We start from the raw sequence: 266204 nt of genomic DNA, 5'->3' as shown, positions 1-266204 counted from the left end.
GGAAATAAAACGAAGCCCCCCAAAAACCGGCTGTTTGTTTGGTAGCGACCTGCGCGGTTGTAGGCTAGCTGTTCGAAGTTATCGCCCCGTACACACAATCCTCCTTGTGTAGTAACCACACGCTGCTTTACTCTTTTGAACTGTCAAAGGAGAACCGTTCTTGTGTAATTCTAGGATGACGTTGTGACTTGAAAACAAACACGACAACAAGAAAAACAAACAAAAAAAAAAGGGTGTTTATTTTTTTGAATCCAGAACACGTATTTTTGTGCCATGCTGTTGATGACCCCACCGCTCTGACCGGTGGAAGTCATGGTGGTCTGATGGTGTGCTTCTCCATCGTACGTTCAAACTGTTGACGCTTTTGACCCGAGTTCACATTTCGTACGTTTTACTGTGAGGAAAGTTCCGGTTTTAAGTGTGTGTTTGTGGCGCTTTTTGTTGTCATTCTAAAATGCATGCTAAAAAAAAACAAATAAAGTCACTATGTCAATCTGTACAAAAAAAGTTGAAGAAATGACCTCCTGTATATCATTCTGTGTATAGAATTAAGGTAAATGCTATGTGAAAGACTCACATAAACTATTTATCTTTTACACTGTTGATCTCTTTATTTTATTTGTGTCACTGTTTTTGTCTTCTTTACAATTATTATTGTAAATTTCTGAAATACAGTCAGCTGCTAACTAACCTTAGGTAGCGAAGATGCTAACTAGAGTTAGCATCATCCATTGCTAACTGTAAAGATGAATTCATGATATGACAACGCAAAGTTGTCTTATGTCATGACCATTTTGTCATGACTTAATTGTCATATTGACGTAATAAGACATATTATGTCAATATGTCTTATGGGTTATCAATTACCCTTGTTTTTACAAATTTTGTAATTTTCTATATAGCTTATTTTGAAACTAAATAAAAGGTAGAGCTAGTAATTCTAGAGGAACAATTACCAATACTTAAATGCTGACATGGTCAAAATAAGTGTCTTATATCAAGTCTGTCAGAAAGCTAGCAAGCAAGGTAAGTCTCTGTTGAAGGAAAAAGGTAAGTTCAACATCGTCATGTAGAAACACGTCGCCTGAGAAACTTTTATTATAGTGGATTCTAATCGGTAACATTAAAAACAATCTTTTTTGCAATTAATTGTAATTTTATCCCCGTGTTCTCTAGCATGGCTCCAGCTGACAATATTTTTAAGTATCTTCGGATTATTTCTTCGTAAACGGACATCAACTTCTGGGAATGAAAAGACGCAAGAAGAAGGAAAAAAAAGGCCCACAAAGATTGAAAGTTGAACAATTAAATAAAAAATCTGCCTGTATTGCACCGTTCATGCAACAGATAATTCAGAATGCTTTGCATAACGAAGAGACGTACACTTATGAAATATGGCAGTGAAAGCAAACAGGTATTGAATTATAACTGAATTATTTTTGTACGCTGTTCAAGAACATCAGTGCTGAATTTCACTTTATTTTGTCATCATTGGATGCATTTCCTAAGTAATATGTGAAAACTGAAAACAATTTGGCTGTTATGTTCTGATAATCAGGTGATGATTGGTAATATTGATCTAAGTGACAAATCTGTTGTTGCACAACAGTTTTAAAGGGTGAAGGTTGCAAGTTCAGTTTCCTAGGAGGGGGGAAAAGATGAACAAAACTCTAAAAGCAGACGCTGGGTTTGTCCTCCGTTGATTTCTCCTGCCTCATACCCGCGTGTCAGTGCAGGTTTGGATGCTGCCCATCCTCTGGTTCACGTCCAGCGATCAGCCACACTACGAGACATCCCGACTATCTTTACTCCAGTTGTCATGGATACAGCCACAAACGTGCCAAAGCGATGTAAACAGCCAAAGCTGGGGAGTGTGTTTTATTTTCTTTATTTATTTTGAGGCTCCCCTTCGCCTCTCTCGACCTTCTTCCATTGTAACTCTCTGCCTGGAAACAGACGGGGGAGGCGGGATTTGGCAGCTGCTGAGAATCCAAAATAGCAAATTTGTGACATGAATATTGCATCAGAGTTCAAAAGCAGAGGCAAATTCATTGCTATTAAATGTACGATAAGGTGTCTTTAAATGTTATGAAGTATGTGAGTTTTTTTTTTTTTTTATATTAAAATGTATTTTGTCAAGTGGACTTTAGAACAAGCTTAAAGGTGCAGCAGCTCAGATTCCAATTTTTGGGGGGCCCCAAAGATTTTTTTCTTTTTCTTTTTAATGGTGTTTTGCAAACATTGCACTTTATATGGAACTTACAGACCCAAATCATATGAGTTATGTTATAATCTACAATGCGTCAGTTTATACTTGCTGATGTATAAGAGCACCTATACTGTAATTTGCCTTAGTAAAAAAATTTTTTCCTTGGTGAATAATAGGGCACCAAAACTGGCTCCAGCCCCGGAGCTCAGTACTGCCCCCTATCAGTGCACAGAGGTACTACCTGTACATTAAACCCTCCCACTGTCTTAACGCCAGCACTACAGAAGTCGCAGTCAGACCGTCAATTCCCAAAACAACACAGAAGAAAACTGTCGAGCGTTACCTCGACTGTGCACAGAGTAAAAATCTTGCGCCATCTCTTACGGCCGCAGGAGGGTTAAAAGCGCCAAACACACATTGCTAACAGCTAGCCTGACCACAGCATTGGTTAAAACTAGTGTGAAATAACTTTTTGGGTTAATAAAATGCAGTAATATTGCAGTCTATTAAATCCCAGTATGTTTGGTGATGTCATCTCCCATTAGTCACATTGTACAGATGAACCAAAGATGGTGGTTGTTACGTTTTTTTGCACTGTGGTGTGGCGCTTCATTCCTGCCTCATACCCGCGTGTCAGTGCAGATCAATGCCTCATAATCCGACTGCAATTACTGATGATGACGGACTGAGTCTGGCACTGGAGTGGCTCAGTTTAGGGATTTGTTCAGGGTGTGTGCTCGGAAAATAAATAAATATATAAATAAATAAATAAAAAAACAACAACAAACACTACATTACTCACAAGCGGACATTGAGCCCCTTATTGACAGGCTAAAGGGCAGCTTGTCGTGGCCTGTGTTAAGTGCCGGTACAGGTATGGGGTGTAAACAAACCCCAGAAAAAGAATGACTTTTTTTTTTTTTTTTTTAATGCAAAAATGCTAAAAATAAAAAAATAAAATGAGGATTTGATTCCAGCTGCAGGAGGTAATGATCCGGAAACCGGCACTCCAGAGGTCCTATCCAGCTCTTCTCTTCTCTTCTCTTCTGTAAGTATGTGAGATCATCATGCACACACTCCTCTGTGGGTTTTGGATTCCGCTCTTTATTTAGCCGCAGGAAGAAGAACAGAAACAAGTAAGAGTCGCACAACTCTTCTTTTGAGCTGGAAAGACATCCAACCAAGACTTACTTAGGATTTATGTAGCAGCAGAATAAAATTCAGATGAATGGCGTTGGTTGTGCTATTGTGTATTTATTTAATCGTTGCCAGAAAAAAAATATGTGGAAGTTTAGATGTGCAGCTCTGATGATCTACACTGAACCACATCAGTGCTGCGAACAGGTTTCTTCTGTATTTGCTTTTATCGTACGTTAATGTTTCACCAAACATATTTGAATAACAGAAAAAGGGGGGGAGCCTGAGTAGATACAAAATCCAGTTCTATGATTAACTATGAATTATTTTACAAAAGTATTCAAGCCTACTGGCATCAGAATTGTTTTAATTCACGCATTTCAGATGGTTTGCATGCATAAAGAGCCTGTTTGGCACAACATTTATCTCAGATTTACGTCTGGACTTTGACTAGGCCACTCCAAAACCTTCGTTTTTATTTTTTATTATTATTTTTATTTTATTTTAGCAATTTGGTTAGCCAAATCATCACTAACTGTGGAAACTACACTCTGGAGCCTAAACAGCTTGAATTATATGCCTCTCTCCACTCTTCCTTCAGATTCTGGAACCAGATAAAACACAAACTTTAATTTAAACCCCCACCCCAACCCCACCCAAAAAAAAAGAACTCTGAAACACAAACAGTGAAGTTTTCCTCTCATGCTTTGTGATTCTCCCTTAAGCTCTTGAATGGGCTTTGATTAACAATCCTCTCAAGGTTGCCTGTTGGTTGCTGTTGCTTCTGCACCTTTTTTTCTCTCCCCCTGCCACACTTTGTCCTTCCACTCAGCTTTCCATTACAGCCAGGTTATTTATCATTGCCGTTTTGTGACTTGCACTGACAGTCGGCGGTCTTCCCCATCATCGTCTTGTTGGCCACGACGGTTCCATAACATAATACTATTTTTATTATCAGTTCGATATTGGGTCACATTTTTTTTAATTTCATGACCAGCTGAACGGAAGCTGATAGCTGGAATCTCCAGGATTAATAGAGATGAATTGAATTACTGATACAAATGATAATTTTTATTTCATTCCGACTTATTATAATGAGCCACAGCTCGGTTTGATTGTGACTGATTTGATTATGTTGTTATAATAATGCTGAACTCTCTTCTGTGGACAGGAACCCAACCAGGAAACTCCCAACATCACCGGATGTTGATGTTTATCTGCAGTGACGCATCTTCCCGCCAAAAATGATTGAGGAGACGCTTAAAGTGCGCGAGGCTCGTCAGTTCTCTCTTTCCATTCACGTTGCGTTCACGGAACGTAAGAATTCAGCCCCACAGAGCGAGAACAACAAAGCAAAGTGCTCCGCACTGCAGTATGATTCGTCGTATGAACAGAACCTGAACCTGGTGAACTGAACACAGCTGAAGCAATCTCCCTGCTGAATAAATGGAATCATTTTTCGCACAATACAAGCCGCCCGTTTTCTATTTGTTCTCCACGGCCCCTCGCAATTCAGGCGGGACATTAACGACACTTTATGGAGCCATGAAGTGCAGCAGGCCGGTTTCTAGAAATGGTCCGCGCATGAATACTAATCCAGCTTCGGCATCTTTCCACACGTTTACAGTCAAGTGATGAAATTAAGTGAAATCTGTGTTCCTGCGAGGGCCCGTGTTTACTGCAAAACGCAAACCAAGATTCTCTTTATGCTGCCATTAAGGGAAGTTAATTATATTTAATAATTTTCAGAAGGCTCCGCAGGTTTCGGTGCTTTTTCACGGATTCATTTGACCCGTGTGTCCCATATTTTTGTATGTTTTATTAGATCTTCCTTTTTCTGTTTTACTTAGTTCAGTCTGCCCTTGGTTTAGTTAGATTATGTTCGTTATTTATTCTTTGGGTTTAATTCGTCTTTGCTACACTTAGATTATTTTTCTTCATTTGTTTACTCCGCCTTGTGTCATTAGCTGTTTCCATTAAACATAAAATTGTGCAAATTGAAATTAGGAACATAAATTTGATTAATAAAAATACACCAATTTCGGGGGGGAGGGGGGGGGGTCGTCTTTCAATAAAAAGTTTTGAAACTAGGATGATTTTATTTATTTATTTTATTTTTATTTATTTTTTTTGCCGTACCTATTTTCAAATTACACGAGTAATGATCAACAACCGGATGTAGCAGCAGCGCAAACCACGAAGAAGAAGGGTACGACCGGAAGTAATTGGAGAATGACGGTGGAGGTGGACGGTGTTTTGTAATGACTTATCTTGTCAGCGAACTTATTTAGGTGCGATTTTAGTAGCGTTTCCTGTTTAATAGAAAAACCCCCGTGGCGACATTGTGTTTTTTTTCTCTTTTTTCCGACATTAGCCGAACATTGACGACGTTGTGTGTATATTTGTAACGGAAACTCAGCCACAGTAAGAGTCGTTTTCCTACTTCCTGTTTGTTTACTCTCACTCATTTTCTCTCCCCTTCTCCTCCTGCTCTTACACCTGAAACCTGTTAACCAATCAGACCCGGTCTGTGGCTCTTTCTTTATTAGCCTCTTATCTTTCACTCTCTTCTTGCTGGATCCTCGCGTTATTGTCCCGTCATCCTCTGTTGCTCCAGGCTCCTGTTACTCTACAAATTTTACTTCCTTGATGTCCGTACTCCCAAAGTCCTCGCTTGTGAGTTTAAACCTGTTGAAATATGTTCAAGCTTGTCTCTGGCTTTAATGTAATGCTGCGTTTTGGGTCCAACGGCCACACTCTCCATGACGGATTGTTTGTAATGCTCAGCAAAACAGGACCACTGGCAATTTCTTATGAAGCAGAGCTGCATGAGTGTACGGATTTAAAGTTGCCACGTTTTTGTTCAACATTTCTGACTTTTATTATTACTATTATTATTTTATTTTTTTTCATCCAGTCTGGCTCACCTCTCGCCTGCTGGGATAGACTCCAACGTCGCCTCTCCTTTCCACCGCCGAGCGAGACGCATCGATTGTAAACCACGTGAGTGAAGTTTTAAGTGAGAGCGTTTTCATCCCACCACAAAAGCCACAGATAAATACGTTCCAAGATGCAACAGCAAACATAAAAAAAAAAAAAATCCTTCTTTTCCAAACTTCCCTGTGCTGTGTGGAAATTTGAAATCCTTCTCACAGGTAACACCTCGTAATACGGTGTTATCCCAACAGAGCACTTTGCTCTGAGATTCAAGGCTTAGCTATGACTTACAGAGTTTCTAAAAGTAGAATGGGAAGCAGAGAAAGCTTAAAGTCTCCTGTGGAAGTAACTCCCACTCTGGGTTGAGGAGGCCGGCAACCTTTAAAAAAAAAAAAACAACCCAAACTTTCCTTTTGTTTCCTTTTTTTCAGTGACGCCTCTCTCCGCATTTGAATTCCCTTCCCTCGTACAGCTAAATTGTACATTTTGTCACGTTTACAACCACAAAATTCAGTTTAAAAAAAAAAAAAAAATTTTATTGGAATGTTTTGTGATCGACCAAAACAAAAGAGTTTGCGTAGCAATTCAGGTGGGAAGAAATGTGAGCAAAACTGTCGAAATTCCGCTAATGTCGGAAAAAAAACACAATTTTGCAATTGCGGTGTTTCCATTAAATAAGAAGTTGAATTAAAATCACACGTTAAAGCTTTGTTCACACTGTAAGTCATTAAAATAACGTGCCACGGCATCGTCCTCCGACCACTTCCTGTCGTCTTCTTCTCCGTGGTTTGCGTCCAGTTGCTGATCCTGGAAAAAAGTGTTTCCATTGCAATTTAGCAAAATGCACCAATTTCAATAAGGCCAGAAAACACAGCTCGTCTTAATGCAAAAACTTTTTATATATATAAAAAAAACGAGTTTCTTCAAAGTTGCAATTTTTTCCATTAAGCAAATTTATTTCTCAAATGTCAAATTCGATTATATGGTCAGCGGAATCTCAACTACTGACGCCTGGTCGTTTAAACTCTTTTCAATTAAAGATCAGGAACGTGTGGTGTGCCAGAGTTGTATGTTTTCGACATACAAACCCACCTTGTTTGTTCGCTTCGCCCACAACAAATAGTCTTTGCAGAATTGCTCTAAAAGCATCCGCTAATATCAGTTTGAATGTTTTGCCACAGATTGTTTCTCCTGTATAGTGTTTGTTGCATCCTGTGACAAAAATAAACCAACTAAACTAAATAAAAGCCCACACATTTATCATGAAAACTAATTCTAACAATAATGAGGCATATTTTTGTAATTTGAAAAAAAACAAAAAAAAAAAAAAACGCCAAGATCAATTATTCATCTCCTGTCTGGTGAGATAAAAAGCAACAAGATGGAGAAAGCGAGCTGGAATTCACACAATCCGTTTCTCGCTGGTCTTTGTTGTCTGCTGGAGTTTAGCCAGAGGCAGTCTGAGAGATAAATCCTAATAAACCCGATAGCAGCCGGAGTCTTCCATGCATCCAGATTTTTAGAACTAGTTGTCTTAACGGTTCGTTCAACTACAGAGATGTTTTTTGTGTCCTGTTGACAGCAGCAGCAGGACGGATCAGGTTTATGGAAGTAAGATGTTCCTCCTGAGGCAGAATTAACTTTATTGACTGAATAGTTAGATGAGATGCAACCCAATTCAAAACAAAATACACCTCTAATAAACAGAAGGAAACAGCAAAACTGTGGGGGGAAAAATAAGTCTAAATAAATGGTTACTGCACTGATCGAGTTTCAAGTAACACATGTTTGCCAGGATCTTGGGTTGTTTTGTGGGTTTTTTCTTTGCTTTACATTTTTGTCAGTTTGGTCTTAGCTATTCCATCTTCAGTTTCCTTGTTTGATTTGGATCAATACTTTGCTACTTTCTTTATGAATTTTATTTAGAAAATATATAAAATTCACCTTTATTGCCACCTTTACTTAATAAAGGTGGCAGTGCAGATTAATCAACATGCATACATTATGTAAATATGCCAGGTTTTGCTGAAGAGGTTGATTTTCTTAGCAGGTTGATAGAGCAGATTTTAAAAAATGACAAAGTTTTGCCCTTTAACCAGCAGCACCACTCTGCTGCCTCCATCACAGGCTGACAACCCGGCTGATGGAGCTCAAAAGACACGATTAAACAACAGACACACCGGCAAATTAGAAACGATAAGAATCATTCTTCAGCTCCGAGGAGAGTCGGCATCAGTAGACTAAAAAGGGACAACAGGAGAGCGGCTGCGTGCGTGTGTGTGTGTGTGTGTGTGTGTTTTGGGATGCGTCTGCAGAGCAGGATGTGGGGTTATTGATCCTGAGGCGCCAGGAAACCCTGTTCTCCCCTTTCCACTGTAATGAAACATAATCGCTTTGAGAGTGGCAACTTTACTGAACAAAGAGGCCTGCAGATGAGTTGGGCTGTTTCCAGTTGGCACCAGCTGAGGCTGGATGTGTGTGTGTGTGTGTGTGTGTGTGTGTGTGTGTGTGTGTGTGTGTGTGTGTGTGTGTGTGTGTGTGTGTGTGTGTGTGTGTGTGTGTGTGTGTGTGTGTGTGTGTGTGTGTGTGTGTGTGTGTGTGTGTGTGTGTCGGCGCAAGAAGTCGGGGGAACGAAGAAAACAGAACAATGCACTGGAGAGTAATGAATATGTAAACAGTGAGATGGAGGGAAATGTTCAGATGAATGTGAGATGGATGCTTTCAGTGAGGGGCGGGTGGAAATAAAGCACAATGTCAAAACAGTAATATTAAAAATCAGCCATGACACGGATTGAAATCCATCTTTAAAATGCTTCAGACACCAAGTACACAGTAATATGCTTTAATATGAACTTAGCACTAGCGCTCAGACTAACATCTACACTTATTTTTATCTCCATTGTTGGGGGTACAGCCAATCAGAGACAGGAAAAAAAGTACGCTCCTGGATTGACTGATTGGCAAATCCCAGTCAAGAGCACATCAATTATTTATATAAAAACACTTATTTATTTATTTTTGCACTGCCCTTGAGAATAGCTATTTTTACATTTCAATGTGCTTGTACAATGACAAAATAATTTTAAATCTAATGTCAAGTAGCAAGGAGGAGAGCATGTCCACTGAAAACACTCTGAAATTTTTAGATTGATTTCAGAAATAAAAAAAAAGAACATGGAATTTTTGATCTTGAAAACATGAAAATTTGCCAGAAAAAACTCTGAAATGTTGAGCTTAACCTCAGAAATTGTTTTAAAAATAAACCTTAACAATCTTTGAGTTCCAGGTGTCAAAGTTTTTTGACATTTGGAAATTTTCCGAGTTTCAGAAGTAAAAAAAAATAAAAAAAAATCAACTTTTAAAACTCAGAAATTTCCAAGTTTACTTCTAGAAAATGTTCAAGATTAATCTCAAAATTTCAGTTTTTGGGGGCAGAAATGTACTTCCCTCTCTCTTTTTTTTTTTAAATGTACAGTGACGCTAATTTGCCGTCGTACTTTAGCACTAAAATATTTTCCAACCCCCAGTCATAAATCTCCTGACATCGATCGCCTGTGCAGAAGCAGATTCACCGGCAGGTCATACTTAGTTCCCATTTAAATGTGTCAAACAAAGCACAATTACAGTAATGGCTCCTGACTGCTCTATAATACCGAACCTTTTCATGTCTTACATTTACCGCTAAGTGGCTATGGCTTAACATCTCACTGTGCGGCACATCAGTCTGCATTTAATTCCCCGCTCTCCACTCTGCTGTGTCGACATGAGCCGCTCACCCGGGCGCTGTGTCACCAAACACTAATCAATCTCTTCATTTACCAGCCTCCATGCCTGCCAACAAAAACATTTGGCCTGTCATCCATAACATTCATCTGCTGCTACAAGAACACTCCATCAGGATTTGTTTCATAAGTGCAAGTGAGGCAGCGTGCGTCGTCAACGATCGTCTGAAGCTCATTTTGTCCTCTGTTGAGCCGAGCTGTTGAATAGCGTTAAAGACTGTGATTTGAGGAGACTATTTAACCCACCGCGCATTGTAATCTTTTCTACATTATTCCTGAGACTGAACCAGAGGCTCGGACTAAATAAGAATTATATCTTCTGTAGCGAGCACTGGGAAGAAGAAATCTAGCCCAGAAGCGGACTTGTTGAGAAATATACCGAGGGGAAATGCAAAGTAAGTTCTGGTAAAGTTTGAGTTTATGTTTCCTCCATCAACTGAACCCAATGTTCAAGCATTTCACCGCAGTCAGTACTGGCAGTTTTAAAAGTCAGGTTGTCCCTCAATGCATTGTAAATCTGTAGCTAATGTGATCAGCCCAACAGTTTATGAAGGGTTTGATTCTCTGTTTCATCGTCTTTAATTAGGACCGACTTTGTGTCAAACCGGCTGATCAGGAAAAGTAATTACTTGCATTTCCACCTTTTCACCTGCCTTGACAGCCAGGATTCATCAGGCCTAACTGTCATTAAGTGTTGCTGACCTTCGTGGTCATGTTTAATAAGAAAGCACCACCGGTCCCTTCAGTGTTTTCTGCTCTTTTTTTGCGGTTTTAAATCTGTACATTTTTACGTCCATTGACTGTTTCTGTGGTAACAGCCGCGTCCACTCAGAGAAGGAGTACCTCTGTGTGTGTTGTTCTAAAGCTGAAGACGGATCTTCCACCTGTAGTGTCACACGACACGCTTCCAGTTGGCAGCTGGCGATAATCCAGTTAATGCTTCGGCTTTTACACCGTGCAAAGTTCTAACAGGATTTGTCGCATGGGTTTCTCTGGAGAACTTGAGCTGTCTCAGACGCCTCCCCCAAAAGCTCTGCGCCTAATTAAAATGCATGATGACTTTCTCATTTAACACGTGCAATGCAATCCTCAACAGTGCTGAGGACGGTGAAACAAGAGCAAGTCAAAAGAGGGTTCGGTTCTTGGCTGCATACTGAGAGGCAGGCTTTGACGCAGCTGGAAAGGGAATACGTTCAGTGAATTTAGAAGGACATGACTGGATCACCTGATCCAATATACAACAGCAAGAATTCTGGTAAGAGACATTCTAGTTTTGAAAGTGAAGCTTGTCTTCTTTTAACCTGGTAGAAACCTTCCCCTTGTTCTACGCTTTGCTTCATAAAGAGGGTCGGTAACATTTGAATACAATGTATAAAACATGCCAGCTCGATGAAGCTTTCCCAAAATCGGGCTTGTTGTAAGCCGTCCTGTGGGGACTAGAACCAAGACATCTACACCAGCAATAAAACGTCTTGGGCATTCGTCTTGCTCCGATTTTAAATCCTCAATGTTCGGAAGCGTTCCAACGTGAACCGAATAGGTTCATTCACTTCCTTTGCTGCCATTGCCAAACTATAATTATAGGCAGACTGTAATTCTAAAATAAGTGCAGGTAATCTATGGCTGCGTTCACACGGCAGACTTAAATGACCCAGTTCCGAAATTTTGTCAAATCGGATTTTTTTTGCCGGGACCGTTCACACTGCCACACATATGCGACCTGCATGTGTTCTGCAGTCTGAACGGGCAAAGGACCTGAGAGTGTCCCGCATGCGCAGTAGAGGGCGCAATAGCGTCAGTGTTCTGCCAGCCGCCATAAAAAGAAGTGCTCAGTGTTTGTGGAAGTAAACATGGAGGCCAACGGTGGAGCGTAGCTTACACATTTGAAGTTGTTGTCCGACAGGAGCAGCATATCAACAACTTAATCCTCATTATAGTCCATCGTGGTTGTTGTTATACGTCGTGGTTGTGCGTATCAGGGCGCAGAATAGTGAGATTTTTCCAGCATCAGTGACGTTCAGTTCGGACTAACAGGAGAAATGGCTTGTGATCTTTACCAGAGACAAAAGTGAAATCTTGTAACTGCTAAAATCTGACGCCACGCCATTTTTTTATTTTATTTTGTGAAGAAGAAAACTGCTCCGTTCGTCTGAGGTTTTTGAGTAATTTCCTTCAGTGGTTCTTGGCGCAGCGCCACCACAGGTGAGGAGGTGAACAGGTTTGGATCGTTTGACACGGGGTAACGTGAAGGCGAACCGCAGCAGCTGAAAATGTTGCAATTTTTGTCCCCAATTGAACCAAATTTATTGGACTATCAGGTGTGTAAACACCCTCAGCGTTCAGGTGTGACACAACACTCTGTTGTCAACTGGCTGAACCCAGATGATGATACTTCCCCATGCCAACAAGAAAGACAAGTAACCTACTAACACCTTACCTTTTATTCTGTGATATTTTTTCTGCTTCTTTTTGAACAGTAAAGGGCACCCCGTTTCACCTCGTTCATGTCACAGTGATTGAAACATAAGTGAGTAAAGGCCAAGTGGGAAACAAATGAATTCAGGAATAAAGAGCTGGCTTAAAGTCAGCCCTTCCTGGCTGCCAGCACCGCCTCGGGTAAACAGACCAAGGGAGCATGTCTATCGTTTCCAGCAGAATACTCAAACAGACACAGCTGAAGTATTTAAAACAGCAGCGAGCCCACGGCACATCCATCAGGCCGTCGGAGAGAGTAAATAAAGCAGCTCCACATGCAGCACGTAGGCAGCATTGCTTCAACCAGTGAGACTGTGCAGGGCCAACGAGTGATTCCTGAGCAGGGAGATAACCTTCTATAGTACATGTCCGCTCAAACCATGTGAGGAGGCATGGATACCAAACTTGACATAAAAACAGAATAAATAATTAAAGATGTTTATGATTTAAACTAAATGTCCGTCTAAAAATAGTCACTTCTTTTTCATGCATGCATCTACGTCATTCGTAGGTTTACGCATGAGTTTGCGCACACGGACGGAAGGGCATGGAAATCTTTTAGTCGGGGCTTTTCGTTCTACTAAGCTAGAATTATTTGGCAAGATACTAAAAAACTATCAGCATACTCACAACCAAAGACATGGCCAAGAAAAACAGTTTTTTTATTGTATAACTTACTGGGAACATTATACAAATAACATATTTCTCTGATTTGATCTAGATGACCGTATAGATTAAATCTGACAAATTACAGAAATCTTTATTACAGCAAATTTTACAATTAAAGTAAACTCCCTGCTTGGCCAACCAGTATGTTGCATAAAAACATGCTCTTTTTGTGCTCAAAAATGGAATAAATATTTTATCATTTCCAAACTGTGTTCCAACAAATCTATCTGGAGGTATTCCCCTGAGGCCTGATCAGTATTTTCTAAACTTTTTAAACCAGAGATGATTATATGCAGTCGTAAAAAAAACCCAGAATAGTCTTTAGATCTGGTGCCAAATTCAGCGTCATCAGTCACTATACAGCAATATTTTTCTTAAAGTGTTTACAATGTGCACATCCTTCCCATTCCAGTTGACTAGACATGCAAGTAAGCAATAGAAAACGTATTCAGCATGCAACTGACATATAATTGTTTTCTCTCTGAGCCATGCCGCCCTGGGCATGAGCCAAATGGCGCAAAGCAAAACAAATATGCTTGGATTATTTTTCCATTAACTTTGCTCCCAAAAAGAAAATCAACTTTGCTCTCTGTTCCCTATAAATGCCATGTAACCACTGGAGTAGAAAATAAATAAATAAATACGACGACGTCAGACTTTCAGGAAGCCGCACCTGTTTCTAGTGTGGCATTAAAATGTAAATTCTCAGTCGCACAACAACATGAAAGCACACCGTCTGCAAAAGTGTCAGGAGTTGCTTGGCAACAGATGCAGAGGTGAATCGCAGTGTGAAAATGGAGGTAATTCAAAAAATAAAAAAGCAACCTTCTTATACGTCATGATGACTCCCTGGAGAATTAGAAGACAGACAAGCACAGACAAAGCAGCGGCTGATTCGGTTTCAATGTGGCTCTGATTGCTCCGGCTCCGAGAGCCATAAAAAATGAACAAAGCTTTTCCTCCCCGATTCTGGAAACGTGCATTTTGGCTCGCATGGACGGCTTCTCTGTGACTGCTTCACATGTGGCTTTTTTCGTATTTATGAGGAGAGCTGCAGTCCTTTTTAAATATGCATTCACCTCAGTCAAAGTTTTTGAAACATTACACATTTATTTAAAAAAAAAAAGAAGGAAAATGTGCCTTTCACTATTTATTCCTGTAGTGACTACCATGTAATACACATTTTGTAATATTGTTGGTTAAATGAAACTATTTATTGACAACAGTGCAAATAAAGGTACTGAATGACTTCCCAGAGGCTTATTTTAATGGCAAACTAAATAAACCGCAATTGTCAGCCTAATTTGGTGTGGCTAAAAATATCCACATTGGTTAAAGATTGCCTGAAAAATAAATTTAAAGTACTTTAAGTTATAACTACAGCTTTTTCTAATGTGTGCTAATTTAGTTGCTAATAAAAACTGAAATATCTACCGAATTTTCTGCATAGACCCGACAATGTATGACACTCGAAGACAAACGGACTTTTTAAGCTATAGTTATGATGTGCTAAAAATAAAAATACAGTTTAAACCCACCAGACAGTCACAGGGAGTTACAATTATACAGCAGAGGTTGGTGACTCTTCTAAAAAAAAATAATTTTTTTTTGTGGTTGTGTGTGTTTGCTAAGCTGCAGGGTACATTGGAGCAATGGATCAGGGAAAGGGGTCATGAAAGGCTAATTAGCACAAATGTGGATGACTCACTAATTACTTTCTCCCCCTTCATCTCAGCGACTGAGGACAGATAACTCGTTAGCCAAACGTTTTGGACTGTAACTGGGCGATGGAGGAGCATCTGTCCAAATGGTCCTTATGAAGAAAACCTTCATGGAAAGGTTAAAGCCGGAAATGTAAATAAATCCTAACCAGCCATTGGTTTTCAAACGTCATTTTAAAACGTACATGTCCAAAACAAAGAGTCTCTTGATTAAAAACAGGAATCCACGACCATATAAAGATGATACCGTGTCTGTAACGGTACCATCTGGACTTCTGGCACGATGATGACATAACAGTTTTGACTCTTCTAATTGGAATATCTCGACTGGTTGAGTGGAGCCATTCTAACTAGGGGCGCACCGATTGCAGTTTTCTGGCCGATCGCCAATTACCGATTTTTAAAAAAGCTTAACCTGCCAAGTCCGATTTTAGCCAATACCAATTTTTTTGGTCTGAAATGTTGCGCAGTATAGCAAGAAAGTTGTTGAGTTGACAACAGTGGGGCAACTATTGTTTAATTGTAAATGTGCAGACATAACTTGGTGGGCTGGTCTGTAAGTCAAACCTTTCACTGGATGGTGAAACAATTGGAATCTTGGAAATAAGTAAAAGAACAACCCAAAGGTGATTCATAGCTTGACAAGAGTCAAAAGCCAGACCAACACCACCTCTGGAATCAGCTGTGGTGATGACCGTACCACACCCTTCATCACTGTAGTGTAATTAGACTTTCACAAGTAAAACATTGTCTGATTATGGGGAGAAAAGTGAGACCTACATGGCTTCCTAATGGAAAGCATTCCACTGACATGGCTTCCTATAGCCATCTCAGTAACAATGACCGCCGTCTAAACCAGGTCAGAAAAAGCCTGAAAATAGCTGTGTTTCCGTTACAAACGTGGGCAAAACCTTGACGATATTCTGTCGAAAAATGTTTACATTAAATTAAAAAAGCTGCTAAAATCCCACATGAATAAGTTAGTTCACACGATAAGTCACTAAAAGACATTCTGCGCCATCATCCATTGACCTGTCTTCTTTGTGGTTTCCGCCAGTAGTAACATACGGCTGTTGCTCACATCGACTCGTGAGATGTGAAAAAGGTGTTTTCATTGCAGTTTTGCAAATTACTACTCCTAGCACAAAACCTTTTTATTGAAAAACGTGAGTTCTTTTGAAGTTGCCGTGTTTCCATTAAGCAAATTTATTTTAATTCTAAGGTCAATGGAAGCTTAGCTAGTGTCCACATTTTTAGTGTTTCTGTCATAGACAATCTTTTCCTGGCAGAAACTGAGTTCTTTTAAATTTCTCCATGGGGGTGCTGGTTCGCTAATGCTCCATTCAGATTACTTTTTCCTTCTTACTGGATAAATCACTATGTAAACCTTCACTTTCTAAACTTTAACACAGGCTGGAGACTTTGCTATAATTATTGCCTCAGGTGACCGTAGTGCTTTAAGTTTAACGATCTAGACATATTCTATTTTCCACTTTCCTTTCATGCAACTAAAATCTTTCTGAATTGTTCTTCAAACTGACTGACAATCTCGCTATTAAAACCACCTGGAAATCCATGCTGTAGTCAAAGTGAATTCCTTTTAATAAAAAAAAAAACTTTTATCTTGTCCCCATGGAGACCATGAAATATTGAATTTGAATTGTTAATCTTCAGTTAAAAGCCTCACGACTTTCTTTCGCAACACAAAGACGTGTCCTTGGAGCTTTCAGATGAACCTCAGGCTTAGAAATCGCTGTCGTTTTTTTTTTTATCTCACCTCTGCGCCGCTGCTGAGCGGAAACCTTTTGAGTCGTCCTCTCACGCGGACACGCCGCCGCCGTGTAAAGCCGACATTGTGAAGTCCACTGCCGGCAGATCGGGGAGATGGATGATGGAGATCCAGATAAGACGGACGACAAACGAGCGCCTTCCACCGCCGTGAGAAATGATAGATGAAACGCTCGTTTCACCCGACTTGATCAGTCAGATAAAGGACAACCATTCCTTATAATTTGCAATCAAGAGACAGAAAAAAAAACCCATTAATTCATCATTTTACCTGAGATACATACCTGTTTTATACATGTACTTAGACTTATAAGTAAAACTAACATATCGTGGGCCAAATGTAACTAAATTCGCCACAACAGTCAGACTTAATGACTTTTGGATCTCAGTTTTGTTGTGGGGAGATCTTTGGGAGAGAGTGGCAGAGCACATAACCTTTTCTCTCCGCTGCCAATCTGATGGGAGTCATTACGGAGGATTGACATATGGGGAAGCTACGCTTCAGGAGGAAACCATCTGGCCCAATGTTGGTTGGCAAGCCGTCAAGTCTGCCGTACACAGGACAGCATTTTTATACCGCAGGAAATTCTGGGTGGTCGAACATCTTCTCTGGCTGCTCCCGGCTTCACACAACCTGTTATGTTGTTTTCTATGCCTGTAAGAGTTTGACGTTGTGTTTTGGATATGTTTCAGCTCTCCGGTGTACTTTTTTTTTTTTTTTTTTATTGAAGTCTTTCACAATACAACAAAATTGAACAAAACCAAAACGTCATGTCCTCTTAATATTAAATCAAAATCCCCAACTACCATTCCTATGTTACGAATTCAGTTTATAACTTTCAATTCATGAATTCATTGTCCTCTAATAACATCATCAATAGCTCCCGTCTGTCAGCGGATGTATTCAACTGCTTGTTTTGTTATTACATTAAACATCATACTTCAAGGTCAGGATGCAGTCCAGAAGATGAAATCCATCCTCCAAATTATGATTCATGAATTTAGAGGTTTTCTTTTTGTTATAAATCTGCGAAATCTAAAATATTCCTTTTTTTTTTCCTTTTGGAAAAAACATTGTAAAAAAGTAACGGAGCAGAATTTTAGCATTCAAATCACAGCCTGTTGCAAGAAAACAAGTCCGGCGTGTAATTAGAGCCAGGTAAGCAACGAGAAGAAGAGTGAGCCTGCTTAGTGTCAGCCGTTCAGACGGAAAGTCATATTTGCAATGTTTTTTAAATGACATAAATATATTGTGGATGATAAGTTAAAAGGTTAAAAAACAATTCTACTGAAAGACTGAGCACAGACCCTGTAATTAGGTTTGTTACACTGTGTTTCCAAAATTTTCTGCCAGTAAATTAGCTGTTTGGCAAAAGAAAAAGTCACAAGCAGTTGCCAATTTGCATAATTGTGTAAAATAATCCAAAAGAGAGAGTTTCACAACTAGTGGGGTTATGAAACTTTTTCTCGTTTAATTATTGCTTTACATTTCTTCGATTTATTTTTGCTTATTTAAAATCTGCTTTGGTTTTTACCCTTATTGTTCAATGATAATAACAATAATGCAAACTCTCCGATGACAAACAGGCCAGCAGTTGGTTTGTGGATACTCAACTGGAGTTTAGATGTGGGTATTTTGAGTAGCTCTTACTTTGACTACACCTGAGATTGACTTGCTGTGCGAGGATTGACTTGAGTCAATAAGAAGAAAATCACAATATTAGTTGATATTGACCAGCAGATATTGTTAGCATGTAATTTTTTCTGAGCCAGTCATCTTGCTTGTTGATGCATCAATCAGCCTCATCAGCTCCTGGATTTTAAAACAGGCATTCACTTGGGCGACGTGCAACACCGATACAGATGTCTGAGGTTTAGCATCGGCTGATTCCGATTCGATTGATTAAAGAAATGTTTTAACTAAATTCAGCAATGGTTCTGGCCAAACTTGTACAAAAAAACCCCTGCAACAAACCTTTTTTCAAATGGTTCAGAAAGTGCATTTAGGAATTTGAAATGTAAAATAAAAAAATTATTATGATGTCATCCCAGAGCATAGAATTAGACTGAATAGATTGGCCCTTATGGGTCAGGCACATTGTCACTGATACCCAATCTAGAACTTCAGGACCGATACAGATATTAACGTATCTCTTATCAGCAACATGTTAAATGTTAACAAATATTCCTGGCTTTTGTTCTGCTTCTTCATCTTCCCACCTTTAAAATGATGTTGCATTGATTTACTCTGCGTAGTTTGGTTCCCCCACAGTTCTGAAAACCCCCTGCAGAACATGGTTGGTCCAAAATCGTGAACGATTACTCCCCTAGCAGTAACGGCGAAACCAAACCAACTTGTTCTCTTGGAAGTAACTGAATATTTCTGGTCTCAGTTAAAATGGGTTTGGCAGCTTAAAGTAACCTTGTCAGCAATTTAAAACCATAGCAAGGTCATTTGTCTTTGGTATAACTTTTTTTTTTACTCTCTATATCAGCCAAGAAGGTAGATGCCCACATTTAAAAACCATAAACAGATATTTGTATCATTCAGAACAATGAAAAATGAGAGGACAGGAGAGCAGCTGGGTCAGACTCTTCAGGGACGCCGTCAGCCATGTTCCTAATTCGGGCCGTTTGCCGGGCCTTTTCCCCCTATTTGCCCTTCAAACAGCATCCCTTCTCTAATAGATCACCATGGCAACTGGGCTCACTCTAAGGACAAAGCAGGAGCGGATACCAAACAGGATTATGTAAGAGAAATTTAGATGAAAGTGATTGGGGTGTTAAAATTCAGCCCTGACAAGCCTAATTGCAGGTCTCCAATCGAGCGCAACAGGGAATAATAATTGATTAAGCGGCAGAGCTGATGGCGATGAGAATTAAATGGAATAAACAAACAAGTAGGACCTGAGAGACAGAGCAGCTTGTTTTGTGTGTTAGGACGAGTTACTTTCACCCCACTGAAATCTTTTATAATTAATCAACTAGTGGGGAGGGGTGGTACTTTGGTAACCAAAGTCCAGTTTTACAGCAGAAAAATGCTATTTCACTGGTCATTTCTTCACCTGTAGATGGCAAGGATGGTGTAGAGTGGATAATAATAATTTAATTGTACAGCTATAATTTGTAAAGAGTAGAAAGTAGCTGCATTTACATGATCAATGTGCACAAATCTTTGTCTATATTTTGCCAATGTTGAAAAAACACAATTTCCCAATTGCGGTGTTTCCATTACATAAGAAATGAAATTAAAATCACACATCAATAAGCTTGTTCATGTGAAAAGTCGTTGAACATTATAGCAGCAAAATAGGCGACGCTTTGGGAAATTATAGCCAGCCATTTTACAGAAGAGCTACGGATTCAACATGTTGGAGTGACACAACTTTCCAACGTGTCGTAAAATTGTGCAACGCTGTAAGAGCTCTGGTGGAACCAGCTGCATATCGTCCAAAAAACCAAAACATCATCCTCCAACTACTTCCTGTCGTCTTCTTCGTCGTTTTTGCCTGTAGTAACATCCACGTGACCACGTGACTTGTGTGATGTGTAAAAAAAAAAGTGCTTCCGTTGCAGTTTTGCGAAATACAAACATTTTGATACAGCTGAGAAATTTATCGAAAAACCTGAGCTTGTTTTTCAAAATTTCCGTGTTTCCATGAAGTGAATTTACCTTTGTAATTTTAAGTTGTGCAACTATGTAGCTAATAGAAACACAGCTACTCTGACATTGAGTAAAAATTTGATGTATAAATATTCATAATGAGGAACATATTTGGACAAGGCGATTGGTCTCGTCCAAGACTAATGTTGATCTTCTTCCCAAACTGGATATCAAAGGTTTTATTTTTGGTTGATTATTGTCGTTATGATATATATATATATTGTTCTCTTGTTAATTATTTTTGTTTTCTCTGACATTTTACATATTTGAAATAAATAAAGATTCCATTTAATTTCAACCTCAACTCGGCATAAGTGGAGGTTTCATGTGTGGAGTTAGAAAATTGTGTCAAGAAGTTGGATAAAGTAAAATCCATAAAATATGACATATTTGACAGAGACTATCATATTTGTGATATCCAGTCAAACAGTGGTTCAATCAAAGTAATGTGCTTAATTGTAACTCTTCATTTTGTTCAGAACTCAAAGTATTAACAGTGATAATGTGTTTTTATTGGACCCAGATCAAACCACTTATATTAATCTAGTTATTGTACCGTCGTTCTGTTTATACCATGTTTTCCCAAGCAGCACAAATTCAAATACTCTAACTTTAGAAGTTAGTCATTTATTTCCTAAAATGTGAAATGTTTGGGGTCTAGAAAGGAGAATAAAGCAGAGGAGGTTTGGCAAAATCACTAAGTGGAAATGGGAATGCCAAATTGTTCAGTTTGTGGATTCATTCCAGAAGAAACTCTGAGACATTCTCAGGAAACTGACGGCAAAGAATGCCTTCAGAGAACAAAACTGAGCAAAAATATTTTCTACTTTCATGGAACCGTCATCACAAAAGAATGGCACCATTTCATTGTTACAACTCTGACTGAAAGCTGAAAAAACAATGACCTAAATAAGATCGTTCTGCCGCATTTAGTTAAAAACAAACAGTATTTTACATCAACGTTGATGCAGGGTCTGGAAAATATGTATAAACCCCATTTTGTCACATTATGCCTACTAATTGCTAAGTATATTTTGTTAGGATGTTATGTGATGCATCAACACAAATAAATGTAAAGCAAAATTATGAGAATGAAGTTGTACAAGAATCAAGTCATAATATTACGACTGTGCTCTTGTAATATTATGATGTTATTCTCGTATTACACTCTGTGTTCTTGTATTATTCTGACTTAATTCTCATATGATTTTATTCTCGTAAATTATCATTTTTTTTCTTGATATTCCCCTAATACTCAGTTGTAGAAGTGAGTAATTGGGAAGTGGAAAGTTGTTGTTTTTTTTTAAAAGAAAAACAGATCTAAAATTGATGCTTACAATTGGATTCAAACTTACCTTGGCCAATACTTTGCGCAGTATTAAAAATAATCATGATAAAAAAAAACAACGGGTTCAAGACCAGATGGTTTCAACGTCAAGACTCGTCGCAAAACTTTTCTGCCACTCCAAATAAAACGCCTGTTGTTGACAAAGAATCATGTTTCTGCCATCGTTTTGGCGCCCCATGTAGTGTGGCACCCATATGTGTTGCATACATACCCGCTTTTTTGCACTGCTGCCTACCAACCTGCCTGGACAAGCAAGCATCAACGATGGTTGGATTGATTAATCATAGTTTGCTTTAGTTAAATTATCATTTGCAACAAAAAGACACCAAACGCCCAATATTTCTCTATCAAAAACCAAAGGGTTTTGTGTGATATGTCTCGATTTTTGCCTGTTTTTGCTCTTTCATGTGTTCCTCATTACAAAGCCCTCCTCGCTGTCCTTCTCCCCTCCTCCGTGAGGCGTCGACGCTTTGCCCTTGACAGAAATGCGTATCCATCACTGCCAGGGATGTTATGGAAATGGAAATGATGACAAGTGGAGTCGAGCGGGAAAAGCGCGTCCGTCGGGTGCCAAATGATCCATGCCTCCAATCGACATGCCTGGAGGATCTTCCCAGCAGATGGGTCTGATGATGATGATGATGATGTCATCGCTGCCTCCTCTTGGTGGCTTGTGGGGTCACCAGACGCAGCAGGTTGCGCCGCGGTGATTTAATGGAGATAATGATGGTTTTGTTACCATGATACTGTCACTATCCCTCTTTTTTTTTTTTTTTTTTTTTAGCTCTCCCATCTATTGCGAAAAGAATCAGACCCGTTTTATTCCAGACGATCAGATTTGTTATATTTCAGGCACCGGCTTCTCGATGGAAAAACAAGTCTGTTGCACTCCGAAATTGGCTGATGTCGAGAAGTTTGTGAAGTAAAGAAATAAGTTGTTTATTTGAACCGACTACAAAAAAGGAGTTCACGCCAGGTCGGCTGGAGAAAGTCATTTTTCATATTCAATTTCACAGATTTCGTCTGCTTCCCCTTGTCGACACACAGGGGAGGAGAGGAAGGGGAAAGGCTCCTGGTAACCGTAGAAACCTGGCCAGTCGTTTACAGATGCCACAGAAAGGTTCACAACATGCAAAGAAAAGCGTTCATCTTTAAACCAAATAGATGCCGATTTTAACATGGATATCTAGACTTTGCTTTCATGTTTTTTTACTTTTTCTCTCTACATATTATAAAGTTAAAAATTGACCATCACTCTTCATGTATTTCTTCATGTAAACTCCTACTCTGGTGGAAAACATCCATTTTTGGGTCACACCATCAAATCAGCATCTTTGCTGAATTTCCTTCTAGTTTGTATTCTGACATAGATTTCAAAACTGCAATAGTAAATCCTTTTTAAGTAAGAATAAGTGTCTCCCTGAAATATTTGAAGCATAACTATGAATTACCCTAAAACTAACACAATTAACTATTAATGAAAATCATCTGAAATACTATCCTGCTGGGATGAATTTATTCACCACTGTGGTCTGTGAGTGCGTGGAGTTTATACAGTTTCGGAAAATGTCCCATCAACAGATGATTGCGAGCATTTAAGACGAGCATTAAAATCCGAGAAATGGCACAATCTTCAGACGGTATAATCAAAGCGCACACAAACCTCCCAGCCGCTACTTTAGAATTCATAAAGGATTCCCAAATCCCCCAGTCTCTCTCTGCAGCCCCAAGTTAAGGAAGATAGAAATACCGACTTAGAAGTTCCTGATGTGGTAACTGATAAATACAGAAAGTTTCCCCTAAGAAAGACACATTAATATGGCTCCTGTTTATAGCTCTCGATGCATTTTTTAAATCAAATTTTACAGCTCAAATATTTGATTTTACTGATTTAAAAAAATATGCATAAATAGTAGGAAAAGGTAAACGATTTATCAATAAGTGAATTTTTTTTCTTACCAAATTAGTTCTTTTTTTTTTTTTAAACAATAATTATATTACTGAAAATACAATGTGATGTACAGCAATGCCATAATTTACTATATAAAATTAGGTTTTTAATATTAATCTAAAGACTTTTCACTTTGAACTCTTCCACTAGTGGGAGTGTTGTGTGTTTAGGTTGTAATTTACAGATTAAGTCATACATCTCACAGGAACAATAGCTCTGCTACTTACGAGAGTCAGTGTCACAATGTTAGGATTCAGAGGCCAGTGTTTATAATACAATAATGTAATAATTATGGAGCTGACTGTGAGCGCAGCTTTTATGTCATGTCATAATTCTGCACCAGAAAAACCACACGCGGTAAATCAGGATGTGCACAATGGCTGAATATTCTATCTGTAGCTGCATTTCAATTATAAATGTGTGCAAGTTTTTTATATTTATATATATATTCCCCTACAGTTGAGAAAATGCAATTTCGCAATCACAGTGTCTCCATTAAAAAAGAAATCAAATTAAAATTACGTGCGAGTAAGCTTGTTCACGCAATAAGTCATCGTCAGCCTCTTATCACTTCCTGTTATCTTCTTCTGTTCCCACCAGTAGTAACGTCCGGTTGTTGATCATGTGACTTGTGCGATGCGAAAAAAATGTTTCCGTTGCAGTTTTGCGAAATACACCAATTTCCACACAGCTGCAAAACCACCTTATCCTAGCATGAAAACTTTGTATCAAGCTTGTTTTTTTTCTAAACTGGTGTTTTTTCATGAAGCAAATTCATTTTTGTAATTTAAATTTAGTTTTATGCTCAGTAAAGCACATGACATCACAATCCCACTGCTCTTAGCACTGACTACACATTCAAACAGACTCCTCCACTAAAACAGCTGCTGCTATTAGTTGTGCTTTCTTTTAATTAGCTTCCTTCGTCTTATGATTTTGCGACAATGCTGTCGGCTCCCATTGCTGAACAAACTTTAAAATCCGTCCGTAGACTGCTCTACACACGTTACTTCCTTAAACAGTGAGCTACTGCGTGACGTCAGCGTTCTTATTCTGCGCATTCGAGTCGCTTTGGGGACGTAAACCGCTCCCACAGATGTCTCTTTTCCATGGGGTTAAATTATCCACACTGTAGAGCACACTGGATTATAAGACGGACTGTGAATGAATGGTCTATTTTCGATCTTTCTTCATACATAAAGCGCACCGGACTATAAGGCGCATTAAGCGAAACAAAACAATCGTATAAGTCGGTCAAAGCACAATATGTATTACTCCGCGACGCTCCTGACTACGGTAGCTGTAATGTAATGTAACTACATTTGGACAGAGCGCCATGTACCACACAAAATCGCTTCGAGATCAGTAAGCCACAACCACAATTAATCCATATTAACTCACTAGAGGGGACGGTTTTACTCCAGAAAAATAGTTAAGGCGCTCCGGATTATTGATCAAATTGAAGGCTTTTAAATGCGCCTTATAGTTGGGGAAATACGGTAGTGCGAATTACAACGCAAAAAATAAATGTAAAGACATTGGATTTCAGAAAAAGAAAAATCGGAATTTACATCCAGACCCGTTCCTTCTCTAGTTGATCCAGATGTTTTCCACGTCACATTGTGTACAGATGTGCTCCCACACATGTGCTGCTGGTTTCTGGAAACGGATCGGCATCCTGACGTTTGATCTTGGAAGATGCTTCTCAGCATTAGTCCCAGTCGTGGAAAACCCCCTGAGGAGGAGCGTTTTAGTCGATGGCGACGATCCAGAGCCACAGGAGACACTCAAATCTGTTCAAATGCTTATTTACTCTCAACCTCTAGCTCGTGTTATGCGGCCCTGTAATAATAGAGTTTTCCCGCCCACCATTATGAGCTTTTAGTAATTTTCCGTGGGAGGAAAACAAAAGCGCTTGGCAGCAGTTGTGTGACTGTGTTGGTGACTAATATAGCGGCTAATCTGGCTTTCTTGCAGGCTGATGTTGCTGCTCTGGAGGCTATTTTTAGCCGCAGTGATTCATTTGAGGAAAAGAACAATATTTCTCTGACCTCAGAGAGTTGCTGAGATTAATTGAGGATGAGTGTGTTCAAAAGCCTGTTTAATTAAGAGGCGGGCGCACTTGCATCCCTCATCTACTCCACAGCGCTGTGCTTTGTACTCCGGGTATATAGCATGGGTGGAGAAAGACTTTTACTTTTGCACAGAGATGGATATGAGTTAGATTAATCTCACGGCGTCGGCTTGCTGGCGGTGATTTAACGAGCCGCTTAAACGGATTTAGAGCAATTCATATGAAAAATGATCCCCGACTAATATTCGACCAGTCTCATGAAATTATTCACACCCTTTGAAATTTTCCACTTTATTTCACCTTGCAGCCACATACTTTGATTATTTGATGTCCATAAATTAAAAAGTCACCCAATTAATAAATATGCACTAAAAGTCTTTGTTATCAAAACTTTGAAAAAAAGCTGGGATATTTTTTAGAAACACAAAAATCCCTAAAAAAAAAAAAATAAAACTACCGCCTTTTCTGCTGAATTAATAATCTAAGTTCTTATTTTTTAAATTTTGATCATTATCATTTGTTGGTAAATCTTAATTAACTTAGATGTTTTGTCTGATTATCAATTTTGGACACACTTATACACATTTTGCACATTTCTTAAATGATTTTTGACTTTTTGTAGAATGTGTGCTGCTACTGCAATGTGTTTTAATTTTTGCATAATTCTTCCATTTATCCTTTATGTTTCCTTTCAAACATTCAGTCCTCTGGTTGATTTTTGGGCAGCACAGTGTTTCATTAGAATTTTCCATAAATTGTATTTGGAGGAACAGAAGACATGCCTTGAGACGTATGCCCTAGTAAAATTTATATTATGATATTAGCTGCATGTCCATTGACCGTATAATTGACATAACAAAAATAAATTTTGAAAAAACTCCTGTTTTTCTACAAAAAAGTTGAGGCGGTACAATGAGGTGTTTTTTGTTTTAAGTTAATTTTATTTGGTCGTATCAAAATTGGTTTGCAATGGAAACATTTTTTCCACACATAATCAACAACAGGATGTTGCCACTGGCGCAAACCACGAAGAAGAAGACGACAGGAAGTGGTAGGAGCGTTGCGGCGCAGCATTTTTACGTGAACAAACTTATTCAGGTGAGATTTTAATTATGTTCCTTATGAAAGGGAAACAACTCAGTTGTGAAATTGTGTTGTTTTTTTGTTTTTTTTTTACAGTATGTCTACTGTCGAAAAACACGATTTCCCAATGTTGGCAAAGTTATGCGCACATTTGTAAACGCAGCTACTTTCGCGTCAGGTGCTTTTTCAGAGCTGACCACGGTTTTAAAGCAGACATACAGTGTTTTGTTATAAATAACTTCCAGAGTTCCCTTTGGTGATCACCTGAAAGTTAATTAGAGTTAATAAGTTGGGCTTTTTCCCGCCTTTTTCTCATTTCTCATCTCATTTTTCTACAATTTTAACAAAAACATTGGTTCTATTTAGATCACGTCAGTACTTGGGAACAGGGACGGTCCTAACCTGTTTGGTGTCTGGGGCCAACATGCCCCAATGTGACATCATTTAGATTACCAGGCACCATCATAGAAACGCACTCAAAATTTCTTAGAATATTTTATTTGAAAAATGTGGGAGAAACAAAAATAATTCAGTAAGCACACACAGCAAGGCACATGACATATACTATACAGTTAAAAGTATACAATACAAACATAAAAACTAAACACTGTAGAAAATAAATACAATCGCACCATTAGTCAAATATCTATATAATTATGAGTTGCATTTTGATCAAGACACAACTATCACTGTACATCTTTTTTTTTTCTTTGGTAAATAAGACAATTTTGACTATTGTACTTCAAGAAACACAAATTAATTTACACAACTGTTATTAAAAGTCCTACCTTTTGTGAAATAATTACTTTTCAAGCAAGAAATTGGCCAGAGATTTAACTGCAAAACTGTTTACCGATGTGGCAGCTGACGCCGCCCTGAAGCAGAAGCCACCCTGGGCGTCTGGCCACATATTAGTAACCGCTACCGTTTGGCAACAGCAAAAACCTAAAAAGGTACAAATAACGTTAACTAAAGACGCCAGTTTATAGGTCACTGACAGCTTCTGCCTCACCGGGAACCAAGGACTGAACTTTTTGATGTCATCTCACAGCACGCGTCCCCGGTGACCTACATCCTCCCCGATGCGGGCCACAAATGTGAGCTGTGCGGATTGCCAAGAGCGCTTTAGGGAACACACCAGATTCATCTTAATGGTGCGCCAGTCTGGGCGATTACACACTGGTCGACATAATAGAAGCCTGGCATGACAGGGGCGGAGAAGTCATCCGTCAGATTAATGAGACTGTCCTCCGGGCCACCGGGCGGCCCTAGCCAAAATGTTTAGCGGAGAGCGAGCTGTGAAGAGAGTTATTGAACTGGACAAGGCTCTCTAGAAAAAAGGAATGACACTGCAGTTTCAAGATACTTGACAGTAGGCTATTTTTGTTTCACAGATTCCCACATATCTGGAGGTAATTATCTTCTAACAAAGCTATCCAAATCAGGCTGAACAAAAACTTTTTCATTTGTAGCAAGTCTTCAGAGATCTTTGTGATGATGGCATCACACAGCTCTAGGAGTTTTTGTCTGAGAATGTGCTTTTCCAAATGAAAACCAAAGTAGTGATGGAGAGTAGCGATTGCTCATCCATCTTGGAGGCAGGCAGGCCTATTGTTTCCATGCAAACGACTTCAAACTGGGCCATTAATAGCGATCCCAGAGCAATCTGTCAGTCTGAGTCCATGCTTGACAAGAGAATCTTATTAACTGACTTGTCCTGCACTTTTAAGTTCAAGTGCCTCGTCTGTCACAAGAATATATAAGAATGTATGTTACTAGCAAGACTGTGAAAAGTTTGCATCTCTGCTTTCCACTCTGTTGGTTGACACTTCTATGCATGCAATTGAAATTAAAAGTTTAGTGTTGAATATTTTAATTTCTTTCTCTTTTTAATTAGGACTTGGCATTAAAACTGAAGTGTACGGAAGCCCTGAAAGGCAAAAAAAGAGGAAGAAAATGTCCATTTCTCTAGATGTGGCTGGATGGTATTTCTCTTCACTTTAAAAGTCAAGTAAGAACGTGACTTACTTGCATGTTAAAATATTTACAGAAATGTTTTATTCTCCATTTGGAAGTTTTTTTTTTTCCGATAGAAGAGAATTAAAAAAATTATGATGCAAAAAGTTTGATCTATTTTTTGCTGTTAATCATTTCTGACTACAAAAGAATTTTTCTCTACCAAGAGAGTAGGAAAAATGTTTTCTCAAGTCTTGTTTTTCATGCTTAGGTTTCTTCTTTTTCTTGTCTTGCAACACACACGGGAAAAGAAAAAAAAAAAATCAAATTATTCTAAACGTCTTCTTTTCCACGTCAGCCCAAAATGGCAAGTGGGGGAAAGATTCTGTCATGCCATATTTCCAAGTTTTTTTTTCTGTTATCATCCAACAAGGAAAAAAATAAATAAATTTTTCTTTTCCAGTTTTATTTTTTTCTTCTCGTGCAAAAAAATTTTTTTTTCTCCTTTCCTGTGTGTGATGGTTGAAAAGAAGAAAAAGACTTTCAAAAATTTTTAAATCAATTTGTTTTCCATCTTGTAATTTAGGGCTTAAGCAAGGAAAAATAGAACACTTAAGATACATTTTTCTTTTCCTTACTGCTGTAGAAATGAGCAAAATTTATCTTATAGTCAGAAAGACTTTATAGAAAAAATCTTTCTGTCTTTTTCTATAAATTTTACACCTTTTATCCAGGTGTAAAATTGATCAAATTTCACACATCACAATATTTTGTACTCCTCTCCAGGCAAAAAATTTCTGGAGAAAAAACCAAAACTAAACAAAACTTGACAATATTTGAATCTAAGCTTTTTGTTATTATTGTTATTTTCAGATGGAAAAAATTAAATTCAGTCAGACTGATAAAAGTATATATAAAAAAAAGCTCTTCCCTTGCCTGTCTGGGCTTCCGTAGAAGCTGTTATTAAAATGCCAGAGTTTTTACATTATTGGTCTTCCAACATATGAACTTAAGCACATGAAAATCCCGGAAATGTTGGCGTAAGTTCAAGCTAATTAAATTATTGTGTATATCAAAACAGTTAAAATGGGCATAAATGGTCCCTTTGAACAGTTTCACATATGCACATGAAAACTGGTGCATATGTACTAGGCCACAATGCAAGCCAAAAAGGGGCCAAACCTGAATCATTTTCATAACAATGGTGACAATGCTTTTTTTTTTTTTGCTTTTTTTTTTTTATTAGATCTAAAGAAAATTCCAACTGGAGATTCTCGTCTTGCTTTGCGTCAGTAATCTGCTCTACTAAGTCCACCTGTGCCTCTGAAACAGTACATTTCCCTTTGATTCCAAGCGGGGAGAAAATCGAAGAAGTGAGAAATGTGTTCATCTGCCACTCGCAGAATGCTTCCACATTTAAACCCAGTCATTATCAGTTGACATTTCATAATTACACGACAGTACATGAGGTTTCCTTCCAGTGAAATTCTAATTAAGGCTTCCTGAACGTCACAGCAGGAATGACCTGCTTTGCTGTATAATCAGCAGTAATTGTGTCGCAGAAGGATGGTGCATTGCAAGAGTAGAGGCATAAATACTGCTGGCACAGTTGGCTGGTAAGCCAGAACTAAAAAGGTCACCCACGTCGAGGCATGAGGAACTGAAGGGAATGCTTGGGAAAACGCCACTTCTAGTTCGTCAAAAGGGAGGAAATTAAAAAGGAAACCGGTGGCTTTGGAGCTGCATTTAGACACAGAGGCTTCATACCCACTCAAATATATTCTTAGGTAACAAAAAGACAACACAACTAAGATTTCAAATCACTCCGTTGCTCTACGTTTTGCTAGTAGTTGCTTGAGAGACAAAGAGACATATCCACTCATTAAATTAGGTCCCTTCTGTCCCCATGTTTTAAGTAGCAATCAGCGAGTTTCTTTTTGTTTCAGCAGAGCAATGGTTTCCGGCGCACCATGAAAACTGGTTTTGGAAAGGTTGGAGGAATAATGTAGAAGAGGTCTACCTCCAAATCCATCAACTTCGAGTCAAATCAGTGACTAGATATTTAAACTTAGACACAGTTTGGCGTTCCAGCAACACATTTGAGCTTAACTCAACCAATTTTGTGTAGTTGCGGTGGTTAAATATGGTCAGTCATCCATTTTGGCAAAGAACGAGTCAATTAAAAATAAAAAACACACCTATGATTAGTGTATGTAGACTTTGCACTGTGGATTGTCCAGAATAACTATGCAACACGGAAGGAAAATAATGATGTAATTGAATCTTCCGCACCCAATTCTTGGTTTCAAAATGAATTTGACATTGGACTACCTCAAAATTGGTCAATTTAACTTAAAAGCAACGTCTAACTAGTCAAGTCAAATTTATTTGTATATCACATTTCAGCAACAAGGCAGGTGAAAGTGCTTTCCACCAAGCTACCAACGAAAACACTAAAGCTGACTCCACAGGCAAGGCAGCAATCAGGTCTGGTTGTGGCAATTAAAATTAAACCAAACGTTTGCCTTACTCCCAGTTCATTCATGGTTTGGGGAGCTTTTAGTCCCTAAGTAGACAAAATAATAATTGCACATAAAACATCTGATATCAAGGTCCTTGCAAACAAAATATCCAGGTTTGTTTTCTAGCAACCATAGCAGGAATTAATCTTACAGTCTCCCCCAGAGCTGACATACTTAATGAATGTGATCCGTTGTCTCTTCACCACTCCCAACTGGGTCACCTTTGTTTCACAGAAAGAGATGAGTCACTGCCTCTTCTCGATAGTCATCTGATGATGTTATCTAACTCACCTTTGGTGCTGTACTCTGGGCCAAATACTGTAGCTGAGAGGACATGCTACAGGGGAGAGAGAGACTGGTCAGAAAGAGATCCTAGTCTTTCTTCGGTCGGAGTGCAAATCTGTGGTGGACAGTGACGGAAACCCCTCCTGATGTCTCCGAGATTTGCTCTGACAGGTACAAAACGTCACTTCTGCTTTTCTGGTCATCGCAAGACACTAAAGAGCTCACGGTGGGACATGCTAAGTAGTGAGTAATCCGTCTGTGTCACAGATGAACTGGGTCACCCAAAGATACCAGCAATTCAGCTCTGGTCTTGTTTGATCCAAGGGAAATAAGAAATGGCGTGCTGTATCCAGGCAACAAGTTCGTTGCCAGGTGACAGATGCAGAGGCCCTGAGACCAGAGACAGTGGGTAACAAATCCACATGAATAAGATGAGGCAGAATATCACTCACCTCCTGCAGCGCACCAAGTTCTTTGATAATCCAGGCTTTGATCACTTTTGCGATTAAAGTAAATATCTAATTTCTACTCAGGGTGACAAATGAGATAAACCACAGCAAAACATCAGAGGACGTGACAGTAATACACCCCGGTCTCCTTACCTTTTTGTAGACTTAATTAGCTTGCCTTTTTTTTTTTTTTTACCACTTACTGTACCTCGGAAAAGTATTCCCACCCTACAATCTCACAACGTTGATGTGCTTCTTGTTCTACAGTATACTCCCTACATAAAATCCATTGCAACCCAATGCCCTACATGCAAACTGACAGAGATCATTAAACAGAGAAACAGCCTAGAGGCTCATGCTAACTCTAGGAGCGACATAGATACACTGCTCAGGTGGGAGAATATACCAACCAGCTAGTTGTCAGACATGTCCTCTCCAAGTTGAGAGAAGCTGTATTTGCAGTGAAAAGTGATTTGGCTCAGAGGAGTTGGTTGTGTGGGGTAGGGATACTTTTTCAAGGCGATGTCGTAGCAACAGATTATCAGAGAAAGCACATCCACAAGCAACTCAGACAGTCGCTAAGTGACGGGATTATGAGGCATGCCTCTGGGCTTTCATGTGGCAGCCATGAGCGGACGTAATGATCCTCTTCAACGCGTTTCAGGCGACAAATCCACCGCCGCCTTTAAACGCTCCCCCAGTTTCTGGGTTTCTGTCAGACCACGGGAAACTTTACTTTGATTTAGGCTCAGCTGTCAGTTGAAGCCATTTGTGAGGCGAGATTTAAACGTTTAACTTAAACGAAGCAGAAATTGCTTCCTGAAATGTTACAGCTTCTCTTAAACAGGGCATTACAGGCGCACTAATGCGTGCATTTTGCCTTTATAGAAAAATATCCACCAGTGATTCTTTATTTGAAGCTAATTCTGCTTTCGATTTATTATGGAAGTTGGAATTCAGATCTACGAATTCCATCTGTAGCAGCCGCTGATGTAATCACAACCAACGATGTTATGAATTTATCAATTTTAAATGTAAAGGCAATGATGTAACTGCCAAATAATACAAGGTTTTTGAGCCAACAACATAATTTGCTATTAATTATAGCAAATTAATACTTTAATATATTAATTTTAAAGTATTAATATATACTTTAATATATATTAAAGTAATATATTTAAAAATTTATAGTAAATACAAGACTTTTTTTTTTTTTTTTACAGTTTCCCTGACAAAATAAGTATAGCGTATGTCATGGGCAGGTTGGAGGAACTAAGCAACTCCACAAATTTTTCTCTATCTATTAGAGGAAAGTAGTGCACACAACTCCAGTGCAAAAAAAAAAAGGGTGTGGGGGGAAGTAGGGTTATTCTCCCTATATAAAAGTAAATATAAAAGTAAATATACTTTTATATAAAAGTATATTTATATAAAAATATACTTTTTATATAAAGTATATATATAAAGTATATATACTTTATATATATTTCCGTTCTCTCTTTTCTCTCTGTTCTCTAACAAAATTGCTGGATTTATGAGTATAAATCACAAACGGATGGACTTCATTTGCTAATGATGTGAAATCTGAGGTTATTCACGGAAATCAGAATAAACTGGACTATAAAATTCTCATTGCTCTTAAAAAAAATTGTATTTGTAAATAAAAAAACAAGTATATATTTTTTTCTGCTCTTGTCTGTTAGTCGCAAAAATTTATCAAAATGCAAGGTTCTGGTTGTAGCGTGACAAAATGTTAAACGTTCAAGAAGACGCTCTGTTCTGGTAAGTAGCATGTCTGCCACCTAGTGGGCTTTTGTCGGGACTGCAATAACTATAGTTCATCCTTGTTGTGGAGTTTGCGCCATGCCTGAACAGAACTCCAGAGATGCTGCGTTGTTGATGCAAACTTCCGGCTGTTCTTTTTCTAACTGTGGCAGCGTTGAGAAAGGCCATCATTGGCTGGGTTAAATATTACTGAATCATTAATGCTTTGTAATGAGTTTAATAGATCAGAATCCAACCTCAGCTACAATGATAAAGGTCACTGTAGTTGGAGAGAACATCAAAAGGTTCAGACAAAACTTATTTAAAGGCAATGATCATATCAAGCCAGAACCCAAAAAAAAAAAACTATTTCAGCACAGATTCTTTTATTACAAACAAAAAACAGACACCAGAGTCGGAGAGTTCGATGTTCTCCAAAATGCAGTGCTTTCAGTGTGCCATTTTCACTGTAGTCAAGAGTTACTTTTGTTCTCGCTGGAATCCCCCCTCAGAAGACCTCCAGGTCTGCAGAGTTGTAGACCACAGGCGTCTCCTCAGTCCCAGCAGCAGCTTCCTCCTTCGCCTCTTCCTCTTCCTCCCCCTCTCCCTCTGCAGGCTCCTCCAGCGACTCCAAGGCCTCGTTGGTGTCGCTGGCGAACGTCTCCCTGGAGACATCGTCATGCTCCTGCAGGTTCAGCGTGCCGATGGCCTGCTTCATCTTCTTGGCCAGCACGTGCCGCCTTCGCTTCTGCGCCGCCTTCTTGCTCTTGCAGTCCCTCTGGTGCTCCTCCAGGAAGATCTTCTTGATCTGGGTCTTGCTGACGCTGGGCATGTTCTTCAGCAGGTTGAGGAACACTCCGCCAGGTGTTCGCCGCCTGCTCCCATCCATAGTGTACATGCCACCGTTTTCCTCCAGCGTGGCAGTCTCTCCCAGCAGTTCTATGGCTTTTTTCTTCCCAACGACCCGGACCACTCGCTCGATCAGTTCTTTCTTCGGCTCCTGCAGTCTGTACGCGATCTCCTCCACCACCTTATCGTCTGGGTCGTCCTCTGTGATCTCATACCGGCCCTTGATGTGCATCTCGGCTTTAGGTCCTATTCTGTCTTTGGCAGGCCGCTTTCTCTTAGCGTCACCCCCCGCTCTGTCCTCTGACCCTCGGCCTTTCATGTAATCCTCCAGATCAGCATCCAGCATGCTCACCTCTCCTTCCTGCCTAGACTGCCTCTCCATCTCCCTCTCCTTCTCCATCATCTTCCGAGCCAAGACGAAGTTATAAGTCTCAACACTTCTGCTGGCCATGCTGACGCCCTCCATGCCAAACACACCCAGCTCCGCGGTTATGGCATCCTGGCACTGCTCTTGCACCACTGAGCCCCAGATGTTGTTCACCTTGCGGCTTCCAGGCGCCCCGCAGGCGGACACGGGGGGCGGACCGAACCGCGCGGGACAGGCTGCGGCCGGCGGCGGGGCGTTTGACACCTTTAGCCGCTTTCGACGCCACACAGCGGCCTCCTCGTCTGACGAGTCCGCGTCACTGTCGCTAGACTCCGCCGCCTTGGCGGAGCTCCGGTAGGCGGCGGCGGGAAGCTGGTTAACAGTAGCGGGTCTGTGCTGGAAGGAGTCCCCGCCGAACGCCGAAAGCCCCCGAACTCGCGCTAGTTCGGCCGCAGCGCCACCCATCTCAGAGTCCGAGCCGGAAATTTCTCCGTCTTCCAGGCCACCGTCCATCAGCTCCGCCATGTTTTCCTGAAAGCCAGTGCAAAGACAGACAGTCTTCAGTATCGCACCAAAGTTCAGAGCACCTGACAGCGGTTCAGCTAATCCCAACACAGTTAGCTGCTAATAACGCAGCTGAGATGAAAGTTAAACTCACCAAAAACTAAACTAAAGCGTCACCCGGATACCTTGAAATGTCTGGCTGTAGCTACATAAGAGAGGACTTTGGTTTCTCCAACAACTATAAGGACTTGGCGCACAGCACCGCCTTACAATGCAAGAAATTCGCGCTAGGCTAACCTCGTACTTCCGCTTCCCAGCTCTAGCCCTTTCAAAATAAATGTTAACTATTATTACTAGATGTGTTTGTTTGCTGAGAGTTGTAAATCAGATCAACGCGTCCGTCTGAAAGAACATAAAAAAATGGTTCCACGTGTTCCTAAAATGTTTGCGCAGACCCATAGATGGACTGCATATTATGTGGGTATTGTTTACATCTTCGTGACTGTCAAAACTGCATATCAAACAATTCACTTTTTAAACACAATTTTAACATTGTTTAGAAGGAAGGCAACATCACAGTTTATGTAATTTGTTTTTAAAAAATGTTCATACTGTAGATATTTGTACGGTCTTATTATGTAACACTGGGCGGATGTTGCGTTGGCCCCACGCTTGCGCAGTGTTACAAATAAACAATATGGCGGCGTCCTTACAGCGCCTCACGTCAGCTGGGAGATATCTTCTTCAAAGATGTTTAGTGAAGACGCGTTGTCCTGACGGGGTAAGCAGAGCGCGCTATGCGTCTCTTTCCTGCGTTTCTGCGTTGTTGTTTCTCCTGTAGTTGCTATGCGCAGAATAACGGAGTAAAACCTTACGGTAAGGTTTTACAGGATCTTTTTGTTATTCATTTGGAATGCTTCCTCGGTTTAATAAACCAAAGCTGTGGCCATTGGCTGTTAATTATAGTGCTGAGTGATTAAAAACTTACATAAGTTGTTTAAATCAAGCATCATCATCATGACTTGCCGTTTACAGAGGCGGGGCTTAGTAATTTTGGGGCCCAAGTCAACCTCCATAGCCCCCCCCCCCCCGTCATCCCATGTCTATACTTTTTGTTCTTACTTTAAGAGTTGAGTTAAGTTAATCTTTATCTGTGACTGCTTGCAATTTCTAGAGACTAAGGATTTTAGACTGTGGGATTTTGGGGGGATTGTAACGGTTTTCAGGTTATTATAGAAGTTATCAAAATTTTCCCCTAACAAGGAAAACCTTTCCATGTTTACCTTTGCTTAATTTATTAGTGAGAACAAATGATTATAAATATACTTGGGTTTTATCTTACTGTTACCCTAAAGAAACGAAAACAAGTTTAAATTGCTGAGTGGTCTTAAACATTTTAGCTAGACATCAAAGCTAGCTGATATGATAGCTGATGGCCTGTTTAAATTTCTTACTTTTTTTTTTTTTTGCAGTCATAAATTAATTTATTTAACCTGCTGTGATCAGATGAGACCAAAATCAAACTTTTTGACTTGCATGCAAAGTCATGTGTGTGTGACAGAAAACTAACACTGTACACCATCTCCATGGTGAAACATGGTAGTGGCAACATTATGCTGTGGGGATGCTTTTTTTAAAAAAAAATTTAAACATGAATAGGGTCAGTTAAAGTAGGAAATACAGTAAATGCCCCAAAATAGGAAGTTAAAAGATTTTAAAAGAATGAGTTTTACAATTTAAGAAAGTTGTAAGGGCAAGATGAATAATTACTACAACATGAAATACCCAGAACTAACAATTTGGTTGGATTTGTTTCTCATAATTAAGAAAAATCTAAACCAAAATGATTAAATACTCATGCTTGCAGTTTTTGGAAATATTCATGAATATCTGCAGGGATTTGCCTAAATAATTTCTAAGTCCACCTTTCACTTTTGTCCTGTTCAGCTTCCTGTTGGACCCCGGCGACTGCTGGCTACTCCGGCCGCTCAGCAGGTGGCGCTAAATGTCCCTGAAACCAAAGTGACCAGTTTAGAGAACGGTCTCCGGGTGGCTTCAGAGGACTCTGGACTTACAACCTGCACTGTGAGTCAAAGGTTCTCCGCCTGAAGTCCCGAACATTTCTAAGTAGACGGGAACATTCATAAACGCCTCCTTCCAGGTGGGCTTGTGGATAGACGCCGGCAGTCGCTATGAGAACGAGAGGAATAACGGCACAGCACACTTTCTGGAGCATATGGCATTTAAGGTGAGAGAGCGCAACGTTTTTCTGCCTCGTTCCTCCCTGGATAAACGGGCGAGCTGATCGGCGAGTCCAACTGTCCCGCAGGGCACCAGGAAGCGCTCTCAGCTGGACCTGGAGTTGGAGATCGAGAACATGGGCGCTCACCTGAACGCCTACACGTCCCGGGAGCAGACGGTCTACTACGCCAAAGCTTTCTCCAAGGATCTGCCGCGAGGTGCGGAACAGGAAAAAGCCAGTTGATCAAAAAGGTTCGCCGAGCCGAGCGTTCTTGAGCCGGCGTCTGTTTTCTTTTTGCCCCAGCTGTCGAGATCCTGGCCGACATCATCCAGAACAGCACGCTGGGCGAGGCGGAGATCGAGAGGGAGCGAGGCGTGATCCTGAGGGAGATGCAGGAAGTGGAGACCAACCTGCAGGAAGTGGTTTTTGACTACCTGCACGCCACAGCGTACCAGTCCACGGCACTGGGCAGGACCATCCTGGGCCCCACTGAGAACATCAAGTAAGATTTCCCTCAGTCCAGGTAGCTGACGCTAACTCTGATTTAGTCCTTCTAGTGATCGATTTGTGAGTGTGTGTGTGTGTTTGTTATCCAGGACGATCAACAGAGGAGACCTGGTGGAGTACATCACTACACACTACAAAGGACCCAGGATCGTGTTGGCAGCTGCTGGAGGTCTGACTACTTCTAAATCACCGACACTTTCTCATGTCCATGAATGCAGCAACACCACTGGGCCTTTAGGGATACATTTATTTTCTAACTTCAATGAGTTTAATCATCAAGAATTAATTCAACGTGTCTTAATTTCTTGTCATACACACTCAAACACATGCAGTAAGGTTTCATGCTCTACCATACACTATTTTAAAATTTTATTTAATCTATCAACAAACTTCGGGTTTGAACCATCAGTGTTCGTTTAAATCATGTCTTTTACTCCTGACATGTGGCGGCACAGGAACAGGTTCCAGAAGATGAGAATGTTTGTTGGTTCTTTACAGAGTTCTGGGTTCTGACCCAGATTTCTGCCTTTCTTCCTGATCAGGCGTTTGCCACCAGGAACTCCACAGTTTGGCCAAGTTCCACTTTGGAAGACTTCCCAGCCGGGATCAAGGCGGAGCCCCAGCTCTTCCTCTGTGCCGCTTCACAGGAAGTGAGGTAAGAAGCCGTCTTCATTTTTTTCTTGAACTACTGGAGTTGTGGAAAAAAGACAGCATAATCTGGAGTTTCAAAGCTTTCTAATACTAACTACAGTTAAAATATGAATTAAACCAGTAATTTGGGCTCTGATGGTCTTTTTGTTGCTTTTATAATGGTTTATAATATTATTATAATATAATATAATATAATATGACCGGTGTCAGAGTCTGGTCCGCATTGCCGGCAGTAAGTCGGGCTCGTTTCCGGTGAGGGTTGGACTCCGCCAGGGCTGCCCTTTGTCACCGATTCTGTTCATCACTTTCATGGACAGAATTTCTAGGCGCAGCCAAGGTGTTGAGGGGATCCGATTTGGTGGCCTTAGGATCTCATCTCTGCTTTTCGCAGACGATGTGGTCCTTTTGGCTTCATCAGATCGTGATCTGCAGCTCTCGCTGGAGCGGTTCGCAGCCGAGTGTGAAGCGGCCGGGATGGGGATCAGTGCCTCCAAATCCGAGGCCATGGTCTTGAGCCGGAAAAGGGTAGAGTGCCTTCTCCGGGTCAGGGGGGGTGTCCTGCCCCAAGTGGAGGAGTTTAAGTATCTCGGGATCTTGTTCACGAATGGGGGAAGAAGGGAGCGGGAGATCGACAGGTGGATTGGCGCAGCGTCTGCTGTCAAGCGGGCGCTGTACCGGTCCGTCGTGGTGAAGAGAGAGCTGAGCCAAAAAGCGAAGCTCTCGATTTACCGGTCGATCTACGTTCCCACCCTCATCTATGGTCATGAGCTTTGGGTCATGACCGAAAGAACGAGATCGCGGATACAAGCGGCCGAAATGGGTTTTCTCCGTAGGGTGGCTGGGCTCTCCCTTAGAGATAGGGTGAGAAGCTCAGTCATCCGGGAGGGACTCAGAGTAGAGCCGCTGCTCCTTCACATCGAGAGGAGCCAGTTGAGGTGGCTTGGGCATCTGGTCAGGATGCCTCCTGGACGCCTCCCTGGTGAGGTGTTCCGGGCACGTCCCACCGGGAGGAGGCCCCGGGGAAGACCCAGGACACGCTGGAGGGACTATGTCTCTCGGCTGGCCTGGGAACGCCTCGGGATTCCCCCGGAGGAGCTAGAAGAAGTGGCTGGGGAGAGGGAAGTCTGGGCCTCCCTTCTGAAGCTGCTACCCCCGCGACCCGACCTCGGATAAGCGGAAGAAGATGGATGGATGGATGGATGGATAATATTCTAAGTCAGATGCTTTCAATTAAATTCAACAAAGAAATGAATGATTGTGAAAACAACTGTCAGTACGCCCAAGTCTGAGCTTTTACCTCAGATGGAAGAGGCAGTTTTTGCTAGTGTTTGCACATTTCCAGTCATACTTTTAAAGTTAAGCTGCCTTAATGAACATAATGGCCGGCTCTCCTTTAGTCTCCAAGGTGAAGCAGACTCTGAAGTTCACAACTACAGAGATTTCAAAACAGTTGATTTTGTATTTCTTCTAAGCAAAGGATAAGAATTTTTTTCAGTTTTCTGAACAAGAGTGTGAAGCAACAAGTGGGGGAGGGTCAGTGCTGTGTTACACTCTAACTGAAACACCAGGAGACTGTCTGACCGTCTTCCCATTAAAAAATTCCAAAGTTTCCAGTTTTTCCTTTTTTTTTAACATTGTAGAATAATAGGAGTAGAAAACATCTGTTTATCTTCCATGATCATGAAATAACTCAGACCAGACACTTTAGATTTGGCAGTGTGGGCTATTTCACTTGTTTTTGGCTAATGGGTAAACTGAGGTCAGATAAATCAGTTCGCATAAACGGGTCAGAGGTCAGATAAATCACAGTGCGCATAGATGGGAATCTTCAGGTAACAAAATTCCAAAAGTAAAAAAAAAATAAATCTGAATTCCAATTTCATGGCATTTGGACTGAATTTAGTTCAAGAATCTTCAGTAAAGTTTAAAACTCAAAATCACAAAGTTGGACAAAAACCCAGGTTTTGATGTGGCAAAAATTAAGGTAATCTGGATATTATCAGTGTAAAAAGCCTTTTTTTTCTCTCCAAAACCTTACAGTTTAAGTTTTAAGATTTTGGAAGAAGACATAAAGTCTGAGAGCTTAATCTCCAATTTTTCTGTTTGCTTTTCGATGTCGTGTTGGAACCCGGTAGAGAAACCGCCAGTCGGTCTGCTTCTGTTCCAGATCCGCGTGCGCGACGATAAAATGCCCCTGGCTCACATCGCCATCGCTGTGGAAGCGGTTGGGTGGTCTCACCCGGACACCATCCCTCTCATGGTGGCCAACACCCTGATTGGAAACTGGGACCGCTCATTTGGTGGCGGTGTGGTGAGTATCAAGGAAGGTTTCAAATGTTCTGTTTCCAAACAGTAAAAATGTGTGACGGACCAGGTGAGGTTGATGGTTGAAGTCGGGTTGTGTCCTCAGAATCTGTCCAGTAAGCTGGCCCAGATGGCCTGTCAGGGAAACCTGTGCCACAGCTTCCAGTCCTTCAACACCTGCTACACGGACACGGGCCTGTGGGGACTCTACATGGTGTGTGAGCCGGGCACCATCAGAGACATGATGCACTTCACTCAGATGGAATGGTGAGCACACTGGCACGCAAACACAGACTAGAATGAAAACAATGGGTTGAAGTCAGAAACGTAACGCCGACGTTTGCTCCTCAACAGGATGTCTCTTTGTACGAGCGTGACAGAAAGCGAGGTGGCTCGGGCCAAGAATCTGCTCAAGACCAACATGCTCCTGCATCTCGATGGTAGGTCAGCCTGATGGAGGACCGCACTGAGATGTTGCTTGAGTTAACTCTGATCGGTTCCCTACAGGATCCACCCCAATCTGCGAGGACATTGGCAGACAGATGCTGTGCTACAGCCGCCGGATACCTCTGCATGAGCTGGAGGCCCGGATTGACGTGAGTTCCACTCCGGGCGTTAAGACGATGAACCTTCAGACAGCTAGTTGATGTAGCTCTCTGTAGAGTCCTTTATGAAATGTATGTATTTCATAAACATTCACTCAGATTCATTGTCCGCTTTATTATGGACAACTCTATTGTTGGATTGTACCAGTAGAGCCGCCTTAGTCGCTTGTTGCGTAGACTTGACGATATCTGAAAGATTCAGTGTTTGGTCCAGTGACCTGATGGCTTTAGTCACTACAGATTTGTCAGTTGAGTATCTGTGCTGTGAAGTTCTTGCTCTACATCTCAAAGATGGATTGACACAGCAGTGCACGGTTCATTCCATGTTTAGATACCTGGTGTACATTTTTGTTAGAAGTATCCACCAGAAAATAGCTACACTGTGCTGATAAAGTGATGGACATATTCGGATAATATGCAAGGGTGGTATTTACATGCTGCTCTTTTGGGCCCAATTTGAGATAAAGTATTTCCCTCACATGACCAGCCAGGTAAGAAGTAGCATAGATCCATGAGCAAAAGCTTTCCAGTCTGTCCAGTTTCAGTGATTGTGACTTACTTTGCTAGTCGTAGCCTTCTAGAAGTGGTACCAGATATGGCTTTATACTCCATTAACCTTTGTAACAAGTGGTTATTTAAATCTCTATAATTTTGAACCAATTGGTCCATATTTTGTGACAATACCAAGACTTCCTGCCAGTGGATAATGTCCAGTTTTTCTGACCATTCTGTTAGCCAGCGATGGTTCCGTATGGAAAATATCAACCTGTATAGCGTTGCTGCCGTTCTACTTGTTTACAAAAATAAAGCAACTGAGAAGATGCAAAAGACCCAGTTTCCTTAGCTGCAATAAATGTTTTAACTCCTTATTGTCATTTAGAACAACAGTATGCTCATCGATTTACACTGAAGTATTTTGGGGGATGGCAGTAGCCAGTTTGGCAAAATTGTTGAAATGATTAAATATTTGATAATATTGTGTTTAATCTTTTTGTCACAGGCCATTGATGCCAATACCATTAAGGAGGTCTGCACCAAATATATCTACAACAGGGCTCCTGCCATCGCAGCTGTTGGTACGTTGCACTTTTTAAATTTTCATTCCAAGTGGAAAAACTAAAAATGGCAACTTTCCTTGACAAAAATGCCCTGTCTATACATATTTTGATAAGATAATATGGTGAGGTTTCAAGCATAAGGTGTAAATATTTAAAGCGATAAACTTTAAGTTTGATTAATGATTATACAAAATGTATCAAGTCTTTCTGCCTAAATTACAAACATCTAGTAATGTGGGGTTTTTTCTTGCTGTAGGTCCAATAGAACAGCTACCAGACTACAACCAGATCCGCAGCGGGATGTTCTGGATGAGAAGCTGAGCAGCACTGCTGAGGAACTGTCAACTGCATACAAACATATTTAAGTCTTGGGTCAAGTTTTTTTTTTATTATAAAATAAAGGATAACACAATAACATTAAAATAACAAAGATTCTATCCTCCTTTGTGGTTGATGTCATTTTTTATTCTTGGCTGCCACTTGTTCCTGAGCAGCTTTCTTGGCTTTGACCATCTCCACCAGTTCCTGTCAGACAAGCAGAAATATTCCATTAGTAATACATTTTAAGACTAAAATTCAATGATAAGGACAGTGAGTACCGCCGGTTTAGATGATCATACCTTGTACCTCTTCATACAGTCCTTCTTGCTTCGTCCAGGAACAGCAACAGCAATCTTCTCCCAGCGCTCAGGTGTGCTCACAGGGTAGGTCTTCAGAGCTTGTTCTAGAAGTTTCTGCTCCTCTGTGGTCCAGGGGGCGGTGTTCCCTTCATTTCCTGCGGCTGAAACATCACAAATCAACTAGTTAGTGACGACTGTTGTGGTATTTGACCTAAATTACAGAGTGTTGAAGGTTGCGCGTTTGAGTGCCATAGCATACTATGAGTCATTTTCAACGCCAAAGTATAAAAGGAGTCAATTAGAATGCCATAGATTTATACACAATATCTATATCCCCTTATAGTCCATACATACATAGATTTGTACATCTGTAAATAAATATTTATATATAGTAGAGCACTTCTGGATAGATGCAAACTACATCTCATAGCTTGTACTTGTGACAGTGCAATGACAATAAAGTTGAATTCTATTCTATTCATAGTATAATATGAGTCATTTAGAATGCCATAGTAACCTATGAGTCATTTTGATAGTATACTATGACGTTCAAAATGACTCGGCATACTATCTCATTCAAAATGACTCATAGTATACTATGATGTTGAAAATGACTATGAGTTGAAAATGACTCAGTCATTTAGAACATCATAGTATACTATGAGTCATTTAGAACATCATAGTATACTATGAGTCATTTAGAACGTCATAGTATAATATGAGTCATTTAGAACATCATAGTATACTATGAGTCATTTAGAACGTCATAGTATAATATGAGTCATTTAGAACATCATAGTATACTATGAGTCATTTAGAACGTCATAGTATACTATGAGTCATTTAGAACGTCATAGTATAATATGAGTCATTTAGAACATCATAGTATAATATGAGTCATTTAGAACATCATAGTATAATATGAGTCATTTAGAACATCATAGTATACTATGAGTCATTTAGAACGTCATAGTATAATATGAGTCATTTAGAACATCATAGTATACTATGAGTCATTTAGAACATCATAGTATACTATGAGTCATTTAGAACGTCATAGTATACTATGAGTCATTTAGAACGTCATAGTATACTATGACGTTCTAAATGACTCATAGTATACTATGGCGTTCAAAATGAGCAAAAATGACTCGGATATTCTTTCATTCTAACATAAAGTTTCTACATTTTCTAGTGCTTCCTTAACTTTCTAATTTGGGATGAGAAAAACTGCCAACTAGTTCAAGTCTGACTGCTTTTACAAAATCCAGTAGGAAACATTTTGTTAGGCTAATGAAAGTTTAGTAAACTGCTCAGCCTTTCCCCCCCTTTACTCTTTAGAACCATTCTTAGAAAAATCTGCAAAATTGAGAAAAACTTCATCTGTAAGTGTTTTCAGCTATAGTAAAGCCTACTTACACAATTTCTTATGATAAAGCTAAATCGTTAACAAAAACTAACATCCCACCAGGTCTGCACCCTGCAGTCCTATTCAAAGCACTTTCCTTACTGTGGAAAAAAGCTAATTATTTTATTTGCTTTAAATAATCAGTGACCAAATTTTGTTTCACAACAGCAAATGGGCAACGTGAAACATCTTAAGGCGAACAGCTTCCATACAGTCAGGTACAAAATGAAGCCATTTAAAGCACAGAACACAGGATAGAGTCACTTCTCTCTTCATTTGGCTCAGACACTGAAGAAAAGCATTTTTACAAGCAAGTTGCTGAGCATTAGCAAAGCTTGAGTAGTGAATATTTAACAGATAATTTTCTTAAAAAAAAAAAATGTGGCCAATAAATAACCTTGTGATGATGATGTGATGATGGCTCTTTGTTCTACAGTGAAGTCCACTTACCATCGAACCTCTCTGAGGGCAAGGCGTTGTCTATGGAGGGCGGCACCGATGTGTGCTCCTTCTTGAACTTCTCATAAGCCTTTCTGTTGATCTCATCTTTCTGTACTGGATCTGAGGAGGATCACAACGTCACCTTTTTATACTCTGATCAATTGTTTTATTAGTTTTTAGTGACATTAACCAATATTAATATTACGTTGGGGAAAGGTTTTATCCCTTCCCCAACAAATCTTAAACAATGAAGCTGGTTTCTGATTGGGCAATGCGTTAAAGGGCTATTTCGCTATGTTGTGGCACCCAGGTTTAAAGAAGCTGAAATCTGTAATAATAAACAGACTTGATTATTCCACAACAAATATTTTTAGATTTCAATCACAGTTTGCCATCAATGACTGTTCATCATCTAAATCTACCTCCAGCTTTAGAACCTGAAATAAAAAAAGATGTAAAATTGTCAATTTGTCAAAGTTTTTAATTCATTAGAAAATCAAAACTCTAAATGAGTTGCACAAATGTGATGTTATCTAAATATAAAATGTATTTAAAAAGCTTTTCAGGGGCGTGCCGTGGTGGCGTAGGGCGTAGCGCGACCCGTATTTGGAGGCCGTCGCGGGTTCTACTCCTGGACCCGACGACATTTGCCGCATGTCTTCCCCTCTCCTTCCCTGTTTCCTGTCAGCTTACTGTCATATAAGGGACACTAGAGCCCACAAAAGACCCCCTGGAGGGGTAAAAAAAAACAAATTAAAAATTTTAAAAAAAGCTTTTCAGAAATGTCATATGTAAGAAGAATACGTTTTTGTCAGAGTGATCATTTTTCCACACCTAGAATTGGGAAACTCTAAAATGCAAATGTTTTCCTACAACATTCATGTCTGCTTAGTACTAAAAGTACTTGTACTAAAATCCATAATGTTTTATAAGTTCCCAAATAAACAAATGACACCATCTGCATTAACAAAATAGCTCAGAAACAGAAAACTTCAAAAAATATATTGTTTTATTATGAATTATTTGTATTTGTTTCCATTGAGATGACAGAGTAACATCGTTTTGCTTCTCTTCATGTGTAATCTTACCGAGCTTCTGAAGATTCTTGGCTTTGTTAATGACGTCTTTGGCTGTCCTCTTCATCCCACTGGTGGAGTGCAGGTTCATGTAGTTAGCAATAACTTCCCACCTGCAAGACCAAACATTAAATATTAAAACACAAGAAAGGAGATGGTGATAAGCTCACAGCATTTCTTCAAAACAGAAACACCAGTTTCAAATTTCTTCATATTAAAACCACGACTCTCTATGGATGTTTCCCGACGGAGCGGCATCGTTTTACACAAACCCAGTAACGCACATCGCCTGTGGTTGGGCATCATTTTGCAGGACATCGTTTGAGCTTTTTCTACCCAGCCTACCTGGCGTTGGTTCCAGCAGGGAACAGGTTAACCGCTTTGATGAGCAGCTGGAGGTCGTCCTCGTTCCAGCCCTTCCCTCCGCCGGCGCCCCCGCTGGCCTGCTCGGCGCTCCGGGCCGCCTGCCGGGCCTGAACCTCGGCGTCCTTCTCCTTCTGCAGCTGGGCGTTCACTTCCTCTACCTTATGGAACACACACGCACACAAAAAGAAATGTGTCAAATAGTTGAATTCGGTGGAACCTATTGAGCTCTTCAGACGCAGCTAACACGCTTTTACCTGCTTCTCCACTGCTGCCTTGCTGTCCTCCTTTGAAGCCGAGGCCAGGATCTCATTCAGACTCTGCAGACTGAAACAAAAACACCATGAAGCTCCAGTTTGGGACACATTTACCTATTTGTACATTCAGGAAGAGAAAAAAAAACAAAAAAAGGTTCGTTAACTGAACCTCGTCAGCTCCAGGCGGTCACAGAGTTTCTCCACCTCCTCCATCATTTTCACGCCGTCAGCTTCACTGTCAGCAAAGTAATTCCAGTTCTGCAGGTGGAGAAAACGCGGACTATTAAAAACTAATTCCATGGTTTCAATCAGTCAAAAACAAACTCCCATGATGCTCCTTGGTTCACCTTGCATGTGGTCCTGAGTTTCTGCCTCTCCTTCTTGAATGCTTTCTTCTGGATCTCCTTCTCCTTCTTGGCCTGCAGGGCGGCTTGTCGGGCCTCCTCTTCCTCCTTCTCCTTCGCCAGACGAGCCGCCTCTAGCTCTGCCTGCCGAACCTGGAACAAATTAAATGTATAACATTTTATTTATTTATTTTTTTTACTGAATATGTAACAAGCTTGTGACCTAAAAATAAGGATGGGAATTGATAGAAATTTAGCAATACCGATTTTGTAATCGCCATCACTTACTGATTCGATTCTCAGTTATTAAATTACCTCGTTCAAACAAATTGCACCGTGTTGCGTTCGACTCAAACTGGCTCGAAAAATACAAATCTCTGCCAAATGAATGTTTTGATGTGAAACGCAATGATTTGCACATAAATGACAAATGTGGATTTTGACTTTTTGGGACTCAAGGTGTGTCCAGCTGTGGAAAACACCAGCTCAGGTGATTTTTTATTTATTTAATTTATTTTTACTCCTGTCAGCCTCGATGGAAGAGTTGGCTAAATGTGTGTGAGAGCACAATTAAGCTCACAAGTTGAACATTCTAGATGTTAATTCTCCACAAACTGATGTTTTAAAGCTTTTATTTATGTTAATGATTTGCTGCTAACAGCTAATGAAAACATGACATTTAAGATTAGAATAATACAACAGACCAATTAAAAAAAAAATACATTCAGAAATGTGGGACTGATGAAAATGTTTACATTTTATTTTCAAAAGATGCTTTTATTGTGAGAAATGAGCCTCATCTGAACACATATTGTAATTTATTGAATATGACAGTATATGTTAATAAGTAATGGAGATTATTCTTTCAGAGTGGCACTAATATTTATACAATAACCAGCGCACGAAGGAGTTTAATGTTACCTGATACATTTATGGCAGTAGACGCCGTAGAAGCTCCCCTTGAAAGTGACCGCAGTTGCTAAGCAACGTGTCAAACACTTTCCTACAAATCAGTTGCATGCGTGTGGCCAACTGTTTGAGGATGATTACGGTATTTCATCTTTTCATTGTGATTAAAGCTCTGCACATGCTGCAAGTGGCCCTGATATAATCTCTGTCCTTTTTGTGAAACGTAACTGTTAGAATTGGAAATAATATCCCAGATTTACAGTACAGACCAAAGGTTTGGACACACCTTTTAATTCGATGAGTTTCCTTTAATTTCATGACTATTGACATTGTAGATTCACACTGAAGGCATCAAAACTATGAATAACACATGTGGAAATATGCACTAAACAAAAAAGTGTAAAACAACTGAAAATAGCCCTTATATTCTAGTTTCTTCAAAGTATCAACCTTTTGCTGTGATTACTGCTTTGCACACACTCTGCATTTTCTTGATGAGCTTCAAGAGTTAGTCACCTGAAATGGTTTTCACTTCATAGGTCAACCTGCCCTGTCAGGTTAATAGGTGGGATTTCTTGCCTTATAAATAGTCATGAAAATAAAGAAAACCCATTGAATTAGAAGGTGTGTCCAAACTTTTGGTCTGTGCTCGTCATTATCTAAAACGACTGTGGCATTCTTTCTGTGTTTCTCTCCCTGATCTGAATAAAAAGAGGAGTAGCGAGAGGAAATTCAGAGTGAATTTGGAGACTGTAAAAACTACACTCACCTCGAGTACAAAATGTAATCTCTTGTCTCTCTCTTCTTTTTTGTCTGTTTGAAAGCGTTTAGGTTGAATGAACCCCAACAGTAACGCAGCGCTTCTGCCGCGACGCCATCTTGGATATTTTCTAAATCAAAATACGGGAACGTCATTACCAAAACACGCCACACGTTATTTGGAACCGACCAAGCACGGGCCGGTCACCGGTTTAAATGTATACCGCAATGTGGGGGGTGGAATTATGTTTTTAAAACTAGACGTAGAGCCTTTCTTTATGTCAGGTCAGAGATAAAGTGGAGGTCGTGGGCAGATTCCGACTCCTTGCGTAGCCATTAGCTTTTCAAGGTAAGGCGAGTCTCCGAATCTGCGACTCAAGGAATAAAGCCCGCCATATTCCTTCACTGTCAGCAAAGTAATAATAAATACATCTGTAGGCCGTCTGTCTACCGTAAGAAGACAGACGGCAACTTGGAGGAAGAAGTTTGTCCTACATGACCCATTACGTCAATAAAATGGTGACGCAGAGTAACCTGATTTGTCTTACTTATTAAAGAAATACATTGCTAAATTGCTAAAGGAAGTTTAGATGTACATTTGATCAATTTAGCTTCACTGTGTGCCAAGAATCAAGTAATCACTTGTGAACTCGCATGCTAGAGGGGAATGAAATTTCAGCATCACGCCTGTAATCTGAAAACAGCTTTTAAAGACATTTAAAGTTGACAACGACAATAGAGATATGTTCATTTAAAATTCCAGTTAAATATACAAATGTCCTAATTGTTCTTTTCATATCAAAGCATGTTACAGAAAATGCAAAACTGATGTATCACCTGAACCACTGTTCTAAAACAGTGTTTTGATTTTGATCAGAAGTTCACATTTCTTTGCTTTTAATTGTTGTAAGGTCTGTAAAACCAACTGCTTCAAAAACTATTTAGATAAAAGCAGGAATCTCTGATTTGATACATTCTGTCCTAAATACAAACACTGACCACAGCTTTCACTTACTCTCTCCTTCTCCTCCTGCTCTCTCTTCTTGGCTTCAGCCTTTGCTTTCTTCTCCGCCTCTTTCCTGGCTTTTTCTTCTTCTTTGAATTTCTTTATTCTAGGGTCGCAGCCGTAGGCCGTATCTGCAGCGAAACGACGCCATTTATTCGGACCCTACTCGCGCTTGTAAATCAAGGTTTGCGGTGTATGTGTGGCGGTGGAGAGGCTGTACCAACTAGCGTGCGTATTCTGTTCATCTCCTCCTTTTTCCTCTGAGCTCTGGAAGCTCGGTTCTGCTTCTCGATCCATCTCCTTTCGTCTCGACTGAGGACCGGAACAATTCTCATGTTAAAACACGGGACTTCACAGGTTCTGAAGTCCAGCTTATGAATTTCAACTAGAAGCTAACCAGACGTTGGGATTTTGTAATCAGCTTACCATTCAGCTTTCTCCTTTTCCTCTTCGTCTAAGTAAGAGAATTCCCTCCATGAGTCAAAGTTATACCTGGAAAAAGTAGAAATAATTTATAAGACTTCATGGGGGAAAAAAAGACAACAACAACAAAAAAAAAAAACTTCTCCGCCTACCAAAAGGAGTAAAAATTGTCTACTTCTTCAAAAGACGAGTCCATGGTTCCTAGAGAGGGCCCGTGCTTTTTGGAAGACCATCTGGCATTTCGCTCAAAAACGGGAGCAAACACCTCAAAAAAGTTCTCTTTGCCCTCGCTTTTGGATGGCACGCTATTGTCGAAGGTCGGATCCACGCTGTCGAAGGCTCTTCTCTTCACCGGGTCCGACAGGATTTCGATAGCTAAGGCGCAAAATGGAAAAGGGCTGGGATCAAGATAGGCCATCGGGATTCTGATGGCTTTAATTTGCAGAAGAGTCGGGCACCTTTAGTTATACAGGTGAAGTAGTCATTGTCTCCTTCAACGATCTGCTCTCCTGCCGCTTTCCTTTTGTCAGGGTGGTGCTTCAACACAATTGATTTGTCTGCAGAGAAACGGCGGCGGTTATCAGACATCATCTTCACACGTATCCAGATAAATCAGCCGTGACATTAGAGGAGGAGTACTTACGGGCCGCTTTAATCTGTTTCTGCGTGGCTTTATACCGCAAGTGTGGCAGACCGAGGACAGCGTAGTGATCTTGATTCTGCCAAATCAGATTAACAGCATTCATATCGGCCGTACAGACCCACACTCTTGTAATTAAAAGACACACACACAGGCTCCTCTGGTGTAAAACACACACAATTAGGTCATAGGATTTCCTTGTATGCTGATGTTGAAACTCTCTTTCTGTAAATCTTCCTAATTTGATCAGATGGAATCATTTGGACAGCTCTCAGGCTAAAATTAGAAACGGGCCAATCAAATGGACCAGAGATTAGAATGGGACAATTTACCATGGATTAGCACCAATCAGAGATTGGCAGGTCAAATGCGGAAAAAAAAGAAAAAAGTTTTTTCTTCTATGTAATAAATGTATTACAACAAAGTTTTCGAAACTCTTACACCTTTTTCATAAAAAAGAAGGTTAAGGAAATATGCTTTGATGCATAAACAGGGATAATTCCTTATTTTTTGTTGGATTAAAATCTTCTACCTCTATTTGACAATGTTAAACACATTCCTTCATTTTGAATTGAAAATATTATGCCAGACTTTAGAGACCAGAATTCTGTCTTTGCTAATGAAAAACCAATCAGTGCATCATTATCTTTAATATTGGCAATAAAAAGTCATCAATACTATTTCTGAAATAAAGATTATATTCTGGACCCATTTTATTAGTGTAAATGAAAGAATTATTCATCTTGGTATCAATATACAGGTTAACGTTAACAATAAAAAAATATGACACATTAGTCAATTAAGTTCAAGAAATCTGGAACCAATACATAACATGCATAAAAAATAGCTAGCTTAAATTTCTATGCCTTTTTCAGCTGCTTCCTGACAAATTGACTCTTTTAAAAAACTCCTTCATTATAACAATATTATTGTGATAACATTATTATTGCTTATCACAGTAATTTCAGGGACAACTTATCAGGCATTAAACCTCTCAATAGAAGAAATATGGACCAGCTGTTTGGTTTTAAACTTTTTGTCAAATTTGGTTGTTCTTTTTTGTTCAAAATAAAATCAATTAAATCCATTACAGCTTGCTCTATATATATATACAGTACAGACCAAAGGTTTGGACACACCTTTTAATTCGCTGAGTTTCCTTTAATTTCATGACTATTGACATTGTAGATTCACACTGAAAGCATCAAAACTATGAATAACACATGTGGAAATATGCACTAAACAAAAAAGTGTAAAACAACTGAAAATAGCCCTTATATTCTAGTTTCTTCAAAGTAGCAACCTTTTGCTGTGATTACTGCTTTGCACACACTCTGCATTTTCTTGATGAGCTTCAAGAGGTCGTCACCTGAAATGGTTTTCACTTCATAGGTCAACCTGCCCTGTCAGGTTAATAAGTGGGATTTCTTGCCTTATAAATAGTCATGAAAATAAAGAAAACCCATTGAATTAGAAGGTGTGTCCAAACTTTTGGTTGTATATGTATATGTATATATATATTTATATATAAATGGGGAAAATAAGCTTTATATTTAAAAGCTGGACAGGAAATAAATGTCTAACTGGTTTCCTCAACTCTAACACTGCCGCCGCCGCGGCCCTCCACTTCCTGTCTGGTACCTTCCAGTCTTTAGGATCCAGTGTTCGGAGCATCGGATGCTCCTCCAGCTGTAACTCCTCATCCTCAGACTCTTCTGAGGACTCCTCTTCTTCCTCCAGCTCTTGGAAGGAGGCCGACACATTTCTGCTTCTCCTCCTGATGTAGGCCTCAAACCACCGACCCACCGGCTCCACCAGAACCTGCACAGAAGCTGTGGGTTTTCACAGAAGTAGTGAGGAAAACTGGTTGGCTTTAAATGCACAGAAAAAAAAAAGAGTAAAGTTCTCACTGGCTGAAAATGGACTGGTTTGTATGGATATTATTACTTACAATATAAAGATTACAGCTGTTTTTTTTTTTTTCTGCTGCAGTTTCGCATCAGTGGAAATACCAAGAACGCCTGCCACAAGTACTATGCCTGATAAATTCAAATGAGTGAGATAATTTATATTTGGACAACAGTTGTTGAGGAATATTGTTAAAAACCCACCATATTGAGAAATGCTGCAAACGTTTGACACCTCGTACGAAGTAGTCAGTTTGTACTACCTGCCACTTTTGCCTGTTTTCCCCATCTTAGTTGAATAATTGTTTATTTTAAAATGCAATTTTGGTTACAGACTCTTCATTATCAGTCTTAATTTTTGTTGTTTTGGTTGTTTATTTTGAATATTTGAAATATTTTCCAATTTCAGTGCTAAATGTTCTTTAAAAATTAGAGTTGGTTTTATTCTTAATTGGGCATACTTGCATCAATGAGACTTATTATTACATCAGTTGAAAATGGTCTCAAATTCCCCAATATTATCGTTTATCGCAATAATTTTAGGGACAATTTATCATCCAGCAAAATGTGTTACTGTGACAGGTCTAATACTAAGTGAAAAGACTTTTAGAGTCACCCTAAATCAATTAATAGTAAAGTTTACAGTCCCAAGCTGCATTTATACTGTAATGTTTATCTTAATTCTGAATTGAAAATATAGTTCAGAATATGGAGGCAATATTATGATTTCTAATCGTTAGTTGGGCAAGTATTAAATGAGTGTAAAAGGAACATTTACATGACCAACTGAAGGCATCAGGACATCATATTAGAAATAAAATAGCATTTACATTAAGAATTTTTAAACTTGGCGAGATTTAAATTTATTTTCCAATCCAAAATAATAAAAAAAAAACCTTTATCGGAAAATATTTGGATGTTCCCTTGCTTCAATTTTTTGTATCTACGCGTTTCAGCAGTACTAAAGGAATTAACCGGAAAGTAGTGGGTGTAACATGATGTCTGCTGGTTTGAACATTCCCTGATTTTTTATTGCCTTTAGTAAGTTTCTGTTTCAGACAACAGCTCAGACCAGTGCAGACGCCGACAAGGAAAATATGCAAGACTTTATGTTTTCTTCCTTTTTCTAGCTTGCAGACCAATCTGCTAGCCTGAGTGAATTAAGAAAACTGCTCCAATTAATTAGTAGAGCAAACGTGACAATCAGAGGACAGCCAGTGGGAAATATTATGCAACACGGGAAAAATGGTTTAACCACAAGCTAACCAGAAAGTCTCAAAATCACAGCCTTAAAACGCGCCCATTTATTCCGTTTAATTCCCGCGGTATATTTAGAAACAAGTCAGTCTGTAATGAGTAACAGGAGTAGCTTGAACTTGGCTAGCTGTTTTAATGTGGCCTGTGTCGCTGCTTACCGGCAGCCGCTTTAAACACTGTCGTCTCCTCGTCGTCCCTCGCCTCTAGCAGCATCCTGGAACAATGGCGACGGCAGCGCACATTCACGAGACGAAACACTGAAAGGAGAGACCGCTAAGGCGCTGAGGTCTGTGGCCCTCTCACTGCAGCTCCACATGGGCCTCCTGGTGCAGGTGCTGCCAGTCCGAGAACAAGCCGTGACGCCTCGCCACGAAATCACTCCGTGTTAGCAAAATGGTCTTACACTGTCCGTTCCGCTGTTGGTTATTTTAGTAAATTATTTTCCATATTAATACTATTATGCGAAATTAATCACATTTATTAGATATACACATAAAAATATATATTTTTTTGTGATAATCTTTCATGGTGATAATGTTACTAAATCGGTTATGAAATATTCGGAGTGTCTCCAATAATACGTCCGACTTGCATTTCCGGTGGGTAGCGGAACTTAAAAGCTGCTGTGTAATTGTAGAGTTTTGCTGCAGAAGCCGTTCCATTTTTCTCTGACCAAAACACTTTATTTCTATATTAAATATGCCGGACTATTTGGGAGACGATCAAAGGAAGATTAAGGAAGAGGAAAAGGAAGACGCTCCCATCAGAGGTTTTTAATTTATACATATGTACATGTTTTTAAAATAAACAAGGAAGCGTCGGCCATAGCCTGGTTAGCCAACATTAGCTTAGCTTGTTAACAAACAACATATTTCAGGCCTCGGCTAAGATGATCGTTTTCCTCATATTGTCCTTTTTACACATTTTTCCGACTAAAGAAAATTGTAGCATTTGAAACGTATTCTGTTCCCTGTTGTCACCAAAGCAACTCGGCTAGCTGCCGAGGTCAGAATGCAAACTCATTCATGTTTTTCCTTTACCACCACAGCTCTGGATGAAGGCGACATTGCTTTGCTCAAAACATATGTAAGTATCAACAACCCGACATTTTGGTTAAGTCCGTTTTAATAAGATTTGGAGGCAATTTGGGATTGATTCCATCTGGTTTTGACTGTGTTTGTGTGTGTCTAGGGCCAAAGCACATACTCCAGACAGATCAAACAGGTGGAAGATGACATTCAGCAGCTTCTGAAAAAAATAAACGAGCTGACAGGTACGTGATGGCACCGACCTGGCATATGGAAAATAATAAATTCAAACTGTCTTTTATTGACGACAACCGACATTTACAGATATTGTATATATTTATCTGACACTGCTGAGGAAAAAAATAAACAAACACAAATTTTTACTAGAAACAAATGGCAACAAAACGAAAACCAATATCGGTTCTTAATATTTTTCCAGGTTTCATTTACCGGGCCTATACCGATGTGTAAAAAAAATGGCTAGCATCGTCTAATGCTGATGTAGGCGACAATATCGTGTATTGCCACTTGAAATGTTGCAAACATGCACAATTATTACACTTTTTGAAATTCCTCTTAGAACTCTAATACAGTGCAGGAAGAGAACTTCTGCTGGTTTTGTATAAATCCACTGGTGTTGGGTCTGAGTGGCATCATAATGTTTTTGTAATTCTTATTTGACAGGCATTAAAGAGTCAGACACAGGCCTGGCTCCTCCAGCACTCTGGGATCTGGCTGCTGACAAACAGACTCTTCAGAGTGAACAGCCACTGCAGGTTGCAAGGTAAGCTAGCAGTGCTTTAGTTTTTTTTTAATATTGTAATTTAAAGTCTTTTTTTTGTTGTTGTTTGGCATGATGAGATAAATATCATATTCACCATATGTAGTTCAGCTCTGTGTTACCATGTTAAAGCGTCAGATCTGCCTATTCCCCTCAAATACCATTTATAAATTTCCATCCATGTTGCCAAAGGCTGTTTGTTATTATAAAAGGCATCAATTTCAATTTGAATGTTTTTCATTTGTTATGAAACATACATAGACTACAAAAATGACACAAACGGTTATTTCTACTGCATCACTCAGAACTTTATGGCTCAATTTACTGTTTCTATAAAGCTTTATCCTGTCTATTCAGAGTTTGGTTGATTTTGATTTCCTTTGAGGAACCTTAATTAAAAATATTTCTAGCTTTCATGCTGTGACTGGTCTTTAATAATTTATAGTGTGTGTGTGTGTGTGTGTGAAAGAGAGCAGTCACTGTAAAACAAGGTTTTTCTGCTATTTTAAAGCAAATATGTTTTAAATTTACTTTTGCATCTTACATTAGTAACTGTGTCTGATTTCACTTCGTAACAAACTAGGCATAATAATCACAGAAAACTCAGTCTTTGTCAATTTGTTGTAACTTCCACACTAAAGAATGTTGCTGCAAGTATGCAAGAAATAAATCAAAGTGTCCCGATGGTTTCACTGTTTTCACTTTTCTTCAAATAGATGCACGAAGATCATCAACGCAGACTCCGAGGATCCCAAATACATCATCAACGTGAAACAGTTTGCCAAGTTCGTGGTGGACCTGAGTGACCAGGTGGCTCCAACCGACATCGAGGAGGGCATGAGAGTCGGGTGAGGATCTGCCTGGACGCCTCCAAGTGTCACAGGTCACCAAAAAAAAAGGGGATTTCTGTTGGAACACGCCCACTAAAATTCCCCGTCCCTCCTCTTCCTTTAGGGTCGACAGGAACAAATATCAGATTCACATTCCTCTGCCTCCAAAAATCGACCCCACTGTCACCATGATGCAGGTGGAGAACTCTCACAAATTATTTCATGAGGAAAAACACCCATTAAAAATATTTCAATTTGTTGTGATGCGATTCTGATGACTCTGTGTGCTGCTGCAGGTGGAGGAGAAGCCTGATGTGACTTACAGCGATGTGGGAGGATGTAAAGAGCAGATCGAGAAGCTGAGAGAAGTGGTTGAAACGCCGCTGCTCCATGTAAGCATTGATGACTACATTTATTAACCACTTCCTTTTCAGTAATTATGTTGCCAGAGACCTGATTAGACTTAAAAACCAAGCACATCCAATATTCTGGAGTGAGTGAGTTATTGTCTGTTAACGAATGTTCAAGTTAGACATTTTGTTAAACTGGGAACAATTAAGATTTCTTCACATCAAGAGAAAAGTTATAATAATTATTTAAAAAACCCCAAAAAGCTGGAATACATTCGTAATTATTTGGCTAAACCTGCAAATAATTTCACAATAAATGTGTGGCTCAATTACTTGGCAACAGTTTGAACTACAAATCTTTCAAATTGCAGCTGCTGGTATATATTGTTGTTATAAAGCTGTTTTTACGATTCTTCGATCACATAAATCCACATTTTTTCACGCTAATGCATAATTATGAGTTAAACACGTTGCTTTTAAGTTACTGCTAACCCCCACCTGCAGGAGGCAGCATTTCTTTCTTCGAATACGCAGCTGCCTCAGCTTTACTGATGTCAAGTTAGTCTGATATGGCGAGTAGCAAGATATTGAAGTTCTTTAAAGAATAAAAATGTTTGCATGTCCAATATGTCTGCTTGTTGTTTTGTCATTTGTTTTCTCTTCTATATGTAGATTTTGGAAGGGGCATAATAAGGAAAAAAGAATATAGCAAATATTTGTAAAGTAACACCACAGGGGGGGAAAAAAATCACAAAACAATTGTGATTAACAATATAGTAAATTTCAAATTAACTACAATGTTGTTGTTTTAGACCACAATGTGGGTCTAGTGTGTGTCTGTAGTTGAACCACAGGGACATTTTTTATTTTATTTTTAGGCTTAACATTGAGAAATTAGGTCACATTTGCGACCAAATTGGCCGCAGCCCTGTGCTTAGGTTTTTAAATTGTCTTCCTGAACCAAGAGAGCCGTAAATTTAAAGATGTTAGGTTTCGGTTTCCTTCAGCAGGTGGTGGATAACTTTTCTTGTCCTCTTTCTCATCAGCCTGAGAGGTTTGTCAACCTGGGAATCGAGCCTCCTAAAGGCGTGCTGCTGTTCGGGCCCCCCGGCACCGGGAAGACCCTGTGCGCTCGTGCCGTCGCCAACCGCACTGATGCCTGTTTCATCAGAGTCATCGGCTCCGAGCTGGTCCAGAAGTACGTCGGAGAGGTGAGCTCACTGGTCCGAAAATGAAACCGCCCGTGGCCACATGCGTCGTTCTTCGTGAAGTTTTATCGTGTTTGTTTGCCGACAGGGAGCCAGGATGGTGCGAGAGCTGTTTGAGATGGCCAGGACCAAGAAGGCCTGTCTCATCTTCTTTGATGAAATTGATGCCATTGGAGGTGAGGTGGAGTCGCATTGTTGTTCCAGTTGTTCCTTAGCAAAAGTTATCGTTAATCTTGGACCGTCCAGGTCACAGTGAGTTGTAGTCCAGGAGGTTCTGGTGAATTACCCTGTTTTTTGTGTAAACAACCAGGTGCTCGTTTTGACGATGGCGCTGGCGGCGACAACGAGGTCCAGAGGACCATGCTGGAGCTCATCAACCAGTTGGACGGCTTCGACCCCCGAGGAAACATCAAAGTTCTGATGGCCACAAACAGACCGGACACGCTGGATCCGGCCCTGATGAGGCCTGGACGTCTGGACAGGAAGATAGAGTTCAGCCTGCCTGACCTGGAGGTGACGGCCTATGACTTTATTTTCTGAAGCTGTCAGGCTGATTTTAGTTGCTCTTCCTCTCATAGAAACTAATCTTCTTTCTGTTTTTCAGGGTCGCACCCACATATTTAAGATCCACGCCCGCTCTATGAGCGTGGAGAGAGACATTCGCTTTGAGCTCTTGGCTCGCCTCTGTCCTAATAGCACCGGTAAGGCTAACGGCACAGTTAGAACTTTTCACCATATTTTTCCTTTTACACCTTCTCTTTTATTAACTTATTTAAAGGGGAATATTATCAATTTATTGAGCTGTCTGTCATGTTATAATTTTACATACTTTCTTTGCGTGTTGGAAAGAGTAGTGGCTTTTTAAAGCTATAGAGGTCCAATTTCAAGGTGTTAAATTGCAAAGTCAAAATTCTCTTAAGTCATATTTTGTATATACAGCATTTTTTATAACAACTGACGGTAACATAGTTACTTGATTGTGCTATAAAATGGCACTATGTGCCTGGGAAATAAATAATACTGTCCTTTTTAATACCAACACAGAATCACTGTGTCATGATGACTGTGCTCAGTTAAATGTAGTGTCAGTCAGTGGCCAGTAGGAGGCAATCTAATGACATGTTTCTGTTAACCGAGAACCACCTCATAAAAACTTCACTGAATTTAACTGTTTTTAGAAAACTTTCTATTTGTTCTTTATGTTGTAGTATTAAATTGGACTTTGCTACTTCATCCTTATCAAATGCTAAACTAATCAAATACAGGAATGTGGTAGCTCATGCAGCTGCGACATTGCAAACCGGTCATACTGTCATTTTGTTGGAGGGGTAGGTTTTCTTTTTCAAATATTTTGTCGTAAAGATTAATTTTTTTGTTGTGCTATTAAATTTATAGATGGTATTGTGTGTCAGGGCTCTTTGAATCACTATAATTAATTTCAGAGAGCTGGTTGATTAGTTTGTCTGGTACTCACATTAAAGGAAATCTATTGAAGAAGGATGTTCCACATTATTAAGCAGGCCACAGGTTTCAAGCAATATGGGAAAGAGAAAGGATCTCTGCTGACGAAAATCATCAGAATGTGTAGTGCCGTATGAAAACATTAGATATTTAACGAAAACTAAAGCGTTATCGTTCTGTGAAGAGACTAGTGGCTGATTCAGAACAAAGATGGGTTTGTGCAGATAAAGGCATAATGAGGAAGGTTTCTGTTAGACAAATTCATCGGATTAAGAGAGCAGCTGTTAAAATGCCCTTAAAAGCAGCAAACAGTTATTTGAAGCTGCTGGAGCCTCTGGAACCTCAAGGTGGAGGATCCTCCAGAGGCTTGCGGTGCATGAACCTACTATTGGGCCCCTAACCAGAGCTCACAAGCAGAAACGGTCACAGTGGGCCCAGCTGGACATGAAGATTAATTTTCGAACAGACTTGTTCACTGATGACTGCTGCGCAACCCTGGATGGTCCAGATGGACGCAGTAGTGGATTGGTGGTGGACGGCGACCACGTCCCAACATGGCTGTGATGTCAGCAAGAAAGTGGTGGAGTCATTTTTTGGGCTGAAATCATGGGGGGAGAGAGCTGGTCGGTCCCTTCAGAGTCCCAGAAGGTGTGAAAATGACCTCAGCAAAGTATATGGACTTTCTGATTGATCGCTGTCTTTCATGGTTCAAATCGAAGAGCCGTACCTTCAGTAGCAAAATCATCGTCATGCATGACAATGAATGCTGCAAGGAATACCACTGTGTCATTGGCTGCTGTGGGCATAAAAGGGGAGAAACTCATGGTGTGGTCACCATTTTTGTGGTTTTGATTTTAGTACATGTGACCACTTAATGCTGCACATTCAAAGAATGACCGTTTGCACTTCTTTATAATCCATAAAATGTTTAGAAAATCTGCTGTGCATAATAATTTGGAACAGTGCATTTTGAGTTTATTTTTGAAAAAAATACTGTTCTCATGGGGAGCTTTGTTCAGTAAAATTTGATTTATACTGTAATAGTTCATGACTTGAAAATTATACTGACCATCATTTGCATTGACCATTTAAGAAAATCTGAGAAAATATCACTTGCATAATCATTTGGAACACGGTTCCAATGTTGGATTTCAAATCAACCTTCTCAGATGAATGAGCAACAACAGTGCTTTTTCTTAGGCTTTTTCCATGACTCTAGTCCAATCCAGTCTGGTGTTTGACTATGCAAAGTACTGTTAGTTGGAACACAGGCAACATGTTTTCAAGGTCTGAAAACATGAGGAGCTTGAACATTGAACAGGAACATTGAACACAAAGAGGAACTGAGGAACTTGATACATTAATCAATAACTGGCTGCAGCTGCATAGCCCTGAGCGTATTGATTATTTGCTTATTACAAATCCAGGATGTGTGCAGCTACGTTCACATTATGTAGAATGGCCTCGCGTCCTTAAATATCAAATTCATTTAATGCATTTTTTCCTTAAATACATTAATAATAGATTTTTTTAAAATCGTGACAGGACTATTTAACTCTTTTTTTTTTTTTTTTTTCCTCTCAGTCAGGCAAAAGTTGAGTCGCGCGCAGATTTTTATTGACTCGAGGCAGTTGCTGCTAGCCGGCTACCGCTAATTAGCTGCGAATATTCCCTCGCATTCTGTACAAAAAGCTCGGCACTACAGTGGTAAGAACGTAGTGAAAAGTAGAAAGCTGCTAAAAAAAGAGCCACAAACAGACCCCGGAAATGTCACTGTTTTGACCCCGTGGCGAAAGCGCCCCCAGAAAACGGTCAAAGTTGTTACTTTGAAGGGAAATGCAGATGAGAAAGGAGTTGAACATGAGAATAGAGCCATAGGTGCAACCATAACAAATTTGGGGTGGAAAAGATAAGAACTGTAATTGTCAACTAAATATATATAAAATAATTAATAATGGTTTTCAATTTGGGGTACAGAACAGAAGCCAGTCTCTAATTGCATTTCGCCACCTACCTACTCTCTAGTAGCTGGTTTGTTGTAAGACCAAGAACAACACTCTAACTTCTTTGTCAGGTGCTGAGATCCGCAGCGTGTGCACAGAGGCTGGGATGTTCGCCATCAGGGCTCGCAGGAAGATTGCCACGGAGAAAGACTTCCTGGAGGCTGTGAACAAAGTCATCAAATCCTACGCCAAGTTCAGCGCCACCCCCAGATACATGACCTACAACTGAGAAAACTGTGTGTGTGTGTGTGTTTCTGATCTGGAGTTTCACCATTAAAAATGTCGAACATGTAGTCTTTTTGTTTTCAAGTAAAAATAAAGTTTATTCCAGATTTAAGTCTCTTTTTTTTATTTTGAAAAGTCATTACATTAAAATATTCCAGCACAAAAAGGTTGCAATGCAGTAACAGACATTACACAAAGTGTCAAGTTTTGATCGTCTTCAACTTAAACACGCATTGATCACAGCAACATCAGTAACCTGAGACGTTATCAGCGAGACAATGAGATGCTAACTTTCACTAACTCCACACATCAAAGTCCTCCAGAAATGATTTTTGGATTCTCGTTTGAACAAAACTCAGCAGCAAGTCTGAAGTAGCCCTGAACTACAAACGGTGTTAAAAGTGCAACTTTTGAGTACTCTGCATCTGCGGACCACTAAGAGAATGCAGAGGGATAAAGCTCAGTGTCGTACACATTTGAGATGGTCAGAACTACTGAGAATATAAAGCACATCTATCTATGCTACCAAGATTAAAAACTCATGTTCAATGTGAACCATTGCTAAGGTTGATGAGTGCACTGCTCCGACGGTGGCAGCCTGTTGGACCGGTTTGGGTTCAGGACGTGAACCTGTGATCAGGCTTCGCTTGAGGCAGCCGGTAGCCTGGAGCTGGAGCACTGACAGTGCAGGGCTGCATCGTGAACCGAGGGGAACACCACGTTTGTGGACAGTTCCTCTGAGAAAAACTGCAGCGTGTAGAGCTGGTCCAGTACGGTTCCTTCAAGAAGAATTAAGATGGATCCATCAGGGCATAGCCAAACTAAAATATTGAGGTAACTAATATTCAGCGACATTCTACATTTTCCCCACACTTTTAACACCGTGTAAAAGCGACCACACCAGCTACATTGTTTATCTGCTTATAATCCTCTCCCCCCAACTGAAACACAAACAGCAACAAGATGGAGATTACAATCTGTTTTACTTATGGGACCGATGTTGATCCTGATATATTGAGCATACCTAATCCCTGCTCCCAATAACGATCCCTGCAGAACCCCGTATCTAATAGCATCACAATCAGATGCGTCCATTTGTCTTGAGAAATTGTTGGACTGTATTCTGCAGCCATATAACTTGTATAATCCTACGTTCAAACATATTCTGATCAACAGTGCAGACTGATCTTGTTAATAATTTGAATGAATACTTTTACAAGGTGCTGTAAAAAGAGAATCCCTTGTTATTACTTACTGTTGCAGCCAGCAATGACCACCCGAACATCAACTGAAGCATATTCCTTAATGACCTGAATAAAACAGACACAGTTTGGGAGTTATCGCAACACACACAACCCCAACCAACCCCGTCCATGAAGTGATGCTTTGTCACAACAAGGCGGCGAGAAGAAAAATTGCAAATGATCCAACGCAAATAAAAGTTAAAACCTGCTTGATGGCTTTGGCTCCTACTGAATCAATAAAGTTGACGGCCGTCCAGTCCAGGATGATGGAATGAACCGAGCTGAGAGGCTCAAGGAAGACGGCCTCCTCAGAGGTCGGCTCGCCGGGTTTGTCCTCCGAGTCGCCGTTCCTTACCTCCTGCATGTCCTGGCTCTGAGGCACGACCTCCTGGGTCGCATCCTCCGTCTCATCCTTGTGCAGCCAGTCACACACAGTAAGGAAAATTTTAGTCACAAAATTGAAGCAAACTTGTAATCAGTTTAAGAATAAAACAAAACACTTTAGGTTCAAGTGAGTAGGGCTTAAACGATTAAATGCGATGAATTGATCATTCAAATAATCGGCAAGTAACTTAGTAAACGATTAATCGTTAACTGGTGGGTACAGACTCAAAAAAAAAAAAAAAAGGCCAATTGCTGAAAGAACATTATTAGATGAGCAAATAAGCCAAAACTGTACAAAAAATATAAATATTTTGACTTTAAGACAAAAAAAAAAAACAGCTCTTTGTAAATATGTTCTACCCAAAAATTCCTAAAGTGGCATAGTTTTAGCCATTTTGGCTGAAATCTGTAAAAAAAAAAAAATTTAGGCAATAAAATTTTTATTTTTATATTTTAAAAAGATATTGAATTGTTTGTTGTGTATTTGCATCTCTTAATGCATTTCTAATATTGTATATAAAAAACAGGCTGAAATAAAAAATCTGCAGATTGTGCCAATTTTATTTTTTATCTAATTAATCGGCAGACTAATGAATAACTGAAATAATCATCAGTTGCAGCCCTGCATGTGAGTCACATTCTGCAGCTTTTCATTTCAAAGTCACACAAACGCCGTTGAAGGTCAAATTCTCGACAAGCTTAAACCAGTATTTCCTTCAACAGGAATTCCACATAAACCCAGAATCTTGATTATTAGTGTCAGAATGACACATGCAGAATATGCTGTACTGGTCGTTTACACTGCCAACAAAGCCACACAAAGAGGAGCGAAACCAGATGAAGGGCCGACACACCTTTGCACAAATCTTGATTGAGGAGTTTTGTTCCTCGTTTTCCTTTTTCTTCCGTTTCCTTTTGGCTTTCCGCGCTGCCTGCAGCTCCTCGGGGTTTACGCCCGTCTGCAGAAACAATACAAAGAAGAGGTCTGTAAACTCGCCCCGAAGCTCATATTTGCACGTCATGGGACTGAATTACCTTTTCCTTGAGTTTGCTCGCATAACGGTCGCTGTTAGCAAAGTAGATTGAGGAGTTGGAGTGGAAAATCTTAATTCCCTCATATTCAGATGCCTGGCAAGAATAAACAAATTCCAAACTAAAACCAAAATATGTGGGGGGTTGGAAGCTTGTGTCAGCATAACCTCTCCTCCACGAAAACTAACCTCTTCATATGTATTCACATCATAATACAGTCCTGTGTTTGTTACGTGACCCAGGATGGTACTTTTGGGGCTAGAAGACAAGAAAAACACTTGTGAAGAGCAAAAGCACTGGCTTTTACACACGTCTTCATGTCAAACGAGTAGAACTACAAACTCACCAACTCAGATTTAAGACTTTGTAAGACCTTCTTAAGAGGACTATGACTAAAATTTAAGACCTAACTCATGACAGAGACGTACGAAAGAATTTCAAAAGACCCAACTCTCTCACTGGCTAGCCATATTCTACCTGCTAATGGCTTATTTGTTTTCTTGCTAGCTAGCAAGCAAGTATTAGCATCTTGTTACCAGTAGATACCTAATACAGTGAGTGACTCACGACTCAAACTTTTGCCTGACATAAAAAACCTACATAGAATATGAGATTAGGTAGTGCTGCTGCAACTAAATGCAAGACCTGTGACTAACATACTACGGACTAACTTAAACTAGCCTTAAATTGAATACCTTAGGGGCAACTTAAGGCATTTTAGTTAGCTTTAAATGCAAGTTGAGACTAACTTACATTTTATTTCATAAATTTAAGACATTCTCCTTCAATTTGAGACAGTTTACGATTTTTAAATCAAGCACAGACACACTGAAACCTAAACATAATTAAAAAGTTGTAATTAGTTGTAATGGGTTTCAGGCCCAAACCAAACTTCTCCAACAAAATTAGTACAAACCCTCTGTACAAAATTATGATTATGCCATGATGACATAACCTGCACTCGTAATTTAATCCGCACAATGACATTAAAATATATATAAATTAAAAAGCCAGTGAGCTGTACCTCTGTGTCCTGTAGATGACGGTTATTATGGCGAAGGCGATGGCTGCCAGGAGGCCGTAATCCAGACCCAACAGCACAGACGCCGCGAAGGACACCAGCCAAATGGCCTGAGGGGGGGAAAAAGTATATTGCATAACTAAAGCTGGGAAAAGATCTAAAGAAACTCTCTGTCTGCTTCTTGTCAAAAAGAAACTAGAAACTGTAATCGAGCACCTTGTGTTTCCCATTACAGGTTCATCTTGATAATTGAGAACACCATTAGAAAAGTAATTTATGTCTGTAATTCAGTTCAAAAAGTGGCTCTTGTAGAGAAAAATATAAACCTAATGGAAATTTTTATTAATGCCTATAAATCAAAAATTAAAGGGAAAATTATTTCACTTATCTATAAAAACCTAATAGATCTCAAAAACAATTCAACCCAAAGCAAGATGGGAGAGAGAGGGCAATTGAACAATAACAGAAGAGGAATGGGCAATAATGTGGAGATGCCAATGGACATATAATAAATCTCTACAATGGCAAGAATTTGGATGGAAAAAGCTGGTAAGATTCTTTATCACACCTGCTCAGAAACGCCACTATGATGGAAATCCTCCTGCATGTTGGAGAAAATGTAGAACGTAAAACGTAAACCATTATTGTGTCTTCTGGGACTGCCCAGTTATAAAAGATTACTGGAAAGAGATAAATAGTGCCTTGCAATATATTTTCAAGCAGAACATTCCTTTGGAAATCAAGCTTATGTATTTTGGCATAATTCCTCAAGAAGCTTCAAAAAGAAATACATATCTGATGACTATTTTATTAACAGCAAGTAAGAGAAACATTACAAGAAAATGGTTATCACAAGACAAACTGACTTCAGACGACTGGGTCGACGTAACATTTAACATGAATAAAATGGAAAAAATAACAGCCTCTCTCAATCACAAGACTGAACAATTCTGTCAGTGGTGGCAGATTTGGGTAGATTATGTAAAACTTAAAAGATCTGATTTAATTTTTAGAGACCAAACTTGATTAAATCTCCTTGACAATCCAGTCTCCTATGATAGCCATACTTCATAATTTATATTATGTTTTTTGTTGGTGTATTTTTTTTGTGGTTTGCTTTTTACATTTCTAACTTTTTTTTTCCTTTTCTGTGGTTTCTTCTTTTACACTCTCTTTACTCCTTGCTTTACAATCTTTCTCAGGGAAGTGAAGTTGCATTTTTGTTTTGACTGTTATAATGCAACGGTCTACTTGTCCATCTCATTTCAAATGTTGAAGTTAGTCTTGTGATGTAGAGGCCTAAGGTCGTGTAAATGGTACTTTCTTGAAAATCAATAAAGATGAAATAAAAAAAGAACACCAAAAAAACCCAAAAAGTGGCTCTTGTTAAAGATGCATCAAGTGTTTGCTTTAACTTTCATGATTATTGTTTACAGCTAAACAAAATCCAAATTGCAAATTGCAGGACAACTGTCAAGTCAAAGTAATTTCCACTACTTCACTACTCCTCTCCAGTAGAATATGACTTATTCTCGTCATAACGTCGTAAAACAGTTTTCTTAATAAATACACTAGTCAGGCTTATTCCAGACTTCCTGACAGCACAGATTGGGTCGCAGCACTCTTATTTATAACGGTGTGACCAATAATTGGTTTTGAACAAGATGATTATATTAAGTTTATTGGTGTCTCTGAAAGACCTCCAAGCAGTCTGCCAAAGCTGGTGTTGGAAAATTGAGCCGTGATGAGCTCCATAATTGACATGATCACGATCAGTGTCCTTCCATCTGTGCTGAAAAAGGGGAAAGAAACGTCCATCCGAACAGGAATTATTAGGAACGGTTAGAGTGGAGATATGTTGTCATGGAAACAAATACAAAGACGAAGTGCTCCCAGCACTTTGTGGGCCATTTTCAAACACAAAGTAACAGCGGCTGTGTGTCTAGCACGAAAGGAGAACAACAGAAGGGACGTTATCTTTTCCACTCTCAAAGTGAACCGATCCTTTATCGCACATAAAAGTCAAATTGTGCGTCTGTACTGCAGCTAGGCCTCGCCCTACATGGATACGAAAACTAAAACCAGAGGATATAAACGAGGAAGAACTGCCTCAGACTCATGTCAACCTGCTAAAAAATGCCTCAATCAATCAATCAATCAATCAATCAATCAATCAAATTTTATTTGTATAGCACATTTCAGCAGCAAGGCATTTCAAAGTGCTTTACATCATATCAAACACAGAAACACAATGCAACAATCAAAACATGACATTAAGTCAAGGTTCCATCAATAAATTTGTAATTGATTACGTTTCAAATACAATCCTAAACAGGTGGGTTTTTGGTCGAGTTTGCATCCATAGAAGGTTTACCTGTTACACTCCTACTGTGTTATATGGAACAAAATACCTGTTGCTATTTTTATTCCCACTCACGCTCACAATCATGCAGTTTAAAACGATGTAGACAGCATTTTAATGGGCTTCTGGCACAAAGCTCTGTACATCTCTTTCAAGGAATTTCGAGCAGGGACTTGTGCAATTCATGGTACCTGTTAGTGTCTAGAATTTACAGGGTTTGTGTTGCGTGCAGTGACCTTCAGTCACTCGCCGTTTTTCTTCCTGCCCGGGGCTCCGTACACCTCTCACGGAATTTCGTTCAGGGACTCCACTGTCCCTCTAGTCAGCTGCGCTGATTTAAAAACTACAATTATTTTATTTGAAAGCAACTTAAAAGCTCACCAGTTCAATCTTGCTGGTCCTCCACAGAGGGGGAATATCTCGGAACTGCTTGAACATCCCCACCAGGTTGACTGTGATGATAGCTGCCAGTGCGGTCTGAAAAAAAAAATCAGTCATTCGGCTCAGACACCCGTCAAGGTAACCGCCTGTAACGACTTCACCTACCTGAGGGAGCGGCTCGAAGACAAAACCAATGGCCAATACGACCAGCAGCACCACGAGAGAAGACAGCAGTCCTGCGATCTGAGCGAAAACACAGAAAAAGCTTTGTGAGCGTTATCTGTTGCACTTCTAATGGATTTATGGCACCAATATAGCTCAGATAACCTTAAGGCTCCTGTGGGAGCGTTTCATCTCACCTGTGTCTTTCCTCCTGTGCTCTCCTGCACCAAACTCCTGGACATTGAACAGGTGATGGCAAAGGTGTGGAAGAAGGAGCTCAAGAAGTTGCAGAGGCCGAGAGCGATCAGTTCCTGATAGAAGACGGGGAAAACAGAAGGCGAATCGGCAGTCAGATTTTAAACGGTTATTTGTTCGATGTCAGGACTGGAGATTGTTAAGCACCGACTATAATAACACTTCAGAGTGGTAATCTAAAAGGAGAGTGGTTTGTACCTGGGTACTTTTTAAAAATGAATTTTGGATATTTTAAGGCCTTAACTAGATATACAAATTTAAGACTTTTTAAGGATGTGCGGACACTCTGTCATGTAATTTATTTTCAGGTAAGCTTGACTTAGGTTTTCATGACCTAGACATAATAATCAAGATTAACTGAATTAAACACTTGAAATATATCACTGTGTGCAATGCACACACACAAAGTTGAAAATCCAAAGTATTATGATCCAAAATGGGTTCGTCACCCTCTCCTCACTTGGTTGCCGTCCACGCTGTAACCATGCTTCAAGGCAAAGGTCTTAGAAAGAGAGATGGTCATGGAGAATCCTACAATTGCTACAGCAATCGCATCCGGGATCAAATTTAGCGCCAGGGAGAAATCTGGGACAGCAGGAGCGCGGAGCCTGACAAAACAAGCAAACTCTCACAGTACATCCTACCCGGTGTGTAAATATTTGTGAGCTGAGATGTTATGACAGTTCCATTTGAAATCTAGCTTACCCTGATGGTATTTGCCCGACAATAGACACATTGTGGCTTTTAAGGGGTATTCCGTAAGAGACCCCGGTGGACAAAATAACCACGATGATCTCTCCAGGAATGGGAACGGGCAGCTTCTTCTTGAAGTGCTCGTTGAGGACTTTGATCCCGTACAGAAACACGGTGCAAGTAAGGCCCAGGAGGAGACTGGGAATGTTTGTCTCTGTGATTTTACTCAATACCGCATGAACGCTCTGCAGGAACAGAAAAGAGCGACAATGCAGCAAGACATGCACACCTAGTTAATCGAACGGAAGACACGTTTTTCCTGTCAGACTCACATAAACAGCAGAGAGGGGCCCGGAGAAACGCGCCGTTTTCACTCCAAGTAAGTACTTCAGCTGGGAGATGACGACGTGCACGGCAGCTGCTGTGGTAAAGCCTCGCACCAGAGGCTCTGTGAGGTAGATGGCCACAAAGCCAAACCTGAGAAGACCCAATACAAACTGGAGGAAAAAGGGAAACAAATCAAGAGGCAGAAAGGAAAGGCTGTGTTTGAAATAAAAACATTCACGTCAAGGTGATGCGTCCAGAACGATTGAGCCTGCTGCTTTGGGTAAGCACGCGATTTTCGAGCGTGGGAAAAACATTTCTCTCCCTAAACAACAGAACCCCCCCCTTCCCCTCCTTCTGACGAGTTCTCGCCTGACTGACCTGGATGATTCCCACCATGGTGGTGAGCACAACAGCCACCTGGACTCTCCTGGCATCGATGGGACTGAGATTGAGATCCTTGTCGACCGAAGACGAATTGGAGACATTAGCGGGGCCAATAAACATGTTGTCAGGAACTTCCCTCACTACAGCGCCACCAATCATCAGGCTTACGACTGCAAAGGTGCCTGCAGGTCAGAAATGCAACACTTTAATAAAAGGTATCTTCTGTAATTCATCCTCAAGACATCTTAATGTCTTGTTACTTGAACCAGACTGTGGTAGTTTGAGCTGAGCGTCCTGCAGAGAGGAACCAAGCTGTGTGGAAAGGCCACAAGCCGTGTTGAGGACCAGTTTTAATTTAAACAAGGAGAAACATTTACCAAAGGGAACAACAAGGTGAGGTCTTCAGACGCTGAAAGGATAAATTAGCCTCAAATGGAACAAAGACGTGCAGAATACGTTACCCAAATGCTACAAAAGCCTTAGCACACTCAGTCAAGTTTATTTGTATCACACATTTTACTGCACAGAGAGGTAAAGTTCTCAATATGGTGATGAATCAACAAAGTGGGAGTGGCTTATGAACAAAAGTACAAATATGACCTTTGAACTTTCAATAAAAACAACATGTTCGTCCTTATAAGCTAACATTTGGGGACACGTGCTTTGAATTAACTGCAACATTTGATAACCTGCAACTTACTGCATGGGTTATGTTTATGTTAGTCTTCTCACAGGAGAAAAGGTCATTTAAAACAGCTGGAGTTGCATCTGGCGCAATAAAACTGGAGGTGTAAGCAAATAACTTAAATTTGGAGTTTTTGTGCTATAAATTGTCAGATCTACAAGTACCATACTTTACCAGTAACCAATAATAATGTGTAAATAAACTCTTATTTACACTTTCAAAGAGCTGACATTCTGTTTTCGACTTTATTTGCCTGTGTTATAAATAGTACAATTTTGAAATGGTTTTTAATTACTGCTCTGTTTAACCAAGTCAACTTTTTAAGCTAATAAGCAGCAGTTTATACAGTCTAGCCATATCCGTACTGTTGGGATTCTTTAAGAGATGCGTGTGTGAAAATGGCAAACCTGCCTCACGGCACCGGTTTTTCCAGGTTTGAACACGTGGCCACCGTTATTCCAAGCCTCGTCCTTAAAAGGTTATAGTGAAGCATTTTAGAGACGGAGTCCTCCACGCTTTCTTCGCAGGATAAAATCGTTTCGAAAATGCTCTTTCACATGTTTGACAAGTCGGGTGTTTGGGAGGGCTGAGCTGTATCCTGTTGTCTGCTGGGGAAGAACAGGAAGCATCTGGGCAAATTCATCTGCAGGGCTGGTTTGGTCGTAGTGAGGAGCCTGGACTGTCGTTTGATAGGCTCTGCTGGAGGAAGGCACAGAGCGACCCAACCCGAAACACTCACCTACGTCACCCTAGGTCATTTCTGTACAACGAATCTGCATGTATAACCTAAGAAAAAAAAATTGTTTTTTCTACCAGGTTACATGATAGCCTGATTCTAAAAGCAATTATTGATGTTTTTCTGTGTGATAAAGGCAGCTATGATGTCTAAAAACAATTATTATGATATTATTGAGAAAATAATATGGAGCGTTACTCCATCCTGGCTGGGCGACAGAGCAGCCGTAGCCAAAAGCCATTACTAGGCTGCAGGACTGAGTGCTTCATGATTCAATTTGCTTTGGCTGACTGTATATTGAGATACATTCTATTTTACATACTTTATTTGATCTAAGTACACTTTTAATTGTATTTTATGTTACTTGGTCAAAATAATTTCCTTGTGGGATTGCCAAAAATGGCAACTCTGCATCTGTAGGATGTAAATTAATACCAATTTTTATTTTTAAACAAATAATAATTTGCTTAAAACTCAAAAATAAGTTGATGTTGGTACGTCTCTTTCGTATTTACATAAAATTCTAATAGACTGAAATTTGAGAATATAGAATAGAAGAGCGAGATATTGTTTAATCCCTATGGGGAAATTGCTTATTTATTGACACACTACGGCATCCAAAGTGCTGCATATTAGTAAGTACAAATATATACCATAAGCAATATATTTATATGAAAAATATATATACAGTACAGACCAAAAGATTGGACACAAAGTTGTGTCCAAACTTTTGGTCTGTACTATACATAAGTGTGATAATGTAAGTAATTTAAATATGATCCAAAGAAGGAAAAAAACAAGCATGTGCATGGAAATATATTAATCTATAAATGAGTCGAGAGTAAATTATGGCAAAATGAGGAAAAATATGAATATGAATAATAGTGTGCAGCACTGATTAAGACCTTCACAACTGTGAAAGTGTCCAAAAGGTTTTGCACAGAAAGATTATGCAAAAATGTCCTTTCCTTATCACCAGCCCAGTCTGTTATCAGCGCCGACGTTCACACAGACCCAAACAGTCGCGAACGTGCTTCACCTCAGCTGCACTTCTTTTCATGCCTGGAGCTGCACGGCCTTTCCAACGCCAGCTAATGGGGTTAAACTAACACAACTTTAGCCGGGGCCCAGCTCTCGGAGAGCTGCCCAGTCATTCCCCTCTCGACGTCTTCCAGATTTAGAGGTATCGTTACGACCGCGTCCTGCTGCTCATCGGCGGGAAACTTTGGGCAGGCGCCATTTCACAGCGAGGTCGCTCGCCTCCTGTTGTGAATTCACAGCAGCGTTACAGTCAACTTGTTTCACTCAAAACAAGGTTACTGCCCTCATTCGTCAACAGACATGGTGAGACGACTCTGTGCCACTTTGCACCGACAGGAAGAAGAGACAAGTGGCACGTTGTGGTCAATGAGATACAATAGCGCCGGTTACATCATCTGTGGGTACAACAGTTGCGGTGGAACAGAAACATTTCTTCCTCACACAAGACTCTCTTTTCTAAGAACTATGTCACCAAAGATGAAGTCCAGTTAACTGCTACACCTGAGAAAGCTTTATTGTTGTTGAAATGGTAAACGTAAAGAGGGGAAATGGATGGTGAGATATTGTCTTGTCCTTATTTAGATTTAATACAAGCTGATAAATGCACATGACGACATAGTCAAGATTCTACTTTCCTAATGGGAGCATGCTAACAATTGTACTTGGGAGTGTTTTAAGCAAAGTATGAAAATTCATTTTTAAGTTTTGCATAAACCAAAAAACTACACATAAATTGCCTCATGGTAACCTGTCCGGTTTTACTTCAATGGAAAAAACGACGTCGTCTCCAAAACAGACTGCACAGAAGTGAATTTAAGTTGCAGATTCTGTTAATGCATCTATAAGTAAAAGTTAAAACAACAATTTTTTTAAATGCAGCAGAAATTAGATCATGTCCTCAAAAATTTAAAATTGTTGGAGGTAAGCTGAAAAAACTAAAAATGAATGTCAAATTGGAAAACATGGGGTAAAGTTCCGCTTTTAGAAATTAATTGGTGCATTTTAAGCATTTGCATGGAGGTCAGGTTTTGCAAACTGTCGCAATCCAAACTAAAAACGGTGCTAATGTCATTTTATTCAATTTGTCACAGGTCCAAGAAGGTTCTAAGCACCAGTGAAAAAAATGCATGACTGTGTTGAGCTTTGTATTTTGCAACGCAGCTCGGATTCATGACTCAGCAGGAAAGGCTCCACGTAAGACATCTTACCGATGGACACATGCCTGGACGTGCCAAAGAAGATGTACAGCAGAACGGGGTAGAACGAGGAGTAAAGGCCATAAACTGGAGGCACCGCGGCGAGGAGAGCGTAGGCCAGACCTGCGGAACAGAGAGAAAAATCAGAGACCAGGAAGCCAAGCGATTGCTTCACAGCGTCAAACCCACAGAGAGTGAAAAAACAAAGACAGCGTGGAGTCAAAAACAAAAACCCTCGAGTGTTCTGCAGCTGGGGTTTTCACACCCAAACAGCTCCAGATGTCTAACGTATAAAATGTGGCGCTCGGCGAACCGCAGGGTACTGACCTTGCGGGAGCTGCACCACTCCGGTACTGAGGCCAGAGATCACGTCGGACAAAAGGTACTGCTTCACTGGGTAGGACGGCAGCCATGTCAGGATGGGCAGGAAACTCAGAGCTACTGCTTTGGCCTTCTGAGACGAACACCTGCAACACAAGACATGCATTCATGCTTCAAAAAAAGATCCGATTGAGACCAGACTGAAGCTTTTTGTCATCCACTCTTTGGGGGAAACAGAGAAAGACACAAAAGAAACAAACTGTCGTGCAAATGGAACTAGTTTTAATTTATAATTTATCATTGATTTAGTACTCATACTGACAGGCTTAAAGCAAAAAGACCTCAAAAAGCATCACATCGAGTCACAATCTGAAGAATCAAGAACCAACGCCATGAACATCTCCTCAAAATTGACTAAAATATTTAACAAAATCAGTTCAAGAGGACATCAGCAACTTTTCTAAGAAAGTACAAAAGAACCCGGAATTAGAGGTCAGAGTTCATTGGACAACAATAAGGACGAGAGACTCGGCAAAAATGGCTCCATAAGAAAGTTCCAAGTGCAAAATCAGTGCAAAGACCCGTTTCACTTCTGCCAAAAAAAACATCCCAGCGATCCCCGAGACATCGGGTCAGATATTCTGTAGACTGACCAGGCAAAAGAGAAACTTTTTGTCTGTGCCCAGATCTTGCTTGAACCCCGTTACTCTGTGGCTGAATTTAAATAAACCTGCCAAAAAGAGTAGTCCAAAACTCCTCCACTGGGACCCACTGGAAGTTATCTCAAACACTAGACAGCAGTTGTTGTTGTCAGAAGTGGAACAAGCAGTTATTAAGTTTAGTAATTACGTTCTCCCCACAGCTCCATATCTGTTTGCATAGCTAGTTTCCAGTAAATAATTTGAATAATAACAATCATTTACAAACTGTCACAGAGAAAATACGTTTACATAGCACTGTACGTACATCCTCTACAACTATCACACTCTGCACATCGTCGTTTACGTTCACCTACTTAAAGCTAACTTAAATCTAAAAAACAAAAAGCCATTCATTCTGACTTTGAAATAATGAGCATTATACGCATAAGTAAAAAAAGAAAAACAACAGAATGACCTTTGAAGAACCAACAGATTAGTTTGTGGCTACACACCAACCACAAACCGAACCACTTGGTAAACAAACGACTGCTCTCTCTTCCTCTCATTTTTTTAGCACATATATAAAGCTGGCAATATTAGAACTACACGCTTGCAGCCCTGCACAGTTGGAAATAGCAGCTCATCGACATTTCACAAAAACACACATGGCATTCCATTCACCTGAAAGCACTATTGGTTTATTTGCAGACTGTTCCTTCTGTCAATAGTGTGGCCTGACTTTTTATGTGGCTAAACATCTTTTTCCAACGTTACACCAACACGTGTAACGTTAGTAATGAAGCAAACTGGTTACGTAACCAATTTCCACTCTTTGTGTCCAGAGACACGGAGAAAAGGAGGAGCAAGATCAGTCTAATTGACGTTTCACCTGCTTGGAACATTTTGCAGCAGAATTCTCAAGTTGTCCAGCTTGGTTTTACTGGGGCATTTTAAGAGCTTGTATAAGCGTCTGCAAAAATCTCTGTCATTGTTGAACACAATAAAATCTCATCCTGCTTTTGACGATTGAATCTGCCCCAGCATGATGCGCTGATACGCATCTTGGAACCTTCTGATGTTTTCGTTTTTTGTTTGTTTCTTTTGCAACAACTTGTCCTCATCTCTAGAAGATAAGACTTCGTCTCAATGGGACTCACCTGGATGAAATTAACGTTATGAATTTTTAAAAATATATATCTAGATACACTTGGGATGATTCAGCTGGTTTACATGCAGATCAGAATCAAAATCAATAAAAACAGAGTTTAATTTAAAAAATATTTCTTAGAACATGTTTATTGTGCGTGTGAAAGAGTTTAGTTCTTCCACTTTGTGTCTCAGATCAAATACATTTTAATATTGGAAGGTTTATAAGAATGAACAGCCTGCTTGCAGACTTGAAACAGAATCAGACTTGGAATGGGACACTCCAAACTCTTTATTTAATCTTTCTGAGCCACTCAGCAGTGGGCTTGCTTGCCGGTGTGGAAATTTCATCGTTGTCCCGCTGGAAAACCCAAAATGTGTTTGAATTTAAGGTGACAAAGTGACAGCAATGTCCTCTGAGAGGGAATTAAATCGTCACACGGGGCCAAGTTGGTTCAGAAATATATTTTCATTTAACAAATAATCATTTTTTAAAAATCTGCATTTTAGACACTGCTATTTGTATTTTCTCTGGATATTTAATGCTTAAGTTGGAAATGTTTAAGAGTTAAAAGCAAAAAGAGAAAAAAATCTGTAAGTAAACAACTGCTTTTACACTGTACTTATTGTTTTTGATTAAATATATGAACCTTTCCATAAAGACATGTCTTAAAAATGCTCAATTATCAAAAGAAATTAAATACAAAAGATTTACAACACCGCTGCAATCGTTGGTATTAAGTCCTGGGATAAGACTGCTGGTTGAAAATCACATTTTGAGAGGCTGGACTCACTTGAACTTGTCAGCGAGTTTTTGACGGAAGGAGGTGGAGTTCTGTTTGCGATGGAGGAGCTGAGTCCTGAGGAACTCCTCATCATAGACGGGACGCTCTACCCGGAGCATCAGCCTGGAGCCTGCATCCTCAGGAGCCGACGCCTCTTCAGGCTCCATGCGAAGGGAAGGGCCGGCTTATACAGCACAGAGGAAGTCACTGTTCTGTTTTATTATCATTTGTTTTTAACTATCCAGTTTGTCCCTCTCTGTCATCGCTCTGAACTGGAAGCTCACCATTCCTTTAACTGGGATATTCAGTTCTGAAAGTCAACATGACAAGATAAAAATTAGAAGGAGTGGCCAATAAAAGTTAGGCTCCCTGAGCCGCGCAGATATGACAGATGTATGTCCAGTGTGTTAGCAAAGCAACAGTAGTGGGAAATCTGACAGGTTTAATATTAGTAGATGGGCGAGGCTATGATGTAAGAAAAAAAGGAGGGGAAAGAGAGTAATATGTTGTGATTCTACCAGGTTTCCAGACATGTTAAACGTCCGTTAGAAGAGTTTTTTATTTACTTTACAGTTTATACTTTTTACTGCATATGACGACAGAGCCGACTTGTTGTTTTGTGTTTGTTCGCGCCAACAACTAATAGCCTGGAACTTATTCACATTTTCCCTCAGTTATTATTGTTTTTAAAGCTCACCGTCACGTCACTGACGGGACTCATATGCGAGTAATTCTAAACAATTTCGCCACGTTGATAGTCGCGCTTACAGGTGTGGACATGACCTCGGCTGTACTAGCTCCTACCCGTCAGGGAGAGGAAAAGAAAAGAGTTTACTTCCACATTTCAGCTAACATGAAGATGCTACGGAAGGCTGGGTTCTTACCTCCGTCTTCCTCCTGTGGGGATGCTACCGGCGGAAGGAGAACAGTCTCTGAAGTGACCTCTGCGGTTATACATTAACTAGACGAACGTTCTTCCTTGACTGTAGGCGACTGACTGCTACTACTCACGATTAGCCAGAGATAGGGAACTCTTGACAGAGGAGTTACTCTGTCAACAAATTTCTTAACCCCTTCCGGTCTGAAGTTGAATGGGCGCGGGTTGAGGACACATGCGCTGTTTTCAGTCCCGACGTTAAAAACAAAAGCTTATTATCAACTTTATTATTATTATTATTATTACTACTACTACTGTTATTATTGTTGTTGTTTTCTTTCTGTTAATAGCAATCTGATACATAATATAATAATCACTTGCTATGTACAGACCCATTCAATAAATTAGAACATCATTGATTGAGCAAATATCAGAAATTACTTAACTTTGTATTTTACTTATTGTAATTATTAATAATTAGTATATTTGTATTGTCGTTATAATAATTATTATTATTATGTACAGTAGTAGTAGTAATATATAACAACACTTTATTAACAACTGCACTACATAAATAAATCCAGTACATGTGCTACATTCTGTTCCACAGTACATGGCGAATAACATGTCTAGTTTTCTCCATCAAAAGTTTTACGAACAATGACTTGCATTTTGATATTTACCACCACTTACAGGCTGACAAAAATAAATAAATAAATATATGCATTTATGTGAAGAAACGAGAACTGTAATTTAATGACAGAGTGAGCACTCACTTTCTTTTTCAGCTCTCTGTCAGACAGCGAGCTGGGTGACGAAAGCAGCGCAGTTGACGCCATAGAGTCACGGGGCTCCCTCCTCATTTTGTCTGGAGGGTAGACTGTATCCTAAGTACAAAACCTCAGTGGGGGACATACTGTATGTAACATGGTTGCACATCCCCTGGAGATCAAAACAAAAGAGAACATTAATTACACTTGGAATGTATTTTTCCTTCGCTTTGTTTTTTGCTAAAAAAAAAAAAGAAAGAAAATAAACATACAAACACACACACACACACACATTTTGGCTTTGTAAAACATAATAATACAAAACGATATTCTAATGAATAGCATTCTTGAGGTTACAAAAAAAATGAAAAAAAATAAGTGGCTGTTATTGGGTGAATTTCTGTACAAGAGCGCCTCCTTCAGCCCAAAATAATAATTTTTGACAGAGTAATAAATGAATCAAAAACTTCGTGTTTGATAAACTTATAAATTCATAACCGTGTGTTCAAGGTTCTTTCTGTATTTAATTTAAATATATATATATAATTCAGTTGTAGATGAATTATATAAAAAAAATATTATTTTTTTTTGTTGAAAATGTTATATTTCAAAAAATATTTAATAAAATTTAATTCCTGGATTTTTAGTACGCACCGAACAAGCTGGCGCCAACTTCCCATTCACCGGACACAAATACAAGCTGTGGAAAACTTGCTGCCATGGGGAAAAAAAGTTTTTAGGATTTGTGTTAGCCACGAATACGATGATGTCTAGAGTGCATGCTCAATGCTGTGTAGAGGTTTACTAGGGAGAATTTCTTCATTCATTAATTTGTACTTTTTTTTCGATTTTGAAGTAAATTTGAGAATCACTCCTCACCAGCTGGTGGCGGTAGTGCGCCAGAGTAAAGATCTTTATTACTTCTATGGGATATACCAAATAGTTATCAGCTGTGGGTTTGAGGAATTATTTTTGTGAATTATACTGGTTGGCTACTGGGTGGAAGTGTGATGAAACGGCTCATGCAAGAGTTAGGGTCTACCATGTTAATGGGCTTTTGTTGTTAAAAACAAAAACAAAAAAATAAATAAAAAATTCTATTAGAAAATTTTTCAGAAATACCTTATTCATAGGCTTACCAGAATCTTCCAAGCGCCTTCATTTTCTCTAGATGTAGAGAGAAAATGAATAAAGGGTCGTGCTCATTTAAATAAGTGGGCGTGGTTTCTGAACAGCTGGTGCCGATGATTATACACGTGAAACGAGAAACACACGCACCGGGTAGCATCTCTATGGTCTGGTTCATGTTGTCAAGTTTCGTTGGAGTTTCACCGTTTTTTCTACAAGACAATACAGGTGAGACCATGTTCGACTTGAAGAAAAGAAACAGTTTGACTCTAACAGGGACCCGTGAGGCGGAGGAATTTAGACGAGTGGCAGTCCGACGGAAAGACAAAGGTGCGACAGGGAACGACCTTGATTCGGGTGAGGTGGCAACCTCCCACTTTTTTCTTTTTAAACAGGCTTTCTTAAATGAATAAGTTCAGTCAATGCACTATGTAGCTTTCTGATAAAGAACAGAAAGGGTTTCCTGCCAACCACCTCAAGCAAGCAAGTACATGATGCGGTTGTGTTATGAACCAATTAGGAGCTACCTTCATTTTATGCTGACCTGTTTCTTGAATACAGAAAATGCTATTTTAAGGTGTGCTGTAGAAATAAAAATGCATCTTCCTGAAATTCCACTTTAGCTGTTAAAAGGCTCAGTTGATTTTTTTCCCCCCTCTCACTTTGTTATGCAAGAGCATTGAGCTCGAGTTAAAAACTTGCTGAAACATTAATCCTACTATTTATTTTTAAGCAAGGCAATTTGGTCTAGAGAAAATGTTGACTGAAGAGATGCTAAAAGATATATGAAAGATCATAAAACGTATCACAGTTAACCACAAAAATGCACCCAGGCTATATGGTATGCTGTTTGCATCAACACAATCAAAGCTACCAAAAAAAAAAAGTCCACAGACCCAGAAGGCTGAAATGTTAACTTAGTTTCATACAGCCTTTTTTTAAAAAAAAAAAAAATCTATGGAGTGTGCATTCAGATGCACTTTCAAAGGTTAAACGTAATGTGCTGTTTGTGGAGGGAGCAGAAAACTACTAAGAGGTGACCAGGACAGTGAGTTAGAGCATCAATTTGTGTATGTGTGACTTAAGGCACACTTGGTGACTATGTTGGGCGAGGGTATTATTTCATATCGACTGAATAAGCCCAGACATTGCTTGTGTGTCTCTGCATAAACTTCATTTCTTTAGTCCACACAGGCCCACATTCTCGTACAAAGCAATTCCTGTTCTCTCAGTGAGGAAGAGCTGTTTTTTAAAGGCTGCCTGCTTCATTGGTACTGTTAGACGGAGGACCCAACAGTACAATCCATACTCTGATGAATGTTAGGGGGGAAATAGACAAACGTGCAAGTGTAAAAGTTGCTCTTTTTTTTAAAAGAGAAACCACACACGTACTCAGTAAATCAAGGTGTAAATGTTTTACCAGGGGTCTCAAACTCCAGTCCTCGAGGGCCGCAGTCCTGCAACTTTTAGATGTGGCTCTGCTGCACCACACCTGAATAGAATAATTAGGTCATTAGCAAGGCTGGGAGAACTGATCTACACAAGGAGGAGGTAATTAAACCATTTTATTCCAGTGTTTTGTACCTGTGGCACATCTAAAAACTGCAGGACTGTGGCCCTCCAGGACTGGAGTTTGAGACCCCTGTTAGACAGAAGCAACAGAATCCATACAATTCAAGCCAAATATGACTACACGGGGTTTCAAAAAATAGTCTAAATGAATCGTTTTTCAGAGTTTCAGTTTTCTGTTTGTAGGTATTAAGCAGTTGTTTATGGAAATTAGTCATGGTAAAAGTATAGTTTATGTGAGCAGATGTGACAGGAAAGAATAAAAATAATGATAGATGGCAGCATTAGCAACATGCTAAATTGTGAATCACTTCATGACCTTTTTTTTTTTTTTACTTTATTTCAGGCAAAACATGACTAAAGAATGAGAGCTAGTTCAAATTGGACCTCTGAAATTGTTTCAAAAATATATAGGTGGTAAACTATGAGCATTGGTGCATTCTAACCTGCCTGAACTGATTTTGGGCCTCTGTCAAGAGGTTGACATAAAGAGAATTGAACCAGCAACCCGCAGATTGCAGGGCAAACTCCTACCAACATCACCACCATCGTCCCATATCACCATGGTCGACCACATCACTGCATGCAGAATGCGTCACTGCCGTTTCCTGACAGTTGTTACAGGCCTGATTGGTTTTGACCAAACGGCTCAATCTCAAAGGGACAGTGAAATTCACCTTCGAAAGTCCAAAAGTTGATATTTATGCCAATGAGGAACTTCTGTCTGGAACTGTATCTTGCACAACGTCCAAAATAGCAGTCCTAGGATTATTCATCATTTGTGTTAACACTGAAATCTGTATCATATGGAGCCAGAAACGCATCCGATTTATCTTATTTAAAAGTTCATTTATCCTTTGTGATTTTGGCAACTTCTTATACAAACTGTGCATGTCTTTGAGCTATTGCTATGGAGACAGCAGCAGCGGCAGAGTATGTAAGTCTGGCAACGGTTTGCCTCAAACAGTTAAGCAGAAGTGAAAAAACAGAAGTTTTCCATTGAGAAAGCAGCAGACTTTAGCCCTCTTCACATGACCAACAAATCAGCCTCACATAAGCACAGATAGATCAACTTTCCTACAAACAAGGGCTAATCTGGCTCCAACTTGGATGTAAATGCACGTAGGAAAACAATCGGCTATAAAGTCTAAATGTAAGAAGTTTGCTTATGCTGCAAATTGTTCTATTTTTTTTGTGTTTTTTTTTTTTAAATTACAGTGGATGTGTTTGTAATGCTTCTAAGAATCTTTCCTGGGTTAATTGTAGACAATTGTGGACCAGTAGCAGGAGGTAATTTAACTAAAGTATTTGGTGCTTATTTTTTCCTGCACAATACAACAACAATTTCATATATTGAATAGAGACTGGCAGCAATTTGTTTGGGTTAAATATATGTTGTAATATATATATATATATATATATATATATATATATATATATAAAAATACCTCATTAATTATTAGACCTGTGGTTTTTAGTAACGCGTCTATGTAGTAACATTTTTACACAACATTTAACTGTTAAAGGAGTTTTAAAGTGTTATCACACACCAAATAAGTGCTGAAGTATACTGTATTTTAACTTTGGAGATATTCGTGTTAGTTTCAGGGTTCGGTTTTGTTCCAGAGAAAGTGTCGCGAGCACGGCCACAGCTGTAAGTGACGCACGCTCCGCTGTCCACATCTAAAAGAAAAAAACAAAAAACACGAATGAGGATTATGAAAACAGGAAATCAAAGAGATCTCCTTTAAAGTCTCTTTTGAGTAAGCTCAAAAAATATGAACCTCTTTGTGTGACGCTTGTGTGTTTTAAGAATTATCACGCAATACTTTTGCAAACACTTGAGAACATACGGAAAATTTAATTTGTGGATCAACAGAAATGTAAATCTTGCATGAAAAACAGTTAAATTGCGCTAAAAAGACATTTGATTTGATGGAAATTCTGTTTTTTGGGGAGGGGTTTTACAGTGCAATGATAAAACATTTTCCCACCGAACCTTCTGTCTTTATAGCGACTCCTAAACCAGCTCACCTTCAGAGGTTCCAGAAGGCTGGGCAAGATCAAGCCTGCCATCGTACTTTAGACACAGTAAAACCTCAACAAGGAAATGACACAACCGACAGAGACGGTAGAATCTGCGTTTCCTGTGTTAGCCCACAGACTTGTCGAGGGTCACCCAGTCCAGTCAGAGGTGGAGGAGGCAACTTTTTGAATCCATTGTCTGCGGAACATCCCAGGCTGGCTCAGGTGGTTCCAAACCGTTCAAGCTGTTTAGTTTCAAGATCTCCAAATCCGGCTAAGATAAACATTCAGGGTCGTAGTCCACTGAGGGAGACGGGCCACGGCCCTGCTAAGCTGTCCCCAAGAAACCGTAACCCTCTCATGGCAAAGCTGCGCACCCCGAGCCCCGTTCAGAAGAAGATGGGCAGCTTTAGCCCTGCCAAGAGCTCCAAGTCGTGGCTGGGCCTGCACAGAATCTCAAGTGAGAAGCTGGAGAAACGAGAGAAGAAGGCAGAAAAATCTTTAAGCGTGCCTGATCTAATTGCCTACATGGATGAAACCAGGTAGGAAGTTGGCCGATATGTATATATACATAAAAAAAATTTTTAACTTTAATGCATGAAGATAATTTCTAAAAAAAAATATAAATCCCTTCCATGCAGGATTCCTCCTGAAAAAGCTGCCTGCTCTCCTCTAAAATCAGCTAACTGCAATGGGCACTGTGTCAACACCAAGATCCCAGCTACCTGTAAGCCAAGTCCCACAGACAGAGACCGTCCTTGCAGTAAGAGCACTGAACTTTCCCCAGGACAACAAAATGGCAAAATACAAGAGAGAGTAGAGTCAACAGAAAGCCTAATGGACGAAGGCAAGGCACTCGGAGGACGTGCTAGCAGGTATTCCTGTGAGTGGAATAAAGCGACCGCAAGAGAAGAGAACGGTTGTCTGGTTTCACAAGCTGACAATAACGAGGAAGGTGAGGAGAAGATGAACGAAAGTGGAGGAAGTGAGTCAAAAAGTGAAGATGACAAAGAACAGAAACTATACAGGATAGCTAATGAGCTCCTGCAGACAGAGAGGATGTATGTGGCCCGCCTCCACCTTGTCGACCAGGTAACTATAACTTTGTTTCTTTTTGTTTTGTTTTTTTGATCTTATAAAAAAAAACATTAACAGAAATAAAACTAGTGCATTTTAAAAGTATGGTTAAGTGCTATAGGAATGTGGTAAATGAATATGTGGTTCCTTTTTGGTGACAGAGGATGGACAAAAATAATCTTTGCAGCACATATGAATGAGCTACATTGACGTTAACAAGGTTGGCTTGAGCACTGCGGGTTTCATTTCCGTTATGGAAATCAATAAATGCAACCATCCACTACAAATCTGAGCACAATTAAAACGAGAAGTTGTAAAAATGATAATGAACATTGCTGTGTGACCCTGGCTTCTTAACTCTCTGTGCAGGTCTTCTGCTTACGGCTTACACAAGAAGCTGATCGTGGCTCATTTCCTCCTGACGTCATAAAAAATATCTTCTCCAACATATCGTCGATCTACTCATTCCACAGCCAGTTTCTACTGCCTGACCTGGAAAACTGCATCATGCACTGGTGAGTCTTGGTTCTAATTACTTAGTGAATTAGTGAATGGTACCACTTCTTAATCTTTCATTAAAGGGGGAACCATTTTATACCTGACTAGAGAATACATGACGTTGCACCATCAGGCCTGGCCAAAATAGCAACGTTTGCTTTTTTTTTTTTTTATGAACATAAAATGTCCTTAGATCAGGAATTGTGTGAGGCATTAAACATATTTTCTGCTACATTTCAATGAAGGCATGAAAGCCCTGGTTTGGGCAAAGTGCTCCTGCAGCACGCACCCTTCCTGAGGATGTATGCTGACTACATCAGGAACTTTGACCGAGCCATAGAACTGGTCAGAACCTGGACCGAACGCTCGTCTGCCTTCAGAAACATCATCCATGACATCCAGGCAAGAAACGCTCACCAGAACAGGGTTGTATTTGTATGTCTCCATGTGTCTCGCCTAGATCTGATCAATGGTGTTATGTTTGTGCTGTTAGAGTCAGGAATTGTGCGGCAACCTCACCCTGCAGCACCACATGCTGGAACCAGTCCAGAGGGTTCCACGCTATGAGATGCTACTGAAGGATTACTTGAAGAAGCTTCCTGACGATGACCCAGATTATGAGCTTGCTAATAGTAAGTGATTTTGCACCAATCCACAAGACATAAACTGATGAAAATGAACAAAAAAATGCCTTGAAGTGATCTGGGAGCTACCAAGTCTTCCTGTCAACCATTACAGGCCAAAGGCTGGAAGATACTTTGTAGCATTTTTCTATATGAGGTTATGCTATTGAAGTAAAAGATTAAATTACACATTGTTGCCAGGGATTCCAAAAAGTATGGAAGATGCTGTTTATACTACAACGATTGCTAGTTTTCCTAACACACAGTTTTGAAAGTGTTTGAGATTCTTGTTTTACTTTTTGCCCCCCGTAGAATCCTTGGAGGCTATTTCTATGGCAGCGATTCACTCAAACAGCGCCATCCACAAAGCCGTGCGTAGACACATAACTTTTGATACCGTTCTGATTCGAGCTAATGTTAACGGTTTAATATTTTCACTCTATTTTATAGACTATGGTGACAACATAGGCACGGTATTGAGAGGTTTTTAAGCAGATCAATTCGGTCGATGTTCGTTTCATCGTAGGAGAACCTGAAACGTCTTCTGGAGATTTATGAGATGGTTGGAGAAGAAGAAGTGGTCAACCCGGCTAACGAATTTCTCAAAGAAGGCCGCCTGCTGAAACTTGCTGCCAGGAACACGTCAGCTATGGAGAGACATTTGTTTTTGGTCAGTTGTGTGCAGAAAAATCTCCTCCAATGTTTGCCACACTAATACTAATGTTAGTATTTTTGCGTACACAGTTTAACAACTTCTTGCTGTGCTGCTGCGCAAAGTTCAGCCTGGTTGGTCAGCGGTTTACTGTCCGCTGCAGGATTGGTGTGGACGGCATGCAAACGCAACAGACTACCAATGAAGACCACTTGTACACTTTCCAGGTCTCTGGCAAGGAAAAGACTCTGGAGCTACAGGCCAGGTAGGTTCACAGCATTTCATAACAGCTGAAGTCCACAGCTTTTTGTATGTTCTAAAGTGTTAGTTTCCGATTCACACAGGATGTATCTGAATGGATTTTAATGGACAGGCATTATGCAGACTGTTACTTTTAAAGACTTGCACAAAGTAAAATGAATGCCCTGCAGCCTTAGCAATTAAATTCAGGCAGTGGATTTTCAATAAGCATTTCACATGTTGCATTCAATTTAAATGTAATCAGTTTTTTTTTTAACTTTCTTTACAAGCTCTGAGCAGGAGCGAGACGACTGGATAAAGGTATTTTTGTTTAGCTGCAGTACATTAACTGCTACTGAAGTCACAGAAAGACTTCTAATATGTACTCTATCTCCAGGCAATTCAGGAAGCCATTGATGTGTTTCAGAAGAAAAACGAAACCTTCAAATTGGCTTCTAAAGAACCTACAGAAGAAACTGTAGGTTGGATCACATGCTTTCTTGAAAATTTCAGTCACAAACTGGTCCTTGTGTGAGATTTTTTAAAAAAAACAACACTAAGATACATACCTTTTGTACAGGAACTTGGCCGACGAGCCCCTCGCTGGATCAGAGACAATGAGGTGACCCTGTGTATGACATGCCAGGAGCCTTTCAATGCACTCACCAGGAGAAGACATCACTGCCGTGCCTGTGGCTACGTGAGGACCCGGACGCTTTGTACTGTACGAAACAGAATGCAACACAAGGTTAGTTCACAGGTGACGGTGTCTGCTCCCCCCCCAGGTGGTGTGTTGGAAGTGTTCAGACAACAAAGTGGCTTTAGAGTACGACGGCAACAGGCTGAACAAAGTGTGCAAAGCTTGTTACTCCGTCCTGGCTGGCCAGAGAGCCGAGAGGATGGAGCGAAAAAAGAGAAGAATGTTGGAGGTAGGATGTTCTGAAATGTTGGATTGCGTTTTTTTCTGCTTTACGTTTTCCCAGTCTAGCTGCAGCTGCAACAGCATTGATGTTACTAGACTATTGAAAGAAAATCCTGCAACATTCTGATGCAAGTTTTATTCGTGGCTTTATCCCAGTGCGGAGCACATCCAGGATCAATGGACTGTGTTCTGAGTGGGTTCCTACAGTATGGGGACAACTCCACGATTTGGCAAGAAGTGTGGTGCGTTCTCAGCGGGACTCATCCTCCATTTTTCCATGTGTACAATACTCCACAGGTAATAATCCATCAACTTATTTGCATACAACCTTTTGTTTATTTATTGTCACTATAGATGAAGTAGTACAAAACACTTTTAAAAAAGGCACATTTGAAAAAGGTCGTTGTTTTTAATGAGATGTCTTGTAGAATATTTACAAATGCAACAGAGAGATGTTGAAAAGAAGTTTATCTACCATTACACACTTTCTACTTTTTTTCTGTTGCTACTGCATTAACAGATGAATTCATTTTAAGGATTTTTACACATCTTGACCTGGTGTAATATGACATTACGTTTGTTGAAATATTGCACAGTAAATGAAGGACGCCAGCCGCTGCACACAACTATTTGAAAGTGCTGGAATAGTTGTGTGCAGCTGCTGGTAGAAAAGACGTTTTTCTACAATAATACTGAACAGCTGGTGTTAACATTTTTAGAGTTTGATTAGATTATTGGGATAAGGAAGGTGTCATCAGCTAGAAAAACGTGATCTTTGACCCTTTATTTGACAAATGAGTCACTGTCGTGACCAGATGTCACAGCACCAAACAAAACTCAAGATCCTGCTTATAGGAAACAGTTCTCCCAGAGATATGTAGATTTATTTATGATCATTCTCAATAATTAGTATAAAAGACATATTGGCATTACAGTCATAAAGACCTTCATATTGTTGCTTTGGTTGGGCCACTTCAGGACAAGAATAGGACTTTCAATCAGAAGAAAGATTTTGGTAAAATGAAAATATTACTTTAAATCTTAATCTGCTTAATTTGAATTATTTATAGGGGTATAAATAATTCTGGACTTGAGTAGATTGTAATGAATAGACAATTGGAGGTTAACACATCACTGCTGTGGATTATTTCAATTTATCTGACTGTAGAAGTATAAAAGCTCATTTATCCTCAGACATTCACAGAAGAATGTTCAAAACTTGTTCAAAGTGAATGTAATTTTCAAATCCTGTAATATTCACTATTTTATTTCACTACTTAAACTTTTTTGCTGAAGGTTTATACAGCTTAGACACTCCAGCATGAGGAATTTTGCCAAATGGAAGTGGTTATTCTGTTTATTTGTTCTATAGTGACAGCCATTGTTGTTCCTTTCTTTCCCTCCCTTGTGTCCAGGATGAGAAGCCCCTGCTCACCGTACCGTTGCTCAGCTGTGTGATCGAGGAGCTGCAGGATCAGAACCATTTCGGTCTCAGACAGTCCAACACCAGCCACGTGTTCTCCTGCGACGATCTGGATGTGAAGCAGAACTGGTTGACCGTTCTTAAACTGGCCGTGATGAGAAGTTTGTGATGCATGGAAACAGAAAATCCTCACTGTGGGAAAACAATCTTAAGAGCATGTACATTAACAGATAAAGGAATATTTGAAATAAGAGCAAGAGGAGAATTTTTTATTAAAAGTGGTTGTGCACTTTATTTCTGACATGATTGACGGTGAAAATAAATAAAGCAAAGGTGTTTTTAACATGACTCGGACTATCTTTAACTACAAAGATGTTTGATTCTGCTTTGTACAAGTAGCTTTAGTTGGCGAGACGTGGAAATGTTTCCTTACAGTGTACAGGTGTGTGGGTTTGATATACATGGAGGCTCGGGGAGATCATTGTCGCTGTATAAAACACATTCAGCTGATCCCATTTCTTTACATAAAAACACATTTAGATTCACATTTAATATCTTACAGATAAAACCAAGATAGAAAAAGAATCACTGAGTTAGACCTCTGGATCTCATGGTTAATGCAGGACACTGACTAAAAGCTCCGGGTTATCTTACAGTGCAGCGTGTTTCTGTATGCATTTAAAATAAATGGGTGTGTTTTCATCTACAGATGATTATTCTGAAGCACATTTTGAGGGGGTTTGAGTGTGATTTCTACAACTATGCGGATTAACCTTTAAAAGTCACCAAAAGTAAAATGTGCTAAAAGCTGTGTGGCTATACAGTGGTATACTAGTTTCATACACCTTAATCATTTTCACATTTTAGCCACATAATTCTGTGTGTCGTCTAATTTTATGTGTGCTACACACAATAGCAAAAGGTGAAACATGTGGCAAGTATTTCATTAAGTCCTCTATTTAAATAAATCAAAATAAAATTCAGGGCATCCAGAATACCTCTATTTGTTTTAAGGTGTGCAAACGAACAAAAAGCACTAAGGAACACGCCAGACAGGTAATGTCTGCCTTTTCTTTTTTTTTTAAATCAATTGTATTCATTCATTGGGGAGGCCTAGTCAAACTCCAGACATGAATCTATACAGGAATCTGTGGTAAAACTCACATTCATCCTGACTGATATTGTGTTAACCCTGCAAAGAAGCTAATACATAAAAATACTTCTAAACTACATTGAGGTTTCTGGTTGTAATGTGACAAAAATGTGGAAACCCTTAAGGAGTACACCTAATTTGGCAAGGCACTGTATATTATTACAGATTACTTGTAGCGCAAAAGAAGCTGCAGTAACTATCCCCTCATCTTAGATCTTAATCATGCAATACATCTAATAGAAGCCAGAGGGAGCTGTTGAGCTACATAAATCTCGGTAGCTCCATTCAAAATAGTCTACTTTTTCCATTACATTGTAATAGTAATGGATGCTTCCAGTGCTATTTGTTTTTGCTCTGAAAAACTTTTCTTTTTTTTTTTTTGGTCAATGACAAAATTATTCTTCCTAATGCAGCTAAATTGGCCTTGTATTTTGACATTATTCATCTCAAAGCTATACTCCTGATGTCTAAAAGTGCAAAGATAAACATCGACATTATCTCTAGAACCAACCTGCCTTTGTGTCTTTAAAACGCTCTCCTCTCAGACATACGTTGTGTCACTAAATGTCACTTGGTTGGTGATGTTACAGACATACGTGGTGACGGCGAAGGCAGTTTGACGTGTCGGTGAAAGACCTTGAGCCCTAATTTGGATCACCTGGGCAAAAAAGTGTCTCTTTAAAATCCAGCACACGGTACATGAAGTGCAACACTGGCAGAAATTCAGACCTGATATCACACACATACACTGACACGCAGATCACAGACAAATCAGCCTTATTTACAGGAAGCCCACCTCTAGTTACCTTTCATACAGTAAAACTTGCTGGCTTAATACGTTTGTGCGGTTCGGTTTTCGTTTATCTAGTCAAATGTTTAAAACAGTCTGGGGGAAAAAAACCATGGCTCAGTATTGATATCAAACCCAACGGCTGTATGGAACTCTCCACAAGTAAGTAGAATTTACCACGTTTTTGTCGGTACCACTGAGTTCAGACGATCTGGCGGTCATGGAGGAGACCCTCAGTAGACCAAACATTACAGCATGGCGCCTTCAACAGTGTCCCAAAGCCAGTGGTGCAGCAATCAGAGGCAGATAGGCCCCCTGTGTTAAACCAGCAGTGATGACAGACAAAAAAAAAAAAAAACAATAAAAACTCTCAGCTGCAGCACAGCTGCTCTGAAACCAGCAGACTGTCATAGCCGTAGATTTCCAGCAGGTGGAGCAGGAAGAGTCTGTCTCCATGGGGATCCAGACCCATGGCCTTCACGCTGTCCTGGGTGATGGTGGGATCCGGGCTCCCTGCCACCTCGCTCAGAGTCTGGAAAATCCTGTTGTTCTGCTCCAGGAAAAACCTTCAGAAGTAAAACAAAACGAGAATTTCCTTGAACCTTCCACTATTTTAAACACTGTTCACCGTTTTTCCCCTTGGTTAGCTTTACTCTGTTGGTCAGAAACACTGATTTGTGTTTGTTGTAATGAAAATAAGAACTGAAGGGTGGATTTAACTTTAAGCTGCATCCAGGATTGTAATTTTAAAAATGGCTAATAAACATTTATGATGTACTTACAAAATAAAAAGATCCTCCTCGCTGGACACACAGTCTCCATTTTCCTCCTGGGAATACAACAACATCTGCCTGCAGACACAGACATTTTAATTGTTTATGGTCTCACTACAACAAACCCTTCCTTAAAGCAAGCTCCAAAGAATATGCAGCGCCTTGCAAAAGTAGTCATACCGCTCTTATGCGAAATGTACTTTCTGCACTTTTTTATATTTCCACTTGGGTCTCAAAGCACTTTAAAAAAAAAACACTTAGCTGTTCTTTTTTGGCAATAAGTTAATGTTTCTTGGTGTCTGGAAAACGAGCCGTTTCAAAAATGTCTGAAATGCGGAGTCACATTTGATGTGAACCACGCTGTCACCTAGCAACCAAAATGGAGCTCCAGCATTTTTCGTCAGCTGGTTTTACGGCTGTTTTGTTAATGACTTACCATTCAGAAACCACTTTCTGCATTCTAGTTGTTTGTGCAGGAGGCTCCACTTCTGCTTTTCACACATATGCAGTTGTATAATTCCACATCTGCTAGCAGCCATTTTTTATATGTGTGGCTAACAGTGCACGCCACCTATTAAAGGCGTATTGATTGTTTTCCGAGACACAGCAAAGCAGGAAACAAATATTAATTTCATAGTGTAACTCCGGTCACCTACCTCTGCTCGGTGAGCTTGCGATACTTCTCTCTGTCGGCGGCGCTGAGGCGCAGCAGAGGCTTCAGCCCGTCTCTGTAGGTCTTCACATTCTGATTATCAACATACACATCATACAGATCTTTCTTCTCCTCAAAGATCTTCTCAGTCGTACCTGAACATGCAAACATGTCCCGCGCCCGGTTACCATCAACTTTCTCGTTTGGTGCGAAATGTTTTGGGAATCCACTCACATGCTACATAGGAAAGCTCGTTTTCCAGGGCACTGATGTCGGCGACGTTAACGTAGAAGAAAGGCCGGAACTCGGGCACTGCCACGCCGACACCGGGGATGGAGATGTTGGCCAGGCAACAGCAGCAGTACACTGACGGAGGACGGGAAACAGAAGAATTGACGCACCTTTCGAGAGTGTGGGACGTTTTTATCAGAACGTTTCCCACCTCTGTAGCAGACCACACCCACGGGGGGAGGAGAGAAGATGAGGATCCGCCTTCGGAGGAGAGCCAGTTTCCAAAGGACCATGATCTGTTCCCCAAAGAAGCGGATGAACTGGGACATGCAGCCTGCTGGATGAGTGATCTGTCCCAAACATAAACACAGGCAGATACTACTGAAACACATGGAAAGATGCATCATCTGAAAAAAAAAACGTAAACCATTTTATTGTCAAAGAAATGTGAAAATCTCTCCTACCTTCATCTCAGGGTGCATGCTGTGGTTAATCGCAGCTCCCCATGCGTTGGCTGGGAATGCAGTTACAACATCCTCTCCACTGGGGGGCAGTAGCGCCCTCTTGTCCTCATAAAAGGCCTCCAGGGGTGAGTAGTGTCCCGGGGACTGAAGCTGGAGCCTGTGGAAACGAGAAGAACTGGCATCAAGAGAGGTGTAGACCGGAAAAATTATAATAAATATAAACTCTGAAGCTTTTACAGTCATGGGCAAATATTTGTGGGTGGTGCACGTTCAGTATAATGAGCTGAATCACCAATCAAATCCACATACTGCCCGTGTTATTCTTACTCAGCGCTGGAAACAGTCTAAAAACGAGAGCACTAATCAGTGTATGGACAGATGGCTTCAGGTCCTGGAGCAAAGCTGTTCTGGACAAAAACATTGTCCATGAAAAGGGGAAAATGAAAACCGGAAAACGCCGGGTTAAGATTCGCTAATTATTGTAGGAGCATTGTGAAGCAAATGAGCACGTCAGCCGCAGGACTTATTACACAAATGAATTTGTCTGCGACCTGGAAACCGTCATTGGGTAACAACAGACTGACGAGATGAAAGTCAGGCTGGGAAAAATATCAGGCCACAGCAAAGAGAAATGACAAAACCTCTAAAATAATGTTCTAGGAGTTTCAAATCCGATTTACACGAGAACAGCAAAAACATATAAGAGATGTAAAATCCTTTTAGGAGCAAAAAAAAAAGTTTATAAATGTATAATACTGCCTAAAAACTTCCGTTTTTATTTTACTGAACTTCACATATGGTGTTCCTCAAGGCTTCATACTCTGTCCATTTCATTTCAAATCTGTTTGCTCTTCCTATATCATGCTATAGTGTTTTACGGCATCTCTTACCATAGGTAACGCATAGCATTTACCACATGACAGTCACTGAGCCAGATGAAACCCTACAGACTAGCAGAGTCAGAGATCACTACAACCTAATGCAGAAAAGAGATTCATTATTTTTGGTTCTAGAAAACAGAAGGTTAGAGGCCTGGAGAGTCTGCCTGTCAAAAAAAGACAGAAAGAAAAATCTTGCATACTTTTATTTCCAATAGTTTAAACTTTTGTAATGATTGCTCGAAGACTGCATTTAATTTGCTAGGCTCCAAAAGCGCCTTCGTCAGATGTGGAGAGAAACTGATGGCGACTTTAAATCAGGACTGAAAACATTACTGTTATTGCAGCTTCATAGTTAATGTCAAATTATTTTAGCAGTTAAGTTACTTTAAATGGTTACAAATAAATAAATAAATAACAGATCTGAGATATTTACATTTACAAAGAAATTTTCTGGCCATTTCTTGGACAGACTACTAAAATATAGGGGGGGGATCCTTGATGCATCCCAAGCCCCGCCTTGAAGCGGCCCGTTGCCCTTACCGCACACCTCACCACTGCCTCACTGTTTCCTACATGCTCTGCCCTTGCACCAGTCTTGCGTAGTTCTCTCTCACACCAAACGTTTTCAAACAGTTACCTAAGTTCCTTTACTTGTCCTTCGTCCGACTGTTGCCATACTTCCCCATAACTACTCTAAGAGCAAAACAGGATTTCAGCTCTCAACTGTCAGGAAGAGCGAAGAAACCAGAGAAATTCCTGAACGTTTGAGTCACCCCGTGAGCCAACAGCACGCTCTTTGTACAAGGAGTGACGACTACCGGAGCAGCCGTCAGATGGGGGAATCTGGAGAGAGATATGTGGGGGAATGATGAGCATGAGCGCTGCATGACTGGAGGCCGCAGTGTGGGAACTGTGCAAGAAGACAGAGAGGGAGAGAAGAGAAGTTGAAGTGTAGAGAGCGGTGTGTTCAACTGAAAAAAGGAAGTGTGAGTCTGGCATTGAGAGTCTAAAGAAAGCACAAGTAGAAAGTCGTCTGAAGGGGTTTTTATTCCCTTTTGTCTAGATCAAAATGTAAAAAGACTGAAATAATTCAAGGAAAGACATAAATGTTATTATAATCTTTGTATAAGTACCAATGTATTTAGGCATCTTGTAATTTTCTTTGTCACGTTACAACCACAAACTTGAATGTACTTTGTTGGAATTTTATGAGGTAACATGATGCATTTTAGTGAAATGGAAGTTAAAATGATAGACAGGCTTCAAAAGGTTTTGTCAACAAAGTGAATGAATTGCAATAAATTCATATTACTGCTTCCCTGAGGTGAGACTTTAAAGCAGTAATTGCTCCAAAATGCAGTTCTATGAAGTCTTTTAGTTTCTTTTTTCTTTTTTTTTTGGAATGTGACAAAATGGGTTCCTGGTAGCTTTAAACTTGATTTCTCTCAATTTATCGGGAGTTAATTTCAGAGTTGGGTAGCAACTAGTCACGTTTACTCAATTACCGGTACCTTTACTTGATTAATTTTTTTGAAAAAAATTTATTTTAGGAGTGTCTTTTACTACACTTTACTTTTTACTTGAGTAACATTTCTGCCGCATGTCTTCCCCCTCTCCTTCCCCCTTTCCTGTCAGCCAACTATCATATAAGGGACACTAGAGCCCACAAAAGACCCCCTGGAGGGGTAAAAAAAAAACCAACTACATTTCCACTTTGGGCCATCTAATTTTTAAATATTAAATGATTGATAATTTGATCAATTAGTCAGTGCTTGAGTAGACTTTTTACCAACCTCTGCACCAGTCTCAAATCTTTTGCAACTTCCAACAGAAAATGATGCTACCACCACCATGTTAAACCATTAGAAGCCTTTTTTACTGTCTGACCAGAACATGATTAATAATTGTCCTAGAACACTTTATTCCTGACTTATTTGATGTGTTCCTCTGTCTTCAAAAAATGTACAACTTCTATAGGCACGCAGTTTTAATTGAAGGAATCTGCGACAGACTGGCGACCTGTCCAGGGTGACCCCGCCTCTCGCCTGGAACGTTAGCTGGAGATAGGCACCAGCACCTCCCGACCCCACTAGGGACAAGGGTGTAAGAAAATGGATGGATGGATGGGATTAGAAAAAAGGGGTTTTAGTTCGATATAATTGCACACCTCAGTTTTTAGTGAATAACTCTGAAGCACCATTCTCCTCCTACATCATAAATGTAACCTGCCTGGTGATGGTCTGACAAATAAAATCCCAGTAAAGCACACTGAAGTTAATAGTGTGAATGCTTTGACTAGACACTAAAGCCACCCTAATGCCCTACATTAAGACTTTTAACCCCAGCTGATCTCAGCACAACTCTTCAGCGAGCAAACCAGCTCGGGTTTCCAGGTGTGAATGTGTACTCAAGGTGTCTCCTACAAGCATGGCCAAGTGAAAGACGAGTTTGTGCTTACAATTCCGTCATAATTAGAAAGTGAGTCAGCAGTTTTAATGTAATCGTGACAGTGCAACAGCCGTGTCACAACGTTGATCTCTACCAAAAGAGGAAGGTAAAGTAAGACTTTTGCTGAAGCCAGGAGCTGCTGCTTTCAGAGAGTTTGCCGTTAAAGACGGTCCTCCTTACCTGACCTGGTGCTCCAGGAAGCTCATGTAGCGGTAGAGCAGCGTGTAGGACGGAGACAGGATCCCCACCGACTTCATCCGGGCCCCCCTCTCCTCAGTGCTCTCCACCGCCATGTTGGCGAAGCAGGCGAGGCCAAAGTAGCGGCCTTTCCGGAAGTAGCTGCAGACGGAGGAAAGATGCGGGGTTGGAAGATGAGGCAGTGAGTCAGGGAGAAGCAAAGGCTTTGCCAGATGGCTGCACCAGCAGCACTTTACCAGGACGGGAGGTGGGTGGGGAGGGGAGGAGATCTGGGGCCGCATCCTAATATTTGAATCTGGCTTACTCTGTTTGTTTGCCTGCAAAGAGAGCCACTCACATGAAGTCGGTGCTGACTCGGTGGGAGCCGCTGGCGATGGCTTTGAACTCCACTCCCTCCAGGTCCATGTCTTTGGGTAGACACCACTCCAACATGTTACCTGTGTCACACGCAGACGACAGAAACAGACGGGTTTATTAGTATTCAGGAGCTAAACGGGACGTGGAGGTCGTCGTGAGCTCTGGCTGAGCAGACCGGGCCTGACAGGTGCAGACGGACAGAGAAAGTGACTCAGCGAGTTGACTGCGTTCAGTCACGTGTGTCAGTCAAACAACCTTCTGCAGGAATATGAGCTGGTCTGTCAACAAACTTTTTTTTTTTTTACATTTTCTTCCACCATAAACTACAGAATGTTTTAATGTATTTTTATGTGATAGACAACAAAAAGCAGCCCTTATTTGTAAAGTGGAAGAACACAACACATTTTTTTAAGAAAATAAAAACAAAGAAAAATGTCTAAAAAGTGTGGTGTACATTTTTTCCAGCTCCATTTACTTTGATACTTAAATTCAAATCCACTGCTTCAAATAGAACAACTGTTAGGCTCTATTTTAACCCTTAAAAGTAGATATTTCCCATATATAACAATAAAATAATGCTGAAATAATTTGCATCTTTAGATCAGAATCCAACTAGAAGATTTTGTTTTAATTTTATGGTAGCTAATTATAGTTGAGGGAAAGATGGATGGAGCAATAAATCCAATAAAAGCCAAATAAAAGTCTCAGAGAGACTTGGAAAATCATTGTCACAATTGAAAAGACTAGGCAAAATTATGAATCAATAGATGTGCAAAGGTGTATCCTTTTCCTTCCAATTCACAATTATGCACTTCTTTGTGTTGGTCTACTGTATAAAATCCTAATAAACTGTGTGGTACTTTGTTGTTGTCAAGCAACAGATTGTGAAAAAGCAGAAATACTGTTGCAATACACTTTAGTTTTATTCTGATTTGCTTTTCTGTACTCAGCTGAAATCTGAGCCAAGTGTTTTAGCTCAACAGCAGGTGCCTTTTGTTAATATAAATAACTAAATAATAAAAATCAGACTTTCTTATGTAAAGAGTGTCATTCTGGACCATCTGTTACACTGAGACAAAACTAGCCTAGACTTTTAAAGGAAAGTAAACAATTCTCAGATTTCTTGCCCCAGAAACATTACTTAAATGTTAATACTTTAATTATTTTTTCTTCTTCTCTTTTTTTTTGGTAAGTTGCAACTTTAAGGTGTGATTTCAAATGGTTCATCTGATTCTATCAAAGTGCTTTTGGAAGTCTTTATTGTGAAGAAATCTGGGCTCCGTGATTATATATATATATATATATATATATATATATATATATATATATATTTTTTTTTTTTCTTTTGTTAAAAATAATGCTTTTTCAATAAAGAAATGATTTTCTAGATGTACATTGATTGTTATTGTTAAACGCTGTAGCATCATGGCATTGGTGGGCTGGAGGTTCATTAGAATATTGACTCTTCACTCTTCTTATTTGCATTTTTCTCACCTAAGATTGCGACATGCAGTGGTAATTGCGCAGTAATGATTCCTTCTTACTGAACAAGCATGACAGTAGCAACCTGTTCGTCATGTCAGCCTCACATGCCGCAAAACCATAAAAGAGCCCAGCTCCACCCTGCAGGAAATCTCCTGTCCTCCATTCAGAGCAGCTTTTCTCTATCATCCATTGATTCTGTGTTTGATTTGCCCTCAGACTAAGCAATCCATCTGGCAAGTGATTCACCAGGGCTCTGCCAATCTTCAAGACAGCCCTTATTAAAAATGTATGGGTTACCTCCTGCTGAAGGAGACGCCTGATTGATTTATATCACTTATCCTGACATTTGGTCAAACCCCCGCTGATCTGGCAAGGGAAATGTGTCGTGACTTTCGACTTTGTCTTTAAACTTGGAGAGAGAGATCAGGAAAAGCCACACCTGTGGGAGAATGATCTGCAGACTTTGTTCTGACAGGCGCTTATTTTATTCTAGGCATCATGCCTGGAAAGGATGGTTCTAAATGACACATAATCCTTAATTTACTCAGAATATTTCATGCTTTCCTGAAAACAATTTGTACATATTAGCTGTCTCACCTGTTCTGGTATTAAATGTAACTACAAAGACAGACACAATCTGGTCCTTTTCCTCCCACTTCACCATCCTGTCCTCCAGCGACGCCTCCCTCGTCCCTGAATCCGAGAGATGCTCCTCCTCGTCGGGCGGCAGCGCTCGTTCCGGGGCCGCCGGCGGGGCGCTGGAGGTCGCGGGCGGGGCGCTGCAGCCGTCTGCTTCGGACCTGCTGGGCGGAGTGGGACCCCCAGGTCCGCTGCTCCACCCAAACCCCGAGCATCCCGCCGTGCCGCGGCTGTTGGACGGGCTCGACAGTCGCTCCTCGGAGGGAGTCGCCGCCGGGGCATCGTCGCCGGGTTTCTCCGCGGATGGGATTTCCTCCCAGTCCAACAGAGGGGCTCGGTCCGACCGCTCCACCATCCTGCTCGTCGGCGTCGGTCTCTCCGCCGATCGTAAACGATGATCTCAGGCGACAGCCGCCAGGTCCATCCGTGGATAATCACAAGTCAGAGGGTTCCCCGCAGATTAAAGTTATTGCAAACTGCTCACCAAGGTTGCATTTTGCTTTAAATTCGCACAACGCGCACCACTTTTCACGCGTAGCTGGGAAACCTTTCTAATCTTCAGTGATCATAAATTTGGATGCTGTTTAGAGAGGGCAACTCCTTCGCCTGATGCGAGCTGCATTCAAAACCCGCCTTATTTTTTTCGTCTCACTCTTGCAGAATTGAACATTTCGAAACGCGACTCCGGTTTAACTTCTTGAATGCACCCCGTTAAACAACGGTCGGTTGGTGCATCATTCTTCTGTTCTCTGGCCACACTTTCGATGAAAATATTCGTTCTCCGCCAAGCCGCGCACCCACAAATTTAATTTTAAAAGTTTTAAAAGGTAATGCATGCGAGTTATTTTATGATGAAATTGTATTTTCTTTTAATTGTCTCGAAAAGTGTTTTGCTTATTTCACATAAAATAAAAAATGTCGCTGTGGGTATGTGACGATTGTTGCGAGCGAATCCACGCGAGAGTTGATGATGTCTTCCAGCGACACGTCAGCCAGACGGAACCAACCTGACAACTGCACATTGATAATTCGAGGAACGACATTTTGGCGAAATGGGTCCGTAATTCAGTTGTTCTTTTACTAAATTAGATATTTTTCAACAGCATACATTGGAAATTATACATACAACATATTCAACAGAGCTACATCTGCGTTCTCGTTCTGCTTCCGTGCTTTAGCGCGAGGTGCAGCTGATGTCAGCCTGCTTAGCTAATGCTAATGGCTAGTTGTTTATAGTGTTCATTTTATTGTGTTGCTTTGATGTTAACGGGTTTTCTTTGCGGTGTTTAGCTTATATTCTGGCCTTCCTACCCAGAAGCTTTCAGTGAGAGTAATAAAGCACGACATTATGTCTTAAAATCATAAAGCTGTCACCAACCGGGGAGTTAACCTGCGCTAGCTCGATAAACGTGAACGATGGAGTCTTGTGGAAAAACAATTTTAAAAAAGGGCTTGTATTCGTGATAAATACGTCTGATGTATTTTTTTTTTAATTGTATTCAACTGTTTAAAAAAATAAATAAGTCAGCTAACTCAGAACTGAATTCATCAAAGTTCCGTATGTGCTGTGTGTTTTCTCTCCAGGGGGTTTCTTCTCCAGTCTCTTTTCTGGCCTGTTTGGCACCAGGGAGATGAGGATTTTGATCCTGGGCTTGGACGGTGCAGGGAAAACCACCATTCTGTACAGGCTGCAGGTTGGAGAAGTGGTCACCACGATTCCTAGTGTGTACTGCTCCTTCCTATGTCCCTGTGCCTAAATTTAGCGTTCAAATTTTGATTCTTGTAATGGACACACTCATAAATGACCCTGTGGCAAGCATTTTCTATTGCTGGAGAGTCATGTTTTACTGGTTTATAGTTATATCATCGCAGTCATGATTTCCGCTTATATGTGACACCCTGAAGGTAAATTAGTTCTGCTAGACATTAAGCCATCTATTTCTGATGAAGTTTTCCCAGGCAATTGATTTTTAGAAACGCAGTGTGCGCAGCACTGTCAGATTACAAAGCGCTGATAACTTACATTCCCTCTCCATCCCTCTGCAGCTATTGGTTTCAATGTTGAGACAGTCACATACAAGAACCTGAAATTCCAGGTGTGGGATCTGGGAGGACAGACCAGCATCAGGTATGTGGGAAGCTACTGGAAATATGCATGTGGTTGAAGAGTAGAGATTATGAAGCTTTGCATTTGATTCATATTTATTTTTCCCATCAATAACAAGTTCTGTCACCCTCTAATATCTCTCTCCTCTCCAGACCCTACTGGCGGTGCTATTATTCAAACACAGATGCTGTGATCTATGTGGTCGACAGCAGCGACCGTGACAGGATGGGCATCTCCAAGTCAGAGCTGGTGGCCATGTTGGAGGTAAACATAGCCACGAGCTACCCAAAATCTTTGCCATTAGAATTATAGTGCCTTATAAAAGTATCCGCACCACTTTAAATTTCTCACATTAAAGGCCAAGAACGCACAAATTGAACATTTCAATCATTTTATTTTTGCTAAAATTGTTCAAGTTCCTCCAGACTGAACAAACCAGCTCACCTTTAGTTTTTTTGTATTATGTAATACTTTTGTAAGGTTCTGTACTTTTGTTAAGTAAGAACATTTTGCAACACAATAGATTTTTTTCTTTATATTCATCAAATCCTTATTCTTAACAGGATGAGATGAAAAGCAGGATTTCTTGCTGATATCGGTTATAGTTTTCAGTTAGTTTCAATAAAGAGGGTAGCTGCAGGTTTTAGTAAGTCAAATTTAAGACTTTTTAATGCCAGGTTGAATGAAATTTAGGGAGTGGTTAGGGTATCCTGTTATATTTTAATAAAGCATAGAAAAAGCTGACATTTCTGGGGCCTGTTTGTGGCTTTTAGCAGCCACAAAGCAGCAGCTTGCTGCTTCTCACCCTGCATATGACTCTTAACCTTATAGTACCAAGCTTAATTTTTTTCCCCCCCATACAATTCAAGTAAATTAAAAAATTATCGCCATCCAGGAAACTAACAATATATTTGCACTTACCCAAGACAGATGAAAAAAAGAAAAGCTAGCAAGGGTGTATTAGCTTATAATTACCGGTAGCATCAACTGTTTAGAGTCACAGAATACAGTAAAGATGTCTGCTTATGATTCCAACCTTTGCCTGACTGAAAAATTCTGTTAGAAAAAACCCCCATGAGATGCCATGACAAAATTTAAGCCCAATTTGCTTTTTTTAATAAAAAAACAAGACATTTTTGTTTGTTTTATACAAATATTTAAGAGTCTTTAAGGATGCGCAGACACACTGTTAAAGCTCATTATGTAGTTATGAGGTGTTGTCTGTGATTGTTTGCAGGAAGAAGAGTTAAAGAAAGCCATTCTGGTGGTGTTCGCCAACAAACAGGACATGGACCAGGCAATGACGCCGACTGAAGTGGCCAACGCTCTGGGCCTTCCTGCCCTCAAAGACAGGAAGTGGCAGATCTTCAAGACCTCAGCCACCAAAGGAACAGGCCTGGATGAGGCTATGGAGTGGTAAGCTACATTTCCAGAGCTAGCTTCTGTTTGTGTAGACGTATATCTGGCTAAGCAGGACCAACTTGTATTGACTCAACTGTTTACTCAGGTTGAATTATATTTGCTTTGTCTCTGCCCGTAGGTTGGTGGATGCCCTGAAAAGTCGGCAGTAAGAGGAGGAGTCCCATCCTGTATATACTCCTAAACTTTGACCCCCTCGCTTTGAAGCCTTTTTTTTACTGACCCTTACTCATTCCCCTATTTTTCTTTGGACCAGTGATTGCACTCCTCCTCTAGTCATACACCCACATAAAGCCTTGACCAAGTCCTCCCAACGCCTAACGCCTTTTAAGCCTGGGACTGAGAAGAGAAGGCTGCAGTAACATCTGGAGTCAGCACAGATATTTTTAAAGTAAATCCGTGTCACATGACACAACCTCAAGAATCAACTCCTGTCATTTGGATTTAATGAGCTCCAATGTCAGTGACAAGAAGATCCACCAGGGGGAGATAAAGCGGCACACAATAAACATGGCTTATGTTTCTGGAGTCGGTCTTTTAGCCAAGTGTTACTGCAGCCTGGGCTGTCTGCTTTGTTATGGATTTCTGTTTTTTCTTCTTCCTATTGATTTGTTTCAATTATTCTAGCGGTTGGAATCTTTTGAGTGCAGCTTTGGCATATTTAGTTAATTAGTTATTGAACACTAACTGTATGCTCAAAGTTTTATGGTTGCATATTTATACCTGCTTGTACAGTAAAATTGATTCTAAGTAAAGAATGAAGTCAGTTATTGTATCAATATTGAAACTTTATATTTATTCCTAATAATTAATAGGATAACCTATTATCCAAATAGGATAGCAGGTTTAAGCAACTCAATTTAAAACCGAAAAATGTATAAATATAGCTTAGTGTTGGGAGACACTGCTGCAATCAAGCGTCCCAAAACGGACATTTTGGAAGCAGGGCTTTGTGCTTCTCACGCCTTAACCCCGGTAGTACTCAGGTAAATTTGTTTTCTTTGGCACAGAACGTACATAACCTTGTGCGGGTTGGCGGCAGAAGTCAGCCGGTGGCAAAAACAAACGTCGACGTTCAACAAACTTGTACTTACCCATGATGACGCAGAAAAGCTAGCTAGCATGGCTAGGTAGCGGTGGCCTCAACCGCGCGCGACTCACACGGAACAGAAAAGTTCCGCAAGAATAAAAAAAACTACACAAACAAGATTAAATACTCCTGCCGCGACAAAACCCTATACCTTGAATTTATATATTTAAGGCCAACTTACAATTTAATGAATTTAAGACTTTTTAACGCCGTGCAGACATCCTGTGAAGATCAAAGCTGAAAATTGCAGTTGGTTGAATGACCACTAGAGGCGCAGTGGTTCCTCAATCCCAACCCACTTCCTGAACATATAAGGGGAAATGATGCATTTCGGAACAACTAAAGCAGCTCGAACAACCAGTTTTTGGTTGACATAATTAATCTTATCTTCTATTAAACAGATCTAAGTAATGTCTGCTCTGAGAATGAATTCCACTGTGCTCTGTAAACATGTTGGTTTATTTCTCTTTTACAAAAACCTAAGATTATGACAATCCCGTCATTGATCCACAGCGGCAAAATAAAATTGTCTTTGATCTATTATTTACATGATTCCATGTGATAAGGCTGCAGGGCATCGGTCACACTGGAACAACAGAAGATCTAAGAACGCAGCAGGCCATACCAGATCCCAGCTAGACCTGCTTGGAGTCAGATTTCAGTCCTATGTGTATGACTCACTGCACCATAGCCAGGTCTTTGAGCGCATGACTGCGATGCTTCTTGGCTTTATAACCAGGCCGGAGGATCTCGATTTTTCTCTTCTTGGCTTCAATTTTTTTCTTGTGCTTCTTAAGTTTCTTCTTAGCAGCGATGTCTGGGTTGGCCACCGCCTGCGTGGTGGAGAGCAAACATTAAAACACGACGTACGGGTGAAACCTTATACATCTTGGGTCTGGCGCTCACCATACCTGCATGGCTCTGTGTCTCTTGCGAGCCGCTCGCCTCTGTGAGAACTCCTTCTGGACGGCGGAGAAAGCCAGGGAGAATCTCTCCAGCCCCACCTGCTTCTTCACCAGCTCAATCAGCTCCTGCGCCAAGTTCTTCAAGGTTGGATCTGGATAGAATGGAGAAATATGGATTTAAATCTACCAAGACTACCTTTCTTGTATTTTTCGTTTACTCTTTGCCAGTCAGACGGAGACCTTGCTCAGCATATGTGCTGTCCAGCTCTCTGTACAGAGGAGTGATGATGGTGGTGAGGTAGGGGCCAAGGCGTTCCTTCCCCAGGTCCACTGCTGTGGCTCCCAGGAACTTAAACACACACGTTCTCTGTTGGAAAAAGCAGAGAGAAGAGGTATGAGGTGATAAAATGTCACACTATTCAAAGTCCTTCAACTATTTTCACATTTTGTCCAATCATAAACACCCTCCCTACAGTGGTGGCAGCATCATGATGTAGGCCTGCTTTGCATCAGCAGAGGCCTTTACATGTAGCCATATGGTTGCTTGGATTTTGTATGTTTTTTTTTAGTAAACACGTGTTGATTTTATTATTCATCTTTGTATAATTTAATGTTTTTATTGGGATAGTGTGTGACTTGGGGTGGGAGATATGGACTTAGGATTTTAATTGCGATATTTTGAGGTACAACTATGACAAAGATGATAAAAAAAAAAAGAAAAACATTTTTTGTAACTATGTTTTGCAGAACAATAAATTGTCCCAGTAATTATTGCGTTAAACGATAACATTCATCTAATATATTGATAATGTCATAATAATGCAAGTTCATCCTCTCAGTGACTGATAAACTTTAATTTTGTAAAGGACACTTAACAATGGAACTGGAAGATATTTTAAATATATATTTTTTAAAAATTATATTACTGACATTTATTGATAATCTCGAGATAATCTGTGGCCAAAAATGAAAATTGACGCTGAAGATGAACCTGACGATCTGCTCACCTTGAGAGGAACCTTAGGAGCGTATGCTGCTTCTCTCTTCGCCATCAGAGACAGCTTCTTCATGAGCCACAGCAAAGAAGGGGGCCTGTTGTCTTTTTCATCATCAACCTCTTCCTCCTCCTCCACTTCCTGTTCTTCTTTGTGATCGCCATCCTCTCCATTTTCCATCTCATTTTTCCCATCTTCCAGAGAGGTGATGTGAGACTCTGGGGAGATGAGGTAAATCACCTTTCCAACAAAGAGGAGGTTTTTGATCACCTGTAAACAGGAAGTCGGACATTTATAAACCAGAACTGAGGAAGTTAAACTTGACGTTTCAGGTGTATCTATGTACCTGCTCCCCCGACGCCGTGTCCAGGAACTTGGATTGCAGCTGGCTGCAGAAGCTCAGAGCCAACTCTCTCATCTGGAAATAGAAGAAAAGCGGAAGTGAGACGCAGGAGTTTAAGACCAGTGTTTCCCAACCCTGGTCCTCAAGGTACACTGCCCTGCATGTTTTAGGTATTTCCTTGCTTCAGTCCAGCTGATTTCAATTGATGACTGATTAACAGGCGTTTGGGAAACCTCTAAAACATGCAGGACAGTGTGCCTTGAGGACCAGGGTTGGGAAACACTGTTTAAGACGGATGCAAAGCCAACAAAGTGATGTTGGGCTCACCTTCTTGTCCAGGTTGTTGGTGATGAAGTCTACAGCCGCCGGGTGAGACGAGGCGTCTCCCTTCCTTCCCCTCCAAACGGCGACCAACTGCTCGGCCGGCTGAGCGGCGAAGAGCTGACCGAAGAGCTGCGAGGCGGTGAGCCACACCCAGCAGTGAGGGTGCCGCAGGTGGGCTTCCACGTGACCTGAGAAGGGTTTGAGGGGCGTTCAAGGGCGAGCTCGTTTGGAGAGAGGGTGGCGCGTCTATAACGTGCTTACCCCAGATGTGAAGGAGCGTGTCGCGAGGCTTCCTGAGCTCCAGCAAGCCGCAGTGTTTGTTTAATTTGGAGATGAGGGTGAGATAACTGAACAGCAGCCGGTCAGCTCCTTTCTCCTCCTCAACCTCATCAATCTGAGGGGAAGACGTGAAGATCCTTTACAATTCTTCCATCCTTTTCTAAGTTGAATTTGCTTCTACAGTGTTCCACCAACTCAAAATTAGGACTTTTTAAGACCATTATGAATGGAATTTAAGAACTATGTCTCCATGGAAACGTACAAATTTGGCTAGCTAGTTGGCAAGTGTATGTTAGCCGTCTCAAATCACAGAATGAACTGAAAACGTCTGAGTGCGACTTAAAACTTTTGCCTGACAGAAATGTACCACGAGAAAAAAAAATACACAGAATATGCGGGATTAATTAGTCCTGTGAAAACAAAATTTAAGACCTGTGATTAAATCACTTTTTAAAAATAAATGTAAGACTTTTTAAGGAAGCACCGACTTCCTGTTGTATGTTTACTCACATCTTCATAGGCGTCAGGGTGGATCTCTTTCTCCAGCAGAGGCAGTAGGTTGTCCAACCGACTGGAGAATTTCTCCTCCTCCACTTCCACAAACAAGCCGCAAACCTGAGCACCGACGCGCCGCAGCGTGGCCTGAAGAAGAAAACATCGACATGGCTTTTAAAAAGGATGTGACAATTAACCGGAAAGTCTTCAAATCTCATAGTTATCAATAATCCGTAACCTTTTCCACTCCTGTCGCACTAAAGCTACAAATTACTGTACTTTATTGGGGTTTTTAGGTAATAAATCAACACAAAGTAGGGAATAATTGTGAAGTGGGATGTAAAATCTTTGGCTTATGAGAATTGTGCGCATTTATATTCACCCAAAAAGAAGAAAACTGAGCACAACAATGAGTTGCTCAATTATGTAAATTCTAGGAATGGACCGATTGAGGTTTTCTGGCCAATCACCGATTTTTAAAGAGCCTAACCTGCCGATTCCAATTTTGGTCAATTTTGTTTAAAGCACATTTATCCCTGATTCTGACCAAACTTAGGTAAACTTATGAATTCTAGAGAAGCTACCAAGTTTTCTGGCATTTAGAAAATAGAAATAATTTGGGTAATTTTGATCTGAAACAAGAGAGGCTTAATCACACTTAACTCCATACAGTGTGTGTCTTTTTATATTTGGTTTCAGCCGATATCCAATCTCTCAAAATGAAGAAAATCGGAGTCGATTTATTGGTTCGACCACACACCAAAAAAAAAACATTTGGGACTAAATGTGGAAAAGTTCAGAGGTGTGAATACTTCAGCACCTTTTCTGCAGTGAGCCAGGTGTTGACATAGGAGTACAGCACGTTCTGGTGGTCTACGTCCAGCTGGCCGAGCAGCGTCTTAATGGCCATGGCGGCCATTTTCTTACAGCGCACCGAGTCGTCGTTGACGACGATCAGAGCCAGCGGGGCAAAGAACAGGCTGCTGTACAGCACCAGCAGATTCTGAAGGATAAAACCAGAATGTTATTCAAACAGTCGCGAAAAATCTGTAATTGTCGGGAATATTGTGTTGGAGAGAAAACAAGGATCCAATCTGAACCTGAGGGAACATCTGGAAGATGGAGGCCAGCAGTTCTATCACAGACTCCCTGCCGGTGTCCTGCTCGTACTGCAGCTGGGCCACCACAAAGTCCAGGTGAAACTTCAGCTTCTTCCCCAGAGGGTAGTCCAGCAGGTACTTCAGGTAGATCTGCACCGCACAAAAACACGGTCAGACGCCAGCACGAACCTCTGCTTCAGAAACACCTCGGCTTGTTCTTACATGTCGGCAGTGAGTTCTGATCATGGTGTTGCTCCCGGTGACGGACAACTTGGCCACCTTCTTCAACACCTGCTCCATCTCTGGGACGATGAGCTTCCTGGACAGGATGGCCTGGAGTGGTCCGACACATGAAAACACACGGCTGAGAGGGGGGCCGACGGCTTCCCGACACCGTGTTACACCCCGAGCTGCGGCGCTTACCTTGAGCAGGCCAAAGGCGGTGGCTTGGCGCGACTGGTCGTAGATGTCCTCCTCGGCGTAGCCCAGCAGCACCTGCAGCTGTGTCTCAGAGATCTTGTTACTTTTGATGTTCTTTACGAGAACGGTCATGGCCTGCACAGCAGAAAGAGATCAGTTCAGTGTCAGTGTTATTCAATATGGGAAAGAGTAAAAAAAAACAAAAAAAACAGTTTATTAGTGGAAAATCGTATTTGGACGAGTCAATGAGTTCCTCTTCCTGGGACAAGAATGTGGCGACAGTGGGCAGACACTCTCTCCTTTTAAGTGGAAAAAAAATACTAGAAGAGAGAGGGAGAGAGACAGAAACAGAGAAAAAGAGAAATGCAGACAGCAAGAAAGAGAGAAAGACAGAAAGAAAAAAAGGAAGACAGAAAGAGAGAAAGGCATAGATTGAGAGAATGACAGACTAAGACAAAAACAAAGAGAGACAGGAAGAAAGAGAGCAAGAAACAAAGACACGGGGAAAGACAGAAAGACAGTTTTGCTGGACGACAAATTGTCCCAGTAATTATCGCAATAAACGATAACGTTGTTGTTTTGAGACATCCAAAACATTCTAAATAAAATACAACCAAAAGCAATAAATAAAATGGATTATGATGCAGCTGTAAGCAAAATAATTTCATGTGCATTTCTCCTACAGCTTGTATTTCTCTCTACCTTGAAGCAGTTCTGGACCAGCTGGTAGTTCTCTCCCCGCGCCGCTCCGGCCTTGGAGTAATCCTTCAGCAGGACAAAGAGCTGCCTGGTCAGCTGCTGGGCGTTCTGCTTCACGGCCGGCAGAGGGAACCTCAGCAGCCAGGTGAACGCCACCAGAGCCTCGGTGATCACCTGGGGAGGACGCGTCACGTCAGACGGGATTTGAACAGCAGCGACAAAAAGGTCACCACGGTGACGGGGTGAAGGCTGGTACCTTCACGTGCATGGAGTTGAGGCACTGGAGCAGCAGCTGGATGAAGGGATCCAGCATCTCCAGAGCCGACGCCTCGGATGAATTCACTTTAGATTTCTTCAGACTTAAGTGGAGCAACTGGAGGATTCAAATATGGAATATTTAATGACTTGTCGCTTAAGACGGTAGATCAAACAGTGCAGACCGCTGTGTGGGTTTGGTCACCTTGAGTCCAGCGTCGACCAGGATGTGCATGTTTGTGCGGCTGCTGACGGGGGCTTTCTGCCCCCCTCTTTTTGGGGTCGGAGGCAGCAGCAGGCAGCTGGGAGGGGGCAGCCTCGGGTCAGGGGGCGGGTCTGCCGACGCTTTCTCTCTGGAAAAAACACACACAAAGCAGCAGAGCGAGTCAGCCGCTGCCGTTTCAGCGTCGGTTTGAGCGTATTAGCGGTAGCGGGAGGGGCAAGGGGAGGACGGCGACTGGCCTACCGGTCCCTCTTGGTGAGCAGCGGCAGGCTCTCGCTGACCAGGCCGTGGCTCAGCACCAGCACGTCCTGCGAGCTCATCCCGCTGTTTTCCAGCAGACCCAGGATCAGCCGCCGCAGCACGGCCGCCACACGGTTACACACCTTCAGACGAGAGGAGGTCTCCAGGATCTGGAGGGAGAAAAAGAAGAAAAGAAAACAACTTTACAGCTGTACCCGGGGGTTTGAACACTTTTTCTCACTGTAAAATTCAAGCATTTTTCAGCTAGGTTTTAGTTCATAAAAGTGAACTAAAAAGAAAAGAAACAACAAAAAACGGTTCAATTCATTTTTCACTGTAGATTCTACAGCAGGGATAAAGTAAATTAAAATTCAACATAAAAATATGTTTTTAATGTCTCTTTCATACAACTTTTACTTATGAGTGGTGTGAGGAAAAAACATTTAGCTAAAAATAAATAAAAAAATACCCCAATTCGATTTGTTCAATGTAAAAAACATAAGCAAACCTTTCGTTCAGTTACAAAGATCAAGTCTTTGAGCCATTAGGAATAATAAATAAGGTAATTAACCTTCCCGCTCAAATTAAATGCTTAAACACAATAAACAAAGAAAGTCACAAAAAAACTAAAAAAATTTCTTGCTATGTTTTCTGGCATTTAGCAAATAAAAATAACTTTTAGAATTCTAATTGACCTCAAACAAGAAATTTGATTTGATTTCAGACAGTTTTAAAAAAAAATGTCTCTTACGTTTAATTTTGTTAAATAAAATCCAAATTTAAGCTTCTGATCAAACGTTATATTGCACTTTTTTTTTTTACAAGACTGAGCACTTTGAATATTAAGCACTTTCAACGACTTTATGCACAAATCGAGCACTTTCCAAACCTTTGAAAACACCTGTGTGATATTCAAGTCTTTTCAAGGATTTCCAGCAGCAGAACGAACCCTGACCACCACTAAATCCCTGACCACCACTAAATCCTGCCTCTTCCTCCTCGGATCCGCCCTCACCTCCTTCAGCGGCAGGACCAGCTTGGTAACGCTCTCCTTGCTGCAGAAGCGCGCCAGCAACTCGTAGGAGTCCATGCTCTTGCTGTGTCGCGCCTCCATCACCTTGGAAACGATGCCCTTGACTTCCTTCTCCTCGGCGACGGAGCCGAACAGCTCGTTGTTGAAAATCTGACCGGTAAAGGGCGAAAGCGGCCATTTACGCGAGAGAAGAAGAAGAAGAAGAAGAAGAAAACTGAAGAGCTTCTATGTGGAATCTGGAGGTGTGAAGCTCTTACTCCGATCAGCATGCTCATGCAGGGGTCCAGGTCTCCGCTCTTCAGCGTCGGGCTGATGGCAGACAGCAGCTGGTACACTGTGAACGTCAGCACGTGCATCTGATTGGATGGAGGGCGGGAAACGGGCGAGAGAAAAACCAAAAAGTCATTTTGTCGACTTTATTTCATATACAACTTTTTCACATTCGGCCACAAAACGATAAACGTCAATGTTCACAGCATGTACAAGCTGGTCAGAGATAACGTGATTAGGACCGAAATGATTAATCATTAATCGTGATGAATCGATTGCTGAAGCAATTGTCAACTAATTTAGAAATCAATTTATCGTTAAGACAAAAAAAAAAGACAATTTGTTTAAGAAAAACCAACATATTTAGCGCATTAAGTCAAAACTGTACAAAATATATATATATATATATATATATATATATATACATTTCATTTAGGAGAAAAACACATCTAGCTGTGCTAGTTGCTAAGTAGCAATTAGCATAACTAGGCTACATACAGCAGCATACAAAAATGAAGAGACCACTGCACTGAACCCCATTGAAAACCTCCTGGTTATTCCACCAAATATTGATTTCTGAACTCTTCCTGAGGTAAAACATTAGTATTGTTATTTCTAAATGAATATGACCCTCTTTTCTTATTTTTTTTTTTTGCATTATTTGAGGTTTGAAAGCACTGCATCTTTTTCATTATTCTGACCATTTCTCATTTTATCCAAATAAGTACTAAATTTATGCTTGGAATTTCAGAGACATGTAGTCAGTAGTTCATAGAATAAAAGAACAATGTTCATTTTACTCCATCTATATATCAGCAGCTAGTTTCCGGTAGCCACAACCACCTCGTGTCACATAACGCAATTACAATGTCTGAGTGCGACTCCAACTTTTGCCTGACAGAGAAATTCTGCAAGTAAAAAAAAACAAAAAAACATACAGGATTAAATAAACCTGGAATGACAAAATTGTCTGCACATCGAAGCACATTTGTGTGCTAAAATGTCCCAGTCAAAGTCCAGACCTAAATGAAATTGAGAATCTGTGGCATGACTTTATAATTGACGTACAATCTTGTTGAGCTTGAGCTATTTCACAGAGAAGAACGGGAAAAATGTCCATCTTTAGATACGCAAAGCTAAAAGAGATTGTAGCAAAATAGCCTTATTGGTGATTTTGTAAAAAAAAAACAAAAAAACAGTATATATCCTTTTCATAACTTCCCAATCATGTGCCACTTTGTGTTGGTCAATCACACAAACTCTAAATCAATTACTTTAATGTAACAAACAGAACTATTACTAACATCTGTATGCATTGTGTGTTGTCCTACCTGGTAGCCTTTGACCAGAACGCCCTGCATCTCTTTGAGCAGATACTGCAGATACCTGCAGCCCAGAGTCTGCATGATCTTCACCAGTGTTCCTCTCGCTACGTCGCGGATCTCCTGGAAGCGGTTCCTCAGCAGGACACAAACCTTGATCAAGATGCTGGAAAAGAAGAAAGCGGACGCCATTAATCGCCCACGTGTCAGAAAACCTCTCCGATTTTAAGGAAAAATCTGACCCTACCCTGGGAGGTTGGCCTCCATGATGTGAGGAGGAAGAGTCTGCATGAGCTTGACCATGGCGAATGCGATGGGAATGCGCACCACCTCCTCATCCTTCACATCTTTGGACTTCACCGCTTTGTGCTCCTCATCACGCTTCACCTGAAGGAAGAAATAATAATCTAATCTTTCATTGCTGCTGCTGCTGGGGAGCGTTTCCTTATCCAGTTCCCGCTCTCTACCTTTGCAGTGAGGCACTTGTTGAGGCGGGGCAGCACGCTGTCGTTCACCATCTTGTGGATGGTAGCCATCAGGGACTCCAGCTCCTCTCTGCTCTGGGGCAAGCCGCAGGACACAGGGGGCGCTGTAGGAGCTGCCTTAGCTGAGATTCTTGACGTTACCGCTTGTGCAGCGGATTTGGTTTCCATGGGGACGCTGGCGGAAGCCGCCTTGTCGTCGGTCTCCATGGCTTCTTCGTCGTCGCTGGCGTCCAGTTCTTTGGCCTCTGCCTCGTCTTCGACATCCATCGCAACGCTCTCATCTGGGCAGAAATAGTTGAGACGTTTATATATATATGTAAAAAAAACAAAAAAAACTTCACTATGGAATTACAACAGGTAGATTAAGGTTTAATAGAAATTATGCCAGGTGGTTTTTGGATTAAATAATAATGATGAAATACATCGATGGATGCTGGACAAACTGATGGGTAGTTGGATTGAAAGACAATGTACTGAGGAAGGAATGGATGGATGGATGGATGGGAAAAAAAGGATGGACGATGTACAAGAAAGGATGGATGAACAAAAGGACGGACGGATGGGTGGACGACTGGGCCGATGGATGAATAGACGAAAAAAGGATGGACAGATGGATGGATGCTGAGTAACAGGAACAAAGTGCATCTAGAAGTACCAACTCTTCCTCCATGCTCCTCCAGACCAGAAAACACTCCAGTCTGTTTACAGAACGGATCTTTGCCGCTCCTCCTCTCACCTTCTCTGGCTCTGGCAGCCTCCATCTCTCTGCTGAGGGTCTGATGGTCGAAATGGAAGGCCTCCAGCACAGTCACCAGCAAACTGCAACAGGGAGCAAACAAATAAATCCCCTGAAATGAGCCAAAAAAATAAAAATAAAACAGTTCCCAATCGTCCAGCTCTACCTGACGGCCAGTTTCTGCTCGGCCTGCCCCGTCTGCAGGATGTGGACGAAGTGCTTCAGGTAGTACAGGTATTTGGACCAGGTCAGCTTGCGGCACACCGCCCCCACCACCTCCACCGAGGCGGACGTCATGTTCTCATGCTGCGGCGTGAAAAGTGAAAGAGAATGTTAAGAAGAAGAAAAAAAACCTGTAAGAAAATCTCGTTTATTCCCTGCCATCACCATCAGCATCTTCTCGTCCAGCAGGGCGGTCATGGCGTACGGCATGATGTAGTTCTGAAGCGAGCGCGGGGTCATCGCCACGGCGCCCTCGGTCAGCTGTTTGGCAAACCTCCTCAGAGCGCGGGCTCGACGGTGGATCTGAGCGAAACGCACACCCACAGGTCGGTTAAATGGCCCAAACGTGGGAAATACAGGAGGAGGACAGGTCCATCTAATACCTGGATGTGCTTCATGTGCTCAAAGAAGTCCGACTCCGGGTCGTTGTAGTCCGTCAGCTGCACCAGGTCTCTGAACTCTTTCTTAGTGGGGAAGTTCTTCACCAGACAGGCCAGGACGGAGGTGTATTCATGCTGGACGCTCTGGAAAACAAAACAGAAATACACAGAGAGAGAGATTGGATTCAGGGCCAAAGCTGCAGAAGAGGCACCAGGCATGACATAATACATTGCCTGGCCAAAAAAAAAGTCGCCACCAAAAAATGGTCACACTCTCTAATATTTTGTTGGACCGCCTTTAGCTTTGATTACAGCCCACATTCGCTGTGGCATTGTTTCAATAAGCTTCTGCAGTGTCACAAGATTTATTTCCATCCAGTGTTGCATTAATCTTTCACCAGGATCTTGTATTGATGATGGGAGAGTCTGACCACTGCACAAAGCCTTCTCCAGCACATCCCAAAGTTTCTCAATGGGGTTAAGGTCTGGACTCTGTGGTGGCCAATCCATGTGTGAAGAAGATGTCTCATGCTCCCTGAACCACTCTTTCACAATGTGAGCCCGATGAATCCTGGCATTGTCATCTTGGAATATGCCCGTTCCATTTGGGAAGACAAAATCCATTGATGGAATAACCTGGTCATTCAGTATATTCAGGTAGTCAGCTGATCTCATTCTTTGGGCACACAATGTTGCTGAACCTAGACCTGACCAACTGCAGCAACCCCAGATCACAGCACTGCCCCCACAGGCTTGTACAGTAGGCACTAGACATGATGGGTGCATCACTTCACCTGCCTCTCTTCTTACCCTGATGCGCCCATCACTCTGGAACAGGGTAAATCTGGACTCATCAGACCACATGACCCTCTTCCATTCCTCCAGAGTCCAATCTTTATGCTCCCTAGCAAACTGAAGCCTTTTTTTCTGGTTAGCCTTACTGATTAGAGGTTTTCTTACGGCTACACAGCTGTTCAATCCCAACCCCTTAAGTTGTGCGTGTGGAAATGCTTTTGCGTTCACAATTAAACATACTCCTGAGTTCTGCTGTTGTTTTTCTTCGATTTGATTTGACCAAACGTTTAAGTAATCGCCGATCACGATCATTCAGGATTTTTTTCCGACCACATTTCTTCCTGGAAGACGATGGTTCCCCACCATCCTTCCAGTTTTCAATGATGCGTTGGACAGTTCTTAACCCAATTCTAGTAGTTTCTGCAATCTCCTTAGATGTTTTCTCTGCTTGATGCATGCCAATGATTTGACCCTTCTTAAACAAACTAACGTCTTTTCCACGACCACAGGATGTGTCTTTTGCCATGGTTGTTTAAGAAATGAGGAGTTACTCATTGCATCAGCTGGGGTTAAATAACTTGTTGCCAGCTGAAAGATAATCGCCTATGCAGTACTTATCCAATAGGAGGCTTGTACCTATTTGCTTAGTTAAATCCAGGTGGCGACTTTTTTTTTGGCCAGGCAGTGTATAAGATTATCTCAATTACAAGATGAAAAATTTAGCAAAATGAAGATTTGAACACTTTTCCCACAGTAAAATTTGAACACTTTCCAAGCATTTTCAAACACCAGCACCGTACATTAAAGATAAAAAACAAAACAAAGAAAAAGAATGTATATTTTTTATTAGGACTGTGAAAATTTAGACTTAAATCAAACGTTAGATTACAGTTTGAACATCAAGCACTTTCAATGACTTTATATAGAAATCAAGCACTTTCCAATCCTTGGAAACGCCTAAATGAAATTCAACCATTTTCAGGGATTTGAAGCAAGTTTGTATTTTAGACAAACCGTATAAAATACATCAACGCCATGGTTGAGAATTAAACACATAAGTAAATATCTGTTGAGAAATGCTTCACAAACGTATTCACAGCCTTAAGTACAGCTATTTGTTGTGCCCGCCACAAATCTGTCCTATTTTTGAATAGTTTGAATGGTCTTGTCAAAGTCCAGACCAAAATAAAATTGAGAATCTGTGTCAGGACTTGAAAAGTAACCCTAATAGGTGAAGTCTGTCCAATCCAGGTTAAAATGTCCATCTCAGGAGGACTAAATCCAAATGCATATTTGACTTTTTTAGCATTCTGTTAAAAAAGCTTGAAAACCACTAAATAAATGAACTGGATGTGAGTTCTTGTACCTCAGTCTTGCTGTGGAGCCCCTTGTGGACGGCGTCCAGGATGGTGTGTTGTATAAGATCTCTGTAGATCTGCACCCCGGCACCGACGGCAGCCACCTGGCTGATCACTGCCGACACGCACAGGGTGGCGTTGTCTCCCAGCGACATGTCGCCGATCTGCATTTAAGGGATAAAAGAATCATGTCCAGCTTAACGGTGTCCAGCTCGATCGTGACAGAAAGTGTGATTTTAGCTTTAGACTGAGAGATGTGCCGCACGAACCTCATATGTGTGGAAGCAGTTGTATATGAGGATGCTGATGTAGTCCAGGTCCAGAGTTTGCATGTCTTTGACCCGCTTTGCCGCCTCTTGGAAAGCCGTCAGCCGCACGTCAAAGTAGATCTCATCCAGGTGGCGGCTGTCGAACGCGTTCAGCTGGAAAGGTTTAAGCATTTAGACCAACTTCAATACTCCTCAGCTCACAATAACGGGTAGAAAAGCTCACCTTTGTTGCTAAATCTGTGATGTACGTGAGCGAAGGGTCCAGATCTGAGAGAGTCTGGCAGCAGAGAAAGGAACACGTTACCAATATACCAATATCAGACGTCAACATGAAGACTAAACAAGGCAATAAATAGAAAAATAAATAAGTTGTTAATGTATTCCTAGCCAAACTTCACTGAATTTGTTAAAGGATACCTGGTAAACAGTGGTGAGAGCCTGTCTGGGCAACTTCTTGTGAATGATGGCGAAGAGTTTTCCAAGCGGCTGCAGGAAGGTGGAGGGCTGATCGGTCTGCCGCAGCAGGTTCTGCATGGTGGCCAGGAGGTCCAGCTCAATCTCCTGGGACAAACATATATCATTTAAAAACAAAAAGCTCTATACGACTAGAGCTAAAGCGATTAATCGTGATTAATTGATCACCGAGACAGTCGTCAACTTTTTTAGTAATCCATTAACCACCAAGTGGAGTATACAGACTCAAAAAAAGGCATTTTACTGAAACAACATCACTCTGCAAAATAATATATACATTTAAGATGAAAAACCTTCTGAGTCTGTGAATATGTCCAGAACTCCACTAGTGGCAGTTTTAGCTTCACCCAGCTCAAATTCTGAGATAATCTCCTATTAAGACATTTACTATCACATTATTAATCTGTTTTTCTAAAATAATAAATTGATAAACAGATTAGTCTCTATACTGTATTGTTGTTAAGTGAAGCAAAAAGGGTTGAGCTTTTCACACGATGTTAGGAGATTTTTTTTGGGGGGGGATAAAGATGAATCTTTGCTACAGAGGTTCAAGCGTTTGCTAAAGGAGTGCTACATTGTTGCAAGAAAATAAGTATTTTCTTAAGTGAAAAGCAACTGAATTATTTGTTTATGTTCATGTTTTTATGTATTTCTATTATTGTATTAAAAAAAAACTTAAGTGGTTAAATGAAAAACTTGCAGAATGTCTCAAATTTTTTTTTTTTTTTTTTTAGAATAATCCATTACTAATATAATTGTTGCAGCGCTATTTGCAAGTAAAAGAAGAAGACCCTCTGAGCTTCTTCTGAATGATGAGCAAAACTTCAAACATTGGGTTTATAAGTGGCAGACCAACATAAAGAACTGTTAGGAGTCTTTTCTCCACACCATGATGTTGCCGCCACCATATTTAGCAACAAAAAAACAACATTTTTATGGAAGCAACATGACAACAGGGCCTATATACACATATTGAGACAAGCAAGTGTTGGAAATCTCACCTGAGAGTTGCTGCCTCTCAGGAGGTAAGGAAGCAAAAGGCTGATGAGCATCGAGCTCTGCTCCTTGTCACGCACAAATCGACTCACCCTGACAAAGAGAAAAAAAAAAATATATATATATATATTTGTTTAATGCAATCCATTTTGAACACGGAAAAACTAAAAACGGCTCGAGAGGAAACAGATTAAACAAACTCACTTGGAGAGAAGGTTGAGCTCTTTGGCTACCTGAGCTCGGAATTTCTTCTTCTTGAGTCTCTCCGTGTTGCGAACTACTCCGCTAAAATATTGCAGCAAGGTGGTGATGTGAGGCAACAGCAGTCTGGAGCCCTGAGATAGCGATTCTGGAGAAAGAGAAAATCAAAACAAAAACACAACAAAGTGAATATTTCACTTGGACAGCGCAAAATTCAGGAGCTTCTAAGGGACTAGTTCTGAACCTTCTGTGATGACGGCGCCCTCTGGAGGCTGCGGGAACACGCAGCCATTCACGACGACCTCAGACTCTGCTTCGGAGGCGACAAAATCTTTGGCTGTTGCCAGAGACTCGATCATGTCCATCACCATGGCGACGGTGGCCGTGGATGCGTTTTTGGCAGACAGGAGGGCAAAGACGTTTAGGAGGATGTCGCACTCTGGGTGGTCTGGCCTCTGCTTGGCTAGGAGGGGGAAATACCTAAAGCACACACACAGTGAGGCTCTTAAATGTTCACCAACATTCCTGATTAATAATAATAATAATTAAAAAGACATTCTAGATTAATACTCCTGAGGGAGCCTGACCTGGAGTTCTTGCACCACACGTGGATGAGCTTGAGCAGCGGCGTGGGGGAGTAGGGGCTCTCCGTGGGGAGGCGGCACACCTGAACACAAACGACATCTAAACTTGTTAGCAAAACGCTGAGGTTTGGAGCAGGATAAATGTAATTGAGGTTGAAAAAAATAAATAAAATCGAAGTGCACCTGAGGCCAGACGACAGCCTGGAAAACGCCGTCAATCTCATCCGGGGTGAAGGCGTACGAGTCAAACGCGTCGAAGAAGTCCTGAATCCTGAGAATACCCAGCCTCCTCAGGTTCTTCAGGGGGCTAAAACATCCCGCTCGAAGCTGGGAGGGGAAAGATGAAGGTTTTTAAGCGCGTACCGTGTGGAATCAGAGAAAACTAAGACAAAAAGAGCTTTCTTACCTGCTGTCTTTTGTCCAAGATGGTGGACAAGGAGGCGGTGACACACAGCAGGATCTGCAGGACTTTGGGCAGGTACATGTTGATGAGGTGGCCCAGCTTGTGCAGGACAACGTTGATGATGTTCAGCAGGCTGTGCTGACGGCCCAGAGGAAGGACGGCGGCCATGTCTGTGTCAGCTATGGCTTTTTCCACCGCTTCCAGGCAGGATCCTGAAGACCAGACAGTAGAGAATACCAAATATTGATACAAAGTCTGTATCAGTAGCGATTCTAGCGTGGTAAGATCGACACTTTAGTTTCAGATTCTGTTTTGGAATTTTATTTTATTTTTGTATTGTTTTTTCTCAACTTTACCTCAAAAAAGATTTTGTGTTTTTATTTGTTTATCTCTTTTGCACTTTATTTACTTGGAAAAACATGCATACACAAATATGCTTTTTTATTTTATTTTATCAGGTTAATATGTTCTCAAAGTATTTTGTAGACACCTATAAACTTTGAATTATTTAGTTAAGAAGTTGAAAAAAAAAACAGAAAACACCTCCTGGGACGTTGGCATATTGGGGCTATAAAAAAAACTTACATTTTTTAGATTAATTTCAGAAATTTTGTAGAAAAAATAAGAACAGGGAAATTTCTAACTTTCAAAAGTCAAAATTTCCCTGTTTTTTTTCTAGAAGATTTCTGAGAATAATTTTAAAATATCTGAGTTCTTTTTTTTTCCAAGCAAATTTTCGGATTTTCAGACTCAGAAATGTAATTGTTTTTTTCTAGAAAATTTCAGATTTTTTGACAGAAATGTACTTTTCATTTTTGTTTTTGTTATTCTATGTACAATGGCCCTAATACGCCGTTGCAAATGTCAAAAGTTTGAGGATATATCAAACCTAAATAATAAAAAAGTATTGATATTGGCCCTGTATTTCCTTGGTATCAAATCAATACCAAAATATGCAGTATTAAACATCTCTGCCAAATGGATGTTTACTCTTATATTTAACAGCTACGTGTTTTTATTTTAAGCTATGCTCTGGGTAATAAAACTATCGCTACAAAGAAAAGTAATATGCCAGCAGTATGTTCTCAGGCCCTTGGAGGTCAGAAGCTCACCTTTGCTGTAATGGCTCAGAGGCTCTAGAAGCAGGTCGATGAACATCCCCAGCTCCTCTGATTGGCTCCCCGCCAGGAAACGCAGAATGATGGCGGACCGCGTGGCGGCGCTCGCCTTTCCCTGGAACTTACTGCTGGCTTTACTGCGCAGACGGCCAAACAGGATCCTGGTTCACACACACACACACACACACACACACACACACACACAGATGTTATTGTTACAGCCAGTCGGATCTGTGAATCAATCACACTCATTTTTAATATAGTTTTTCTCACCTATAAAGCAATATCTTGTCAGTTCTTTTTGTTTTGCTTTAAAAAATAAAATCTACTCTTTCTGAAGCTAGCTTGTAGCTCAAACAGAGCTGCTTAGGACACTTTTAAATCTCACTTAGAACATGATGTGGTTCTGGAGTGGTTCAGATCACTGACATAAATAATGTCACTATTGCCATGTGGAGACCACCAGGGCTTGATACTTGGGCCACTGCCATTTTGTTTTTTGTATCTCCTTTTATGCAGATAATACTGATGATTCTGTGGACCTTTTGTGCATGTGTTTGAACTAAAAAAAAGAAGCCAACTTGAAAAAATTGTCTTAAGGACGTTTGCATTTTTACAATGGGACCGGGGCCGACTGGCTTGACTGTCTCTGTAATGTCAAAGTCGGTTGTTATTTTTAGGGCATTTTTTAAAGTACTTCTCATATATAGAGCCTGCAGTGGACCTCCAATGTATTTTTGTTAAGAGTAGATACACTGCATGTCATACCTCATGAGCAGTGGAATCAATCTGCCTCTGTGGGAAGCGTCGACTACTCCCGTTTCCTCGGAAATGTTGAAATGCACGATCTCCTCTTTGAAGTGTCTGTCATCCAGTAGCCGCTCAAGATTCTCCCTGCGCGCACACACACATGCTAAAGTTCAGAAAGACGCAGAAAGCAATTACCCAGCACAAAGCGGGAACAAGCCAAACAGCTGGTATCGGCAGGTAAAAGAGCCTTTTATTTGCTGTTTTTCTTTTTTCTCATCCTGGCAGCAGGTGAGCGTAGCGAAAGCTAAAGTAGCCCTGAACTGCTCTCCTGTCCGCAGCCTGGTTCAGTGTGAGGTAAAAGGATAGCTTGATAGCTACAAGCAGTGGCCAAAAAGTCAGTTAGCAGCAGCAATGCGGTCAGAGTGGACATTCCTGCGTCCGTAACCATAGACGCCGATGATGAGAGCGGTAAGCTATCAGAGATGGAAACCAGGAAAACAGCCAAAGAGAAGTTTCTTACTTATAGGGGACGATGTTGGGGTCTTTGTAGGTCAGGACACACTCCAGCGCCACACACTGGATCTGCTGGTCCTGATGGCAGAGCAGCTGAGGACAAAAAGACAAGAAGGAGAAATCAAGAGAAAGTTCGTGAGCAAACAAAATGACTCGACATATAAAGTGTTTAGCCAATTGTTTCATTGATGTTGCCATATGTTTTGGCACTGAAGCTAATGCTAAAGCACTATTTAATGGAACAAAAGGTTGTTTTTCTATTAAATAAAATGCATTTGTGGGTTGAGCTTTTGCCTGTGAAAAACTTGACAAATTCTCTCTGCCAACACCTAAAACATTTATTTTTTTTGCCTAAAATGCAACAACTTCAGGGAATGCTGGATGCATCTGCAGCTAAAAAAAAGCTTCAACAAGTGGAAAATTCAACCGTTTTTTGCTTGACTTAACATCAATACAAGTCCGGAGATAATCTGAATCTAGATTAACTGAAAAATAATTGTATAGCAAAAGGTGCTTAAATGGAGGGTTCTTCTTTTTTTTTTTTTTTTTTTTTTTACAGAAATTGAACCAGGTGAAGCTAAAGCTATGTTGAGTGTTAATGATTAATCGATTGCTAAATTAATAGGGTTGAAATGATTAATTGCGTTAATCGAGATTAATCGATTATTCAAATAATTTTCAACTAATTTAGCAATCTACTAACTGGAGTATAGAAATGAAAAAAAAATTAATTTGTTAAGAAAAATCCAACATATTCAGGGCAATAATTAAGTCAAAACTGAACAAAAAAATCTATACATTTTGCATCCAATAAAAAAAACAGCTTTGTTAGTAAAAATATGTTCCTCAAAACACATTTTTGAAAAAAAAAAAAAAATTAAAATGTGGCTTCGTTTTAGCTTCATATTTAGGTAGTAGCATGTTAATTTTTGTTGTCAAGAAAAGAACTGCATTATTTGTTTATTTGCATTTTTTAAATGTATTTCTTATATTGTATAAGAAAGGCTTATAAGTGGCTATTTCAAAAATCTTTAGAATGGGTTTTTTTTTTTTTTTTATCGTCAGAATAGACGAGTACTAAAATAATTGCTAGTTGCAGCCCTATGATGATTAATCGCGATGAATCTGATTAATCGTTTCAGTCCTACTGTAATGTGTTGGGCACCTGGTTATAGAGCTCACTGAGGCTGCTCTCCAGATACAGAGCCCGAGGGTTGGTGAATTTGACGAACACCTTCAGATGTGTTATCAGCTGCCTGTAAGAGAGAGAGAGAGAGAGAACGCTCATTCCATTAAAAAGGTTTACTTCTATATCCTAAGCTCACAGGAAATTCTGGGTTCTTACTTTGCAGCAGCTTTTCTTGGAAGAGTCTTCCTCTGATGCTTGGTATCCTCCTCCTCGTCCTCCTCCTCTTCCTCCTGTTCTTCTTCTTCTTCTTCTTCCCCCTCCAGCCCCTCCTGAAATGCTTCGCTTCTTTTCCTCAGGTCCTGAGTGGGTGCGACCAGCATGTCGGCGGGATAAAACTCATTCCTGTGGAAGAAATGACCGTTACTATCTGGAATTCGCCCCAGAGTGTGAGAAACGCTCGCCCTGTTGCGGCGTTCCACCGACCTGATGAAGCGGAGCAGCAGGGGGCTCAGTTCTCGGCTCCGGGGCTCCACCCTGTCCGGGAACTGCGCCATGGCTCGCCATAGCAGGCCGCGGAAGTTGGGGAAGTCGGTCCGCTCGTCGGGGTCGGAGGTCAGCCGGAGCCGATCCAGGAACAGCACGCCCACGTCGCCGCTTTCAATGACGTCGCAGCCGGGCTCGGCTCGAGGGGCCGACTCTTCTTCTTCTTCGTCGGTCACACCCAACTCCTTCTCTGTAGCGATTTTTATAGAGATTTTCAGAAAGATCATCTAAACATAAGTGAAGAATTGTGACGTGGAAGGAAAACTTTGATCTATTCACAAATAAAAATCTGTATTTATATTTTGGACACCCGTGAGTAAAATACTTTTTGGCCAACATCAAAAATACTAAAACACACCAGCTCAGCTCTAAGATACGGCGGTGGCAGCATCATGCTGTGGGGGTGATTTTCGGAGGGCAATTCTGGAAGAACAGGAGTTTAAAAGGCCTGACGCTGAAGTTGACATTCCACCAGGACAACAACCTTTAACATCCAATCAGAGCTACACTACAAAGCTTCAGATGAAAATGTATTCATGCATTGGAGTGGTCCAGTCAAAGTCCAGATGTAAATCAAACTGCAGTACTGCAGCAGAATGTGAAAACTGCAGTTCACAGATGCTTTTCACTCAATCCGACTAAGCTTGAGCCATTTTGAAAAAAATAACAGGCAAAAAATTTAGTGGAATTTTTTTTTTCTTAAAGTTGCAATTGCAAGGTAATAGCACTGGGAGGCTGCTGCAAATTTTTAAGATTTGTAGTCGTCAAAAATGTTGCCCAAACTTTGCTGGTTTATCAGACGAAATCCTTGCCACAACAATTGGATTCAGATCCTGACTTTAACTAGACAATTTCACCACTTACATTTGCTTTGCTAACCCCTTGTAGCTCTGTGTGTTTATAGCCACTGTCCTGCTGGAAGATGAACCCAACTTTCTGTAAGAAAAATAAAAATAGCATCCCCATAGCATCATGCTGCCACCACTATGTTTACGCATGTGAATGGTGTATCCATTTGAATGTTCAGTGACATTTTTTTTCTATTTTTCTTCACAAATTTTCTTAAATATTTCCTTCCTTCCACATATATTTTGTGCTACTTTTCGTCAGGCGACAAATAAAAGTAGGCACACTGCAGTTTACTACTTCAGCAGTGTGAATACTTTCTCCAGGGGGTCGTGAATGCCGCCCTCCTCACCTGCCAGCTCTGCCACCATCTCCAGATGTTCATAATAAACCCCCCAGAAGTATTTGTTCTCCATTCCTCTGGCATGGCTCCTGAAAGAAGGACAAAGAAACGAGTGATTTAGAAAAAAAACGACAGCCATCTACTGAGCTCAGACCAGCGCAGCAGCTTCACAGTAAAAACGCAGACGCAGCGCTCGGTACCGCAGCGATGGATAGAAGTGTAAATTCGGTCGTACTCACACCACAAGTTCAATGACTGCATCCCACAGCGGCCTGAAGTTGACAAACAGCATGGCAATGAGATACCTCAGAGGGGCCTGGGGGTAGGAAAACAGTGTGCTGTAATATCAGACTTATTAGAATGTTAATTCAAGAAACATTTTTGATGTCTTTCTTTTTAAGTACACTTTTCTTTTTATTATTCACAATGCTTTTTTGTTTGTTTTTTTGACAGGTTACAGCTCTCTACGCTTTGCTGAATCACCATGGTGACATAGAGTTTTATGATGACATTCCTATGGTACTATTGTGATCACAAGAACTACTTGTTACACCTATTTTTACGTTACCGTAAAAAAGGATGTGTCACAGTAATTATAGCCCCACAAACACAAATACCGCTCTTGATAGACATTCCCACTTGTGATATGCCTCTTTAGGACACAGGTCACATAAAGAAGTGTGACATAAGGCATTACTAAACTACAGATGGTGACTTTATTTTTAAACTTATTGACATTTATTTATTAATGCTTTCATTGAACAAATGGGAAAAAGACCTATCAATCTTGACAATAAGCCCAGTTTTTGAGATCTTAAGTTTAACTGGAATTCATTGTGACAACAATAAGTCAAAACTCTTATCACAATAAATGATAAACGATACAATAAATTCTCATTACCAAGGTGAGACTCCCTAAAAATGTAGAAAAACAGAGGGGGAAAGCCCAAAATTATTTGATTTGCTGTCCCCTCCCCCACATTAATAATTCAATTCAAAAATACTTTACTGATCCCAAAGGGAAATTAAATGTTGCTACTGTAGGTGGTGATGGCAGCGGGTACCTGCTGGAAGGTGGCGGGCGGCCCCCGCGGCAGGCAGCGCTGCACCAGGTCATGCCTCAGCTTCCGCAGGTGGAGCAGCTTCTCCCTGTAGTCCTGCACCGACGCTGGGACCAGCTCAGCCAACAGGCAGACGGCGAACACTGACTGCGCCTCCACACTCTCGTCATCCTGAAGAGAGAAAAATGAAAAAGGTTACCGACACCTTAGCATCTAGCACCTTAGAGGCAGCGAGAGTCGATCAGCAGCAATACCTCGCTCTGCGGAGGGAGCTCAGCCTCAAACTGGGAGAAGATCCTCAGCGTCAGCAGGCGGATCTGCGGGTGGAAATTAATTAATTAATTCATTGTTGCAAATAGGGATGCAAGTTATTGATTAATGAGTTTATCTAAAGTTGATTGTTCTTGTCTGACTAATTGGTAAACGGCCATTTTCTTAAAAACCTGAGTTTTCTCTTGTATTAGGAGGGTCGACTGTCTTTCCATAACATGAAGGGTTACATTTTTCATAATGCTGAATTTTTTATTTTTTTTAAAGCACGTTATATACACATTTTGGTGTCAGTTGTGTTAAATACTGACTGAATAAACATTTAATTGTGGTTATCTCACGTGATTAAATGTATGCATTTTTGCAACAAAACAGAAACTTTATATTTTGCTGAATATAATGCTGAAATAAATAAAATATATGAAAACACTAAATCTCCCACGAACAGAGATTTTCAAGTACCGCCTGTAAAGAGGAGCGCTAGCTTGATCGAATTTATAGCAGAGAAATAATTTATGGTCGAGACGTTGAAACCACTTCGCTATATAACACGACTGAATGGGCGCTATTAACGTTTTAACTCAGGAACTTGTTGAGTGTTTATATTTCAAAACAGAACCATAAAAAGTGCATTTTCCTCCCACCAACGGACTCCGTTTCGACTGTTTCTCTTTCCTGTTATGGAATAGCGCCGCCATTTTTAATTCTGTATCTGGCTCCGTTTAAGGGTGACCAGTGGCGCCCTCTGCTGGGTGGCGGCCGAATTACAACACTAAAAGGCGGTTTAAGAGGACGTTATTAGTTATCATTGGAACTAATTTTAATCTAATAAACCATCAATCAACAATTAATTGTAACTCGATAGATTTTTTTTTTTGCACCGTTGTAAAATTTGTCAGAATGTTTTTTGTTTAGTTGGAAACAAACCTTGGAAACGTTTGAGGAGAGGTTGGAGTGCAGTTTGTCGTAGATCTCCAGCAGGACAGCGTGGGACAGATGCTCCGATGCGCCACTGAGCGACAAGCGGGTGTAGTACAGGTCTCCTAGCAACAGAGCCGAGATGTCTGTGGGAAACCGCCTGCAGGAGCGACAGGGACAACGTTAAAGAGAAATATCAAGTATCAAATGATTACAAAATAGAGGCCGTGCATACCGCAGGACAGAGTGGACCTTGTCCACAGACAGCAGGGAGAGCAGCTGGGCAGAGCTGTCCAATGAGAGGAGGCAGCTCAGAGCCTGTGTGGCTACAAACAGAGCAGCTGGAAGAAGAAAACACATTCAGGCTTTGTTTACATCTCACAACAGTATTTGCTGCATTTTTACAGACGAAATAATTTAATAATCATTGATCTCCATTGGGTTCTCCTTTAAAAACCTTTGCGCTACTTTTCATGACAGCGTGAAAACATCTTTCTACCGGATCGTACAGCACGGCTTGAAAGGGAAACCGCTGGCATGCTCGCATACCTTTTCCCATTTTCTCCGCCTCGATGTCCTGGAGAAGGTGATTTAGAAAAGCTGCTACAGAAGGGAGGACTGCAGCAGGAGACAGAGGTCTAAAAAAAACAAAACAAAAAACACAAAGAGAGACATAACTTAAGTACTAAAACTGGATAAAATTGTGACAATATGGCAGATTCTCCCACTAGATGAAAGCCGCCGTGTGTTGTGTGACATTGGAGTTGTTTCTTGGCCTTTCACATTTTGCTGGGTGATACAATCTCTCAGTAATTATTGCGATAAACGATAATATTCTTGTTTTGAGGCCATTTTCAAGTAATGTAATGATAATGGCATAATAACGCAAGTTCGCCCTCTCTACAACCAATACAATTTTTCATTTTGTAAAGAACACATAACACTGGTCCAGGATGATATTTTAAATATGAAAACATAAAAACACAACAACCAACAACTACAAATAAAATTGAAATAAATACCACACACGACCAAAACCACGGAACTATTTATTTGCCCTCCTAATTTTTATCCATGTTGAGTTTTTCAAGATACTGAGATTAAATGTTATACAACATTATGTATTTTTGACCCGACTCAACTGAATTGAATACTAAAGGACTTAATTGTTCACTGAATACATTCTCAAACTGCCAGTATCTTCGGAGAATTACATCTCCGAAGATACTGGCATTTGCCCTGTACAACCAGGGGAAAATGTTAGATCTCTGGGTAACGTTTAAAGCGTCAACAGAGTCCACACCTCCAGAGAAACGATACTGAGAAACGTTTCTGAATGTCATTTCTCAATATTGAGAAATTACATGGAGAGTTATCATTTCTTTTACCATTTTCATATTATTTACCTTAAGTGGTGTTATTTGTAAAAAAAAAAAAAAAAAAAAAAAAAAAACCACAAAAAAACAAAGAACCAACACAAAAAGAGCAACCCAAATCATCACTGATTGTGTGAACTCAGACTTCCAGCAACCTGGATTCTGCACCTCTCTTCTCTTGCTCCAGTCTCTGGGACTTTGATTTTTAAATGAAATGCAAACTTTCATTTAAAAGAAGATTTGGGACCACTGAGTAATGGCTGCAGGTAAGAAATATCCCTGATGTTGGTGTTCGGGATATGAACTAAAAATCTCCTTGTACTGCTTATGTGTAACGAAAGGAATAGTTTACATTTCCTCCTTTTCTGTGCTCCCTTTCAACTTATCTGACAATTCAAGGTTTAAAGGTATTTGAAATTTTGTGATTTTAATCAGCCAAAACTCTTCCCAGCTCCCCACCATCCAAAGGCAGAGGGAATGATTTTCCAAAAACCCGGTGAGTCTGAGGGATGCGGATCAGCTGGGTGGGACTACTGAGCCTAAAATCTGAGAAACACAGACAGAAAAACACAGAATAGAACTAAACCCAAAAGAATCCAGGAAATGGTTGCCCTGTTTGAATGTTGCCTAGCAACAGGTTTAAGGTGATTCATATTGCTTATAAAAACCAAATGGCAGAAAAACATACAAAATTTTTTAAAAAGACTAAAGCTTGATTTTTTTTTGTTGTTTATTTAAAATAATATGACCTTAACGAATTATCAACTTCAAGCTTTATGGACCCTTTTAGCTCTTTTAAAGTCAAGATATTGTTTTCTCTTGAGATGTACAGTTTCTAAAAAGTGCTATTGTGAATAGACAATCAGCTTGTCTATTCCTTCCTTTTTTGAGGAAGGAAGCTAAACCTGCTGCAGTTGTTCTATAAGTCTGTCGTTGAGAGCGCCGTCTCTTCAACCATCATCTGTTGGGGCAGCAGCACCAGAGCCAGGGACCTAAAAAGGCTCAGCAGCCTGATAAAGAAGGCTGGTTCTGCTCTGGTGACCAGGTAGCTCCCAAACAAGACGACATCCAGGTTCTACTCCAAGAATTATGGAAAACCCAGGCATCTCTATCGGAGGAAATTGAAAAAATAATTCTGGCAGAGAAAAACTACGAACGCTGCTTTGCACAGCTCCAGCTGTATGAAAAGCTAAATGCTGAACTCAAGCAAAGCATGCTGGACACAGAGATCGCAGAGCTGAAACAAAACAGTGAACAAATGGCCTCAACAAGAGAAATAGCTGAGAATCAAACAGCCACTGTCAAAAATGAGATTTATCTGAATGAAGAGTTGCTCCCTAAACTACAAGTTACTGAAGCAGAGAAGGTCTTAGAAACACAACAAAACGCAGAGCAGCAAGTGGAGAAAAAGCTGTCTAGGAAAACTAGATATAAGAAAAGGAGAAAGGCAGCAAAGAAAGCTGCGATTGAGCTGGAAACCTGTGAAACTCAAGATTCTGGCAAAAATGCCAAGACTCTGGCACCACAAACTGTTGTAGAAACAAAAACAGAGAACCCCCAGACAGTGTTTCAGCAACAGGAGACACAACTTGCAGCTTCCTCCGAAATGCTGAACGATCAAGAGGTAAAAACTGTGAAAGAAGATGTTGTCAGTCTGAAGAAGAGAATAATCCAGAGGAACCGATTTCACTGTGGAGGCGTTTTAAAAAGGCCATCACTCCATCTTGTCTGCGCCAATATAAGAACAGGAGAGGAAAGCAGCCACAGTAGATCTACTACAACATGGGTCTGTGGCATCTTAGATTTATCGGAGAATTGGGGGCGAGGTGAGAGAACTCTGGGCCTCCATAATCAGTTTTGGTTTTCATTATAGTCTAGTTTCAGTTTTGGCCTGTGGAGTGGATTTATGAATGAAAATGATAATGGCATAATAACGCAAGTTCGCCCTCTCTACGACCAATACAATTTTTCATTTTGTAAAGAACACATAACACAGGACCAGGACGACATTTTAAATATGAAAGAATAAAAACACAACAACTATAAATAAAATTGAAATAATTACCACACACGACCAAAACCGTCTGTAAACAAAATTGCCCTCCAAAACATATCAATCGTGGAAATGGAAATTATTGAGCTCGTTTTAATTTATTACACGATTAATTGACCAACTGCTTATCGCGACAGGTTTCGTTGTTTTACCTGAGGTGCGCCAGCAGAACCAGGGCGGCCCAGGGCAGCGACAGGTCAGAGACGGGGCGCTCCTCTGGGAGTCTGATCAGGGACAGAACCAGCTCTGGAACCGTCTGCTGGTCTGCCTCCTTGCTGCTAACAACAAAAAACAAAAAAAGATTGACTTTAATATACCTTATTAGGATTCCATGTGACAAAGGTCAAATGAAGGAAAATGATTCAAGGATTTTCAAAGATTTTTTTTTTTTTCCACAAATAAAAAGTGTGCCATGGATATGAACTGAACTCGACCCCCTTTACTCTGATACCCCTAAATAACATCCACCGTAAGCAATTCCCTCAGGCTACAGAGGTTTGTTAGAGAATAGTTGCGCACTTTGTTCCAGCTCATGCTAACACTTCACATAACCATAAACACACCACTGTTATTCCCAGCATCGTGCAACTAAGCATTATTTTAGCTATCGATTAATCTATCAATTTATAACAATGAATACATAAAAAAAAGCCACATTCTGCAGAGATTTCATTTAAGCTTCTTTTACACAATATTATAAATAATAAAAAGATGCAAATCAATAATTTTTTTTTTTTTTTAATTAACATTATATATTTAACTTTTCCTCATAGCAAAAGCTGATTAACAGGAGATTTTTTTCCAGAATTTGAACCAGGTGAATATAAAACTATACCATTTCATGAGTTTCGGGTAGAACGTGTTTAAAGATGAAGGTATTTCTTTATCTTAAATACAAAATGTATATAATTTTGTACAGTTCAGGCCTAATTAGTGCTCTGAGTGTATCGTTCTTTCATCAACTTGTCTCTTTCTGTGTCTACATGATCTAGTTAACAATTAATCGATTATGAAATTAGCTGACGATTAATCCAGATTAATCCAATTAATTGATTACCAAATTAGCTGATGAATAATCACTGTTAATCTGATTAATCAATTACAAACTTAGTTGACGATTAATCATGTTTAACTCTTTATGTTGTGGGAATCATTTTCCTTAGGGACAGTAGAGTTAGTCAGTCATTAAAAGATTAATTGAGCTAAATACAGAACAAGAACAACCTCAACATACAACCTGGGCTTCGTTTTTTTTTTTTTACAAATATATAAAATCCTGATGATGGGACAGTTAGAAGCTTCTGGAAGCTCACCTGGTAATCTGACCGGTGAACAGAAGCGGGTAGGTTTCAAAGGCCATGGAGCCGTCGGTGGGGGGCGGGGCTTTGGCGAGGATCAGCTCGACCAGCGCGTGGAGAGCGCCGTGCCGCGACGGGGCGTCTCCACGTCCCAGCAACCCGGCGGCGAAGCGCAGCAGGCTGGGGAGGAAGAGCTGGGAGCGAATTCAGTCCGTAAGAGAGAGTGGACGGGAAACACAAGAGAGCGCTCAGGAAACCAGTGGAAACCCACCTGTTCGAACTGGTTCATGGTGAACATCTCCTTGCTGAACTCCAGGATCAGATCCTGCTGCAGCCTGCTGCTGAATATCTGGTGAGCAGACGGCGGGGGTGAAGCAGATTTTAAGGCAGAAAGGGGGACGGGAACGTTGAGGTTTTAGGTTTGCTGCTGCACCTTGTGGACCGTTTGTTGGATGAGCTCGCTGGGCAGGCGGAGGTTCTCCCCGAGCAGCAGAGAGGAAACGATCTGGAGGAGGAGGCGGGAGCAGGAGGCCGACAGGGAGGAGCTGTCTATCATCCGCACGCACATCTGAACATCAGACAGGCCAAGAAACAATCAAAAAGTTTTACCTACATGGTTTGGAAAGGAGACATTTTCAGACCTTACAAGTAGGGCTGGCCGATTAATCGATTTTATTGATTAATCAAATTGATCGGTTAATCAAATTTTGGGGTTTTGAAGATATAATTATTGGAGATTCTGAATTTCTTTGCAGCTGTGCATTCTGTGGGTTTCCACAGTTCAAAGTGATGTCAGCACACCCAGGGCGGCCATCTTGTTTGACAAGCGTGTTGTACAAATTCTGTTTATTTGGACTTTGGATTCAGATCAACTTTCTGACAAAATATTATGGTTAGACTCTGATTTATTTTTTTTTTAATTTCGAGAATAAAGTCACAATATTGCAAGAATACAGTCGTATGAGAATAAAGTCGAACTAAAGTGACAATAAAGTTTTACCTTTACCAGCATAGAGTCGGAATATTAGGAAAATTAAGTGGCAGAACTACAACATGAAAAATAGCAAAATTTAAAATAAGGATCTTTTAATCCTCATTTTCAGCAGCGGGATTTGAAACGATTGTGCAAACGACTGAATCTATGTGGAAGAAAGAACCGGACGGACTACACTGGTCACGTCAGATATGAATAATTCTAGAAGATTTTTTTCTCAAAACATTTTCCTTGTAATTTTAGAACTTCTAAAATTAAGACCTAATTCTCAGTTAAACAGACATTCTTGTTCTGCATACTGAATACTTCAATTGACAGAAGGGATGATTGAAACAAAAGTCACTTATTGAAAATATTTTCTGTCCCTTTTAATTAATTTTTTAAAGAAAAGATAGCAAAAAATAAAAAAATAAATAAAAATTTGAAGGTTATATTTTGAAGCCATATCGCCCAGCTCTGCTTATAAGCCGACCAATCCGAACATTCCCTAACCTCGCAGACTGTCTCCGGGTTGGTGACTTTAGCTCCGCCCCTGTGGGACACCAGGGTGTGGAGAACAAACAGCAGCCTCTCCAGCTGCTCCGCTGCCTCGTCCGTTTTCCCCGCGGCCTCCGACAGCTCCTCCACACTGACCTGAGACCGGAGGACAAGTGAATCCCAACTTCCAGTTCTAAACCACAGAGTGGGTTTCTCTTTGCAACAAAGGTCTGACCTGCAGCGACTCCCATAGAACCAGGAAGTGCTCCTTGTCTACATAGCCGGCAGCTGCCTGGACCATGTGATCCAGAGCGTCCCTGACGGCGTTCCAAGGCAGAGAGACGCCCCGGCTGGTTGTGGGCCCGAGCTTCCGCCATGCAACAGGAAGAGCCTGAAGAGAGTCAAAATATGAGTCTTACTGCAGCTCTATAGATCAAATCACAGGTCAATGCATTTATCACATGCTGTTATGTTCTATTTACTCCACATTATATCACATTAAGGCATTTTCAGAACATGATGCAGAATACCATGAAAACGTCTTTAGGATTTAGTGCAGACTCACGTGGGCTGAAGACAAACAGCATGCCGCACTTTTTAGATTTTACATCTCAGAAATGTTAATAAAAATTAATTTTTTACAAATACATGATACTTGGTGTTGGTTTATTGCAACAGCAGAAAAAAAGACAGAAAAAGATTTAAATGAAATTCAATGATGCTTGTGAGCAACCTGACAATTTGTGAAAATGTTTTAAAAGTGGAGTAAGGTGACGATCATCTGGGCTTATTTTGCACTTATTTCACAGAAGAAAAAAAATAAAAACGTGCAAGAGCGGCTTGGAAAAGAAAAGATTCAAGCTGTCGGAATGGCCTAGTCAAAGTCCAGGCTTGAAACTGTCTGACCCGATTGTGGTAGGATGTTAGGACGATCAATTAATGCCGCCAATCAAACTGAGAAGAGTGGGAGCAGTTTCCTCCATGTTGACGTTTCAGACAGGAAACGTCTGAAACGTTAAACAGCTTTATTACTAACCCTTTGGCCTGATTTAACAAGTATTGGTGAAACTATTTTATTATGCTTTTGTTTAATTAACATACTGAATCAGCTAGAAAGGAAGTCAGCGCAGGATGGCTGAAGAAAAAGAACCAGTAAGACATCAAAAATGTTCCTTTAGCTTGTCTGAAAGCGTATTTCCCCCTTAGATTTCAATCCCTTCTCGTCTCAAGCGCGAGAAATGAAGCTAAAAGCGTGACTTACTGTGGCGGCACAGGAGTGGAACATCTTCCGGACGCCTTTGCACATCTCGAAGAGCAGCTGACCCGCGCCCTTCACCTTGTCAGGGTGCTGGTCCAGGTCGGAGAACATGTGATTCAGCAAAGCGTCGAGATCTGGAACCTGTCAACAAACAAAAACATAATAATACGTGGGTATTTAAAAAGAAAGAAAGCTACACAGCATTTGTGGAGGGCAAAGGGACCCACCTTTCTCATCAAGAAAGAGAAGCTCTCGGCTGCAAAGTTGCGGATGTGCTCTTTCTTGTGTGCCAGCAGTGTGCTGTAAAGACTGTGGAAGGAAGGCATCGCTTTAAAACAGTAAAGTCAACTGCTCAAATCTGCAAACAACAATCCCTGAAGGCTGCTGCAGAAACACACACATTGCTTTTAGAATAACGGTTAAATAGGAAAGTCAGGGGAAAGAAATCAAATGAGAATATTGTTATTTTGAGACCATTTTGAACTAAAATAATATGGTATAGTAACTCAAATGTAAAGCAAAACTTTAATTTAACACTGGAACTAGAAAGAATATTAAATAACCAAAATAAACAAGCGATAGTTAAAACAACAATAATTTAAAATGTATTATGACCAAAATTGCATTTCCAAAAAGTAATAATGATTCAGTGTAGACAGGGAATACAGGCTAAAGTGGCAGGTTGTGCCCACTTTCATTTCTCAAAATGCCAACTTTTGAACAACATTAAATGAAAATGATTCATTTCGATTTGTCACGCAATTAAATGACTTATTGCTCATTGTGAGAGGATTAATCATCACCTGTAAATATTGGTCATGTCCTTCACCATGAGCCTCCACAGGTACTTGTAGAGGTAGGAGAGGCAGGTGAAAGCCCACTCCAGCACCTCCGTGTCCTTGGTGTCCAGCAGGGAGGTGAGGAGGAGGAAAAAGTCGGGGAAGTGTGGATAAAAGTCTGTCTGCAGGTCTCTGGCCAGCTGCACCACCAGACTGGAGAGAAGGAATAACAAAGGATTTTTTTAAAAAGATGAAAATGTTGGTGTGTGGAACTTAAATACACCTGATAAAATGTTGGATTGGGAGGGCGGAAAGCTTACTCCAGTAGGGGCTGGTAGGCCAAACTGTTCTTGACTCCCAGGTGAGTTTTCAGGCTTTCCACTATGGACTCCTGGTGGAAAACCAGCATGTTGAAGGACTGGCTCTTGTTCGACACCTCTTTTAAAAATGTAGCTGAGAAAAATGGAAGAAAAAAACAGAGAGAGAGAGACATCACCAGTTGCTTTTTCATTACAAATGTGCGCAAATACTTTTCTATATTCTATATAATGTAAAAAAACAAACAAACACACAATTTAGCAATTGCAGTGTTTCAATTAAGTAAGAAATTAAATTAAAGCCATGCGTGAATAAGCTTGCTCAAGATATAAAGTCATTCAAAAATAATGGCAGCCGACGGATGTAAACAGTTGCATGAAATATATTCATAATCCCATCTGCCCATCAGCCATCAGAGGAGACGTCCTCTGATGGCCGATAGGCAGATGAACGCGTTTGTCTCCTCTGAATAAGACAAAACGTTTTTGTGGACAAATAAGTTTTGTGGAAATTGTAGTCTGCCGTATTACAGAAGAGCTTTGGATTCAACACGTTGGAATGACACACAACTTCGCAAAAAAACCCAAAACAAAAACAAACCATTGACGTCTCCGTACTACTTCCTGTTCTCTTTTTCCTCATTTTTGTCAGCAGTAACTTCCGGCTCTTGATCGCGTGACTCATGTTGTGATCCGATAAAAGTGTTTTCATTGGCTGAAAAACCACCTAATCCAAGCGCAAAACTGTTTTCATTTTTTTTTAAATAAAAAAAAAACGTTGTTTTATTTTTCTTTTTTCAAAATTGGTGTTTCCATTAAGCAAATTTATTTTCATAATGTCAATTCAATTTGGTTAATTCAGACGCAGCTAATGCCACATAAAAAACACAAACCTTTAACTGCTCCTTATCGTTAGTAGTGAAAACTTATAGTGAAAATGTTCCCACCCTCTGTTGGTTTTCGACATAAAATACATCAAAGCGTGTGTTTGTAACTCAAAAATAGGAGTGCTGATGCATAGTAAACCTACTCACTGAAATGCTCTGTTAAGTTGAGGTCTCGCCATTTTGTTAGGCCCTCTGAAAAGTAAGTCTCTACCTCCTGTGAAGAGAGCAAAAAGCTGCAGTCAGATTAGAAACGGTGGCGCTCAGTCAGACGGAGAGGAACTGTCGGGATCAAACCTCAGCGTTGGCTCCAGTTCTGTCGATTCGGTGGACGACATTAATGTTCACATTGGCGAGTCGTTCAGCAAATGTGAGAAACTGAAAAGGAATAAGGCAGAATTGAAAACAGAGATAAATGAATCTCGTTCAGCTTATTACGCCACAACTATACATATATATGTGTGTGTGTGTGTGTGTGTGTGTGTCAGGTCAACATTAAAAGCTGTATTAGCATCATGCTACGTCCAGTTCCCAGTCTCTCACCCTGTAGGTATTCTCGGATTTGTGATACGAAGACTTGGATTTCGTCTTCATTTTTGCTCGCTAGCAGAGGGCAATAGTATTCCGGAAGCAGATAAATATTTCACCGTGTTACACGGGCTGCAGTTTCTCTCTTTAGCTGCGGGTAATGCTACAACTGTTTACACACACGCCGACACATGGGAGCAGCCATGTTGGACAAAGCATTGTGGGTAAAACAGAAGAAAAAAAACGCTCCTCGTGGCGGAAACGAAGATGATTAAACAGAGAGCGCGCGACTCATATAATTTCCGGGTTCGTTTGTTGTTTCGCCGGTGTCTTTTTCGTCTTTTTTACACGAAGACACGGATTTAAAAGTTGCTTGTTAGTTTATGAGCATCTACTCATTTTTATGTGTCATTCTTATAGAGACTGGATGTGAATTTGGTTCAGTAGGGTGTTGTTTTTAAGACAAGGATGTTCAGTAGAGATGCACCGATCAGATGTTAATATCTTTCCTGATATTGAAAAAAAAAATAAATCTAGATTGGGTATCGGTGACAATGTGACTGATCCACAGACACGAATATGGACGGATCCAAGAGGACAGATCTAGTCAAGTCTAATTCTATGCTTTGTTATTTATTTCACACTTTCTGAGCCATGTGAAAGAAGGTTTTGAGTGTGTTGTACTGTAGAGTTATCAATACATTGACATTTGTGTACATTTTGGTCTGTGTTTATATATATATATATTTTTTTTAAATTCAGTCAATTCAGCTCTGACTTTCTTTATCAGATCGGTATCGGCTGATGCTAAACTTCAGGTATCTGTATCTCGCTACCGGACGTGAGAAAAGGGGATCGGTGCAATTTTAAAAAATGGGGGGGGGGGGGGTGTTGTTTTTTTACTTCTAATCATGTAAAGCACCTTGAATTGCCTTTGTGTTATTTATGGTCAGAGTGGTTTTGGTCTTGTGATCCATTTTTTGCTTCATCCAATACTTATAGTTGAATCATGAACATTGACTTTGGCTGTGGTAGGTGAGGCCTGCACTGCTATACATGTTGCTTTGGGTTGCTCTGTGTGTGGATGTGTGTGTGTGTGTGTGTGTGTGTGTGTGTGTGTGAGTCACTGATGAGCTGGTGGGTCAGCCACTAAGGGAAGGTTCACCACTGTTACATGTCTCCTACATTTACAGATAATGACTCACTGTGTTTCACCAGAGCCCCAAATCTTTAGGAACAGCTGTGGAACCCTGATGAAGGATCGGTCGCTTGGTCTTTCCTCTGTTTTTAAATTTCTTTATACATTTCAAAACAGAGAATATCTGTTTTCTGCAAATACACACCAAAAAGAGGTGTGTGTATTTGCCTCTTTTGTTGTTTTAGATTTTTCGTCATCAGACATTTTCATCTTTCAAATATATTATAATTGCTTGAAAACATTAAAACGTGCCTAAAAGATGTAGGGGGGAAAAAATCTCTACAACACTTTTGTATTTTTCAAACGCTTCCATTTTCAGTTCTGCATATTCAAAACAGCAACAACAGAAACATGTGCTCAATCTTCTATTAAAATTTCAAAGGCAAATTCTGTAAAAAAAAAAAACAAAAAAAAAAACAAAAACAAAAAACATCAGTTTGCATCCTCCAGGTTTGACAGGACACAATGACAAGAGAAGAAAAAGACGTTTCATGAAAGGAATGTGGGTAAATTGCATCTTTAAATTGAATTTGAGGGAGTGTAGCTTTTTTTTCCCTGAAAACACACATTAACCACAGACGTTACAAAAACAAAATAATAATCATTGTGTGGTTTTCTTTTGTATTCAATGCCTTTTAAATGCAGCAAGAGTTTTTGCTGCGGCGGATCAAATTGTGGAGAAATATTTCCATGGATAATAGAAGTTTTGGCTCTGAATAGCACACCTTTGTTTAGTTTAACTTTGAAATTCTTTTCAGATTGAAAAGTCGCACATGAAGCACGCAAAATCATATCAAAAAATCATTTAAAAAAATCCAGTTACTGGGGATAGCGTGTTTTCCACTAATTAATCTACTTGACTCCGGACACACACGCTTAACCCAGTTTTTTTTTTTTTTTTTTTTTTTGCACATTCCAAAATATCTGAAGAAATCTTAAGTTTACTCAACTGCGTCGTCTGACTCCTGGTTGCTTATCAGCTGCTACGGGAACACCGCGGTCTGGGATAAGACATGACAATGAAGCAGGAGAAAACAGATGGGAAATGGCGCAAATAACTACAAAACGTGTCTTTTTTTGTCATTGCTTGTGGGGGGGGGGGGGGGGGGGGATACCTAAAATAAATAATAAACGCAGGTAGAAAGGTTCACAAAAATATTTGAACTTTGATTATTATTTTTTTGATATCGCAAATATTTCTTGACCTGTTGGCTACACATGAACTCTTTCTCACTCACCCCCCCCCCCCCACTCTCTCTCTCTCTCTCACACACACACACACACACACACACACACACACACACACACACACACACACACACACACACACACACACACAGCCCTACTCATGCACACACACTCGCTCACATAAAAGGTTTCGGTCTGTGGCCCTGCTCTCAGCTCAGTGTTGAGTGAGCAGGTGATGTGCCAGGACTTCCATTTATGCACAGAGGACTGCCTGTTTCTCAATAATAATAATAATTTAAAAAAACACACCGGGGAGGAGCTGAGTTGCTTTCTAAGCAGATTGTTTAAAAAAAAATTAAAAAAAGAAAGAAAGAAAAAGAATGTCAGGGAGCTCTGTAGCCGGCTCTTTTGCTGTAGCAGACTATGTGGTTTTTGCGGTCATGCTGCTGGTGTCCGCCGCCGTCGGGGTCTACTTCGCCTGGACCGACAGGAGACAGCGCAGCGCCGGGGACTTCCTGACGGGGGGCCGCAGGCTGACCGCGCTGCCCGTCTCCATGTCCCTGTCTGCCAGCTTCATGTCGGCCATCACGGTGCTGGGGAACCCCGCCGAGGTGAGGCAGGCGTCCCGTCCCGGACGTGTTCAGGAAACGGCTTCGTCCTCCGTCGTCCTTAACAGGTTCCAACTCGTGTGCAGGTGTACCGCTACGGAGCCAGCATCGCGTTTTACGCCGTCTCCTACGTTGTCACAATGCTGCTGACCTCCGAGGTCTTCCTGCCGGTCTTCTACAAGCTGAGCATCACGAGCACGTATGAGGTCAGAGTGGTTGGGCGCGTGGTGTTTTATAATTCTTTGTAACGCGTGTAGCTCGCTCGTGCTCTTAAGTGAAACGTTCAAAGGCCTTACAGGACTTGGAATTATCGAAACATGTTTCGTCACTGCATTTCTTGTTCAACTTAGAGTCTGCTGCAAGGCAAAGCTGTTTTATGATTTAATAAAACGAAACAAAGCAAAAAAAAAAAAACCAAACTAGCTTATAAATGTTAGTTGACTAGAACAAGGTTCAGAACCAAATGGTAATTGTGTTTTTATATGTTTTCAGAACATAATATAGAATTTAGTCAAATTGTGGGAAAGATTTAAGTTGTTTTTATGACATTTTGTCTTCCAAATTAATAATAAAAACAATTTAACTAGGGGCACCATGTGACTTAGTAGCTAGATTGGGTGTATCATAAATGAAGGATATAGTTGTGGTTGTAAAAGTTTCTAATATTCTCTAAATTTCGATTGTTCACAAATTTGGCTTCTTTTTCCCCCTTTTTTTTAAAAAACGTTTGTCTAAGTTTAAGATGGTCATAACACAACGAAGCACTATTTTTCAAAAGTAGAATAATAGGGGTTTTTTTGTCTCAAACTGCATTTTGCAGACAAATGTTTTGGGGTTTTGATCCAAAGATGCATTTTGATGTCTGATTTTTCAAGTTCCCAGTCGGAATAACAAAAAAAAAGGGGGTGGGGGGAGTGACATTGTGGAGCCCACAATGTCACTCTGTCTCTTCCATTTGTAACATTTGATCATTTTCGGCATTCAAGCCTGTTTTATACTGATCCAAATCTCATTATTTCTCAGGGCCATGACACTGGGGGGTTTTGTTCGGTCCCAAACAGACCCGGGTGTTGCACAGGGGGGGGACAATGGGTGAACTAAAACAACTGCAAACCCTGGGAGGGTGACTGTTGGGATGTTAAAAGTCATATCTTCTTTCTTTTGGATCTGTTTCCATCTAGTACCTGGAGCTGCGTTTCAACAGAGCGACCCGTCTGATGGGAACCATGCTCTTCATTGTTCAGACAGTGAGTGTCGGGCCAGTGAGCACGTAATTACAGCTCACTCTGGGTAAAAGCACAAACCTGTCCTCCTGCCGGGGGATTTTTTTTTTTTGTTGCTGTTACAGATTCTTTATACCGGAATTGTCATCTACGCTCCGGCTCTCGCTTTGAACCAAGGTATGCGGTCAGATTCTTGCGTTGTTCTTAGCCCTTCTTGGCTTCGTCCAGATGACTGACCGTAGTTTCATGACCCCCCCACCCTCGCCTCTCTCTCTCTTCCGCTGCAGTGACTGGTCTGGATCTGTGGGGCGCCGTAATTTCAACGGGAGTGGTCTGTACCTTTTACTGTACAATGGTGCGTATTGAAACAAGCAAGTTAATGTAAAAAAAAAAATCAATAAATGGCAAAGATAACAAAAGTCAAATGATGGCCATTATAGACAGAATAAAAGAGAAGTAAGTTTCTGGGGAAAAAAAATCTATATTATTATATTATTAATCTCAGAAATGATTAAGGAAATTTCTACATATTAGATCGATCTCAAACATTTTGGAGAAAGTTTTGAGTTTCAAAAGTGGAAAATGTGAGACTTTGACATTTTTGAAACGTTCTTGTTTTTTCTACAAAATGTTTTAGATATATATTTTTTTGGCGGAAATTCACTCCTTTTTTTTCTGTCTACATTGGACCCAATGCTTCTTCGTCCACAGCTAATTTACAAATGTGCTTGTGCTTTCCATTGGTGCAGGGTGGCCTAAAGGCAGTGGTGTGGACCGATGTAATTCAGGTGGGAATCTTTAAAGGAAAACAAAAAACACCCTAATAAAATAATATCAGACACATAAAGAAGTAACTTGACTATATATATAGAACGTGTCATATTGTTTGCTGGTTTTGGTTGTACCACAACTGTTGGACAAAGACTGAAACTTCCAATTGCTTTTGTCTTGCTACTTTTCCATAAGGTCGTATTAATGAAGAGCAGAATTTTGTGCTATTTTGTGATTGCCGATCAAGTATAATCCTAATAAAATACACCAAAGTAATGCAACAAAAAGGGCATAAATGTATTTCGAAGCAATGTATAACAGCTCATTTTCTTCCTCCAGCTTGGTGTCATGCTTGCGGGCTTCCTCACCGTCATCATCCGGTCTGTAGTCTTACAAGGCGGAGTCATCAACATCATCTCTGACTCACAGCAGGGAGGAAGACTAAATCTTCTGGAGTGAGTATGGGAGACTAAATTGGTGGCCAGTGCACCAACTTAATGCACTGGCCACCAGTTAATACACCTCAACTGGGTCTGTGTATAAACTTGAAGAGTTTGACGTCTTTGCTGGATTACTTCAGCGAAGAAGAAACCTTAACTCGAAGTTTCCTCTATACACCTGTAATGTGAGTTTTGCTGACACAGAGTTTAAAAATATTGACTGATTGGGTGTGTAGTTGAGGTTTTCTGGTTTTACATGAGGATCATTCGCAGAAAGGGTGTTTACTGACTCATCTCTAGAGGCCTTTTCATTCACATAGCCGCTTATCAGCGGCAGAGTCCAACGATCCTGCGCCAGAAAACCTAAGGACCCACTCACACGATGACGTATTCAGCCATGACCCTTGACTAACATCAAAGCCAGGCAGGTTGACAACATTTCAACTCTCATCTGAGAGGGTCCAAACATTGTCACTTGTTTATGGCACTTTAAAGCTTTATTGGATAATCATGAAGGAGATTTGAATTGTCTTGCCTCTACGTGTTGACCTGCTCTAAAATGAGCTGTCATTAGATCCTAACATGTTAAAAGAAAGTACAGCTTTACGTTTTTTTTCTTTGTTCATTCTTGAATTAGAAGATTGAAAAATCCTCACTAACATACCATTGTGTCCTGCATTTTATCTAACAACAGAGTATCATCTGCGTAAACATGTAACCTGATTTGACTCGCAATGGCCATTGAAGACCCAAAATACATCTTCAAGCACAAGAGTATCAATGATTTTTGATAAACTTTTGTACTTATGAAACCTGAATAAAAATGTCAACTGATATCTTCACAAATTATTTGACCTGATTCAACACCCGAGAGGTTAGAAAACACAGTTAAGGAAAAGTTCATGGCAATCAACAAACTATCTATAAATTTCAGGAACATCCAAAGTAATCTCTTCGCTACTTTTCCCATCAGCTTTGATCCAAACCCGCTGAGGAGACACACGTTTTGGACTCTGTCTATTGGAGGGACATTCATTTGGCTCAGTATCTATGGAATCAACCAGGCACAGGTTCAAAGATACATCTCCTGCAAGAGCATGACTCATGCCAGACTGTAAGTTCTGCTCTCCAAAGGCACAAGTTCATCGGAGCGGGTCGCTAGAGCTTTTCATCTGATGTTTCTCTTTGTTCTAGTTCCTTGTTCATCAACTTGTTGGGGCTTTGGTCCATTTTACTGAGCTCAGTGTTCGCAGGAATGTGTCTATTCTCAGTCTATAAAAGTTGTGACCCTTGGACCACCGGACTTATTTCTGCTCCTGATCAGGTACGGGTCCATCAATGCATGAACCGATTGCTTTGTCTCCAATGACGATGGATCTTTTGATGACACCTTAGCTGATGCCATATCTGGTGATGGACATCTTGGGCGGCTATCCTGGCCTTCCTGGACTGTTTGTTGCGGCAGCTTACAGCGGCTCTCTGAGGTTCATAGCCATCTTTGAAAGCTCAGATATACACACATTTCTTTTCTTGTGTTGACTACAGCCTCTTTCTTTGAGTTTGTCTTACATGTCCTATGTGTTATGTGTTTGTATCCTCAGCACGGTGTCTTCCAGCATCAATGCACTTGCCGCAGTGACAGTTGAGGACATCATAAGACCGTACACCAACTTTTCGGAAAAGCGCCTGACGTGGATATCAAAGGGAATGAGTGAGTGGATAATTGCTTGCCCATGGTACTAATAAAACAAGTTGGGAGTTGAAAACTTTGATCGCCAACATGAAAGGCTTTCCCATTGTTGTCTGCAGGTTTTTTCTATGGGATTTTATGCATTGCAATGGCTGGACTGGCCTCTTTTATGGGAGGAATCTTGCAGGTAGCAATCTGCCCAAGCAGTTTTCATTGGTTTAATTATGCCAAGACATGTGTCAGATGGTTCGTGGTTTATAATAAGAACAGTTTGTATGATATCCTTTAAACAGGCAGCCGTCAGTATTTTTGGGATCATTGGTGGCCCTTTGCTTGGCTTGTTCACACTGGGGATTCTATGTCCACTGGCCAACTCTAAAGTAAGTCTGCTTTCATGTAGATGTAGCCTTTTGGTATTACACTTCTAGTAAACCATCGGTCTGAAGTCAGTGTTTAAAATGACATTATCTTAGATGTCTTGTGGTTTCTTAACGTCATTTGTGCCCTCTCCTATGAAAGGCTACCTTACTGTTCTGTCTTCCAGGGAGCTTTATCAGGCCTTTTGTCAGGTATGGCGTTATCTCTTTGGGTGGGCATTGGAGCTCAGATATACCCTCCGTCCAATGCCTTGAGTCAACCTCTACCTCTATCCACCGATGGATGCAATTTCACTACGGCCCATGGCTCGAATTGGACCTCCAGCGCTTTACCAATCCAGAACTTCACATCAGTGGCACCAGTGCACCACCATGACAAGTAGGTGTTTGAAAATGTTGGTCTCTGACTCTCCAGTTTGGCTCAACTTACTTTCACAACATTTACGTGAAATGTTCTCTCACCAGGTCCGTGCTGACCGACCTGTACTCTCTGTCTTATCTGTACTTCAGTCCATTGGGAACCATCACAGCGATCGGCGTAGGACTGGTTGTCAGCGTCTTGACAGGCAAATTGATCTTTCTCTCAAGTCAACTTTTATCTTTTACTGAGACTTTGTGATGCTCATTTTTGTCTGTTTTTGTGGATTCAAGGAGGCTGCAACCTCAAAGTGGAGCCAAGGCTTATCTTAAAGAAGGAAGACACAACCGTTTACCATTTCATCAAAATGTTTACAGGCAGAGTGAGTACTGCTGCACTGAAAAAAAAAATTATACCCAAGCTCTTATGAGATGCTGAACTTCTGTGTCCTGTTTAGATCAAGCGTCGAAGTGGACATCTGGACCTGAAGAAGGTCAGAGAGATGACCTTTGGCAATGCTAATCCCGCTTTTAGCGATTTTGAGCTGGACCTTGCCAAAAGAGGACTTTCTTGATATAAAGAAACCAATGTTTGGTCAACAATTTGTTTAATTATTTTTGTCTAGTCTCATCAAAAGGAATGCCAGTAAAGAATGAGAGAATATATAGGATTGGTAGCAACTGTAATTATATTTGCTGAAAGCCTTGGTTTCCGGGGTTCTTTTGTACAATTTAGAGAGCTTGTACCTTCCATTTGTACAAAATGTACATAATTCAAGCACTGTTTCGCAGACTGGCCAAAGTGTTACAGCTTAGAGCAAGGGTCTCAAACTCCAGTCCTCAAGGGCCACTGTCCTGCCGTTTTTAGATGTGCCACAGGTACAAAACACTGGAATAAAATGGCTTAATTACCTCCTCCTTGTATAAATCAGTTCTCCAGAGCCTTAATGACCTAATTATTCTATTTGGGTGTGGTGCAGCAGAGGCACATCTAAAAGTTGCAGGACAGCGGCCCTTGAGGACTGGAGTTTGACACCTGTGGCTTAGAGAGTTATCGCCAAACTAGTGCGTGTTTGAGAGAAACCATACCTATTCCTCAGCAAGCTTACTCAGTGTACCTGTCAAGAAGGCTTTGATAAGGTACAAAAATACTCTGTTGGACAGCTTGTTTCATACTACTGCCATTCAGACTAGGTTCTGTACACAACAAGGACTTCTGGTGACATTAGGAGATCGTCTGAATGAACAGTTTTATGTTGATTGTGAGCAGACACACTGGGTAAAAACAAAAAGAAAGACCTGCCTAAGAACTGGGCAGGTTACATATAAACTTCTTTGCTTGTCTCCAGGTCTTGGTGATCTATCTAGAATGATCATGTCACCTATTGCAATGTGTCCTCAGCAACCCTGTAAAGTGACAGGCCAGTTTATCTTTCTTTAGCCCAATGAAACCGTCTGCCAGATATGTTTTTGTGATTCAAGACATTTCCACTCTAAATGTTATGTAATTTGATGATTGTACAATGACTGAATATTCCATAAAGGGATTGAGAAACCCAGATCATCCTCGCTCCCTTTATAGGTTTTACCTAATGCGTTGATGAACTCAAAAGAATAACCAGCTCTCTAACAGCAGGAGTGTACAGGTGTGTTTTATCACAACCCCAAGTTGGGAAGAACATCTGCATTGACCTTTGCCCTTAGATCAAATGGATATCTCAATGCAGATGATTTTTTCCCCTCAATCCCATCTAGTTTGTGAAGTGCACTAATCCTTCCTGCAACAAAACTGGTTTACCTTAAAGAACTGACATATTTGTAGAGAGAAATCTCAATTTAAATATTCTTGGTATCTGGATATTGACTTCTAAGAGCCAATATATATTTTTTGTTCTCCACTTTCACACACAAATAGTCATTTCATTCATGAACTGAGGTAGGGCTGAGAGAGCAGATTATGAGGTGAATGGCGCCATCTGCTGGATGATAACGACTCTGCAACAACCAAGTTTGTAAAATTTATTTATTTTTTTTATGGATGGAACTTCTTTACATGCCATAAATTAGAATTAGCCACGACAACCACCATAACTGTAAAATCATGCTTGATTCATTTAGGTAGCACTCTGATCCGTTGCTACTTCTAGATAAAATATTTTGGAATAAAGTTTTACCCCCAAAATAAAAAAAACTTTTTGTTGCATATCTCAATCCAATAATACACCCAGTAACCTCTTCCTTAAACTTAGATTTATTCTCAACCATAAAATCTCCCTAGAACCTTGACTTTATTTATTTAAATATTTAGCTTAATTTTGGTTGCTGACCAAATGTCATATAATTGGTCCTGGTTGTGTATTTGGGAGAAATTCAATTTAAGCTAAATCCCAGGCTAAGCCATCCTGTCCCTAAAAAGTTCACAAATATGGAAATTAAAAACAATAAATCTCCTAAACAAGCTAAAAAAAATCTGATAACTCATAAATTGCATTCATGAGACAAAGGAATAAAATACATAGGTATATGATAAATATTTAGAAGTTTTTTTTTTTTTTTTTTTTTTACATCCAAAAGGTTAATTTTCAACAAACATGAGTGTCATGAATCAGACTACAGATCAGATAACTCATTTTGCTGCCAATTTTCAAACACTGGCTGAATTTGTTTTGAATTTTATTTATAATACCAATAAATCATGCATATCCTGTCATATTGTTCCTGAATGGAATAAACAACTGCTGATCTTCAACAGATGTGTCAACCCCCCTCCCCCGCCTTTAAAAAAAAAAAGAAGAACCACAAGTTACACCAGGATTTAGTTGCATGGCTCAGTGTTTACAGCTTGTTTGTCCTCAGAGTGCAAAGAAGGAACTGTGGAATAAATTCAAATTTAGAAAATTTGAAACTAAGATTTCCCCCCCCTCCCTCAAAGCCACGTTTCAGGACCCCACCACAGAAACATGGCCGGATGTTCCCCTTTACATTTGCTTGCTCCTTCTCGTGGACCATGTGGAATGTCGAATGGGACATTCAGAGCTCTTCCGCACACCAACACAACATCACTAAGCTGTGCGCATGCAAATTATTACCAGCAACATGTCTGGTTCAGTTTTGTAACTTCTGCTTTGGCGCTACAATTGTCTGCTGTTTTACAATTTGACATTTACATCAACACGAGAGGGAAAAGGGATATCCTTTTTCAAATAGGGAAGTGCATTAAAAAGCTGGCTCCATGTTGCAAATTATTGGCTTGTTGGTTAATACACTGCCCTGTAAAAGTGTTCATGCTCCTTGAGCTTTTCCACCTGGACTAGACCAAAGCAAAGTAGTGCATCAATGTGAAACAAAGAAATAATTTCGTGCTAGAAACACAACAGGTCAGGGGTAAAGTTGTTGAGGTGTTTGAAGCTGGGCTTAGTTATGAAAACACATCATAAGATATGAACATCTTACAAAGCACAGCTTAAACCCGTCAACTGAATATGGCAACAATACCCAGAGATGGCCATACAAGGGCAAAGAGATAATTTTTCAGAGAAGAGCAGCCTTGAGGCCCATAACTGGAGGAGCTGCATGGACACACAGCTCAAAAAGAGAATCTGTCGAGAGGAAAGCAGTCAGTCATGCACTGGGCAAATGCAGCCTCTATGGATGAGTTGTGAGAAAACTGTAAGAAGATCACCAAGAAGTTTGCCACGAGCTCTAGAGAGGATAAAGAAAGCATGGTGTTCTGGTTCGATGAGACCAAAATTTACTTTTTGTTCCTATAGCCAAAACTCCGTGGCATTAAACGACCACTGCAGGACAATGCTATCCTGGCCATAGCATTGCTTGAGTTGTGGCAGTGGTGCGCAGTGCAGAGGTGGAGCAGGGAAGATGGTTAAGATTAACCTTGAGAACCCCTGCCCCCCCCCCAAACAAAACCCTATAAAAGCTACAAAATATACATTTGGGAGATTGAATTTAAATGAAAACCACCATTTTGAGATTTTTGTTTGTAAAAACATATCACCTTCCTTCACACTTGTGCACAAATTTCTATCAATCTCGTGAAATCCAGAGAAAATCAGTTGAAGATTTGTGTTGCCATGTGACAAATGACAGCAGAGTTTGCATGGCATTAATACTTCTGCCAGGCATTTCAGCTGGGAGGAAAGAAGAGAGATTAAAATAGACCAAAACAACTGAAGTACTGCATCATTAATTCCATATTCCAGGTGTGTGAGCGTCTTTTGAGGATGGATTTCCTATGGCCAGAAACTTCCATTACGGCTTTGTTAAAACCTTCTCCCTTCCAGAAGCCTGGTTGATTTATAAATGGTGGTATTAGGCTAATGCACTGACACGTGTATGAATGTTAAATTTACACTGGGATGCAGAACGCATTTCATTGCAGAATAGGCTACTTTATTTGTGCAAAGATCCATGCATCCCTTTTTGGGACATACAAAAGTGTATTCAATTGAAAACTGTGGGAGCCACAGAAAGAAATAAAGTAAAAAGAAATTAAGTTGGTGTTCAAACTTAAAAAGACAAAACAAGGTGTTGAACCTTAAAAAAAAAAAAGGAAAAAAGTTTGTCTTAAATCCATAACAATTACAATACCAGTACATACCTGGTGATGTTTAGCTTTGAGGTAAAAAGATTCATCTCTCTCCACTCAAAGCTAATAATTGTATACATTTCAAACAAAATAAACCCATAGCCAGTGTTTGTAGACTTTAGCTTATATGAACAGTATAGCCAAGTCAACCGTTATGTTCTGATACCAGAAAGTTAAATAAAAAAAAAAAACTATTAAAACATTTGTAGTCTTTTTAACTTTAAGCAAATGAAATGTGTTTCAACACACTTGTGCCATCATTCCTCATAATTGACATAATCGGTCAGTGCTAGGCCAGCTGTTTTTGACACATCGTGATTTAAGTGAATGTGTTACGTCATGATCAGCTGTTTTCAGCAGCACTGATCAAAACCATCATGTTTTCAGGTTGCCCCGTGGTAAAAACATTGTCAGCGCAACCTCTCCTGTAAACACAGAGACGAGCAGAAACACAGACTAAATGAGCAAACATGATCCGATACATAAAAATCATCTGTAGGGTTGACCATCCTCCCAGCCCCAAGGCCTGGCCTGTACTGTTAATGCAACTCTTGATTCAGGAATATTCAGGCACCAGTAAACGTCCCATCAGTCTCTGCTCAGGAGTGGTAAACTGTCCGTCATCGCCACGCTGGTGCGAGGAGACGTACTGCAGAGGGGATGAGGGGCTCAAGAACCACCCGCCTCACAGTACACCGTCTACACAGGTGGTTGTCCGTTATGCCGGAGCCCAGTGTAAGGCCACAGCAGCTGCTGGATGGTCATCCAAGAGTCTCCTGTCCCCACCGGCGCTGCGTCGACTGCTGGCTGCGTCACCAAACTGAACAGGAGTGCAAGAAGGCCTGCGTGTAATACAAAGTGGGAGGTAAGGCTTTGGATTTTATATTTCAGGATAGGCATTTTAGCCCATTAACATATAAGCTTGGTAAACAGATGAAAAACACAGAAACAACTTGGAGTTTAGGGAGATTCAAAGGAAGAAATGTAGTAAGATTCCTCCAGGTAGGTAAAAGTGGCTTATTTTGGCATGCACAAAAGCACAGCAGTCACCAAACTCTTTCCTTTACAACTAATAAACAGTTTTCCTGGGACAAGTTGTTTCTCCACCATTAGGACAATGAGAAGCTGGTACATGAGCATGGCTGACCGGTTCTGATTGGTCGTTTCTGATCGGGAGCTGTGAATTTCTTCAGACGGCAACAGTAACTCAGAGAGAAGGCAAAGAAGCTAGATTTTTTTTTCACAGGATGTCTCATGACATAGTAACAGTTTTAACAAAGATGATAGAAATTTCTTTCATAAAAAGTTACATACCCCAGCTTTAAAGGTGTCAGGGAGAGCTGAGTTTAATTCAAGTTGGTCTTGTAAAAAGCAGCATCACTAAATTTAAAATTGTCTGGAAGGTTGAAGCCTTTGCACATCAAACAGTTTTTATTACATCCAGATATATAAAACCCTATAATAAAAAAAGGATGAACTATATGCTCATATCTGATTGCTTGTGATGGAACAAATTAAAACAGAAACTGCATAGTGTGGCCAACTTTGTTTCTTCTCCTGTTCATTTTAACGCTCTAATAAGACATGTATATCGTTTTTAGTAGAAGCAGACGTGTTTACCTGCTAGCACAACCACAATAGCCAACCACAGCCAGAGCCCTCTGCTTCCTCTGGCCACTGCTGCAGCCGAGGCCTTGGAACTGGTCAGGTTTTGGGAAACAGACTGAGGAATTCCTGGATCTGTAGTTGTGGGGCTGGACGAAGGAGTTGGACTGAAGGAACAAGAAGGAAATGTTAGTCAATGATCACCTGAAGCTATTCTATGAAGGATGTTTAACCAGAGGGAAAACTGTATAGCAAGTGAGTCAACTTAACAAAAATGAATCATGATGGAGGTAAAGCCACCACAAGATGTTTCAGGAAACATCAGTTTCATTTATGGTAAATTGTGCGATGATTAACAAGCAGTAAATTAAATGAAATCTCAAGTTAGATCCGATGTCGGAAGCCACCAGTTTTGCCGTTTTAAAGATAGACAAGCATTTATATCATAATGACCAGAATGCAAAAACTGTGCAAAGCTCTAAAGAGGTCTCATTGGTAAGCAGGTTGGAGAACAAACTTGACAGACGCTCTGCACTTACAGCAGGACAAACAGTTCATCCTGACTCCTGAGTCATTTGTAAGGAAGGAGGGAAAAGACAGATGGAAAAAAAAAACAGCTCATTATTTGCTTGCGTGCATAGGATAGACACTTGCCCCACCGTAGAATAGGTTCAACCACAAAAAAAACAGCTTGCACAGAAATAGTTAAAACACATGAATGAATTAATATTAGGGACAGAACAACAAGGTTGGCGAGGATGAACATGGAATAGATGCTTTACAAAAACAGTCTGAGCTCCGGCCTCATGCAGAAGTCACAAATCAACTCTTTTGTCACATTCATCTCAACTCAGAAAAGTACGGCAAACGAAAGAGTTTAATGTTAACAGAAAGGCGCAGAAAGTAAAGAAGTTGGCCCAGCTTAATGCCCTTAAAAGAAACAGTTTCATCACTTAGGAGGTTCCTCAAGTTCCTTTTAACTTTCAGACAAATCTATGAATGTTACAGATGTTTCCTCCAAATTATTACGATTTCAGGTAATGATTCGGGCAAACTGCTGGTGAAGCAGTAAGCATCTGCTGTCAACATGATAGTTATGCATAAAATAACTTATTAGATTAGGACCTAAATTTGAGTTGGCAATGATTACTCTATTGGTGGTTTGCATTTAAACAAAGAAGACCGCAGGAACCTCACTGAAGCCAAGTGATCAACTCTTTCACTGTGCTTTTACATTTTGCTTGCATACAGTAGTGCTGCAGGAAGCTGGTGATGTTCTTTTGGTTTCACTAACGTCTTCTGGGGCAGAAGGAGAGAGGCGAGTATCTCAGTGAGGCTGGACCTCCTCTTTTCCTCCAACACCGCCTCCTTTGGCTCGTCGTCCGACTGGCAGTCTGCGCTGCTGCAGGACGGCCTGTGGGCGTGCACGGTCATGCATTCACAAACTGTGTTCAGAACAGTGAGGCTACGAAACCACAACGTTTGATGAGCAGACAGATGTCATGCATGTAGAGCACAGAAAGAAAAAAAAAAGTTGGTAAAGCTGGTAAGATAGACACCCAAAGGACTTTAAAAAAAAAAAAAAACAAGAATAATGACGATTTACATTTTAGCTAAATATGAATGCATTTCAAGTCAAGCAAATTACAGCGGTTTGAAAAATATTTATACCCCTTGAACTTCACAAAATTATTATTAGTATTCAGCCAATTCTTTGCAAAAATCCATTTCTGACTGAGCCTTGTACTTTATGTCTCAAAGATTTTGATCATTTTTGCAGAACCTCAGTCAACAATTTTCAAGTCTTGACGCAGATCGTCTAAATTGGATTGAAATCAGGACTTTGGGTCACTCGAACATATGGTTTGACTGAAATGATTGAAACTCTGGCTGAGTTTTTCAGCCATTTTATTAGCACAATCAAGTAACTATACTACCTCCAGTTGTTACAAAAACCTGTATAAATGTTTTCTTCCACATGCTTGACGTGTCACTTTTCATTGCATCAAACATCAAATGGATGCAGTGAAATTTACGAAGTCATAAAGTGACAAAATATGAAAAAAAAAAGAAATTCAAGGGGTATTAACATTTGTAGAAGGCGATGAGGATGTTTCAAAACCAGAGCATTAAGCCATAAAGCAATTTCACACCTTTACATACATCAAATAGTAATTTTGGTAAACAAATATAGAACAGTGTATTGGATGGTGTCATAAACCAATTAAGACCCGTCTCTGTGCACAAACAGCAGCTCAGGTCTTAGTGGGTTTGCAGCAGCACAGACCATTAAAACAGCCGATTTCCACAGACACTTCCTCATGCAAGGAAGTGCATGAGGAAGTGCACGTCCTAATGCATAAAAGATGGCTGTCGTGTGGTTTAGTGTCATTGCTGGGTTTTTTTTTTCTGGGTTTCTGATCAACTTCAGTTTTTTTTAGTTCAACCATTTGGCTTGTACACTCAAAATGAAAACACGTTTGCCCATCCTCTCAAGAGAAAAAAGGAAATCAATTCTTGCTTAAAGAATAAAAGCCGATCTCATCCTGTTTCATAGATAAAAGGTAAAAGCCATCTTTATGCATGAGGGTTTGCTTTGAAAAGACCGGGGTGACACAGCCAGAGCGACGTCCATCTCCTTACCCCTTGGTCATGTCAGGGGGGTCTTCAGTGTCAACCCAGGCCGCAGAGCTAACAAACCGTTTTAGCGGCGGCCGTGTCATGCTCTTCCCTGCCACATTCCTGGAAACCATCGTTATCACATAGGGGCATAACAAAAACAAGCCTCCAAGTAACAGTACACCGTGGAGAAAAGTAAAACCGAAAATAACAAAAGGAACAGACAACTGAAGAAGTCCACTTTGAATCAATGCAATGACATTTTCCCCAATATTTACTCAATGTCTTCTCTCGTGCATGGGGAGTTTTTTTTTTTTTTGTACTACTTACCACGGGGATCTCCTGGTCAACCTCTCTATTTCACTCTCTGGGCCATCTTGACCCATTCTGGGCTGTAACAGAAAAAAAACAACACTTTTGTATTAAACAAATTAGAACAATGATCATCATAACTACTGTTAAAAGAGGTCCAATTTTCCAAACCGCTTTATGAGGACATGATTGTGTTTTAACCACAAATTAACCAGACAATCTCTATTGTTGGGTTTTTGCTTGTTAAAAGTGTTCTCAGATTCAAACCACCTCCTAAATTATGGCGCCACGTCTGATCTTATTCTGAAAACAGTCGTGAGTCAAAATATGTTGTAAAGAGCATCCTCTTTATTTTTGCATTTCATCACAAAACAAACAGCATTGCCTTTTTTGTGTGTGCAGTTTTCTGTGATAGAACACAACTATGTATTTCAAAAGTGGAAGGGAGAAAAGTGATGCAGTTTTCAAACAATTTAACAAATAAAAATATGAAATGTGTGTATTTCACATATTGTCCCTTTATGGTCAAGAGGTTAACAAAAAGCCAGTGTTTGCTTCTGATTTTTCTTTTCTTAATCTTTTTTTTTTTTTTTACAAATAAAAATGTTTTTCTTTTGCTTCACAAATATCCTCCACTGCGTGTTGGTCTATTACGTAAGATGAGTAAAAACTATATTCAAGTGTGTAGTCGTACTATGACAAAATGTGGAAAGGTTTTTGATAGTAGACATATTTTGGAAACATTAACTGAATATGAGTTAGACGTTGTTCCTCAGCATAATATGTGTTTTTGTTGAACTTTTTGTTTCATTAATTTGTTTGAATGGCATCCATCTTTGAGAAATCGACTCCCAGGAAGATAAATCTAAGTGCATGTTGCTGACCTGTAGTGATTCTTACCATGCCAAAGTGAATGTTTCCAATAGCAGGTGTGCTGACTCTTCTGGATCTCTCCTGCTTTGAAAAGAAAAAAAACAAAACTCATTAAAGCCAGAAAAGAAAAAGAAATCACACTTAATTCAAGTCATTCAGGTCCAGAAGTAACAAACCGTGTATTTTGATGGCGGCTTCTTGCCCCGAAAATCATCTGTCAATAAAAAAAAAAAAAAAAAACATTATTTAAAAGTTGGTTAAAAGGTAAGAAAATTAATTTGAAAAGTTTCATTTGCCTTTTTGCGTTTGTGAGCCGAACGATCTCTCACTCTGCATGAGCGCCTCTCTCAGCTCGAGGAGCTCAGTGTGTTCTTTAGTGTACGTTCTCCTCAGGTTCTCGACGTGCTGGATCATCACCTCCACTGCTTTACCAATACGATTCTCCTGTCGTCCAGACAGAGTGTCAGTTTTTGTCAATGTCAGAAATGAGATGCGAAATGAAAACAAGAAAAAAACTCTAGTTTTCCTGCAGACGTCTTCATCTGACCTGGTGAATAGCTCCAAGCATTTCAGAGCGACTGGACACTCTGGTCATGGACTGGATCAGAATATCTAAGTTTTTCTGGAGCCTCTGGATGATCTCCATCGACTGGCTGTCATCTTCCGACAAAGGAGTGAGAGCCTAGGAGGGAAAAGTGAGGCAAAATGAAAATAGGACATTAGTGACTACACCTGATGCAGATGCATTTAGCAGAAGATTCAGCAATTCACAACGAAACACCAAACAACTCCACGTTCCCACAAGATATCATCAAGCCATCAGCAGTATTTCATCTTTTTTTAAAAATATGATTTTAAGGGCCAGAAATACCAAAAATCAGCTGATTTAGAAGATTAAATTAATTCCAACATTCATTTAAGCTTCTGGAAATAAACCAACATTTGGCTCAGTTGTACTGAAGTGGGGGAAGACAAAACATGCAGGGTAACTATTCTCTAAGAAGTGAAGAGTTAAAGGTTTAAATTTGGACCTGCAACAAGCCTTGGCAGCTGGACACTTCTCTGCGAACATTTTCTTCTGCAAGGTCACGCGACCTCTCCTCTAATCGAAGCCTTTTCTCCAGGGTGAACAGATCACATTTGAATCCCAGTGCGAGGCGCTGGAACTCTGCCTGAAAAAATAAAACGCATTGCACTGCAGACATTTTCATAAAAGCTATCTAAATGGAAGAAAAAAACTCAGATTTAAAGAAAATTATATCAATCTGGATTAGAAGCATTTACTCTATAACTATAAATTAAATGCGCTTCTTATTCCTAAATTAGCCACCCAAACCAAACAAATTCTTCACATATTCCAAAAGTTAGTTACTCTGCTTACCTCAATCTCCTTATCAGTAGGTGAGGAGCTAAAGAAAGAGTTAGAGAGAATCATTCCTTAAATAATTCAGGGCTCGTTTTTAAAAAGGGTCATAAGTGTCTGTTATCTTACCTGTTCCTGTCGTCTTTGAAAACATCGTTGGAGTCAGAGATCACGGATGAATCCGCTAGAAAACGAGCCGGTAAAAGTTTTAGACCAAGCAAAACTTTGAATTCACTTTAAAGTGTGAATTGGCTTTATATTCAGGAGCTTTCAATGAATGCGTCTGACTCACATTGTCTCCTGGAGACCAGGCTGATCTCACTTGGTTCATCCTGGATATGGTTCTTCTCAACAGCATCCATGATGTGTGCCAGACTCTGCAAAGTTTGTACAAAACATTCCGTCTCTTCCTCCGTTTTTTGCATTTCCTGCTCTGTCCCCTCCATTTCAGACAACTCTTTACTGTCCATTCCCGTCTTTTCAATTGGTCTTTTTACTGCTTCCTCCTTCCTTTAGAACAATCGGCATGACTCTTTATTATTTAGAATGAGCCTCTCCTTATTGGAGATAAAAATCAAACTGTTCTCTGTTCTTCCCTCCCTCTCTTCAATAGGCTCACACGGTCGTACACATGCAAAACTGGAAGGACAACAACTTTTTCCAGTTTACATGTTCAGGCTGCAATACACCAAAGTAGAGTCTTGTTGTGGGTGGAGGAATTTTATCTTCCTGTTGCAATCTTCACTCAACATTTCAAGTTGTTTAAGGAGACTGCTGAAAAAGGTTGCAATATTTTGGAGCATGTTCTAACTTTGTTTGCACTTAATGGCACTAAGAGCAGCTTCTTGATATCAGTCTTACAAGCTAAACACAAAGCTAACTGATTGATGAGGAGCTATCAAGCATATCAAGCTACAACAATAAGCTTTTCCAGCACCCTGGCTTCTAACAAATCAAGAAGCCAGCGTTGCCCTGTATGAGTTAACCAGAAAACTAGATTTTTGCATTCAATTTTACAAGCTACACCCAGGCTTGAGACCTAAAACCTAGAGAATCTAAGAAATCAGTGTCTTACAATCCCACCTGACAACACGAAGTAGGCCAAAATGGCTAAAAAAGCAGCACAACATGCCCAGATGTAAAAAGGTTTGAGACTCAACGAGAAACAAATTCATTGACATCTATCGGTCTAGAAAGACGACAGTCATTTCCAAGGTTTTAGGGTTCCAGGGAACCACAGGTAAAGCCTGTATCCTCAAGGGGAAAAATAAAACATAAAACAATGACGAACCATTTCATGAGTAGCTCACCTACCAAAACTATTCCAAGAGCACATCAACGATTCATCCAGAAGGTCATAAAACACACAACAACAGACTGCAGCACTGTAGACGTTATTTTCCTGAAATTCAGTCACATTTTATGGTTCAACAAGAATGATTGGGCTACAATGAAAGTCACTGTACAGTTCAAAACCATTCCTGGTACAAATGAACACACGACCATCTGACATGCACAAAAAAACCTGAACTTCAGGAATCCAAACTTCTTTGTGAATATATGAACTGAAGAAATGAGTTTGTGCCCTTAATGTTAAGTCAGCTTATGCTATGCAACGGGACACTAGAAAATCCATCTTTGACTGGTCCAATCTAAAACATTCATTCTTATTTTTTGAGCTATTCAAAATCTCAACTAATCCAAAACTTCCATTGGATTTTATTTGGGTTTTGATGCTGTATTCAGCCTGTTCTTGGTTGAATCCCCTCTAACTCGGTTGAATTAAAATATTTCTACAAAAAAGAGGGGTGAGGCATTTGCTAGATTCCTCCACATTAATCTAAGAGACGTATTGCCATTTGATTAAAGTTGTTGCAACCACCAGTTGCACAAGCAGTCATTAGCTCACAGGGACAGATTGTGAGATGTGAAAAATGATCTGAAACACGACAGAGTGACAAAAGAGCAAAAAATAGATTTGCAAAGAGCCAAATAATTTCACATCACTGTATCTAGATATGTGGATGAAAACCCTACTTCTCATTTTTCTATTAAATAAATTAAAAGAGTTAAAATTATGTTGCTTTGATATATTTGTAGTGTTTTTACAGAGGTGATGCTTGTTATAAAAGGTTGAAAACTGCTCTTTTATTTCCTGTTTTGCAGGCCTAAAACAAACAAACAAAAAAAGAATAAAAATCCTCATAATACGGTTTCCCCCAGTGTACTATAAGCCTGGCGGGCCACCAGACTTTACTTGCCTCCCACAAGGCCAAGTTTATTTATTTATTTATTATAGATTTTAAGACTTTATAGTTGGTGTTTAGGTATTGCTAAACTAGGGGTAGGTATTGCTTTCCTAGAAAATTGATTTTTATTTTAAATTGATTTATTTAAAACAATAACTAAATCAATTTATACAGTCTATTTTATGCCATGGCTTACCTGTGAAAAGGGGAGGTTAGAGGATGTGCTGCTCTTTCCACCTCCTGATTGGCTGTTTGGTACAATCTGTGATTCTGACTGAGGAGAGCCGCGCTCAGAGGTGTTTGGCCCATTGCTTGTGAGCTGGTTCATCGCTTGGAAGAACATTAAGCAAGTAAAGATTCAAAGGTACTCATATATGTAAGAATGTGTCTGCAAAACACCATTTGTCTATTCTGCTTTCAGACAGATTAAATGTTTTGTTTGCTCCTTTTACCTGCAACATTGGTTGGAAGAGCTGGACCGTCAGCTGTATCATCCTGAACCGTCTCTTCTTCCTCCACCAGCACAGGTAAGGGACTTGTGCTGCAAAAGAACACACTTTACAGGTAAAACACCACAACACTGCAAATCTGAAGCATAACTAAGGGGTGACAAAAAAACAAAACAAACAAAACCTCACCTGTCCTCAGCTGCTGATTTATCTCCTGACGGGTCACGACTAAGGCTCTGAAAAGAAAAACAAGAAAACCCCTGAAGTTTAAAAAAAAAAAAAAGGCTTTCCCTCTCTCGTGTGTCCCACATGATTTGATATTAAAAAGAAGAACCACAGAGCGTACCTGTTCCACGGCAGGGTAATGCCATCTAAGCTTTACAGAGCGTGGAAGAGAGATGAGGCTGACTTCTTATATAATGTGAAAGTCATGCACACACAGAGAGAGATCTCTGCAGCTTTATAAGTGTGTGTATATCTGGCTGGAAGTGGTACCAAGTTGACACAGGCATAATACTAAGTGGTGGAGGCGGACTGCCTGAAAACGGCGTGAACGCTCTCACACAATGAGAGCGAGGTGAGAGCTCAGATCAGTGCAGTGGCATCTTGTGTAATGAGTGTACATAATATCCGTTATGACGCAGTCTAGAGTGAACAGGTTTGGTTTAACGTTTCACTGAAAAACAACAAAAGGAGAACTTTTGTATCGTTTTGTACTTAAAGCAACAAATCTGTCAGCTGCCAAGAGACCCATAACGTTTGAACTATGATAACAGTTGAAAGACTTTTTTATTCATTCGCACTTATTTATGTGACAATAAATCAGCAGTGTACAATAGCTGATTTGTTTTCCTATAGTCTAATTTTTCAGTGTTAAAAGTTTAGACTTTGGATTAAAAACAGAACATAATAAAATGCACCAAGAATCTGGCTGGTGTCGAGAATGGAATGATTGCCAGCCTGATCAGCCGGTTGGAACCCAGAAATCAAGTCTTATTTTAATTAAATCAACAGACCAAACATAAGCACTGACCGCAGCACTCTTCAATGTAGAAGTAAGTTCTGCAAGAAAATGACTCAGCTGCTTTGGACTTAGAAAAACATTCACTTTTGCATTCACACTTAACTGACTATCCTGCATTTTATCAGTTGACTACTGGATTAGGATCTAGTCTACACACAGCCGTGACCTGGATTAAGCAGGTATAGAGCAGAACATCAGGGTTGTTTAGAAGAACAACCCTGATGTTTTGTTCAGTCGGTTAATTTCGACTGAACAAAATTAGACAAATGGAGCCAAGGTTCCCCTATTCACCCATGCATTCCTTAAATCTAACAAAAATGATGTAAAATGTTAGTTTGTGCTGGTTTCTGGCGCAAAATTTCTCACCCCTACCAATATTGTTATAAATATATTAAAAAAAGTTTGAGGGTAGGTCAAATGTCAAAAGATAAATAAAAATATTTTGATATTTCTTTTGGGTTGGACCACCAGGGGGTGCTGTGATCTTTGAGGCGGTATTATGTACTTTCTACCTCAATCAAGTAACTATGTTACCTTGAGTTGCTATGAAAATGCTGTATATCAATCATGACTTAAAAGGAAAGTTGACGCTTTGAAATTGGGCCTCTGTCTCTTTAAGAATCTCCTGCTCTCTCAGACACTTCGCCTTCAGCAAGTCATCACAGCAATGCCTTTCCATTATGTCGTTAACCAGGAGCGTTGGACAGAGAAGTGGTTGGTATGATGAGCTCAGCAGGCATGCAGTTCCACCAGTGCTAACTGCTGCTACTGCTAGTCTAGAGGAGCTGAGTGGGGAAGGTATAGAGGAGGGGTTTTCTGTGAGGTGGAAGCTCAGCTGGAGACTGCAGCTCAGAGGAGGAGCTTCGAGGAAATAATCAGGGAAAGCGTTTAGACACCCTGAATGATTTCCACAAGAGATTAAAGTATATCTCAAACATGCATGAAGAAATCAAAGCAACACTCCTATATGCTTTTGATGAAGGAATAAGAAAGCTAAAAAAAGTTTGATTTTATATAATACTGTACTTTTTAACATTATGTTGGGATAAAAGATTCTAGCAGCAAAAACCACTATAGAAAAAACTACTGACAATTTTTGTTTGAGTTTGATATAAGTGAAGGCACCCAGCTTAAATCTTTTTTAGATCAGGGGATCCGGGTCCAAAACTTGAGAGCTACCATCCCACAACAATTAGACACGTCCCTGCTCAATCACACCTGAAATAAATGACAGAACTCCCTCATCAGCAGCTGCAAAGTCCAGGCAACAAGCCATTCTATTTGCATAGGAGTCTCACCTTACAGCTATGCAAGGCAACTAATGTGGCAGCACCACATAAAGCTTGCAGCCACAAAAATCAGCAGCCAACCAGCATCAATATAAATACCAGCTTCAAAAGAGCATTTAAAGAGCCAAAAACCATCATAAATACAATTACTTTCAAAATATATTGAATCCCTGTAGTTGTCGTCATTTTATTGTGTGCAATAATGTAATCATAAAAGTACCACCTGGATTCAATACTGGGTTCATAAGAATGGTTTAACTGTAATTAAAAATATCAATTTCTGATTTTGTAATAATGCACAACTATAATGTTAATGAAGAACAGACAATTAGCAAAGTCGTATACTGCATTATGAAAATTACACCGTTTCAGAAGATTAATTAGGGGATTTTTATTGTTCAAATCAAAAATGTTAATTTTCTGCTCGTCAAGGAAATATTTCTGTTTATCACTTTAAAGTGACTACGATTCTTTTATTGTCCTTCGTAAACACATATGACACACCGTTTAAAAACCTGAAACAAAAGTAAATTAGAGACCAAAAAATAAATTCTCAACACTATAAGTCATTTATAGTGATAATTACTTCACATACTTAGGAAGAGGGTTCAGTAAAGCTGGAGACCATCTTGATTTAAACATCTCTGCAAAGCTCAGAACTACTTTTACTTTGTGCTCTGAACTGAGTCTTTTCACCATAAAAAAAAAAACAGGGTTTGACCAAACTGACTGTGTCAAAAAGAGGAAGAGGAAGCAGTGGCATGCTGATGCTGAAGAGAGGAAACTCTATTCCCCCCACATATATCTCTATTCCCCTCTATTCTCCGTTACTAACCTTATGCCGGTTCATGTCTGCTGCGCTTGCGTCCAGCTCGTCTTCTTTCTCCTCCACTTGCCTGAGATCCTCACCGGTCGACAGGATGCTGACCAAAAACGAAAGGTCAGAGTTTAAGTGTCAGACACTATGCATTCTTTTAGATTCTTACTGTGCAAAATTAGACCACAACAAACTACATCTGATCTGACAGCTGCTGCAGACACAGACGGCTTTAGTCTGTTTGGAGGTGGACTTTGTCTATGCAAAGCACGGCCACAGAGATACCAATTCAACTGGGAGCTCCTCCTACACAGAAAAACACCCATTTGACTGGCAAATATGGCCAAAGTCATAGGGAAATGAAACTAAAATGCCAATTGCACTTGCAACTGGTGAGGCTGGTAATAAAACTCAAAAGCTACTGAAATAAGCAAAAGGAAGATGCACCAGCAGGATGCATGACAAGGTCACTTTCTTCAGTGCTGTAATATAAAGGTGTGATTCTCATATGCAACCATCTGAACAGCTGTGTAAAACCTATTTCTGAGGGAAAAATAAAGACTTAGAAGACACAGCTGTCGCTCTTTTCCAATTTGCATAGCAGCATCAACCAAAGTATTATTTTTTTTAGATCTGCTGGCTGCTGTGTCTGTCACAGAGCAGCAACAACATTAACCATCAGTAACAACATTCTTCAGGATATTCTAGTTCTACTTTTACCTTGGATAATCCCTTTTTGTCCATGATGTGTTGACATGCAAACATATAGTACAGACACACAGATGACCAGAACAACAAGTGGCAGCTTATTTTGCAACTGATTCTTGAAACTTGTCATGTTTCCTATTAGTTAGGTAGGGTGTTAAAGTATATCAAAGTTTTAAAACCATTAAAACTTTGTGCTACTCTTTTTACCGCTTAAAATAACTTTAATAAGATGCTGGCTAACTAGCTGTTAGCTGGATGAAAGACAGCTCCTAGTCTTTTCTCAATAACGAGAAAAATAAATTCCACTTTATGGAAATACTTCCATGGAGTACAAAAGAAAGAAGAACCAACCTTAATAAAGTAATGTTCTTTTAAAACTACAGCTGCTTAGTTTTATGTGGCATGTCGGCAGTCAAGAAGCCAACTGCAGGGAGGTTTCCTCAGCAGATAGTCTGGCTAATAACGAGCAAATATCAGCTTATTATACGTTATTAATATTCAAGAAGAACTGAAAAATGGTTCAAGCAAATAGGAGACTATTACTACTACAATTAGGCCAGTGTTTATTCTATATTTAACTTTATTTTATGCATCAAAATCAATGTGCTGACATTGGACTTAATAAAAAACTGTGCACCATCAGATGACATGTTCAGGAGTGTCGTAATACAAGCAATGTGTCAATTTGCACCTTCAACTCCCAAACTGGTTTTGTTTAGTAATTCTCTCAGTGATACAGATATATCTATAAGTTGTTGACCTCTGCTTCCTCAACTTTTTCCATCACTAAATCTTCTATTATGGTTGGGTATAGCTTATTTATTTTGGATTATTCTTCTTGTTGACATGTTAATAACTCAACTATCAAGTTGACAGTCTTCCATGTGATTATTTGAACCATATCTTAACATCTCTGATGGTGCTTTTCACGTTGGCCTCTAGTAAGACATTTTTATGACAGAAACAAACTTTTCAAATATATCTCAGGGTGTAATCAATCTACATATAATATTCATAAAAAGTGAAGTTTCCAATTTTGTGAAATACAACTGCATAGTCCATCATTTTCATAGTGGTAGGAATATTTGTTACCTTATAGTTTTAACCAGAAACAATGTAATATCTTTGACACAATGACATTTTACTCACTGACCCTTTAAATCTTTACAGTCAGTCATATATAAAAAGTACTCTGAAGTATTATCAACGAGGCACTAATGTAGAAAATACTTTACTTTAGAGACCTCAAGTGGTAAAGACAACAATTGCAGAGAATAAACGCAAGGCAATTTCCTTTTGAAAACATCTACTCACCTGTCGCTCTGGGGAATCTTCTCATCTGCTCCGGGTGACGCGTCGCTTGCAGAAGCCATATCTGCTTCTGCAGCAGCTGAATCAAGAGGCTTGGTGCTGTGATCCTGTTCAGCCGGTGAGTTTAGAGCTGGAGCTGGAAGGCTGGAGTTCAACTCTGGAAGCTCACTTGTGTCTTCACCTGCTGAGACAAAAAAAAAAAAAAAAGAGAACAGAATTAAAAAATAAAAGAGCCCATGGTAAAGTTTTAGATATCAGTCACAATAATCTACTTAAACTTGCATACTGACAGCAAAGCACCACATTAAGTGGTTTAAGTTTGAAAGATGACAGGCTCCATGAGAAAGGCTGACGATTTAACCAGATTTTGAAAAATCGTTCTCTGCTCTGACCAAACAGCTTATTGAGTGAGTAAAGAAATGAGTCATGCCTCGGTTGAATTTTAAATGCTGTCAAGTACGGCTGTAGTCTAGGTGACATTAGCAGCAGAAGACGGTGAAACAGAAACGGAAAAGAGGGAGAAAGAAAATTTTAAAAAAAGTCTCACTGTTTTCTGAGAGGGACAGAGCAGGGAGAGCAACCGCCTCTGGGTGTGTTATGCCGACAGCCTGTGAGTGGGCGCTCAGTGGTACTGCTGCCGCCTTCTGAAACGCACGCAAACAAAATGATAAACATTCATAACAGGAATGAGGGGAAGATCAAACAAGCAGCTCACGTTGAACACACACCAAACAGCTGGCAGAAACAAAACTTTGCCAGATGAGAAAGTCTTGCATAAGTCAAACTCCAGCTGATGGCATAAAGACTCGGCACATCAGTAAGACTTAATTAAGTTTTGCATCACCTTCAATACACACAGTTGACAGCATGAATAATGCATTTAAGTTCTATAAATCTCTTAGGTATTAAATTGTTTCAGCAAGTGGGGAGAATGGAAAACATCCAAGTTTAGATACTGTCTAGCTTCAAATCATTCCTTTCAACTCGGTGTGATCTTAAGGTTTCATCATAGCTGTTCTATATTAGGGAGCAGGCAGCGTTAGTACAAATATGGAGCCTGCTGCCTCAGAGCAGAGGCAGTGAATCATGATATGTGAAGAACTATTTGGTAGGCAAATGGTAGGAGAACAAAAAAATGTATGAACAGTATCAGAACTTGGGGAAATCACAATCTCAATAGCATTTCAGTTGATTCTGAAGTATGATGAGCAAATGGTTCCTTTAACACAGCAGCAGGAAATACCTCTGCATCTAACTGCAAAACCGTGCAAGTGTGACTGAAAACCTGTGAGAAGTGTGAAAACAGATGAGAAATTACTCATAACCTGCCAGTAATAAGCTGATTTTCATAAGTAAGAAGTCAAACTAAAATATTAACTTATTTCATAACAGCTTTCAATATGACACAACAGAGAGCAGCTTTAAAGATTATATAGAAATGTTAGATATAGCTTGAACCTTCCACCATTTACAGCTGAACATCAACAGTGACATTATACTCCAAGACAATAGAGCTTTGAAACTTAACTTATCTGGATCAAGAAAAATAAGCATCAAATCGGCTTAAATAGTCGCTCTGCATTTTAAACTATTTGTCAGTCTACTACTAAACTCAATTTGAGATGATTAACAGGTTGTAAGAGAATAAATTTGCACTCCAATAGCATTTATAAAACATTTTTCTGAATTGTAATATTGATGGCAATGTGTTTTATGAAATAAATAAAAGCAAAATGGCTTTTATGTACATGGTGGTTCTTGTTTTTTTTACTGTGATGCAAAAAAACCCGCAAATTCATTCATTTTTATCAGTCTGGAAAGTGTTTTAATGGCATTTCGAAGGTTTTGGGACCCAAAGGGATTAACATGTGGACCCCTAAATGGATAAAATTAATCATCTGAAAAAGGCACATTGTATTTACTATGTTTTTGTTGGAAAAAAATAGTGAGATGTAAAAGAAAAAGACATACAAGTGTGAAAAAAAAATCTGGAGTTTCTTAATCTACTGTTATGTTTCTTAATGCACCTCATGTAAGCACACTCCATTACTGCATCAATTGATTTGAGGTTATTTTACCTGCAAAGGTTGACAAATAACCTCAAGTTCTGACTCTGTGCAGGCTGCAAAATCTGTAACAAAAAAAAACAAGAAAATTATTTGCAATGAAGGGAAGTTAAAGATTCCTTAAAGCCTGGGGGGGAAGAACATCAAATACCCAAAGTTTTGTCTCAAGTGTCATAAAACTGCAGCTTTACTGTAAAAGCACATTGGCGGGGCAGATGGGTTAAATGACATGTATGAAGGGGCGTTATGCTTATATTCACCCTGTTCCGTTTGTCTGCCTGCCAGTCACTCATGCAGGAAGAGAAACGGGGATTACCATGCTCAGTTCGGGGGCTCAGACCACTCGAACACCTGGCCATAGAAGGAACTTGAGGAAGCCAAGAATTCTGGAGATGTGTTGACACACTCACATCACACTTTGTCTCTCTCACACAACGTTGAGAAGATCAGAGCTACAACCACCATAGAAGGCAGGGGTCTATTTCCAGGGGCCACAGAATGTGTGCGTCCATATAATGGTAGAGCGTGTACTGCATTGGTGCTCTGAATGTATGCGCAACCCATGACCCCACGGATCATGGCAGAGTAACCTGCTGTCACAGACACAAACACGAAGGACAAATAAGAATCAAGATTTTGAGGTACTAAAGTCCCACAAAAAGCTCCAGCATAATGAGGATCATGTCGACATTTGTCGAATGAAAAAGAACGAGAGCAAAAAAAAAACCAGAATATAGCTGATGCATTTGACTAATCAAATCAGAAAGTGGCAGCCATTATTATTTGAGTTAAAATTAGCAGCAGATTAACTGAACTCCAACAAATGGACCCTGTTGTCTGGAACTGCAGCGTTCAAGATCGTAGCATGTTGGAGCAGCTCTGTTATGTTAGTTCAGATTTGTTCTTTTTCTAAACCTTTTTCATAACTTTCTCTTTAGATTTTAGATGGTGTGCAGCTGGAAGAATCTGAAGACTTTTTTACTATGTGTAACCATGGCAACAATGTATATTTTGCAAGTGGAAGCAGCTAATTAGCATTTTAGAACCTCGAATAATACATCAACTATGACCCCAAATCTCAGAGGAAATAAAAAAGGAGACTTCATGCAGTCATGAATGTCACACATCAACAACCTTCAGTCAGAGGCCTCTTCAGATTGTTGCAAGACAGACTGCTACCTGATATCCTTCCTGCCCATAACCTCACCATTCCCAACAATTTCAAGATAATGGGATGACATGAGCTACAACAACATTTAATTTCAATAGCAGCATGTACAGTGTGTAGATGATGGAGCTCATCTGAGACAAGACCAACGCCACCAGTCAGCTAGTGTACAACTCGGCATCAATGACCAAGATTGTTTTCTTCTGCAAATCTTGATTTGACAAATACTGCTCCCTTTCTCAACTTCTGTTTGAAGACCCTACTGTATCAAATCCCTGCTGTTTTTTTTTTGTTTGCTCTTGGTTCATGACAAACTGATGTCAATACTCATCACTAGCTCTCAATGGACAAAAAGATAAACATCTTAACATAAGATCTTTTAAACACTTTAAATTAAAGATCTGTACCAAAGCATGCCAATACATTTATCATGCAAACAGGTTACTGTTGCCACTGCCTACCTCGTCTTCCTTCAGATGTGCTTTGAGCAGGTTGAACGTCCGTACAGATGAAGGAGAGAGGAGTGGATGTATCTCTCACTTTGCCTTCCCCAGGTGTATCCACTACCATCCACCTCTTCTCCCCATCCTCTTCTTCAACTCTCTCTGGTGAATAATCTGGTTTTTCCTCAGGGCTGCAGTCTTTTTTCCCATCCTGCAGCCAGGAGTTCCTCTCTGCTAGTTCATTTTTCAAGAAGTCCTGTAGAGCAAACTCTTCGTCCCAGTCCAAGTCAGGCTAAGAGAAAAATTGTAGAAACAAGAAAAATGCAAGAAAACAGGACAAATCCCATTGATGAAAGTGCTGGAGGTGGCACAGATAAAGCAGCTCATCCAGTTGTTCCATTCCACCACTCACAATCTGAAACCTATGAGACCAACTGCACCATTTGAATGTACAGGTACTACTAATCTTTTAAGATTTGAAAGTACCATGGCAAGTACGTGTTCATTTAATCCACGAAAAAAAAAAAGTTTTATCCAAGAGCAAATTACAAGAGGGATCAGGCTATATTCAACCCCCGAGAAATAGTTTTTAAATTTTAAATAAGTTTCAAACATCAGCAACAGGCTGTTTGAATAATTTGAAACTAGGAGCTGCATTACAGCAGAATGATTTAGTCACTGTATGCAACAGCAGTGCCACTGTAATGCTCCAACATGCGCAAGCACGACAATCGGAGGTTTAACAAGTGTGTAGGTGTGTGGCCTTATTAATTTTTTTGCGTGGGCGCACATGTCCACTTAACTCGCTGGCTCACACTCGGCTGTTCTCTACCAGATGCTCCAGCTGTCTACAAACAAAACAAGCTGCATCACTGCACCTGATAGATCAAAGTGATAACTGTGTTAACGTCACGGATTACGCATTTAAAGTATTAAAACTGAAACGTAAACCAGTAATACTCAAACCCTAAACACCTAGACTACATAACGTGTTGCTTGCTTTAACATAATTAACACAATCAATTGTACAATAACATCCCTCTCCCCTCCTCTCAGACCTCCTCCTCCTCCGGCGCAGGTGTTTGGCATGAGGCCTCTCTGCTTTCTTGAGATATCTTTAGCTGCTCCAGTTCCTCGCACAGCTGCCGCTTCTGGTTCTCCTGCTCCTGCACCCTGGAAGACAAAATCCTCCCAGTTAGATTTTTCCAAACAAATGGCAGCACAGGTGCGCAGAACTCCCAAAGCGTCTGGAAGTATCAGAATGAAAATGTGCACAGCTCCTGGATGAAAATAGACATACGGTACCCAATCCGCAGGCCCATGCAGTGTCCCATTCTGTTGCCCAGGGTGACCAGCGCCAGTTCTCCCACTGGCACTGTATTGATTTGCTCACTTTATTTCTGTAGATGTAGCCTTTAATAATGCAGCACACAGATTAAGATGTGACTTATGTTAAAGCCATGCCTCTGTTTTACAGGCCGTACCTGGACAGCCAATCCACTCTCCCTCTCTGGTCTAATATCACACTGGCCTAGGCCTTTTATACATCTGAAGGGGATGGCTGTCTCCATAAACACACATCCAAACACACACAAGCTTGCAGCACATGGCAAATTCTCTCTCTTTATTGCTCTCTCTCCCTCTCTCTCTCTCACACACACACACACGCACGCCCACACACACAGTTGGAGTAAAATCCAGGAATGGCCCAAACTTAGTGAGGTAAGCCTTTTGGGGTCGCTGTGGTCAGGATAATTAACCGGTCTTTCCTCTTTTCAGTACAACTGACTAGCCAACTGAGACAAAGAACAAGCAACAAAAAAAGGGATACTGTGATCTTAAAATCTTGTCTGCTGTTAGCTTTAATTAACTTTCAAGAGAAGAATGAACAGAGAACACAGTTTCTACACTTTTTATGTTAAAGTTTTATACTTTTTCAGTTCTGGGTTCTGAGAAACTTTACCATGAATTCATGGACAAGATGTCTACAGTGGTCAGACTTTAAATATGAAACATGCAAACAAAAACAATAGACAGAGGGACTCATGGATGAGTGATGGACTGACAGATGGAAGAGAAATCAGACAGAAGGACAAAAAGATAATCAGATTGACAAATGGACAGAGGGACAAACAGATAAATGGCTGTTAAGCTGTATCAGCTGGAGAGAGACTAATCAAGGGACTGACCGACTGATCAACAGATGGACAACAGACGAACGAACAAATGGACAAGCAGACAATAGGATGCTGGTTGACAGTTTTAGGGTTGCTTAAACTTCAAAGATGATCCAATTTAAAATAATCTATTTTTAAAAATGACTCTACATTTTGAATAGTTGTTGGTAAACAAAAAAATGTTTTAGGGTCTCTGTCAGTCAGTACTGAAAAAGTTATAATTCTAGCTCCGCCTACAAGAAACTGATTCATCCAATACGATCACTCTAAACCTATTGCCTCCTGTTGTCATACCAAATATCCACAAATTCCTCCCATCCAGTCAGATCAGACAACCAGAATGCACTCACCTGACCGAAAGGTGGAGGATCTCAGTGCGGGATCTCCTCATGTTGCTGGCCATTTTGATCAGCTCCTTTTCTAACGAGTCGGTGTACTGAGCCAGCTGGTCCAAGCCAACAGCCCAGTCTGCCCTCCTAGCATCGAGCTCAGCCTGCACCGTCTGCAGGTGGACAACGCAGAGGGGTCACCGTCTCTCCAACAGATGAAATGCTACAGGCTGAGCCACCTGTAGCATCTTGTTTTAAAAATACTCATTTCCCCTGTCGTACTGAAACACCACAACATAAAACTAACTTGTGGCGCTTTCAGCTCAGGGGCACTAATGCTTTCCGTCTCATTGGGTATGCTTTTTGCTGTTTGACAGTAGAAAGCTAATAAATGCAGAGTGGCAGCAACACAGAAGGTGATGGGAAAGGAGAAAAAAGAAAACACAGTGAGGAAGGAGGAGGGGAGTGGGTTGTGATGATGGTACAACACTGACTAAATAGCACTGCTTGGATGGAGCCTATTATATAGTTATATAAGCGAGATCTCCAGAGAGGAGAAATATTGTGTGGGAAGCAGAGAGAGAGGGAGAAAGAGAGAGATCAGATACAGCGATGTGAGGAAGCGGAAGATGGAGAACACAGAACTTTGTGACTCATATTAGGTATGAAAATAGCTTGTTGCAGAGTTAAAGGCAAAACATGTAGACTTTTATAAAGTGTTTCACCAAAAGCTTTAGCTATACACAAAGTGTTCTGAATGTATTCAGAACAATATTCAGAATTTTTAACATTTGTGAACTTGTGTGGTGTCAATTATTTATTTAATTCTGCTGGAGACAGAAAAAAATCATTGATTTAATCATAAAATTGACAAAAATAAAAAATCAACCATTTTAGGATGTGTGAGATTGAGAAATCCTAGACTGAAAACTCAACATGACATGAAGCAGCTTCCATTTCTGTATTTTATTCTATTTTGATGTATGAAAGTAAACAGTCTAAACTTTTGATGGATACATATCAAAACTACAAGGTTAGTTAAAGTTAGTCATTTCCTCCTACAGAATACCACTACTACCATCTCACAAATTGATATATAAAAGAGGCCAGCAACATTAAATGGCCTGAATGTCTTAAATGAAATTGAATAGTAAACGACAATGCCACACAATATTAGCAAACTACTCAATCTATGGTGATGCAGGGAGCCACAGTTAAGATTTTTAAATTAATTGGAGTGCATCTGACCTGAAGATCAGGGTTGGTGTTACTGTCTGACTGTGTGTGGTTATCCATCATGTTTTGAACTGCAGATAAGACGCAGCTGGCTTCTTCTTTGAAATCTCTTTTCTGAAAAACAAAGAGAGCATACTATCAAAGCCAAGGAAGTACAATAAAAGCAAAATTTCTCAAGACACAAGTACTGACCTTCATTTGAAATACTGCTCTAAACCTAACCTATCATTATACCTTTTCTAGTCTTTTGCCCTTTGGCAATGCACTGCAGTTTTCAAGCACAGGTTTCATGTCTTTCTACACCTACAGAAACACCTTATACACACTTTTAAAATAAAAAACTATCCACTGTTGTGTTTAAATACAATTACTAGTAAATGCCAGTGAAAATATAGCAAATATAACAGTATGTTGTGCTCAAACTGGATGGGATCTGGTTATTCAATAGTCAACAGATTTATCAGAAGTTCAGGTCATGGTTTCAGACGCAATCATCCTCGATTACCAGTTTGTTTAGGAGACTCTTGTACTCCAGAGAAACATGTTCGGTGTTGGGTCCCTGCAGCATCAGGAACAACTCTCTGTCCAGCGTCTCGTCCAGCGAAGAGACCGTGGTCATTGGAGTGGAAAAATAGTTCACTCCAGCAGAAGTCTGGAATCATAAGTGATTTTTTTTTTCAATCAATTAGCAAAACCTTCTGCACAAAAGCTATGTTATAACAAAGGATTACACCAGATATCAGAATAAAGATTTAATTTGCAACAAAAATTAGGGATGTTTTCATTTATTTACTCCTTCTTGTGGCATTTTAGCTGTATTGAGTTTGACTGCATGTAGGTTGACTGGAATCTGACCCAGACTGTTGAATTATTTTGTGAATCATTGGAAATGAAATGAACTGGACTGAATTCGAGCGAATCCACAATCATATGAGGTCAACAAGGTGTGCCCTCATATGACTAATCCTAGACCTTTAGTGTTTAATATTCAGTGGTTTCCTCTTGGAAACATGCTGATAAGAATAAAAACAGGCAACAGTTGTGCTTTCAAGTATCAGATCAGTGTTTTAAACCAGAGCAATTACATTTCTCCAGCAGTTAGATATGAGATGCATCACTTTCTATCACTTTGAGTCACTTTGTATAAGACTGAGTGGTAAAGAATATCAAGTCCTTTCTTGTACAAAAAGGACTTGATACAATGAAGGCTGAGCAAAATAGAGAGAGAGAGTGGAGGGGTGCTGACCTCCAGTGGAGACTGTGCCAGAGCAAGTTCTGTCTGCAGGGATCCCAGGCTGCTCTGGTTTAATCTGTAAGCCACTGACAAAGCCAGACTAGCCCTGTGAGGCAGACAGGGTAATGGGTATAGGGAAAAAATCAAATAAAACATTTATGTTTTTCCTCTGAAAAAAAATTGCCTTTTTTTATTTTTTTTTTAACTAGACGACTTGAAATACTTACCCAGCGAGATCTGGAAGAATCATCTGCATTTGGGTCTCAAGCTTGTTTTTATCCTTCCTCAGCAGCTGGATTAGAGAAAATGAGAGCCAACAATATATTTTGAAAAGAGAGCAAGTGATTTAGTAAATGACGAGTTCATTACTGGGCATATGTGTTTTAAATGACAAATCTTTAATTTAATTCAACAATTGTTCTAATTTTTTGGTTAATTTCATGTCTTCAGACTGACTTTGTAACAAATTAGGCATGGATGAGAGTTATCAGTTGACTTTAACTCAATGGCAGGTCACATTGCAGGGGTGGGCACTCCTGGTCCTCGAGGTCCGGTGTCCTGCAACTCTTAGATGTCTCCCTGGTCCAACACACCTGAATCCAACAGCTGAATCTCCTCCTAAGTGCAGTCAAGTTCTCCAGAGTCCTGTTAACGACCTCATTATTTGACTCAGGTGTGTTGAAGTAGAGATGCATCTAAAAGTTGCAGGACACCGGCCCTCGAGGACCAGGAGTGCCCACCCCTGCATTAGGGGAAAAAAATACATTTAAGTACATGTATACATAACTCATAATGTGATGCATGTCACCAGACTGACCTCTGTGATGGCAGAATATTCCTCGACTGTTGCCTTCAGCTCATTTATTTGTCTGTTCTTCTGCAGGAAGTAAGAGGTACAGGTTTGAGGTTTGTGGAAATGTGAAAACTGCCGTTGGTCATTTTATTGGGATATCATTTGAGAGACCATCGCAAAGCAGTGCATAGTTGTAAAAAGCAAAAAGGTGAAATGGTTTCCAATTCTTTCAAAAAGAAAATCCAAAAACTTGTGGAGTGAATAGTTTATAGATCAATCTTTCACCACAATAAAAGTTACAAATGTTTTCAGGTGTCTTTACCAAAAATATTTACATACGTTTTCTTTACATCAGAGAAACAGAACATTAATAATGCACAATAAACAGATTTATTGTGCATTTTGCTTATGATGGAAACAAAATGTTTATGATGGAATTTCTTTATGAAATTCCATAAATTTGTTTATGATGGAAAATCTATTGAAAATCTAGTACTGTTATGTTTGCACATTACAAAGCTGTATTATTTCATGGTTTCACTTTTTAAAATCTAAATAAAAGGCATCATTTGAGGCTGAAATTTAAGAGGTTTTCAACTTTTTGCAATGCACTTGATTTTAACTTTATTGGTAAAAAATGACTGCATTGATTAATAGTAGCTTTAGAACAGTGCACTTGATAAGTGAACTCACCTCCACAATAATAGCTTCTTTTTCACCAATGACGGCATCAAAGGAGTGATTTTGCAGCTGGGTAAAGGGAAAAGTGCAAAAACATAAATGTGGGACACTATTATTATGCAAAGATAGTTTTAAAAGTTCAAATTTATGTTAAATGACTGAATATATATTATAGAAAACTGTCTTAGAAGTATCCAACCAGGCAGTGGTACATAATGGGGGTAGCAGGAATAATAGACAAATGGTAGAAATACCTGAAGGTCAGCAATAATGTCACACAGCTCCCTTATTTTGTTCTGGAGCTCATCCGTCTCCATGGTGATCTTAAAGTTCTAGAAAAATCAAACAGTTGGACCTTTGAACAAATAGCCAGCTCCGTTCGGATTGGACCACGTTATTAGTATTTGCAGTAATTATGTCTGTTAAGTGAGGTTATTTACTTAACGTTAAATGAATGTCTAATCAGTACCTCCTCCTGAAGAGATGCAATCTGGGTAATCAGGCTCTGATTTTCTCTCTCCTGGGAAAAAAAAAATCCATACATAGGTCACAAGCAAACAGCATGCCATGCAGTTTTCTTACATTTTGAAACCTCAGACTAAATATTTATGTAAATCAAGTCTGATGACATATTTATAATCTGTAATGGAAAAAAATAACTAGTGATGTGCTAATAAACTAACACAAGGGCTTTAATTAAACTCAAACCACAAAGCTTTGTAATTTCAGAACAGATTGCACCATCAAGTAACACCAAAGATCTCTTCTGCAGCCTCAAGATCCATGACTAACCATATGCTTGCTGTGTGCCGAGGCGCGAGCTCTCCCTTCTTCTGTACAGCTCAATGTTGCCTTCATCTCTTCCACCTCTTCTTTCAGCATCTTCTCCTTCTGTGCAAGCTGTTGGGTTCTGTTGTAAAATAAGAAGGACGAATCAGGCCAAAATTGGCTGCGTAAGTAGGCCAGCACTTCACATTTGTGAGATAATTAGGAGAACCTTACACCCTAGCTTGATTGCGTAAATCCTCGTTTTCCTCTGCCAGTTTCTGGTTGCTCTCCTCCATGCTCTCCACCACCTGCTTTAGCTTCCGTACCTCTTCCTGAAGCTTTTGGTTGCTCATCTGAAGATCAGCGACACAATATACCAGCTCTGATGTTTCACTGGGAAGGGGAAATGAAAAACATGAACACTCGTCTGTGAATAATACCCAATATGAAAAATACTGGGTGTCACAGATAAAACAAAAAAGTTGGCGGACTTGTAACTTAATGGTACTTTGACTTACAATTCCACTCTAGATGCCTCTCCACCAAAGGCCTCCAAGCTTCCTGATGTCATATTTAGCAACATAGACCTTCGGGCTGAAAAACACACAAATAAAAACCAATGGAGACTAAATCTTGACTACAAGTTGCATCTACAGGTCAGATGGGTGGTTAAACAAATATTCACCAGAGGTACCATCTTTGAGTTTAATTGAGTCTTCCTGGGTGTAGTTCTCTGCTGAGACTTCTCTGTGATAAAAAACAAAAATCAAATTGAAAAAACATGAACTAATTTTTAACAGTCATTTATTAGGAAATAGTTTCAAGCGTCCCAAAATAAACTGAAAAAGCAACAAGGAGTTTAAGAAATGTGATATGCTTTGGGTGAGTAATCTACTGACATCTCTACTTCGGTCACATTTGTCTAAAGGCGAAGAGATGTTTGCTGTTCACCATTTTCAAAGCAAAAAAAAAAAAAAAAAAGATTTCAGCACAATGCCTCATAATAACTTTGAGGAATTGTGGTGGAGGATAAATTTGGCTTATGTTGCAGGTTCAAGACCTTGGAATCTTGCAGTCATTGAGTCAATCAGGAATTCTTCAGGACACCAGAGCATTAAAAAGTTAATTTATTTGTATCACACCTATAGCTAAGTCAGTGGCTCCCAAAGATTTTCTGGGCCCCCTTATGGATTACAATAAAATCTCCCCTCCAAAAAAGAATCAAATGGGCACACACATCGTTCAACCAGACATAAACCTATACACAAGTTTATTTCACACTTTTGGTTGCAACAAAACACACTATAAACCATCTTTATAGTGAAACACCTTCGTGTAACTGTTTTTTTAATATTCTTTTATTCATCCATACCGCTTCCCACGCCCTCCCTTCCTTGGCGCCCCACACTTTGGGAACCACTGAGCTACGTCAAGATTACTGCTGCTGTTGGATATATTAATGAACACTGCAGTAAATCCACAAATGGCTGAAAAAGAAATGATCAAGTTGTTGCAAAGGCCCAGTCCAATTCTAGACAATTTCAAATTGCACATTGAGCACACAAAAACCGCTAAACATAAAGAAACTGATATAAATGAACCAAAACCGAAAATAGGCTTACAGAAACAGGCTATTTAAAGTAAAACCACATTTTCCCAGTACCTGCTATTGCGGCAGTCATCTATCCACTCCTTCATGACAGCATGATAGGTGTCCAGATCAATGGACACGTCTTTACGTTCTGGGTCCAGCATGTTGCAAAGTTCCTCTAGTCCACTGTCTTCGGAGCTTCGACTGGTTGTGTGACGCAGGTAGTTGACAATATGAGACACATACACTTTACCTAGAGTGTGAAAGCGCGACCAAGTTTTAGGAGGGAGCCATCTTTGACAACTCCAACACAGTCGACTGAAAGCACTGATGTTTGAATTCTGTAACATTTTTTATCTCTCACAACAAACCACCAGTTTCAGTCTACTGGTTTTCTAGGTTTTTACAGTGATCATGTCCACTTTGGCACCCAGTACTGCTTTTTAACAAAAAACAAAAGCAGTTACCATAGTGACAGTGAGCCTTTTTTGACAACTGGGTTTATAAAAGATTTCTCAGTCCAGGATAAATCTAAGTTTGTGGTTACATAAACAGTAACCTATCAAAGTTTTCCATTTAAAAAAAAAATGTAGACCAATGACACCTCCTTCCTTTCACCTGCTCCAATAGTTAAGCTGAAAATTATTCATATTCCTAGATTTAAAAAGTATTTTTTATTCATCAAAGATTGATTCTAATAGGAAATGAGGGGTGTCTCTTAAGAACATAATTTAATAGTTTTACATGAGTTTATACAAGTTTATTTACAAATGATTTGTATCTAGGGCATACACCCTTCTCAAGAATCAAGAAAACCTGTCTCATTGTCCTTACAGTAGTCCAAGCTTTCTTCTGTCAAGCATTTTGTGTGTTTTCTCTAGAAATTTGAACATTTAACTTTATGCCATCATCTCAGTCATTAGCATAATCCATATGTTATCTACAAAGCTCAATTAATAATTTTTTTCATAGCTCCACGGCTCATCTTCACCAAGGTTTGACGTATTCTGCATACTTTGGTAACAAGTGGTTATTTAAAGGGACTGTTGTCTTTCTATCATCTCATTCCTGTCTGTCCATTCGCTCCTGATTTCAACAAGTCATTTTTTCAGAGAGTCGTTCATCTGATTTTTTCTGTATTTGTACAGAAAAACAGCTATATGTTAAGACCCCAGTAGATCACTGCTTTCTGAATAGTCAGACCAGCTAGTTGGTCACTAACTTTTATGGCAGTAAATTACTTATATATAATATGCATTCGAAAAACTGTCCTTATGTTTGACAAGCAACAGATGATCCAGAAAATGCATCCCATGTGAATGTATGAGCGGGCGTACCTCTGCGCTGGGTGTCACAAGCATGAAATATGGTATCGAGCAGATTCTCTTCACAGATGAGGCTGATTTCTGCCATATTTCTTCCATTTTCAGAGTCAACCGACGTCCCTGAAAGAGTTTGAATACAACACACACCAGACAGAGTGTCCTGAATTATGCAGCGTGGCAGGCACATGATTTTTCTTTAGGCACAGTAGCAAATAACAGTACAATGACCAAACACAGTTCCTGTTAAATTTCACCAAAAAAGTACAGAGGTGGAGGATTGGTAACTACTTCTTTACTTAAAAGAAACACATTCAAATTAAATTTCTAGATGATAAACAGCAAATGGATCAATTTCCTGGACTAATCTGCACGGAAAGAATTATTTGGAGCCCTCTTTATTTCTTCCTAATATCATCTTGTAAAAGATTTTTCATGTCAAATAATGTGATTGGTGCTGGTTTTGTCTTCGATAATTATTTAAAATTTTAAATTATACAAAAAAAAATCATAGGCTTCTGCTTCAAGTTCAGTCAATACCAAACATTTTCCACTTCACCCTAATAAAAACCTGAATGAGAACAAAACAATCCTGTGAAGTTTAGACATTCACATCAGCAGGAAAAAGGTTGTAGAAGTCAAAGCTGTCACAGGCTCCTAATCCAAACCTGGTTTTCATACTTATTTACATGCATAGCAGTTATCACTGTATAAAAATAATCATGCTTCACTTTGCATGTTAAAGATGAAACAAACAGTGAGGTAGAATTATTTTACCCTCCATACTGCTTTCATTTATTTTCTGAAGTCAAAAGAGGTTAACTTTATTGTAAAGTCCTTTGTGCACATTATAAGAGCTGGGCTGTATTTTAAGATTACTGTGGAGATTCATATGACTAAAATGCTTTTAACAAGGAGAAGCTAAAACTTTCTGCCAAGTCTAGAAATACTTAAAAAGCATTTGTGGTTTAGAAATAATTAGAATATTGGTTAGAACTACAAACCAACACTAACTAACTAATGTATATATAAATGCACACACCTTTCCTAATTACAATGTAGAAATTACATTTGTGGTTCACTTTTACTGCTGTTGTTCTGTCTGTGGCATTGGTTAGTCAGTTTTGCCAAATCCATTTTAGTTTTATGGTCCGTTAGAGTGAAACTTAATACTTTTGTGTGCAATTTAGATCCACAAATGTGACAGTTTTTTTTCCCTGAGAAAGATACATCTTGAAGACAAATATATCACTATGGGCAAATTAATACTCATAATATCTAATTATTATAAGGATGATCAAAAACAAAAATACCAAGGTAACAAACAATTCTTAGTTTCTGAAAGCCAGACGAATCTACTTTGGCACTTAGACTCTGCCCCCTACCTCCATCTCCCATGGAAAGTCTTTTCACAACCAGTGCGGGGTAGGGCAGCTCACACTGTGCTGAATTTGCTGCGTCTGCAGAGCAGAAGTTCACGTTGTAGGAGAGGGTGCTGTTCCTCGACGTGAAAGTGCAGGACAGAGGAGGACTAGAGCTCCGGCTGTCGCTCTCACACTGCGCTGGGTTTGGCCCTCGGGTGAACGTAAAATAAGGGGAGTCTCTGGACTGGCCTGCGGGTGTTGAACAGTACCTCTGCCATGTCCTCACATGTTTTAAATCACTCCCATCAGGACCTCTCCTCTCTCCCAGGGTGCTTGTGATTGTGTATGTGACATTAGCTGGTGTGGATGGACTGCATTTGGGAGTTGAGAGGGGTACGTAGGAACCAAGGCCACTGCTGTGGGAGCTTGGCATCCCCATCCCTTGAACCCTTTCCACCTCGTCTTTGAGGATGGCGCCTTTCTTCAGGATGGCTTCCAGGTTGTGCCTGAGGCCGCACTGAGGGCTGTCGTAACTGCTGGAAGAGAGTCTAGGGATCTGGAAGGCTGAATTGGGTTCCCTGTCACCACGCCACTGGATGGTCTGGAGCTTGCGGCAAATGCTGTCCACGGGGTTGTGCCGACGTGAAGGCTGAGGCGCGCAATAGCCCACGTTGCTCATGGTTTGGGGGAAGTGCTGAATTTCTTACTAGAGGAGAGGGTGAGGTCTGGGGGATAGAAAAAAAAAATATATATAAAAGTAAACATTTATGCAAAAGTATTCATGCAGTTTGGACTTTTCCATTTTGTCACATTTACAACCCAATTTTACACCAAACGTTAGTGTAATCCAAGTGAGAAAATGTTACCAGATGTTTAAAGTAACATGTGAATCTGACAGAGATTACTTTATGTTACTCGTCTTTTTTTTTTCTTACACTTTTTAAAGAGGACAAACATGACAAGACCAAAGATGGCGTCGCGACAGGTCACGATTAAAAATAACATTTTACAGTATCTGGTAAAGGTTGACTACAATGAACAAATGATTGTGCCATCGACTAAGGCCCTTAATCAGTTTTAATCATGGTTAACTTAATGCGAGCCTGGTCTGGATAAGGCTAGCTGCAAATCGCCATAGTAACTTATGTGCTACTGCTTTTTTAGAATTAGCTTCTTACCCGCTTCCGTGCAATTTTAAAAGCAAACTAGTTAAACCTTTGTCTAATATTGTCCACCCGACTACTTTCTTCAGTTATATTAGAATTAACTGTTTCGCTTTTGTTAGTTGTTCTTCCTGGCTATGATAATCCCACTAAGAAATACAAGTTTATACAATAAACAATCCTCAAACTGCCAAAACCTCTGAACTCAGAGGTCTCTTCTTTTGAGTTATTCGTGCTTTCTGGATTGTTAATTTAACAAGAGATGTTCAAGGATGTAGTCGATTTTCAAATCAGGAGTCAGAAGCACACAGAGCAGAGGAGGACATTGGTAAGAGACAACATAATAATGGAAGCCAAAATTCAAAGTTGTTAAACCTGACAAGCTCCCAGGGATGTTTCTTTTGTCCTCGTGGTCAAATAGGTGAAGCAGGTGCGCAAACCTGCTAATTAATTGACCTGCATTTGTTATTTTACTGCAATTTTTTTCTTACAACGCAAATGTATGCGTTTGTTTAAAAAAAAAAGGCTTTAATTCAATAGCATTAAAAAGGCAATACACGCGTCTCACTAATAAGCAAAACGTATGTATACATTTATTTTCCTAATTTTTGCCGAAATGTCCCCAGACATTTAAAAACATCCATCTCAAAATAAAGACTGCATGCCTAATTTTTCAATTTATGCGAAAATGTAAGTATGTGTATTATTTTACCTTCGTTGTCTCTTCCGAACAAATATCCACGGAGGAAATAATGAAATGTTTGGTGAACTGTCCACACAGACAACTCGAGCACGCGCACAAGCAGCTCGAGACTTTCAGAACATGAGTCAGCAGCGCCTCCTTGCGGTATGACTGAGACGTTACACCCAAGGAAACGCTAAGGTTTGGATAACAGGATGTATCTGAGATGAAACTTTAACATTTTCGTCCGATTTTGCCAACAGCTTTTCCTTCGGCATTTGAAGTATGGTCAGGCTAAAACGTATGACTTCCCTAAACCTCACTAAGAACCCCAGGTGTTGGTGTGATGAAGTATGTCAGAGTTGGTAATAGTAAATTTGTTTCTGAATGTATGCATCACAACGATGACACTGCTTCCCCTCGAGGAACCAGTAAGCTGTTTAACGTCAAGGTGCACAGTGTTTCATTTCATCACAACGCCTAAGGCTGGGGCAGATCTCCTCATCTTAAGGTAAATTAAACGCATCTTAACTTTTGCTAAATATACTTTTGACTGGATTGTCTGTGAGATGAAACAAGTAAAAGTCGGAGTTCCTTTTCAGAAACAAGGACAAGAATGTTTGTTTATATTGGAAACCAAGATGTGCCGTTTGTTTTTCTTATCACATTTGTGTAACTTCTGTTTACATTTGCATTTAGCCAGGGCTATGTTTTGACTATCCATAAGGAATATCAAACATATAGCAGAATGCTTCCAGTTCTCAGAATAAAAAGCCTATTAAGAAAAAAATATTTATCCACCTGTAACTCTAAATAGCTTCATACAGCTATTATGGGGCTACAACTTTGAGATACTTGCGAAGTGGCAATATTTTGGCATTTCATTATTTCTAAAACTGTTAATGTTTCTTTCAGACAATGAACTACACCATGGCTGGCAGCAGTATTAGCAGCTTTAAGGTAAAGATGTCTGCTTTGATGGTTCAGAGAACTTAATTTTAGTAAAGGACTCTGCCTAACAGATATTATAAGTATAGACTTAGCTCACTTACCCTCAGTAGTAGCTCCAGGTATTGCATCTTCATGGTTCCCTGACTCCTTCACACTCAAAAATCTCCCTTCTTGATCAACATGGAGGTTGTTACAGCACCGCTGCTTGCCCTCATGTTGCCCAAAGCAGCCCTGAAAAGGATTTAAGAGCCACTGTCTTCCTATTATGACAACAAACAGATGAAAAGCCAATCCGAAGAAATGGCGGACCTCTAAGCAGACTACAAACAGAAGACTCGAGCCTCTTTTTTAAGCATGTGATTCAGCTTTTCGGATGTTCATCACAGTAAATGCCCATTCTTTCACAGGTGAGGAGTGTGTTTCCATTGTTGCCCATGTCCTCCTGTTGCTCCTCTGCAACCTGCTCAGCAGAATCCACTTTCCCAGCTCACGCTAAGTCGCTGGAGCTTTGCATGTTTTCTGACCCTGAACGTCTGAGCGGGAGACGGCAGCCTCAGGTGGAGATTAGACATGTGCAGACACTCACAGAGACATGCTCTCCCAAGGAGAAGCATTGGCTTTGGTTTTGCGTGTTTGCATCCCGGCCTTTAGAGCTACACAACATACTGAATCAAAATCTTGAATGCAGTTTGAGTGTGTGCAATATTGCAACCATAAGGGAGTGATTGAATCCAATATTTAGCTATAACATTTCGAATTCTGCTTACTGATTAGACCAGTTGAATGGACGTTTAGCAACCTTTATGCTAACACCTGATGTAGATCTTAAAGACCAAGATGTTAGACCTCAAGTACTCTTTTAATGGTCCTTAAGTACTTTGCCCAAGAGTTTGTACTTTGTAAACACAACCCCCAAACCTTTTAAATGTCACTTTGGTCCTTCTTACACACTCAAGATACTCGTCAAAGGTAATAATTATAGCTACATAATCCCGGGCAAACTCTGACTGGACTGTGAGTGATAATAGCGGTGATAGATTAGCGCTCATGCAGAAATATAAAGCTCTGTTAATGGCGTGCTGTGGCCTTGCAGTATTGGACTGATTGTTGTGAAGTGCAACAATCAATTTATTTCAGTATATCTGAAGAAACATGATAACTGTGAGGCAAATAATTGGAAAGCAGAGATTGTTTGGAAAGACAGCTGCAGTACGCTCACTGATTCCTTACAAGTGCTGTACTTTACTGTAATCTGGGATTAGGATGCAAGCAATGTCCTGCACCAGGAGAGAGAAGATGAAGGGCCGGTCTAATCCCAACAGATAGCTGATGCCTGGCCAACTGGAGGTGTCTCTTTCAAAGAGGGATCATTGGACTCAGTCTTGGAAAACAGCAGGAAACCGCAACAATCTCTCTTACCTTTTGTCTGGATGGCAGAAGAAACATTTGCAGTTTAGTTCCTCAATTCCAAAAGACACAAAAATGGAAACAAATGCAACACTCTCAGTGAGAAAGTTGAATTCATCTGGAGTCTGGCAACTCTAGTTGTTGCATTTTTGTGACAGAAATCTGTATCAGTCCCCACACTCCATACGTGTCTGTGGGCTGGTGTGTTCAGGGCAATGGCTATTGGTAGTTTTCTTCTACACAAGAAGACCTACAAGAGGAATACCTTCTTTCCTATATTTGCTTCTTGTTGTTGACACGACTTTAGTGAGGTGCGCAGAGAAGGAATGAGACGACAATTGCAATTAAATGTTGATAAGACCAAAGAAACGGCGGTCACTTTCAGCCGCACAAAGACATACGGTAGGATCTCCATCTCAGGAGCCAATGTGGAGCTAGTCAAATAATCCAAATTCATTTGTGCTATCCTGGGCTGTAGGTTGTAGTTGACCACAAACAACTGAGGTACATTCCAAAAAAGACAACACTTTCCATCACCAGTGGCCAAGTCCATCTTCAAGCCAGTGATGTGCTGGGGTTCCTCAACGAAGCTGAAAAACTCTGACAGACTCAATAACCAGGAAGAAATAACTGATAGTGTAGCTTTGTCTTTGTCTCTGTTAATTCTTACTGCTTCATTAGGCAGCAGACCTCGTCGTTCAGCTCTCTACCAGTCTGCAGAGGAAGCCAGATGTAGTTGACTTTGGGACAGTCTTCACGGACCACATGCTGAGCGTGGAGTGGAACGCCAATGGGGGCTGGCAGACTCCCCTCATCAGGCCCTTTGGGGACCTTTCCCTTCACCCAGCCTGTTCAGCACTGCATTACGCCGTTGAGGTACGCATGCAGCCTCGCCGAAGTATTCATGCTCATTGAACTGTTTACATTTTTGCCACCTTGGGCAGAAATTTAACGTGCTTCACTTTCTGACAAGACAACAGGGTTAAACGTACAATCAGAGCTACAATGGAATAGTTTAGATGGATGCATAGCTGGTCCAATCCAGGCTTAAATCCAGTTGAGTATGTGTGAGAACACTTTAAAGTTGACATCCTCCATTTGTGATGGAGACATTTTGGCCTTTGCAAAAAAGAATGGATGGAAATGTCAACCTCTAACTGTGAAACATCTGAATACAAATTCAAAGACAAGTTCTTTTCTTGACCTGACTTTTTCTTGTATGCCCAATATGATGTATCTGATTACGTTTGAATCATTTTCAATATGTTCTTTCTTCTAATGAGCTGTTTGAAGGCCTGAAAGTGTACCGAGGTGACGACAAGCGCCTCCGCCTCTTCAGACCCCTATTGAACATGGAGCGAATGTCAAAGTCTGCAAAGAGAGCTTGCCTACCTGTAAGATGGACAAAACAAAGAAACGTTTTTATTTTGTAGCAGGTCAAAGGAAAAGGATGGCTTGTAGAGAATAAAAATATATCTTTGGTTCTTGTTTCTGTTTTGCTTTTCTTTAAAAAAAAAAAAAAAAAGGCCTTTGATCAATCAGAGTTGCTGGGGTGCATCAAGAGGCTGATAGAAATCGACCAGGACTGGGTGCCTCATTTAGGTTCAGGCTGTCTGTATATAAGACCAACATTTATCGGCACTGAGGTGAGCAGAAGTGTAGTTTCGTCAAATTCCTTCATGTCATAGACGTCCTCTAAAAAGTGTGTTTCTGCGTGTTTTTGTTCCCACCGTAGCCTTCTCTAGGGGTTAAGAAGCCTAACCGTGCCTTGCTGTATGTAATCATGTGTCAAGCCGGCTCTTACTTCAACACCGAGCTGTCTCTGTGGGCCGACCCAAAGTACACACGGGCTTGGAAAGGCGGAACTGGAGACTGCAAGATGGGAGGGTCGGTACTCGCAAATGGCGTTTTTGGTTTAAAATCCATTTATTGCCCTACTTCTAAGTAGATTAAAGCACACTGAAGATAATATTAGCTAAACTAAAGTAATTGTTTTGGATTTCTACAGGAACTATGGAGGGACTCTCTTTGCACAGCAGGAGGCGGGGAGTTATGACTGTCAGCAGGTGCTGTGGCTGTACGGAGAGGACCACCAGATAACCGAAGGAGGAACCATGAATATCTTTCTGCACTGGATCAATGAGGACGGAGGTCACTGGACCTACACTTGACAGTACTTATGTCTATGTTTCAACTTTCTACTCTGAAATAACTTATTTGTGACTAGATGAGGAACTTGCAACACCACCACTAGATGGCATCATTCTTCCAGGCGTCACTAGGCAGAGCATCCTGGACCTCGCCAGAAAATGGGTAAGAAATACCTTTAGTAGAGAATGGTGATTCAAAACCATATTTACATTCTGATACCTAGTTGGACAAAAAAAAAAATGCTATTCAGTTAAATACTAGAAGAGGTGACAAACTTTAAAGGCATTCGGGCCTCCTGAATTCCTGCTGCTCTGCTTTGAAGGATGAGTTCAAAGTGTCGGAGCGATACCTGACGATGGGCCAGCTGTGCTCGGCCCTGAAGCAGCAGCGTCTTAAAGAGATGTTTGGCTCTGGCACTGCCTGCAGGATCTGCCGTATAGGAAGCATTGTGTACGAAGAAAAGGTACAAAATTCACAAAACTCTTCTTCTTGTACAAAATAAGAGACCAGCTAGAGAAAAAAGTTCAGCCCTTAAGCCTCCCAGAGTTAGCACATGAGATGTCTTTTTTTATGTTCTAGGACGACTTGATGAATCAGTTGAGCCAGAGTTTAGAAGAGAAACAGAAATGTCAGCTTCCCGGACAGTTTCACTTTTCACAATAAAGCGATTGGTTTCAGTAGATGCTTGGCAAACACTGTTCAGACGCATTTGGCTGCTCACAATTTCTTGTTATTTTGCTTCAGTGTATCTCAACATTTTTATAACTTTGTCCTTGGTCAGAAATGTTGGACTCTGGCTGGAATTTCCACACATTTTCAGCCGAGTCTTTGTACCAGAGAAATGTGAATGGGATGAGACACTGCTATGGCCTTTGCTCCTTGCTCTGTTTTTATGCTCATTCACTATTTCGGACATCCTAATTGCAACTTGGTAAATGTTAGCATAGCAAATTACCTTTCCCTGACCAGTTTGGGATTTTTTTATTTCCCTAAATAAATGAAATTTGAAAGTGGCTTAATATTTTTTCCTTCAGGCTACTTTTGTCTGACATTAAATTTTGATTAATGATCTCAAACAATAATTTGTGACAAAAAAAAGCAAAAATGGAAGAAACTTTGCGACAGACAAGTCTTGTTATACATTCACTTCTGTTCGCAAAGTTAAGAAATATATTTGTTTGAAGAAGAAAAAACGAAGTACGGAGAAGCTGTGAATGTCAACAGACGTTACAAGTCAAGATTTGTTTTACATACAAAGTCATTTTATTCATTATTTGTTCATTCATTTATTATTATTATTATTATTATTGTTATTCTGAGTGGACAATGTACAAACCAGTCCTCTAACACCATCTAAGAACTGTATATAATAGAGTTTAATGTGTTAAAATAGAGCTAACCTATACAGATAGCCTCAGTAAGTCATAATGGGAGAAATATGTCCTAGTGTTTCTCACTTTACTTTAACAAATCTTTTATTTCCTTATTTTTTTTGTTTGTTTTGTTGGCGTGAGAGGTGACGTAAGAGCTTTCACTCCAATTTGTTTTACCGTCTTCCCAATAAAATAAGATCCTACATTTCCACTTGGGATATTCCCAAATAGTTTATCCACAGAAAAATCTTTCATTTACAAATTATGGGGAAAAAAAAGGAAAAAAGTTCTCTGCTGTTCTGCACGACACATAATCACTTCAAATGTTGCCGCAAGCTCTGTCGAGAAAAAAAAAAAGCCTCCAAAGGTTCTAATTGTGTGAGAAAAGTACGTCTTAAAATTACGTATCTGCTTAACAACATTGGATAGGTTTAGTACTCCTAATTTTCTGTCAGTAAAATATGATTCAATATAATTCAAACTTGTGTTTTTCCAGAATTTGCAGCTCCCCAATCAAGACAAGCACTCATTATCTTCAAGGATTGCAACAGAACTGACAGATATACAGGTTAGTGGGTAAACACAAATGTCTCCTTTTGTGTTATATGGTTTAGCTTAGGGTGTTCAGTGATAGTAAGATTTAGCTGAGTAGCATGAGGTAGGAAAAGAAAAATCCCCAAATTAAATAAAAAACCTAAAATTTAATAATAAATATTGCAAATAAAAGGCAACACCTAACAAATACCCCCTCTACCAAAAAAAAATTCAATTAACTTCAATCTCCATAACTGAATTGGCGCTCAGTTATCCAAGTAGTTATTACGTAACTTAATGAGATAAAATCACAAAGTTGTTTTAAATAAACCTTCTTCGGTCCCTATTTATCAAGCTTACTGTATGCGTGAACTTCCTCTAAGTGTATAATAAGTGAGGTATCCTGTAAGGAATTAAATTATGACTTATTATGGTCTTCTCAGCCAACACCAACAAACAAACAAACAAACAAACAAAACCTCACGCTAACAGTCTACTTAGCGTTTCAGATTTAAACAGATTTCTAATGGCTTTTGGCCCAGTAGGGTTAATGATTGCGCTAACTATTGCTTGATTCTCTGTTATTGTGTTGTGTAGCGAGCCTATTAGTTGACATATAAGCTTTAATGTGATCATTATTTTATCACTTATACTGGGGAAATGCCTCCTAGGTTCCGAATCCTACACTCAATGGACACTAAATGTAATTTCAACATTGTGCCTGGTTATAGCAGACATGCAGCCAGGAAGATCCCCCAAGAATATCTCAGTTTAGTGATATTCCCAAACCTGGTTAATTACGGACTCCGAACAAACCTTCGGGTGATGTTATCATATAGACCTAGACATCCAGTAAACTTTAATTTTTGAAAGAGATTTCACACTGGGTAGGCTATAACATCTCACCATCGCTCGCAAAAGTATTCAGTGTTTCCACCAGCCACGTTACAACCACCAGCGTCCACGTATTTTACTTGGCCTTTGTGATAACCCAACATAAAGTAGTGCATGACAAGAGCAGAATGAAAACCTGTCTTCTTCTTTTTTCTTCTTTATCAGTAAAAAAAAATCTGAAACGAGTTGATATTGTGTGAACAACGTCCGGAGAAAATGTGTGTGTAAAAACAAATTTTTCGGTCTTCCCACGGACTCTAAATTGAATTTAGATCTGGCATGCTCTGATATATGAATATGCTTTTACTTCTCTTTTGCTTTATTTTGGTAAATTACTCATCCAGCGGCCCGCCGTGTTTTTGAGTTAAATTTTTCTTTTAGACTTAGCAGGAAATTTGAAAACATCACTTGACAATTATGTGTCATCGGAAAATTGGAAGATTAATATCTGAATATAGAATATCTATGTTCAGATATGAATATCTGAATATAGAATCGCAACTATAAAGTCTTAAAAAGTGCCAAAAAACTGAAATAAATAAGCAATGCCAAGCCTGGTGGGGGCACAAGTAAAGCCTGGTGGCCCGCCAGGCTAATAATACACTGGGGGAAACCCTGAAATATGCTTCAACTCCTTCAATGCCCACATAATTCTTTGTGTCTGTCCATTGCATGCAATTCAGACAAGAACACGGTTTTATTGTGGTTGTAGCATAACAAAATGTCATCCATTTATTATTATTCACTTTTATAAAACAACAAATGATGAGCTTGTTGAATGAACAAGGGGAAAATAAACTCACCAGCACAGCTGCTATCAGTAAAAATGAGTAACACTAAGATGCTTTGTAACCTCTATCTCTATAACGATCAATGGTCACACATGGCTTCATATCCAATCCTACTGATCTCCGTAACGTCCTTCAAACTCTTAGATAAGTTCATGCAATTATCTCTTCAACTTCCTGTTTGCGTTTTCTTTCTAAATGTCAATAATTAGCATATCAGCCCGCTTCATCGTGCAAGTATGTGCTAAGAATGCTGCTACGTTCCACGGACGCGATAAGATCCCCCTCCCGTCCTCCGGAGAGCACAATGCGGGCGAAAGTGACAGTTTGTCGGCCCGCCGGCGGAGCGACGGAGGCAGGGGCCGAGGCAAACTCCTGGATTCTCTCATTATGCCCGTTGTAATTGCACAAACTCAATTATTGCCTCAGCCTCGTGTGATCTTCAAAGCCAAAGATGGCGCAAATGAAGCCTGGAACAAGTGGGAGAGGAGGAGGAGGGAGCTTAATGAACAATAAAATCGACAAAACGCCGGAAAATGCTGCAGCTCCTTCCTCGGTGCTGTTAAATCTGTTGACATTTCATTTGGAGGCAAGCCGTACAGTGCACACACACGCACACACACACACGCGCGCGCACACACACGCACACCCACCCCGTCCCGAAGACAACATTGTGCAACAAACAAATGAGTGGTCCGAGGCTGCAGATGAAAGATGGGTTTACTAAGTCGCCCTGCTGTTCCTCTTTCAAGTTAATTAGAAATCACATTCTTTTGTTTCCCCTTCACAGGCGTTTATTTACTTTCTCACTCCGACCATTAGAACAAATTTGCAACATGAGACACGAATAATTGGATTTGTCTCCACGCCTGTCATGGATTGGGGAGCATTTTGTTTTGATTTTTTTATTATAGTTCCCATTTTCTCTGTTGTGTGGCGTCGCATTCTGCCGCTGACAAGAGTTTGCAGATTTGCTTACGGATATTTGAGTTTTTATTTACTTCTCTTTTTTTTTCTTCTTTTTTATGTGATTATTTGTGTTTCCCTCGCAATTAAGCAGAGAAGTTTAGTGCTTAGCGGCTTAGCGAGATGTGGTTTTTCTTTTTTTTTTTGCCTGGGGCCCCCAGGGGATAAAAGTTTGTCATCTAACCTTCTCCGCATAAACTTTGCTCTTTTTCAGCACGGCCGCTCTCCGAGTGACTGGACGTACCTTGTGTAGGGGTGATGAAGAATTTTGGACTGGCATTCGACAAAGCCACTGAAATCAGACTGATCTTCACTGGTCATAAGGGAAAAAAACGATAGTCTTACTCTACGTAACTGTGGTTGTGTCATCTTTTACTTGTTATTTAACCCAAGTTGAAAAGAATTGCACAACTGTCCAAAGTAATTAGCAAAAGTAGCTTGATGTCTAATGTAATACTGTACAATAACTTACAGAAACCAGCAACCGCAGCCACTTGTTTTTACTTATTTGCGCAACATGCATAGACCCAACTTGCAAACTAGCATGTAAGAATTACAAAGCGCCTAGAATGAACTTCTGTAACTTTTTTTTCTTTTTAAGATTTTGCAATATCAACAAAAAATGCTATGAAGCTGTTTTAATCTATATTGTGCTGTTGGATTTTAATTTCAACAAACAAGGATTTTACCCAGTGGAAAAACGGGACCCGGAAAACTTGAGAAACCAAACCCGGTTGGCACGTTGGAACGCAGCGAACAAGAAGTCGCTCTGGTCAAACGAGACCAAAATGGAACTTTTTGACATCCAAATAAAACGAGAACCGTTGCCGAGAACTGAACAGCAGACATTACAATGTTACAAAATGACTTTAAAAAAGCTGGTCTACAACCAGGTAATTTCAAATTCTTGCCCAAGACCAGATAGACTCCAAGCCGATTGCCTGATTACAACCTATGTCTCAAAGCCAGAGTACTAATCCCAAATTAGCTGCCTTACAGTCATTTAGGAAAGATCTATGAAGAGAGAGAAATCGCACAACAGTGACTAAAAAGTGCAAAAGTTCTCATTTATTCACAGCAATGACTGGAGTCGATGGAGCTTAATGCAGGACAATCCTAGAACAAAACCTATTAGAAGCTGAGGTTACAACAACACACACTCCAATGGGACGGATCAGATTAAATCAGTCGTGGACTCAATCAAAATCCAGACCTACATTAAACTGAAAACCTCTGGCTTGAAAACTGATGAACACAAATGTTTTCGTCAAATCTGGGTAAAAGTTTTAGATACTTTGAGAAGAGTTTAGCCTCTAAATGTGCAAAGTTGTGAGGAAAAACCCTGAAAATAGCATCAAAAGTGGTTCAGCAATACATTAGCTCTTTGCGTTTTTCAGATTTTTTTCATATAATGTTCAAATGATGTACTTCTTCTTATCTGCTAACATAAATCCAGGTTGCTATGTATTGCAAATTTTTTGCCCAGGTCCCTCTTGAAAATGAGATCTCAACGGGGTTTACCTGGTTAAATAAAAGAATATATACAGTATATATATAATATAAACCTGCAATAAAATAGATTGCAAGGTGGGCAATGTACACCACACAGAAAAATAGGTGATGGACTGAACATGTAGGTGGCGTACAGCTACGAATCAGTTTCAGATTCATGGAATGCAGCCTTTATGAACACTGAAACAGCTGGTGTTCATCTGACTGAAATTCAGATTTCAGATGCTATCAATCCGCTCATCGGACGTCAATGTGAAAAACAAAGTAGATCAAAAATATTGTGCCTATAAATTTGAGGGAAAGTGGAAAATGATTTACGAGCATTGTTTGCACAACTGCAGCATTATTTAGAACACGTGTCAAACTCAAGGCCTGGGGGCCAAATCTGGCTCGCCGTAGCTTTTTATGTGGCCCTCTAGATTCCAAATTACCTTACAGATTTTCACAAATCTGCAATCAACAAATTTCCATATTTTTTCTGATTTTACTGCAGCTTTTCTCAATATTGGTCAAAAACTTTCAGTTTAAGTGACTGCTGCCTCAGCCTTACTTGATAAGTTATAGTCCATAATTGATACGGCGAGTAGTAAAAGGTCACATTTAACATCATACAATAGCACAAATATCGTAAAAATGTCTTACAAACATTTCTAAATCGGGACCACAAAATCTGTCATTTTGATTGCAACAAAACCACAAAAACAATCACAAAATCCTGGAGGAACCGCTATTTATCGATACTTTAACAGTCTAATTGGTTTTGTCAATACATTCTGGCACAACCGGCCCTTTAAGAACATGCAGATTTTCGATTTGGCCCAAAATGAAAATGATTTTGACGAACCTGATTTAGAACATATCAGACTACGTTGCTGGAATGTTAGATATTTCCCGTCGCAGGTCATAAGGCTGTAAGGGGCTGAGTGGACTTGTGAACGTGAGGCCCACGGTTCTGTGGCACTGCAGAGACACTTCCACAGTCCTTATTGCTTCAGCACAGAGCGACTGTTTTCCTGTCATCCCACTCATTCACACACACACACACACACACACACCCACACACACACACACACACACACACACATACCCCTTCGCGTGCGCGAAAAGAAAAACTGGAACCGAACCAAAGCCATCAGCATAATGGAGTCATAACAGGAACCCATCAAACTGGAGTGCACTTGGGCTGTTTGTTCACCAGCACACCCATGTGCACACGACGCAAATTAGGAATCGCAGTCGTACTTTAAAAAATGAGAACTCTGGAGGTGAACGCGTTCACAAGCAAATGAAAGCCCGATTAATATCATCTGTCCGTGCATGTGTGTGACGTGTGCGTGTGTGTGTGTGTGTGTGTGTGTGTGTGTGTGTGTGCGTGTGTGTGTGTGTGTGTGTGTGTGTGAAAGGGGAAGCCTCGTCATGTTCGGGATGTATTCCGTCTTTTTGGCAGCGGCTCCTTCCTTGTGTGCAGTGGCACAGCTGATGAGGAGACCAGCGCAGGCAGATGCAAACACACAACACAGCGACTTTAAAATGCCAAACACCATTGAGTCTGCTAGATCTAGGCCACCAGTGGAGCTGCCAGAGTGCCTCCTTCAACTGCCTTTCTAAAATACTATTACGTCTGTGGTGATTTATTTCTTGAAACCACTTGTCTCCAATTCTTAGTTATTTATACGAATCTCCAGATCCAATTCCTTCAAGTGGATTAGAAAAATGTTTTAACATTTGATAGTCCGGTAGACTTGTTTGGATTGAGGACTAAAATCGCAACATTTGTTACATTTTAAATTGATGTGGTTCACTTTCACACTGCAGTGCGTCGAAGTCGAACTGTTTCCCTCCTCGCCTGTGGTGGCGCTGCACCAAGAACTACTGAAGGAAGCCAATCCAAAACCACAGATGAAGACATTAGCGCAACTTCTATCTTCACAAGCTTTAAAAAAATGGAGCGGCATCAAATTTCAGAGGTTGTAGGATTTCTTTTTTGTCTTTGAGAAAAGACGACGACCCATTTCTCTCGCTAGTCCTCAAGACTCAGGCTCTTGTCTTGGTAGTATTTTCCCAGAATGCTCTTGAGTTTGCTTTAATCAACCAGAGTTTGCTTTAATCGAATTGAGACCTAGTACAAAACAGTTTTAAGGCTTTTAAGAGTTCAGATTATGCCAAAGTGTCTCTTAGATCATATATGCCTTCCATCCGTTGATTTTCATTTCTCATCTCTCTCTCTCTGTACTGCCTTCACCAATCCCACTTCCCACCTCTTTGATATCACAAACTCCCAACCTCTGTCACAGAGACCAGGGACCTTGGCAGGCCTCTTTCCCAGTAGGCCTGAAGATGGTGAGGATGTTTTAATTGTCACTTGTTGTTAAGGAAGCGTTGACATTGAGGCAGAGACAAACGGAGCCAGGGGTTTGGGGAAGGCGGGGGGCTGGGGGTGATGAGGATTGTTGGGCATAAAGAGGGGAAACGACAAGAAAGAGAGAACGAAGAAAGGAGAAAGAGAGAGATATGGCACCCATTCAGCTACTAAGAGCGGTGTTTGGCTCAGAGCGGCGTGTCTTCTTCTTCTTCTTCTTCTCTCCCTTTGCTCTTTCTCTCTCACCCGGCCGGGGCATGATCTGATTTGACAAGTGCAGCGCTGTCATCTTGAGTTTGTCCAATTTGAAATTCTAATTATCGCACTTGGCTCCACTTTTTGTTTTTTTCTTGTTTGTTTTGTTGTTGTTTGTCGTCGCCGTGTTGTTTGTCTCTCGTCCTGCCTGTTCTCGGGCCAGTTTGTCTTCTCCGTAACCTTCCTCCTTCGCACGCGCCCCCTCTCTCTTCCAGTCTCCTTTAATCTGGGCCGCCGTCGCAGCAGCACCGCTGGTCGCCGTGGGTGAGATCTCGGCAGATTATATCAGTGGCTTTGGGCGCCCAATTAGAATCAAACTGTGTGTGGTCGTCACAGACGTTTGGTCCTCTTGGAATCCTAATGAAGAAGCGACAGTGGAAGCAACAGCAGCTGGTCTGTGACGCTAGAGAGCGGGATGCTGCTCCTTTCTCGTTCTGAAGACTTGCATACCAAGTTTTTAGTTGGAATGATGACAGATCAGTTCACACTGATGATGTACTGAATCAGTGACTGACTTCAGACTTTATTAATGAGGAAAACATTGACCAAACAAAACAAAAACAAATACACACAATTGCAAAAAAAGCCGTCTTGCATCTCCATAGGCTCAGTTTAAATGACCAGGTCAGTTTGAAAAGTAATTTAGCAAAATTAATCTATTGTGTATGGAGGCGTCATTGAAAGTCTTCATTTCAGGCTAGCAGTTTTTATAGCTCTTTTTATGTACCTATATTGAACTTTTTTTTTTTTGAATAGGCCTACTTGGACAATACAGGACATTTCTATTGTATTTTTATTATTATTCCTAAAGCACATTGTTTCTCATAGAATATACAACAGTAGCACCTATGACAACTTTTCTTTTGAGCTTTACATCATGCTGCAATGTTATTATTCCCTCATCAAAATCATACCTGGCGTGTTGCCTTGATTCTTTCACGAATGTTTAAAAAATCCTTTAGTCTCCCGTGGCAACCATTCAGCTGTGCAAAAAGCCTGGGTGGACCTAGCTCCGCCTTCAAGGACGAAGCTCCTCCTCGGAACTGCGGCTTTTGCAAGTTTCTGAGTTCCCGCCTCACAGAGCTGTGTTGTGATGACTTCCTAAACCTGGAGGGCTGGAAAGAGCAAGAGTTTCTTAAAGAGACGGAGGCCCTAAATTGCAAAATAATTTAATGCAATTTTTTTTATAACAACTGAAGGTAACATAGTTACTTTATTGTGCTATAAAATGGCACTATGTGCCTGTGATACACGTAATACTGCCTCTTTAACATTGAAATGCTTGGCTATCGAGTTTGATTTGCGTCTCGGAATAAAATGACATCAGCTTTAATAAAGCATTACATATCACATATCACTCCTCTCACTTACCCTTAAGGATGTGGACAAAAAATTAAATCTTTTTTTTATGTCATAATCTCATTGTCTTTCACATAGTGGCCAAGGTTTGAATTCATTGGTGCAACACGTCCTGGTACTGCTGAAAATACCTGTTAATAATATATCAGAATCTTTTTAAAATACGTACTTATGCTTTACTTTGTAAAGTTGAATAATCAAAGTTTCCACTAATTAGTAGTCCGCAACTTCCTTATAATCTCACATATAAAAACGACATGAAACAAGGACTTGTTTATCCTCGCCACGAGTGAACACACCACAGAAGAAGGAGACGCGTGCCGCTCTCCACGTTTCGAGAAAATAGCGGCACGTCCAAACCGCAGAGAAATAATTAAAAATTTGAAACAATTGGACCGGTGACAAACAAGGCTGGACAAGGACGCGTTTATCTCTCCGCCACCCGCGGTGAGGAAGATGGTGAATGAGAAATTTTTAATGATTTAAACCTTTATGTAGCCAGAAAAAGAACTCATTAAAATCAAAAATCTCCACGTACGTGATGTTTCCAACCAAGAGAATTTAATAATTAAAACATGGACTAAAAACAGCATTTAAAAAATGTGGCCAAATTTAACAGCGGCACCTGATATCAGACGTGTCTGCTTCTCAATTCAATAGCAAAATAAATACATTCAAAACTTATCAAAGTTTTGCAGTTCAAACCTTATCTTATGACTAAAACAACTCTTGAGAATTTTATTTCATTTTATTTTTTTTAAAAAAACCTCTTTATTTAACCAGGTAAACTGATTGAGAACAAATTCTCATTTTTAACAACGACCTGTTCAGATCAAATAAAACATCACACAGCAGAATATCATACAGCAGAAAACAGAAGAATATCATAAAACAAATTGAGAAAAAAACCCAAAAACATAGCCATATACATAATGATTAAACATACATGATAAGTCAGCAATTTTTCAAAGTAGATACTTTGGTGATGTACTATAGTTTCTCCTGAGTTAATACGTGAGCATCTTGAGCTTTAGTTCTCTTAGGAGAACGAAGCTCATTGTTAGAACAGCATCTTTGTGTCAAAGAGGTATATCAAAGAGAGTTTTTTTTTTTAATAGGGCAAGTGGGACGTTTTGGCATGAATGGTGTCCTGAGTAATGCCCTTCTGATGGGTTCGTACGCCACCCTGGGCAACTGCCCATAAGGTCCATATCATGGTTATTCCAGAAGGTCTTGCAATGAGGAACAATAAGCAGCAAACTGAGCTCTGTTGCTCAATTTACTTGTTGAGCAATCCCCTAGTAGCTCTTTATTATTTTCCTCCACTTTTCCTTTAGTTGCTGGCTTGAATCCAGCAATGCCAAGTGAAAGTGCATAAAGACCTGCCTTTTCAGCCACAATCACACAGACAAAAAAAAAGCCACATTGTGCTGCAAATACAAGATTCAGACCGTCAGCGGCCAGCCGTGACCCTCACCACCTCTACTGTAGTAGTTATTCCTTCTCTTTTGTAAATAACAATCATCACTTGCTTTTTTTTTTTTTCTTTTTACACATATAAAATAGAAAATGTATATTTCTGCAGCAGAATCATGCCCGAACCGCTAATAAATGTGACATGCAAGTATGCGAATGTTTAATCGAGAGGTCCGGCTTTGCCTTTGAAAACAACTGATGAACTTGCGTGGCAATGAAAGGAAGGCAAAAAAACTACAACCAAAAAACAAAAACCTTCTCTTACCAGTTGGTGGTGCTGTCTCCCAACAATTCATTCACTCTCAAAAACGCTTCTTCCAGAAGAACAGAACCAAAGCAGGGAAGTGGGGGTGGGGGGGATAAAAAAAGAGAGGGAGAGGAAGTGAGCTTCTGGAGGCCTGCCAATCACCATGAAAAACCACCGCAGAACTAATCTATTTCCATGGCCATCCTATTCCACCAACACAACGGTGGCATCATTTAATCACAAAATCATCACCACCATTATCACCATCATCCTCCTCTCACTCACTGCTCTCGGGTGGCATTAATAAAAGTGTACATTTATTTATTTATTTAATTTCCCCCTTTTTGGGTAAATAAGAGCTCATGATTAAGAGCAGATTAGCATGCCTTCAGTCGGACAGACAGGCGGTGATGGGTTTTGTTAACACAGGGGTAACACTGGGTGTCAGTTGTGTGAGCCTGACATTACATCAGCGTTATCCTTCCCGCTGCTCATGTTATCGCTGCTGGCTTAGAGTTTTAGGGAGACTTTTTAACAGCGGCACTGCTTAAGAGCTTAGAGGAAATGGATGGATGGATGGATGGATGGATAGACAGACGGATGGATGAAGATCAGGCATAAACACACGTCCACAGAAAGATCAGTGTCACTCAGGCGGCTGAAGCGGCAAAGCCTGATCTGCTTTGTGGTGAAAGCTGTTTTATTTCTCACCAGTGTTGTAATAGAGACGCACCGCTGTCACACAGTGTTGAACATGAGGGGGAAAAAAATAAATAAAAAATCAGCTTCTGTACCATAAGTATTTTAACTGTAATATTTATAACATGGATCTAAAGGGGAAATGGAGTTTAGCAAAGCAAAGGAGGTAGGTGTTTAAATGTGACCAAGCAGTTACATTTAGTTTTGTAACTTCTTTTGAAAAACAACAACAAAAAACAAAAAAAAAAAACCCAAAATGTTCTTTTTGGAGTGTTTATTACTGTGCTGTACTTTGACTTGAATGATTTTTATCGCTTCTCTTACATGAGTAAAAATTCTATCTACGTCACCAGGCATACACCTTGTTAAAGTTTCATATACTATATCAAAATACACTGCTCAAAAAAATAAAGGGAACACTTAAACAGGTGTTTAACACTTAAAGTGTTCCCTTTATTTTTTTGAGCAGTAGATTTGGTAAAAAAATAAAATAAAAAAAAAGTATTTTACCTGATTTTGTTATTTTGTGGTTATGTTATTTACATGAATTATTTTCATTTTGGTCTGAAAAATGCCTGTATTTCCACACAGCTGTATATTTTGGTCTGTCTCATGATGTCATTTTCAGACATGAAATGTTTGATGTTTTGATCTGTTACTCAGTTTTTGAAGAGCATTTTTTTAAAAAAACCCTCTTAGATGAGTAAAAAAATATCTTGAAGTACTCTTACTTAAGTACAATGTTGGGCACTTTACACACCTCAACATTTGACTAACATAATTTTGTTGTTGTTGTTGAATTCTCTGCAACAGTTTGTGTAACCAAAAAGGAAAGAGACATAATTCCCCTGATATTTGCTAAAAAAAATGTGAACTTGACTATAGACTCTGCATTAGGTTAAACCAAAGTTTTAAAAAATGGTTTTGTTTCAAAGCTGCAAGAAGTTTCCGTGTACGCCGTTGCCATGGCGTTGTTGCCACACACTCCTCATCAGCTGCCCAAAAGAAGTCCTGTCGAGAAGAACGGGCCAGAGACCGAGAACATTTTTGAAGACTTTAATAAATAAATGAATCTCTAACATGTTCTTTCCCTCATTATCGTGGCATTTTGTAAAAAGAAATAATTTTGGTCACTCTAACTGAGCGGAAACTAAACAAGTGTGGTCTGAAGAAACTTCAGACAGTGAGGAAAAAAAATGTTTATGTGTTTTTATTATTATTATTACTTATTCTGGTTTCAACCATACACCTTCAGGCCTGGGAATGTCTGGAGTTCCCAAAAGGTGCAGGAGGGCGGGTTTGCCTCCAAGCAGATGATGAAAGTGAGAGGGAATGACTCTGTTATATGACTGACAATCAAAAACTCTCAATGTAGGTGAAGAAGACACATGGCAACACATTGTAAATGTGGGTGTCCGATGAATCTGTTGGCATAAACACGGCGTTTCGCTCACAGAATCCATCAAATCGGTGCCGAACTGAATTGAAATTCCTGCACCAGAGTGTGAAGCATCATCCCAAACAGACACTTTAAGTATTTTTAAAATCGAGGGTCATAAACATGCCAGCCTGTTTGTAGAATTAAAAAGAACATTTTAAAAAATATTTTTAGAGATATCCTTGTAGGTTGGTAATAACAAATATTTCCAAAAAACAAAAACCGTCTACCCTTTGCTCCTCTTCATCCACGCCTTTTCACTGTTTTTGGACAGTCACTGTGGGGGGAAGAATGCATTTTATTCGCAGGTGGGCACAATTTCCTTCTAATGCAGGACTCCTTCTTATTATTCAGTGGTAAGCTATATTTCTGTGGCAGGGTGTGTGTGGGTGTGTGTGTGGCGTGTGCGTGTGTGTGTATGAATCAAATGTAGACGTTGGTCTTCGCTGTGAGTAATGCTCTGCTGGCCTGGCGGCTGGCACTGTGCTATCTCCCTGCAGGTGGGAGTGAGTCACATGCACACACATTCATTCGCCTTCTTTCTCTCTCTCTCTCTCTCTCTATGTCTCTCTCTCACACACGCAAACACTCCCCCCCACCCACACACACACACACACACGCCCATGCCCACACGCTCGCATGCATGCAGCAGCACACATCTGCAGCGGTACCTTTTCTTGCGCTGACCACCTCGATGTGACAACCCGACAACCTCAGCAGCCAACTGGCGAGTGGACAGCTGTCTGTCAGTCCGTCCAGCCAAAGAGCGCACAGTTAGATTCTGAATGTGTCGCACCCCCTTTCCCCCACCCTCACACACACACACACACACACACACGCATACACCCTCATAGCTACACACAGTCATTCTCTCTCATTACTCACACAGGTCTGACACATCCCTGTCAAATGCCAGCTCACATTAAGGTGGAGAGAAGGTACCTTTCTACCCCCACCTCTCTGTTTATTCCGTCTCTCTGTCTGTACGTTTTCTCTCCGATTTTACGTTTGCCTGCTTGACTGTGACACGTCTAAAATGCAAACAGCATTTTTAAACAATGTGAACTTATATATATACTGTATTTTTTTTTTCTAAAGCCCAAATCCCAAACAATCAATGAATCGAGTTTGTTTGTACAGCACATTTCAGCAACAAGCCGGTTCAAAGTGCTTTACATCATAAAAACAGGAAAAATACAATCACCATACCGTCAACAATTGAGAGAGCAAGCAACAGACGTTACATTTTGACGAGTGCCATCATCAATATCGTCAACACACATCATATATGTTGGTAAATTTTCCATGTATTATGGTTTAAAAGCAACTCTAAACAGGGGCGTTTTTTTAGTCTTGACTTAAAGGCACTCAGTGTTTCAGCTGTTTTGCAGTTTTCTGGAAGTTTGCTCCAGATTTGTGGTGCATAGAATCATTCACTCAATCATTCACTTCTTGATTCAGCTTTTGCCATGTCCAGATTCACAACGCATGCAGCTCACTGAATCTTGGTACTTGAGGTAACATTCCACCTGTCTTCCCATGCATGTATGTATGAATATGAATAAAGCAAGAGCATCAAAAAGGATCTTTTCAACCATTATGCAATAGTTAACTAATAGGTCTTATTAATCAGTTTGAAGGTGTAAGTCGAGCCTTGGCGTGTGTGAGAGTGTGTTTGCAGTGTTCCGTCAGCTCTGCATTCCCGTGCGTGAGTTTGAACAGGCGACCCCGTCCCTCCCCTCTCCTCTCTCTCTTCCATCATCTGCTAATAAGATATCATAATTTGCTCCTGAAGAATATTGAAACGTGTCTGCCGGTATTTGTATCGCTCCATCATGGTTGAGTAAATGAGGATGTGACAGGCATGAACGACCTATCAAGTCTCAACCAAGCCAGTCTCTCTCCCGCCCCACGTGTGTGTGTGGGGGTGTGCGGGTGTGTGTGGCTTTAAGTGTGTTTTAATGATGTTCTGTAGAATCTGGGTGTATGGTTGCCTCACAGCGCGGATAAAACAGTTAAACACAGTAATTGCCATTTACTCTCAGCTGTGGTTGGGTTCCCATGGGAGAGCACTGCACTTAACAGATACCCCCATACACAAACACACACCCCCCCACACACACACGCCCACATATCATATTCTTGAGGACACTATAATCATATAGTGCCACTTCTATCTTCCTTTTAAGGTGCATCTTGACATTGTATATATGCTGCTACCTAAAGGCTAATGTTTTTTTGCCCATTCTTCTTTGGATTATAGATCCAGATCAGTTAGAGTGGATACACCCGTCATTTTCCAGTCTAATTAGCCTAAAACAAAGCTTAGATATGAAAATAGGATTTTCTTCGCATTTTTCTATTTGCATCCTTCGATTAATGCAACAGATGAAGCTAATTTCATTGTGCAAAGGCATCAGTCAGGATAAGGGCACCAAATCGACAGTTTATGCTGCTTACCAATAAATGTGTAAACAAAGTGTAGGTCCAAACTTGGACTGGGTCATTCTAAAACATGAATATGCTTTGATCTAGATCAATCTGTTGTGACCCTGTCAGTATTTTTCGTAATGTCCCCATACCAGAAAGTGAAACCGCATCGCAGTTTCATGCGTCTTGCGTCTTCTAGCAGGTGTCCGTTTCATCAGTTTTCCCTTTTGTTATTACCGCCTTCTATTATACAATATATTACCACTTTTTTGGAGTTTCTTACCTAGAATTCCAATAAATCCATTAAGGTTTGCGGCTGTGATTGGACAAAAAGCCTCTTGCAGGGTGTCGTATTTTCATTTTAAGCCCCTTTTGTTCATAAACTTGGGCTCTGGGCCTAAACAGCATATGCATATACGCTCCCGTTTCTGGGAGACAGAGAGAAAAAAGGTGTGTTTCCTGGTGTATAAATCAGGAGCACATGGTTTCTCCTGCAGGTCACTGAAACAACACAGCCTTCGCCCGCCTGCCAAGTATGAGTGGTGATGGGGAGGGGAGTGCAGAATTATAAATGACCCATTGTTGTGCGTGTGTGTGTGTGCATATGCGTGTGCAGGGGTGTGTGAGTATTATTGTTTGACCAATCTGTGATGATTTAAAAATATCTACACAAATATTTCTGCACGTGAATGAAAGCGAGCATTTAGCATTTTGCTAAGTCTGTGTGTGTGCGTCTTGCCTTTCTCACCTTGTGAGGTCCAGTTTCCCAACAAATACGACATTGTGAGGACCCACTGCTCCTCATGGGCCCAAAGAGTGGGCAAGAAGTGCTGGTTTTACGTTAGTTGTTAAGTCTAAGACGGTGTTATTATTATGATTATGATTAAGAACCAAGAGAAATTATGAATGAAAAGTAGCAGAAATGTATACATACTAACAGGAAATTAGCTGTTCAACTCAGAACACTATTACAGAGATATTTCAAAATATCTGTAACAATACATCACTTTGTTCAATGCCACATTGCTTCATCTTCATTATTTTTTTTATTTATTTGAAATGCAGAAAGAGATTGAGAATGTTTTACCTCACCGTCAAGATTGATCCATTAGTTCTTTGAAGAATGAATGAACATTTAACTTCCCTTTGGGATTAATAAAGTATTTTTGAATTTGAACTTTGAAACTGACACGTCTAATGAAAATGCATCTTTCCATGGTCGCTGTTCTGAATACAGATGTCCTGGAAATCTCATTTCCGTTTAAGATGCATTTGCTTTCTCTCTCTTTTTTTTTAACTTTAACAAATCTGTTTTTAAATTCTGGTAAAAGAAATTTCAGTGTGTGAATTGAGTTGAGGCTATAGGTTCAGGGGTCAGGCGTGTGTACTGGCACTGGTTAGGCGATGGGTAGAAATGAATGAAAAATGAACAAAGGTCAATGTGAAGACAGAAAAACGTAATATGTGTGTGTGCCTGTGGGTGTGTGTGTGTCGGGGTTAACTGGGTTCCTCTGTGTGTGTGTGATTAGGTGATCGGCGCTTTATATTCCCTAGATAGGAATAAAGTGAGTATTTCCCCTGGAATAACAAAAGCACACAAAGGGTCCTTTGACAAGCCAGTGCATGTGTGTGTGTTTTGGTAAAGCGGGGAGGGGGCTTTGCTGCACAGGTCTCGGACCCTCCAAATGCCCCCCCCCCCCACTGCCCAACTGCCCCTAACTCTCTTACCCTCAACTGTGACCCACCGCTTGCAAGGTTCGACAATACCTTGTATGTGCATGTAAAGACAGCATTACTCAGCCAGAAAGGGCCAGAGTCAAAAGCTAAAGACAGAGCTACTTTCACACGGCTAACGGAAAACAGTGGCGACGCTGTTTTGCGTCGCCACTGTGAGTGCATCTTTGTTTGTTACCTGTCACTTTACGTGAGACGTTTTTTTTTTTGCATTCCAGGAGTTAGTTTTTGTGATTGAATTGACTCTTTCTCTCTATTCATCTCTGTTCTGTCCACAGTAGGTGACTGTTTTCAGGGAGAAAAGGTCAGTGTGTGCCCTCCAAGTCGGCAGCGAGCTGGTGAACCCGGTGGTCCATTAAGCGGCTAACAAGTCGCACATTTTTCTGAATCCTCGGTTTAAGCCAAAATAGAACCAAAAAAAGAAAAAAAAAGAAAGATCTGGGTCTTGATTTGTTGACATTCACACATTGTTCAGCGCTTTATGTGCTAATGTTCTACATCTGCTGACTGCATGCATAGGCGACTGTTTTACATTTAATCGTGATGTTCTGCCGATTTGTTTTACCTCGCAGCGAATTCAAATGGACAAAATCATAAAAAGCAACTATAGGGATGTAAAATGTCAGTGGGTTTCCATGACGATATCTTTTGATGAGAGCATTTTTTTTTTTAAATTGTGGATGTTGAAAACAGTCACTGTCACAATACATGGAACCACTAAGTATCAACAAAGACACAATAATTACTTACTTGAAAGTTCCGACTGTAAATTCTGTGTTAAAGGTAAAAGGTTAGCCTTAAAATGGATGGGTAGATCTCAGCAGATGAGTGGATGAGTCTATGAATTTTGTTTTTTTCTCTCGGCGTAGTAGGGTGGGGTTACGGCGTACGTGTGTACTCTGCCAGCGGGTAAACATGACCTGTTTGCATGAGGTCATAGAACGCTCTGATTTAACAACTGTGCTGGGTCTGGTGGTTCAGTTAAAGTAACTGTGTTAGAATTGAAAGAACTGCTGGAAAAAAAGTCAAACGGATTTGGAAGTTGATTTTTTTTTTCTTTTTTGATAAAATTCTTTTTTCAACATAAAAAAATTAATAAACTGCACTTAAAATGAGACTCTTGACAGCCCAGTCAAGTTGCCTTTTAATGAAGCAAGCATAAACGCGTTAACATAATGAGGTGGTCAGATCTAGAATGAATTATTGTACGTTGACTACAGATATTTTATTTTATTTTTTTTTCAAATTTGTGAACCATTGACTTTATTTGTACACGCAAAACACTATGAATTCTTGGTTATAAGAGAAAACAATGCTGAAATCCTGTTCCAGTCTCGTGAAAATGACGTCGTACGCCTCGTAACTGGATGCATGACCAGAACTCCATCACGATGGCGCCACGAATCCTGGATTTTTCTAAGAAATTCTTAATGCACTTTGACTCTCTGTTTTATGCATTTTTGTTTGTTGACACGCAGCATTACTGCTGCATTTTATTTGACTGAAATACTGAACCCGCAGCTTCTGAGTTACCTGCAGGGGGAAAAAAAGAAAGAGAGAAAGATCTGTATTTCTTTCCGAACCTGGATGAACGAATGCAAAAAGTGAAGATTTTTCACCGACTCTCAGCTCACAAACCAAGAAAAAAACGTTTAAAAAGAACGTGTAAAATGCGACTGTATGCCATCATACCTTTTATGTTTCATGAAGGCAGGCTAGTATAGGATACTGACCAACTTTCTTCAGCTATTATGTGCTGTTTGTGGGCCCAAAATACACTGTACAATGTTGCTACCAGATGGCATTGTTAAGAACGGCCTCCCTGGAGCTAAACAATGAGCTAATTCCACCCGGTTTTCCTCACTTAAAACTGGACTTGCACATGTTGTCACCTTCATTTAAATCTACTGACTTGATGCAAAAGGAATGCAGCGCATGTCATGCTGTATTATTATTAGTATTATTTTTATTTAAAGAGTTGTTAAAAGAGTTCTTATGCCTTAAAACGGATCTATATATATTCTATAAGTTTTGTCTCTGTTTCACTCTCTCTCCGGCTCTTCCTCTGCTGTCAGGACGTAATACCATGTTACCATGGTATCACAAAGTGCTAATACCTCAGCTGTCATCACAAAATCCCATGTCTCCTAACCTTTCCCCCTCTCTACCCCATTCACATCAAAGAGCAGCGCACCTCTATCCCTTCACCTCCTTTGATAAAGACAACTATTAGCACCGGAGAGCCAGACGTGCTGACAAACAGACAGTTATATAGATAGATGCTTTCTATTTTTTCCTCCCGAGATCAACGCCGTGCCGCACACAGACAGGCCCACAGGGGGATTATTTGGGAAAATTCTGGGGCATTTGTCCCAGAGTGGCACCGTGGGCCTCTGAACGCCGGTGATTCGGCTAATGTCACAGTTGCGAGAGCATCAATCTGTCAACAAAACTGTACTTTGTGGGTCAAAAGGCTTTCAGCTTTGCCACAAAAGGCAGGAAGTACAAGAAAAACAACGGCTACGCGTTCCGCCGCTGAATAAGAGAATGAGGCCTCATGCGAGACTGAAGGAAGAAAATTGTTGCCATTAGCTGGGAGAGGCAAGGAAGGTAAAAAGTAAAGAGAAAAAAAATCATGAGAAGGAATAATCAAGACAGTTATTTTTTTTCCTGTTGGAAGCAACTGCTCCCTTGCATTATCAAAATTGATTGTGCCTGTAATTTTCCAAGGAAAACAGAAAGAAAGAAATAGGTGCAGGAGGCCCTATTGTTGTGCCAACACGCATCAGACACCCCAGTATTATAGCAGTTAAGTGGTAATTTCCTTGTGTGCCAGGAGATCGTTTTTCTTTTAAAGTATGCCACCATCTGTTTTCCTTTCTTTTTTAAATCTCCGACTTTAATTTCAATAGAAATACACTGACCTGATGACAATCGGCAACCCGCCTTTATGCTGCCTCTTTGACTTTAACTTGCGTCCGTTTCAACGTCTTTCGTGCTCGAATTTTCTTAGAAAACAAAATGTGTCCCGGCGTTGTCCATCTCAAATCTCTGTCTTTCACTAATGTCAGTCATTATCAACCATACATGCAGTTGAATCCAGACACACTGTGTAAAAAAGACAAGTTTTTTCTCAATGTCGGTCATTCAAGCATCCAATCAAGCTTACATCTAACATTAGCTGCGTTTCCATTACAAATATGCCAAAACTTGGTCAATATGGTGCTAATGTAAAAAAGCCCCCACAATTTTGCAATTATGGTGTTTCCTTTAACTGAGAAACACAATTAAAATCATGTATAAGTAAGTTTGTTCATAAAAACGTGCAGCATCATCATCCTCTTACAACGTCCTGTCTTGCTCTTTGTGGTTCCCTCCAATAGTAGCGTCAGGTTCCATTGAAGTTTTGCAAAGTGAACCTATTACGATACAGCCAAAAAGACAAAAGACCCACCTCATCCAAACTCCAAAACTTTTCATCCACATGCTTGGCATGTTTCCATTAAGCAAATTTATTTTCGAAATGTCAAATTGCGCAATTTGTAGTTACGTTTGGCAGCTTGGCCATCTTCCATGTCCAGCTGGAAGATGAAACGAGCGTCTTCATGAAGCGTATCATAGCAGAAGGAAGCACAACATGTGTGAATTTTTTTTTTTTCTGTTTAGATGATTTCTCTGATTTTGGACTTGATAATACAGAGTGAGGCAACACCCACCCAGCTCTCCAAACCATCTCTGACTGTAAAAACTTCACACTGCACTTTGTCCAACTTGGACTGATTACCCTTTTGTCAAAAATTCTGTTCATAACCTTTATGGACAGAGCTTCAATAGGCCCAGTCAAGGTGTTGATGGGATCCTTTCTGGTGGCCTCAAGATCAGCTCTCTCCTTTTTGCAGATGATGTGATTCTATTGACTTCGTCAGATGGTGATATCCAGCTTTCACTGGAGTAGTTCGCAAAACAAAACCTACAAGTCCAAGCCTTGGATATCCTTAAGAAAAGGTTGGATCCTTTTCTCAAGCTGGAAAACGATGTAAACTCGACTTGAAACCCTTTCTCAAGTGGAGGAGATTAAGAGTCTTGGGGTCTTGTTCACGAATGAGAAACAAAATGGCGCAAGAGACCAATAGGGCAGGGGTGGGCACTCCTGGTCCTCGAGGGCCGGTGTCCTGCAACTTTTAGATGCATCTCTACTTCAACACACCTGAGTCAAATAATGAGGTCGTTAACAGGACTCTGGAGAACTTGACTGCACTTAGGAGGTGATTCAGCTGTTGGATTCAGGTGTGTTGGACCAGGGAGACATCTAAGAGTTGCAGGACACCGGCCCTCGAGGACCAGGAGTGCCCACCCCTGCAATAGGGGGATTGGTGCAGTGTCAGAATGTCAACATTTAAAGAGGAACAAACTTTGGACTGAGGAGAAGAAATGTTCAAGAAAAAAATAAAGGAAACTTTGATTTAAGCTACTGAAGTCACTACATGATCATCACTTTGACACTCAACTGAACCCATATTCACAACACACACACACATCCACACACCCCTACACTCCCCCCTCACACACACACACCTCTGCCCTATCTGCAGCAGGAAGTTCCCCGCAGGCCCTTCCTGTTCGTCCCCCAGGAACAATGGTCATTGTCGCAGAGCCCGCCACGCTGTTACGCCATGACCTCACCTCCACGTCTGAGCCGACAATAAATCCTGACTCTTTGAATGGAAAAAGCGATGATAGATTAAGGAGGTATCGGCGCCGAAAAAACAACAAGAACCGTGACTCGTGTTTAAAATGGTTAAATGTGTCAGACAAAGCTAACAAAACAGTCGTTTTCATCTCATGTTCTACCTAAGGTTTTTGAGCTGCAATTTCAACAAGTTCCTGTGACAGGTTTCAGGTCAGAGAACACAAAGATTATCCATTTTGAGTAGCTTGTATATTTCTCGAGAGTCCCAAAAATACCTTTTCCCACAACCGCTTGGTTTCAGATATCTTGCCACTCTGCTGTACTTGTGTCAGTATTTCATTCTCATGTCAGCGGCGCATGATGTACCTGCTGTCAGTTGTGTGCCAGTACTAAAATACCATTGTGTTGTTAAGGAAGTGCTGGTATGTGATGAATTGGGTTAGTTTTAAGGACATTACACCACTTTGGCTATGTGAAGAAGTATTGAATATAACTTAAAATAAAGACTAATTGGTTTTGATATCTTGTCTGTGGCGTACTTGGGTATTTATACCGATCTTCTATGGTTATAAAGCCAATAGGGTCATTAAAAATATTGTCACGATCGACCAGTGTTTGGTTTTCATTTGTGTTTGTCCTCATTTCTTGGTGTTTATGATTGTTACTTACAGATCTTTGTGTTTAGTCTTCTTTTTTAAACTTATTTCTTGTGCTTATATCTGTGTGTCTTTCTTCTTCGTATGGATCTCTTTGTGTTCTGTTCAGCTCCGTCTATGTTCTCTGACTTAATTAGTCTCTCTTTGCTGTTCGGCGCTACCTGGTTTCACACCTCCTGCTTGTTTACATCGCTCCTTGTTGGATTCTTCAGGTACGCCCTCCAGTTTGACGTTTTGTTTCCTTCATGCCGTAGCTGTGGCTTCCTGTGTTTTTCATCCTTAAATTTTTCACTCCATGCTGGTTGAATTTTGACCCATTAAACCACAAACCATGACAAATATGCATGGAACCAAAAAAAAATTCTACACCTAATTTCCCTGCTGTGTAAATGTTGTCAGTTTTGTCATAATATAATTGTCAACACTAAACAATCTATCAGCTTCCTTCGATCTGCCATGACATACTAAAACAGTTATAACAAATTGTTTTAAAAACAAAATAAAATCAAAAATGGACAAAATTCTTGTTAATAAGGAATTATTATTTTTGATACATTGTCCTCTCTTCAATGAATGTCAATAAAATATTGCTCTCTGACTACCAACATGGTGATGTCAGTTTACAACTCATAATATCCATAATTATTTTCTATAACAGTGCTACAGCTAGCATTTTTAGGTGCTTCTGAATGGTTTTTGATTATTCTTTTCTTGCGTGTTTCTGATGAAAACCTACAATGGCTTCCTGGTGGTTGTCGCCTGTAGTGACGTCAACTATCAATAAGTGTGAAGGGGTATGAAAAAGATCAACAAGGTTCGGTGTGGAGCTTCAAATTGACTAAGAGTTTTGGAAGTAAACCTCTTTGGGCAATTTTCTTTAGAGTCTTGGGCAGCAAACACTATTTTTATGTACTCCTGTAATGGCTTAGAGGAGGCATGGCTGGCAAATGGATTTTGAGCCAAAAAAAAAAAAAAGAAGAAGGAAAAAAACAAGTTGTTTAACACCTCAGGGAGTGTAGGATGAAATAATGCTTCGGAGAGTTCATATGGTGTGTCCGTATGAGAAAAAAACCAACACATTTACTTCCCCAACAATGCACTGACAGGACCCTGCGTACTGCAGCTGTAATAGGAGCAAAAACATTCTGGAGAGCATATTGAGAGGGGGCCAGAGAAAGAGTAGGGCCTTCTATTCGTTAATCAGCTGACTAACCTGTTCCGCTGGTCTTCCTGGAGGCAAATAATGGAAACACTGTCAAACTGTCTCTTATGATTAACCCTTAAGGGGGATACAAAAAGCTTCAAGCGTTGGACAGTGTTTTTTTGGGGTATACACTCTGTCCCTTTGCCTCCCCCTGGTATAAAAGATGAAGGGTTGTGTCTTCCTCATTTGTCCACCTTCTTCAGTCACACTCCCCTTTTCTCGTGCTCTTTGTTGCTTTACCAGTGCTCATATTCTGAATGTCTCCTTGTACTATGTTTTGTATGAAAAGCCAGAAACTAGCCGGCAAGCTAATTCATTTTTTCATCGTAATCCTAAAAATACCAGGATAGTCGCATCATTTTTCGCGTTTGTCTCTGATTACGTGTTTTTCCACTCATTTGATCAGATGTTATGGCTCAGTGTAAAATAACAGATTTGCTCTTACTTGAGTAATTTTTGAAACAACTACGTTTAGCTTTTACGTGAGTAAAAAAAAAAAAAAAAAGATAAAAAGGTTGAAGTAGTGCTACTTTTACTTGCGCAAAATTGTTGGCAACTGCACCCACCTCAATTGCTGACATAAGATGAACCGGATGAGCTTTACACAACTTTTGTCACCTTTGAATTATGTGATTTGCAATGACTAAAAGAAATATTGAAAACATCAAAGTTTTACTCCGTAAATATACGTATTTATGTCCACACAGAACGACAATGAGGCATGCACTCTGCAAATCTGGCAGGAAGCGAAGCGGGAAATGTTTATGAAGAACTTTGAAAATAACATTTGCCGTACAATATATCAGCAAAGTCTTACCATATCCCCCGAAAGGAGAAAGGAACACAAAACAACAAGACATGAAACAGTACAAGTAGAAGAAGAGAAGATAAAATTAAGCCCAGACAACTAAAATCAAATCAAAACTAGAGGGAATAAATAAGAAGAAATACACTTTACGTCCTGGTTAAGATTTCAAAGCTGTACCTCATGGACCCAAGTGTTTTTAGTTCAGTAATAAATGGTTTGTGACAAAAGAAAAAGAAACTGTGCGTGTCCCCCAGTGTGTGTCTGTGTGTCGGCGTGTGCGGGCGTGTGCGTGTGTGTGTGTGTGTGTGTTTGAGAGTGGCTCGAGGGGTGAGTGAGTTTTATCCTTCTGTCAGAGAGAATGTGTCAGATTTGGATTCCTTTGTTCCCTGTCGCCGAGCCTTGTCGTCACGTCTATCCGCACGCGTGTGTGAGTGTTTGCCTGCCATCCCTGTCAGCTTTAGTTATTAGTCACTGGCTCTGTCGAGAGACTCCTTTTTTTTCTTCTCCCCCCTCTCAAATAGTTTGGAAGTCGTAAATCCATAAGCAGACAGATGTAAGCTGGCGACCAAATACAGATATATTAAGGTTTTCTTTTTTTTTCTTTTTTTTTTTGCCTGGATCCAGGAAACTGCTTGATGGGACATAAATGCAATCATATCCTTTCTCCCAAATCCCTCAGAGCTTTCACATTCTCCCTTCACCGCTGCTGATGGACTATTAAGATACAGATGTGTATTCACCACAGTAAATCTGTTGAGATAATTCTTGTGCACTGTACACCAGATGTCTTCTCTTACATTTTGATGCACAGCTTTTTTCCTTTTTCCCCCCCCTTTTCCTGTAGGGATGATACTGAGTGGAAGAGAGCAGAGCGAGCGCGGACGGAAGGACTGCAAAGAAAAATATGAAAGAAAGAAACTCCCAGCTTTGTGCTCGTACAGATGGAAATCAATTAATTTTTTCTTTTAAAATATCAAAGTTCACAACATTTTCATTGTTTCTGTTGAAGAAAAGCACCCCCACTGCATGATACTTCCACCACCATGTTTCAGCATAGGGCCGGTGTGTTTAATGGGGCAGTGGAATTGTCTGTTTTGAGATTTGCATTAAGGTTGTAGTGTTATTTTCAAATCAAAAACCTAACCCGGAGTGTTACCTTGATTGTTTGAGAAATCCTTTTATCTCCCATGGCAACCATTCAGCTGTGCAAAACGCCTCGTTGGACAAAGCACAGCCTTCGAGGCGCAGCTCCTCCTCAAGCTTTCGTTCTTCACCCACTCAGCTCCTTCAGACTAGCCAGTAGCACTTAGCAAACACCTGCTGAGCTCATTCCAAGAGCTACGTCTCAGAGAAACTCTGGTAGAGATGTTGCTAAAGGGTTAATAGAGGAGCCATGTTGTGATGACTTCCTGAAGGCGGAGTTTCGGAGAGAGCAGGAGGTTTTAAAGAAGCAGAGGCCCAAATTCAAGGCGTTAAATTACCATTTCAAATTTCTTTTAAGTTGTACTTGATGTATGCAACATTTTTATAACAACTAAAGGTAACAGTTAGTTGATTATGCTGTAAAATGGAACTATGTGGCTGGGAAACACATAATTTTATGTAGTTTGCTCTCATGTGAGCATAACTCCCTTTTCAACATTGCTTGTCACCTCTCCTACATGGATTTTTTGAACAGGACCTCTTGCTGTTTTCTTTACGCTCCTCTTCCAAAGCAACCAGGTTTGTAGAATGCACAACAAAAGCACCGGCAGCAGATTCGCCCTCCTATAAGGCTCGGGTCTCTGCTGCTCCTCCAGGGTTTTCTGATTAATGCTCTTCTTGGCCGGTATGTCAGTTTAGGTGAGTCACCATCTCCTGATAGTTTTGCAGTTGTCCAAGTTACTTTCTATTTTTCGCTGACGAACTTAACAGTAGTGCTCAGAAAGATGCTCAAAACTTGGGTTATTGCTTAAACTAAGCCAGGTTTAAACTTCTCCAGTCTGGAACTTTGTTATCTGGTCTGTGTGACAATTTGTTTTCATCGTTGTTCCCTAACAAACCTCCGAACTCCATTTTGAGATTACATTACATGCATATGGGGACTTTGTTCAATAATTTATTAAAGAAAAACAGTTTGTTGTACTGAATTCTCGTCTATACCATACATTTTTACTTAAAAAAAAAATTCTCTTTTCCTGTTATAATACAACAACCTATCTGACGTTGATATATAGAATCCCAAGGAACACAAATATGTTGGATTGTGTGGTTCTAATGGGATAAGATGTGAAAAAGTTTAATGGGTAAAACTATTTATATTTCTAAAAAAAAAAAAATCCAATCAATAAAAAAGCACGCAAAAACAAAAGGGTTTATGGTTTTTATTTCACTACAATAATCTGTGTGTGAAAGATCAAAACATCAACCATTTCAAATCATTACACTCCTATTACTGTAATTGAGTAACAGAATAAAACCAACTGCTGCAATAATACCAGATTACGAATTCATTATGATATGCCATAATAATGTTGGCCAGATGCTGAAGCTTTGTCCAAATGGCAAATGAGCCTAATCCAAACTGGGCAGCCGACAAAGGAGGTCTTAATAACCCTGAGATGACTTTGAACTGTTTGCAGACAGCGATAATGTCCCGCTTTAACTTCTTCGTTGCTGACATTCTTACAGTTTTTAATCAGAAAGCAAGTCATCCAAATCAAATATGGCTTGCATCACAATTGTAAATCAAAATGGGTCAGTGTCAATTTTAAAGTGAGGATTATTATTCACTAAATTAATAATAATAATAATAATAACAATAATAATAACAATAATAATAATAATAATAATTAATAATGAAACATCAGCAAGTTTCCCAAAATTTGAGAAGAAATCTAATATTAAACTTTATGCTGTCGCACTTCGGTCCAGTTGAGCCAACCAAACAAATTAATTATGCACCCCATTCATTCAAGCATGTGTCCCTGCTCATATTTACAACCAGATTGGACTGTGCTGCGTCACGCTGCCGAGTGTCTGCTCGCGGGCGCACCAAGGTGGCTTTGGAACAGGAAGCACCGCCTTGACCCCTGCTTCCTCCACTGAGCCTTGTTTATGTTCCAACGACTTCCTGCATTTCTCTGTCATTTCTCAGGCTTGGAATAGCCTGCCCGGCGGATGGCTATATCATGATCTATTTGTCTGGCTCTGGACATAACATGTGTGTGGAAAACGGCAGCTGACGGGGAGAGCAGCCTTAGTCTTAAGTGGAGAGTGCGGCGGAGGAGTTGCAACGAGTCCTTTCTGCCACTAGAGGGTGATTGAGCCTGAGCAATGAGAGCTGGAGTCATCTAAAGCTGCTCCGCATGACACCAGGTAAGGGGTATTGACACGTTTTTGAAACTAACGCAGACGATTCATGATACTTTTGATTGAATGTGTATGGAAACAGCTACTTTTTCGAAATCTAGAATTGTCCTAAAGCAGCTTCAATGATTCATATGACAGCTGTGAAGCACAGCAAGGACTGAAAGATCTTAAACCAAAACAACAGTGGACATCCTGCTAAATATTCTCAAAAACAGAAGAATGTACATGATCTCTCTTGGTACTTTAAAATCACTCTAATCCCACTGGATCCCAGAGGACATCAATTCCTATCCTCCTCAGAAAACCGAATCACAGGTGTGACATATTTTCTTTTGTCTCTCCTTTCGCTGCCCCCCTGGAGTAAAAGCTGCACGTAGAAACACCCCTGTGTCCCCAGCAGGGTTTCATTTGGCCAGACTCCTCATCAAAACCCCAGGATACCTGGCACAACCTGCCGAATCCCAGGAAGGTAGCTGTAAGATACCTGAGGCAAAGACGGTTAGATGCTCATTAAGTGTCATCCCTCTTAATATCAATATCAAAGACTTGGTGCAATGGCATGTTTAGACCCGTGAAAGTCATAAAAAGCATAATGATGTAAATTACAGGTGTTTCAGGTCTCTTTAAACTGGTTTTATAGAAACCGATTAAGTGTGTAAGGAGTGTGTGGAAATAGCAGGTCAGAGATGGGTCTGTTCTCTGAGGAAAGTTTGTTCTGCATGAAGATCTTTGGTGTCAATGGAGACAATCCCTAAAATGAACTGAGCTGTACACTTCACCACGACTTCTTCTTGACATATCAAGAAGAGATGGAAGCTAGAAAGACAAAAACAACAACAAAAGAAAAAGGTAATCAATGTACAAATAAATACATTATCAGATATATTGCCTGCAGTCTGAAGTCTGCAGGTTAACAATATCATGTGGTTCCATTTATGACGCTAAATAAGAAAATTGTCTCTGTTTTACAGCCTTTACAGCCATATTACATTAGTGCCAGCCATATTACATTAGTGCCAGCCATATTACATTGAGTTTATTTTTATTTTATTTTTTTTAAACAATTGCTAATGGTTCTTACATGGCAACCATTACATTGATGAAAGGGCAGAAATCAGCTGTGTTTGCGACTGGGGATGTCAAGTTTTCTACTTTGTGGAACTTTGAGCACTTTGGAAAGAAATGCAAAAAAGGCCAAACATTTGATAAAATGAAGCATGAAACGGTTCCCATGCTGCATGGTAGAATCTCCTACCCATCCATCAGTCCATCCAATTGAAGACTGCATTGTGGGGTAACGAGTTCAAGGGGAAAGATCTATCCATTTTGTCATGGTCAAAGGTGTGATACGGAATGCAGGTGGACTGGTAGATCGAGAACTTTACTTTTTTGGCTCCGATTTAAAAAAAAAAACTATTTTCACTCTTGATCTCAAGATTCTTTACCTCCTCCTTTTGAAGTAGAGTTTATGAACATTTCAACACAATTGGTGACAAGGGGAACAATTTCAGAGTCCAATCGATAAGCTTGACCTTTTGCAACGAATATGGACTCAACCCATGCTTCAGGTATGAAGGACTGGATAGCCGCTAAAATGTTTGCCGATATTCCATCCTACTAACGAGCGCAACCACAAATAAGCCTTATAAACATCTAGATGCTGCCAAGCTTGTGAAACTAGCTTGCGTAACTAGTGACCATACTGAGAAGACCTTCAAAGTGGATCTTCCTCAGTCCAGGTCAACACCTCTGAACCTTACGCAGCCTTAGATAGAAATCACTTTCCCTTTCAGAAAGTCAGGGACCAAAGTAACAGAGATTTGACTCCTCTGTCTCTTTGGGTGGATGGGTGCTACACCACAGCATGGTACCATCACATTTACACTGATGGCGTATTCACTATCCTCCTTTAATGTTCAGTTGATGAACTTGTAAAATTTTAGAAACCATTTGTGGTACAAGGTGCACTTCAAAAGATAGTCCTAAATGTCATCTATCCATTCAGACGATAACAGTTAACCATGATATGCTTCTTCAACATCTTCATCTTCATTTCTTCATATGAATGTGCTGAACTAGCAACAAAATTAGTGAAAGAATCTATAAAAAAAACAACCCCCAAAGACTGTGTTGGGAGAGACGAACACACCTAGATCGTCTCATCCCTGAGCTACCTAGCTGCTAAATACTGAAGAGAACGGATGAATTTGGAGTGACATCCCCGTTATTGCTCTTGACATTTGTGCATCGTCCAGGCGCATATGTGCTGTAAAAGCCGCACCTAAGGGAGGTTGTGCGCGTGTGCGTGCGTGTGTGTGTACTGATGAGCTAAGCGCAGCTGAGGACAGACAGTGAATGAATAATAAAGTGTGTCAAACCTGACCTATGTGGTCACTCTATTTAGAACTTTTCTCTGGTTCGACCGCCACCCCAGCCTCCTCTCCGTCGCTCGCACAGCAAGACAAAGCCTGCTGTGTGAGCTAAGTTTAGAACAAGGAGACGAAAATGAGGGCCTTTGTTTTTCCTGCTTTAACAAACAGCGAGCTTTTGAACTGTAAAAGTGAATTGGACAGGGATCAACCGTATAATATAGTTTTGACAGCCTCCGAAGCGCATCCGCTCTGCCCACTCGCTTTTGGTGATTGCCCCTGAGCTCTTTTTCTCCACTGCACAGGCATACTGTGGCATTTACTAGGTACAGTGGGCAGCAGAACGCACATTAGAAACAAATAAGCATACATGGATGGAGTGAGAGAGTGAGACGGGGCTGCAGAGAGCGAGCCAAGCGATGAGTCATTAAGTTAAACAGGGATATAGTGGTGCATAAAAACCGGTGCCTAGCATAACACACACAAAAAAATTAATGTGTACAATTCAATAACCGTGTACCAAGTAGTGCTGTGGCACAAAACCTACACAATAGCTTCAATCTGGCGGCCAGCAGGTTCTTATTATTTGGCCATACTGGTATAACTTTCTGCTTGATTAGAAATTAGTAATCATATTGTGGATGCATCATAACAAAGCACACACAGTTTAAAATCTGGAATTTACCACACAAGGCATCACATGCCATCTTTTTAAATTTTATGTGTTTTAAAGACCATAAAACTAAAGTGTTTCAGCTTCAAGAATCACAGAAATACTGTAAGTTTAAAGAAGCTCTTTAGCTACAGTCTGGAACAGACAAAGATGTTTCTTTATCTTTTGAAATTAAATATTGATATATCGCGGTTTTGTAGGAGGATTGCCATTATGTAGTGAATTTGCCCTAATACAAATAAAACTGTTCTAATTATATTGAGTTCCCACTTAAATAAATCAGTTAAGGAGCAGTAAATAAATGAAAAATATTTGGAAATAATTAGTTAGCTAAAGACTGCAAGAAATGTAAATTAGTTTAGTAGGTTTGGTTGAATCTGCCTTGTTTATTAGTTGTAAGATTTAAACTGCCAATGCCAGAATTTGAATTAATCTAAAAAGGCATTAATGTTTTGGAGAGAATTATTAGTTTTTTTTCCCCCCTTTTTTGTTGTTGTCAGATTTGTATTTGCAATCCTCTACAGGTTTAATTTTCCACACAGAGATTACTTGTGGTAAAAATAAATTGTAGATCATTTCAGGATTGAATTTTCTGTGTGAACTTCCCAATTTAGTTTTAGCATCAGTTAAAGAAGAAGTTTAAGGTCAATGTCCATCATTTTCTAATGATGGATATAATAAGATCTTGAAATATTAGTTCCTAAAGTACATGCCTCTGCATACACTTAATTTGATGTCAAAATTGTTTTCTAGTTGATGGATTTTAGGAGTTACTGTTGTGTAAATTAATGCCTCCAGCTTCCAGACTCTGTTACTGAACTCTTGTTTGAACATTTAAATGGCATTCCAGAAGTTCAACTTAACCTGGAGGATCGGTTTTATGAAAGACTTTAATTTCTTGAATATAACTGTGAAAAACTGACATATAACACGGGTTCATAACAATAGAGGCTCTTTCTATTAAGTATGTAATTAAAGCTATAATGTGGAAGGAAGCTGAAAGTGAGTCAGGGGTTTGGACATTTCATGAGTTATCAGCTTTTGAAATTTCAGTGAAGATGCAGAGAATACTTCCAGGCCTCCATCTGCTTTTCCAGACTAAATATGTTTTTTTTTTTTAAGATAATGTTGCTTTTTCTATGCAAAATTAACATTCATCGTCCATTTCTTTACACAAGCTGTAAAGAAATGGACAATTTCTGGACTATCAAGAAATGTATTTAGATTTGCTTGACTAATAACGAATGTATTGTGTAAATAATTCTGTAATTGAAAAATACTGCGTCCCGATTGGTCCACTTGCATCAGATTTTATGTTGAGCAGTTAAGTTAGCCAATGAAAAAGCCCGCCACCGTCGAGTTCTAGTGCTGCGTTAAAGGTTACAGGGAACAATTAACTCGGAGCTGGGTTTCATGTCGGAATTTCAACATGGCGACGCCAATAGTGTTTGTAATACTGCTGACAAATATATTTGTAAGCTTTACTTTCCATAAGCAAAGATCACTTTTAATTTGTCCTGTTTATACCTACAGGCGCTACACTTAACATTGCTCTCAGGCGGATTCTTACTTGTATGTTTTGTAAAATAAACACGTTTCCGCCACATTATGCTGCTGCCGTTGAAGCGAGGAGCGGCCATATTGAAACGTGAAGTCCTAACACATACAAGTCCTAACTATGGGTACCAGTCATTGCTCTCCGTTTCCCAGTAGGAAATCCTGCTTCGGAGGGCATTCCAGTTGATTTATCTGACTGGGATTTTGGAATTTCCCAGTTCCGAGTACAACTGGAACGCAACATTAATTAATTAGCACCTGTTTTGGCACGAGCGGCTGCTTGAAGTGGAAAATGACTTTGGAAATCCTTCTTTATATAACGCTTTTTCGGATTCAAAAGGTGAGCGTTTTATGCATAACCGACAAGTTTATAAGAAGCTACAGAGACCTTTTATGTTTTTATTTAGTATTGTATTAAATTTGCAAACCTTTCCCAAACCTGTTCACTAGAGAGGCAAAGAGAAGTCGAAACAGCCAACGTAGTTTACCTATAAATGAGAAAACATGCCCCAGTTCTCGGTTTTAAGTGACTAAACATATTTTTAAAAAGTGCAAGTACTGTTTCTATTCTGTGGTAGCATCATATTTAGACTTCCTCCCTTGCTGTCCACCTGCCATTCAGCTGTCTGGCTGTCAGTCCCTCACGTACAGTATTGTCTGTCAGTGTCCTCAGCGAAGGTAAGAAGGGGTTTAGAGCTGAACTCTAACATAGAGGAAAAAAACTGCCACAACAAAAATGTAACTGCAAAAATAAAACAAATTTTACAATTGTTCAACGCTGCTATGCCATTCCAGCTGTTTAGCAGTGATTCTTGAGAAGAGGGACAAAACAGGTCCTATGGAGAAAGAACAAAACTTGAATAAAATATACATTTTTTTCAAATATCTGACTAAACTAACCTGGGCCATGTGAGCACAACAATGTGTGTTTTCCTGGTGTTTGCTGAATATTTTTTATTTTAAACATTGTAGTAGGTGGATGGTGTCTGTAAAATCCCTTGTCCTGGAGCAGAACTCAATACATTATAATAGTTTAAAACAAATAAAGCAATACTGAGATAATATAACAATTAGGTATAAGTATTCAAATAAATAATTATAAAAGTATCAATACATTGAATTAAAAATCTTTTTTATATATTTTCCAACTCAATTGAAATTTGTCCCAAGTTTTTGTCAACATCGTCAGACATAAAAAGAATGAAAAAAAATCAGGCATCATTGGGGGGCATCAGGACTTCTGAGGACCCCATGACCTCTTCCTTGCTCTTCCCTTGCTAAGAGGAGAAGGACCTCGCTGCAGCAAACAGAAAGGGGCGAGGACGGACCACTGTCAGTACCATACCTGGCTAAGAGGGCTAGGCAGTTCTGGTTAGCGTATGTTATTCTTTGGGTTTTTCTTCTGTTTTATTCCTAAGTTGTTCGTCACAACCAGGATGTGTCAACACCATAACTGACGATTTACAAACCTTTGATGAAATTTTGTGAAATAAATGCTTAATTTTAGTATATTGTAAAGATTTCATGGACCTGATGAGCTACAATATGGCCTCCTTCAGAATAACATCATAGTTTGACATTTTGTCAACTCCATCAGTTTTTAACTGACAGTCTGACTCTGTCAGTGACGGTGTTGACAAATCTCACTTAAATGTGCAGTTAATTCATTTGAATGTATTTTACATAAATGGCATTACTTCACATGTATCAAGTTTTTGTTTTTACTCACTAGTTTCTCACCACCTTCAGTTCTGTGTCAAATCTGCCAGGCACTGTCAACTCTGTCAGATGGACCTTATGTTGCTTTTTGTTTTAAATAATATTTCTTTTGTTTCTTGGGAAGCATTTCTCTGTAAAACTGAGTAAAAATATCACTAATAAGGTCAGATGGTGATGATAAAATTCTGGGTCAGGTCCATTAAAAATATAACTTTAATAAAAATATTGCACCTGGGAGCCTGCACCTTCCAAAACATTATTTGTCATATTTGTATACATAAGCATGATGAATAATTTTAAAAAAAAATTGGAAAAATTTAAACCCATTACTTCCCGCTTCTCAAGAATCACTGTTATTCATTTTTCATATCGATTACATTTATTCTCTATGCTTTTCTCTTAACCTATTTATTTCTGTCTTATCTTGATTATAGGTTTGTTTAAATTTGCTTTGCTTAAATTGCTTTTGCAGTCACTATTTAGAATTTTAATAACCCGAGTTTAACAAAAACATTTAAACTGAAAAACTAATTTAATTAATTTATTTCAAGGTTGTTGTTTTTTTTTACTCAAAATATTGCATCTTTTGCCATACTTTTTTTTTTAGAGACTAACAAGTCAGTAACTATGTACTATATTTAAAATTAGTTGTGTGGAGCTGGGGTTCCTGTCAAGATGTCTTCATCACTTGCGCTTCTACACTGATGTATTTTAAGGACATTCTAACTCCATTAATCAGCTAGGGCAAATCATACACTAGAATATCTATGATAAGGGACAGTATTATGTAAATCCCCTCAGCTCCTTCAGACTAGCCAGGAGCAATTAGGAAACACCTGGTGGAACTGCACATCATCTAAACGCGTTATATGACCTACTTCTCAGTGAAACGCTGGCAAAAAATGTTGCTAAAAGGTTTATGGAGGAGTGATGTGATGACTTCCATAAGGTGGCAGACATAACAGGAGTTTCTTAAAAAGACAGAGGCCCAATTTCAAGGCATTAAAATATGAAGTCACATTTTTTTAGGTCATATTTGATATATGCAGCATTTTTATAACAGAAGGTAAAATAGTTACTTGATATGTGCCTGGCAAATATATAATAATGCCCCATTAAACTAACACATATGTAGCACTTCCTACACAACATCTGTGACCTTTTTTTTTTTTTCCAAATAATTTTATTTTTTATACATCGGTTTTGACAAATAAATAAGTTTTCACCTCCAACTCCAGTCACTTCTATACTGACCACTTTTGAAATGTTGTGATTTAATGAAATCTAATCCTTATCAGAGAACATAAACACAGTCTAAAGCTAAATCATTTGTTGAATCGATATCAAATCGGCACGTGTCGTATTGATTTGTTATTGGCATCAACAAGTACAGCTCAGACATTTAGAATATCATTGAAAAATTCAGTATACGTAGTCACTAATTTCGAAAAGTGAAACTTGTATAATGTACACGTATGTTTATTAGACATAAAGTGAACTATTTTTGTTTTAAATTGCAAAAAAGTAAAAGCATAATAGAAAGTTGAGAGTAGGTAGGCGTGAGCTGGTAATCCGTTTCAAAGTATTCATTGTTTAGCTGTTTAGTGATAAAACCCCCTTCAATACCAGCATATCCCAACTCCTCTTGCTCAAACTACCTTGCTTATTGGGTGATACATTTTTGCAGGTCTTTGCATCTTGTAATAATAATACAAATAATATTTCACAGTCTTGAGCTTTATTGTTTCAGCCATGTTTGGTAAGAAGGTGTTTTTCAGCTATTCAGTCTAATTCTGCATTGATAATTGTGACATCTTCTGGTACAAATCAAAATGAAGCATTTTAAAGAAAATCTGTCTTTGCGCTTCTTTTTGGTGGATGTTATGCATGATGAAAGTACCTGATCTGCGAACAGAAGCTTTCTGTAATATGGCCAAATCTTTGTATGTGTGTGTGTTTGTTTGTGTTTTGGGTGTGTGCATAAACGTGTGTGTGATGTGAAGTGAAGGGAGAGAGAGTGGGAAAGAGGTGGAGTGGCGACAGAGCAGCGGAGAAGTGACACAAATCAATGTGAGCACCCAAACCACCATCACCAGCAGCGGCGACAGCCTCCCCGACCTCCATCACCCCTCCGCCTTTCCCCTGTGAGAGACCAGCTGAGACGGACTCCAAGAGGGGGACTCCTTCTCAGCACTCCACCGGTAAGTCACCCCAGACGCTCAGATGCTTCTCTTAATTCTAAAGTTGTGAAGACTCTCCGAGGCACAGAGCATACAGCAGAGGATCCATTCGTGACTGAGCACCCCCTCTTTTTCTATTTTATTTTATTTTTATTGTTTTTGCTTTCCCTCATGCACTGGCTCCTCTCTGCTGCTTCTTTTGCTGCCGCGACTGCTGCTGTGACAACTGCTGTGGCTGCAGCAGAGAGAATAGCTATAAGAGTAGGACAGTGTGAGGAAGCTGCTGCTGGTCCTCCTATTGTATGTTTTACAGCCTGTTGGGACTTGAGAGTTGGATCAAGGAAAAGCTCTTTCCACCAATCAGCGCTCTGCCTCTGTGAAAGCGGGAGCGAGAGGGAATGATGAAGTGGTAAAAAGGAGTTTTTCTTGATAGAAAATCTTTGACATTTAGTCAAAGACCTTTGATTTTTTTTTATTGCATTTTAAAAATGATTTACATTTATTTGCTTTTGTGTATGTTACACTTTGTCTTTCAGTACCTCAAAACTTTCAGAATGAATTTGTTTTACAGAACTATTAGAGATTTCCTGGGTTTACTTTGCATTTTTATACCTTAAATATATAATTATAACTGTTTTATTAGGCAATAATGAAATAAGATAATGGCTGGTAGCAGGCTAGTGCTATGAGGTCTATGGCCATGACATATATGCAGGAAAATGTATTATTGTGATAAGAAATATGTCTCCATATTCAGACTTCTGTGTAAGCCACTTCAATTTAATAATACATTCAAGTCTTTATATCAACTAAGTATTAAGATCAAAAGCAAAGGATGGGTGATCTAGATGAAATGTTTTCCCCACATTTTTAGTTTGCTAACATGAAAGAGATGGTCAGAAGCTGCTAATGCAATCCCAATGATGTGTTAGTTTTAATCTGTTATATAGACTTTAATAATAAGTTAACGTTATGCAACACAGCCTCAAAGCTGTCGGTTTTTCAGCACCACAGTGGAGAGGACGTGCTCACGGTTCACTCTGCTCCATGATTCACCCAATTGGTCTGAAACAAACTTTGACAAACTTTGGTCCAATTTCTCTGGTTTAACAAAACTCGTGCTACCAGAAAAAATGAGTTGGTCTACAAAAAAAGCCCAAAATATTTTCCCTTTAAAAATAAAATCTAACTTTGGCTTTTTTTTATAGACAAAAAGCTTCTAGTTGCATTTCTAGCATACTGCACTTAGAGAAGATCAAATATTCAAAACTTTATTGCTGTTTTATTGGAGGAGCCAGTTGTGATCGTCCTGATCGGTGCTTTATTTGCTCTGAATGTGAAGTGCGTCTCCTATTTACAGTTGTACAGTATCAGTGGCAGCTGCCCACCATTTGTTATTGTGGGAGCTTGGCAGCGGTGGATGTTATCAGTCGCTAGCATCAGGGATTGGTTTCCGCTCTGTTTTAGACAGTGATGAAAACACGAACATGCACTGCGCACTGACAAATACACACAAACAAGGCCTGTTTGTCACAGGATTGTGTGTGAGCGTTTGGATGTCCTAAGGCTCACAGAGCGAGAGACATTGTTAGACGCAGGTAAGAGTAAGACGGAGAGCGACATCTGTCAGCCTCTCAATGTTTTTGCTCACAATGCTTCTGATGAGGTGAACTCCCCTTACAACACAAACAGATTTATTCAAGTCTATGTTGATGTTCTGTATACCAGAGAGGGCTTAGGTGAGAAATCTTTAGGTTTGAGTGTCGGTGCTTTAACAGGGCGTTGATCTTTTACACGGCAGATGGGTGTAAACAAATCTCGCAACGTTGAGTTTTCCCCTCTTTTGTTGCTCAAGTCTATTTGTGACTTAAGACAAAATAACATCTGCGTGGAGATGGGATCACTTCTCTAGCATCACAAAAAATTAAGTGAAGTATTTGTCAGTACTTTGGAGTTGTGTGTTCACACCTTTGCTCAGATAGTTAGCTTAATTCCCAGATATTAAGGCAAATTGTACATTTTCTTTATTCTCTGATGTTGAAGCACAGCTACTCAGAACTTTCAGGGTTTTATTTACCTTTTTTTTCCCTGTTTTGTTCTTTTTCTGTCATTCTTTTTATGTTAAATCCCAGCAGAACTGCTAATTCATTTTTTTTCTCTCACTCTAGAACTACTCTGAAAGTAGGAGTGCTTAATTTGTTTCAGAAAATTTGGAGTGGTTTCTGTTTGAAGTAAGCATACTTGTTTACCTTCTGTTTTGGCTTTCTAAACATACCACTGTGATAGAACACAAGCTATGTTTTATATTTGGAGACGTTTTCCTGTTTTCTAATCACCATAGTCCTCTTGTCTATTGATCATTTCTGTTTCTTTGACTCGTCCATTGATTTTGAGGCGGTATCTTTTTCTGATTTTCAGAATGAGCTCAGTTACTGATGCTCATTTTGCCTTATTTTGTATCAGACATGTTCTAAACTTATCAAAAACATAACACTGTTCATTGAATAGATTACATTAACAACTCTGCCTAATAGAAAGTCAAAGAAAGTCTGGAAAACTGTACTTAGATTGGAGCTGATACGGGATGAGGTCTACTGAAAGATTTGATCTAGTTTTATTGCATGTCAAAGTTGAAGTCAGAAAACAGCCTTTTTTTTTTTATAAAGAGGCCCTTTTGTTCCTTTTCTTGTTTTATAAATGCAAGACTGCTTGAATACTTGGATATTATTTTTATAATAACTGCAATCAATCACTGGGTCACATAGCTTTTACTCCTGTAGCATTAGAAACTCCCCCTGGAAAAACAACAAAAATAAAATAACAAAAAGAAAGAGGTATTCCCCCAGAGGCTTTCTTAATGAACCCAAGTCCAAGTTGGACAGAGGCTGCCTATTTCCAAACTTTTTTCCCCTTTCTTATGTTTCTTTGTGCATCAAACTCTTCAAAAAAAAGAAGAAAAAAACATAACAAGCATCTTTCATGGATCAAACGACTACAGCAGTGCTAGTTGTGCCAAAGCAGGATAAAAAAAGGAGACAGTAAGGAGAGAAAAAATACCTTATTATTGTTATCAAAGTAAAGCCAGCTCCTCTCCTGCTGCTCTTATGGGACCTCTAACGCTCTCTATGCTCGTACACTCAGGGGGAATCCAAACATGACCCGCATACAGACCCCACCTCCACTTTACACACACACACACACACCCATGAGCCTGTCTTGGTTCACATCGTTTCATTTGTGAAATTAGTCCATTCTCTCTGACCCTGTCTTTTCATCAAGCGCGTTGATGCATATTTTAGTCCCTTTTCTGGGCTTGTTTTACTAATTGATGGCTGTACTTTGCCCAACACTGATATCCTTTGATCATCTCAGATCATTACGTTTACCTCATTAATTTGCTCAATGTGATTTTTTTTTTGCACCCCCCTCAACCTAAAAATGAAAAAAAATAATAATTCAAGGGTCGATGCAAAATTGGATTAATAATATATCATGTGGGCTAAAAGCAACAGTGATTCCTTTGTGATTCCTCTGGTTCATTTTTCTCTGTAATATTTTGACATTTGACATGCAGGTCACAAGTAAAGGTCAAAATCCAAGGATTTATACTGAGACAAGCAAATTAGTGTCAACTGTATAGGCTTTACTTGTTTACTACAATTTTGGTGTCTATTTTAGGTTTTGTGCCACAAAATAAATTATACACACGCTATTCTTTTTATCCATCACAATAATCACCCTCTGTTTCAGTAAGGAACAACTTTGAACTAGTTTTACTGACATCCTCACATCAGACTACGAGGTAGGTAAACTTTGGACACATTTGTTGGCACCCTGGCAAAGACAAATAAAAATCCTTAATTTCTTTTATGATCAATAGGACAACATTTACCCTTTTTCCTGTAACATTTTACAAGGTTAGAGTAGACAGAAAAAGCTCTTTAACCTTTTCTCGTTTCAGTTTCGTTAGCTCATTCAGTGCCCCCTGGGTTCTGTGTTGGGGTGATCTTGTGTGTGTTGTTTTTTTTTTCCAATTGAATTTGGATCTGGAGGTGACGTAGATAACTGAAGAAAGAGCATTTCTGTCTGGTAAACCACTTTGTTTTTGAGTTTTGACATATATTTGGGTCATTATCCAGCTGAAATCCTCAATGATGATTAATTTTTAGTAAATATTTAGAGTTCATTGTGTTTTTTTTTAAACTGTCCCAGATTTCACAGACTTAATGATGCCACACACTCTGAAGATTCCCTTGGTTCTTGAAAGGAAAACAGGGCCACCACATTACAGATCCTCAAACCTTTTTCATGATGGACATGAAATACTTCTTCATATTGTCCTCTTTTATTTCCATGTCGAGTCCCCCTGGAGTGTTTGTTGCAGAAAAGCTCAATCTCAGTCTCATTCAACAAAAGCACATGTTTCCACTTTAAGTTCAATTAGAGTTTAGCAAACTCTACGTTTACTTTGTGATGGTAGGAGAGAAAATACCTTTTTCCTTTCATTGCTTCTAAATAACCTGTGGACTTGTAGATGTCATGAAGTTGTTGCTATAAAGAACTTCAACCCAAGATGTTACTTACTGCTGCACTTCTTTAACAGTGAGTTTGTACCCCTTGGCCTGAAATATAATTTAGTTTTACTTACTTTATAACTTAAAGTATCACAGAACAGGTACATTTTAGATTATGTCTATATTATTACAAAATTCTATCAAGTTGAACAGGACTACTCAAGGGCTGTATACTTATCTAGCCTTTTACTAAATACTTTTTTATTCTTGTGACATTTTTTGGATGAAGGTTTTTACTTCTACTTGAATAAAAACAAGTTCTACTCATACGTGAAGCTCATCTACCACAAAGATGCAGGGTGTAGTTTAAAGGTCCCATCTAAACAAGGGGTGTTTCTGAGGAGCAAAATTACTGACCAGGAATTTAACTTCCTATTTCCATGAGAAAACCCATCCCTCCGCCGCTCCCTCCCTCCCAGGAGGAAAACCTGGAGGTGTCAGGATGTTTATGTAGCCTTCCCTTTAAATTGTTGGACTCCCTCATGTCTTTTTCCATTGAACCTCCCTTGAAACCTTTTATTACTCTGTGATACATTGTCATATGCAAAGACAATCTCTTCACACCATTTATTTATTTATTCTTTATTTAGCATTTTACATTTGGCATACAAAACAAAGAATCAACTGTAAGAAATAAGTCTTTTAATATAAAGTTAAGGCATTTTTATCAGCATCGATTTTCTTAGCTTGTTCCAGTCTAATCTAAGAAAAAAAAATATCTTCTTTCAAACTTTACATTTTTTCTCCAAATCCTGAACAGTCGGGTATAGTCTTTGTGTAAAGGAGGAATATGTTTTAAGCCCTTTAAAAAAATAAAAGTTATTCAGTACTCAGTATCTGTTGTACCATTTGCAATATAAATGTGATTTTTCTGATACTATTTTAGTCATTTTATTTCAAGACCTCAAACTTCTTAATTTGGAACCCAAATGGGTTGCTGACCTCAACTTTAGAAACCATTTCTGTAGATCGAATATTTCTTCCCTTACATATGTTGAAGCAAATGTTTCTTTGCAAGTGTTTTAATATAAAAAATTCATGCAAATTTTGTTTTTGCCAATCATCCGCATTTGCAAAATTAATAGTGAGCCAACTATATTGTCTGTCTTGCACCATGATTAAGAATGATGAATTTTTAAATACATTTTTAAGGTATGATATGAACTTTTTTGAGACGAATTTCATGTGAAAATTTCAAATTTACAAAGCATCACCTTTCTAATGTTGTTTTTAGACTACTTTCTTTTTTTTTTATAGATGTTTAGAGATAATTTTTATATTTTAAATCCTCTGAACTTACAGCTCATCTGTTGTTTTCCAGGTGTATACTCAGATTTGACCAATCAGGAACTCTTGTTAGGGCTGCCATAACTTCCTGTATCCGTTTTTTTCTTCCTGAGTTTCATTTCTTTTTCAGCACTCTGAATTCTTCCAGTGATAATCTGCCGAACCAAAGGTTGTTGCCTGAACCTGTCGACAGCTTTGTTGTCAGTCTGTCCAAATTCAAATGGTGTTGCATAAAAAGCTGTCTCCCACATCTTTTCTCTCTTTACTCACTCTTGTTTTTGCCAGTACAGATTACAGCTCAGATCACAGTCTGCAGGCGCTGTTGCATTGTGCTGCTTTGCTCCTCTTGTCGTATTGAGCTATGAGCAGTCCTATTATCATATAGATAAGTTCAATTTTCCCTTGTAGTTATACAAAGACGCAGTGATCTAATGTATTGTATTGTGTGGATTGTTAAAATTGGCTATGTTACCTCATCCAAGCAGTCTGCATCTCTTATTGTTACGAGCTCAACTGAGAGAGAATGTGAATGTTTTGTAATTTGTGTGTAAAGAAAAGATGTCTTTTGTGTGCGTTGGATTTGTTGTTCGGTTCCATCCAAGTGTGACATTTTACAAGTGTTTATGAATAGTTGTTTTTTTTTTGGTTGGAGAGACAGCATCTGGAGTGTTGAAAGCTTATAATTGTTTGTGACATCCTCTAAATGCATATTTTAGCAGTGGTAAATCTTTGGTAGACAGTGCAACTCTTGGCTGTTTTAGTGAGACTGTATGAACTCAACAGAATAATAAGCACAGATGACCAAGATGGAACGAGAGAATGTGGTCCCTGTTTAGTTCCAGGTGTCTGCATTTGCATGTTTAATGTGTATATTATTGCGGTTAAGTCAAATTTAACCATTTCAAATTTTTGTTGTTAAATATTTTTAGCATGTTCAATGTTGGCATTAAAGATCCACAACCAGGGATTGTGGATCTTTAACTGTGTTTCAGTGTTCTTTAAGTAGTCAGAAATAAATTATTCAAGGAATCCTGATTATTTTGGTGTCATTGTTTGACACAGCCATTTTTCTGAGGAATCCTGAGCTCAGTCACTCCTATTAAAAAAATTTAAGCCAAACGTTCTTTTTATTCCCATAATCAGTTCTGTCAAATACGTAGGCCAGCATACGGTTTGATTATTTTTTAGACAAAAGTCAGCTATAAGGTTGCTGTGGTTTTATGTAGTCATTAACATAGACAATAATAATCCAGTGACTCAATTCTTCCAGACAACATTCAATCTGAGTTATTTTATTCTCCTTAGTAAATAAACGGCAATAACCGAGCTTACCTCTGGTGTTAAGCACAATTTTGTAATTGGATGCAATAACAACTCCACAAAAGCTTAATTAAAAAAAAAAATTTCTCAGTTGACTGCTATAGATTTGCATAAACGAACAGAGACCTGATATGGGGCTATCCTACTCTAATATCCAAATAAAGAAACATTTTAAAATGAGCACAGACTCATGTTTCTAATCTGCACACATTTGATAAATGAAATAATGCCTTGAAATCTGGTCTGCAGCGCTGAAGTTTTTCTGAGTGGTTGCTGCAGGAAATGAAGCAGAGGAAGTTTGAATCCTGTAGAAAGACGATGGAAAAGACAGTTTCTCCATTGCTGCTATCAGACAGTTAAAGAAATTGTCTGATTGCATCAATTGGCTCAAAAGGTTGCACACCAAAATAAGTTACATGCACCACCATTTCTGCCCAGACTTGTTTTATTAGTTTGTTTTGTAAAATGATTCTGTTGGACCACAGTTCAAGAGCATTGTCTGATTTCATTAGTTCATTTTTAATACATTTTCCTTTTCGGCCATAAACAGAAGAATACAGACAATGTTTGTCTGTGTATGTATGTATGTTCTTTGTTCACAGTCGTCACCTGTGATCTGCTTAGACTTACACTCTGTACTCCCAATACTCCCAACAATTCCCAATGGCATGTCACATAGTAAAATGTGTGTGTGCTTTCAAGCTTACATTGCTCTGATCCAGCACTACTTAACACACAGACCCACACACCCAGACACACATGCACTTCCTTCCTTCTTCCACTTTCAACATCCTTCCCTTTCTTATGGAAAAGAGCCAATTAGACTTGTGTCTGTTTGTTTTAAACAAAATGGCTTTTAATTAGTGTGATCAAAAAGGCTTCTTTCTGCAGGCCCCAGGATCCACTTTGTAGTTCTCCTTCCACATCGCACATGGGTTTGATGCCACCTGATAGGACGCCAAACAATCAGAAACCTCTCATAATGAATACGCACGTGCAAGCACACTATTTATAACCATCCATCGCTTGGTTTCCCTTAAACTCACCATGTCTTTTGTTGTATTGTTCACACGACTCTGCTTTTCTGTTAACCCCGCAACCTTTTTTTTTATTTTTTTATTGAATTTTCTCTTTTTTGACATAACAAATTTACACACAACAAACGTAACATTATAACATGTACTTATACACTCTTGCATTCACTCCCACACTCACCCTTCAAACCTGCATTTGTTTGGTTCCAAAAATATCAAAAATCTTTTAGATTAACTTAGAGAAAAAAGAAAGAAAAATAACAGAACAATATATGAATAGAAACTGTAGACAAGACAGCCATTAATAAGTTCCACCTTCAGTCCCTATGATCTTCATATATGGCTCCCAGAGAGTCTCAAAATCCCGTTGTTTACCCTTGGCGATGTATGTTAGCTTTTCCAGTCCGAGCGAATTTGCAATTTCCTTCTTCCAGAGTCCCAAGGAGGGTGCATCCATGCCTCTCCAGTATAATGCTATAGATCTTCTGGCTTGAAGAAGTCCATAGTCTATCAATTTAGTTTTCCTCTGTGATTGTTTAAATTCCGCTGGGTATATTCCTAGCACACAGATTTTAACCTCTAATGGGACTTTTACCTTAAACAATTCAGATAGACACCCAATAACATCCTTCCAAAACTTCTGAATTTTAAGACATTCCCACAAACAATGGAGAAGAGTTCCTTTTTCAAACAAACATTTAGTGCAAGTATCTGGAATATCACTGGACATATGATGAAGCTTAACTGGTGTTATATAGGTTCTCATAAGCCATTTATATTGCAAAAGTTTAAATCGTGTGTTTATCGTTTGTTTTTGTGCTTTTAAACAGGCCTGATTCCAGTCTTCCTCATCTATATCTTCGAAAGTATCTCTTCTCCAAGCGTCCAACTTATCTATTGCTGAGTCCCCAGAGGAAAGCATTAACAAATTATAGAACACAGAGAAAACCTTTCCCTTTTGAGTCTCCAACACACACCTCTTCTATTTTTGTTAAGGGTGGAACCCCGCAACCTTTTAATTTTTCATGTGATTCTTTATTTTCTTTTGTGTTTTGGTCTTTTATTTGTGGTGTCCCAATAGTGAGGTCCAGCATGGCTTAGCATATGAACTGCTTGAAAATTGCAGGGGTCACTCCATTTTAGAGAATGAAGATTTTCAAAACTAATGCTTTAGTAACTGTCCATTTGGATAGATGGACTGCTTATCCGTTTCAAAAGGAGTGTCATGTTTATCACGGTTCTTCTGGACTTCTTAGAACTGCTGCTGGATCCAACTTTGGATATCTGTTTGATCCCTGGTATGATGGATGCTTCTTTTGCCCTCACCCAGGTTCCAGTGTTTTCTCATGTGCTGTAGACTTTTTGTCCCAGTTTTGTCATTTAAACGCTACTCCTTCATGTGCATCTTTATTTCCTGTCATTTAGTTTCTCACTAAACATGACGGCGTGTCTTCGATCCCTGTTTGGTTGTTCATAGTTTCAACCAACTTACCCAAACTGCCCTGAGCAAAGGGCATTGAAATCATAGAAAACACAACGGATTAAGATTATCATGACCTATGAATAGCTGGAGTAGTGCTATGATTCATAGAAGTAAAATTTACTCCTCCACCATAAACGGAGAGGTTACTGCGCTTGAAAGCATCTTATTCTTCTAAAATTGCTATCCTGATGTCAGACAGGATGGCATCTGACAAATCTTCCCTCAAATACTAAAAATAAGTTTAAAGGAGTAGAGAGGGTTGTTTCAACCTAAAAACACTTTGCCAAGCACGGAAGTGGCAGCATCTTATTGAGGGTCTGTTTTGCTACCAGTGGTACTGATGCTTTGTACAAAGTGAAATCAATCAAGAAAAACCACCTACAAACACTTCAACTCACATCTGATTGAAACTTTTTACACAAAATAACTGAATCTCCAATAAATTCAAACTTGTGCACCTAAATCCCTGTTTTTGTTGTTGATGTGGCACAATTACTCCACACTGAAAAACAAATGGTTCAGATGAATATTTAAAAGCTTAAAAATACATATATTTTAACCTTCATGCCTCAGACCCTGTCCGAAAATAAAGCTTTTTTAAAAATTGAAGTGTAGAAAGCATGGTGTCAGTGTTTAAATAAATGATGTGACCAAATATAGATGCAGTCAGCTGAAGGGTATTGTGTATGACTATATCATCCAGTACACCTGACTGCATGACACTTATACATTACAATGTGACGTGCCAAGTTAAGTGGATTATTTGTTCTCAGGATAATTGATCCTCTAAAGGCAGAAGACAGAATAAATGTCTGACAGGTCATCGTTAGCTGGAATCCCACTCTATTTGCACTCCATTGCTTTCAGATTCTCTGCTAAAATATTTTCTACAAACTACTGGAAAAATATTTCTGAGTTCTCCTACATTTATGAGAACTCAATGTAGGAGATTAGATTTATCTTAATTGAATCAAGTATATCCAGTCTCCTAATTAGATTAGTTTTAGTTGAGGTAGCAGCTGTATTTGTGTTTTCTATTGATTTAGTCTTGATATTCACCCAAACCAAACCCCGACCATCCAGTGCATACTTTAGTGTGATTTGTGTATGTTTGTGCATGTCTCTGTCTGTTTGTCAGGTGATGGCCACTTCATATTTGGTCTGTTGCTGACAGTGGCTGCAGGGGGTAAAGATGTGACCCAATCAGTTCACTACGGCTCAGCTCTGCATGGCTCTAATTGACGCGTGTGTGTGTGTGTGTGTGTTTGGTTTTGTGTACTTGAGCTGAAATATGATTCACTGACAGCTGTCACATTACTTTTCTCAATCCTGATCTCTTCCATCTTGTTTATGTTCACATATTGTGAGTGATTTACAAGAAGGTGAGATTTGTGGCTTTGTTAGGTTCGGTAACTTTAGAGTTAACTTGAGATCTTTCATGTCAGTAGGATTTTTTAGTAAAATAGGAACTCACCACGGAGAAATATCTCATTGACCCGACCGTTAAGAGCAGATTTATGTTGTAAGCAAAACCACGTGATAATTTGCCTTTTATGACAAACATGGTATTGCCATTAACTCACACCCACATACTGCCATTTCTACTTTTATCTTGTACCCATAAACACTAGTTCAAACATTGCATATTAGTTTCTTCTAGTGATAGGTAATTGGTGCATCCAGAAAGTACTCAGTGTTGCATTTTTTCACATTTCAAGTCACAGCTTTCTTCAGAATTGTGTTTAATTGATGTATTTCATAAAAACTTTATGCAGAGATACCCAATTATGAAAATGTGATTAAAAAGTGATATTTTTTTGCTTATTTATTTATTGAAACACACAAAGCCAATAAATCACATTTACAGAAATATTCAGACTTTGCATTGAAAATCAACATTGATCTGTTTCCACTGAGTAATTAGCAAAAATCTCAAACTTTTTTCCAGAATGTTTATAATGGGGTATTTTTGTGTAGAATTTTGAAGAAAAGAAAAATTAAAACATTTGGACTTGAGCCATAACATAAAAACAAAATGTGGACAAAGTGAAGCTTTGCGAATATTTAAATGTTGCAAAAAATATAAATGTCAATTTTACGTAGTTGTATATTTTCTGCCGATAGAATGTTATTTTTCTGATTGTTGTAATTCTGACCTCTCTTTGGGCCACATTTCTTCATGTGAAAGTCTTCTAGTTTTTGCCAACCTTTATTCTCCACAGATTACTCAGTTCCTTTTCATCTGATGGAGACATTTGTAGGACAACCTCATAGATTAGTTGTAGAAATGGAGTGCTGTTTTCCTGTTGAGATCGCAACCCCACCACCGTGGCTTAAACAAACCTACATCATAAATTCACCCACATTTTGCCAGGGATGGGTGCAAATTTCCACCCCTGCTACTAAGGACCATCTATCCTCTACCCATTTTTTTTATAGGTTTTATATAGAACAAACAGTGCAAACTAAAGTGGCCTATGTTTCATGATAATCCATATGGTGAGCTTTGATGGCGTACAGGGACAGAGATGCCAGATATTTATTTTGCTCTTGATCAAAAATTTGCTCTAGTTAATTCTAGTTTTGGGAATCAACTAAGCTGCAGAATCATAATGTCTCTCTGCAAGCGTGAAAAGAACATAAAACCTGCTGTCCATATTTGCCAATAGAAAACAATAGCTTCTAAATAAGGCCTGGCGCTGTGACATGATCACTCTCCACCACACTGTTAGAATAAAAGCTTAGTCTCAAATTCTGACAAGATGCAGCTATGACGAAGCAATTATAGGTGTTCAACGCTAAATAGTTGTACTTTATGGGTGATTGCCTACAGAAATCTGTGCAGTATCATAACTTTAAATGCCTGAGAAAGCTGGTTAAATATGACGTCCTCTAATTCACTGGACCACGAGACTCACACAATGTCTTATGGAAACAATTAAGAATTGGATAACAACATACATATGACAGTTTGCTTTGGGTGTGTGTGAGTTACTTTTTGCAACCTTCTTTAGCTACCGTTTTTCCTGCAGGCTTCTCCCTTCTGAATAGTCACCTTTGAGGGAGTAAAAGAGTGTGTATTTGTGTGTTTAGACACTTGGCATAGAGCCCCCCTGGTTTTCCTTCATTTCCATATAATTAGATTGTGTGTGAAAGGCTACTTCCAGTGCATTGATTAAGTGCCAGATGAGAGGAGAGAAGAGGACACAAGCATCCCTGGGCACAACAGGAGCAGGAGGAGACACTACAATAACTTGTCACACACTAAAACATGCACACTTGCTCTTTCTCTTTATCGTTTTGTGTGACAGAATTGGAGCAGACAGCACTATCCTTTTTGTTTCCTTGAACTAACTCTTGTTCTGTGTCTTAATTTATGTTCCCCGTGACGTATTCTAGCTCGGTTGTTGTATGAATCTGCTTATTTGGCCTATATAAGGACAAAACTATCAGACATGGCTGAACTGTGCTGATCTTTGCTCGTTTCTCCTGCATACCAGAGGAAGAAAGAGCATGTCATGTCTTACACCTATTGCTGGCCCATAATTTTTCCTCGTGTATTCATTTGAAGCGGTGCTTTTGGATTTGTGAACTTTGTGCTGATTCAGGATGGTTGTGCTTTCTGCAACATGATGTAACCCATGAGAAAATGGTAAAGAATGTCAATATAACCCCGTTTCCTTAGGCTGTTATGGTGATTTAGTTGGGGATTTGTTTCTGGTGATTGGTTTGATTAAAGGTGAGAACTTGTCATTTTCCAGATAGACTTATGGTTTTAGAGCTTGACAAATAGTTTCTTTTGTGTTGTGCAAAGATGTGATGGAGTTGTTTTATCCATCAGATTTGGATAGTTTTTGTTTCATGTCAAAAGCTGTTTATTGGAATAGAATTTTGTGAGGCCTGCTTAGATAACTGTACTTGGCTTAGTTACAGTCAAAATCTGGAATTTGTCTTCAGACGGCGGAGCAACTCAATATCAAAGTGTTTTATATTCAATTAAAACCAACACAATTTTTTTTGTTTGACTAAACTCATTGTTAATCAGTTGATGAGCGTACAAACGTAAACTATAAACCCAATGCTTCTCCTCCAGGAACAAGATCAAGGTATCTGTTGCAACTCAGGAACCTTGCTTACATCTGTTTGTTAGAAAATTCCCTTTACTTTATCTGTTTCAAAGTAACACTTGGTCAATAATAAAGTGTGCTTATAAAGGAAAAGTTAGCTTGAATAGGGTAAATACAGTTGCACTTAAAATTACAACACATCTAATGATCTTGGATCAGCTTCTCCTATCCCTGCCAAAAAAAAGTAAAAAACATCCCCAATACGTGCTGTTGCCACTACCATGTGTTGCCATGGGGATAGTGTGTTCTATTATTGTCTCTTAAACAACCTATAGTGGCAATATTTTGTCAGTGACTTCAAGAGCCAACCAGTTTTATTCACATTTTGATAAGCTTCTTCAGTCTCCTTACACTTCAGGGAGATGTCGCCAATATATTAAAGGTGCTGGTTGGCGAAAGACACTGGTAAATTCCCTTTTTGCGTTCTACATCACCTAGGATTTCACAGGTAGGCCAAATGTTCTTCTACCTGACCTGATTCATTAAAGGGAAGTTGCTATATGGTGCTCACTCAATGACAGCTTTCTGTGTGCCGTTCTTCTCTTCCATAAAAGTTAGATTTGTTGGATTTTTGTATCATAGTTGTCTTTTGTCGGATTCTCCCACCTGACCGGGGGATGCCTATAACTCTTCCACAATATGCATGGGCCTTTTGGCTGCTTCACTGATTAATGCTACCCATGTCCAGTCATTATAGGTGAACAGAATGAATGATTCATTTTAAGAGGTCCATTTGACGAGTTGAGATGTTAAGTGCCCTGGATTTTGTTTTATAGCCCAACCTTATTTCAAAGTTCTTCACAACTTAATCTTTGACATATCATGTGCATGTCCTGGTGTTTATGACAGTGCAACAAATCTCTGAAGTCTTCACAAAACTGCTGGAGTTTATCTCGAGGTATCACAGTAAAGGGGGCTGAATACAAATTCACTACCACCTCTTCAGATTTTACTTGTAAAATCATGAAAATCATATTTGATATTGAAGAGTTAAAGGAATATAAACAGTTTTACTAAAGCACATATTTGCGAACCCAAGGCATTGCTATTTCTGAAAAAAAAAAAAAGATACAATGTGCTCAGTTGTAATATAAAACTAGAGCTGTTGTTGGCAGCTTTTGTCCTTAAGGGACAAGAATCTGGATGTGCAAAATGTCAATGTAAAGTATAAAGATTCCTAAAAAATAGTTACAATTTTCACTGCAGCTGCAACTGTCAGATAGTAAAAACTGACCATACATTTTAAAAATGTAAAATAAATCAGAATTATATTTGCAAACTGGCTGAGAAGCCGTTCATGTTTGAAGTTGTTTCTTCCTGATTGTTGGATTAAGAACTTGTCCCACTTCTTGTAAGGCTGCCACCCTGCTTGTAACAGCAGATTTGGTGGAGAGTGAACAAGATTGGACTTGGCAAGCCAAGTGGGGCTGCTTAAAGCCCTGGTTCAGTTTGGATAACAATCCCACCAGTACGCACAACTGCACTGTCGCTGTTCTCTGTGCTAAGCGCTAATTAGCAGAACAAAGCATCTGTTGTTCTTTTAAACACACGACAGTAAAAATGTTTCATCTACCCTCCTGTCGCCACTGATCTTCGGTTTCGACGTAGAAGTGAGGAGAATAAAACTGACAGCGCACACACTTGCTGTAAACGTAGACATAATTGTGCACAAATGTATCTACAAACCAGCATGCAAAGAAAGACATGCTGAGAAATGCACTCACTCACATGTTGGCTGCGTCCTCATGTGAGCTGACAGCAGCATCAGAGTAATGTACCATATTAAAGTGAACAGAAGCTTTACTATAAACATTGTTCCTCCCTTGGAGAAAGCCAGAGGCAGAGAGCAGGAGGTTCGTCTGAGAGAGACCGGGCCAGTGGCTAAGTGCTTATTACCCTGCCTCCCCTGACACACAAATATACACTTTGGTCCTCCACTGTCTGAGGTAGGTAAGAGGAGGCAATGGAGAATAAGAGGGAAAGATCACAACCTGGAAAAGAAGAAAGGTTAAATGAGTGGAATGGTTACAGACAGGAAAAAGACATATCAGCTACTCAGTCTTTTTCCCATCCCTGTGTTTTTCCTCCTCTTCCTCTCCATCTCTGTCTCTTGTGGCTTAAAGGGGGAGTGTGGGGGCAGAGCGCTCTTGTCTTGTTAAACGGCTGGCAGATGACAGAAAAATTAGAGGCATTTCGCTCTTGACAGGTTGTTGTGCGTGCACGCTTTTTTCTCCCCCCTTTTTTTTCTGCTTCAAATGTTTTTGTCAGTTGGTTTTCAGTCAAGCTGTCTCGGCAACACAATAAGTGCAACCTGTGCAGACGCAGGCAGAACCGCGTGTTGTGGATTTTTTATTTTTTATTTTTTGTCTGTGTTCTCACAGGAGAAGGATCTGATTTTATGTTTTCAGATTGGCGGCAACGGGAGGAGGGAGACGAGCCGTTTGCTCACAAAGACGTCTTCCCCTTCACTAATTATTGAGACAGGCTTTGATTGCCTGTTTGGAAACAGTTTCTCAAACAGCTGTAATGACAATGATTAGGCGGTGCTGCAAATTCTGTGCAGGCAAGGGGAGGAGTGTGCGATCAGTCCATTCAAACATTTTGCCACCTTGTGTTTACATGAAGGTTTTTGTGGCTTTCTCTGCTGTCATATTTGAATGTTGTTTGGTAAGATTATTTCTGTATTTTATTCTAAGTTCCTTTGTAGTGCCTTTCGTCTCGTCCATTTGCAAGGCATCCCCGTTTGAGATGACAGAGGTGCTTTTTGGCACTAACTACCACCTTCTGAAACGCTAAATGTTGTTAAATTGTTATTTTTGTGCAACGAAGAATGCTCTGGATTCTATCGTGGCCGTGAACAAATGGATACTTTTTATTCAGTATGTAAAAATCAAAAAGCTCTAGATAATAGACATTTATTACTTTCAGTTTACTTTTCAATTATGATTTACAGGGAAGATGCTTTGAGATAAGAGAATTGTGGAAAAGCTGAGGCCTAAGGCAATGTAAGAGGGCAATTAGCAATATAGCTTCTGCAACAGGTAGTACAAGGATCTGGTGTGTCACATGTTTTTGTCATTTTCTACTGAGGAAATGTGGAGATTTTACTTAATTAAAATGCACAACACTCACCAGGTGATTCATAGTATTTATTAGAAAGTGATTCATCACTTCTACTCTGGTTGTAACCCTCTCTTACAAAAGCACTTACATCAGTAGACTGTCTTGTTGATATGCTGACTGACTTGCAGTGTAATTATAAAACATTTTTTAAAAACTCAAATGAAATCCTGAAGGTACGCACAGCTCATGTGAATCATTGAATTGCTGAAGTTCATTAGTTTTCTGAGAATTGGGTATTAATTTTTATGGCATTATAATGGAGGATGAAAAATCTTATAAATAGCTTACATAAAAAGATGGTGTAAATATTTGTCTGGCGATTTTCTGTTCAACAAAGGTGTAGAGTTGCATGATTTATGCTCAGCTGCTGTAAACCCCCGAATAAGAGAAGATGAAAGAGTAAGACAATACTATCCAATTTTATAAATAGACGTCTGAGCTGCTATACCAATATTTTAGCAATAATAATAAATCTTGGTGAGAAAGTGTTGCATTGTTAAAGAATCAAAAGGAGTATTTAGTTTTAGCTATTTGAGTTGGTTGATCGGGTTAGAAATGCTGTAGTTATATAATAATAATAACTACCCAACTTACTGCCAATCTACAGAGGTGGTCAATATTGTTGTCCACGGTTTATATTGGTTTTTACAGCAACAGTTATCACCACACATTAAAAGCCATCAAATTGAACCTCCCTCCTGACCTGGATAAGTCAGTCAACAATAAACAGCAGCAGAACAAACATCAGTGCTATTAATGCAAGGAGGAAGCCAGAGGGCACAGCTGATCTGATTGGCCTAAAGCAACATCTCCACACACTGACGGCATGCTTGTACTAAAAGTAGAACAGGTGGGAAAGTAAGTCGACAGAAAAAAAAAAGTTTTAAAGACTGAAATGAACTTTAATGGATATTTTCTTGATGCAGTGTTGCTTCCTACTCCAAGGTGTTTAGTTGAGTGATTTAATTTGCACTGAAGGAAATTACTATTGGTAATATGTAGAAAAAGAGTTAGCATTGAAACTTAACTCTGATGTACAAATAGACAAAGAAGCGGAGTATTTATTTATTTATTTTTTTAGATTTGATTTCACATTCACTTATAGTGCTTTTTTCCAAATGCAAACTTTCCTTATGTTTAAAGCAGGGGTCCCCAAACTTTCTCCTGTGAGGGCCACATAACTTGTCCCTTCTCTGATGGGGGGCCGGGGTCAGTTTGTAACAGAAAAAGTGTGACGATTGTAAGAGTCCTAAACATAAAAATGTATTGTTTTTCAGAAAGCACAATCAAATAACCTTTTCTGGATTCTTCAGAGAACAAAAGTCAGGAAATAACACTATTTATGAAATAAATAATAACCAAATAACACTGGGTTCTCCACATAAAAAAAAGGGATAGGGTCAATTATATGCATGTATAAAATAGTTACTAACTAATAGTTAATAATAAATAAAGTTCATTACTAAGGAACATTTATTTTATTGCAAAAGTCCAACTTATCAAAAAAAATGCACGTATATGAAAATACTCTGGTATTGTTCAGGGGGCCAGACCAAATGTGGAGGCGGGCTGCATCTGGCCCGCGGGCCGTAGTTTGGGGACCACTGGTTTAAAGTGAAGAAAAATCTTCCTCAACAGTAGACATTTTGTCAAGAAATATCAAGGTTGATATTTGATTTTTGTCTACGTTGTTCAGATTGTCAGCTTATTTTAGTTTGTCTGAAGATCATCAGCCCTTTTGTCTTCTCTTTGATCATTTATTTTCTTATACAAACTCTTTTGTTTTTCCCTTTTAGGTCTTAAAACGTAATTTTCGGACACTTTTAATTTTTGCTTTTGCATTTCATATTTACAAATCAAATGACCCAACATGCAAGTTGGGATTCAACATAATGCTAAAAACTGTTGCGCTGTTCTCAGTTTTCTTGAATCTTTGAAAAGACACAAAAGTCTACACTAGACAGTCACAAATTGATTAGGTAATTAGTCCCTTGATTAGATGAAGCATCAAAGCCTAAATTGTTGCTTGTAAAAGTCTAACAAGCATGCAAACCTTGCTCTAAAAGTTGCTTGTAGAAAGTCAGAAACTACAACAAAACTGTTTCTCCAGATGATCTCTAGACTCCAGAGTAAAGTGACATTAAAATGTAAGACAGGGTCTGCAGCATGTCAACATTGGAGCATTACAACAGTGCTGAGTGCTGAGCTTGCCATTTGTACAGTATATCTGACTTAAACACTGTTCACAGCTTGCAGTTGGAAACCTGTGTCTGAATATCACTTGAGATGTTGAAGTAATTAAACGTCTTGATAAAAATGTCAATATTTTACAATATTTTTACTAACAGTCACAACTCAACACGGGTCAAATGTAATCTGATTTATTGTTTGATTTATTGCCTAAGATTGTGCAATTTATTTTAATTAGCAGCTCTCTTTTCCTTGTACCTACTCTGATAAAAGTAACACCAAAAGGAGGCAGAAGTGGACCAAGTTGTTTGATACCTGCCAAAACAATTTTCTACCCATGAACACTAGCCCAATATGCAACTTAAAAACAGACCACTTTTATTTTTGCTATTATTTTTATGTAGAAAGAATTACTGGAAACTAAGGCAACAGATGTGGTACAGTATTTCTTCCAAAATACATCCTATTCCTCTACATTGATCCAGCCAACTTATATTAGATAAAGAAATTTTGGATGGCATTCAGGTACATCTTAAGAAATTATAAAATCATCATATAGTTTTATTGCAATTTCATATAGTTTATTTCTCTTGAATGTGATGGTTGTGGCTTACAGCCCAAAATTCAGATGGATTTTTATCAAGACTGAAGCCAGAACCAGCAATACTGACCAGACAAAAACTGTTATCAAATGAACTTTCTAACACCTCAGCAGTATTGATGATGTAGCTCATTCAAAAGGAGGCTCAACCAGGAGTTAAAAGTGCATACAGTGGGGTAAATGGACATTATTCAGTAAATGGTATTTAAATTTTCTTACAAAAGTCAGAATCCTCAAAAATAAACAGAATTCAAACACTTATCACTGTTCTGCATTCAGTGAATCAGTTTAATGGCTTTCACTTCTTGAACTGAATTCTTGCAATGTTTGAAATTTATCGTATCTTTTATAAAAGTATGTTTTAATTGGTGGAAACAATTTTTAACCTAATAAAATCAAATGGGGGACTGTTCATCTGCAAGACTTCTGGGGTAATCATAGTCATTTTTTTTCACGTATTGCTTTAATTCCTTTGAGAGATTTCAATTAAATTATGTACAACTGACAATGGAGCATTATCTCTTTGGTGAAATCCTTAGACCCCTCCTGCACCCTTTCAATGCTGCACTGGCAGTCAGGTGCTTCTGGCCTGATTGTCTACAATGCAAAGTTTGTTCAGCTGGACTGTAAGACATTCCTTGTCTGCTTTCGGAGGGTATATCAGGAGACTCACACAACCCCTTACAAATGATGCTGCTTTCCCTAATGTTGTTGGTTCACCGAGAACAAGTAATCACATTAAAACATTAAGCAGCACATCTGGTGCATTCGTCTGCTCTGACTTCTCCAAGCACTGTCTTTTTTTGTGTGTGTATGTTTTAGCTGGGCTGACAATGAGGAAGCTATAACAGACCAAACATGTGTCTTTGTGTGTCTTTTAAAACAGAGGTGTGAGAGATGAGGAGGGAAAGGAGAGATAGGCAGGAAGACGGAGAGCTGTAATTTAGCAGGCTGACAGAGGAAGTGAGATCTCTCAAGGGGTGTGTGAATGTGACAGTCTAAATGAAAAGAGACATCGGTGGGTGTACATGTTTGTGTGGACATGAAGAGTGAGCTGTGCTCGCTGTTTTACTCACCCTGTCAAATCCAAGACGACTCTTAAGTGTTTTTATCAACCCTTCTTCCCTGTTAACCCTCCGGGTGGGAAGTTGCGTTTGCGTAGCCGTTTTTCCTGGGATGATTTGTTATGCACGTGGTAGCCTTCCTTCTCATAAACGGTCATGCAGAAATATTTGAAACTTTTAATGCTCTACCACACAACCACAAACTTAACTGTATGCCATTTGGAGTTACGGTATGTCATTGACCAACAAAAAAGTAGTGCATCATTGTGAAGGGGAAGGAAATTATGCACATTTTCTTATCCAAATAATCTGAAAGGGCAGCTTGACATATTCATTTAGTTCCCTTCACTCTGATACCGTAAAATAAAACCAACTCTTACAAACTATGTCTAATCTAATTAGTAAACAGGATCCGCCTATGTGTGATTTAATCTCTGTATTAATAAGCTACCAAGACATGGCTGTCCAGCTGACCTGACGACAACGCCAAGGAGAGTATTACTACAAAAAATACGGAACCATGGCAATTCTGGAGGAGCTGCAGATCTGTTAACAGGACATCCATTAGTCATAGGCTCTACAAATTTGGCCTTTATAGGGAAGTGGCAAGAAGAAAGTCACTGTTGCAAGAAAGCCATAGGAAATCCCATTAGCAGTAATGGAACACAGTGTGCATGTAAGGAACAGGGTATGTGACAATGGTAAGAGCAAAAGAACTTCTTACCCTAAGAGATGTGTGGTGGAAAATTGACTAACTGCACATTAGCCTGATCATGCAGTCTGTACAGTGAAACATGGCAGTGGCATCATCATGCTGTGGAGATGTATTCCTTCTGAAGAGACAGGGCAGTTGGTCCGATCTGATATGGGACTTAGAAGGTTCACTTGTATGGTCAACAGTTTATTTCCATTGACAGTTTAGATCAAAGTATATTCATGCAGAAGAGCCTAGTCAAAGTCTGCATCTTTATTGAATACAGAAACGGTCAGAAGCCTAGAAAGCCGATCTCAGATGTTTTGCAAATAAAAGTGGGTGAAAAATGCCCAGAGATGTCCATAGTTTGTAAAGACATTCCCCAAAAGATTTGGAGCTGGAATTGGGAATGACGTTTCTGCAAGTGACAGACTCAGGAGAGCTGAATATAAATGCATAGCACATTTTACAAATGTGAATTTTCCTTCTCCTTCACAATGATGAACTACTTTGTGTTGATCCATCACCTAAGATCCAAATGACCATCCTTCTATTGTCTGGGGTTCTGTTACTCTAAGGACCCAATCTTAGACGTCCCTCCAGCTCATTGTGGGTTTTCCAAAGGAACCTGCAGGCCAAGTGGGATCTGTAATCCCCCCAGTGAGCTCTGGGTCTTCCCTGGGGTCTCCTCCCAGTCGGATGTGTCTGGTAAACCTCCAATAGGGAGGCCTTAGTTCAGTTGACAACAAAACCTGATAGAATGCTTTAACTAGAGACCCGAACTAAAGTATATGAGACAAAGTGGTAAAATTAACCAGTGTTTTACAAAGAAAGTTCAGTGACCTAATATTCCTCTCTGTCGGTTAGAGCTATTATGTATTGTAATATATGCAAACTGTTAAGTTACCAGACATATTCGTTGAGGAGGTGTGATCTTTTTCATGCTTTTTGTGGCCTGTACTTTCTACGAGAGACTGCTGTACATCACTGATGAGTAACAGTGCTCTCAGTCACCAGTGAGTGGAGTTCCAGCACTACAAGCTGATTCAGCCAGTGAGTTAGTGAGTCACTTCATTGAGCTGCGTTTCAGGTTTTCATGTTCAGCTTAAATATTTTGACACAGAGATACCAACTTAGGAAGTCATTAAAAACACCAGCCCCCCTTTCTTGTGCTGAATGATGTAAACACAAAAAAGTGACTAATTTAAACATTAGTGTAGTATGCTTAAATTATTCACTGCTATATATTAGACTTTACTCCAGAAAGGATCATTTCTATTTGATCCATGGATGCATCATGAGAAACAGAAGACTGTTGAATGTTATTTTTGTCTGGTGTACATTACAGGAAATGTGTTAACATAAATGCAAAGGTTGATCCATTATCACTGCTATAGTTGTTATTTTCACACTTTTTGGGGGTATTTATAGCATTAGAACTTTATCTGAAAGGGTTATCTCTTGCAGCTTTGTTCCGCTCCTCTTCTGAATTTACCTAAAGTGAAGTTTCTAGAAGTTGCTGCACAAAATATTGTACAACTCGCACTGAATGGGTCATAAGGGCAAGTCTGCAGCAGATCCAGGCGTCTGCAAATCCATAGGTCATGCACTGTTTTATACTATGCTCTCACTGACCCATGTCAGCAGCACATGGTTGACAAAAGCAAACTTTGATACAAACAATAAGGTCTAGTTTTTGCACAAAGAAAAGCTTCCCACAGCTGACCTCTGCTGTGGTGGCTAGTTCATGTCCAAGACATGCTGCAGCTATTTATTGTGGCAAATTGATCGCACCACACAATAACTGTTAAAGGGACATGTCAAGGTTTTGAGTTCCTCGCACTAAAAACAAGCTGTTTGAAATAGCACCTGCTTTTGCATGGGTTTGTTTATTTTTAATGCTCAGACCTGATGTGGTGTGCACCATTCTCACAGTTTACCTTTTTTTTTTTAATCTTCTTGGTATTTCCACGTAATTTGGCTAACAAATGAAATAAGTTTTTTTCTTTTTTGCATTTGCTAATAGTGTGAAACTAAAAGTTTTTTTGAAGACAGAAAGTTGATTCATAATGTTGTCATCTTGCAAATGGCATTAGAGATACCTATTGAGAAATGCTCTGAATTTAACTGCCATTTTAAGGTGTTTTTCATTCAAACCTCCATCTATTACAATGTGATGTTTTGTATGGGCGAAAAAGTGTTTAGAAATTTAGCTGAACCTGGCTTGCCATTCTTTGTGGTCAGCTTGTGTGATAAGAAAACGAGTTTCTCAAGACTTGTAGTTGATAATACTTTGTGTTTGTTATTTGACCTTCTTGAGCAATTTCTCAGAAGCATAACTTTAGCTAAATTCTATTTGCATGTGTTGTCTTCAATTCCTTCCTCTTTTTTTTTTCAAGGCTTGTCTTTGTGACATGTCCCATCTTGCTTCCCTTTTCTTCTGAAAGAGGTTTCTCATTCTTAACATCTTTTATTTTAGGAAAGCAAAGCAGAGCGGGGTGTTAGGGCTGCCGGTGGTGTGCTTTTATTTTCATTGTTCACCTAAGTATTCACTTTTCCAGAAACCCTGAACTACTGACTTTGTGCAGTAAATTTATACATTCTCCATGGCAACATTATTGTCATCTTCTGATGCTGGTGACTGAAAAGGTTGAAGTCATAAAAGGTGTGATGTGCCTTAGTACTCAGCCCCCTTTATTTTCCTGTTAACCCTTAAAAAAATCCAGTGCAATTAAAGGCCTTCAGATAACAGCAAAGTAGTAAAAGGAGTTTGTGGATTTTGAAAGCAAGCAGATGAATATGTTGAACATTTCATTGTTTACTGTTAAAGCCATTATTCAAAAATAGAAAATATTTCTCAATGCTGTGGCAGTTTTGCTCAAAAACTGTATTTCCAGTCTGTTCCCCCTTGTACTGCGCTGCTGATAATTATTATGGCATTAAATTTGTCCCACCAATCTGAGCGTTGAGTAAGACTGACTCAAGTTCATATATCAACGTGAACAAAAAATAATTAGCGGTGTGAGAGTTTAAATCTCAGTTCGTACTCCACTGTGACACCGGCTTTGTGCTTGAACCATGCTCCACTGGTTCAAACATATTTCGAATTGAAACGTTGAAACAGACTGCATCTGTAAACGATGTTACCTGCAGCGATAAATTCTCTGCCCAGGTGTCGCCTCTCCTTACCGTCTTTTAGTGACAGATCAGATGAGTCAGAGATGATAATCACATTTAACATTTCCTACATCAATGCAAAAGAGCTTCCCTTCACTAAGATCCAGTCTGAAATCATTTTTCATAAGGAAATGACTTGAACGTAATGAAACGCTGAGTGTGAGCTCTTAAGAGCTGTTCAGCAATGTGAACACATTTGCACTTGTAATTTAGGTTTTCTTTTTTTTCCAGAATTTAATTTCATTTTATCTGGGATGTTTTAAGTTTAAATTAAAAAAAAAATGATATTGACAATATTGACAAATCAATATTGGAATTAATGGGGTTTTTTTTAAAGATGTTACTGATCCATTTTTAATTTCCTCTCTGCAATTTCTCTTTTTATCCAAACATTATTTTTATTCAGGCCCAGAAAAGCTGTACAGTAAGCAACACTGATTAGAGGAAAGGTGATGAATTGGCCTCAAAATATTGACATTTTTACTAATATTCCCATTTATATAAAAGTTCTATGTATGAGCTCTGATTTTATACTTTTGCACACTAAGAGCACTGATCTTTCAAGGAAGCAGCATTTCCCAACTTAATTTAATGCCTTCATTTTAGATTTATCTTAGAAATGGTTCATACATAATCCAAATGTTTTACAAAGTTAAGAGTTAAGTACGCTAACTTCAAGCACCAAAACATTTTGTCCATGTAGGTAAATATGTTTTTACACAAATTTACAGAATTTTCTAAAATGCTTTTCCATTTTTCAGACCTGAATAATCTCCTACCCATTTGATATAGTGCGAGTAATTTTGAATGCTGTATGTTGACAATGCATGAGCATTAAGACAAAAAAATATATAAATCATTGATCAGATGGAAAAATAAAGAAAATACGTGAGGTAATTCTTCAGTCATTCAACTATAAGTGATTTCTTGAAGACAAACTGCAAAAGATTGCAACCTTTGCCTTAAATACTCCTCAGAGTGAGTGAATGTCAAAAATAGGTAACAGTATTGTCATTTTATGCAGACTTCATACTTTGAGTTGGACTTTGCAAAGGATCTTTGTGTTCAGGTTCTTTTATAGTGCATTAAATGGGATGCACCAGGTTTTCTTTTTTCATGCTCAATAGTTTTCAGTACATGTGAATGCTTATTAAAGGCATTAAAGGAACAAAAACAATTTTCTTGGGTTGTACGTGAGATTGTGTTCATATAGTTCTTTTTTATTTTTTTTATTTTACATTTTCCCACTTGTTAGAGATATAATAATTGAAATAACACTCCAAAGCTCTGAACTTATGCGAGAGTTGGCAGTTCATTCATCCAGATTAAGCAGACAGTTGAAATGAATCAGCCACTCAGCCGACCAATCTGATCTCAGACTAGTTATCAACCCTCCTACATGCGAAACGCATGAATCGATGTGACGAATGCTGATCCCAGATCTGAGCAGCGAGAGCTCGGGTTGCTCCTAAACAGGAAGTAGATGAGATCAAACACACCAATCAGATTGTGGTGCAGGGAGACTAAACATCATCACCCCACAGGAAGGAAGTAGCAATGTCTGAATTACACTGACTAATGTCTGTGTGTTGGCGTGCACACGTGTGTGTGTTGGTGGTGGATGTCTGATTTACCCAGACTAGCATTTACATCCCACATCCAACTGTTTAACGGTGAAACACTGCAACCTTCCAGCAAATAGTAATGATTAGACTGAGGGGAACGCTTATAATGTTTGTCCAATTGCCTACAAGCTGTGTATAAATGTGTGTGTATACTGTATATACATGTATGTGCGTGTGTGTATGTGAGCAGGGGTTGGAGGTCCTTCTCGGACCACCTTGGTGAACAATGGCCCTTTTATTTCTCCAGAACATTTGACTCTGTGTCTCACCAAGCACACATGCACAGCCGGAGAGGAAACGCAGATTCAGAGGGCTCCACAAGAACGTGCACGCATTCATTCACTAAATCCTCAGGGGTATCCATCGGGGGTCAGTTTTCACTTATCTTAGACACACGTGTGCGTGTGTTTATGTGTGTGATTGTGGGGTTTTGTGGAGTTAGTCAGGTAATTTGGTCGTCAGCTTTAGACAGCGAGGAATGCAGTGGCGGTGGTTGGTTACACTTTTTTAATTGACGGGGGCAGGGGAAAGGAAACAAAACCAGAGCGACCCCCCGAAATAATCAACTGTCTTTGTTACTTCATTAATATTTAAAGAAAAGATGTTCCCCAATATATTATGGAAAGATATTTAAACTTAAATCAAAAGTGTCATTGCTAATTCTTAAGTCGCAGATGGCCCTACTTGAGCTCCAGTTGGTGTCCTAAAGCTTTATTTAGTACAACCAAACATCCTACATTAACGGTTCCAACAATTAAAAACGTTGCTTTTCCAGGTGCAACATTCCTAGCAGCAGTTTCCTTACATGTGAGGTGCATTTGATACAAAGCAACGCCATCTACACAGATTGGACTGATGGAGTAATTTCTGGTGGAACTTTTAAAAGTTTACTTATGTCATTTGTTTTCTAAGTTAAATCAATTCTCCATAAGTATGAATAAACATGGATCTGATCACAGCACAAACGAAAAGCAAAGTGAGCCCTCACAACAAAAACCTAAACCTTGAAGAATTTTTCAGAAACGTTTGCACGTCCTTTTTCTGATACATCTGTAGATGTGTTGTTTGTTTTCCCAGACTATTGTAGCCTAAAAGCCAACCTAATTTTTATTTTTTATTTTTAAAAAAATTTTTTTTAGAAGTTCTCGTGCTAGAGATTTAGGTTGGACATTTCTAATTGATGTAACAGTAAAGCCACCATAAAGCACGTTTGGCTTTCTCTGTGGTAATTTGTGATAGCATAAAGCTGCTGTTGGGTAATAGAAAATGTGTCCAGGCCGCCATGAACACCTGCTGTGCACCAGAGCCAAAGCGGCCAGGATCGTCCACCTCGGCGCCATCCATTAGCCAGAAAGAAAGCATTGCAGAGGCAAGAGGTGATATGTAATTTCATTGCACGCCTGTTTATTTTTAGTTTTAAAAAAAATACATTTTTATTGAATTTTTAACATTCACTGCTTGTACATTTATAATTAACAATCTAAAAATACGTGCAGTCATCAGTTGTTGATGTTCAGTCATCAACAGGAACAGTGTGGCTCTGGGTGTTGTGCGTCTCACCGTGTCTGTGCTTCCAGTGCCTGAAACAGATAACAACTACAAGTTTGCCATCTGCAACTGTCCCAGGCTCTGTGCTTGATAGCTGTGAGCCCCAAATGACCAGATGTTTCATCACTATTATGGGTTTAGAGCTGATCTCAATGGGCAGATGTGTGTCTCTCCTGACTGATTGTTGTTATGATAGAGCATAGTCTGATTACCTCTTCTGATTAGGCCAATGGGCCGCTAATCCTTCCACAGCCACTCCTGATCCAGCATGTCAGTTATACAACTCCAGCTTATAAACACAGTAGGAGGTGATAAAACCAGTGGGAAGAGGAAAAAATAAATAAATTCACCCCACACACATATAGGTAAATGCGCCCTGATTTTAGATTTAATAGCACACACACATGCACACACTCAGAGAGGTAGGTATGGTTGTGATGTCCGGGTTTATAACGTGAGCTCGGCTGCTTATCCCAAATGTCATGTTCATCTGATCCGTATTAAAGACCCTGTGACAATGGAACAGATGGGGCTGCCTTTTGTCCTGTAAGTCCTCCTAGGACACGGACACACACACACTCGCACACCCCCACACAGATGTACACACAGACAGACATACATGTATATCCATGCAGACTTGGTCCTCTGTGATTTTTATTTATTTATTTTTTTTCCATGTGAGTCGGGTTGAGGTTGTGTGATTGTGTTTAGCCAAGCAGAGTGATTGTGCTCTACAGGGGAGCCAGCCTGCACTCGCCACACCAGACGGACGTCAGAACACACACACACACACCCACACCCACACATGCATAATAAGACAAACACGCAAATATAGCCGCTTTTTTAATAAAATGATCATCTGATTTTTGCTTTCCTGTAGCAATGTTGTATACGGTACTTGGCAAAGTTAATCATACCCTCAATTGCTGTCACATTACAACCACAAACTAAAAATGTACTCTACAAGCATTTTATAGACCAACACAATATAATGTGTGACTGTCAAGTGAAATGCTTAAAAAAGGAATACCTTCCAGAACCTTCTTTTCACTTCAATTACTGCAAATCTTTAGGTTTATATCTCGGCACTATTTGTTAGGTTCACCTTTGGATGCGAACTTTGAATAATATATATTCCTGCAGTGGCTCATCCCGAAACATACCTGTGACAAGCAAGTGAAACAGGTATTTTCTTCTGGGTTTGAATTGTTCTAGTTACATGAATTTCCATTGATTCATTCCTTTTCAGCTCCTCAACATCTACAAAAATGTATTACTAACTTTTGTATGAGCAGGCTCCTTAATAATATTGCATATATAACGTTAAGGATACGCAATCTGTGACCTTCTCAGCCTGACCCACTTTTAATATCTTGATATTTGTTTCTCTGCAAATATTTTTAACTCTGCTGCCCCAGAGAGTTGTGGCCCACTCTCAGTGGTCTGCGAGAAGTACAATAATGGATGCATTGTTTTCCAGGTGGGAGAGAGTAAGAGAACATTAGCTCTCCTGTGCCTTTCCCCCCTGAAGGCTTTTCCTCATTGCATTTGTCTTTTTTTGTGTGTGTATTTACCTGTTTGTACATTAGTGCAAATCTATTCCTAATTAAATGGTCGAGGAACTAATACAGGTAAATATTTCTGCGCTTTTTGTTGAATGCACATCTGCTCTAGTTGTGTGTGTGTGTGTGTGTGTGTGTTACCTCTCTGGGCATTGTGGAGTGGCAATTGTGCAGACACAGTGGAGAAGAGGGAGACCAGCTAGCAGCATAAAGCCACCAGTCCAGCTCAGCGACTTCACTAGCAGCCAGCCGGTCCCACTCGCCATGCACCTGGCGTCCCCTCACACACCGCCGTTATTAATTGCTAATACATATTTATGTGGCACAAATTTGCCATTTGTTTATGCATAAAATTATCAATAGCGCAGGGCGCCAAGCCAGAGAAAATGGTGACCTTTATAAAGAGAAATAAATGGAACTGAATGCGCGTGCGCCCCTGTGTGTGCGTATACATCCAGTAGTGAATGTTTAGGGGGAGGTGTTGGGTTGGAACAAGGGGACGAGGGTTTTGGTTTTGTGGCTGGACGTGGCAAAGAGGCAGTTGAGCGCTGCCAAGAGGAGATCCACTGATCTGGATTTTCTTTTACATGCAATAAGCTCTTTTTGTCCTTAGCGTTATTAGCTGTTTGTGTTCACAGAGGCTGCACTTTGAAATGCCAGCCAGTTCATATTTTAATATTGTCAGTTCTTTTATTTTGTTGTTGTGTTTGGTACAAACAGTTGAAACCAGATATATCTTCACTGTAAAAACAAACAAAACATGTTTTATCACTGTTTGACCTTACATGTGACCGAGCCCCAGATAACAAGGGAATGCTTAGAGGCAATGTTAAGTAGACTATCATGTTCTGTTCATCAATGACAAATCTGGCTTTAATGGGTACACACTTAATACAGATGCCTACATGTAATGCATTTTTTTTCTGTGGCTGAGGTACAAAAGTGTAAAGAGGGCGTTGTATATTGGTATAAAGTGACATTATTTAGGTTTAGAACATTTTTGAATTATTGTTTTTAAAAAAGAAAGCGCTGTAAATCTGAGTACAAAGCCAACATTAGGTCAGTTTGGCCCAGCCCAGAAAAAGCTGTGGAATGAGATTATCTAAACTGGTTTAAGAACATGAAAACCCCCAAAGCTTCATGATTAGCATGTTGTAAAAATGCACATTTGTTATTACATATCTGTAGATATTTTTGGTTGCTGCTTAAGATTTTCTGGGTTCCCGTTGTCATTGTAAGTATGTCAAGCAACCATGCAAAGACTGAAAATGGTAATTTCTTTTGACAGAGGCAGGCTGTTTCCCTGTGCTTCAAGCCCTTACACTAAACTAAACTAACAGCCGCAGGCTGTTGCTTTAGTTTTCGCAAACAGGACTTGCAGAACTGCTCTGGCCTGTCTTGGTCTGCAGAGTTATGAAAGATAAAAGGCTGTAGCTCATTTGTTCTTTGCTGCAGTTTGTTGAAAAATAAAAGACGCTAAACCAAATGTGAACAGAAACCAGATTATTTCAGAGCTAAACTTTATTTTTACTCTGTAATAATTTAAACTTCTTTATTTTGTTTTTTTATTTCCTTTTTCTTTCATTAGGGGTTCCCCCTGGTCTTTGATGTCATTCTTAATTAATTTTTTTCTTAGAACAGTATTTTATCCTCTGATAATATCATCTGCACCAAATTTCTATTTACGGACTGCAGTTCTGGTCAGAAGTTTAAATGCACACTGACTGTTATTGTTAGACTTCTTATGAACAAAAAACATAAATAGGGCACTTAGATTTATTTTGATTTTATGACTGTAGGCTTAATCAAATAAAGTTTGAATGCTCAATAACAATTTGAAGAGCAAAACAAAAAACTCATATCCACAGGGCAAAGATTCAAAACTGGTCGTGGAACAGATTAAACGAGTTATCATGACACTTTTTTTTTTTTTTTTTTTTAATTGTTTAATTTGAACTCTATTGAAAATGATTGGACTATTTTTAAAAATCTTCTCCTTGCCAAAAAAAAAAAATCAACCAGTTTAAATAATTTCTGCTATTTTTGGATTAAAAGGTGCTCAATATTCAGCTGAGATTATGCCAAGACCTTGCTCACGGCTGCAAAACGTGTGGTTTCTCTGCGACTTGATGGAGGGGGGACATTTAGCAAAACATTAATAGTAGTGTATGTAAATGCTGTATCTTTTTAAAGGTGGTTTATTTCAGAGCGTTTGTGTGTCAAGAGTTGTTCTGCCAGCCCGTTTCTCTTTATGGCAATGCAGCTTAATCTTTGTCTGTTATCTTGGGTTGGCCGTATCTCTGATGGGTAGTCGCTCTGCAGCAGAGCCAACTCAACTGGGACGCTTGTAGGTCAGCTTCTATTTTCATACCTCTTATCCACACACATGTTGTATTTAGGTAAAAGAAAAAACTATTTTAGCATACGGCAAAGAGCCTTCAGCTAATCTGGATAAAGTATTATACAACTCACTGCATTTTCTTACTTATTACATCTTCCATACTGAGTTTATGAAGTGCCACATTGGTCAGTTCATGTAACGACTTGTTGACATTTTTTGCTGGTCTCTGGAGGGGGTAATGAGGAGATGTTTGAAGTTCATAGCAAACACCGTTTAAGCTATTGTGTTCCAAGTCAGTTTTGTACATCCATAAAACATGTCTTAAAACATGGAAGTGTACACTTGAATGGTATGAGAATAACAGAAGAATGACAAAAAGGATTAATAAGAGGAAGTGCCAGGCTGAAACTTCCTCCTTTATAAATACCATGCAAATGATCAGCTATGAAAAACATAGCAGGAATTTCTTTTTTTGAGAAAAGATGGCAAGAAGTGTCACAGAAACAGTGACTAGAAGTGTTGTAACAAGTATGAACTAGCAGCATATTGTTTAATTAGATGGACAAGAGAAGTTGCCATTTTAATTTTATTAAAATTAATAATAGAGCTGTTGGTCACTGTAAGCATTTCCTGAGTGGGAAATTGACTTCTTTAATATTTTGCTTTTGTCTTCTCATTGGCCATTTAAGACACTTGACACCACAGTGCCTTGCAAAAAATATTAGTAATTTTTTTCTGTTTCATATTTTTTTATCATATTACATTCTTATGTGTTACTGGCATTTCATGATTCTCCAACCAAAAGTAGTGCACAGTGAATTGGAAGGAAAGGATGCATAGTTTTAAGAGGATTTAGGGATACAAATCTGAAAAGTGTGGTGTGCATTTATAATCAGCTCTCTTGAGCCAGACCTTTTACAACTACCATCTTCTATGATTACAGTTACAGTTTCAGGTCTTTGGGAGGATGTTTCTTAAAATTGCGCAAATCTTGCTACTAACATTTTTGCCATTTTTTTCTTTTCTGCAAAATAGCTTAAGGTCAGTAAGATTGGATGCAGGTGGAATAGTTTCACATCTTGTCACATTTTCTTAATTGGTCTGGGCTTTGACTGGGCCATTTCTAGCCCATAATTATGGTCCAAATTAAACAATGTAAAGTCACATTTGTGGGCCTGTCAAAACATTCTCGGGGTGAGCAGCTAGATTGTGTTCTGATTGAACTGTGCCGTTAATGTCCGCTAGATCCTCTTCAGCTGTTTTTTTGTGGAAATTTCTCACTTTCCATGTTGACGGTTCAAATTGTGCGTAAACTGGAACTGAAGTCTTGAGGGTTGAGAGAACCTAAAATGTTGATGGTAATAGAAGAACAGTGTCCTGCACAGTGAGAACGAGATTGTTTGCTCAAAATGTATGCCAAGTAAGGAAGGGGAGAACAGCATGAGCAAAAGAGACATATGGAGTTTTAATTCCTCATAGGGTGCATGTATGTTTGTTTCTCCTGAAAAAAAAAAGCCACTTATTTTTTGGATTCCCATAGCTTATGGATTAGAAAAATGAACTTACTGTGTAGTTTTCTTTCAGCAATGAGTGAGAAGGAAAGGGTAAGGAGGAAAGTAGTCAGGCGGTCAGATAGTCGCTGAGGTGCGAGTTGGGTCAGTTCAGCTTGGACATATGGCTTTAGCCAGCCCAGAGACTCAGTACTGTGGGACCATGAGGACCGAACAGAAGAGGAAAGACCAACATGCCATCTGGAAAGGGGACAAAGAGCAGGCGATAGCTTGAGTAGTGTGTGCGACACACATAGAGTGGGGGCAATGACATCCCACTAACAATGTCAGGCCATTAGAGGAGCGGCGACCTCACTTTGTGGCCTGATGAGAAACAAACACATGCACAGCATTCTGTTTAGCACTTCCTTATGTAAACTCTTAAAATAAAGTTTTTCCTCCATTGATTTGGATGAAATCCATTCACTGTACGACTTTCTCCTGAGAAAGACAACTAGACTTTACTGCCGTTTCGTCATCTGCCAGAGCGACCATCTAGAAAACCCCGTTCACTAAATCAGATTGTGCGTGTGCTTGTTTGTTTGTGTGCTCCTTCCCTGTTTTCTGTCAGATATCACTGGAGCGGTATGCTTCATAGGGCTTGATATTGTCTGACATATGGGTTGTGCTCCTTTGCTCTGTCCAGGAAACAAGGCCAAGCGGGAAGCCTCAGAATGGAGCTTTTGGTTTTGATCCAGTTTCCATCATATCCAGTTGTCTTTAATGTCAGTCGAGTGAAACTAGGGTACCATGGACGCTCCACATATAGGGCCATCGGCCTAAGCGCTGGGTCACTCGTCATGTGTTGCTTTGGTTAAAAACTTCTGGGTCAGCGATGAAAATGTGGAGCGCGTGTTATTTCATTGAGGGAAACTTATTAACTGGATGCAGAGCTGTGAAAAGTATTGGTCTGCTTACAGATTTCTTGTGTGTTTGCGTTTTAGATCATTATTCTGCTGCTAGTTTTCCTGTTGGAGAACAGAACTAATGTTTTCATCAATTTCAGCAAATTGTCAGAAACGCCATTAGTTTTACTGAAGATGTAACAAGACACACACCTTACAAAGAGTTCAACATTATTCTCATCTGTTGACGGAATACTTTAGATATGGATATATGGAAGATTAGTCTTTTGTGTTATAGTAGGGTAAGGTTTTTGTTTTCAGACTCTTTATTTTGTCTTTTTTCCAACAAAAAATGAACATTGGTGGAACATAAACAAAAGTAAACAAAACACAAACAATGGGGTGACAGTTCTCATATGTTTAAATCTGTGGCAATTAGAGTCCATTTCCACTGGATTCATTTGACAGCATCCATTTTGATTCGCAGCCAGATTCAGTTTTCTCCATTTTATAAATCTCTTCCATTATTTCCATCCATTGTTTTATGTTTGGCTACTCTGAGAACTTTCTTCACAGCTGCCATTGTTATTTTAAAGATGTCTGCTTTTTCAATCCAACAGCGGTTTTACCTTAGGACTGTCCTATGGAGAATATTTTAGTCCAGTCTCTATCAACTGTTTGCCTTACTTGAGACAATGAGGCCTGCAGCGCTTCCTGAATGAGCCGTCGAGCACTCATGCTGTAATTCTTTTATGGGTAGATGACTCGTGATGAGTTTCGTCACTGTTCTGTTTTCTCCACTTGTGGGTAATGACTGAACTGTGGTTGGCTCTAGTCTCAAACCCTTAGAAATGGCTTTCTTATGCTTTCCAAACAGATGGATCACGGTGGTTATCAGTTTTTATTAAATCTCTTTCAATAGGGACAGAGCGTGTGTGTATGTAAGTCTTTTTAACCTCCTTTATGTTGACTAATAGGTTATTAGGTAGGCTATTTAGGAGATTTAATTTTTAGCATAGAATCTTTCCCCAAAATGAACTTATTTAAGAACTGCATTTTGTATTCCTGCAGGTTGTGTTGTGTATCATTGAAATGAGTTTGATGGTCTAAAACGCTGACACAAGTGACAAAAAAGCAAAACCAGAAGACTTTTGTAAGGGAGCAAACATTTTAACATCAGAGCAGCATATGTTGTTGCTTTGTGTCTGCAAGTGTACTGTTTTTTAATTATTCATTCAGTTTTATTTTCATCGGCTCTTATAACAAGCCATGGCTTTAGAATAGAAACGTCTTCTTTGTTCCTTTGCAGGGAAGTTTCATTGTTACTGCAGCAAAGTGACAAGCAATTGAAAGCACACATTTAAACTCAAACATTAACAATTAAACAATAAATAGAGAACTCAGCAGTTCCAACAAAACATACAAAGTCGCTGTGGAGATATGGAGCCTGTTCCTGCAAAGTCTCGTACAGTCATTGTGTTTCCGTAAATACAACATCTTTCAGACGGAGTTTAAAATATTTTGGCTCTTCTCAAGTCTTAAAGTTAGATATGGAGAACAACGCATGACAAATAACACGTTGTCTTTATTTATTTAAAGGAGACGTGTCTGTTTTTCACAAGATGACACCTTTACCGCAGGTGTCAGTGAAGTCTGTGATAGTCTTTTGTAAAAATAAATCAGGATTACGGTACCAAAAGTACTTGCACAGACGCTTTCAGGAAGAAACATTGAAACACTTTTCTGACCTTCTGACTTCCATTTGGAATATATAATCTTTAGTTTGTTGATTGTGCCTGAACGTGTTGAATTACAAGCATACTGACAGCAGACTGCAAACCCCAGTTACTTGCTTCCTTTTTTACCACTATCAAGAATTTTAATAGTATGGCATAAAAAGGGCAAAATTAATTTATTTTAAAGTCTCTGGAAACTCTCCAGTGCTTTCTTGGATCCCTCTATTTTAAGAGGGATCTTTGTCAATAGTTTTCTCATGGTCTTTCAAAGTGTTTCTTCAGGGTTTTGTTGTCTTTCTACTCCTTTTCAATCCAGTCCTTGTACCTGACCATGACAGCATACTGTACATTGCAAGCTTAAAAGAAAGTTGAAGGACAAAACGAGCATCAGGCCTAAATATATTCTGTGCTGCAGATGAACACCATCTAAAAGTCATGTCTTTTAAGAAAAACTGGGGGGAAAAACTTGCAAAGCTCTGCGTCATAACCTGAGATGCGTCATCTTTCAACTGATCATCTACTGTATTCTTAGTCTCAACCATATTCCACCCATTAAACTTTATTATTAGTCCTTAACCTGATGTTTCTAAGGTTTATGTACAGACTTTGCTTCTGTGGTCTAGCAGGAAGACAATTCAACTAACAGATGTTAATATTTTCTCGGTTGTCATATTTTAGGAACCCTAACATCAAGTTTATGGGGTTCCAATATAAATATATTTCATGACACATTAAAGTTAATTGCTACTCAACACAGAAATATTATTTAATTTAAAACATGTAACCACAGCATTCACTTCCAGTACTTCTCAGCCAGCCGAAAAGAAAACAAAACAGAAAAATAGTGTACAATAATTCATGTCACCCTTGATGTAATTTAAGATGCAAAATATCTTAGATTACGTTTAGATTTACTTGCATATACTTGGATCTTGAATTGTGTTTTAGGATTAGCATTCTTAGTTAACTGCTTTGAAATAAACACTGAATCTGCTATGTGGCACGTATATTCTGTAAGTATATTTGCAGGACATTTCCAAAATCAAAATGAATTTTACAAGCATAATTTTTTTTTGTATTTTTCACTATAGTACAGTTGATGGTATATTTTTTAAATATAAAAATAATCTATGCTTTCGTCAGCTGCAGATGTTGACTTAACACAAACAGGTATATTAAGTCACATATGTTCATGTAAAAGGAAGGCATGAGTGAAAACTGATGATTAAGCTTCCCGAAATGCTGATCCTTTTCTTGGTGTCATGTTGAACCACCACCTGAAATAAGTTACAAACGCTAAAGGAACAGGAAGTACAGCCCCAGGAAATTACAAAATTTTTTTTTTTTTTTGGACCCACCTCTTTTTAGTCTTCCGATGCATTTTCTTTAACCCTATTTATCAAAGGAACTAAATAAATGGTTGCTACAACAAACTGAAAATAACTAAATGATTCAAACTATGTCGACCAACGACATGCAAAGATGTAAGGCATTAACCCTGCTGCTTTATTTGTAGTGTGTGCCTGTGTGTGTGTATGTGCGAAACACATAATAGGTGGGTAGGTGTTTACAACTATGTGGGTGCTAAGGAGCTGATGGCGTAAACAGATAGGCTCTGATGGAGGAAGTATGCTCCTTTGTTTGAGTCTTGGAGACAAACAACTGTCTGAAATACATAGAGCTGAGGAAACACATGCCATCCCCACTCTGCCTTATGTACACAACACATGTCAATACAAAAGTGATTAGTAATAGTAAGAGTTGGTTCATCCCAGGTTCTCACTGTAAATACAGTGGTGAGTAATATTAATAAGTTCCCTAGAAGCAACAACTTATTCTGAGAGATGGTGAACGAGCATCTCTGGTCAGATGGGTGGGAAAGCTGAGTAAGTTGAGATTTTCTCGCCTCTGTCTTGGCGTCTTCTTGTAGGATTTCCAAAATGAAAACAATGTTTCAAATAATGTGACTGCTTCCCCCACCATAGCATGTCTCCGTACTTTTTGTTAAAAGGGGGAATATACTGTAAGTGAAAGAGCAAATGTAAGAGCTTGACAACAGACTTTTTCCCAAGGAATTTCCAGAATATATGACGCCATGTAGCTAGTTATATGCAGAGGAAGTGGAATTAAAGTCTGCAGTTCTTAAGAAAATGATGAGTTCTTCTTTTGTGCAAACAATGACCCAGTGGTTTCCGGTTGTGTTGCCCAGCGGCATCAACAATTTGGCACAGAATAAACTGGCTTTTGGTTATTTTCTTAAACTGATGGCATGCTTATACAAGAACATGAACTCTAGTTAGATGTAGTTTCTTTTTAAAGCCATACAGTCGTGATGGTTATTTGTAGGGCTCAGGCTTGATCCCAGTACTGATTTCCAGTTTCCAATTTTAATCTCTCAAAAACACAAACCTCATTTGTCTTGCAGTTACTCAAGAAAAATTTATTTGCTTTTTACAAAGAGCCAGAGTTCATCAAAGAATATATTGTTTGAGGAATTTACAAACCTGGAGAATGGTAATTGTCATCTTTGAATTAAACAAAGAGGAAAAACATTATGTAAATTTCCCCCAATCATTCATCAGTCAATGAAGAAAGAATTAGGTGATTTTTGACCGGTGTGAAAAATAGTTGGATCATTACTCTTGTCATTTCCAAACCCGGAACCACAGAGTCAACACTCGCAGTACTGAGTGTTTTTGTTTATATTTGTAGTCTAAAATACAAATGAAAACAATTACAGTCCACCAGGATGAATCATTAACAGATTTTAAGAATAAACTAAAGCAGAGGTGCTGCTGTGCAGTTAATGCTCCTTTGGGATGCTTGGTGAAAGCTTTAATAATTTAAAATCTGAGAGTTTTAGAAACTTGCTCTAATTTTGAATGAACTTTTATCCTCTTCCATTTCTAGCCTGTGATCTAAATGTGAAATAATCACAAGTTTGGACTGTAGACAATTAGGTTGCTACCCTGACTGGAGCTCTGTTTTGGTTCCTGTCTTATGGTCCAAAAGGGAGAGAACACAATCAGAATTTTGTTTTGTTTGTTAGCTTCACGTTCCCATGACATTTGGAGTGACATAGCCTCTCGCACACATTCAGCATTTGAATAACAACGTCAATTAAATTACATTTCTGAAGTAAAACTTCAGCAGTATGATCAGTGATGAAGCTCTCAGTATCAGCATATGTAATTTACATTAGCAACCTGGTTTGGTACCTTAAAGTGGAAACCCACACAAACGACTATAATACAATAATAATAATAAAAAAGGGTTTGAGGAAATTAACTTCAAGCCATAGGTTTGAAGTAGATCAAAATAATTTGTTGAGAAAGTTAAAACACTCCATACAGAAATTGAAAGAATAATCTCATAAAACATATATCCCTAGGAATGTTTAATCAATGTAATTTATTACATTTTCTGTATTTGTGCAAAGTCTTAAAAAAAAGGGAAAAAAAGCCAAACAGAACAAAACCAACCCTGAAAAACAGTTTTTATTCCAGTGGTAGATGTATGTTTGCAACCTTTTCCACATGCATGGTTATGAATCATCACCCTTATGCATCAACAAAAGGAACTTTATTGCTTGTAAAGCGCAATTTGGTTGTGCTTCTACTGTATAAAATCTCTACAGGGTGCCTTTTAGTACAGAAGACCAGTAAAGACTGCCAGGTTTTGCCGCATAGTTCACTCATTTTTATAGCACTTTTGGCACCTTGTGAAGACTCTCCGACACCCCTTGGATGTCAGAGATCAACCCACATGGTAGAAACGTGTTTTCCATCAGCGTGGAGCCCAGCCAAACAAAGACCAGATATAAAATGTTTGCTTTGATTTCACGTAACCTGGTTAAAATGAAGCTATTGGTACTGTAGCCTTTCGAGTTCACATGGTGACCTCTCCATCTACCTCCCACCCCCAAACCAATACACACATGAACACATGTAAGCATGGACAAAGCTCAGCAGTGGGAGCACATCATCTGTCACCCAGGGCCCAGGCGGAGGGGCGACAGATTGTCCGCACGGTGTTCCTTCAGGTCCCATTGCTCCAAACACACTCGCACACAATTACAATAACACACACACACATTGAAACAATCTGCCCACTAACATACTGTTCTCACAGTATACCCTGTGTGTGCTGGGAGGGCGGTTTCTCTGTCTTTATCTCAGAGGAGTTCAATGTGATTCACTGCTCTTCCACGCTAGGGAACACCATTGTTTCTCTGCGGAGCTGTGTAATCTGCGCTATAAACGTGCAAGAGCCAGAACATCAACTTTTAACACTTGTTTTGCACACATTTGTCAGTTTATGAGACTTATTTCATGGACAAGGCCAATCACTTGCTGATGAGCCAGAACATTTGACACACAAACGGACAGATTAATGACATGCACACAAGGGGACGTCTACTGAACAATTATTTTCACATCAATGGTGTCGCGTACTACATGATATGGCCGAGGGACGAGATCAAAACGACGCCATTGTGCATTATACCATAACAAAACCGATAACTCAATTAAACATGAAGAGGGCACATTCTGTAGCCTAACTCGGATATAATCAAGGGTCTTTTTATTATCAAAGTACTCCTCAGTGAATGCCTGGTCTTCAGAGGTCATCATCCATAAACATTACCTGGCTTTGTTCTGTGCTCCGTTGGGAACTAAGACACGTGCACAATTTTCTTCCTCGTTTGCCAAAAAATTAACCCAATACAATCACCCATGTGTATGGTATTAAAAAAAAAACAACTTGATGGTTCCATAGTTTAAGGAGCAACAGGGATGGAGAACAGAGCTGAAGGAGAGGGAAAGGGATTCAAAGCAGGTAGCTTACCTCCTCCTCAACTCCCCCCCTACTTCTTTTCCTCTCTTCCTGGGCTTTGCCCAATTAGGCCTATTAGCAACAACAAAGCGCAAGAAAAACACAACAAAACCCGGTCGGCAGGCAGGTAGTTAACGGTGGGAGGAATTGTTATCTCTCCCACTGACAAGAACAAAGAAAATACTCTCCAGAGTGCTAGGGAAAGAATTTATACCTCCTGGTGTTCTCAATTCTACAATTAAACTCTTTACTGCAATTTTCCGTTGGTTGGAGTCTCCAGAGGGACTTTTCGGTGCACCGCGGTGGTTTTTACACCTGCAAAGAGATGCATTACATAATTAGCCAAGTTTGAGACAATTGTTCACACATGCAAAAGAGCTGCAACTTTGGAGTGTTTCAGTAGTCCTTATAAAGGCACATGTCTGTGTTTGTACTGACCTAGTCATGTTCCAATCCATTTCTTATGCCTGTTGCATAATCAGGCTCCTTGCTATACTGAGATCGTAAAGTACTGAAGTTACAAAATGGTTCACAAATACGTGGCAAGCTCTTGGTTTTTTACATTTTGTTACACCACAGTCAAAAACTGATCTGTTTTAATGAGAAAGTAGTGCAGTATTGTGAGGTGAAATAAGTAATTGTAACGTGGAATTAATACGTAGTTTTAAATATTTTAGAAATGGAAGTAGAAAAAATTAGTTTTGTGAAAGTTGTAATCAAGTTCTTTTACTGTAAAAGAATCCCGCTGTTCTGTGAAGGCTTCAAGGTTTGTTGGAGAGCATTATTACACAAACACCATTATGAAGACAGAGGAAGACAGGAGAAGTCTAGAGCAGCGTTGGAATCTAAAGCAATATTCCAAGCTTGATGCATCTTTGCTCAATCCATCTTCCAAAAACAGAGTAAAGCACCTTTGTTGTACCCTTTACTAGTCATCCACCTCAACTGACAGGTCTGGTTATGAGTGTTAATCAAAGAAACAGTCATTACAGAGATTTATAGCTCAGAATCTGGGAACAAGCCAACAACTAATCATGCACTCCAGAACTTGGCCCTTTTATAGAAAAATGGCAAGAAGAATTATTGAAAGAAGGCCAGAACAAATGTGAAAGAGGTTGCTCTTCTATGGGAAAAATAAAACTACACATCACCCTGAACACACCGTCTCCATGGTGAAACATGGTGGTGGCAGTATTAATGCTGTTGCTAGGAAGATGTATAGAAATGCATACAGTACAACCATAAAAGTAAAGCTCATAGAGGCTGTAATAGACGTAAGCTACAACCTGAGCTACAGTGGTTTCAGTGACGTGCGGTGAGGTGCAAAGATGGTGAGGCACTGACTTAATCATAATCAGATATACAAATGTAGACCACCTGCATGTTATTGTTTACATAAGTTAATTCTGGACGTGCAGACAAAGCTGGAGGGCATATAGACTATTTTTTGACATATCATGCATAACCTCGCTGCCGTAGAATAATTCCGTTGACTCAATGAAACTTGAAAATGTAGGTATTATTAAGGCTGGGCTCCACAGCAAAGGGAAAAACCGTTCAAGTACAACTCAAAACCACGTCTTTCCCGCTCTGCATTGGCCACGCTACACACAGACTCGTTGCCATGGCAATGACAACAATGCCCCTGAAAAAAACACTCAAATATTTCCCACACAAAAAGCAGAACATTCAGTCTGTTGCAGTAGAATGGTTTTAGACTTAATGTTTATTTTGCAATTATTAATAAGTGATTGCTGTGGTAAGAGATGAAAACTGTAAATATATCGCTGCACTTTACTGTATGGCTAGCTCCATGGCTAGCTCGCTGTTACTGTCTCTTACTCTGCAGTTGCGGAGTCACAATGTCTGGGATCATGAGCGCCCCCTGCCATGAGGCAAGAGAACTGCCTGCCTCACGTCGAATCTGTTCTCTGCCGTTTCTGATCGCTCCTAAGCACAAGAAACATGTTACACACAGTTGGTAACAAAAAGCATGGTACATTATATACATAAGCTAAATTATGGAAAATCAGTTCATATATTAAATGTTTTTTAACCATTTTATTGGCGACGCACAGACAGGAGGAGCATGCTTCCAAAGAATGGCAGCCAGTGGAGTTAGCGAGAGGTTGCGCAATCCCAGGTGAGGCTCAGCTTCCTGCTGCCTCACCTGCTTCTCTTCCGAGCATTTGAATGGGAAATTAAGAAAATTCTGAGATTTTGAAGAAAAAACAATCAAAATTGGTTAAGCTAAATAAAAAAGAAATTCTTTACAGTACAAACCACAGGGTGAAAATAAGCAATATAAATTATTTTATCATTATATTTTTCCATCATGACAGGTGAAGCTCTGCCTCACTTGCCTCCCCTGACTGCACGTCACTGAATGGTTTATGTAGCATACACAAACTAGAATGGCTCAATCAAAGTCCAGACCTATATTCAGCTCAGAATCTGTTGCAAAAAGTGACAATTGACGTTTACTGCTATCGCAGAAGTTTTGTGAAGAAGAATAGGGGAAATTTTTACTTGTAGGCTTGTATAGACAATGTTTCAAGCAGCAGCTTTTCAGATTTTAATAATAAGCGTTTAAACAACCTTGCATCAATATTTACCACTTTCACAGTAATGCATTACGAGTGTTTTTTGTTTAAAAATCGTGGTATTATCCATCGTTTGTAGTTCTAATGTGACAAGATGTAGAAGAGCTCAAGTGGTCTGATTACTTTTGTGAAGTACTCTAGTCCCAGACTGTACTCACTCCTTATGATAAGATTTATATCTGTGCTGCCACCTTGCTGGGTGGAGATATAAAGATTTATGTTCTTTATCTCATGTTGTCTTCTGTCCTCCTCTTCTTTCCCTCATTCT

General features: G+C 39.7%; 12 protein-coding genes across 22 annotated transcripts; 6 read left to right on the top strand and 6 right to left on the bottom strand.

The window, feature by feature from the left end:
• Positions 1 to 34036: 34036 nt before the first annotated feature.
• On the bottom strand, positions 34037 to 35866 carry phax (phosphorylated adaptor for RNA export). Its single transcript, XM_005801207.3, has 2 exons — positions 35689 to 35866; positions 34037 to 35561 (listed from the first exon to the last, which is right to left on the bottom strand). Exon 2 carries the CDS (start codon positions 35553 to 35555, stop codon positions 34323 to 34325), a length of 1233 nt encoding a protein of 410 aa, XP_005801264.1. The 5' UTR covers positions 35556 to 35561; positions 35689 to 35866; the 3' UTR covers positions 34037 to 34322.
• A 305-nt stretch (positions 35867 to 36171) lies between these two features.
• pmpcb (peptidase, mitochondrial processing beta subunit) lies at positions 36172 to 43342 on the top strand. Its single transcript, XM_005801175.3, has 13 exons — positions 36172 to 36315; positions 37482 to 37619; positions 37696 to 37782; positions 37864 to 37993; positions 38080 to 38278; positions 38373 to 38452; positions 38826 to 38938; positions 41102 to 41245; positions 41345 to 41505; positions 41593 to 41678; positions 41746 to 41834; positions 42844 to 42919; positions 43158 to 43342. The coding sequence occupies exons 1-13, from the start codon at positions 36187 to 36189 to the stop codon at positions 43220 to 43222; spliced, it is 1497 nt and encodes a 498-aa protein (XP_005801232.2). The 5' UTR covers positions 36172 to 36186; the 3' UTR covers positions 43223 to 43342.
• Positions 43274 to 54688, bottom strand: dnajc2 (DnaJ heat shock protein family (Hsp40) member C2). Its single transcript, XM_023350239.1, has 16 exons — positions 54470 to 54688; positions 52789 to 52979; positions 51151 to 51226; positions 50966 to 51064; positions 50660 to 50882; positions 50511 to 50576; positions 50305 to 50396; positions 50094 to 50215; positions 47414 to 47563; positions 47236 to 47324; positions 47067 to 47136; positions 46792 to 46970; positions 46459 to 46559; positions 45380 to 45490; positions 43522 to 43682; positions 43274 to 43426 (listed from the first exon to the last, which is right to left on the bottom strand). The coding sequence occupies exons 1-16, from the start codon at positions 54522 to 54524 to the stop codon at positions 43358 to 43360; spliced, it is 1854 nt and encodes a 617-aa protein (XP_023206007.1). The 5' UTR covers positions 54525 to 54688; the 3' UTR covers positions 43274 to 43357.
• Positions 54689 to 54900: 212 nt separating this feature from the next.
• On the top strand, positions 54901 to 62307 carry psmc2 (proteasome 26S subunit, ATPase 2). Its single transcript, XM_005801176.3, has 12 exons — positions 54901 to 55080; positions 55360 to 55397; positions 55503 to 55584; positions 56024 to 56123; positions 56837 to 56968; positions 57075 to 57147; positions 57247 to 57342; positions 58347 to 58511; positions 58597 to 58684; positions 58819 to 59021; positions 59113 to 59209; positions 62044 to 62307. The coding sequence occupies exons 1-12, from the start codon at positions 55011 to 55013 to the stop codon at positions 62199 to 62201; spliced, it is 1302 nt and encodes a 433-aa protein (XP_005801233.1). The 5' UTR covers positions 54901 to 55010; the 3' UTR covers positions 62202 to 62307.
• Positions 62162 to 78014, bottom strand: slc26a5 (solute carrier family 26 member 5). The gene is made up of 18 exons (XM_023350013.1): positions 77878 to 78014; positions 77003 to 77303; positions 74428 to 74567; positions 74113 to 74223; positions 70437 to 70624; positions 70064 to 70228; positions 69744 to 69976; positions 69499 to 69646; positions 68981 to 69094; positions 68787 to 68864; positions 68622 to 68717; positions 65882 to 65988; positions 65046 to 65115; positions 64861 to 64953; positions 64680 to 64784; positions 63647 to 63853; positions 63453 to 63507; positions 62162 to 62976 (listed from the first exon to the last, which is right to left on the bottom strand). Exons 2-18 carry the CDS (start codon positions 77158 to 77160, stop codon positions 62834 to 62836), a joined length of 2211 nt encoding a protein of 736 aa, XP_023205781.1. The 5' UTR covers positions 77161 to 77303; positions 77878 to 78014; the 3' UTR covers positions 62162 to 62833.
• Positions 78015 to 79825: 1811 nt separating this feature from the next.
• LOC102225095 (FYVE, RhoGEF and PH domain-containing protein 4-like) lies at positions 79826 to 89003 on the top strand. 4 transcript variants are annotated; one of them, XM_023350615.1, is made up of 15 exons: positions 79826 to 79996; positions 83352 to 83904; positions 84004 to 84454; positions 84809 to 84954; positions 85183 to 85339; positions 85431 to 85569; positions 85873 to 85931; positions 86087 to 86230; positions 86305 to 86477; positions 86743 to 86773; positions 86850 to 86930; positions 87033 to 87152; positions 87238 to 87381; positions 87531 to 87671; positions 88790 to 89003. In XM_023350615.1, exons 1-15 carry the CDS (start codon positions 79885 to 79887, stop codon positions 88964 to 88966), a joined length of 2628 nt encoding a protein of 875 aa, XP_023206383.1. In that variant the 5' UTR covers positions 79826 to 79884; the 3' UTR covers positions 88967 to 89003. The 4 variants fall into 4 exon arrangements, with proteins under 4 accessions (XP_023206383.1, XP_023206384.1, XP_023206382.1 ...); XM_023350616.1 differs by lacking the exon at positions 79826 to 79996 and adding an exon at positions 80003 to 80098; XM_023350614.1 differs by lacking the exon at positions 79826 to 79996 and adding an exon at positions 80003 to 80125.
• Positions 89004 to 89062: 59 nt separating this feature from the next.
• On the bottom strand, positions 89063 to 99725 carry LOC111611872 (protein LCHN-like). The gene is made up of 9 exons (XM_023350618.1): positions 98827 to 99725; positions 96725 to 96824; positions 96370 to 96528; positions 92861 to 93017; positions 92608 to 92746; positions 92400 to 92531; positions 92170 to 92320; positions 91523 to 91591; positions 89063 to 91306 (listed from the first exon to the last, which is right to left on the bottom strand). The coding sequence occupies exons 1-9, from the start codon at positions 99221 to 99223 to the stop codon at positions 91111 to 91113; spliced, it is 1500 nt and encodes a 499-aa protein (XP_023206386.1). The 5' UTR covers positions 99224 to 99725; the 3' UTR covers positions 89063 to 91110.
• A 105-nt stretch (positions 99726 to 99830) lies between these two features.
• arl1 (ADP ribosylation factor like GTPase 1) lies at positions 99831 to 102922 on the top strand. Its single transcript, XM_005816689.3, has 6 exons — positions 99831 to 99924; positions 100453 to 100590; positions 100915 to 100996; positions 101128 to 101239; positions 102213 to 102391; positions 102516 to 102922. Exons 1-6 carry the CDS (start codon positions 99921 to 99923, stop codon positions 102544 to 102546), a joined length of 546 nt encoding a protein of 181 aa, XP_005816746.1. The 5' UTR covers positions 99831 to 99920; the 3' UTR covers positions 102547 to 102922.
• On the bottom strand, positions 102613 to 136949 carry utp20 (UTP20, small subunit processome component). 2 transcript variants are annotated; one of them, XM_023350612.1, is made up of 61 exons: positions 136761 to 136949; positions 136515 to 136595; positions 136368 to 136434; positions 135337 to 135469; positions 135041 to 135229; positions 134465 to 134546; positions 134241 to 134378; positions 133215 to 133370; positions 132995 to 133135; positions 131942 to 132076; positions 131780 to 131857; positions 131524 to 131702; positions 130363 to 130488; positions 127331 to 127419; positions 127017 to 127122; positions 126791 to 126941; positions 125848 to 125910; positions 125597 to 125764; positions 124772 to 124848; positions 124542 to 124621; positions 123284 to 123533; positions 123017 to 123202; positions 122837 to 122927; positions 121679 to 121764; positions 121177 to 121302; positions 120403 to 120569; positions 119294 to 119502; positions 119071 to 119214; positions 118891 to 118970; positions 118548 to 118783; positions 118307 to 118451; positions 118108 to 118195; positions 117050 to 117193; positions 116856 to 116909; positions 116633 to 116785; positions 116372 to 116527; positions 114214 to 114354; positions 113996 to 114133; positions 113775 to 113914; positions 113609 to 113691; positions 112855 to 113153; positions 112635 to 112774; positions 112397 to 112553; positions 111053 to 111151; positions 110778 to 110945; positions 109766 to 109932; positions 109505 to 109652; positions 109301 to 109417; positions 109048 to 109218; positions 108349 to 108480; positions 108148 to 108258; positions 107926 to 108075; positions 107646 to 107828; positions 106841 to 106972; positions 106313 to 106445; positions 106055 to 106239; positions 105731 to 105802; positions 105397 to 105654; positions 104630 to 104756; positions 104396 to 104541; positions 102613 to 104317 (listed from the first exon to the last, which is right to left on the bottom strand). In XM_023350612.1, the coding sequence occupies exons 1-61, from the start codon at positions 136809 to 136811 to the stop codon at positions 104162 to 104164; spliced, it is 8358 nt and encodes a 2785-aa protein (XP_023206380.1). In that variant the 5' UTR covers positions 136812 to 136949; the 3' UTR covers positions 102613 to 104161. The 2 variants fall into 2 exon arrangements, with proteins under 2 accessions (XP_023206380.1, XP_023206381.1); XM_023350613.1 differs by having other exon boundaries at positions 130363 to 130485.
• A 2427-nt stretch (positions 136950 to 139376) lies between these two features.
• slc5a8 (solute carrier family 5 member 8) lies at positions 139377 to 145448 on the top strand. The gene is made up of 17 exons (XM_014469575.2): positions 139377 to 139742; positions 139826 to 139945; positions 140921 to 140986; positions 141088 to 141139; positions 141250 to 141317; positions 141712 to 141750; positions 142073 to 142188; positions 143147 to 143287; positions 143368 to 143497; positions 143569 to 143657; positions 143775 to 143884; positions 143983 to 144050; positions 144157 to 144243; positions 144408 to 144619; positions 144706 to 144806; positions 144892 to 144980; positions 145056 to 145448. The coding sequence occupies exons 1-17, from the start codon at positions 139512 to 139514 to the stop codon at positions 145170 to 145172; spliced, it is 1836 nt and encodes a 611-aa protein (XP_014325061.1). The 5' UTR covers positions 139377 to 139511; the 3' UTR covers positions 145173 to 145448.
• A 1686-nt stretch (positions 145449 to 147134) lies between these two features.
• LOC102225879 (lymphoid-restricted membrane protein-like) lies at positions 147135 to 180951 on the bottom strand. 7 transcript variants are annotated; one of them, XM_023350181.1, is made up of 40 exons: positions 180867 to 180951; positions 179013 to 179716; positions 177643 to 177750; positions 176378 to 176558; positions 175400 to 175461; positions 175233 to 175308; positions 174949 to 175107; positions 174739 to 174856; positions 174416 to 174466; positions 174201 to 174278; positions 173959 to 174015; positions 173290 to 173349; positions 172700 to 172764; positions 172485 to 172578; positions 171744 to 171890; positions 171251 to 171352; positions 170024 to 170175; positions 168555 to 168669; positions 167515 to 167788; positions 165898 to 165950; positions 164367 to 164463; positions 163823 to 164003; positions 161819 to 161906; positions 158860 to 158906; positions 158674 to 158762; positions 158418 to 158551; positions 156265 to 156349; positions 156102 to 156156; positions 155991 to 156018; positions 155641 to 155781; positions 155157 to 155291; positions 154906 to 155053; positions 154786 to 154823; positions 154637 to 154693; positions 153755 to 153816; positions 153449 to 153547; positions 152100 to 152219; positions 151345 to 151371; positions 150821 to 150972; positions 147135 to 150042 (listed from the first exon to the last, which is right to left on the bottom strand). In XM_023350181.1, exons 2-40 carry the CDS (start codon positions 179668 to 179670, stop codon positions 149900 to 149902), a joined length of 4536 nt encoding a protein of 1511 aa, XP_023205949.1. In that variant the 5' UTR covers positions 179671 to 179716; positions 180867 to 180951; the 3' UTR covers positions 147135 to 149899. The 7 variants fall into 7 exon arrangements, with proteins under 7 accessions (XP_023205949.1, XP_023205946.1, XP_023205950.1 ...); XM_023350178.1 differs by lacking the exon at positions 151345 to 151371 and having other exon boundaries at positions 152055 to 152219; XM_023350182.1 differs by lacking the exon at positions 151345 to 151371.
• A 273-nt stretch (positions 180952 to 181224) lies between these two features.
• LOC102216575 (branched-chain-amino-acid aminotransferase, cytosolic-like) lies at positions 181225 to 190202 on the top strand. The gene is made up of 11 exons (XM_005801177.2): positions 181225 to 181347; positions 181752 to 181796; positions 183876 to 184070; positions 184478 to 184588; positions 184721 to 184840; positions 184930 to 185081; positions 185203 to 185345; positions 185422 to 185507; positions 185668 to 185808; positions 187215 to 187286; positions 190115 to 190202. The coding sequence occupies exons 2-11, from the start codon at positions 181755 to 181757 to the stop codon at positions 190151 to 190153; spliced, it is 1101 nt and encodes a 366-aa protein (XP_005801234.2). The 5' UTR covers positions 181225 to 181347; positions 181752 to 181754; the 3' UTR covers positions 190154 to 190202.
• The last annotated feature ends 76002 nt before the right edge of the window (positions 190203 to 266204 follow it).

This window comes from Xiphophorus maculatus, chromosome 17 (genome assembly GCF_002775205.1).
Source record: "Xiphophorus maculatus strain JP 163 A chromosome 17, X_maculatus-5.0-male, whole genome shotgun sequence".
In the NCBI taxonomy this organism is placed as follows: domain Eukaryota; kingdom Metazoa; phylum Chordata; class Actinopteri; order Cyprinodontiformes; family Poeciliidae; genus Xiphophorus; species Xiphophorus maculatus.
Note: the sequence above shows the minus strand (reverse complement) of the source record. Positions and strands in the feature narration are given on the sequence as shown.

Bases quoted from the DNA above. Each gene is read 5' to 3' on its own strand.
- LOC102225095 (XM_023350614.1), top strand. From the start codon at position 80,005: ATGTTCGACTTGAAGAAAAGAAACAGTTTGACTCTAACAGGGACCCGT. The intron at 84,455-84,808 runs GTAACTATAACT...CTCTCTGTGCAG, and splicing joins GCCTCCACCTTGTCGACCAG to GTCTTCTGCTTACGGCTTAC. The intron at 86,931-87,032 runs GTAGGTTGGATC...CCTTTTGTACAG, and splicing joins AAGAACCTACAGAAGAAACT to GAACTTGGCCGACGAGCCCC.
- psmc2 (XM_005801176.3), top strand. From the start codon at position 55,011: ATGCCGGACTATTTGGGAGACGATCAAAGGAAGATTAAGGAAGAGGAA. The intron at 56,969-57,074 runs GTGAGGATCTGC...CTCTTCCTTTAG, and splicing joins GAGGAGGGCATGAGAGTCGG to GGTCGACAGGAACAAATATC. The intron at 59,022-59,112 runs GTGACGGCCTAT...TCTGTTTTTCAG, and splicing joins TCAGCCTGCCTGACCTGGAG to GGTCGCACCCACATATTTAA.
- slc5a8 (XM_014469575.2), top strand. From the start codon at position 139,512: ATGTCAGGGAGCTCTGTAGCCGGCTCTTTTGCTGTAGCAGACTATGTG. The intron at 143,288-143,367 runs GTAAGTTCTGCT...TCTTTGTTCTAG, and splicing joins AGCATGACTCATGCCAGACT to TTCCTTGTTCATCAACTTGT. The intron at 144,620-144,705 runs GTAGGTGTTTGA...TTCTCTCACCAG, and splicing joins CCAGTGCACCACCATGACAA to GTCCGTGCTGACCGACCTGT.
- slc26a5 (XM_023350013.1), bottom strand. From the start codon at position 77,160: ATGGAGCCTGAAGAGGCGTCGGCTCCTGAGGATGCAGGCTCCAGGCTG. The intron at 68,718-68,786 runs GTAGGTGAAGTC...TTTTTTTTTCAG, and splicing joins TCTTCGAGCCGCTCCCTCAG to ACCGCACTGGCAGCTATCAT. The intron at 62,977-63,452 runs GTAAGTAATAAC...TTCTTCTTGAAG, and splicing joins GGTCATTGCTGGCTGCAACA to GAACCGTACTGGACCAGCTC.
- phax (XM_005801207.3), bottom strand. From the start codon at position 35,555: ATGGCGGAGCTGATGGACGGTGGCCTGGAAGACGGAGAAATTTCCGGC.
- arl1 (XM_005816689.3), top strand. The intron at 101,240-102,212 runs GTAAACATAGCC...GATTGTTTGCAG, and splicing joins AGCTGGTGGCCATGTTGGAG to GAAGAAGAGTTAAAGAAAGC. The intron at 102,392-102,515 runs GTAAGCTACATT...CTCTGCCCGTAG, and splicing joins CTGGATGAGGCTATGGAGTG to GTTGGTGGATGCCCTGAAAA.
- LOC102216575 (XM_005801177.2), top strand. From the start codon at position 181,755: ATGAACTACACCATGGCTGGCAGCAGTATTAGCAGCTTTAAG. The intron at 184,841-184,929 runs GTGAGCAGAAGT...TTCCCACCGTAG, and splicing joins CAACATTTATCGGCACTGAG to CCTTCTCTAGGGGTTAAGAA. The intron at 185,346-185,421 runs GTCACTGGACCT...ATTTGTGACTAG, and splicing joins CTGGATCAATGAGGACGGAG to ATGAGGAACTTGCAACACCA.
- pmpcb (XM_005801175.3), top strand. From the start codon at position 36,187: ATGTTGCGTTGGCCCCACGCTTGCGCAGTGTTACAAATAAACAATATG. The intron at 37,783-37,863 runs GTGAGAGAGCGC...ACTGTCCCGCAG, and splicing joins TGGAGCATATGGCATTTAAG to GGCACCAGGAAGCGCTCTCA. The intron at 38,453-38,825 runs GTCTGACTACTT...CTTCCTGATCAG, and splicing joins CGTGTTGGCAGCTGCTGGAG to GCGTTTGCCACCAGGAACTC.
- LOC111611872 (XM_023350618.1), bottom strand. From the start codon at position 99,223: ATGGTGGAGCGGTCGGACCGAGCCCCTCTGTTGGACTGGGAGGAAATC. The intron at 92,532-92,607 runs GTGGGAAACGTT...GTCCTCCGTCAG, and splicing joins GGGTGTGGTCTGCTACAGAG to TGTACTGCTGCTGTTGCCTG. The intron at 91,307-91,522 runs GTAAGTACATCA...TTACTTCTGAAG, and splicing joins GAGGAGGATCTTTTTATTTT to GTTTTTCCTGGAGCAGAACA.
- utp20 (XM_023350612.1), bottom strand. From the start codon at position 136,811: ATGAAGACGAAATCCAAGTCTTCGTATCACAAATCCGAGAATACCTAC. The intron at 113,692-113,774 runs GTAGAGCTGGAC...TCCCTGTTGCAG, and splicing joins GAGCAGAAACTGGCCGTCAG to TTTGCTGGTGACTGTGCTGG. The intron at 104,542-104,629 runs GTCTCCGTCTGA...CATTCTATCCAG, and splicing joins CAGCACATATGCTGAGCAAG to ATCCAACCTTGAAGAACTTG.
- LOC102225879 (XM_023350178.1), bottom strand. From the start codon at position 179,670: ATGAGCAACGTGGGCTATTGCGCGCCTCAGCCTTCACGTCGGCACAAC. The intron at 173,350-173,958 runs GTGAGTTCACTT...TACTTCCTGCAG, and splicing joins AAGAAGCTATTATTGTGGAG to AAGAACAGACAAATAAATGA. The intron at 167,789-168,554 runs GTCTGAGAGGAG...TTTTTCTCTTAG, and splicing joins CTGCGCCGGAGGAGGAGGAG to CCTGACTTGGACTGGGACGA.
- dnajc2 (XM_023350239.1), bottom strand. From the start codon at position 54,524: ATGCTGCTAGAGGCGAGGGACGACGAGGAGACGACAGTGTTTAAAGCG. The intron at 50,577-50,659 runs GTAGGCGGAGAA...TACTTTTTCCAG, and splicing joins GACAATTTTTACTCCTTTTG to GTATAACTTTGACTCATGGA. The intron at 47,564-50,093 runs GTAAGTGAAAGC...AATTTGTTCCAG, and splicing joins AGCAGGAGGAGAAGGAGAGA to GTTCGGCAGGCAGAGCTAGA.